General features: G+C 31.9%; 12 protein-coding genes and 3 long non-coding RNA genes across 28 annotated transcripts; 11 read left to right on the top strand and 4 right to left on the bottom strand.

The window, feature by feature from the left end:
• Positions 1–20252: 20252 nt before the first annotated feature.
• On the top strand, positions 20253–68323 carry LOC139518109 (CD109 antigen-like). Its single transcript, XM_071309776.1, has 37 exons — positions 20253–20432; positions 21145–21226; positions 21538–21701; positions 22441–22466; positions 22921–23080; positions 23745–23815; positions 24851–24976; positions 25990–26029; positions 26530–26614; positions 29559–29649; positions 30909–31121; positions 32994–33272; positions 35787–35888; positions 36593–36655; positions 37910–38104; positions 40831–40980; positions 41112–41225; positions 42144–42198; positions 44196–44364; positions 46651–46768; positions 46949–47062; positions 47297–47386; positions 49384–49521; positions 51089–51227; positions 53299–53475; positions 55172–55253; positions 56356–56512; positions 56863–56952; positions 57871–58048; positions 59456–59676; positions 60009–60164; positions 61368–61430; positions 64364–64473; positions 64763–64919; positions 65641–65743; positions 67815–67906; positions 68207–68323. Exons 2-37 carry the CDS (start codon positions 21168–21170, stop codon positions 68210–68212), a joined length of 4353 nt encoding a protein of 1450 aa, XP_071165877.1. The 5' UTR covers positions 20253–20432; positions 21145–21167; the 3' UTR covers positions 68213–68323.
• Positions 68324–71782: 3459 nt separating this feature from the next.
• Positions 71783–74338, top strand: LOC139515568 (fibrinogen-like protein 1). The gene is made up of 3 exons (XM_071305146.1): positions 71783–72073; positions 72381–72483; positions 73380–74338. Exons 1-3 carry the CDS (start codon positions 71783–71785, stop codon positions 74051–74053), a joined length of 1068 nt encoding a protein of 355 aa, XP_071161247.1. The 3' UTR covers positions 74054–74338.
• A 4779-nt stretch (positions 74339–79117) lies between these two features.
• LOC139514741 (proline-, glutamic acid- and leucine-rich protein 1-like) lies at positions 79118–102109 on the bottom strand. Its single transcript, XM_071304379.1, has 17 exons — positions 101951–102109; positions 98636–98700; positions 95997–96102; positions 95414–95560; positions 94809–94880; positions 94197–94250; positions 91861–92014; positions 90758–90884; positions 90354–90441; positions 89811–89905; positions 88820–88927; positions 85532–85670; positions 82624–82780; positions 81713–81768; positions 80758–80961; positions 79617–80204; positions 79118–79198 (listed from the first exon to the last, which is right to left on the bottom strand). The coding sequence occupies exons 1-17, from the start codon at positions 102074–102076 to the stop codon at positions 79133–79135; spliced, it is 2352 nt and encodes a 783-aa protein (XP_071160480.1). The 5' UTR covers positions 102077–102109; the 3' UTR covers positions 79118–79132.
• LOC139514742 (telomerase Cajal body protein 1-like) lies at positions 102086–130591 on the top strand. Of its 2 annotated transcripts, none has more exons than XM_071304380.1 (12): positions 102086–102224; positions 104086–104983; positions 105899–105997; positions 106620–106710; positions 107491–107579; positions 109579–109669; positions 109836–109968; positions 113851–113943; positions 118509–118627; positions 118944–119047; positions 124225–124377; positions 130430–130591. In XM_071304380.1, the coding sequence occupies exons 2-12, from the start codon at positions 104106–104108 to the stop codon at positions 130572–130574; spliced, it is 1995 nt and encodes a 664-aa protein (XP_071160481.1). In that variant the 5' UTR covers positions 102086–102224; positions 104086–104105; the 3' UTR covers positions 130575–130591. The 2 variants fall into 2 exon arrangements, with proteins under 2 accessions (XP_071160481.1, XP_071160482.1); XM_071304381.1 differs by having other exon boundaries at positions 102101–102224; positions 104097–104983.
• LOC139515566 (solute carrier family 23 member 1-like) lies at positions 130579–141767 on the bottom strand. The gene is made up of 12 exons (XM_071305145.1): positions 141654–141767; positions 141134–141232; positions 140679–140836; positions 140218–140357; positions 139982–140034; positions 138614–138795; positions 136876–137032; positions 135701–135889; positions 134826–134955; positions 133934–134077; positions 133263–133358; positions 130579–131245 (listed from the first exon to the last, which is right to left on the bottom strand). Exons 2-12 carry the CDS (start codon positions 141218–141220, stop codon positions 130986–130988), a joined length of 1596 nt encoding a protein of 531 aa, XP_071161246.1. The 5' UTR covers positions 141221–141232; positions 141654–141767; the 3' UTR covers positions 130579–130985.
• Positions 141768–153099: 11332 nt separating this feature from the next.
• Positions 153100–161499, top strand: LOC139515565 (kelch repeat and BTB domain-containing protein 8-like). The gene is made up of 7 exons (XM_071305143.1): positions 153100–153161; positions 156293–157388; positions 158079–158271; positions 158843–159040; positions 159509–159609; positions 160425–160562; positions 161306–161499. The coding sequence occupies exons 2-7, from the start codon at positions 156317–156319 to the stop codon at positions 161497–161499; spliced, it is 1896 nt and encodes a 631-aa protein (XP_071161244.1). The 5' UTR covers positions 153100–153161; positions 156293–156316.
• A 4491-nt stretch (positions 161500–165990) lies between these two features.
• Positions 165991–168218, top strand: LOC139515564 (uncharacterized). Its single transcript, XM_071305142.1, has 4 exons — positions 165991–166290; positions 166582–166651; positions 167799–167849; positions 168163–168218. The coding sequence occupies exons 1-4, from the start codon at positions 166063–166065 to the stop codon at positions 168216–168218; spliced, it is 405 nt and encodes a 134-aa protein (XP_071161243.1). The 5' UTR covers positions 165991–166062.
• LOC139514736 (uncharacterized) lies at positions 168142–175659 on the top strand. The gene is made up of 5 exons (XM_071304378.1): positions 168142–168197; positions 168706–168772; positions 172386–172448; positions 174269–174411; positions 175251–175659. Exons 3-5 carry the CDS (start codon positions 172391–172393, stop codon positions 175509–175511), a joined length of 462 nt encoding a protein of 153 aa, XP_071160479.1. The 5' UTR covers positions 168142–168197; positions 168706–168772; positions 172386–172390; the 3' UTR covers positions 175512–175659.
• On the bottom strand, positions 171610–204236 carry LOC139514737 (uncharacterized). Of its 2 annotated transcripts, XR_011662680.1 has the most exons (8): positions 204163–204236; positions 198484–199236; positions 196941–197113; positions 190621–190694; positions 189675–189731; positions 189242–189349; positions 180581–182555; positions 171610–171812 (listed from the first exon to the last, which is right to left on the bottom strand). It is a non-coding gene; the product is annotated as an uncharacterized lncRNA (long non-coding RNA). The 2 variants fall into 2 exon arrangements; XR_011662679.1 differs by lacking the exons at positions 171610–171812; positions 189675–189731 and having other exon boundaries at positions 181811–182555.
• On the top strand, positions 175831–180057 carry LOC139514734 (uncharacterized). The gene is made up of 7 exons (XM_071304376.1): positions 175831–176127; positions 176426–176534; positions 176766–176851; positions 177805–177886; positions 178163–178234; positions 179010–179131; positions 179771–180057. The coding sequence occupies exons 1-7, from the start codon at positions 175957–175959 to the stop codon at positions 180041–180043; spliced, it is 915 nt and encodes a 304-aa protein (XP_071160477.1). The 5' UTR covers positions 175831–175956; the 3' UTR covers positions 180044–180057.
• LOC139514731 (macrophage scavenger receptor types I and II-like) lies at positions 188468–201503 on the top strand. Of its 2 annotated transcripts, none has more exons than XM_071304364.1 (8): positions 188468–188950; positions 191075–191150; positions 192162–192326; positions 192708–192742; positions 195803–195902; positions 197493–197552; positions 197905–198029; positions 199543–201503. In XM_071304364.1, the coding sequence occupies exons 1-8, from the start codon at positions 188672–188674 to the stop codon at positions 199828–199830; spliced, it is 1128 nt and encodes a 375-aa protein (XP_071160465.1). In that variant the 5' UTR covers positions 188468–188671; the 3' UTR covers positions 199831–201503. The 2 variants fall into 2 exon arrangements, with proteins under 2 accessions (XP_071160465.1, XP_071160466.1); XM_071304365.1 differs by having other exon boundaries at positions 188508–188950; positions 195803–195887.
• A 62-nt stretch (positions 204237–204298) lies between the features above and the next one.
• On the top strand, positions 204299–217627 carry LOC139514738 (uncharacterized). Its single transcript, XR_011662681.1, has 4 exons — positions 204299–204438; positions 211060–211160; positions 216675–216744; positions 217350–217627. It is a non-coding gene; the product is annotated as an uncharacterized lncRNA (long non-coding RNA).
• A 3213-nt stretch (positions 217628–220840) lies between these two features.
• Positions 220841–239264, top strand: LOC139514732 (uncharacterized). 9 transcript variants are annotated; one of them, XM_071304366.1, is made up of 5 exons: positions 220841–222233; positions 227653–227808; positions 236074–236137; positions 237589–237755; positions 238394–239264. In XM_071304366.1, the coding sequence occupies exons 1-5, from the start codon at positions 221931–221933 to the stop codon at positions 238652–238654; spliced, it is 951 nt and encodes a 316-aa protein (XP_071160467.1). In that variant the 5' UTR covers positions 220841–221930; the 3' UTR covers positions 238655–239264. The 9 variants fall into 9 exon arrangements, with proteins under 9 accessions (XP_071160467.1, XP_071160469.1, XP_071160472.1 ...); XM_071304368.1 differs by having other exon boundaries at positions 220842–222233; positions 237601–237755; XM_071304371.1 differs by lacking the exon at positions 236074–236137 and adding an exon at positions 234704–234752 and having other exon boundaries at positions 220843–222233; positions 237601–237755.
• Positions 227736–233829, bottom strand: LOC139514740 (uncharacterized). 2 transcript variants are annotated; one of them, XR_011662683.1, is made up of 3 exons: positions 233730–233829; positions 229411–229483; positions 227736–227862 (listed from the first exon to the last, which is right to left on the bottom strand). It is a non-coding gene; the product is annotated as an uncharacterized lncRNA (long non-coding RNA). The 2 variants fall into 2 exon arrangements; XR_011662682.1 differs by lacking the exon at positions 229411–229483.
• A 6739-nt stretch (positions 239265–246003) lies between the features above and the next one.
• Positions 246004–264415, top strand: LOC139518108 (uncharacterized). Of its 2 annotated transcripts, none has more exons than XM_071309773.1 (7): positions 246004–246722; positions 251235–251304; positions 252090–252125; positions 257282–257362; positions 260354–260534; positions 260868–260960; positions 262152–264415. In XM_071309773.1, the coding sequence occupies exons 1-7, from the start codon at positions 246474–246476 to the stop codon at positions 262369–262371; spliced, it is 930 nt and encodes a 309-aa protein (XP_071165874.1). In that variant the 5' UTR covers positions 246004–246473; the 3' UTR covers positions 262372–264415. The 2 variants fall into 2 exon arrangements, with proteins under 2 accessions (XP_071165874.1, XP_071165876.1); XM_071309775.1 differs by having other exon boundaries at positions 246141–246722; positions 260868–261008; positions 262152–262286.
• The last annotated feature ends 6524 nt before the right edge of the window (positions 264416–270939 follow it).

Raw genomic sequence — 270939 nt, 5'->3', positions numbered from 1 at the left:
GACAACAACCCAACAGACAACAGCCGAAGGCACCCAATGGGTCTTCAATGCAGCGAGAAACTTTTGCAACTGGAGGCGTGCTTCACCTGGCCCCATAACAATATGTATACGAGTTCAGTGATAATGGACGTAATACAAAACTCCAAAATATACACAACTAACTAAACTTATAAATCATACAAGACTAACAAAGGCCAGAGACTCCCGACTTGAGACAGGCTCAAAAATGCGGCGGGGTTACAAATATCTTTTATGTAATGTAACGTAAACGTGAAATAATTTTCTAAGTCATTAAATTCTCCTTCGCCCTGCTCGTCCGAATTTAAAGTATTTAATCTCTAAATTCAATAGGCTATAAACAAGACTAACACAGATATAGGATAAGTTGCTCGCAGTAACATCTTATTTTCTCTTGCGATACAATATTTTATTTTTCTTTATTGTACATATTTCTCCGATTGAAACAATATATAAATACATGACATATAACATTGTTCCTCTTTCGCATCGTTTTTTTTTCCTCGGCTTATACCTCCAACGCCTGTACGTACAATAAACACAGCAGCAACTGCACATATACCTATGTGACCAACTTCAATTCGACGTAACTGCGAGCACCTTCGAAACTAATACATTTAAATGCCAAACTTTATATAGTACCATTTAACCCCACCCGTAAAAACCGCCAAAACTTTCCTCGTGCCTTAAGCACCTAACATCAAATTTATAAATAGTTCATACCGTTACAAAACCAGTATCCGAACTAGTTATACAAGTTCCCACCTGTAAACAATTACTACAAATAGAAAACTGGAAAACCCCTATTTCAAACGAAGTAAAATACATTTAAATTCTCCCTCGCCCTGCTCGTCCGAATTTAAAGTATTTAATCTCTAAATTCAATAGGCTATAAACAAGACTAACACATATATAGGATTAGTTGCTCGCAGTAAATAAAGGCCACAGTAGTATACCGCTGTTCAAACTCATAAATCCATGGACAAAAAACAAAATCGGGGTAACAAACTAAAACTGAGGGAAACGCATTAAATAAAAGAGGAGAACAACGACACAACACTACAATGTAACACACACAGAAACGGACCAAGCATCAGACAAAATCCCACGAGAAAAACAGACATAACATCAGAACCAAATACATGAATTTGGGATAGACAAGTACCGTGACACGTCTTATCGCAATGTGAATTTACACTCAAAATTAAGAGAAAACAAACGACGCAACGTTAAAATGTAACACATACAGAAACGAACTATAATATAACAATGGCCATATTCCTGACTTGGTACAGGACATTTTTAAAGAAAAAAATGGCGGGTTGAACCTGGTTTTGTGGCATGCCAAACCTCCCCTTTTATAGTCATGTGAAATATAACATTAAAAGGACACCACAGGACTACAATATAAATAAATTGGAGAATACAATTGACCAAGAAACACACGAACAACAGCCAACAAAAGGCAACATGTTGAAAATTTTAATACGTCAGAAGTGCATTCTATCCACACAAGATCCACCAGTGACGCCAAGATACAAAAGTTTGAAAGTCGAAACAAGCACAAAGTCGAACAGCATCGAGGACCAAAAGATCAAAAAAGTTGTGCCAAAAACGGCCAGGGTTTTCTGTTAGTTACCGGAACATCCTTATTATTTAGAATAATTTATACTTTTGCAAACAGTAAATTTATAAAATTACTAAACAAAAGCTGTACATGATAGAACTGAAATATTAACTAATTACAGGAAACAACTGAAATACATTACATAACCAGACATTTGCAACACAAAATCTAGACACATCCGAACAAGCCCAAACCCCAACGCCAAGTGACGTCATATTTGAAATTGTAAAAAATGACAAAAAAAATGATGACGTCATTTGAATTTGTAAAACAGATCATAAAAAAATGAAAAATGACGTCATTTGAATGAATAAGATAGAATTAGGATTGATTTAAGATTATATTTGAACTAAATACTGATATTGCATTTAATAACAATGCACATTTTAATATTTATTATTAGCAAACTAAGGTAGCAATTAACTATATTATAAAGCTATGTCCGGTTTGTTTTGAATCTGACTTCAAACGTAAAATATGGTACTGATTACGTTGAACAAAATGAAATCTAATAAATGAATGCGGTGATTAATATTATTTATCATTACACATAAATATAGACATCAACACATTTGACAAAATCCGATGAGAATTACAAATATAACATTAAACATTTAAACTAAAAACATGAATTTGGGATAGACAAGTACCGTAACACGTCTTTTAGTAATGCGAGTTCACTCTCAGCAAAACAGTCAAAATCGGGAATAAGTCACGTTTGGTAATTTAAAGATTAGACGACATAATGACAATCAACAATCTACCATGTTGTAAAATGTCCTTAGCTAGTTTGGTCAAAGATACATCGTATGGATTCACCAATTCGTGATGGTGTCCATAAAATTTACGGAGTGTCAATTTTAATCTGTCCTTCTCATAACTTTGTTGGAGCAGTTTCTGCGTAAGGAGCACACTCCTGTATTTGAAGTCCGTATAGTGTGAACAAGCACGAGAATAACGTATCAATTGTGATATGTAAATACCATACGAAGGGGCAGAGGGTATGTTACTGCTGAGAAATGGGAAATTGATAATTGGGAAGTTGAAATCGTCCCGTTTATCATAGATTTTCGTGTGAAGTCGTCCATCTACGTCAATATTGAGGAAAAGATCAAGGTATGAAGCAGTCCTTCTAGTATCAGTAGTATCATTAATTTCAAGTTCACTTGGATATATGAGATGTAGATATTGGTTGAAATATGGGTTATTCAATGAAAGAACATCATCAATATATCGGAAAGTAAAATTAAAGAATTTCGCAAGGTGCTTTTTCTTTTTGTTTTTTAGAAGGTTCTGAATGACTTCTTCTTCATACGAGTACAAAAACAAATCAGCTAGCAGGGGTGCACAATTAGTACCCATTGGAATACTGACTGTTTGTTGAAATATAAATCCTCCAAACTCAACAAATATATTGTGGATCAAAAGGTCCAGCATTTTGATAATATCATCTTCAGTATATTTTCTGGAAGATTCAGTGTGATTCTTCACAAAATATGAATTATTGTAACCCAAAACGAGAAATTTGTATCTACGATTCCCATTTTTATAGAAAAAGCTCTGTTTTATGAGATGGTGAAGTCGATCTTTCAACTGAACATGGGGAATAGTAGTATATAGCGTAGAAAAATCAAAAGTTTTTAAATTGCTTCAAAATTGCAAAGATTGTGATCGAAGGTTAAGCAGTAGATCTTTCGAATTTTTGAGAATCCACATCTGGTTAACACCACTGGTAGAGTATATCTCATCACAATATTTTTGAAGCCCATCTTTAACTGTAGAAAGAATAGTAGTCAGTACTTTAGAAAGATGTTTAGTCGAACATTTTGAAGACCCAGCTATGTATCGTTCTTTATATGGAGTTTTATGTAATTTAGGTATCCAGTATAATGAAGGCAAGTTTTCTTCGTTTTCTTGGATGTTGATACCAAAAGAAAGAAGGACAGATTTATGATTTTGTAAAATTTCGTCCTTGGTAAATGATGTTAAAGAATATGTAGGATTACCAGTAGTTTTATTAATTCCAAGCTCTGTAGTGAGACATTGCAAATAATGTTTTTAACATATGAAGACAATATTATTGAAGGCTTTATCTGCTGGAACAACGACATATTTGTCATGCAAAGAGGATAAAGCATCCACAACCTCCGGATCTTGAAAGGGTTAGAAACTCTAGTACTCATATTACATCGTAGTTTTTGTATGAGCCTCTGAATGCATGATCGAATAACATCAAAACAAAGGAAATGAAACAGTTCAGAATAAGATGTCGATATAAAAAAGTGTTTAAGATATTACTAACTGAAGATAAATCTTTAACCACTTAACTGGACCAATATCAATTTCAAGTCGACAATCGGAACGCCAAATACGACATATTGAACTGGACGCTTCCGCAATAGATGGTTATGCAGACAAATCTTTTGCAATCTAGAATCGTTGAATAATTTCTCAAACTGTTTCTATTGATTCTGCAAAAAGAAGAAAACAATCAAAACTTCATATATACATGTACGTGTATCTTAATCAGATAAACATTAAACTTCTATAGATATATACATATTTCATATTTATATACATCAACTTCTAATCACACTGAGTGATTCTTTATGTTACACAATGCAACCTAGCTCATGAAAGTCTATACATATAGACATCTCATATCTACATACATCATCTTCTAATCACACTGTGTGATTCTTTATGTTACACTATGCAACCTAGCTCATGAAAGTCTATACATATAGACATCTCATATCTACATACATCAACTTCTAATCACACTGTGTGATTCTTTATGTGACACAATGCAACATAGCTCATGAAAGTTTAAACATATATACATCTCAAATCTATATACATCATCTTTTAATCACACTGTATGATTCTTTGTTACAGTCATGAAAACTTAAACATATATATATCTCATATCTATTATCTACAACAAAAAACCAACTCTAAAGCTATGTCGGAAGCTCCGACTTCGTACTATTTTTTCTTATTATCTTTGTTACATTCTGATTATCGGTGTAAATTAAACAAGTTTTCCACTCAATATGTTATGTACCATGTGTACAGACTGTAAAATATAACTGCTTACCGTTTTAAAGTCTCTAAACGTTGAAATCTTGGTTCTGTCGGATTTATCTCACATAAAACGGGCTACTTTTTATACCTACACCTGCATATTTGTGGCATCCGGGAAAACAATTCTCTCAGACATAAAGTCTCCAATATGGTACTAAAACTCTGATCGTTTTATAGTAAATGCGACCTGCTGATAAAATGAAAGCAAAACTGTGGTATTTTTATGAAAAGAAAACTATCAAATTGATGATAACAATTCTCATCTATGCTTAAAATCAGATGTATACATGTATTGAATTATGTGCAAAAGTTAATGCCTTCATACTATTTAACCTTTTGGTTTCTATATATTTGTTTACATGTCTCAAATCTAGTACAAGTCTTTCGAATTCGTTACCTGAACTTTGTACTGAAACAGTAATCAGATTTACTACAAAAGGTGGACACTGTAATTTTTAGTGAGAATTTCATCTATAAACTTTTAAATAAAAGTTGCATATGCTTAAAAGCTGATTTGTTATCAGATTAATGAACTCAACATGGTTCACATGGTTCAGTATTGCATGGAATAATATAACCAAATTCTGTAGTATTTAAAATAAAATCATAAACCTGTAAAACGGTTTTTAAAAGAACACATTATATTTGATATTCGCTTTTGAATTAATTATATGATCTCCAGACATGATTCCAAAATTGTAAATAAAGTCAACATAATACTCAACTCCGTTCATTGTGCTTTCATATAAACATTGTTCCTTTTTCGCATCGTTTCTTTTTCCTCAGCTAATACCTCCAACGCCTGTACCTACAAAATATTAAACACAGCAGCAACTGCATATATACCTATGTGACCAACTTCAATTCGACGTAACTGCGAGCACCTTCGATACTAATACATTTAAATGCCAAACTTTATATAGTACCATTTAACTCCACCCGTAAAAAACCGCCAAAACTTTCCCCGTGCCTTAAGCACTTAACATCAAATTTATAAATAGTGCATACCGTTACAAAACCAGTATCCGAACTAGTTATACAAGTTCCCATCTATAAACAATTACTACAAATAGTAAACGGGAAAACCCCTATTTCAAACAAAATAAAATACATTTATGCATGGACATATTTGTTGATTCAGAGATTCAGATAAAAGCGAGAACCTTACATCAAATATATTGCTTTTCACCGGGGCAAACTTCCTTGTTGAAGAAAAAAAATACCATCGATTTTAATGAAAACAGATATTAAAGGTACCAGGATTATAATTTAATACGTCAGACGCGCGTTTCATCTCTATGAGACTCGTCGGTGACGCTCAGATTAAAATAGTTGTAAAGCCAACCAAGTGAAAAGTTGAAGAGCATTGAGAACCCAAAATTCAAAAAAGGTGTGCCAAATACGGCTAAGCTAATCTATGCCTGGGATAACAAATCTTTAGTTTTTCGAAAAATCAAAGTTTTTTAAACAGCAAATTTGTAAAAATTACCTTATTGTTTTACACTAGTCATTTTGGGGCCCTTTATAGCTTGTTGTTCGGTGTGAGCCAAGGCTCCGTGTTGAAGGCCGTACATTGACCTTTAATGGTTTACTTTTATAAAAAATGTTATTTGGATGGAGAGTTGTCTCATTGACACTCACACCACATCTGCCTATATCTATTATAATTATAATTGATATTCATGTCAACACCGAAGTGCTGTTTACTGGGTTGGTGATACCATCGAGGACGAAACGTCCACCAGCAGTGGCATCGACCCAGTGGTGTAAATAGATATCAAAGGTAAAATGTACCAGGATTATAATTTAATGCGTTCCAATCAAGCCACATTCTTACCTAAAGCCTCGTTCACATCTTGCCGGATAGCACAAATGACGCATAACGGATGGAAATAAAAGTTGTCCGTTGACAAAATTGTTATCCGTTGGAAGTCCGTTGATGTACTGGACAAATAAAACGGACGCGTAACGAATGCATAACGGACACACACCGGATATACAACGTACGAGAAACGGAAACGTATCGGACAGAACGGATGTCGAACGTACACCAACGGACGAGTACCGCATAAATAAAGGCAACAGTAGTATACCGCTGTTCAAAACTCATAAATCCATGGACAAAAAACAAAATCGGGGTAACAAACTAAAACCGAGGGAAACGCATTAAATATAAGAGGAGAACAACGACACAACACTAAAATGTAACACACACAGATGGACACCTAACGGAAGCGTAACGGATAAAACGGATGAACAAGATATACGGAAAAATTAGAGGCGACAATAATAATACATGTAAATTGCATAAATATTCAAAATGTTTCTGTGTAATTGATTTTGGTTTGTTCTTCAAAATGCCGCCAAAGGACAGTGTCTGGCCTGAATAAGAGCTGCTTGATTGTGAAGACGTGCCCTTACTCTAAGATCGATTATAAATAATAAGAATTCATGAACCTTAGAAAATCTAATTGGCATTTCTGATGCGAAATTTTCAATTGGCTTTTATCCGTTTCAGATCCGTTCATTATCCGTTTTATCCGTTATACGTCCAGTAGAAGTCCGTTTCACATTTGTTCAACATTCGTTTTGTCCGTTAGACATCCGTTAGACGTCCGTTGGAAAATTTATCTGCCAGACCTCCAACGGATGTGTAACGGACACGTAACGGATACAAAACGGAAACAAAACGGACGAGTACCGTACAAAACGGACAGAACAAAAAAATATAAAAAAAAATTGAAAAAAGATTTTTTGTAAAATAAATATATTCTGACAAAACTTAACATCGCTTAATCTGTATTAGATGTAGGCGAAAAAAAATAATTAAAATGTATTCATGCAAGAAACCAATTTTATAAAAAAGGAAGTAAATTAATTGAAGAACACACTCTTGGTGCTCTAATAGTAGGGGGAGATATGAATGATCTACTCTCAACTATGGATACAAAGAATAATAAACTACATAAAAAGTTTAAAAAGCCAGTCAATGGTTTAAAACAATTAATTAAAACACATAAATTGATAGACATTTGGAGACAATTAAATAAAGATAAAAAAACAATACACATGGAAAAGGAAAAATTCTACAAATGAAGCTAGTAGAATAGACTTTTTTATAATATGCACACAAGCATAAACACTGTATCTGCCGATATCAGGCCTGCACAAATTTCATTCACAGATCACCTGGCTATTTCAATTAAATTAGACATTTATGCAAACAATCGGGGTAAAGGATATTTTAAAATGAATAATAGTATATTGACTGATGCTCAGTATAATAAACTAATAAATAAGTTAATTGAAAAGTATGAGCAAAATTTTAATCTTACAAATGTCCTAAATCAGTGGGACCTGCTAAAAACTGATATAAGAGAGTCTACTATCCAATACTGTAAATCAAAAGCCAAAGAAAGGAAAAATAATATTTTAATAATGGAAAACAAACTAAATCTTTTAAATGAAAGAGTAGACAAATTACCTGATAGGAAAAATAATGAACTTTTTAATCAAATAAAAAATTTAGAAAAAGATTTAGAAGAGATTTACTCTTTTAAAGCCAAAGGAGCCCAAGTTAGATCAAGAATAAAATGGGTAGAGGAAGGGGAAAATAATACTAAGTATTTTGACTATTATATTTATTGTGTCTGTTTATTTAACGCATCAATGTAAAAATATCGGAAATTGATGAGACTGTCATTACAAAAGTGAGAGGGTTAGCGCTATAGAACCAGGTTTAATCCACCATTTTCTATATTTGAAAATGCCTGTACCAAGTCAGGAATATGAAAGTTCTTGTCCATTCGTTTTTGATGCGTTTTGTTATTTGATTTTGCCATGTGATTATGGACTTTCCCAATTGATCTTCCTCTAAGTTCAGTATTTTTGTGATTTTACTTTTTATCCCTAGAAAAGAATAGACAGGCTAGAAAATCTATTAATAAATTAATGACCAAAACGCGTGAGGTTACTGTTGATCAAAGTGAAATATTAGATGTAAGTAATGAGTATTATAAATCTCTGTACAAAAGTACATGTCCCGAAACTGAAATTCTAAAGACATACATAGAAAATACCCCCATTGATCATTCTTTAAATCCTTGTGAAAGCAAACAAGTGGATGGTAAATTAACCTTAGAAGAGCTAACATCTTCTATTTATAATATGAAACTAAATAAGACTCCAGGCAAAGATGGCTTAACAGTTGAGTTTTATCGACAACTTTGGCCAAATTTAAAGCATATTGTATTGAATGTTTCTAACACATGTTATGATAATGAAACTTTATCTGAGACCCAAAAGATTGGGATAATATCATTGATTTTCAAAAAAAATGACCCTTTGTCCTTAGATAATTACCGTCCAATTACTTTGTTGAATACTGATGTAAAACTTATTACATATACCTTAGCACAAAGACTAAAAAAAATCTTACCCCTAATTATACATAGGGATCAAAATGGTTACGTTAAAAATCGATATATAGGATTCAACGTACGCCAAATTCAAGATATTATAGATTATGCCGAAAACTTTAATATTGATGGAGCTATACTATTTATTGATTTTTCGAAAGCATTCGATTCACTCGAATGGGACTTCATGCTGGAAACATTAAAACAATTTGGATTTAACAAGTCTTTTCAAAAGTGGGTCAAAACACTTTATTGTGATATAAAAGGATGTATTTTAAATAACGGGTGGATTTCTGAAACCTTCGGGATTCAACGGGGAATTCGACAAGGATGCCCTTTAAGCGCTTTACTGTTTGTTTTATCTGTTGAAATACTGGCTTGTAGAATAAGAGATAATAATGATCTGAAAGGGATACAAATAAAAATTGATAAAAAAACTCATAGCCTAAAAATCTCACAGCTAGCAGATGATACAACTCTCTTTTTAAGATCTAAAAATGAAATAAAACATGCACTTAATTTAATAGAAACTTTTGGATCTTTTTCAGGACTTAAACTCAATAGAAACAAAACAGAAGGTATATGGTTAGGCAAACTTAACACTGCAAAGACAAATTGGAAAGTATAAATTGGAAAGATAAGGTGAAAAGTCTTGGCATTTATTTTGGCCTTAACAAAAAAGAATGTGAAACACTTAATATAGATAGACAGTTTGACAAATCAGAAAAGATACTAAATGATTGGAAGAAAAGAAAACTGAGTATGATAGGAAAAATAACTATAATTAAAACACTAGTTATTCCCAATATAACATATGTTGCTTCATTGATAAATCTAAGCAGTGAAATTATAAGTCAATTTAAAAAAATCTTATTTTATTTTTTATGGGAGGGTGGTAGCGAGAAAGTAAAACGCTCAGTGTTAAGAAAAGATTATATTGAAGGGGGATTAAAAATGACAGATATTGATGCATACATTGAAGTTATTAAAATAAATTGGGTTAAAAGATTAACTGATGAAACTTGCGCTAACTGGAAAATCATACCTACTTTTTATCTTAGAAAGTTTGGGGAAAATAATTTAATATTTAAAATGAATCTTAATTCTCATAAGTCACTAGAAAACCTTAAAAACTTACCTACATTTTACTTTGAAATTTTGAAATGTTAGATTAAAAAATGGAGGAGGGAAGACAAAAGTACCTGATAATTATAGGGAAATAAGAAAGCAAGTTATTTGGGGAAACCAATATATAAAAACATGTGGCAAAAGTTTATATTATAGTCATTGGGTAAAGGAAAACATAATTTTTGTTAATGATGTAATTGATGATAAAGGAGAAATTTCTCATAAAATATTAGATAAACTTAAAAAGAAACAAAATTGGATCGCTGAATTAATTTCTCTTCGAAAAGCTTTACCCAAAATTTGGATCCAAAAATTAAAGAGCAATATATCAAAACATACTAAAATCAACATAACACAAGACATTAAAATGTTTTGTAATGGATTGTATTACAATCTAGACAAAATTAAGTTTAAAGAAATTTATAATATTATAATCAGGTCAAATAAAGAGCTCCCAGTAGGTTTTTGCTCATGGAAAAAACAACTTTCAGGCGAAAATGTCATATATTTCATTAAGAAAAATCTATCTTTTACCTTTCTTTTTTTAAAAGATAATAGATTAAAAATGTTTAGATGGAAACTACTGCATAATATTTTAGCTATTAACCATAATCTGTATCGCTGGAAGGTAATTAATAGTGAAAACTGTGAGCTATGTTTCAAATCTGATAGCTATAATCATTTTTTCTTTGAATGCACATGGGTAAAAAAATATTGGAAATTATTACACCAAATATTTATGGATCTTAATATTGGTCAACATGTTTTTTGTCTGAAAAATCTTGTAACAGGGTACAAAATTGAAGATGTGGAATATTATGTACTTAATCATATCATAACAATTGTTTGCTTTGTGATTTATAAATGCTTTTATTTATCAGAAAAGAGAACCAAATATGTGAATATGATGTCAGTCCTAAAAAACGAAATTGATACACAAATTTTATATCATCCGGAAAATTCCTTTTTGAGAAAACTTCAAAGAAAAATTTTAGAAATTTAATTCTCTGCCTGTCTTGTTTACATTTGATTGTCCTAGATTTTTGAGAATCACAAAAATTTCATTGAAATAAAAGTGTAAAAAGAAGGAAAATTTCTAAACAAAATTGCTCTTTAATTTTTTGTTTGAATATCAGATACATTATATTATTCAATGTTAAGTGTATTTGAATGCTAAGATACTATCTAAAAAACAATCATAATTCGATTATACTGACCTCTTGATCGATCTGATCGAAACCATGCTCTCTCACTGTCGATTAATCAGAAACTAAAAGCTAAACAAAAAACGGTCAAAATTCCGTTTTCTTTTCATTATTTTAAGTAAAGTAATGCACACATGTTGTAGACAGCTATTACTCTGTAAATTGTAACTAACACGCAATACTATGTAGAATTATAAAAAGTTTGCCAATGAAATCCCCTGGTTTTATTGGTAATTAACAATACAGGGCAGAACCTTAGTGCCATTGTTGTAACATTAAGGGGATTTGTTAACAACTATTATAGTGAAATAAAGTATCTGAAGTTGAAAAAAAAAAAAAAAAAGAAAATGTATTAGAATAAATATTTGATAAGAATTGTCGACTGCAACATTGTGTACAATAAATTTGAATTGAGTAAATTAAAACAGAAATGACTAAGTCTGTGTTGAACATCGAATATTTAAAAAACAAATGGAAAACATACCGGCAAAAAAAGTATAGGTCCGGTTCAGAATGACCCGATTTTTGGTCCTAACATATAGCTGTTTTACAAAATTGTTAAATGTAAACATTTATTCATTTATTGGAAAGTACAATGATTCTGCTACATACATATGGGCTGTTTTTGACAATATAATGCATATATATCGGGAACTAGCATCACTAAGTCATGCTAAATTACTGAAATCTTCACAATTTCAGCTTTTAAGTTAAATTTTAGACGGTTTCCGTCTCAAATGAAAGTGACCGCATTTGTGTTAATCCTTAATATTGAAATTTAAGTTGTATTTGAGGATAATACATAACATATATAAAGTTTGAGGATAAACACGGATGTGCCCACTTTCATTTTTGACAAAAAACATCTGAAAAGTGAAATATTTTGGCATATTTGATAGATTTTTCATATTTCAGCTTGAATTAGAGCGTTTTTAATGAGTAAATCAGTTAAAATCTTTCACATAGACTAATTGAATCAACTGATATAGACACTTGAGTGCTTAAGAAGTGTCCAAAATCTTTCGTCAGATGAACCTGAAATTTGAGGCCAAAATCGGCCCTTACCGGACCTACTCCTTTGCTTTGAATCATTAATTGTTATGTCATTATATTTTTTACAAGCAGCCTATATGTTTGTTTTCCCGACTTTTTTTTTTTTAATTCTCCATATATGTAACAACCCCCTCCCCCTAACCACCTCCAGCCCAAAATCAACGAAGTTATCCTTTTAATAATTTGTCTTTATATATCGTCATGTAATCAGACTTTAGTTCGGACCATGATTACCTTAATGAGCCGTAGAACCGGTTGAAAAGTACATGCGATCTTCGTCGGTTATTGGTGTGTGGTTATTTTTTCCATATGAAACCAGTGTTTAAACTTGGTAAACTTTCCATCAAAATAAATATTTCATTAATGAAACAATGTGAACCTTTGTTTTCTTTTAACTTATCTTTTCTGAGGCGACGATAAATTGGCAATACTTGCTTTCCATAACAATTTCTGACTTTCATTGTTTGCTTGACTTGATTGTGATTTATTTGAAGACATGTTTCCTGATGATGTAGTTCAGAACACAAACGATGGACTTATAACAACTCTTGTGTTTTCAAAAATAAAGTTGATTTGAGCTTATGTTTAATTTTATTTATATTCTTATCGTATTTTGCATATGAAATGAATAAAATTTAAAAACTAAGGTGAAATGAATGTATTAAGTTTCGTATCTGTAAAAATGTGCTTCAGGAAGATCTAGGTCATCGGTCGTGGCGTAGGTATACCTTCATTTAATAATTAATGAGTGGTGGTCTAATAGACGACGGAAAATAACAAGAAACTTTTTTTTCGTTTATATAGAATTAAATTATTTTGACATTTGTTTTCTTGAATAATGCCTCCATATGTGTAAGTTTTGGTAAAATATCGCAAGTATTAGATTAGTGTGGATTTACCCGATAGGTTTTTTTTATCGAGTTTGTAAATAGTTTACACACAATGAATCTGTTTGGAATTAAGCCCAGTAAATAAATCTCAAATTGTAGCTTTTTTAACACGGTTTATAGTGTTATATTTTTCTTATAAAATCTATAGATTTTCATCGAGTGCAATGTTTTGTTTTAAATATGAGAGTTGATTTATTAGACGAAACGTGTACAATGCACCCATGTCTCATGTATTTTGTGGTATATATATAAAAAAGTAGCCATATTAGATTTGGTTTCAAAACAAAACTAAAAATTGGTATTCGTATCTATGAATCATTCCTTCAATATTGAGATCAATATTCCAACATAAATCAAAGAAGATCTTTGCAATACCAAATACTGAGAACATAGTTATTACTTGTAGTGACTTAACTACTAATAATTCTCAATGCATATTCAGGCAAACATACATGTATATCAAACTTTATTGAATACCTTCTACCTTCGTTAAGAGGATTCCTGCCAATTTTGGTCAAAGTTGACATGAAAATTGTTACACAAGTTTGTCATTGAAGAATATCGATATTGGGACAGTAAAAACAGTTTAATATAAGATATCAACTATCATTACAATCTCATTATTCGTCATTCCAAAAAAGGAAGGAAATAAAAAAGGAAAATAATTACTAAATAAGTTGTTATAATTGTGCAAAAATCATTTAGAATATATTCGCCATCAAAACACTAAAAAATCAAAGGCGTTGAACTAGAACATTTGAGAAGGAATTATTATACAGACGAAGGCACACAGAAGGGTAAATGAACGAACAAATATTGCATCTTACATAGGAAAGAAACATTACACGGAGGACAGAAAAAAAGAATATTGATAAACTTAATTTGAAGTACGAGTATGAGATAACAGATCTTAGTTATATGAGAATTCTATAAACAAAACATATAGTAGTTCTAATCAATTGTTATATGAATCGTAAATATACTCGCTTCCTAAACATGACAATCCTTTTACTAAGAAATAAAATACCAAAAAACCTATTACATACAGAAAATTCAAAACAGAAAACTAAATGGTAAATTAAAAATGCTCAAATCTCTTTATTGTATTGTATTGTAACAGGTAAAATGTCAGCAATATGGATACAGCAGTTAATATTGTGTTATTATTTTCATATCTATAAAAACAAACAAATTTATCGACAAAGAAAAACAAAAAAGCACACATACAAAGCACAATTACAAAAACAAAAGCCTAGAATACAGCACTTTTACCATAGTAAACTAAAACAATGTCGAGATGTTAAAGTACCTAGCCACGTGAAAAGGATGAGGAAAAGGATTACAAAAAATACCGAACTCCGAGGAAAAACGCAAAGTTCCCAATCAAATTGCAAACACATCAAACGAATGGAAAACAACTGTCATATTCCTGGCCTGGCAAAGGCAACTAAACCTTGTTTTATAGCTAGCTAAATATCTCACTTGTATATTAGATCAGTAATGAAGGAATGTCTCTTAAACCCATAAGTCGAAAATAAACTGACAATGCCATGGCTTAAACGAAAATATCTTCAGTACACATAATAAAAAGTACTTTGATGTAAAAGAGTTGTTTAGTGACTTCGAAAAAACAATTTTAGATCATGACGTGTAAATGGTTTTGTGGTTACTGTTTTTTTTTTCTATAACTGTAATAGCTTTCATTAAATTAAACCTATTGTTTTATGTTTCGCTTGACCGTTAATGCATTTTTGCTCGGTGTTTATTTTGATAAATATTTTGATATGAGCGTCACTGATGAGTCTTGTGAAGACGAAACGCGCGGCTGGCGTACTAAATTATAATCCTGGTATCTTTGATAACTATTTATATTGGACACAGTTTTGAAATGAAATGCCAAAAATATGTCTGTTGCTTAGGTTGTTCTGATTACCCTATTAGTTCTTTAATAAATTATAATAGCTCGGACGGAAACTTTATAAAAATTAGCAAAAAATAATATCCGCATATTTGGGATCTAACTTGGAGTGTGATAGCAGTGGTTCAGATTAAACCATGGTTATGATTAAAGATATTGTGAATACTGTAGCTAACTGTTTTTATTTAAGATAGATTCTCAAACAAGTTAGTTTGAACTGTGTCTGAAGGTCCATTCTATATTTTTGTATCGTTATAAGTAACATTGTCATTCTCTTCTGGATGAAAGATACTTTTTATAACGCTTTTGGGGTTGGTATTTCTAAATGTGAAAAGGATTGAAAACGACTTTACCTGGTGATATCTATATCATTGCTTTCAAAGGTGTTTCAGTTATTCAAATGTTACGTTTATTGAAATCTAAATCAGTTTTTCGGTATTTATTTGTATGCCCCATTTATTGGCATTATGTTTTCTGGTCTGTGCGTCCATTCGTTCGACCGTCCATCCGTCCATCTGTCTGTCCCGCTTCAGGTTTAAGGTTTTGGTCGAGGTAGTTTTTAATGAAATTGAAGTCCAATCAACATGTTCCTTATGGTATGATCTTTCTAATTTTAATGCTAAATTAGAAATTTTACCCCATGTTCACGGTCCACTGAACATGTAAAATGATAGTGTGCATGGGACATCCGTGTACTAGGGACACATGCTTGTAAACTTTTAATGTATGTGTACTTTTTTAAAGTGTCCTGCACTTTTCCATACGATATTACGATAGTTAACTCAACTATCATAATTGAGTGTCCAAAATTATTCGGCAATTAAAAAAAAAATAGCAGGACAGATGAAATATATGAGCATGAATTAAAATGTTAAGGAATATTAACTGGCTTACAAAAACACACATACATACAACAACATGTTTAAAAAAGGGGTTTAATTCTTCATGCGCCCAGCCAATAACGCATTTATCAACTGTTAATCGAACGATGAGAGTGTTATACTTTCAATATCTTGTCACCTTTTATACAAAATTAATGGTTATCCTTAGGGATTCTTAAAATCACCGAGAAGAAAAGACTTTTTTTTTGTAATTTTTCAAGTTAAATAATAAAGTCACCCATTATTTTTGCAAGTGTGTGTACCAACATATTAATTTGATTAAATATTTCTGTTTAGACACAGTGGTTTATTAGCTCACCTGGCCCAAAGGGCCAAGTGAGCTTTTCTCATCACTTGGCGTCCGTCGTCCGTCGTCGTACTGTGTCCGTCGTCGTTAACTTTTACAAAAATCTTCTCCTCTGAAACTACAGGCCAAATTTAACCAAACTTGGCCACAAACATCATTGGGGTATCTAGTTTAAAAAATGTGTCCGGTGACCCGGCCAACCAACAAAGATTGCCACCATGGCTAAAAATAGAACATAGGGGTAAAATGCAGTTTTTGGCTTATATCTCTGAAACCAAAGCATTTGGAGCAAATCTGACATGAAGTAAAATTGTTTATCAGGTCAAGATCTATCTGAAATTAAATTTTCAGATGAATCAGACAACCCGTTGTTGGGTTGCTGCCCAAGGATTGGTAATTTTAAGGAAATTTTGCCGTTTTTGGTTATTATCTTGAATATTATTATAGATAGAGGTAAACTGTAAACAGCAATAATGTTCAGCAAAGTAAGATCTACAAATAAGTCAACATAATTGAAAAGGTTAGTTGACCCCTTAAGGATTTATTGCCCTTTATAGTCAATTTTTCGTAAATTTTTGTTATCTTGTACAAATATCTTCTCCTCTGCAACTACTAAGACAAATTTAACCAAACTGGTCCACAATCATCATTAGGGTATGTAGTTTAAAAAATGTGTCCGATGACCCTGCCTGCGAACTAAGATGGCCGACATGGCGAAAAATAGAACATAGAGTAAAAATGCAGTTTTTTGGCTAAAATCTCAAAAACCAAAGCATTTAAAGCAAATCTGAGGGAGATAAATTTGTTTATTAGGTCAACGTCTATCTGCCCTGAAATTTTCAGACCAATCAAGCAACCCATTGTTGGGTTGCTGCCCCGGAATTAGTTATTTTCAGAAAATTTTGCAGCTTTTGGTTATTATCTTGAACATTATTATAGATAAACTGTAAACAGCAATAATGTACAGCAAAGAAAAACCTACAAAGAAGTCAACATGATCAAAATGATCAATTAACCCCTTAAGGAGTTATTGCCCTTTATAGTCAATTTTAAACAATTTTCATAAATTTTGTAAAGTTTGTAAATTTTTATTCGTTTATGATATGCACATAGACCAAGGTGAGCGACACATGCTCTTTAGAGCCTCCAGTTATATAATTTCATGGGTTTTAATATCAGATCGATTGTCATTTAACGTGTCGTGTTCAAATGCGATCGATAGAAATCGTTCGAACTAAAATTATAGCTCACTGGTTTTCTTTGAATCGATTCTCAAAAAAGCTAGTAAAATTACCATTCTGAAAAATAGTTTTTAACGCTTCATAGGGTTGAATTATTTTAAGACTTATTCTACAATATTTTAATTTATTTGCACTTATTAAATGTGCCTGCTCTGTTAAAATTGTTACACGATAATGACTGCTGTACCCATATTTTGACTATTTTATTTATTATGTCTGTTTAGTTCACGCATCATTGTAAATATAACGGAATATGATGAGACTGTCATCAAAGTGAGAGGTTTTGCGCATTAAAACCAGGTTTAATCCACCATTTTCTACATTTTAAAATGCCTGTACCAAGTCAGGAATATGACAGTTCTTGTCCATTCGTTTTTGATGTGTTTTGTCATTTGATTTTGCTATGTGATTATGGACTTTCCGATTGGATTTTCCTCATAGTTCGGTATTTTTGTGGTTTTACTTTTTCGATACAATATAGCAATAGTTTATGAATTTTTACACTATTATAATAAAAATTATTAACTACCCAACAAAATACGTGAAAATGTTTAGAAAAAGGGGACTCCATTATTCAAGCGCTCAGCCAAAATAGTACCAGGATTATAATTTAGTACGCCAGACGCGCGTTTCGTCTAAATAAGACTCATCAGTGACGCTCATATCAAAATAATTATAAAGCCAAACAAGTTAAAAGTTGAAGAACGTTGAAGATCCAAAAAAAAATCAAAAAAGTTGTACCAAATACGGATAAGGTAATCTATACCTGGGATAAGAAAGTCCTTAGTGTTTCGAAAAATTCAAAGTTTTGTAAACAGGAAATTTATGAAAATGACCACATAAAAAACACATACATTTATAATCGTTCGATTATAGTTTTTATCTTTCAAACTCGGGTCAGTCTTGGCATAAAATTAATTGTTGTCCCTCTTAAAAGCACTGAGCAGAAGAACAATTATATACTTTTTTAAAATTTCCCCTAAATTATCACTTTGTTATTATGAAATTTCTTTATTAAAATAGTTCGGTGTTTAGCTATTATTCACTATTGTCAAAACCCGGAAAATTATCATTCTCTGTAATTGTCTTTCAATACATATGCGAGTCATAACTTTGTATATCCGTAATAAAACTGTTTTTATTTTATGTTGTGGTCTTCACTAGGGAATGGCTATTACATCATATGCTAATGCAGGTAAATAAGAACATTTATTATGTAATAGAATCACATTTTCTTGTTTATGTGGTTTCCCTAAAGTTGGTAATGTCAACAAGTATTTTGTTAACGGAAATAGGTGAACATAGATGGACAATTCAGTGTTTGTTGCAACAAAGCTTATGTTTGATGGCATTAATCCACACTCAATCAATCATACCTTAATAAAAACAATGTTCAGCCAAAACCACCGAGCTAACACAGACAATTATTTCAGTACATTTTTAAGATAGTATGATTTCAATATTAATATATCAAAAACTTTCCGGAGCACCTGAGATCACCCCTAGTTTTTTGTGGGGTTCGTGTTGTTTATTCTTTAGTTTTCGATGTTGTGTCATGTGTACTATTGTTTGTCTGTTTGTCCTTTTCATTTTAGCCATGGCGTTGTCAATTTATTTTCGAATTATGAGTTTGACTGTCCCTCTGGTATCTTTCGTCCCTCTTTTAAATCAACTTACGATAAGTTCATTTAGAAATGCCTGTACCAAGTCTGGAATATGTTAGTCGTTGTGCATTCGTTTGATGTGATCTATCATTTAATTTTGCCATTTGATTAGGGACTTTCCGTTTTGAATTTTCCTTGGAGTTTATTATGCTTTTACTTTTTTCAAACATTCTTTGAATTGTATTTCTGGTATTTGCCATGTATTTTTTTTTCTCTAGATAAATTATATTGATAAAATTGTTGAGGATAAACCAGTGGAGTTATTCATAATTTGTATTAGTTTTACAATTCACGGTTTGAGTTTTATAATTCAATAACTTATGATATGGGTTTATCCATGGTACAGGTTGTACAATTCATGGTGTTGAATACATCATACAAAGCAAATGCTCTTTTACAAGGTGGTAATTGATTACGGTACACATTTTCGAGACTTATCTGAGTTGACAGTCCAGCCATCTTCAATGTTAAATGTTTTTTTTAAATCCTATGACCTTCTATAGTCACATTCTTTAATTTATGATATATTTATATCATCTAAGAGAAGTCTTTAATAAGAAATGTATAGAATGTAGGTAAATCCTATGAAACGAGTTAATAATATATGACATTATGAAATATGAACAATGTAGAACAATGATGTAAATAAGGTCATAAAACAACATGGAAATGTATGTTCAATTGAAAAGTAGCGTTAATTGTAAAAACACGTCAAACCGGACTTTTAAGTATCACGTTCTCATGTGCAATGTTTTCTAAATCCTTGAAAGTTAATAATTATTTACGTTTACATAAATACATTTGTCTTCAGGACTAGAAAAAGCCGGTGGTTTACCTTGAACGATGAAATATGTTACCACATACGACATAATACATATTTCAATTGTCTATATAAGAATAAGTCCGTAAACAATGTGTTACTTCTACAATCAAGCTTAGTATTAGTGTAAAGTCGAGATTATCGCATTGGAGACTGGTCAAAAGTTTTTATAGAGGTAAGAAAATATATATAAATAAATGCTTTTAAAACATGATTGAATTCAAACAATTTTCACATAAATTTCATACTAAATTCATTGTTGTAATATCAAAATAGATAACTTTCTAAAACTGCTTAAGTATTTTTTTTTTTTTTAATAATATAAAAAAAAAGGTTTTAAATAAAGAAAACATGTTTTTTTAATTTCTACTTCGAACAAAGCTAAGCGAGCTTGAATTTTGACATTGTTGTATGAGTTTCATTTGCATCTTAAATTTTTGATGCAAAGTGCACTAACAATGGTTTTAATTGAATGATATGCAGGAGATTTTAATGACTTTTACGATTGCTCAGTCGATTTTTTGATTTATAAGATCAGTATGACCTGTGAACTCTCCATTTTTGTAGATATCATTTTTAAATACCGTCGAAGATTGAAATAATTGCATGGGATAAGCATTGGCATCCTTTATTTTGTGTGGTCTTTAGAGTATTACCATCTTCTTTTTAAATCATGCTTGATTTACAATGCTTAATATAAAAGTTTGAACTGATAGTGAAATTATATCCACATTATATACGTTTGTAATGAATGACTTAACATTGAATATTAAATCTAGAGTTGTTTGTTTTTCAGCAGATACAACCTTGATAAGATGTATGTGTCTTATAATATGATATAAAACATGAATATGTAAAATAAATATGATTAACATTCTAATTTGCAGATAATAATACATTAATTCAGGTCATGGCGAGACTTATAATCGGTCTACTGTTATGTGTCCTTGGTCCTACATGGGCGAAAAAGTGAGTAATTGCACTATATCATAAAAAAGACAAAGATATACTTTAAACCGTTGAACGAATAGACAGACAGAAGTCATTAGATATGAATTACCATGGCATACCAAAGACAAAAATTTAAGGCAACATTGAATAAAATAAATTAAAGAAAAACGAAATAGAATAATGAAATATAAATAAACGAGAGAAAATAAAACAAACAAAACCTGAAAAGAAACAAATATTCGTAAAAACACTAGGTAGTTATCACCGTTTGTAAGAAAAGTGACTGAAAGCAATGCCTTATTTTGTTTTTTTGTGTGTTCACGTTCTAGTACATATATTGTGACGGTCCCACGTCAAATACGAGCTGGTGCAAAGGCTGATATCTATATAGCACCTTTTAATCCAATTCAACGAAATGTCAATGTAGTGGTTACACTTCTGGACAAAGACAATACCACATTAGCAACTAAACGACAGTCAAGCTATTCACTGCGTGAGTATACATTGTAAAAATCGTTAAACATTTAATATTAAATAAGTCCATCAGACGGTACAGAATGTTATTTTAACAATAATAGAACTTTTATCTTTATTCCGTTCATAAAAAATTACGAACATACAAACATTTAAAGGATTAGGAGAAAAAAGAATCCAGATAAACAATTATTCATAAACAAAAATGCCTCATATAAACACTTGTAGTGCGAGTTCATTTGGTTTTCCATTGCTATTCAAAATGTTTAGTTTGAGCGTTCCTGATGAAAATAAATACCACGTTATTGGAGGGATGGCCGTATATTAGCAACATTCTGTATGCGCTGTCAGAACACAGAAGCCAGGGTTCCGGTGTTTGTAATAATGTACTATCACCCATGTAATCAGAGGTATGGATGTCTTACGATTAGACATGTTTCCTTCTAGAGAAAGGAAAATACATTGCGACATATGCGATCCAAGCCCTCGGTAAAAAATCGAACGTTAACCTAAATCAACAAAAGAAATCAATGAAAATAACTGTCGTATTACTGACTGAGTACAGGAATTAAACGAAACTTAATTATCTAAATTGTTGACTCATGTTACCTTATATTATCTGTTCTGAATTTCATTTTTCCCTAAATAAATATTATGTTCAAGAACTGATAGTTACATTGATCATATATGCATATTGTTTTAATTTACACAATGCGCGAACTTGATTCCTGATTAAGGTCTTGTGATTTAAATTTCAGGACAACCTGCGGTGGTCAAATTAGACGTGAGTTTATTCTTATATACTGCATTTTTAAGGTTTGATAATGACTTAAGTAACGAATAAGAATTAAACGTTGCTTTGTTTATTTCAGTAAAATATAAATGCACTTGTGGTATACCCTAAAATATTATTCACATTATTCAAATTGCCAAGATAAGAACCGTGGTCGATTTTCACCTGTGACGAAAAGTGACAATTTGTCTAAATATTCTTTTATTCTTTTTATGACACAAATGACGTCATTTGTCGTCCTTAAAGTTAAAACGACTCCTACAAAATGGATTGTTTCACTAATTATGAGAAACAAATGCATTAAAATATTTTTGATAACTCAAAGGATCAGAGAAATCTTCTTCAAATGAAATACAAATCACAACAAACAACAAGCACTATTAGTGTGTGTATTGAGATAGTTAAATGTTTATATACACTTATTGGAATGTTTCTTTTACTGAAGGTACCGATAACAATCCCACAAGGATTTGATTACAAGATGAGAGTCAAAGTTTCTGGAGGATTATCGTTTGACAAAACAGTAACAAGAATACAGGCAACTAGAAAGGCGAGCTCTATCTTTATACAAACTGATAAAGCAATATATAAACCTGGAGACTTAGGTATATTTCTCAATATGAAAATTTAATAGTTTGTCATTGATATATTAAAAATAAAATGTGCCTGTAATGATTTACATGAAACATTAATTAATGAAATTATGCTTTTAAACCGAACTATCATAATCATTTCAAATTTAATTTGTTTTTTCGTATGTAAAACACACTAGAAATGAGTTGTTGTTCCGTATTAAAGGGTGGAAATCATATTTTATAAAATGTAAGTGAACGCCGAATCCGAAAAACAAGTGTTAGAAAACGCCGAATCCGAAAACAAAATTTAAATAATGCCGAATCCGAAAATAACAATGTTAGAGAACGCCGAATCCGGAAAAAAAATTAAGGAAACGCCGAATCCGAAAGCAAATTCAGAATGCCGAATAACATTTATTTTTTAACTTTTACAATTTTTTAATATTCTTTTTTTTAAGTTTGACAAAAACAAAACACAATGTACATATATGTGTTTATAAATGAAACCTACATAGTTTATAAAGATATTACAGACATTTTGTTTTCCTGTTTTTACTGAATTTTGTATAAATGATATTTGCATTTGTTTTGTTTTTTTCGACAATAACAACTCCTTCTAATCTTTATAATGTTTATCTGTATCATTGTTATTGTTTTTTATGATTCTAACAACACTCATTTTTATTTACCACAGTTCAGTTTAGAGTATTCGGTACTGACCCTAGTCTTAAAGTCCGAAATGATCCACTAAATATTTTCATACAGGTAAGATACCTATAGTTAATTTGATGTTTGGTTTGTTCATATTTTCAAACTGCGGTAATCAGTCACCTTTCTCGTTCTTTGTTTTGGAATTTAACATTATCAAGAAATATTATTTGACCTACCTCCTATACATTTCTAGGAAATGGTTAGTTAAAAGCAACCGCGTGGAAACCGTGTATATTTCGTATGGAGTCAGTAGATGTGGCTTATTTCAATACACGATAAATAGTGGTGTTACGTCCCTTTATAAAAACAGCACGGCATTAAGGAAAAGTTTGAAAGGTTTCATTAGATGAGGAAATGAGGATGCACGATTGAAATGAATTCATACAACACATTTAAAGATAACCAGCTATTACTGTTCGCATTTGTTTTTGTATAGACCAATGAAGACAGATTACTAATATTAATGATATTGAGGATTTCATCACTTTGACAGGCTACTGGTCTAAATATAACATGTAAAGATAGTCGGCAAAATGAACTCGTTACATCTAAGTGACCTAATACGATATGTATTGGGCCAGTAAATTACATATGGGGATCCGACCTTTACTTTCATTCGATATGGAATTTACTGATCCCATACATTTCGTATTAGGTCACTAGCACATACGCAACACGACGGGTGCCGCATGTGGAGCAGGATCTGCTTACACGTCCGGAGCACCTGAGATCACCCCTAGTTTTTTGGTGGGGTTCGTGTTGTTTATTCTTTAGTTTTCTATGTTGTGTCGTGTGTGCTGTTGTTTGTTTGTCTTTTTCATTTTTAGCCATGGCGTTGTCAGTTTGTTTTAGATTTATGAGTTTGACTGTCCCTTTGGTATCTTTCGTCCCTCTTTTGTAACTAAAAATATTCAGAATATTTGATAACTGAATATTACTTTCATAATTTCGACACTTGTAGTTATCAATGAAAGAAATGATGATTTTTTGGACTTAGGAATAGTTATCATACTAAGGAAGTTTTCAAAATGAATATGGATTCCTATTTATATATGAATTAAAGTATCAACGAAACATGTGTCATTTCAGGATCCCAAAAATAACAGAGTAAAGCAGCATCTTAAAGTAAAACCTGTTCTGGGTGTTTTTACTGGATCATTTCAACTTTCAACATTAACAAATCTAGGAACATGGACAATCAAAGCAGAACAAAGGGTATGTTTAACATGTTCAGTAAAACTATGTTGTAGACATAATAATTTAAAAGTATGTTGTACAATATTTTAAGTATGCTCGAGAAAATTATAAGAAACAAGTATCTTGGTCAACTTGTGAGTGGAAATAAACTCATCATAGATACAAGGACTAAATTTTATATATACGCCGGAAGCGGTATCTTGTACAAATTTTATATTGTACAAATTAGTTTCAGACATTGTGAAAAAATAATCAGTCAAAAATATGGTGTACCACATTATTAGTAAAATTATTAAGGTACAGCATTATAAGTACAAAATATTTTTTGCAGTATTATCAGTCCAACGTACATTATAAGTCACAGATATGCTGTACAAAATTATCAGAAAAAGGAATGTTGATATTTACAAATGAATTTTATCAAATTAATTTAATGTGTCTCGGACTAAGTTTTACATACATGCAATTATTATTACTATTTTGAATGAGTTCAAATATTGCTTAATTCGTTAATTACAGACACGTTTTAGATTCCAGAGCATTCAATGAATATTTTGTAGAAATATACTGTCAGTGTATCATTCAATACAATTTCGAGGTCATTTGAATCTAATGATAAAAAGATCATGTCCATAAAATAACCGTTACTTTGGAAAGACGTTATAATTATAGCTTAAATACATGACACAATAGATTATAAAGGCATATGTCATTTTCCCTCGTGGGTACTTGTATCTTTTTACGAACAGACGCTTATGCGTTTTATTTACTTGTGTATATATACATTTATTGAGGAAGTGCGGTTTTAGCTATTCTGGTTAAACTAATTCTTTTGGAGCAGAATTTGATTATTTCATTGTTTACAATGAAGAGGTCAAACAGGTTCCTGTGAATTTAACGAAGTATCATTAGCGCTGTCGTGGTTTACAGTTTGTGTTTGGTAGACTCATTCTTAGGAAGATACACTCATTCATTATCATTTTACGCATCATTTAAATGAAATCATTATAGTTTACATTATATTATTTCAGACAGGGGAAACTTCAAAAACCTTTGACGTAGAAAGAGTTGGTGAGTACATCTTTTTTTTTATCAAGTAGTGCAAATAATAAAACCTTTCTTTATAGTAATATGACTATTTTTTTCATTCTATCTGATTTATGAAGAAGTGAAAACTGTCAATGAATAAATGCGTTAAAGGTAAATTAATGTATCGTTCCTTCCACATGATAATTTTTCTGTTGGGGATGCAAACAAAATAGTTGCTTTTAATCTACTCCAACTAAGTTAACACACCTCTTATAACGTGCTTGTTATGAATATAGTCATGGTATATGTCAAGAAGTAAGACGTTTGTATTTTTATATACAAATTTGATAAGGCATTACATTCTAACTGTTTCTGATTCTTAAATACAAATGCAAAAAAAATTCAAACTTCTTGAGAATGTAAAGTTGTTCTGTATTTATAGAAACAAGTTTGTTATAGACTCTAAGCTTTGTTAGTGATAAGACTTTTATATAAAAAAAAAATTCCCACGATCAAATAGCATGTTATTTTTTATGTTTTAGTTTTACCTAAATTTGAGGTCAATGTTGTATTGCCCTCATTTGAGCTGAAAACCGATCAATTCTTCACAGTTACAATTAATACAATGTGAGTATATCTAACAATTAATACAATGTGAGTATATCTAACAATTAATACAATGTGAGTTTATCTAACAATTAATACAATGTGAGTTTATCTAATGAAAATGATAATTAACACGACTTTGTAATTTACAATTATTGGCTATTAATGTTTGTCAGCATTGATGTATACTGTCAAATTTCAGGGAAAGCAGTTGCAATAAAAATTCACTCGAGCTTTATTCAGATTGCATGAATAACATTATCAATATATTATGCGAGAAATACATTTGTGGAGATATCTAAAAGTACATATGTGTATCAATATGAATGTTATTGCAATTCACAGTCTTGGTTGACATATGTTCTATTTTCAAATACAATAAAGAAAAGAAACGGTGTATGTGTCAAAGAGACAAAAACCCGCCCAATCAGCAGAAAACAGTTCAATGCCATCAATGGGTCTTCAACACAACGAGAAAATCCCGCAAAAGGAGCATGGCTTCTGTCAGTAAATTCAAGTACTCTCACAGTTATACTATGTGTAGTTTTAGTTGTATTATGCATATCCTGCTACAGTTCAGTCTGTGTTTTATTACATTTTTTCCTGCTTCGTATCGATGTGATGAGTTAAGTATAATTTCACTGATTGTGATAGTTTGTTCATATGGTGTACTGTTTCACCACTTGGATAAGGGAAAGGGTGAGGCGCATGCTAACATATTCCCCCCGCCTCGGTGCTGTTGTGCGTGAAGCTAAGTCATGAGCCTGTAATTCAGTGGTTGTCGTTTGTTGTAAATCATATTTGTAGGTCATTTATTGGTTTTTACATAAAGTAGGTTGGTAATTTTTTCGTTTTGTTTATCGTCCCCAAGGGTATCACCAGTACTGTAGCTAGTACTTCGGTGTTGACATTAATATCAATTATATGGTCATTGTTATAACTTTACTGTTTGGAAAGAATGAATTATTCAAAATACTACGGATTTTTTTATCCAAAGCATAAATAACCTTAGTTGTATTTGGCATCATTTGTTTTGAATTTTGGGTACTCAATGCTCTTCAGCTTAATATCTATTTAGCTTTATGAACTGAGTAGTCACTCACTAGTGAGTCTTATGTAGACGAAACACATGCCTGTCGTATAAAATTTTAAGCATGATAACCTTGATATTCAATGTTTTACATGGTCATTCTCGGGCCTTTTGTATCTGACTAGGCTGTATTGGTTTTACACATTGTTTAATATCGTACTGTGACATCTATATCATTAAGTTCATATCTTCCCCGACAAACCCCATAAACTTTGAGGAATGAAAAAAACACCTTTCACCGGCCTCTTGCTAGAACTAGCACATATTTTAATAGTTTCATTCCTTCCACTATAAGACTTTGGAATAGTCTTCTATTGAGTTTACAAAAATTCCCAAGTTTGGGTATATTTAGAAATGGAATGGACAAGTTGTATAGGACTGATGAAATATTTAAACCTTTCAACTATTGGATAAGGAAACTTAATATAAATCATTGTCAACTCATAAATGATGCTTCCTGGTGAGTCTTATGTAAATACGTTATTGATACACCTCCATTATCCCGATAGGGAGTGTACACTGATTCAACTATAATCTCGCAGCTCTCGAGGGGTGTTTCGTAAACTGAGGGATATACGTACATTGATATGGTTATATTTCTAAATTAACTGTTTACAAAATTTGGAATTTTTTGAAATACTAAGGCTTTTCTACCTCAGGCATATAGTACCTTAGCTTTATTTGGCAAAACTTTTAGGAATTTTGGTCCTCAATGCTCTTCAACTTCGTACTTTATTTGGCCTTTTTAACTTTTTTGGATTCGAGCGTCACTGATGAGTCTTTTGTAGACGAAACGCGCGTCAGGCGTATATACAAGATTTAGTCCTGGTATCTATAATGAGTTTATTTACTACCGCTGGGTCGATGCCACTGCTGGTGGAGATTTATTTCCTCGAGGGTATCAACAGCCCAGTAGTCAGCACTTTTTGTGCTGACATGCATTATCATTGATATGGTAATATTTATAAGTTAACTGTTTACAAAATTTTGAATTTTTTGAAATACTTAGGCTTTTCTACCTCAGGTATAGATTACCTTAGCTGTATTTGGCAAAACTTTTAGGAATTTTGGTCCTCAATGCTCTTCAACTTTGTACTTTATTTGGCTTTTTTTTAAACTTTTTTGGGATTCGAGCGTCACTGATTAGTCTTTTGTAGTCGAAACGCGCGTCTGGCGTTTATACAAAATTTAGTCCTGGTATCTATGATGAGTTTATTTAATTATACATACACACTTACATGCTAGCACCCTAAAATCTCATCTGTTTAATCAGTTCTCATCCGAAATCACTTTTGTGCAAACTGTAATCACCCTGTTGAGGATAACCAACATTTCATTTTTATTTACAATGATGCAAGACAGATCCTACTTGATTTCATTTACACCATTGTTGATAATGTTGACATACATATTAAATTATTACTTATTTTCATATGATATAAATATTGCTATTTTTAAATCTGTTCAGAAATATATCAATGACACTCAAAGTTTTTTTTTTAAATTAACTTAATTTTATATTATTTAGTTTTATTTTTATTTTTTTTCTCCTCTACTTCAACATTAATTTATTCCACTTAGTATGCTATGTGTCTCTTTGAAGCCAAATGTATATAATTATAATGACTTATAACGGATATTTGCCTAAATACTTAAATATACTTTACATTTAGAAATCAACACTGTAAACATAGCTCGTGTGTGCTCATAAGTAGCATGTATGTTCCACCATATTGTATGCTCGTGTGTGATCATAAGTAGCATGTATGTTCCACTATATTGCATTATTTTAAATACATACAATTGCTATAATTGAATAATAACTGTTGAGATACACGTTTGTAACAATTTTTGTCTATTTTTTTAATTGTTTAGGTATACGTTTGGAAAGCCAGTCGAAGGGGACGCAGAAGTGACATTTAAACGAAGTTGGACGACTGATAAACAGATTGTGAAGAAATTTAAGGTTCATTATCGCAATATATTTTTGTAATTAGTACACTGTTGATAACGTTAGATTTATCGTTATACTCAAATCGTTATCAAAGGTACCAGGATTATAATTTAGTACGCCAGACGCGCGTTTCGTCTACATAAGACTCATCAGTGACGCTCATATCAAAATATTTATAAAGCCAAACAAGTACAAAGTTCCAAAAAGTTGTACCAAATACGGCTAAGGTAATCTATGCCTGGGATAAGAAAATCCTTAGTTTTTCGGAAAATTTTAAGCTTTGTAAACCGGAAATTTATAAAAATGACCGCATTATTGACATCCATGTCAACACCGAAATGTTGACTACTGGGCTGGTGATACCCTCGGGGACGAAACGTCCACCAGCAGTGGCATCGACCCAGTGGTGTAAATAGTTATTAAAGGTACCAGGATTATAATTTAGTACGCCAGACGAGCGTTTCGTCTACATAAGACTCATCTCAAGACGCTCATATCAAAATATTTATAAAGCCAAACAAGTACAAAGTTGAAGAGCATTGAGGATCCAAAATTCCAAAAAGTTGTGCCAAATACGGCTAAGGTAATCTATGCCTGGGATAACATTATTCATATAATATAGAATTTCAAGGATATAAGGAAATGAGCTGCAACTGAATATTAGCTGTATTTGGCAAAGCTTTTAGGAATATTTGGTTCTCAATGATCTTCAACTTCGTACTATATTTGGCCTTTTTAATATTTTTGATTCGAGCGTCACTGATGAGTCTTTTGTAGACGAAACGCGCTTCTGACGTAAATATAAAATTTCAATCCTGGTATCGATGATGAGTTTATTTACAGGTAAGACGAGGGGCATCTATAGATCGGAATGATTAGAAAGCAATACATTGTTGATTTGATTATAGACAATAAAACATTTTAATGAATTCAGCATTCAACAGTGAAAAAGATACAGTTATATCGGTGTTTTATGGTGTTGGTGTTGATGTTTTAACTCGAAGTTTTTCAACGTTGATGTTTATTTTTAAATCTTATTGTTAGATTTGGTTGTTATTATAAATTCAAGTTTGGTTATTTAGCTCTTGATAAATCTTGATATTTATCTTTGGATTTCTCTTTGTGGAACATATTTGTTGAATATAAAACCACAAATCAAGTGCGGACTCCCCATATATATTTAAAAGTGTTTTTTTATTATCATTATTTAGCATCAATCATTTTCACACCTGTCATTCAGAAATAAATGTTAAATAAACGTTACTTTGTAGATAAAAGGGAAGGCAACGATCCGGGTTTTAATGAGTGAGGTGGCTCCTACGCTTGGAACTTCCATAGAAGTCATAGCTAAAGTAAAGGAATCCATTACTGGTTTTTCGGCAGAGGACAAAGGCTCTGTTAGAATTTATGATACACCAGAAAAACTCACTTTCTCTCCCAGGATGCCTTATGTATTCAAACCGAATATGGAATATGCCATAATTGTAAGTACTTATTGTAATAGAAACGTAATCAGGTGTGAAACAATTTAACATATTTTTTTAATACAATTAATTAAATACAATTATTGAGGCACAACCCTAACATTCCTTGAAAATATTTTCATGTTGTGATCATTTTAGTTTAAAATTGAGAATGGAAATGGGGAATGTGTCAAAAAGACAAAACCCCGACCATAGAGCAGACAACAGCAGAAGATCACCAACAGGTCTTCATTGCAGTGAGAAATTCCCGCACCCGGAGGCGTCCTTCAGTCGGCCCCCAAACAATTATATTTACTAGTTCAGTGCTAATGAACGCCATACTAAACTCCAAATTGTACACAAGAAACTAAAATTAAAAAGAATACAAGACTAACAAAGGCCAGAGGCTCCTGTACCTTTTCTTTTCTTTTTTCTCTTCATATAAATGTTATACTTAGATTCATTCAAATAGAAAACTCATGAAATACATTTTAACAAAACAATTCTTATTTATTTGACTCATAGATTTAAAGAAATCAGTGTATATGTTAGAAGGAATTTGTAAAATCAGGGATTTTGTAAAATCACTGAAATTTCAGGGAATTTGTAAAATCACTGAACTGATTAGTAATTTTATAAAATCCTTGATTTTGACTAGTGATTTGACAAAATCCTTGAAATAATTAAGATCTATTTTACAGATTCACTGATTACATTCATTTGTATAAAATACATTCTTTCTTTTTTATTTATAATGTTTCCCGACACAAAAACTAAGTTCATTTATAAGTAAAATACGGATAAAATAGAATTTTGTTTTTTAAATTATTCCAAAATTTAAGATTATTTAAAGTATGCAATCGTACCTCTGTCTCCAATCTACACCTTACTGTTTGCCTTTTTATCATTAGATTTTCACAATGTCTGTCTCAAGTTGTCGGTGTTTAAATTTTGTCACAAAAACATTATCTCTAACCATGTATCTAACATAACTTAGCTTATTTATTAACTAGAAGTGTTCAAATCAAGCCTTATTAGATAAAGTTATATAAATGAGAAATCAGTCTGGTATATCGATTACTCCGCTAAAAAAGTGGCTGCTATCATCAGATTATTCCATAACTTCCAGTAATGGATATCTCTACGAAAAACCCTTTAAAATAATAAAATCATAGCATTTACAGTTTGAATGATCTTTTATATAACGAAGGGGTAGGCATTTATTCATGTTATGTTTCCCCATGACTCAAATTTGCACAATAATACTGTTGGTTATTGGTACATATTTAGGATAGAACTTTGACATTTTTTTGTATGGCTAGGTTGTTGTGCAGCGGTCAAAAACAACATAGTCAGGTGTTAAGGCTTAAGTTTGGGTTATCGACATGATATAAATACCCCAACAACAAAAAAATCATCAGACATCTATGAGTTTTAATTATTTCGAAGAATAAATACAAGTATTGAAAAATTAAATAAAAAAGAAAGTGTGCCACTCTAACTTTGAAGTGTCGTTAAAAATATATCCTAGAATGGAAAGTTGATGCACACTTCTATTTTATTCATAGGTCTGTGGGGCATATTTACAACACTTAGTTGCCCAGAATTTCAAACAAATATACTTAAGCTTTGCACTACCCCTTCTTCACTTTCGGTCTTACTCAGAATTCAATTTTACCGCTGTCATGTGCACTAGTAGTGGTAACTGTTTCAATCTATGTCTCTATGAGATGAAACATAAAGATCATATCTGGTAATAGATACGTTAACAAAACATCTATGAATTATTTTATATCACATTGGCGTTATATCGTCATGTTCTTTTATTAATAGTCTTTCATGAAGTCTTTAAATTTGTTTAAATTATATGTCATTATATCAACATGATTTTAGTTACGGGCAACACAACACGATGACAGTCCTATCAAGCCACCGTTAGGCATGGTCAACATCACAGTGACTTATAAAGTACCCGGTAACACGGAAAACCAAAATGTTAGACCTCCGTCATCTGGTAGTGGTGGTCAAGTCATGCCTATTGGACAAATGCCTCAACCTAGAACTCGTGATGAAGAAAAAGTATTGTTGACAAGGCAGATACGAATACCTGAATCAGGAATAATTAGCTTATCAGTAACCTTTCCGAGAGCGGCTAAAAATGGAAACATGAGGGTAATTTTATATATTTAAAAGATATACCTATAAGTAAATTAAATTCAGAGAAAGCTGTAACGTATATATTGCACTAAAAAAGGTTAATCACCAAAAGTGTTTGTAATACAAATTGTGACTTGGCTAGATAGTTTTATCATTGGCACTCATACCACATCTTCTTATATCTATGTTGCCTTTTTACGGTCTAATACCAAAAACAAAATGAGCGTTAACGATGACAATAACATAATTTGAACCTTTGCTTAAATAATGTGACATCATTCTGCTTTTTTGACTGTCTTTGTTGACTATGCTTGTCTCCGTCATTAAATGTCTCTGCTTCATATTTTGCTGTTTGCCATATAGTCACATTGATATCATGTTATTAGATGCGTCCAGATATTTGCCATCGTCACAACTGAGATCTAAAATTTCAATTACATACACTCATATACTCAGTTAACGACAAATCTTACGCGACTCTTATATTTACCGAATTTGTTATAACAAAAGCAACACGACGGGTGCCACATGTGGAACAGGATCTAATAACCCTTCCAGAGCACCTGAGATCACCCCTAGTTTTTGGTGGGGTTCGTGTTGCTTATTCTTTAGTTTTCTATGTTGTGTCATGTGTTCTATTGTTTGTCTAGTGTACTATTGTTTGGTTGTTTGTCTTTTTCATTTTTAGCCATGGCGTTGTCAGTTTATTTTCGATTTATGAATTTGACTGTCATTCTGGTATCTTTTGTCCATTTTTTATGCAGTGAGAGGATTAACTTGCTATTAAAACCGGTTTAATCCAAAATTTTCTACAAAAGGAAATAACTGCACCAAGGATATAACGGTTTATGTCATCGCTTGGGGTGTAAATTGTAAGAATACTTTCATTAAAAACATTAATGAGCTCGGGTTTTGTTTTATGTGTTTAAGCTTTTACTTTTGCTGTTTGCTAAAGGAACTGTCGTTTTGATTTTTCTTTACCTTGTTTCCGATATCAAAAACGAAAATAACGGGGTTGGGGTAACGACAAATGTATTCTTTATTCTTAAGATTGCGTGTTACATTCATACATCACTGTCTAAGTGACAGTGGAGTATTCCTGTGAAAAAAACACCGAGTTGCCAGGAACATACTCAGAATAAAATAAACGATAATACATAAACTGATACAATATATGCGGGTTTTTTCTTCTTCTATTAAATCAATTTCGTCAAATTTATGAAATACATTTTGAGAAATTATTATGGTTTCATTCATAACCCATCTTAATTCCTTTGAAAACAATTGATACACATTTAAGCATTTCAATTTTTGCTTTGAATTATAGTATGACTTGAAAATGCAAAAACTTAAAACTAACAATAAATAGTTAAAACCGTATTAATCCTGATCTGATATTTTTTATCCAAATGCTATATGTTTACGGTAGCTCAATACAAATATTTTTGACTTCCAATCTCTAACATTTAAAATACTGTTACTTTCTTAAGACTGCATATAAATTAGTAAAAGAGGTATATTTAGATAGATAAAAAATTAATCTTTCAAATGAATGCAATATTTTTGCTTTGCAATCATTATGTAATTAATTAGTATACAATTAATAGCAAATTCTTGGTTAATTTACTTGAATGAATTTAGCTCTTTCATCTCTATAACTATAGAAGAAATTTTAACAAAATCCTCATCAACACAGCAGGAGCTACAAAAGGATGTCTCAAATTATACCTATCGTATTCCATTCTCTCATAAATCTCAAATTAGTCTAAACATCCTTACCACATAAAAGTAGATTGTATTTGATCAGGTGTAAAACTTGATCTTTTAATTTAATACAAAATCTGAGAGACCTTTTGTAGATAATGACTCTAGGGACAACATATAATAAAATCAAACCTCTCGGAATATCCACGAAGAAGCTAATTTCAATTGAAAGTGGAAATTATTTTCTAAACACAGTTAACATGGTTAACATTATAAATTATTACATAATTGTTTTATAATACTAACATTGCATTAATTTGAAAGAGTAATCTGTAAGCTATCCATAAATTCCACTTTTATAAATTTTCAAGCATTATAAAGAAATTTACAACAACTTAAAACTGGGGAATTGGAGGTATGACATCCTTGTATTGGCTGTGTATTTTTTATCTACTAGACTATTATATAACATTTTATCATAGATATCTGTTGATTGTTTTTGTTTATTTCCCCATCTCAATTAATCCTTATTAAAACTGATTTTTACTCTTTAAAATGTTTTCATTAATTAGAACTTGTCGCCATTCCTGTGGGATGGAAGATTTTAATATTGTAAACACTGTAATCCAATTAGACTTCTAAATAAAACCTCTGATAACTTTCCCTCGCTCTAAATAAAACCTCTGATAACTTTCCCTCGTTCTAAATAAAACCTCTGATAACTTTCCCTCCCGATCAAGTTTGTCTTGAGTAAACATTGTTTTGCTGAATTTCTTATTTATTTAACAGCAGTCACATATTTATAGTTTCAATTCTTAATTACAGGCATTCTATCGTGGTGCCAGTGCATCTAAAAGTGTAAACCGAGCAGAATCCCCTAGCAGAAACTATATTCAGGTTTCTGTTCGAGACAATAAAGCAGCAAAGGTGTGTATTTCACAAATAGTCTCCTCAAGTTTGAAACATGTATTTCTTTATCTTACTCTGAAAAATAGTGCGATACACATTTCAACATTTTTTCAAAATATCCCTGAATGACTTATTAGACTTGTTCCGCATACTTTCCAAAAATTTTAAACACAAGTAATTGTTATTCTATGTGAACGAATATTGTTTAATATATTCTTATTATATTTTTGTTATATTTTTATTATATATTAAAGTATTGATAGATTAGAAAGACGTCTAAGACTTAGTGATGAATTCATAAATGAGATAAAAAAAAATGTTTACACTATGTACATTGTACAAAACAACCAACACTGAAGTGTTATATTAGAATACAAAACAATTTAGCTCGCTGTCAATCTGACATCACTAGGTATATGTTATTAATATTGTTATACAATGTGTGTCTTAAATATAATGTATAACTTGATAATTTTGTTGAATAGTGTCGTACATATTTCATGATACTAAATGTTTTTAATGAAATACTCGTTACATAAATTGACAACCAATCAAAATAATTTATTTAGTGTTTTTGATCTTATATTATTACCTTTTTGGATACTGTTGTTGATCCTGAATTATTGATTGAATTCAAACAAATATTTTTAAAATGAAAAACTAATATTTTTGTGATGATATCACAGAAAATTGTTTATGCTTACAAATATGCTTTTGTTTAGCCAGGGGAGTTTTTACCACTACTTGTGAAAGTAACAGAATCAATTGGATACTGTAGTTATAAAGTAAGTATTCCTGGGACAATTACATTACATTTTAAGAAATAAAACAGAACATGTTTTTTTGTTGTTTGGATGTTCAAGAACCTGGCACTTCCACTCTATGTTTTCGGTATCTATTATGAAGATACAAATCAAAGTTTAAACAAAATCTCAGCGCCGCATAATCTTGCTAAAACAATCTAGAATATTGCATATGCAATAATAAAAGACTGTCAGTTTTTAATATAAGTCTAACTTATTAATTAATTTTTTTGTACTACATGCACCCTGCCCTATTATGTATATGCCTTTTCAAAATTAGAGGTTTAGCTAGGTTCTGAAAAAAGGTTTAATACACTTTTTACATAAGAAAAAGATTTTACCAAGCCATAGATATGATAGTTGTTATCCATATGTTTGATGAGTTTAAGATTTTGATTTTGCCATTTGATTTTAAAGTCTTTCCGTTTTGAATTTTCCACGTCAATCGGTAATTTTGTGATTTTCATTTTTCCCCAAGGAGGAACCTATAAATAAGTGACTATTTATACTTTTTGTACATACATCAGCGTTTGGATCTTTTATTTGAATAGTTTCAGTTTGTCATGTCAGGATCTTTTACAGCTTATTATAAAAAAAAAGAAGATCTGGTATGATTGCTAATGAGTCAACTGTCCACAAGAGACCAAAATGACACAGACATTAACAACTATTATATTTTACTGTATTGGTTTGCTAATTGTTGAAGATCTTAACGCAAACTGAAGCTGTTGATATTTACCTCATTTTGTCTGTGATTATTAGTTGTCTTATTGAAAATTATTCCACATATTCTCGTTTTTAAGTTTAGACACTATAATATTAAGTTGAGGGGCGAAAGATACCAACGGGATACTTAAAATAAATACTTAAAATAAATACTTAAAATAGATACTTAAAATAACTCATAAGCCGAAACTAAGCTGGCAAAGCTATGGAAAAATACAAAAGACAAACAGTAAAAACAAAACACGAAAACATTGTGTCTTTGATAGATTGTGAGGTGGTAATTTGTCATTTTTTCCACGTGAAGGGGTAATTTGTTAGTTGAATATAGTATGGAACAGAATAAACCTCAATGAAGACAAATGTATATGCACTTACAACCTCATTTTTATATGCGCATCTCCTTTTTATTACTTTTGTCTCAATTCTCATTTGAGTGCAATTCTCAATTTCTACTGCAGTTTTAACGCGTAAACGTGTAAAATTAATAGCAGAATTTATTTTCGTTGACAGGTACTTTCGAAAGGATCACTTGTTGTACAGGGTAGGTTTAACATGAACCAATCAAAACAGCGAAACCAAAGATTGAATATAACATATGGAATGGTTCCTCAGGCTAAGTTATTGGTATATTATGCTAGACGACAAGATGGGGAAATTGTAGCTGATGCTATCACCATACCTATTGAAGACATATTTGACAATACAGTGGGTATTTTTAAGTTATGATTGATACACAATTAATGCAATCGTATTGTAAATTTTTATCTAGTATGAAAACAGAGTTTTGTCTTCTTAGAACCATATTTAGCTATAAACAGATTAACAGCCAATCTTCTTTATCTAAAAAAACGGTGAGTGGAGAAGTCATCACATATACTAAGTTCGTAAATTAGAACTCCATGGATGCATTGCTTCAAATAGAAAAATGCCAGTGGCGCTAAAATCAAACAGCTGGTAAACCGAATCAAAGTCGGAAATATACAAATGTATTTGCTCATTTGTTACAACTCCTTGTTTGGTTTTGGTTTTGTGTTTGATTGACAGGATAAAAGGATTGCATTACAATATGTTTTATGTTGTAGATTCCTCAGTGCGTTTTAGGGGGACAGGTATATGCATCCTAAGTTAACGTCAAAACTGCAGTTCATAGTTATAATATATCCCTCAATTGATCGACAGATCTAATCTCATTAATAATAAGGGCAGAACGCTCATGTCAAACTGGCGTCTCCTTTCCCTATAAGATATGATTCCAAATTTTTAGCCACAGGGATTGCTGAATAAATATCATTCTTTCTTCTTTAATGCAAACCATAGATCAGACAGATTCAGGGTCTGTGACTAATATATGTAATAGTAACATTTACGATTCATTGCTGATATCATATTGGTGACTATAAAACAGAACTAGCAGAGTCTTATTTTACTAGCAGTTTTGAAAATGATAATAGTAATTGTTCAAAAGTTGTTGGTTTGTTTTAATGAATTGTATCTTTGTTCTCAAACTTATCTAGTGTGTTAGTATATTTGTTCTTGCGTATGTTTTCAATTTATTCCGAATATGTAGTAGAGTTGTCAGGTTTTTAGAACCAATAGTGTTTTCTAAAACTGTTTTGTTCCAAAGCAGGAATATGAACGTTGTTATCTACAATTCGTGTCTACGAGTATTGGCGTTTGCTTATAATATTTTTGAGTTGTCCTCTGTTTGAGTTTTTGTATCCAGATTTGTTTTACTTAATCGAATTAGGACTATGTTCTACCGCTGTTGCCGTTACTTATAATGAATTAAGTTCGAGTTCATTAACATTTGGCAGTAGTTAGACAGAAATATACTTTGTCTTATTTTGCTTAAAATTGTGGGTCATTGAACTGCTTTCAATAGGTATTCGTAATAACAATAAGATATTTGAAGATATTTGAAAAAAAATGGTGACACTGAAATAAAACAAAACACAGTTGACTGATATGTTTTCTGAAAGATATTTTATTGAACTTTTCTGAATCAACATAGACTGGATGAAATAAATTAACGAAGAAAGTTCTATTCTAAGAACTGATAGCTTAAAAACGTTGGGGTTTAAATTTAATGCATAACAGAAATAATGTGTTCTGTCTTTAATACATTTCTTTACAAAATTGAATCATTTATTTAAGTTAATAGTAAATTTTGTTTATAAAGCAGTTTCCATCAGAACAAAATTCCAAATGGAAAAGTATTTCCAAACAATACCTCTTTATATTCAATATTAATAGAAATTTAATAGGATTTTTTTGTGTGAATTGAATTTCAAATAAACAAGAATACCTGTTGAAAACGTGTATTCACCGCGCAAAACGTCGCGCGCGTGTATGTGCATATAATGTCAAAATCGTTTCATGTAGAATTAGTTTTAGCAAATAATTGATATTACATACATTTTATCTCAGTACTTTCTCAGAATATAAAATAAAACAATTACTTGTTTTTGTTTCTGTAAATATGTTGTTTAATTGACTTTAAAAAACTAATATTCACATCCGCCGATTGCCTTAGTGAATGTCATTTTTTTAAATAGTCAATAAAACCAATATTTTCCTCATCAAAAGACAGTAATTATATTATATTTGATTTACATGATTTATTTAAAGGCAGATGCAGTTTTCAGTTTTACATTTCTAACCACTTGTGTATTAATTTTACACTGAATTATTATATGCCTATATGCTGGAATTTTACACTGAATTATTATATGCCTGGAATTTTACACTAAATTATTAAATGCCTGGAATTTTACACTGAATTATTATATGCCTGGAATTTTTATACAAATAGATGCATTTCATGTGAAAAAAAAAGATTTATTTGGTTCAATCATTTTATCATATACAAGAATACTACATGTTGTAACTTACAGGATTAATTATATGTGTTTCTGAAACTTTCCATTGACAAACTTATATATTATTTAAAAAAACTAAGATTCACCTCCCTAAGGCAAAGTTAAGATTTCATGAACTCGACTATTGCTTTAATGACAAAATTGTTTCCTATGTGACGTATAAATTTTCTTATTTCAAACATGTAAAGCAATGAATGTGTTTATAATTTGATAGATGCTTTTGTGCTTTTTTGTAAAATTGTTTGTTTTAAGACTGTCACACAGTGATGACTGCTGTACCCATATTTTGACTATTTCATTTATTATGTCTTTTGTTCACGCATCATTGTAAATAAAAAGGAATTTGATGAACCTGTCATACAAGTGAAAGGTTAAGCGCTATAAAACCAGGTTAAATCCACCATTTTCTACATTTAAAAATGCCTGTACCAAGTCAGGAATATGACAATTTTTGTGATATTACTTTATACTTAAATAAATATAAGTAAAATTGAAGAACAATAAAAAAATTATAGAAAACTCAGTACATTCTCTTTACTTTGATATTTTTAGGTGTCTTTGACGTTTAACAAGAAAAGAGCAACACCAGGAGAAGAAGTAAGTCTGCAATTGACGGCTGATCGAAACTCCCTAGTGTCCGTTCTGGCTGTTGATAAGAGCGTTCTTTTACTGAAATCAGGAAACGACATCACAACACAAGATGTAAGTTGTATGAAGTTACAAGATATATGATGTATGTAGTTTTTAAATTATTTTTCGACTACTAATTTCATTAAGCTATTATATGGTATCACTAATATTACATATTTCATCCTTATTTTATCTTATTGAAGGTTTTTAATGAGCTCCAAAGATATAACAACTTTGGTAATTTCCCAAGAATTGGTGGATGGGACTCCTGGAAGCCTACTCCTGTAAACGACAGGGATGCATTTTCTGTTTTCCAGGTGAGACTGCACTATTGACAAAATGACTCGAGTTCAATAATAAATTCACACACATTCAGAAAAGGATGGGGGTTGGTTACTTATCACCAGTGAACCTTGCATGGTATTCAACTGCTTGCCGATTCTAAATCCTTTACAAATTTAATTAAATTGACACTGGTAACGTATTGTTTGGTTTTTGTTCAATTTTAAAATTCACGGCTCTTACATAATCCAAAGAGAAGTAAATGGGCATTCAAACTCAGAAGTTGAAAGACTGACAATGCCATTCTTAAAAAAAACCAACTGCATTTGCACGACTTCGGAATTTAGTTATGAAACTTTCATCATATGAAAATTATCAACTGTCACGTATGAGAACTTTTAAGATGCAATTAATCATCAAATAAACATTCCTTCAGCAGAACAGCAGGTTTGGATGCCTAAATATTAACAATTGCAGGCTACACAACAAGTTGAAACTCCCTAGGTTATGATCACATGTGTTTTAAAATGACTAAGTGTTGTGCATGTGTGGAGAATCTGTTATTTAAGGGAATAAGTAAATGATGTCTGATTTTTAAACAATAACCATCCACATGATCCACCAGAGCCTGAATAATGTTGTACTGTATGAGCAATTTTAAATCACGATCGGCTTTTATTGTTCAGCTTTACCACAACACATAGTTACCTTACTCTTAAACAACAAACCACAAGAAGATATGAAGAACAGCAACAATTACATCTTCTGAATTACAGGATTCTGAACGTTTCTATCAAAAATTGTTTCTGCCTTGAATTTAAACTTGTTTTAGCTGATATTTGAGAGGAATCAGGTGTTTATGTTTCCACTGATATTTTATAGACAGTAGGTGTTTATGTTAAACTAATATTCTATAAAAAGAACGTGTTTATGTTTTCTCTGATATTTTGTAGGAAGCAGGGGTTTATGTTTTGACTGATGCAGTATTGTTTCAATATACACCTCCGAGTAAGTAATTGTATGTGATGTAATATCTGCATAACTCATTATCATTATTCTTAAGTACGCTATGATCTTTGTTAACAAGTGTTTACGAAATTCCAAATGTTCTATAACCTTTACCAAAAACCTTGTTTATCTCATTTGTCTGTGTTTTATATTAGATTTTGAACCAAACGATAATATTAACAGAGAAATCCTTGTGGAAAGATATAACCAAAAAAAATCAACAATTATTTGATATTAGGAATGAATAAATTTCATGAGTATGCAATGAAAAAATGTCATGTACATTTGACATTATCATATTTTAAACCTCATAAATCATTTGACAAACACAAATATTATTAGTTACATAGTGTGCTAGTGACCTAATACGGTATATATGGGGTCAGTAAATTCCATATGGGGTGAGAGCGAAGCTCGAATCCCCATATGGAATTTACTGACCCCATATATACCGTATTACGTCACTAGCACACTATGTAACGAATTTATCTTACCGACTATCTTAACGTGTGAAATTAAGACTAGTGATTCTCAAAACGAGCAAGTCTTCAATACTGTTAGCGCTAAGAAAATACTTCCATTGATCCTACAAAAACAGATGCCAACAATAACGACTTGTAAGGTTTAAATGTGTTTTATGAATTTGTTACAATCTGAATCATCAATTTCTTCGTCTGTTGGAACTTTTAAGTTTTTTTCTCAGTACCGTTTTTTTTTTTTTTTTTTACAAAGGGACATAACACCATTACTAACCGTGTATGAAATAAGCCCCGCCCCCTTCTTACCTAATTAGGAATATAAAGGGACGTAACTCCACTACTAACCGTGTATGAGATAAGCCCCGCCTCCCTACTAACCTAATATCAAATATACACGGTTTGCACGCGGACGCTTTTAACCAATCATATTCCTGGAAATGTATAGGAGGTAAGATAAAGGTCGATACTGATATATTACACTATGGCCACATAAATCTTACCATTACTGGGTTGTCGCCGCTTACACTGATCTATTACACTATGGCCACATAAATCTTACCATTACTGGGTTGTCGCCGCTTACACTGATCTATTACACTATGGCCACATAAATCTTACCATTACTGGGTTGTCGCCGCTTACACTGATCTAGTACACTATGGCCACATAAATCTAACAATTACTGGGTTGTACGCTTACACTGATCTATTGCAATATGGCCACATAAATCTTACCATTACTGAGTTGTCGCCGCTCATGGTTGATAATATCCAAGCATTAAAAGGTTTACACGATTCATCATAAGCTTCCTGTGTAACGAATAATTTACAAATAATCTTTTCAATTATTGTCACATTCTTTAATGAACTGCAGAACAGAGCTTCTTAAAATGTGTAATATGACTTCATGTGAATATCCCATATCGTGAGATGAAACATCATATATTATGCTTTAGACTATCTTGTTAATCGAATGTTTAGCGCGGTTTTTCATTATTATCCAAATGTACAAAGTTCTTATAAAGCTTAATCTAGAAAAACGCTTCGGACTCACAAAATGTGTAGTGTTTATTTTATTGAATAGCACTAGGTCATTACCGATTTGTGTTAAAAAGTCTCCTATGTTATCATCAGCTTAGTAGTCAGTGTTTCTCTGAATACATGTTTTATAAAATATATCCAATTAACCGTCGGTCATACATTAATTAACTACTTGGAAGCTAAGGTTCTAAAGTCCTCAAGCAAAGTTGACCTTAGATTAATTAAGGTATTCTGTTTTGTTTATTTTATTTATGTTTTGTTTGTTTTGTTTTTTTGCTTTAATTGGGTTTTTTTTGTCATACAGCTCCAAACATTGCAACGTATTTACACATCCCTTCCAATGTCTATGTTTAAACGCTTCTGGTAAAGGTATGAATACAGAAAATAGCTTTGGAAGCTTAAAAAATGTGTATTTCATGCGTTTTTCATTTAAATTACAAGAAAACAAACATATAATATTTTCATCAATCATTTTAAGGAAGTTTTCAGAGGACCAGGTTAATGTCGGCTTCATCAACACGTATGGATGATTCTGCTGGCTTTAGTGGTAATGGTGCTTTGTTTGGTGGCGGAGGTGGACTGATGTCTCCCACACGAACAAGAAAAAATTTCCCCGAGACATGGCTTTGGGTTGACAAAAATACAGGGTGAGATTATAGTTTTTTTCGAAATTTTGGACTTCAATTCTCTTCACTTTTTTAACTTCGTACTTTATTTGGCTTTTTTAACTTTTTTGGATTCGAGCGTCACTGATGAGTCTTTTGTAGCCGAAACGCGCGTCTGGCGTATAAACAAAATTCCTGTAATAAAAAAAAGTCCTGGTATCTATGATGATTTAATTTATAAATTTTTGGAACATTTTAGTTTGAATTATTCTGTTGCAATTAATACTGAATAAATGGGAGGAGCTGTTATGTTATAACAAATTACTTATTTCTCTAAAGTAGTTTTCAACTTCTTAACACATAAAACTGTTCGTTCATAATATTATGTAACATGAAATTGATGTTTTTCTGTTGTGAACTTTTTGCTGTTGTAATTTTTGATAATGTATGAAAGTTCACTTATCTATATTCTAAACAATTAAGATGAACCCAAGGATATAGTGTTTATACAATCACAGATCAGTAAAACTAGCACATACCAAAATGCGTCGAACTATAGTTTCCGACAAAAACCAGCTGTCAATAGCTTTCTCAAGCCCAGTGTCAAAACAATCTTGAACTTTTGAATTTCGTTGTTCCACTTTTAACACTCAATGATAATGATCATTAGTTCGTTATCAAGATATATTTGAATAATTATTGTCGTGAGAATACCACAAAAAGAAGCAGGGAAACATTAGTGACATTTGTCAAAATGTTTAGCTACTTAGTATCATTGACGTATACACTTTAGATTTTACTGTATTCTGGAATATGCCACTGTTACTTGTAAATAAGTTACTTTATACCTGTGGTTTTATTGTTTGATTGGTTTTTTTTTATATTGCCTTTTCATAATTTTTAGGTACAAACTTTGCGTTAGACAAATAAAACAAAAATACATATTCTATTGTATTGATCACTTAAAAATTAAATTCTTCGGTAAATTCAGCTATATATTTAGCCAGTTGATATACTATAATACAAAAAGTAAAATCACAGAAATACTGGAACATCCAGGAAAATTCAAAACGGAAAGTCCCTAATCAAATGGCAAAATCAAATGATTAAACATATTAAACGAATGGAAAACAAGTGGTTTAGCTAGCTATTAAACCATGTTTAATCCACTATTTTCAAAATGAGAAAATGCCTATACCAAGATAGGAATATGACAGTTGTTATTCATTCGTTTGATCAGTTTGCTTTTGTCAATTTTTCCTTTGAAGGAAGAAATATGACTCATATTCTCATTATAATGAATATTCAAACAAATTGGTAAATGAATTTACAATGTTGTGCTCTTAATTTCTTAAGAGAGTAGATATGATAACTCCCTCATTTTCTCGTTTCCGTTCACAAATTTTAAAAAAAGGAAGATTACATAAACTATATTCAAAAACCATAATACGATAAAACCTATTAGAAAGTTAGATAACCCCAAGTTTTGATGTGGTTCGTGTCTATATTGTGTTTTGTGTACTGTTGTCTGTATGTTTGTCTATTTCGTTTCAGTCATAGCGTTGTCAGTTTATCTTTATGGCCCCGCAACGAAGTTCTCGGTGCCATATAGTTTTACCCTTGTCCGTCATTTCGAATTTCCGTAATTCCGAAATCCCGAAATTCCTTAATACCGAAGTTCCGTAATTCCGAAATCCTGAAATTCCGTCATTCCGCAACAAACTAATATACGGAGTTTTTTTCTGAACGCAGTCAGTTATTGGGCTGGTTTTTGGTATGTAAGTTAACCATGATGAGTTATAGATCAAGTTTAAGTTTCGATCCGCTCCGCTAATTTTTGCCGAAATTACGGACTTTGATAAATTGTTGAAAATCACAGTTATACAGACTTTTTTTCTTAACGCTGTCAGATATTGGGCTGATTTTTTGGTATGTGAGTTACTCATGATGAGTTACAAATCAATTTAAGTTTTGTTCCGCTCCGCTAATTTTGGCCAAAAATTAAGGGTTTACAACTTTGAAAATTTTTGAAAATCACAGATTACAGACTTTTTTTCTATACGCATTTTGATTTAGAGCTGATTTTTGATATGTGAGACCACCATCATGTTTGTGTCTACATGTGTTATTGAAATTGCAGATTTTTCAACTTTTTGAGAGGGGTCATTCGTGTCGCTTTGACACATCTAGTTAATTTATGGGTTAAAGTGCTATAGTATCTTTCGTTCCTCATTTATTATATTACGTAGTAATATAAAAAACCGTAATATACTGACGCCATAGAGTATTATAAAACTTATTAATCATTGGTTGATTCTGAACTTTTAGCGCTGATGGAACAGCTATCATCAAGACAACAGCACCTGATACAATTACAGAATGGGTGGCGTCAGCGTTCGCTGTTAATCCTGTTTCGGGTCTTGGTGTAGCTGCACAAACGGCAAATGTAAGTATTTTTTTCACTTGTTTATATACTGTATTGTTCAATTTTGTTGCCTATTTGTAAAATGAATTGTGTTATTCCTTTTGTGACAATAATTGCTAACAAAACTTCAAACTTCAAAATTGATGATCTTCAATATGAAAATGCTTTAGACTTTATATGTAATATTTTTTTTCTTTTTAGTTGACGACATTTCAGAAATTTTTCATGCGCTTTGAGCTTCCCTTTTCTGCAATAAGAGGTGAAGTAATAATAGTTCAAGCCACTGTCTTTAATTACTTAGACCAGGATCAACAGGTAAAATGATTTTCATGAAATAGTATTTTTATTAAAAATGCATACAAAAAATATTTTCACGACAATCTTAGTTATCTAAGCTATCTTGAAAAAAGTTGAAACCTTAGTTAAATCAAACGTTTAAACTTAACTTGTTAGGACTCCTCAACATTAAATCTAAGCTTGTTACTCTGATAAAGCTTTTACCCAATTTCATTCCTGTATTCAATAAGATCACATTACTTTATTCCTCAGGTATCTGTGAAGCTGTCAAACAATGCTGACTTCAATTTTGTTGATGCCAATGGAAACAGTTTAAATCCAGGTGTTAATGGCTTGACTAAGGTAAATATACTGTAGATAAAACTACACAGACTTAGCAGAATAAAAAAGGGGTGCAGGGAAGAAAATACAACGACAAACAAACAATACTAAACCTTTACATTTAATTAAAGCATAAATATTTTTTCACCTCTTGAATTTTGTAAACGACATCATCCATTTCAGAACTGTTTACAATCATCCTACAAAGTATTTTAGTATAAGGAACATATCCGATATCATCTGTGAATCGATATTCCGTACCAATCATATAACTCGTGATAGCAACAATCTCCTGCTTAGTATTAAATATCGTATCATCTACACAAGATGCATACAATTCTCTCTTTATTGAACAAAGTGGAAATAATGGATACATAATAATATATTGTATATATCTTATAATTTTGAACTACTAACTAGTTGTCTATATGAATATACAATCTTATGTTAACCGAGGCCAGGCAAAGTACGTTCTGTATCAAACTAACAAATATAATTTTTTTAATACAGTATATAAAATTGAACAAAACAAATACATAAAATAAATGAGAATCCCAAGTTTTGCAGAAACGCCCCAAGCAGGAGAATCTATCCAATAGTTAAAAAAAATATCATTACAGTTACTAGGCTTATCGTACATGTCTTTCCTGACACAACCGTGTTTTCTTTAAAATCGTGGGTGTGTTATGATAGCACCTTGCCACATTGAACACATGGGTAGTTCTTGTGAGGAAACTGTATACTAAGTTGACCTTCAACCATTTTCTACATTTAAAGTCAGGAATATGACAGTTCTTGTCCATTTGTATTTGATGTGTTTTGTCATTTGATTTTGCCATGTGATTATGGACTTTCCGATTAGATTTTCCTCTAAGTTCAGTATTTTTGTGATTTTACTTTTTTCGATAGACTGAAAGTCAATTGATTTTGAATTATGAAATCAACTTCGTATTACCTTTAGACATTATTATTATTAATATAGAATAACCATACATTGTCTCGAAATATCAATGTTATGTGAACAAGGCGCTTAGAAACAGGTAGAAAGCGAGGCTGTGCCGAGCATTTCTACCTGTTTCGGGCCGAGTACAAATAACATTGATATTTCGAGACAATGTATGATTATTCTTTAAATACTGCAATTCTTATAACTAATCTAAAAGAAGTATTTAGGGTAAAAACCATCATTTCTTAATTTTGAGCAGATGACGTAAAATTTCTGCGAAACGCTACGGAAACACATTGTTAACGTCATGAATAAGGTGATATACGGTCAATGACTGTATAGCACATATGAATATACGGTCAATGCAATTTGACTCTTCAAATAGCACAGCTGCAGTATATTTATTATTATTATTATTATTATTATTATTATTATTATTATTATTATTATTATTATTATTATTATTATTATTATTATTATTATTATTATTATTATTTCTATTATTGATTAAACGGTAGCATAAAAATACAATAGTCTTGAAAATACAAACAGCCCCCTCGCAAGCGTAAAAAAAGGAACACGGACAATAAACATAAAGCAAACATTGAGTAGTTCCAATCCAAAAATATGACAATGGGAACAGCAACAATTTATCTTGACTTTTTTATTGTTTTTTAAAGCACAAGTAACAATTGGATGGAAGACAAAAACAGCGGTAAATGCCTTGAAATTGGGTGTCTTAAAAAATTGTATTATATATTTACATAAAAAATGACGCATACATGAATTAATAAACTAATTAAATAGTGCAGCCGTTATCTTGAAAACACGTTTCCTTTTCATACTATAACCACCTGATTCAATTCTTATGATTAACGATAAAACATTTGAAAGAACAAATATTTGAATTATTATTTCAAACAGCCAATGCTTTAGACATAATGTAGACACAGCATCAAGCCGCGCATGTCATGGCCATGATGTTCATGATGATGTTACATCGTGTTATATAAGAAATATTGATGCGTTCTTTGATTATTTCGAAAATATAACATTTTTGTTTTTTCGTCAGTCGGTGCTTGTAAAGAAAGACAGTGTTAATTCTGTGTATTTCCCGATCAAACCAACTTCTCTTGGTAAAATATTACTGAAGGGAACTGCTAGATCTACACAAGGTGCAGATGCTGTTGAACGGGAATTTCTCATAGAGGTAAGTTTGCCCGTGTTTTCCCTTTCCTGGTTTGATTGTACTAAAGATATATTGAACAAATAATTGTTCATGCCATGCTCTATACTCATTTAATCATATAGTATGCCTGATGTTTGTCAAGCTTTTTACACTGAGCATGAAGAATAAAGGCAACCGTGGTATACTGTTGTTAAATAGTTAAAAATCGAATAAGCAAAAAAGTCTGTGTCACAAACCAAAACACATTAATTTATAAGAGGTGAACAATGGAATGACAATAACACAGAAATGCTACAAACGAAAACACGCCGAAAAACATAGACAGGAGTACTTGATAACAACTCCAAATTTAGTACAGCCCATTTTAAAAAAGAAAAAAACACTTTCTACAAATCGTTCTATAATTCCTTCTGTTTAACGATTGATACATGCACTGAAATATGCAAGTTACTTTTTATATTCTTTTTGTTATTTCGTAGCAAGCAACACAAAGAAAAATGTCAATTTTGGTCTCCAAATATGTTCAAAAAACAATTAAAGTTACAATTTTATTTATGACGACATACAATTTGACTTAATATTATTTTTTATTTAGAAGACGATCTTGTTAACACTGAAAAGCATTTATCTAAATGTACACATTTCAACGTTATAAATGATATAAGAAAACCACAGATAGGCAAAAAAAAAGAAAACTTTCCAAATACATTTACATCGTTTCTCATTTAAAATATTAATTTTCAAATGATGAATTCAAGTTGTATTGGTAATCTCATATGCTGACATATCATGAACAAAACACGAATTTGACTTGCGTGAATTTAACAATCTTCTATGACATAATGAGCCTGTTTGGTATGCGATATTCATAACAACTAAGCACCACCTTAAAACTCCAAATAGAATTGTACATTTTTTGTGACGTATTTACACTTAACATCTTGGTAGAGAATTGATTGATGCTTTATTCCGGGAGATACTGATTTATCTGATAAGTTGTCATGAGCTTTTAACAGTGTTTCAAGAGCTGCAACACAATTCCAGGCTTATCCGAGGGTTATCATGCACAAAGATGTCAAATCACATTATCTATGTTCCTGTCCCAAGTCAGGAGCCTGTAGTTCAGTGGTTGTCATTGTTTCATGTCTGTCATAACTACTTGTCTTACATTTATTTGTTATTAATAAGGCCGTTGGTTTTCTTGAATTGTTTCAGGTTTTAATACCAGGTACATTATTAATCCACTATTTTCTAAGTTTGAAAATGCCTATACCAAGTCAGGAATACGACAGTTGTTGTCCATTAGTGTTTCATGTGTTTTGTCATTTGAATTTTGCCATGATTAGAGACTTTCCGATTTGATTTTCTTCTGAGTTCAGTATTTTTGTGATTTTACTTTTTACTATATTGTATTATTGTTGAGGTAGTATCTTTCGATATTTCGTATCGTATTTTCATAGTTCCCCTCTTCTTTATTTTCTCTGAAGCGTCAATATGTGGGAGTGTGTGTTAAGATATACACATTAATGGTATGAATTTAAATAGACAGAGCATGTCAATTGGAAATTTTCTTTCAAATATATTGTAGGCAGAAGGTTCCAAACAAAGCTATAACGTACCATTACTTATTGACCTTCGACAAAAAAGAAGCTTTACAGATAACATACCTCTGTCATTCCCGCCAAATCTTGTGAAAGATTCAGAGTTTATTAAGATACAAGTTATCGGTGAGTTTGAATACGTTTTTAATAGTTATCAAAGGTACAAGGATTATAATACGATATTATAGTTATCAAAAGCACCACTATTATAAAACATTATTAATAGTTATCAAAGGTACCAGGATTATAATACGTTATTAATAGTTATCAAAGGTACCAGGATTATAAAACGTTTTTAATAGTTATCAAAGGTACAAGGATTATAATATGTTATTAATAGTTATCAAAGGAACCAGGATTATAAAACGTTATTAATAGTTATCAAAGGTACCAGGATTATAATACGTTATTAATAGTTATCAAAGGCACCAGGATTATAATACGTTATTAATAATTATCAAAGGTACCAGTATTATAATACGTTATTAATAGTTATCAAAGGTACCAGGATTATAATACGTTATTAATAGTTATCAAAGGTACCAGGATTATAATACGTTATTAATAGTTATCAAAGGTACCAGTATTATAATACGTTATTAATAGTTATCAAAGGTACCAGGATTATAATACGTTATTAATAGTTATCAAAGGTACCAGGATTATAATACGTTATTAATAATTATCAAAGGTACCAGGATTATAATACGTTATTAATAGTTATTAAAGGTACCAGGATTATAATACGTTATTAATAGTTATCAAAGGTACCAGGATTATAATACGTTATTAATAGTTATCAAAGTTACTAGGATTATAATACGTTATTAATAGTTATCAAATGTACCAGGATTATAATACGTTATTAATAGTTATCAAAGGTACCAGGATTATATTTACTAATGTATACTTCTTTACTTTGTGCATAGTTATATCTACCTATACCATATCGTTCGGCGTGATTTAACTTTTTTGTATGTTAAAAGGAAGACGTGTTTATGTGATTATGAAGGACACCGAAATTAACAACCGCATGTCATTGCACGACCTTCAACAATGAGCAAAGCCCATATCGCATGGTGAACGGTAATCAACATCTCCGTAAAAATGAGAAAGTGCTTTCCCGTTTAGAATACGTTTTGTACAAGTACAACCATGCTTCAAACCAGAATCTTTTAATCTATTGAAGAAATTAGTAAAGGTTTGAAGTAATTTGCGAAGCCTGAATTGATAATTTTCCAGTAATTCATAGATTACTTTCTTTTAAATCTAAAATGACACAAGAGGCACGGGCACAGCGAACGACTCGTGAAATATAAACAATTCATGATGGGGCCAAAGGAACATCTACATCCCCAAAAAAGGAAAATATCATAAGGGAACGAAAAATCGTCTCTTTTGTCGTAAATTTGTAGTGTGGAGTTTAACGTGCAAAACTTAAATATCTAAATCTAGAAAAGGACAGGTATTATCGCTTTCATTTGATTTAAGTAAATTCCTTTTGGGTAAATTTCGGCAGTATCTTTAAATAAAATCTTTAAAAAATATCATCAAGATAAATGTGAGTGTTGTTTAATTTGACAATTACTGTAATTTCAAAAGTTTTCTGAAAGGAAGAATAACTGAAACCATATCATTTAAAGAGCCATTTGATTTAACAAAGTTATCAACTAAAGACAAATTTTTCCATTGTACTATGACGTAATAATTGTATTTTAACTATCTATTAGGTAAAGTGTGACTTAGATGGAGATTGTCTCATTGGCACTCATACTACATCTTCCTATATCTATAAGCTGTAAAACAGGTTTCTAAATAACAGAATAAACACGGTTATGGTATGTTATAGAAAAATAGAAGTAAGATTTTTTCTAATTGTTCTCCTAGTCTCTGAATATATTTGTAATGTAAATAGCCACACACTGATGGAGTTGTCTATCGACATCACAGTTCAGCAAGGAGAAAGCGGCATCAGTAAATATATTAAGAAAGACACTTTTTTATCTTTCAAATTTGATTTACTCTACACTAGAATGAGAAGATTTGGTATGACTGCCAATTAATCATGCAACTTTTGGACACAGATGTAAACTGTACAAGCTACCACTTGTTGACAAAACAAATGCAGTATTTATGCTTATTAATTGTTGTATCACTATATTAAGTATGATAATGACGTTCACTCTTATTTTGTCAGGAGATTTACTAGGAGCAACATTGGCAGGATTGGGAGATCTCCTTCAGACTTCATCAGGAAGTGGAGAACAAAATATGATAAGTTTTACACCAAATGTTTACGTTAGTGCTTATCTGAAAGCAACTAGCCGACTTACAGAAGAAATAAAGAAGAAAACAGCTAAATTTCTAGAAGGAGGTAGTATAACGTTTCTAATCATCGGTCATTGTGTATAATTTTATAAAAAAAACTTTTGATGATATGCTGATAATTATTAAACAGGTGGAAGATAGCTAAAGGATATTCAAACTCATCAGAATACGCGATAAAAAACACCACCAAACGACAGACAACATTCTACAAAGAACACCACCAAACGACAGACAACATTCTACAAAGCATAATAAGAAAAACCACAGACTGATGACATGAATCCTATAAAAAAGGTTATCTCAGATCCTATTCACATGTTGTATCCGTCGTCTTGATGACGTTCACATTTGGTGATAAGTCTGATAAAGGTGATTTCTCATGTGCTGAAAGGGATGGATTATAATTACGACCTAATTAATATATCTGTCACTGTCTATGAAATAAATATACCATAACGGTCAATCTAAAGGCATCTTTGAAATTTTCAAAAGGATGACTAAAGGAATATTAACGTTACAAAGGTTGACGTTCCGATTGACAAATAATGTATCTTCAGGTGCTAGAGGCTAAAGTACTTGAAAATCCAAAACAAAATTTCCACTCGGATCTCTTGGTTTTATATCTCCCTTGTATGCAGATACCTTCAATCAGGGAGGGAAATAATCATTGAAACATACGTTTAACTTGAGTCTATATACTTCTATATGTGTCTTATGCTGGTGCTGGTGGAGTGTTGCTTCATAGAAAATAGAACTTCCTCATTTGGAAAGCTGACCTCAACCCTTTTTTGTCGTAAAATATAGTTCTCAATCGACTGCCATTACAAATGTCTACAATCCTATATTAGGGGATGACTTAACTGTGTATGTGGTAACCTAGATTTCAAGTTCGATAGGACAGATGCGTTCAACATAGTCTTTGAACCATACTTCATCTACTTAGAGTAAAGACAAAAAATAGTACTAACTTATCATTCTCCGTAAGAAGCTCCTGTATAAAAACAAAAACAAAATGGGACAACTATTCACCAAAGTTCAAATGAAGTGATTGTTAGTAGTTATAGGCAACAATACTGCCTTCAAAAATGAGAAACAACAATACAGTTATCGGCTATAAAAGATCTAGAATTGAAAAAATATGAAATAATTCAATCAAGAAAACTAACGGCCTTATTTATTACAAAACGATTAATGAAAAGCCATTTGAAAGCCATTAATGAACGACAGCCACTCTCTGTCTCAAACGAGTAAAAGAACAAGTACGTTAGGAAGAAGGAAAACAATTAGTTCCAATGGAGATAGAAAACAAACAAGTCTGCCAAACGTAACAAATACATTTATATTGTCAATCAAGCATAGTGATAATGTCAGGTTCAGAAATTATTTGATTTAAATCCGAGTGGTGTTTTTACAAGATATGGTATAATCATAAAAATCGAGATATTTTTATCTACGTTGGCCATTCATTTATGAAACTAAATTGAACCGATTCTCAGTTTATAATACTTGTTAAAAGTATGATGATTTGATTTTCAAACTTTTACTCAAAAATATTTTTAACTACCAAATATGTTTTTCAGCCAGATGGTTAGACACTTCGGAAATTAAGAGTTGTTTCCATACAAGTGTCATAAAAAAAATCATGATAGGTCGAATCAAATAATATCATTTTACATTCTATACGGCCTCTTTGAATCAACCATGTATTTCATTTAATCATTTACAATAAAGAACTTTTTTAGGTTATCAAAGGGAACTTTCATTTGTACATAACGATGGTTCTTTCAGTGCGTTTGGAACAAACGATAAAAGTGGATCTACCTGGTAAGGTTTAATTTTATCTTTCGTTTTTTTTGGGGTGGGGGGTGTATTTTCAGATAATATGATAACTCCTTGATATCATTATGTTTTATAATAGGTTTGACACAGAATACTCTTGGACGACTCTTCGATATATTCTGGTTTTATTAGGTTTCTCCTCTCGAATGTTTTCCACAACTCCTCAATATTATATGGCTTTATCATATGACATAATATTGTTAAACAGTTCAACGTCATAGACATACATCAATATAACTGCTGCTCCATGAACTGATAAGATATATAGTTTTCCAATCAAGACTTTTAAAAAAGATCTCCGAACTATTTGTATTTCCGTGTTATTTTGAAATGAGAGGATATTTAAATTTTTTTTGTCATAAAAATCATAATGAGAAAATGAAAATTGTAGATTAATTGTAAATAAAATCAAGAACTTTCGAAATGGTCAACCCACATGTAACTATTATTCGATTACAAAGAAAATGTTATGATAAAGGAAAGCGAAAGATAACAAAAGGAGCTTTGAGTTCATAAATCAAAAATAAACTGACAACGCCATGGCAAATAAGGAAAAGACCAAATAAAAACACAGTATAAAAAACACAACAGAAAAAAATAAAGACTGAGTTATACGAACCCCATCAAAACCAAAGGTTCTCCGTAGCAGATCAACACGTGACATCCGTCGTGTTAGTCATGCAAGTACAAATACATTGATAAGTGTAATTAGATAGGTTGCATTTAAGGGAAAAAGGACATCCTTGCAAACAGCAAACCTTTTACAAAAAACTAAGGGGAATTCAAAATGGGACATGACTAGGGTGGTCGTCTTTGGTTTTGCATCTCAAATCCATACTTAGTCTCAATTATAGTCTTGTTTTTTTCTAAGACCGCAGAAACACATAGCTATAGTCTTGGAACACGTACATCGTATTTAACCCATTCGTGATGTTGACAGTTAAACTTATGCCATGATGATTTCATGTCATTTTGCCACATGTAAAACCGATCAACAACAGAAGTTTAATTACAGCTTATTTTTGTAATACGATTGGTTTAATTACAGCTTATTTTTGTAATACAATTGTTGTCCTTTGGTTTCCAGGTTAACCGCATTTGTAGTCAAATCCTTTGCTCAAGCATCAGGCTTGACTTTTATCGACATTAACGTGATGACAAAGGCTATTCAATGGCTTATAAGACAACAGGATCCATCAGGGGCATTCAATGAACTGGGGATTGTTATTCATAAGGAAATGCAGGTCAGTATCATTCTGTACTTGCTCATTGTCAAAGCATATATTTGAAAAATATTAAACTGATTACAATAGATATAGGAAGATGTGGTATGAGTGCCAAGGAGACAACTCTCCATCCAAATGCTTAAATTACAAAAGGGGACGTTAGAAAAAGAATAGGTTTTACATAAAAATAAATCGTTACATTTAGGGCGAATGTGGCAACAACCAATTTAAAAGACGACATCGTCAACAGCAACCTATAATAAGTAACCGATAAAAAAAATGAAATATTCACATCAACTCGAGTGGAGAGTTGCGTGTTTGATAGAATGTTACGTCACACAGAATTTATTTGTGTGTTGATATTTCAGGGAGGTTCCGTTTCCAGTAAAAGAAGCCTTACAGCATTTGTACTGATCGCACTACACGAAGCAAGAGCTAATGATCAAGTATCTCCACAGGTTAGTTTCCCCTCATTATAACCGAAATTCACAATACAGTAAAAATACCTTAAATTTGACTCAGATTGCCTGAAGATCTATAAATGCAGTGAAAGCGCTTGTAAATGAGATGAATTGAGTCCGTTATTATCTTTTTTTTCATATATTGTCTTATGCATAAATTAGAACATATCAGCGACATAGCTGGTCCGTTACTGAATTATAGTATCTAATTATGTATAAACCTTATTTTTACCCTGAATTTTTAGAATGTGTGTTGTAATCTGATAAAGTCATGCTGATTATAAGATGCACGTATTTTTCTGCTTTCAAAATTGTTCTGTTTGAACCCGTCGACCTGTTACTTATTAATTTTTGGTAATATCAATTATATGGAAATTTATGTGTGATTATGACCAGTGGCTATAGTTAATCCCAAATACACCGTTTGGTGGTGCGCCTGACAGATGCGGAAGGTACAAATTATATAATAGGTAACACATGTAACAGGCAACATACTATTCGTATCGGTATCGGATTCGACCCGGAAATTAGTTATTATTGGTAATGTTTATAATGGGGAAAAACAAAGATGCCTGAAATGGTATATTAATTTAAGCAACACCATTGTCCTATATTCATCATATATAAAGTTCAATTATTTCATTCGTCGTGTTCCCCCCTTGCCGGCTAACAAATTTGGCCTCGTTATTGTTATATCATAAATATATATATATATATATTATAGGATGTACTTCTATGTATGTTTGTCTAGTACATTGGATAAATTTAAAATAAGGGTAAGTGATCTGATTTCGACCAAAGATGACTAATTTGTTTCTAGGATATTTCAAGTTGTTGGAGAAGAAAATATTCAAAAAGAAAGGAAGAAAAATATTTTAATAAATTTATACGACTAATCGTTCATTGGCATTTCAGATTAAGCAACAAGTTACTACTGCTATCCAGAAAGCAACAGATTATACTGCAAAGGGAGCACCTGTGTCAATGGATAACTTATACGAACTTGCTATATCATTTTACGCCTTGTCATTGGTGAAGCATTCTTCAACTGATGCCATTCTAAGAGAAATTGAGAAGAAATCAAACACCACTGGTAATGAGTAATATATTATCAAGTTTTATGGAACTATAATTCATTGCAATCTCTTAAAAAGAAGAATCACAAAAATACTGAACTCCAAGGTAAATTTCTAAACGGAAAGGCTCTTATCAAATGGCAAAATCAAAAGCTCGAACACATAAAACAAATGGCATATTCCTGACTTGGTACAGGCATTTTCTTATGTAGAAAATGGTGGATTAAACCTGGTTTGATAGCTAGCTAAACCTATCACTTGTATGACTAATGTGTTTTTAAAAAATATTTGCATTTTCATAAAAATTAGCCAATGAATTTAATTGTTCATATACTTGAATAGTTAGCCGTCCCCTCTTTTTGTACGTTAGGCAATGTAGATATTTTATTGCTTTCAAATTCTGAAATAAATAATTCGTTTTTTAACATAATGATTTCAGTTTCCGTCGTTGGTGGATGTCTCTTGTATTTGTTCATAGTTTATTGTTATGTCATAAATTATGACGCTGATTTAGTTTGTTTCAATAGTTTTTTTATATCTTTTCGTATGGTGTTTTTAATAGCTGAATAACGTTATGGATGTTAGTCTTTTATTTGGTGACCATAAAGTTCCTTAAAGCCAAGTCCTTATGGACAATATTTGATAGTTGTCTCGTTAACTATACCAGTCCACAACTCTGTATTTCATTCTGATAATTAAAATTGTAGTTTTCATATTGAAGTAACTGGACTTTCTAAATACTTTTTGAAAGAAAATGATGCTTGTGAATGTGTTGACGGCTGTTAAAATCAGATGATAAACGTTTCAATCAAATTCAGAAAAGAAGACAAATTAAAATCAATCCAATATATAGGATCTGAAAAGTCGGTCGATTTAGTGTAAAGCCAAAATGTCAACTGAAAAAGAAACTTTAGATATCAATCAAACGTTCGCCGTTAAAAAGGCAAGAAGCAGTATCGTAGTAGAGATGTTTCAAAGTCTTAATCTTAACCCCTCGGACATTGGGTTTACAGGGTGTAAAATTTCCAACCATAACTGGTTGGACAGAACATTTGTGATCGCTAAAAGCATGCGAAAAAAAAGTATAGTTAAAAGGTGAAGGTTGGATATCATGTTCGTCGGGTATTTTGAATATATAGATATAAGAAGATGTGGTATGAGTGCCAATGAGACAACTCTCAATCCAAGTCACAATGTGTAACAGAAGTCCATTATAGGTCAAAGTATGGTCCTCATCACGGAGCCTTTGCTCACACTGAGCAGTAAGCTATCAACGGTCTAAATGACTTTTGTTAAACTATTCAAACGGGAAAACCAACAGTATAATATTTATAAAAACGAGTGTATATACTTTCTGTATTATTTCATATGAATATGTAGTGGGAGTACAAAATTATTTATACATGCTTTATGTCCTTTTAAAGATAGTGAAAAATATTGGGTATTACCTGAAAGCCAATCAGATAGGATACAGCCTTGGAAATCATGGAGGTCACCACGCAATAACGTCAGAGCTTTAGATGTAGAACTTACATCATATGTACTGTTAGGTTACAACTTGAGGGATGATACAACTAATGGCATTCGTGTGTTAAAATGGTTAGCTAGACAAAGAAATCCAAGTGGTGGATTTATTTCTACACAGGTAAACATTAGTGATATAATCATACTCATGCTAATATATAACCTACAGATGCAAAAGGTATTGTAGCAGTTATTTTTGTTTCTTCATTTGTATGCTCATTTTATTTAGACTTGTCATGGTGTAAAATGAATTACAAATACACTTGGCGTAATATTTATTGAAGCAATATATCATTTAATTTTACCGTTTATCGGACAACTTGCAACATACTGACAACCAAATGGCAAAATAACGAGAGAAAAAACGAGAAGACAAACAACAGTTAACAAAAAAACTTGTGTATATCATTGGTTCAAATGTGGTGTATTATTATAACTCTGTGTGTCTTACAGGATACAGTGATAGCCGTCCAGGCATTGTCAGGACTTGGAGGAAAGCTTTACGCCCCCAATTTTCAAATGACTGTCAATACTAAAGGTGGGACCTGGGCTGCAGGTGCAAAATTCACGGTGAACAACCAAAATGCTTTGGTTTTACAGAATAAAGATGTAAGTTATAATCGAATGATTTTAAGAATGTTTTCTTGTGTGCAAATGTTTATTCATGTGTTTATACAAATGTTTTCAAAGCCATACTTCTGCAAAGTTTAACAGATTGAAAGATTATATGGTTTTAAGGCAACGGACAAACTGCCAATGGTCAGTTCTGCTTGGATTAGTTAGTATTCTTAATTTTAGTTCACTAGAAAAATCATAAGTTTGGTATTTTGATAAAAAAAATAGACATACACATTCTAAAATATCTAATTATAATTAAGAAGATGATGTACGAGCTCCCTGTTCTTAGCATTGTGTCCAAATAGAAAATAAAGGCAACAGTAGTATACCGCTGTTCAAAAGTCATACATCAATTGAGTGAAAACAAATCTGGGTTACAAATTAAAACCGAGGAAAACACATCAACTATAAGAGGAAAACAAAAAACAGAACAAGTGCAACAAAAAACAAACGACAATGCAACATATATAGAAACAATTAAATAAAACAATGAACCCAAACGTAAACTCATACCAGGCTTATGATCTAATTTATCAACTTACGGAACAATTGGTAAACAATTACCATATTCTGAATTTCGTCACTGATGAGTCTTTTTGTTAGCGTAAATATAAAATTGCAATCCTTGTATCTGTGAAGAGTTTATTTACAACCATTGATTCGATGCCAATGCTGGTTGAGAAATAAATTCCCGAGTGTAACACCAGCCCAGTAGTCAGCACTTCTGTGTTGAATTGAGTTATCATTGATATGTTCATAATTATAAATTAACTGTTAACAAAGTTGAATTATTGAAATACTAAGGCTTTTCTACCACTGGTACAGATCACCTTAGTGGTATTTGGCAAAACTTTTAGGAATTTTTGGTCCTCAATGCTCTTCAACTTCGTACTTTATTTGGCCTTTTCAATATTTTTTATTCGAGCGTCACTGATTAGTCTTTCGTAGACGAAACGCGCGTCTGGCGTAAATATTAAATTTTAATCATGTTATCAATGATGAGTTTATTTATGACGACAATAGTAGGTAAAGCCTCGTTTTATAGCTGGCAACAACTCACACTTGTACGACAGTTGGTTTTAGTTATATATTGACAAACTTTGATCAGTGCATTTTGAAACAAAGAATAAATTGAAAAATGATCTAAGCATGAAGATTAGTTAGGCAATTATGTTTACATGTTTTCTTTTTCAGATTCCCAACACTGTGAAAAGTGTATCAGTAACTGCTAGTGGCAGCGGATGGTGTATGGTAGAGGTAAGTGTGCTTGTTTGGGTAAATTATAGAGGTTTGTGTATGCTGGAGGTAAATTGTAGAGGTTTGTGTATGATGAAGGTAAATTGTACAGGATTGTGTATGATGAAGGTAAATTGTACAGGAGTGTGTATGATAAAGGTAAACTGTACAGGATTATGTATGATAAAGTTAAAATGTACAGGATTGTGAATGATGAAGGTAAACTGTACAGGATTGTGTATGATGAAGGTAAATTGTACAGGATTGTGTATGATGAAGGTAAATTGTACAGGATTGTGTATGATGAAGGTAAATTGTACAGGATTGTGTATGATAAAGGTACATTGTACAGGATTGTGTATGTTTTAGGTAAACTGTACAGGATTGTGTATGTTGAAGGTAAACTGTACAGGATTGTGAATGATGAAGGTAAACTGTACAGGATTGTGTATGATGAAGGTAAATTGTACAGGATTGTGTATGATGAAGGTATATTGTACAGGATTGTGTATGATGAAGATAAATTGTGAAGGATTGTGTATGATGAAGGTAAATTGTTCAGGTATGTTTTCGGTAAACTGTACAGGATTGTGTATGATGAATGTAAATTATAAAGGATTGTGTATATTGAAGGTAAACTGTACAGGATTATGTATGGTGAAGGTGCATTGTATGAAGGTAAATTGTACAGGATTGTGTATGATGAAGGTAAATTGTACAGGATTGTGTATGATGAAAGTAAATTGTACAGGATTGTGTATGATAAAGGTACATTGTACAGAATTGTGTATGTTGAAGGTAAACTGTACAGGATTGTGAATGATGAAGGTAAACTGTACAGGATTGTGTATGATGAAGGTAAATTGTACAGGATTGTGTATGATGAAGGTAAATTGTACAGAATTGTGTATGATGAAGGTAAATTGTACAGGATTGTGTATGATAAAGGTACATTGTACAGAATTGTGTATGTTGAAGGTAAACTGTACAGGATTGTGAATGATGAGGGTAAACTGTACAGGATTGTGTATAATGAAGGTTAATTGTACAGGATTGTGTATGATGAAGGTATATTGTACAGGATTGTGTATGTTGAAGGTGAATTGTAAAGGATTGTGTATGATGAAGGTAAATTGTTCAGGATTGTGTATGTTTTAGATAAACTGTACAGGATTGTGTATGATGAATGTAAATTATAAAGGATTGTGTATATTAAAGGTATACTGTACAGGATTGTGTATGGTGAAGGTACATTGTATGAAGGTAAATTGTACAGGATTGTGTATGATGAAGGTAAAATGTACAGGACTGTGTATGTTGAAGGTAAATTGTACAGGATTGTGTATGATGAAAGTAAATTGTACAGGATTGTGTATGATGAAGGTAAATTGTACAGGATTGTGTATGATGAAGGTAAATTGACAGGATTGTGTATGTTCAAGGTAATTTGTACAGGATTGTGTATGATGAAGGTAAATTGTACAGGATTGTGTATGATGAAAGTAAATTGTACAGAATTGTGTATGTTGAAGGTAAATTGTACAGGATTGTGTATGATGAAGGTAAATTGACAGGATTATGTATGTTGAAGGTAAATTGTACAGGATTGTGTATGATGAAGGTAAATTGTACAGGATTGTGTATAATGAAGGTAAATTGTACAGGATTGTGTATGATGAAAGTAAATTGACAGGATTGTGTATGTTGAAGGTAAATTGTACAGGATTGTGTATGATGAAGGTCAATTGTACAGGATTGTGTATGATGAAAGTAAATTGTTCAGAATTGTGTATGTTGAAGGTAAATTGTACAGGATTGTGTATGGGGAAGGTAAATTGACAGGATTATGTATGTTGAAGGTAAATTGTACAGGATTGTGTATGATGAAGCTAAATTGTACAGGATTGTGTATAATGAAGGTAAATTGTACAGGATTGTGTATGATGAAGGTAAATTGTACAGGATTGTGTATGATGAAAGTAAGTTGTACAGGATTGTGTATGATGAAGGTAAATTGTACAGGATTGTGTATGATGAAGGTAAATTGACAGGATTGTGTATGTTGAAGGTAAATTGTACAGGATTGTGTATTATGAAGGTAAATTGTACAGGATTGTGTATGATGAAGGTAAATTGTACAGGATTGTGTATGATGAAGGTAAATTGTACAGGATTGTGTATGATGAAGATAAACTGTACATGATTGTGTATAATGAAAGTAAATTGTACAGGATTGTGTATGATGAAGGTAAATTGTACAGGATTGTGTATAATGAAGGTAAATTGTACAGGATTGTGTATGATGATTGTAAATTGTACAGGATTGTGTATGATGAAGGTTAACTGTACAGGATTTTGTATGATGAAGATAAATTGTACAGGATTGTGTATGACGATGATAAGTGTGTCAGTAAAAATTGAGTAGGATTGTACATGATGCAGGTAAGTGTGTCAGTAATGATTGAGTTTGATAGGGGTACGTGTGCTTGTTTTGGGTAAATTGTAGAGGATAGTGTATGATGAAGGTAAGTGTGTCAGTAAATCATTGAGTATGATGATGGTTCGTGCGCTTGTTAAGGTAAATCGTAAAGGTGTGTGTATGATGATGGTAAATAAAGGTAAATAAGTACACGGGTGTTCAAAAGTCATAAATGAATTAAAAAAATATGAGTAATAGAGGATTGTGTATGATAGGGTTAAGTATGTCAGTAAATGTTAAAAGTCAGTGATAGATTTTGTATAATGGGGTAAATTATACATTTAAAAAAAATATAGGATCGTATGTAGTATGTGCCTTATATATTTGTGTGGCTAATTATTTCGTGTTTTCGTCTAAATATCTGCTAGTTATTATATTGTCACTATCTTTTATTTTCACTCGTAGATGTTTAGACCTTTATATAACTAAAATTATTCATTAATGCAACCTACAAAATAATCTCTTATATCTGCAGGCTGTAGTTTCATTCAATGTAAATGAACAATTAAGAGACCCTGCATTCTCCTTGACAACAACGATACTTAATGATTCCACAAAAGGCTTCACACTCAAAGCTTGCTTCAGGTAATACATGTTTTGTCTTTTTTTTCTGCTGATAAATTTCGTTTCCCTACCAAGATAATTAAAAAGTTTATTATGATAACGTTTTCAAATACTTAAACATCACTTACTACTTCCATATATAGTTAAGGTATTCTATTCCTGAGGTAGAGAATCCTTAGTATTTCGACAATTCAAAGTTTTATGAACAGCTTTTTCATAATTGTATCCATATCAATGATATTTCATGCAAACACAGAACTGCTGACTACTTTCATATTGCTAAAATAGAAAAAAATATCAATGTTCACAGGTGGTTGAAGGTAGGACAGAGTACTATGGGAATACTAGAAATAACTTTGCCGTCTGGGACTGAAGCAGACTTAGAAACAATGGATACTACCAATACTGGAGGACAGTACAAAAAAGTGGAAAAGGGCTTCCGTTCAATCAACTTATACTTTGACACGGTAATTATAAAAACTATTCGTTTAAAACTTAAATTGCAAACTGTTTTCCTACCATTCGTAAATGTCCATATATTCTATTGCTGAACAGTCGTTGGTTATGCGTAGGTAACGTAAGGATGGACGATTCCTTAGCTAAGCCACAATATAAATGATTTATCGAATTATTTCTTAAAAAGATATATAGAACTTAAAAATATAAATAAACATTGTGGTTTTTTTTATAATGAATTTTCTTTATTGTAACAAATAGACTAGCACAACATGTATGAACAAAGGTATACAGAATGGCATTTTCCAACAAAGGAAGTATTAAATAATAAAACGACAATTGACTATATATATTGGTGCAATAATAGGTTGAAAATAAATAAATATCTTATAACATTGAAATCTTATGATTTCTTGCAATAATCATAAGTGGTGTTTCAATCAAATTTTAACATTAATTATTTATTCTATGATAGGGGCCCAGGGACTCCAGTATATGTTATATTCCTCTACAGAGAGGTTTTTAAATGAAATGTGTTTTTCTAAGTTCAAGTGTTTCTTTAAATAGTTTTTTAAAGCATTTAAATATGGCAAAACTTCTTGTAGTTTTATTCGGTAAATATAGTATTTTGAAAGTAGAATAATCTTATTTTTAACAAAATTCAATTTAACATTTTCGTAGATACCAAATAAAATTATCACAATACATCTCTTGCTCTTTTCAATTTAACAGATTTTGTCCACACAAATGTGTATTGCTGTAGATATCAAGAGAGTTGCCTTAGTTGCACGACACAAAGCTGTACCTATCAAACTGTGGGAAGTTAATGAACCAAGTAAGTTAAAGCCAATAACCAAACATGAATAACACCAAACAGTATAGTGCCTATTAACCTGTGGGAAGTTACAGCAGATTTCAGTGAGTATGAAGCTATAGGTAATATCTTTGGTTAGCTTGCGTGTTAGCTGAACCGTGAAGTCATTGTTAGGTTAGGTAAACTACCCTCTTTTAATAGTAGACTAGCCCAACAGATAACCAATCTATCTCTTTGTAGGACTAAGCTACTTTAAAAGGAGGGTAGTATACCTTACCTAACAATGACTTCACGGTTCAGCTAACAAGCAAGCTAACCAAAGATATTACCATTAGCTACATCGTGACTGAAATAATGAACCAAGTAAGTTAAAGCCAATAACCAAACATAAATAACATCAAACAGTACAGTGCCTATCAAACTGTGGGAAGTTAATGAACCAAGTAAGTTAAAGCCAATAACCAAACATGAATAACACCAAACAGTACAGTGACTATCAAACTGTGGGAAGTTAATGAACCAAGTAAGTTAAAGCCAATAACCAAACATGAATTACCGCTTATGGTAAAGTGTCTACCAATCTTAATTTCCAAATTGCAAGCATTACTAACGATAATTTAAGTTCTGCTTCAAATACTTTAATTCCTCAATGCAGACATGTGAACCAAATAAACTTACGTTGCACTTCCTTTCATATCTTTTACGAACGTGTTTTATGTCATGTAAGAATTAACTCAATTGAGTTACTCAAGGGATTCAAGTGTTAGACCATCAAGCTATCTAAATACGTATTAAGACACAACATCCGACAGCAGCTTTTTATATATATAGGAATATAAGTACTAGGGAGTGTGCAATGAGAAAGGCCCGTTCCACAGCAAAACTATATAACATCTAGATGATAGAGCATTCATTACTTCTTATATGTTCTTCATCACCTCGAGTACATAAAGGTGTGATGTAATTGGTCAGTGTATTCAATATCTGTAATCATTACCAATAAAAATAAGCAAAGAAAATAAAAAAAAAGATATTTCAACGACAAACAGACAGCGTTTTTAGACTTGGACAAGGACATTAACTTGTAGTGGGTTTAATACTCTTTAGTATATCAAAATAACAGTATAAAGGATGTACAAAGAGCTCTTTATGGATTATGCTTAAAACTAAAAAAACAACTGGTAAAGTAAAGATTGTTTAGGTATCCCGCTAACATGTTTAACCCCGCCACATTATTTATGTATTTGCCTGTCCCAAGTCAGGAGCCTGTAATTCAGTGGTTGTCGTTTGTTTATGTGTTACAGATTTGTTGTTCGTTAATTTTTTTTTACATAAATAAGGCCGTTAGTTTTCTCGTTTGAATTGTTTAACATTGTCTAATCGGGGTCTTTTATAGCTGAATATGCGATATGGGCTTTGTTCATTGTTGAAGTCCGTACGGTGACCTATAGTTGTTAATGTCTGTGTCATTTTAGTCTTTTGTGGATAGTTGTCTCATTGGCAATCATACCACATCTTCTTTTTTATATTAGGTACTCGAATTACTGAAGTGTATTTCTTTGATTTTTTAATCTCAACTCTGTCCATTTTAATATTAATTTATCATAAAAAGGATTTACCACAGTACAATGAGATCAACACAGCAAAAACATTTCTATTATTGTTAGCCGCTTTTTTGTTTTGCTCGAATTGTTTCACTTTCTTATGAAAGGGATTTTATTAGCTGAATTTGTGGTTTGGATTTAACTCATTGTTAAAGGCCATGCGGTGGCCACCAGTTGTTGAATTGTGTGTCGTTTGGCCTCTTGTGGAGAGCTGACTTGTTGACCATCTTACAACATCTTCTTATTTTTATTATTATAAACATCATGTTTTGTTAAAAACCCAAAATGTTTAAACGGAATATTTTCTTTAGCCGGATAGGTGGAAATTACGAGGGATGAAACATATCTGATTATATCAAAAAATGTAGATTGTGTATCATAGATAGGCATTGCATGCTCAACTTCACACGACAAACATGACATACGACTCTTTGTAAGTGTATTTTGAAATGACATGTACATATCACTAATCATACATTTACTTTAAGGTAATGAGGTCATAAAGACTTACGAATCCAAAGCACTGTCTGGTGCCACCATCATAGAAGTATGCGGTCCTGACAATTGTGTACAAGTCAAGGTAAGCCTAGCGCCGTCATCATAGAAGTATGTGGACCTTACAATTATACACAAGCCAAGATAACAATTAATTAATCAAAACAAAATAGAAAAGACCAAAATTAAATAGAAAAATCAACTTCTCAACTGATCGGAAGATATTTTGTAGTTATATTCAAATTATGTTTTGTGTGATTAATTTATACCTTATAATGTTTTAAAAAAATTAAATCATAAGAACTAAATTTAATCCTTAACAATATTATTTACAAAGTGGATTTGACATTATTATTACGATTGTGTTCACAATTATGTTTTTCAGAAGTAATGATAAATTGACAAGACTGGCTTTCAAGAGGAACTCCTAGCATCCATATTTTTTTATATACTTTATGTAAATACTGAAGGCCAATAAAAGATGTATTTTTCGTTTCTTGTATGCGTATTTTAGTGGGTTTTTTTAATAAACCTGAATATATTTCTATGTATAACATATTTGCCTCATTATCGTTGCTGCAATAAACATAAGCAAAATAACGGAGTTATTTTCTTTGAGAATGATAAGTCATTCATTTGAAGAGTCAACCCGGACGATATCAAGTTTCAACCAAACTTGATTTAAGGCAACAAAAATAGACCTATGTAAGGTCATTTGTTTCCTTGATAACAATGCGAAATATAATTTACTGAAACATTAACTTTATTTGTTAGTTATCGTATGTGGTGTGCAATTACTTTTTCAATTTTCCATCTTTGATATGTTTAAGACAGAAACAATTCTTTCCTCGGTTTATTTGACTGAAATACCAAAATTGTCGTTGATTCATAATTTAATTTTCGAAACAAATAATGTGACTTCCGATTTTAATTTTCCTTGAAATTTGTTTTCTGTTGTTATCTTACTTTTTATGCACATAGATAGGACGAAAATGGACACTCTTCTATTAGAACCTATAGTCATTATGTAATTGTTGTACGTAGATAGGACGAAAATGGACACTCTTCTATTAGAACCTATAGTCATTCTGTAATTGTTGTACATAGATAGGACGAAAATGGACACTCTTCTATTAGAACCTATAGTCATTATGTAATTGTTGTACGTAGATAGGACGAAAATGGACACTCTTTTATTAGAACCTATAGTCATTCTGTAATTGTTGTACTTTTATCTTAAAAACGACGCCTATCTATCTGTCCGTCCGAAACACCTTGGGTAAAAAAAACTCTTTCATCAAATTTCTAAGCTTTAGTGGAAGTGATCGACAATATATTTAGTCTGCTGAAGATTTTAAAAATTAATTTGTTGCGAACTAACATTCTTTACATCAGCCGTGTAGGCACTTACTTTCGTTTTAGTGTTTCACCTCTTGATTTTGACATTTGATAAAGGAATTTTCGTTTTGAATTTTCTTTCAAGTTCGGTACTTTTGCTATTTTTACTTTTTTCCAGTTTATCAATTGTTATAGTTTGAAATTTTAAAACACTCATTGTATAAAGAAACTTTTCGTCAAATTGGTATTGATTTCTATGAAACTCAAAAACTTTACATTTGAACTGCAGCTAATAACAATGTTGAGTAGACGCTAGTACGCAAATATCGAATCTGCAGTGCAGTCACTTCCTAGAAACTTAACAACTCGTATTGTACTAGGAAAACTTTACGAAAAACAATCAGACATGAACAAAAAACAACCACTGAACTACAGGTGTCTTCCCTTTAGACAGGCGCATACATAATGAGATGTGGTTAAACATGTTTGTGAGTGCTCAATCCTTCCATTACCTGGAACAGTGGTATTACAACACAACATAAAAACAAGTTCAAAAAATCAGTAGCTATTAGCTCAACTCAATTTATTCTCTTTCATCGTGTTTTTCTATTGTACTTTCGCTTTGCAGTGGCAAAAATTCTAACGAGAAGACTCGCAGTTAAGACAATAATTCAATAGAAATACTTTTCTGAAAATGTTGATAGACAAAGAGGTTTTCTTCACAATAGTTCACAAACTCTTCGCAATTTATAAAGCATATTGAACTTTCTGTTTCATTTTGAAGTATCATATGACTGAGATCCACACAAGATCTACGATCGTTTAATCTACAAGTAAGAATTGATTTGTATTGATGGTAATGTACATAGACACCATGTTAAGCGTGAACTCGGCTTTGGTTAACGGTTTAATTCTTTTTTGCACCAAATGCGCATTTCGACATTAAATATCTCTTCAGTGATGCTTGAGGCCAAACTACTTGAAAATCTAAAACTTATTCATGAGTTTTGATATATTTACTCTAAACGTATACATGACATTGTGATAAATTTCATGATATTAAAGTATTATGCTAAAGGTGAATACAAAATGCAGCATGTTTATCTATTGTCATCAAAACTCATTATACCAAATAGGATTGTGATATCGAGTAAATGAGAATATGTTGATACTTTCAGAGACTGATAATCTCGTTATATGGAATAAAAGAGAGACAAAAGACACAAGAGGGACAGTCAAAGTCATGAATCGAAAATAAACTGACAACGCCATGGCTAAAAATGAAAAAAGACAAACAGACAAACAATAGTACACATGACACAACATAGAAAACTAAAAAATAAGCAACACAAACCCCACCAAAAATTAAGGGTGATCTCAGGTGCTCCGGAAGGGTAAGCAGATCCTGCTCCGCATGTGGCATCCCAATAAACTTCACATACGTATGAAGTATACATTTCTTAACTCATACGATATTCGAACACATCTGTGTCTGAGCAAAACAGTCAATCATCAACGCTTTTGTCAAAGATTTGTTTTCAAAAATTGCATCGGAAAATTCTGAGCCCTAATGAATAGATATTCAGTGTCAAACTTCACTTATAGTACATGATCATTTTGAGTAACAGATTCCATATGTTGACGTTGTGTATCATTTCATTAACTTTGAAGTGTTTCCTTTAGGTAGTTGGTATCTTTGTTATATTTGATCGTACGTTGTTTGGATTGTTTAAGTTTGCACAATGTTGGCTGTTGGATTCCAATTATGTCTGATTTGGTGGCTCGCAATTTTGTCAATATGGGGTAATAATAAAACAAAAGTCATACAAGTGGGAAGTTCAGCTACATATAAAACTAAGCAATTGCATGAATCAAGTCATGTATATGGCAGTTTCTTTCTACTTGTTCCGTTAGTTGACATAGTCGAACATCTCGTTTTGTCAGGTTGAAGAGACTTCCCCCTGTTTGAATAATATTCCCGAGGCTCATTTGATATCTGTAATAACATTAACGGTACCAATTTTTTCTGCACCAGATGCGCATTTCGACAAATAATGTCTATTCAGTGATGCTCGTGACCAAAATATGTAAAATCCAAAGCTTATATAAAAGATGTAGAGCTTATAATAGACAGCATTAATACATTGATTTTATAGTGTCAATTAATACGTTTTGTACATTAGTTTCACAAACATATATGGATCTTGTGGCGAATAAAAATTAATCATAATTGACTTAGAAATAACAAACAAAAATATAATAATCATTTCCATTTCACAGCATTTTTCAGTCTAAATAATAAAATAGTAATGCATTGGGGTTTAACATAGAAAAGACAGAAATTCAATAAAACAGTCATTTTGAAGAAAAAAAATGAAAACGCCAAATGGCAGCTGCTGTTCACAAGAAAAATCTCTAAGTTTTGCTTTGATTCTATATATTTTTAAAGAATATTTTGATTTGAACAGGATGGTTTCTAATTTCTGAATATCATTAAAATCTTGTAGCTTTATTTTATTTGATGGATCTATATATCAATAGTCTCATTGCGATAACCTTACTATCGTAATGTGTATATGGTGGATCCGATTAAGATATCCTGTATTGTTGGAGACGCAAGAAAATGGTAACAACTTTACTTTTCCTATGTAGTTTTGTCGGTGTTGTTTTAGCTGAGGAAATTACCATTACAATATTCAACTTCGCAACGGCGAATAGGGTTGTAAAACTTAACAGTACGTTTTTACTTCTAAACACAGATTCTGAGATTCAATGTGCTCAGAAATGTACATCTAACAGTAAGTGTTGGAGCTTTAGTTACAGTTCTAATGGGGAATGTAGACTTTGTGAAAGAGGATGGAATTCACTTTGTACCATTTGTGAAGAGGAAATCGGGGCAGTTTTATACTCTAAGGTAACAATAGTTTGTCTGATTTGAACTTAAAACTTATATTCAAAGTTGCACATTTAACTGCTAATTATAAGTACACTTAAATAAGTTATTTCAATACGTTCGTTAAAACTTTAATTTAAGTATACGAATTAAGCCTATTAAAATCAAAATATAATATAATAGCCACTTTGTCCGTTCGAAATAAATGACAATAAAGTTATTTTATGGAAAGAGAACAATAAAATATATATGGTGTGTACTTGTTGTTTAAATTTGTTTTTATTAAACATATGACAAGAATGAACCTTTGATACTTTGATTTGAACAGGATGATGAGGGCACCTGCATAAATGGCGGGCGGTTAGATCAAAACGATACATGTATATGTCTAGATGGATATGCAGGTACCAACTGTGAAACGTTAATTTCAGGTGAGTTTACCATAAACTCATTAAAATGTGTCACATCAATGAACTACTGGTATAATGCAATCTGAATCGTAAAAGCTCATAACAAATCTGACCAAGAATTATGATTTGCCAAAAATTTTCTTTATGCACAACTACATCACATAAGTTGACCTATTGATTCCTTCTGAATTGTACTATACTATCTGGTCGGTTAGGCTTGTATGAAGACATGGAATCTCTTTGATAAGTTTGAGCTGAAGATTTTGTCATTTGATTAGAGACTTTCCATTTTGAAATTTCCTCGAATTCAGTATTTTTGTGATTTTACTTTTTACCACATTGATTTATTTATTTTATATTATAATAATATAATGCCCTTGAAATATTTTGTGTAAATCAATTTTGGCATAACACTATTTTCACCAATTGCGTAACGACATTCTTACCAGTAAATTTGACAAGAGACGTTGGGTGATTAGTAACAGTTTGATCTTTGACAAATCTAAAATCTCATGTACATGTAACAGTATGATCTCTTGGAATTTCGCAATTGTAAGATAGAATACTTAATTCAGTATTATCAAAGTATGGTATCACACGCTTTTGCATATTAAAGTCACTCAACTTGAATAAACTATGATGGTATTGCTCATTTTAGTGGATTTCTCCAGAAAATGCCAACGAGACCATCGAATTTAGATCGGATGACAATATTGGGCTCCTTTCCTGAGTTGTCCCAAAAGTGATAAAATTCAGATTACATTTGTTCCAAAACTTTCAATGAACTAAACCCGGTCACAAGTTTCATATCTAAACATTGATTTTTAACAAGTATAGTCTCGATATAGTCATAACGAAGTTTTTTGTAAAGTATCATCAGGTTGTGTGTATCTATCTACTCTGATTATATATTTTAGATTGCACGAATGGGAAGACGTTTCCATATTATGACGGAAATGATGGTATACTTTATATAAAACCCTCAGCCTCTCTTACACCAATCCCCGTGTACTGTTCCCTATCACAACTCAGGGCAAGAACATACATTCAGCGCCATTACAACCCTGGTTTTGGATTTAATCAAACCTGGGATAACTACAGGGATGGGTTTGGAGATATGTTTACATCAGCCAAAGATTTCTGGCTGGGAAATGTTCGTACACATTACATCACAAGCAGTGGGTTTTATACACTTGTGTTTGAAATGGGAAACCAATATAAAAGTCAAGTTTATCAACAGGAATATGAAGGGTTTGTACTCAATGACGAGGCATCACAATTCTCTTTTGGACTTGATTCTGATTCTACGACTACACTATCTGGTCTACCTACATTAGGAAACTGTCTTTCATACGTTGAAAGTGGCATCTTTTCTACATATGACAAGGACAATTCTCTAAAATGCGCACAAATACATGGCAGCGGATGGTGGTTTGGGTACGCAGGAAATTGTGGCTACTGCAATCCAAACGGCGTACTTATTCAGTCAACAAACGACCAACGGATTGGGGTTGATTATGAAGTATTCTGGGAGGAGAATATGAAAGAATGGTCTCCCTGGTATGTGGAAATGTGGTTAGAATTGAGATGATGTGTTCTATCTGATATTTACTTTATGCATACTGTACTGTGGTTTCTATTTATTTTCGTGGGTATCAATTTTCGTGGATTGCTGAAAACTTGCATATTTGTGGATATTTAATTTCGTGGTTTTGCCAATATCTGTTTACATAGCCGCCAATTGAAAAGATATCATTCGTTGACCATTTGAATTCGTGGTTAACTTATACCCACGTATCCAACGAATAATAATGAATCCATAGTATTACAAAGTGACTGTTTCATCATAAACGTCTTCTTTATATGTCTTAGTAAAAAGTCTTACTGTCAATAATCAGCAAAATACTAATCATTGGCAAATCACTAGTAAATTTAAAAACAATATCTCAATTATGTGGGTGTTTTGTCTAATAATGTAATATTTTACATGCAAACCGGTGACTGAAAAATACAATGTAAAATATATAATCCGTCTGCTTTTTTACTTGTAATGATTTGATTTATTAACGCCGAAAATATCCCCGATTAGACTTATCCTTTATATTTACTAGTAATAGTATCGACAATTGATTAAATATCAGGCAGTCTGAAAAGGGTTGGAAAACGATGTGTCAATTCCCGAAAGTGCCCCATACTATTTTTATTTTTTAACACCAACATTAAAAGACAAAAGCTATTAAATGTTTTTGACTGATTTTCAACATATTAACCTTATCGTTATTACACCTTTTTCTACTTAAGACAACCATGGTGGTTCACAGTTGACTGTCAATGTTTTTTTTAAATTTTTTATTAACACAAATGGAAAGTTTGTGTAATCCGATACTAATTAAAATTTGACTGATCAAACATAAAAAACCCATATTCTGCTTTAACAAATAATATAGATTTCCTATTGAACTGCTTGGTGGCCGGAAAATTAGCCTTCTTGGTATTACTTAGGACGTATATGTATTACGTCCTTGGAATTATAGAAAAATAAAAGGATGTAGTGTGAATATACTGAGTGGTTTAAACAAGTGCCTTTCAGTAGAAGACAAAAATCTTGCAATCATGTGTTAAACGTTAATCTGTTTGGAACAGTATATTTGAAATTTTATCATTAATGAAATGCGATCAATCAGAGTGAACACACATTTATAAATATCTGGAGGAATAATTACACTGACAAACATTTTACTACGTCCAAGTGGAATATAAGACAAGAGGGACATCAAATATAATAAGATGTTATAGTAATTGGGTATGGATAAGAGCAGTTACACGTTAAATAAATAAAAATTAGTTAAAACATTAAAATATTTGCAAAACAAAAGACAACAAAAAAGAAGTCCATTCCCTATGACTGCGTGTATAAAAAAAAATTTACATTGATCGGTCAAATCATCATATACACCTTACAAAATGTACAGTCGTAGAACAAATACGATTCCAAAATGTTCACTTTACAATAATTGAATAGACAGAATATTTACTCACTCAACCATGTCAGTGAGGAACAAGTTTGTTGACCTTCAGACCATCGTTAGTAATAGTCTTTTCTGTTATATCAAAATGTTTTGGGGAATTAAATGTTGATGCCAGATGTTAAAACATTCAGGTCTTAAATGTCTCAGAACAGTTTAGAAGTTGATGTATTGTATAGACATCTGTACACGTCTAGATTTTTGACGACATTGGGTTGACTCTACCTATATTCATTTTGTTTTCTTTTCCTTAATGACTGCTTTAGAATAATGAAATAGTAATTATAGTACATTGGTCGTACTACCGATACTGGGTACACTTCTTTTAGAATTAGTTAGCCACACTGATGAATAAATGAAGGCAACAGTAGTATACCGCTGTTCGAAAATAATCATAAATCGATTTAGAGAAAAACAAATCCGGGTTACAAACTAAAACCAAGGAAAACACATCCAATATAAGAAAAAAACAACGAAACAACAGAAACACTGAAGTGCAACAAAAACAAACGACAATGCAACACACCAAAAAACGAACTATAAGAATAAAACTGCAATTTTCCAGACTTGGTACAGAACAAGGGCAATTGCATTTAAAAAACAAGTGTTCGGCTGTCCTAACGATACTTTTGGCATTTTGGTAACTTATTAGATTACAATGAAACTAATGGCTATAGTCACATTAGATATATTCCATCATTTTGTAAATTTTATGACTTTCTCAACGTTACAAACTTTATATAGAATCATATTTTAACTTAACATACTGATGCAACTAAACATTGCAAAAACATTATTTGAATAATTAGCCAGTCATTTTGGAATATTCGGAAAAGAATTAATCAATACATACATAAAAAAAGAATGTGTCCAGAGTACACGGATGCCCCACTCGCACTATCCTTTTCCATGTTCCAAGTTGATAGGACTTCAGCTTCATCAAAAACTACCTTGACCAAAAACGTTAACCTGAACGGACGCACAGACGGACGGACGGACAGACGAACGGAGCACAGACTAGAAAACATATTACCCCTCTACTATCGTAGGTGGGGCATAACAAGCATTATCAGAAACTAAAGGCTCTTAAGGGATGTGCCTCTCACCTAGGTTTATTTTCAACAATGATTAGGGACATTCCGTTTTTGAAGTTTCCTCAGAGTTCAGTATTTTTTGTGATTTAACTTTATTTCTCTCCAACACTGTAGACAAGAATCGAATTCATAACAAAAATCTCTATTTTGTTGATCTTTTATTGACGATCATTTTGTTCTGATTAGTTTCTCTCTACCAATTATAATTGTTGGCCAAAAACACATAAAGGGTATACACATTGTCAGTTAAGGACTACAAAATATTAGAATGGTGTTGAAATAAAAAACAAAATTAAAACTTGTAAGCAGAGACAAACAAACACTGGCTACCTATAAACACCCTAGTCATTAAGTTTCTTGTGTACAATTTGGAAATTAGTATGGCGTTCATTATCACTGGACTAGTATATATTTGTTTAGGGGCCAGCTGAAGGACGCCTCCGGGTGCGGGAATGTCTCGCTACATTGAAGACCTGTTGGTGACCCTCTGCTGTTCTTTTTTATTTGGTCGGGTTGTTGTCTCTTTTACACATTCCCAATTTCCATTCTCAATTTTATTAAGATCAGAAACACATAAAACAAACTGAAGATTATCAAACAGACGAACCACTAACAAATAAAGGAAACAGTAGTATACCGCTGTTCAAAACTCATAAATCCATGGACAAAAAACAAAATCAGGGTAACAAACTATAAAACTAACAACACATATATCACCATTGACTTGGGCTTCACTTTCATGTAACAAGAGTAAACAAATTAGAAGATATTGAATTTTGTACACCATGCTCTTGTGTTTATACAAGAGTCTGAACAGACAACTCAGTGATGCTTGAGTAAATAAAAAAAGCAAAATAAAGTCAAAATTGAAGGGCATTAAGGATCTGAACTTCGTCAGTTTTTTTTCAAATACAGGCAAAGTCATCTATTTCTGGTGAAGAAAAACCTAATTATTTAAAAAAAATTCAATTTTTGTGACCAGTAATATATAAATGTGACCATACCAATTATAGCTCCTGTCGACACAGGGCTTGGCTGGTGATACCCTCAGAGGAAACCTTCACCAGCAGTGGCCTGGAATCGACCCAGTGTTCTAAATAAACTAATTAAATATACCTGGTAACATTTTGACAGTAAACTGCATTACAACTACAGGGCTAGTGAAACCCTCAGAGAGTAAACCTCCACCAACAGTGGCCTGGAATCGACCCAGTGTTGTATTAAAATAAACTCCTAAATATACCTAGTAACACGTTGACAGTAAACTGCTGTACAACTATCATGACAGTTTACAACATTTCAAATGAACTCTATAACTCTTGGTTTTCCATTTGACTGACTGATTGATTGGTGTTTAACATCACTTTCAGCACTATAGTGCTATTTCAGTCAGTTTTGATTTTGAAGGAAGCAGATGAGCCTGGAGAGAAATGTACCTCTGGTTAGAACCTTCTGAGAATTATGGGAATGCCATTATAACAGATTTTCATTTATATACAGTGACCTATAGTTGTTAATTTGGTCTCTTGTGGAGAGTTGTCTCATTGGCAATCATACCACATCTTCTATTTCATATATACAAGAAACCTACTCAGAATTGAATGGAAAACCAAATTATCATCAATATGTCTGGGGTTGCGAGAAGACTATCTAGTATTTAAGCAGAAAACGACGTTTTAGTATAGCCAACTGAACATAACTACAATCCTTAAAAGAATAAAAACTGTTTGTCAAATGGTGCAACAGTGTATAAATGTACATGTGGACTGAAGAAGACTAGAGCTATGCTGTGACTGGACCCTCAGGGAAGCTGCATATCCTTATCTTTCCAGAAACCTGACTTTATCAACTAGGTTGAACTTGATTTTGTATTGCCGATGTTTTTCTTTTCTGAGTATCACTACTTTATTGTCTAGTTTCCCCTTTCTAATTGTTTATTATTTGTTTTTTTATTCTTTGTGCAATAGAAAATCATCAAAAACAAGAGGCTGTCAGAGCGACAGCAAACCCGATTTATTAATATTTATTTGTGTCCTGGCATTTTTCAATATCACAAGAACTATAACTTCTGAACGGTTAAAGTGAAAATCGTCAATATCAAACTTGACCTCCATTTTGTCAACAGTAACAACATATTAAAATTTTAAAAGCTTTGGTTGAACTTTTCATGAGTAAATGCAGGGACACCACTGGAAAAGCCATTTTCAATCTTTCAAGAACCATAACTCCTGAATGGTAAAAGTCAAAATCGTAATTATTGAACTTGACCTTCGTTTTGTTGTCAGTTACAACATATTAAAACTTTTAAAGCTTTGGTTGAACAGTTCAGGAGTAAATGCAGGGACAACATTTGGCTGCCGCCCACCCACCCAACATCCTCAAATCAATAACCAACATTTTCGTGGAAAATCCGGTTAATAAAATGTATTTAGGGATATGGAAATTTAGCCCAAAAGCCAAGCCCTTTGAAGATATCAAGCCAAACAGCTTTTTATTAGTGTGACAATTGTTTGGTGACAGATGAATAAGATGGTGTATCATGGTTGATTTTTATTGGTCTTCATCAATATCTACAAATGCTGACAGCATATCTACTATGTTTTCCTGGTCTTCATTCTACAAAATACAAAAAAAATATCAAACATTCTGAATTAATTATACAGAATTCCAACACTGGACTGTCCAGTTTGGATATTCTATCAATCAGAATTCCAATTATTTTTGTGCATACATTAAATTATCTGTACAAACTGGGTGATAATTTTGAACAGTTATTAAATTTCTCTGTCTAAAATATCCTTTCTACAGTACAAAAAAAAACATTGTCTTATTAATTTTCATTCGCAGTATTTGGATTTTGTTGTTTTCATGGAAGCATTAGCTTACTCATAGAAGCACAGGTTGATCTTAAAACATTTTTGGTGGTTATGTTTTTGATTTTCACCTGACAAAAAAAATATTTGTTACTGTATCGAGGACATACAGGAATCCAAAATCTGACATTTATGCCTTTTAAAAATACAAGGCTACTTACAGACAATGTGTGTTTTTCTTCCTCTTTTTTCACTCCTTCTGAATTGTTCTCCCCAAGTAATATTTCAGGTGTTGATGATTCTTCAGTATCTTTTTGGTTGACACTCGACTCCATGAAACCTCCTGGTGTATCATCATCATCAGTATCCATGACGATAGCATCTTGTTCCTCCATTGGAGACTGTCTCTCATTAGAAAGGTTAGCTTTAATTTGACCTTGATTATTTGTTGACTTAGTAAAAGTATGGTCAATAATTTTAGACTGTTGATTGTCAGAATCACTGTGTCCCCCATGCTTTTGTTTTCTCTCATAGATATCCTTAACAGTAGTTTCACTTTCATCAGTAAAGATTTTTTTTGACTCTCCATTGTCTGTATTGTGTTTTTCCCCGACTGATTCAAATAAAGATGATGTTTTTTGTCCTGATAAATATATGCTGCTACTTTCTGCAGCTTTATCTTGCTGGATAATGTCAGTTTTATCTTCAATAACCTCCCTTGACACTGATTTTGGTACATTATAAGATGGAACTCTGGCATGTATAAGGGCTTCCAAGGCTTGTAGAGATTCTAGGCTGTATGACGATACCTGCAAGGTAAATAACAAACATTTCAATTCTATTGCATAATAATTTTTGAATCAAGCTAAAAGTTTAATGGAATAATTATAATTCTGCTTTCCCCTACATTGTTTTTTGTTGGGATTGGAGTTCCTCTGTAATTAGTTTTCTATGTTGTGTATACTGTGGTTGTTTTGGGGTTATTTTTAATGATTTGCCATGCTGTTGCCAATTAGTAATTAACTTTTCAGTTTTCATATCCTATGGTATCTTTTGCCTCTCTTGAATAAAAATGTTGCTTGCTATATGTCCAGTGGCAAATATTTCATTAATATTGAGAACATAATACACTAGAAAGATTCTGCAAAGTAGGTTGAACAGAATATAGTGTGGGAAGTTTGAAATGCCACTGGAAAAATGAAAGAAGCAAATTATGCCTTGCTACAGGCAAACATGCAAATAGAGGTGCACTTTTTATAGGTTTTCAATACAGTTATACTAGCTTCTGGAAGTTTTGAAAGTTTAAAAGGTGAAAAAACGTAGTTGCTTTAGAAATGTTAGCCTTAACTTGTTGATACATACCAACAAACTGCTGTCCTGAGATGTACATCTGAGAACTGATAGAGAATAATGCAGTAATGATGATGCTATAGGATGTGGCATTACATTAAACGCTTGCATGACCCTGAGCAGACTGTGGCGACATCTATTATCAGTGTAAGGTATTCCATAGTTACCTTTACATCTGAAGGTAATGGCAACTGAAATAAGGAATTCTTGCAGCTCCTAAAAAATTAGTATTGCTCAAGTTAGTTTCAGAGTATGAATATATAACATGTAAAATAGAAATATGTCAGATTTGCAGCAGACTATTTTTGTCTTTAACAAAGAAAATGTTATCAATGATAAACTGTCTTTGTCGATGAATAACTTTTCACTTTTCACTTAAGGGCATACGATACAGTTACAGGGGAGATAATGACGTTGCTAACGTAAAACGTTATTTTCGCGACGTCAAACTGTGACATCGGGGAAAGATGCATTTTTCGACTGATTTTTATCATTCAAACTGATTTAAATTGAAAACGAGTGCATGGACCCCTATTTTTTAAAATGACATTTTGTTTCAATTTGCAGGGAGATTATGTAGATCAAATTTCAATTTTTTTAATTTTGATAAATATATAGCAAAAAATGATGGTTTTTTTTCTCATTTTATGATCATTTGATAAATATGAGTAATTTCTGAATATAAAATTTTCGAAAGACAAAATACAGCCACAAATCTGAATTTTGAGCAAATATACAAAATTTCAACCTCATTTTACTCAAAAAGTAGCACATGAAGGTATACTTTTTATTACAAATTTGATTTAATCAGGCAAAATATAGCCTATATGGAAATTTTCATCAAACTTTAGATACGGGATCAAAACTGTATCGTATGCCCTTAAATGTAGCACTTTTTTTAGTACCAAAGTTACCTGAAAAATTATATGAATTATGAAAATATCAATCTCAATTAAAACATATTTACCTCAATTAGTTTCTGCTTAAGTTGACAACCAACAGTAGTAAGGAACCAATATAAAACTGAAAATACCAAAAATCACAATAGAAAAAAAAGGTGTGACAAATCAACAGTCAATTAGAAAAATGAAACTAAATTTGTATATAAAGGTCTTTAAAAGTATGATTGTTTGATATATTGTTTCCTTTACATCATGATAATATCCATCAAATCTAGGGTAGTTACATTAAATATCATCAATAAACCTCAAACCATTTAGACATATTAAGATGTTGGTGCAAAATAAAGGACCATCATTCTTACCCAATACTAAATCTAACTTCAAAGCTTCAGTTAATTCCAAAAAAAAAACAGAAAATAAAACCATAACTCTAACATGATTTTAAATTTATAAAACTTTTTCTACATTTTGGTCGCTACTTTTATAATCATCTGGATTCCTAAAAAGTGATTTTTACATACATGTATAAGGGAAACATCTCTACCTGTTTGTAATTATGAAAGTAAAATCCAATTATTGAAATTAAGAGGACAATATCTTTACAAGTTTTAAGTTTTGCTCATTGTTGAAACAGTAAGGAAACCTTAACATGTAAACTCTGGGAAACATTCAAAGTCAATGAACTATGAATAAAGGTTGCATGGCCAAATAACCTCTATAAAAATATATAGATATGCCAACGCTTATAAAACTTCATACCAAATACCATTGACTTATCTTAAGTGGTTCCATGTAAACTAAGCAAAAGTTTTAAAGTTAATAGACCAAGACTGAAGGACAGAGGCAAATAATTTCAATGGAAATGAGATGTACCAATCATAATACAAAATGTACAACTGCATATTACATACCATTAACCTACCCATAATGCTTCTCTTTACAACTGACTAAATCAAAAACTAAGCTGCTATTTTACCTTCCAACGCTACCATACATAGTTCAGAGTTAGCCTCCAAATCTACTTTCTTCTGTGTACTAATTCCATGACTGATTTCAGAGTAACCTCCCTTCTTCTTCTTTTTGAATGGAGGAGGTTCAAAACTGTCTGATTTTTTGCTTTTGATGGAAACCGTCTGATGAAAATATCAAAAAAGTTAAAATAATTCAAACAATAAAATCTAGATCACTGCCATAAAAATACCAAGGTCATTAAAAAATTAATTTGGATTTAACAAGATTTAACCTGTTCAAGCATTAAGATATGCCTTGGAGAAGAATAAAAGGCAGTAATTGATTAATGGGTCAGTCTTTGAAATTTGTTAAATGGATGATAAAAATCTAAGTACATAAAATATGAGATATTTTTAACTGCTAAATATTTATAGCAGTAAACAACAAGAATGTGTCCATAGCACACGGATGCCCCACTTGCACTATCATTTTCTATGTTCTGTGGACTGTGACATCAGGGTCAAAACTCTAATTGGACATTAAAATTAGAAAGATCCTACCATGGGGAACACTCAGTGAACTAATTTCAATTTGTTTAGACTTCAACTTCATCAAAAACTTTAACACGAAGCAGGACAGACATCGATTAGACAGACAAATGGACACATAGACCGAAAAACATAAGAATGTAGGACAGAAAGTCACAGGACAAAAAGTCACAGACAAAAAGTCACGGACAAAAAGTCACAGGACAAAAAGTCACAATTCATTTTTTCTGATTATTTTTTTTGAATAAAAAACGCTTATTTCTACAAAAATATTTTTGTATTTTGATTAAACTATTGTATATAAACCAACTTTTTAAACAAAATATATCAAAAAAATATCAAAGATTATCAAATGATTGTTAAAAAAACAAAATGTCAAAGTGACTTGGCACTTAAATGGCTTCATGGTGCCAAGAAAAACACCTTATGCATGATTAAAATTAAATAAATCTTCATTTTTCAAGTATACTGACACATTTCCTAAACTTTAATATGAATATATGTATTTAAAAGTAAATATTTCAAGATTTATTCTTATATATTAAAATAATGGTCAATAAATTATTTGTGACTTTTTGTCCTGTGACTTTTTGTCCTATCAAATTTGCGACTTTATGTCCTGTGACTTTTTGTCCTGTGACTTTCTGTCCGTTTACCAAACATAATACCCTTAGTTGGGGCATAAAAACAAAAATATATAGGAATGTGTTGTTAAACACTAAAGGCACTGACTGCCCTAAGACGGGGACTGCTCCAGTCATGCTTCAGTGACTCCCAATATAATCGATCAATTTTTTCCCACATAAAGGGGGGGGGGGGGGGCTTAGATACGCCTATATAAGCTCTGAAGATATAGTAACTTGAATAACCTTCATGTTATCTGTGTGAGGTCTGACATCATTGAGTATTTCCTTGATCAACCAGTCATCCTCGTCTGTAGTGAGGGACTACTGTACAGCCCCTGTTATAGTAACTTACCTTCATGTTATCTGTGTGAGGTCTGACATCATGGAGTATTTCCTGGACTAACCAGTCATCCTCGTCTGTAGTGAGGGACTACAGTACAGCCCCTGTTATAGTAACTTACCTTCATGTTATCTGTGTGAGGTCTGACATCAAGGAGTATTTCCTGGACTAACCAGTCATCCTTGTCTGTAGTGAGGGACTACAGTACAGCCCCTGTTATAGTAACTTACCTTCATGTTATCTGTGTGAGGTCTGACATCATGGAGTATTTCCTGGACTAACCAGTCATCCTCGTCTGTAGTGAGGGACTACAGCCCCTGTTATAGTAACTTACCTTCATGTTATCTGTGTGAGGTCTGACATCATGGAGTATTTCCTGGACTAACCAGTCATCCTCGTCTGTAGTGAGGGACTACAGCCCCTGTTATAGTAACTTACCTCCATGTTATCTGTGTGAGGTCTGACATCATGGAGTATTTCCTGGACTAACCAGTCATCCTCGTCTGTCAGGTCTGTAGTGAGGGACTACAGCCCCTGTTATAGTAACTTACCTTCATGTTATCTGTGTGAGGTCTGACATCATGGAGTATTTCCTGGACTAACCAGTCATCCTCGTCTGTAGTGAGGGACTACAGCCCCTGTTATAGTAACTTACCTTCATGTTATCTGTGTGAGGTCTGACATCATGGAGTATTTCCTGGACTAACCAGTCATCCTCGTCTGTAGTGAGGGACTACAGCCCCTGTTATAGTAACTTACCTCCATGTTATCTGTGTGAGGTCTGACATCATGGAGTATTTCCTGGACTAACCAGTCATCCTCGTCTGTCATGTCTGTAGTGAGGGACTACAGCCCCTGTTATAGTAACTTACCTTCATGTTATCTGTGTGAGGTCTGACATCATGGAGTATTTCCTGGACTAACCAGTCATCCTCGTCTGTCATGTCTGTAGTGAGGGACTACAGCCCCTGTTATAGTAACTTACCTTCATAATATCTGTGTGAGGTCTGACATCATGGAGTATTTCCTGGACTAACCAGTCATCCTCGTCTGTAGTGAGGGACTACAGCCCCTGTTATAGTAACTTACCTTCATGTTATCTGTGTGAGGTCTGACATCATGGAGTATTTCCTGGACTAACCAGTCATCCTCGTCTGTAGTGAGGGACTACAGCCCCTGTTATAGTAACTTACCTCCATGTTATCTGTGTGAGGTCTGACATCATGGAGTATTTCCTGGACTAACCAGTCATCCTCGTCTGTCATGTCTGTAGTGAGGGACTACAGCCCCTGTTATAGTAACTTACCTTCATGTTATCTGTGTGAGGTCTGACATCATGGAGTATTTCCTGGACTAACCAGTCATCCTCGTCTGTCATGTCTTTAGTGAGGGACTACAGCCCCTGTTATAGTAACTTACCTTCATGTTATCTGTGTGAGGTCTGACATCATGGAGTATTTCCTGGACTAACCAGTCATCCTCGTCTGTAGTAATTATGAAAGACTTTGTAGTTTGTAGCCAAAGTGCCAGTGTTTTGTATACAAACTGTCTTAAAGAGCTGAAGTATAAGAGTATGAATAGAGAAGGACAATTAACACACTAGTATATATACATGAATATTCTAATACCAATACTCAATAAAAACAAGAATGTGTCCATAGTACACAGATGCCCCACTCGCACTATCATTTTCTATGTTTAGTGGACCATGAAATTGGGGTGAAAACTCTTATCTGGCATTAAAATTAGAAAAATCATATCATAGGAAACATGTGTTCTAAGTTTCAAGTAGATTGGACATCAACTTCATCAAAAACTACCTTGACCGAAAACTTTAACCTGAAACTTGCATTATCATTTTCTATGTTCAGTGGCCAATCAAATTGGGATAAAACCTCTAATTTGGCATTAAAATTAGAAAGATCATATCATAGGGAACATGTGTACTAAGTTTCAAGTTGATTGGACTTCAAATTCATCAAAAACTACCTTGACCAAAAACTTTAACCTGAAGTAGAACGAACAGACAGACTGATGAACAGATAGACGAACAGACCAGAAAACATAATGCCCCTCTACTATTGTAAGTGGGGCATAAAAATAAACAAGCTATCCATGATTACCTCTAGTTGCTGTCAATTTGTTTTTAGTTTATTGATTTTCAGAAATCAGACAAGCTGTTTTTTTGTTTGCATTGTTTCATATTTTGTCATGCCAGGGCCTTTTATAGCTGGCTGTATGATATGGGTATTGGTCATTGTTAAAGGCTGTATGATATGGGTATTGGTCATTGTTAAAGGCTGTATGATATGGGTATTGGTCATTGTTAAAGGCTGTATGATATGGGTATTGGTCATTGTTAAAGGCTGTATGATATGGGTATTGGTCATTGTCAAAGGCTGTATGATATGGGTATTGGTCATTGTTAAAGGCTGTATGATATGGGTATTGGTCATTGTTAAAGGCTGTATGATATGGGTATTGGTCATTGTTAAAGGCTGTATGATATGGGTATTGGTCATTGTTAAAGGCTGTATGATATGGGTATTGGTCATTGTTAAAGGCTGTATGATATGGGTATTGGTCATTGTCAAAGGCTGTATGATATGGGTATTGGTCATTGTCAAAGGCTGTATGATATGGGTATTGGTCATTGTTAAAGGCTGTATGATATGGGTATTGGTCATTGTTAAAGGCTGTATGATATGGGTATTGGTCATTGTTAAAGGCTGTATGATATGGGTATTGGTCATTGTTAAAGGCTGTATGATATGGGTATTGGTCATTGTTAAAGGCTGTATGATATGGGTATTGGTCATTGTTAAAGGCTGTATGATATGGGTATTGGTCATTGTTAAAGGCTGTATGATATGGGTATTGGTCATTGTTAAAGGCTGTATGATATGGGTATTGGTCATTGTTAAAGGCTGTATGATATTGTTAAAGGCTGTATGATATGGGTATTGGTCATTGTTAAAGGCTGTATGATATGGGTATTGGTCATTGTTAAAGGCTGTATGATATTGTTAAAGGCTGTATGATATGGGTATTGGTCATTGTTAAAGGCTGTATGATATGGGTATTGGTCATTGTTAAAGGCTGTATGATATGGGTATTGGTCATTGTTAAAGGCTGTATGATATGGGTATTGGTCATTGTTAAAGGCTGTATGATATTGTTAAAGGCTGTATGATATGGGTATTGGTCATTGTTAAAGGCTGTATGATATGGGTATTGGTCATTGTTAAAGGCTGTATGATATTGTTAAAGGCTGTATGATATGGGTATTGGTCATTGTTAAAGGCTGTATGATATTGTTAAAGGCTGTATGATATGGGTATTGGTCATTGTTAAAGGCTGTATGATATGGGTATTGGTCATTGTTAAAGGCTGTATGATATGGGTATTGGTCATTGTTAAAGGCTGTATGATATGGGTATTGGTCATTGTTAAAGGCTGTATGATATGGGTATTGGTCATTGTTAAAGGCTGTATGATATGGGTATTGGTCATTGTTAAAGGCTGTATGATATGGGTATTGGTCATTGTTAAAGGCTGTATGATATGGGTATTGGTCATTGTTAAAGGCTGTATGATATGGGTATTGGTCATTGTTAAAGGCTGTATGATATAGGTATTGCTCATTGTTAAAGGCTGTATGATATGGGTATTGGTCATTGTTAAAGGCTGTATGATATGGGTATTGGTCATTGTTAAAGGCTGTATGATATGGGTATTGGTCATTGTTAAAGGCTGTATGATATGGGTATTGGTCATTGTTAAAGGCTGTATGATATTGTTAAAGGCTGTATGATATGGGTATTGGTCATTGTTAAAGGCTGTATGATATGGGTATTGGTCATTGTTAAAGGCTGTATGATATGGGTATTGGTCATTGTTAAAGGCTGTATGATATGGCTATTGGTCATTGTTAAAGGCTGTATGATATGGGTATTGGTCATTGTTAAAGGCTGTATGATATCGGTATTGCTCATTGTCAAAGGCTGTATGATATGGGTATTGGTCATTGTTAAAGGCTGTATGATATGGGTATTGGTCATTGTTAAAGGCTGTATGATATGGGTATTGGTCATTGTTAAAGGCTGTATGATATGGGTATTGGTCATTGTTAAAGGCTGTATGATATGGGTATTGGTCATTGTTAAAGGCTGTATGATATAGGTATTGCTCATTGTTAAAGGCTGTATGATATGGGTATTGGTCATTGTTAAAGGCTGTATGATATGGGTATTGGTCATTGTTAAAGGCTGTATGATATGGGTATTGGTCATTGTTAAAGGCTGTATGATATGGGTATTGGTCATTGTTAAAGGCTGTATGATATAGGTATTGCTCATTATCAAAGGCTGTATGGTAACATATAGTTGCTTACATCCACATAATTTCTACACTTATGTTCATTTGTCTCAACCATATCTCCCTACTTTCATACATGTCTTTCATTTTTTCCTACCCAGCTCAAAATAGAATCTAATATTAAATCATTTTTTTTATTTTCCTAATTTTAACATGCTGTTGTATCATATGTATTTTAATGTGTTTTATAAATTTCTATGACTTGCAGTCAAATCATTCAATACCAAAAGGAAAAAAACATAATTATCTCACCTGTGGGCCCTGTTCTGACCATAAACATAATTATCTCACCTGTGGGCCCTGTTCTGACCATAAACATAATTATCTCACCTGTGGGCCCTGTTCTGACCATAAACAACTTTAGTCCTGAATAACATTAATTCTTTGACCATCACAGTTATAATGGTCTTGGAATATGGTAAAAGTAATGTTTTACATCTGAAATTAAACCACAAATAAAGTACACACATCCACAAATATTCTTTAGTCATATCTTAATTGCAGACTGGAATAATTTTTCATCCATATTTTGGTCAAAAAAGGTTGTTCCCTTTAACCTGACCCAATCACAAAAAACTGTTTAAAAGTTTCAAGTGAATTAACCATGATGATTGGGAGAGACCTATATTATCTACATGGAAAGGAGATGTGAAATACTAATAAAACAGCATACCAAATATCGTTGAATTATCATTAGTGGTTCATCTAAACAAACTTCAACATTTATGATATGCAAAAGTTTCAGTTAACAGACTTTGGCATAGGGGACGAAGCCAAATAATCTCCATGGCAATGAAATCTGCTAATACAACTGCATATAAAGTATCCTTGAGCTACCACTGGGTGTTCCCCTTCAACTGACGCAATCACAAAATATGCTAACTAAGCAAAAGTTTTTAAGTCAATAGACCATGACTGAGGAGACACAGCAAAACAATCTACGAGAAAATAAGATGTGCCAATGCTGAAACAACTGCATACCAAATAAACAACCCTAATCAGGAACTAATTTATTATTGACCATTCTGCAACCTCTGCTGACAACAGCATGCCTATATCTCACTTTTAGGACTTTGCCAATGTTAGAAAAAACATATTTCTCAAACAGACTACAGTAATCAAATATATTTCCTTATTATTATTAAGGCACAACTAAATGGTATATTTATATAATGTTTTCTATGCAACTAAATATAACCTAGTATTTAAATAAGAATTTTAAAGTTATAAAAAGGAGACAACATTTGTTACACAAGTTATACAAGGGAGACAACATTTGTTACACAAGTTATAGAAGGGAGACAATCTGTTTTGTATTTACCTTGAAATAAGACTGTGAAGACAAAGTACTGCATCACTGTGTAGTGTTGATATATATCCTGATAATAACAACCTTTCTGTAGAGGGTCTCAAAGTCTACAACAACAGAAATCTGTATGCAGCAGGCATAAAATACACATGAACTCATCGTGAATTTGAGGAGTAGAAAAATTACATAAATATAAATAGTCCCCAATATGTCAAACTTAAATCTTTCCTTTAAGAGTACATCATCAATGTGACAAAATGGTGAAAATAAATTAGCATTATAGGTTAGAAGGGCTAAATATGTAAAAATAGATTCATTGTCCTTCAACCAAATATTGTGCCAACTGTCTTTAAAACACCTTTTTCCTTATTCTGTTACTTTTTGTTTGAAAATTAGATAAATTGATGGCATGACTTAGATTCATAGGATAATTGACAAACTTCGGGTTGTTGTCTCTTTGGCACATTCCCCATTGCCATTCTCAATTTTATTCACAAAGCATATGTATATATACTTGAGCAAGTATTATTAGATATGTTATTATAAAGTACTTACTAAATCTCTGATATTGACAGATAACACTTTAGTCACAAGTCTTATGACATCACTAACTGGAATTTTGACAGGAGCTGGAAATGGCTGACTGAAAATAGCAAAAATTCTTTAAATCAACAATCCTTTTTAACTTTTTTCACTCAGGGGCCAGATATTCTATCAACTTAAACATCAAATATCATAATATAAAATTTATGGCCAAATTGTTTTCTAAATCATTGCATGCAAATGATATTTTAATATTAAACTACTTTTGAACTGTATTGATATGCATTCACTTTTTATTCACTGAAAAGATGTATTTTTTGCATTTGTTAAACCCAACAGTGTTGAATTTAGATTTTTATGCTTTGTTTGTCCCTCAAGGTATTAATGGTAATCACCTGAGAGTTAACTGTAATTACCTGAGTAATTCTTGTAAACAAAGACAATAAGTATGGTGATAAGATGATAAAATGTTAAATCTGTTTGTGTATGTCTCTGGAAGTTCTCTCATTGGCAGGACTTGAACACTAAACGTTGATTCTAACTCTGGAAGAGAAAATATCAACATTGAAGTTACATTTGCTTTAGGCCTCATATCAATATGTACAGATGAACACACCAGTGGATAGTTTTATAAGTATTCATACCACATCCCTGTATCTTTATATATATTGTAATTCTACTTTTACTTTTTTAAATTTCCTTACTATCTGACAAGAATTGAACACTTTGAGAGCACTTTCAATCCAATTCTCTATAGAAGTTATATTTCTACGGAAAATAACCCTGCAAATATAATTGATCAGCCCTGATTTTTTAAACTTGTATCCAGATATTGCTGATATAAACCATGCTGTAAATTTCATTACAGTCCTAAAAGAAATATATAGGCTTAACAGTGCTTATAATGAAACTTTCAAAATATAATCTATATTTCTAAAGGTCAAAAATCCTTTAAAAATATTGATTTAAAACAAATTGTCTGAGACATTGCTGAAAAAAACTATGTGTAAATATCATAAAAATCTGTCAAGAATGTATACATGAGGGAGCTAACAAGACTGAAAAGATACATGCCCATTAATTTTATTCCCTGCAACATGTATAGTGTGTGGATCGATAAGAGAGAAGGCTGACTAAAGTAGGTATTTAGACACATAGTTTTTATGAAAGTTTCTGAAGTAGAGCAATATTTACAACAAGTGAAACTGTGAGCAGTAAACTGTGAGCTACTGCTCACTGATGATACCCCTGCCTACCCAGGAAGTTGTTGAGTGATGAATCTGAAATGCTTATGATGTAGATGTGATGACAAAAATTCATGTGATGGATAGACAGACTGACTGACAAATAGATGGATGGACAGACAGACAGACAGAGGTAAAACAGTATACCTCCAAAAAATAATTATGTGTTTAATAAAATCATTATGAGGTTTATTCAAGCCATTATAAAGAAGGTTAACTACTTCGGTTAGACAGGTAATGGTCTGTTGAAACTTGTACGACCAGGCCTCACTTACCAGGTATATTCAAGCCATTATAAAGAAGGTTAACTACTTCTGTTAGACTGGTAATGATCTGTTGAAACTTGTTCGACCAGGCCTCGGTGAAATGGATCCCCTTGTTTCCTCCACCACCAACTCTAGCAAGCAATACATACAGGGCAATAGCTTCCTGGAAAATAAAACTTTCCTTTAAAACTCTTAACTAGCTTCCTTCAAGTTCTCATCTCTACTCAATACAAAAAATTACTATATATATATAATAATATTTTTAAATTTGCAAACTATATTTCACATAAAATAATAACAGTTCGTTAAAATATTGTCACTAGCGCTTTCATGCTTTCTGGCAATCTTCAGGCGACGTTTTAACAATGTCCTTGACGACACTGCCGTTGGTAAAGCTTATTACGTTACAATAACGGTAAGGGGAGATAAATCAAACGTGTTTAAGTAGATCCGTTTAATTTTGGCTGAAAGTCCTTTATAAAGTGTGCTTCCTTTGCCAGTCTTTTATATTTGTTCGATTCGTTCATTTTATAGAATCTAGATGTGGTCTTTGTGAATATATGGCAACTGGCCCCCAAATAACATTGAAAAACGGCCAAACCATTGTTCCAAATGCAGACATGAATTGCAAAACGGTAAACCTTATTTACTGTATTGTATGCAGCACTTGCAAGGAATGGTACATCGGACAGACTGGTAATTCAATTTGTCAAAGAGTTCATGTTCACAGACAACAGATACAAGATCCATCCACACGAATGCAAGATGTGAGCAAACATTTTGAAACGTGCAGTAGTGGAAAATTTACCGTATATCCGTTCTATAAAATGAACGAATCAAACAAATATAAAAGACTGGCAAAGGAAGCACACTTTATAAAGGACTTTCAGCCAAAATTAAACGGATCTACGTAAACACGTTTGATTTATCTCCCCTTACCGTTATTGTAACGTCATAAACGTTACTAACGGCAGTGTCGTCAAGGACATTGTTAAAACGTCGCCTGAAGATTGCCAGAAGGCATGAAAGCGCTAGTGACAATATTTTAACGAACTGTTATTATTTGATGTGAAATGTAGTTTGCAAATTTAAAAATATTATTATATACATTCTGTACACCGTGTTTATTTACTTTTTTTCAATAGTTTCATATGCTCATGGACTTTTTTTTATAGGCATTCAATGTGATCTCATACTGACTATGATGATGATGGCTGCGTGAATGCTGCTCAACTTACAACTTGTGTGAGATTAATCAATGCCAATTCATAATATGATATATTCAAACATTGCAATTTAAAGGGGCACTAGCTACGAGGTTCAATCAATAATGAAAGTGAAATAGTGAAATAATAATTCGCTTTTAGCAGCCAAAACAGTTCAATTTTGTCATATTAAGCTAAGAAACATTGAAAATTAATTATTCACTTGCAAGTGAATAACTTGACCTAAATAAATCCGTATTCATGTGAACTTCAATTCAACCCCCTAGCTAGAGATTGACAACGCATGCTTTGTACGTGTACTGGTTATTTAAAGAAAAAGAATGTCAACAATGAAAGTGAAACAAGGGTAAATCATTTGATAACTGATTCGAGCCACATAAAATTATTTTAATACGGGTAAAAACAATGAGAAACATGCATTTTTAATCTATAAAATAAAATCAAACAGACCTATAAAAATCCAATTGCACGTGTTGACCTAATCTAATCATATCTTTATTTATGTTTACATCGCCTATATGGTCATCTGAGGTCAAATAAATAGTTAACTAGATGGCGTCTGGACTAAAATACACACGAAACGAACCTATATATTATCAACCCAATGCTCTGTAAACTGTTTATTTTAGACTTTTGATAGTGTGGATAAATGTTTTACATTGTTATATATCAAATATGAGAAGTCAGATCGGTGACCATGAATTTGACAGCTAGTGCCCCTTTAAACTAGGTGTTATTTATATTTAAAGCTAATTAATTCAAAACTTTATTATATCTTTCACAATACTGAATAGAATAAATATAATTGAAGAAAAAGTACATTATGGTTTATCTATATAACATTGGTTTTATGTAAGGTGACTACATTTATAATTTTCCCTATTCAAACAGACTTATGAAATCTTGTCTCATTATATCTTTCACAATATTGAATAGAATAAATATGTCTGAAGAAACGGTACATTATGTTTTTCCTATATAACATTGGTTTAACGTAAGGTGACTACATTTATAATTTTCCCTTTTCAAACAGACTTATGATAATGAGTAGTGTTATTTATAAGATGGAAACATTTGAATCAGACAAAGAATTTTGTTCTTGTTAATTGTAAATTATACCTTTGGTACAGACTGCTCCTTAAATAACTCTGTCACCATAACATCCAATTTAGTCTACAATATACAAAGTCATAAATATATGCATTCTGTAATATATAAGTGCCTATAAATAGCAGCACATGACATACAAATCTATGGGAGTGTGGATTAATCAGTACAGAGATTAAATCAATTACACAAATAAAATTATAGATTGCCTAACAATGTAATTTTAACACACTATTTAGTATGTAAATATAAGAATGTTTAAAATATTTACAAAATGATGAAAATAAACGCAATATTTCGCTAGACATTCTGTAATATATACATACAACGTATCAAGAAAATAAAGAACATTAGTTCTCCGTCAGACATCCTCTATAAGAAATGATGAAGTACATAAATTGTCATAGGAGACTACAAAATTCAAACAAACTAGAACATTAATGTGAATTTAAATGGTTGCATGAACCCTTTAAAATTTTAATAAATTACATGCATGTTAATTTCTATTTAATACTATGTCTCATTGGCAATCGCACCACCTTTTTTCATCTTAATAAGTTTTTCCAAATTATATCCCGAGGTTTCTGACGACATTGGTGATCTACAGTTAGCCCCATCACTAACCTTGAATGTTCCACAGGGTCCTGGATAACTTTGAATGCATACTCCTAGTAGCTTGAGTGATGTTGTAAGCCACTGAAATAAAAACATATTCAATACCTGTTATGTGGTCATATCATTAAAGTAACCCTGACCTGTAACCAATATTTCTGTTACTTCTAATATCAATGCATGAACAACTCATATTTACCATGTTTATAGCATAGACAAAGGTAGACAACTCAATGACTTTACAGGTGGAATTTAATTAAGATAACTTTAACTACAATATTTTTTTTTTTTTTTTTTTTGATGTCTTTATTTTAAAAGTGTCAATATATATGGAGTCTTGATTTTACACTGTTTTACCAAAGGTTTGACCGTTATGCCAATATTTTACTCCTCAACAAAAGCTCAAGGTAAAATATTTAGCCTAAAGGTCAAACCTTTGGTAACATCAGTTTAAATTCAAGCACCATACATTCTCATTAGAAATCCCTAGATAATTGGGATTCTGAACTCATTCAGAGTCCTGTACAAAAGTGATGTAAAGGATCTAGTTATCTGTTGTCATAAGTAATGTTATATTTACCAATCATTTACATCATTATCATAGAACATATATTTACCTCAGAACTTGCTGCTATAAGTGTTGCTAATAACTGTGGTAAAACAGATATAATATCTTTACTAAGAGCAGTGAAGTTCACAGTTAAAGGTATTATTTTACATCCTACACGACAGGATAACCTCTTGACCTCTACAGGGTCATGTGACTGCAAAATAAATCAAAATTCAGTTGTAAAATACAATGCAACAAGATCATTAATCAATATCAGAAGGTACATGTTTTAAACATTACATTCCAGTATGAAATAAAATCTAAACAAGTTAAGAACACATTTGCATCTATAGAACTAGGATAAGTCATGAAGGTGATAAGTTTCTTGTATAGGTAGTGTTACAAAAAAAATATAACTGATAACATTTCTATTACATGTACATGTATTATATATGTAAAATATTTATGATGAAACTGTTCTTCATTTTTAGGTTTTCGGTAGTCCTTCATTGATCTAAGGATTATTTACTGTGTTGTGCAGTGTGGCCTATATATATTTACAAGAACAAAAAAATAATTGAAAATGTATTTGGAGTGTGTAAATTTTATTAAATCTGTGATTAAAACTATATATTTATCAGTTAACTTACCTCTAAACACTGAACAATAAATTTGATCCATGTAACAGCATTCTGTGTAAATACTTCGGTAACGCATTGTTCTGTCAGCTTCTCAAGTAAAATCAATCCCTCTATTCTGTAATACATAATATTATATCAACTTCTCAAGTAAAATCAATCCCTCTATTCTGTAATACATAATATTATATCAACCTCTCAAGTAAAATCAATCCCTCTGTTCTGTAATACATAATATTATATCAACTTCTCAAGTAAAATCAATCCCTCTGTTCTGTAATACATAATATTATATCAACTTCTCAAGTAAAATCAATCCCTCTGTTCTGTAATACATAATATTATATCAACCTCTCAAGTAAAATCAATCCCTCTGTTCTGTAATACATAATATTATATCAACTTCTCAAGTAAAATCAATCCCTCTGTTCTGTAATACATAATATTATATCAACTTCTCAAGTAAAATCAATCCCTCTGTTCTGTAATACATAATATTATATCAACCTCTCAAGTAAAATCAATCCCTCTGTTCTGTAATACATAATATTATATCAACTTCTCAAGTAAAATCAATCCCTCTGTTCTGTAATACATAATATTATATCAACCTCTCAAGTAAAATCAATCCCTCTGTTCTGTAATATATAATATTATATCAACTTCTCAAGTAAAATCAATCCCTTTGTTCTGTAATACATAATATTATATCAACTTCTCAAGTAAACCAATCCCTCTGTTCTGTAATACATAATATTATATCAACTTCTCAAGTAAAATCAATCCCTCTATTCTGTAATACATAATATTATATCAACCTCTCAAGTAAAATCAATCCCTCTGTTCTGTAATACATAATATTATATCAACTTCTCAAGTAAAATCAATCCCTCTGTTCTGTAATACATAATATTATATCAGCTTCTCAAGTAAAATCAATCCCTTTGTTCTGTAATACATAATATTATATCAACTTCTCAAGTAAAATCAATCCCTCTGTTCTGTAATACATAATATTATATCAACCTCTCAAGTAAAATCAATCCCTCTGTTCTGTAATACATAATATTATATCAACCTCTCAAGTAAAACCAATCCCTCTGTTCTGTAATACATAATATTATATCAACCTCTCAAGTAAAATCAATCCCTCTGTTCTGTAATACATAATATTATATCAACCTCTCAAGTAAAATCAATCCCTCTGTTCTGTAATACATAATATTATATCAACTTCTCAAGTAAAACCAATCCCTCTGTTCTGTAATACATAATATTATATCAACTTCTCAAGTAAAATCAATCCCTCTGTTCTGTAATACATAATATTATATCAACCTCTCAAGTAAAATCAATCCCTCTGTTCTGTAATACATAATATTATATCAACTTCTCAAGTAAAATCAATCCCTCTGTTCTGTAATACATAATATTATATCAACCTCTCAAGTAAAACCAATCCCTCTGTTCTGTAATACATAATATTATATCAACCTCTCAAGTAAAATCAATCCCTCTGTTCTGTAATACATAATATTATATCAACTTCTCAAGTAAAATCAATCCCTCTGTTCTGTAATACATAATATTATATCAACTTCTCAAGTAAAACCAATCCCTCTGTTCTGTAATACATAATATTATATCAACTTCTCAAGTAAAATCAATCCCTCTGTTCTGTAATACATAATATTATATCAACCTCTCAAGTAAAATCAATCCCTCTGTTCTGTAATACATAATATTATATCAACCTCTCAAGTAAAACCAATCCCTCTGTTCTGTAATACATAATATTATATCAACTTCTCAAGTAAAATCAATCCCTCTGTTCTGTAATACATAATATTATATCAACCTCTCAAGTAAAATCAATCCCTCTGTTCTGTAATACATAATATTATATCAACTTCTCAAGTAAAACCAATCCCTCTGTTCTGTAATACATAATATTATATCAACTTCTCAAGTAAAACCAATCCCTCTGTTCTGTAATACATAATATTATATCAACTTCTCAAGTAAAATCAATCCCTCTGTTCTGTAATACATAATTGTATATATACATTATTGTTAGTTATCAGGATGTGCATAAGTAAATATCACTAGCATACTGTGCTGTAAATAATCAGGCAAAAATATCTCAATATTTGTTGAACATCATGTATTTTCTGCAAGTTCCTTTATTATGAATTTCTAATGACAAATGTAAGAGACAATTCTGAGTCATCAACCCAACAGAAAACTGCTACAACTATTTTTCAGAGACAGTTTGTCTACTAATCTAAGCATGCTAAGTATAATTTTATAGAACTATGACATGTATGATGTAACTTTCTAATCTAAGTAACTCAGACTTTTTATTTTAGATGCAAGGAAGAATTGAGTACTTTAATCAGGATGTGAGTTAGTTATGAATTGTTTTACATATACATTTTGGGGCTCTTTAAAGCTTACTATGCTGTACATGCTTTATGGGTTTTGCTCAGAGTTGAAGCCCATACAGTGACCTATAGTTCTAAACTTTTATATCATTTGGTCTCTTATGGAGAGTTGTCTAATTGAATTGTCAATCATAAATATCCTCTTGTTTTTATATATCGATATATATTTGTCCAACATTTGTAATTGAATATAAATGATCCACTCACCTTAGTTTAGATGTATTTAGACAGCCATGAATATAGCTGATGGTGTCTTGCAGACCATATGTCTTCTGTTAAAAAAATAGGTTTTAATTGAATGAAAAAATTGAAGGAATTGAATATTTGAAAAGATTATACACAGATGTATACATGTACAATGTAGAATGGTTTTTAGTTAACAGAAAATTTCAATTCACTGTATGCATTAACCATTTTAACAGTTAATATACTTCTAAAATCAGTATTCTTGTAAGAACTGCTATTTTTAGTTATTTGAAGACCAAAAACAATGTAGTTTAACACAAAATTGATATGATGATGATGAAAAATTCAATTTATTATCACATGATCACTGAAGATTGATCCCCGATTTTGGAAATATATAAATCATAAATGTTCACCAACCTGATTAATGGTTTAACCATGTGATGCCCTAGCAATGCCTAGTATGTACTAATAACATAATTCAAAATGTCAAAGTTATTTTGCCTGCCTTCTCATAGTCTAAATGATTATGATGTTTGATCATTTTTTTTAGACACCTTCCTTCAACCTTAGGAAGGTGCAATACAAAAATAAAAATCAATGAATATGTGGACTTTCTAGACCTTATATTTATGAAATTCTAGACACTTTGTCACCTGGTTAAATCAGCACCTGATTTGGCAGCTAGGCTAATAGGGATCTGGTTAATTTGGCACCCATGGTTAACATCATGACATCATGGACATTGTTTTGCAAGTAATCGAAAACTTTTTTTCATACATTTTTTTAATATTTTCCCTAGACATGCTTGAGATGTCAACATATACATGTATATGGCTCTTGACCCAAGAAAATGTTACTCTTATGGAAAAACTGGGCTGTTATATTTGTGACTGTTTTGAATTAAGGAGATCAGGTATGAACACTGACACTAAGTCAAGTAAATAATTTGAGAATAAATACATATATAATGTAATTATATTATTCTTTTATTCACAATATCAATGGTGGATCCAGGGGGGGCCCTGGGGGGCCCTGCCCCCCCCCCCTTTTCGTGGGAAAAATTTGGTTGATTATATAGGGAATCATTGAAGCATGACCCCTTAGGAAAAGTTCTGGATCCGCCACTGAATATATATGTGTGGTTTTTAGCTTGATTCTGACCAATGCCTTGTTTTTTTCTATGGTCGGGTTGTTGTCTCTTTGGCATATTCCCCATTTCCATTCTCAATTTTATTATATTCCAAATATATGTATATGCCTCTATTATTGTTGTTGTTACCAATTTTGTAAATCGATTGTATCTGATTTTATGCCCTTTATATATGGGCCCTGTAATTTGGGAAATAAAAATATTCTTTTCTTTTCTTTTCTATTTGTCATGCATAACAGAATTTCCAATGGATACATTGGTATAAACAATGTCATGATATCTGTTCCTATTGCCAAAGGTAAACAGACAGAAAGACACAGGACAAAAAGTCACAGGACATAGTCTACAAATTTGATAGGACAAAAAGTCACAAATAATCTGTTGGCAATTGTTTGAACATGTTGGATATATGAGAGAAAGATCTTGAAATATTTTCTTTTTGTAACATATGTTTATCTTTAAGTTTAGGCAAAAGTTCATAAAGCCATGATAAATTAAAATTTAATCATGCAAAGGATATCTTTCTTTGCAGAATGAAGCCATTTTACATTTTGTTTTCATAACAATTATTTGATCATTATTGATATTTATTGAATAAATTTCAATTACATAGTTGCTTCATATTCAATAGTTTAAGAAAAACACACAAAAATTTTTAAATAAGTGTTTTCTTGTTAAAAAAAAATAATCTCAAACTGAATTGTGACTTTTTGTTCTGTGACTTTCTGTCCTACATTCTTGCCAAAATGACTTGGAATTTGGAGAAGGGTAACGATTTGACATGTTTGACAAGATGCCGATTTGACCAGGTGCCTATTTGACTTTTTTTATAGGTGCTGAATAGACTTATTTACACTTTTGGTATTTAACTGAATTTTGTCCATGAATGTCGAATGACCTATTACATGTAAAATGGCTCTGAATCACCTTCTGACATCTAACAATAATCACTTTTTAATTGTGATTCAATTTTTTTGGAATTCTGATGTTATAGTTTACAGGAAGCTATGAGATTTTACCTAATGGCGGACAAATTTGCATACTAGTGTAAATATGTCTAGTGACCAGGTGCCGATTATTACTCTCTCCCAAGGATATCACTATGATCATCCCGGCCTTATTAATTAGTGATTAAAAAGAGGGGTTCAACTTTGAACAGAACAAATCAGCTGTTATTATATCTACAAGGCTACCTATACGAAATTCATCTAACATTATGAATCCTGTCAATGTAATACAAGTGAAACACCCCTTTTTCCATATAAGAGGGGGGTTAGGAGGGGTCCTGGTCCTGAATTCCCAAAATTCAAAAAAGAATTCTCCGATCCCGAAAGGGTCAATCCAGAAATCCCGCACTTAAAAACACACGATCCCGGTGTCCCGATATTTATATGGAAGTGTTTAATGACCTTAACGTGCTATACAGCCCTTGCATGGTCGGCTCGGTGCCCGAGGGCGATTGGTGAGCATTTAAATAATTTTGTCCCATCGGTCAGGAATGAGTGGTGGTCGCCATCTTGGTTTTGTGAGCTGTTTTGATTTGGTTTGTTTACTAATTTGATGTTATATTCTTCACAACGGCTGCTTTAAGGGCCAGTTTGGTCAGCTTGGCAGCCTGCTAACCTCGATGAAGGAGTACTGGTACAGTAGATGAGTCTCGGACATAGTATTATAGATGATAGGAAGCGTTATCAGGACCAAAGACGCAGGGCAGTGAATTGAAGGTCAATCACCCAACATCTAGGATACAGCCCTCAGACGTTAATCAGGAAAACACTCCCCCATGATACAATGGGTTTTGGAGTGCATGTTAACGCGGGTACGCCTACTACTACATGTATGTCTACTGTACCGCTTGGATTGGTTTCTGTCATCTAAAGTAGTTAAGTCGTTGATCATCTAACTGTAAACTCTCATCGAAGATAGCGGGTGAAGGAAAGCTGGCCCAGCATGTCCGTTCAGCTGTAATGACTGAGACGTGAAGGTCCTATCCCCCCTTATATATAAACATATAAAACAGATCTCTTCGAGAGAAGCTCTACTGTGATAGTCGACTTTGGTATATGTTTGTTTACCCCCTTATTGGTAGGATTTCAAACTCCTGTGAACAGATTTACAGATTTATTTATAAATGTTCCAAAACAATAGAATTATCTTTTAAATGATCATAATTTATTTAAAACCTGGAGACTGAAGAATTTGTTTTCGTCTGTCAACTGAAGAAGACATGTAAAATCGTTAATATCCTTGCTGTTCTTAATGATTTCGGACTTGAACGCAAAAATCACGTTTTCCATGGGGGCATCCATCTTGAAATATTCTGTGCGGACCTTTCAAAATGTCTGCGCCCATGTGAAACAAATCTGTTCTTTATCGCGAATAGTCTATGTGTTTATTTACAGCTTGATTTACAGACGTCTAAGTTATAAGGGACTGATTTGTACTATTTAAAGATAGGTATTACCGTTATTTAACAAACGAGACAGCTACCTAACACAAACATGGCATGTAAATTTATACAAATTATTGTGCAAAAAATAAGTTTTTTATAGATTCAAATGAAAATTAATAGAGCATTAAAATGACCTTTACTGTCAGGCGTCAAATTGGTTAAAATTAAATTTTATCACGAGTCGCCAAAATAACGTTATTAAAGTTTTCGTCATACATCAGACATGTAAGAGGTCTCAAATAATACACCTTATCGCTATTTGTCCGCCATTACTGGATATCACACAGGTTCCCGTAAAACTTTGACATCACAATACAAAATATCTGACGCCACAATGGAAAAGTGATTGTTGTATGCGTCAAAAGTTCAAGCGGCCGGGTCATCAGCCGGGATTAGCGATAAGGTGTATTATGGCAAGATATTTTTGGAAAATAATTAACATAGTGATTCTTCAAAATCAGTGGATTTTTTTATCGTCTTAAAGATAGGGTACATTTCATCATCATCCATGAAAAATTACTGTTAATGTCATTGGGGGGGGGGGGGGGGGGGGGGGGGGTGGTAGGACCTGTATTGGGACTTTGGGCTCTGGTGTTTTTAAACTCGGGATTTCAGGATTGTTCCTTTCAGGATCCAAGAATACTTTATTTGAATTTTGGGATGTTGGAATTTAAATTTCTTTAAATTTGGGACCTCTGAATTCCATGTTTGTAAGAAATTGGGAATGTGTCAAAGAGACGACAACCCGACCATAGAACAGACAGATGTATGTCACAGATTTCAGTTAAATTTTGCATACAAGTTTGGCTCGACAAACTACAACTAGAAATAAAGAAATAATGCATTTAAATAATTTATCATTGGAAATATATATTAATCATTTTGCATCTAATAAAAACAATCAGGGGAGGGTACTACTCGTACAAGTAATTTTTATTTACTTGAAGAAGTAAAAAAAATTATACTTATAAGTAAATTCCAATGATTGAATAATCTCCCCTTTTAATGTTCTCAAAAATTTACTTATAAAAAATTACAATCCCACCAAAATATCAAGTTTTGAGATATTAAATCATGCCTTTAATAATTTTTGAAATTTCCCAGGTTAGCTCATAATTTTATATTAGAGTTCAATGTTTAATCTCATTAATTTAACAAAGAAACTGATTGTACAAAAATTAAAGATCTTAAGTATTTGTGCAAAGCCTTCAAAAATTGCTCCTTTGGGGCTTGTAAATGACCAGTGTTCTGAAGATAACAGACAAATGAGATTTTCTCTTTCCATGAAATTACACTAAAAAGATGAGTAAAAACATCTGCAATGGTCAGACAATAAAATTCTATTAGAGCAAATAATTTCTAGGAATTTTAGAAATGAACATAAGATGACTTTTTCACTTAAATATAAGTAAAAAAATTTTGAATGTCTAAGGGACATAACTACGTAAATTTTCCCCCCATTACAAGTAAATAAAATTCACTTGTACATTGTATAAGGCAGCAACCATTTGATTTTCTGGGGGGGGGGGGGGGGGGGCTATGGATTGTTTTGGAAAAAAAAGGTTGCTTCCAGTTTTTGGAAAAAAAATTTGACCCTGAGAAAAATAAATTGTTAGTTTCACCCTCAGCTGCCAAAATGGTCCAGAAAAAAATCCATAGCCCCCCCAGAAAATCAAATGGTTGTTGCCTAAGTATCCTACAAATTTACTTATACAAGTCTATTTTTTTTTACTTCTGCAAGTAAATAAAAAATACTTGTACAAGTAGTACCCCTGACTGACAAAATATATATTTATACCTTATAAACCAAAAAATCTGAATGAATCCCTGGTACCATCTACAGTGTTTTTATTTTTGGTTTTGCAGAGTTATTGCAGAGGATAAAGATGAATGAGTCAGCAAATACCCAAGATTTATTACAGGAAATGGACAACATTAATGGAAAGGAATCACATGTCAGTTTCACAGAAATGGATAATACACAACAGATTGTAAACAATATTGATGATGTAATTGCTCAACAGACATCAGAAAACACCTTTAAAACCAATGCACATAATATCACATCATATCAAAGAACGGAAAACACTTCATCACAGGCAACGTGTCAACCCATTCAAGATTCAGTGGAAAATATGTCGGAAAAAATGGATGCGATTCAAAATAAAGAAATACAATCTCAAAATCTTAATAAATCATTGCAATACAACACATCGGAGCAAGACCCTGACTTGAGTTTAATGATATCACAATCACAAAACTTAGAACAATCAAGTGATTCCAACATTTCTAAAGAAGACTCAGTTTTGAATGATATCCCAGTAAAAAGTAATAAAGACATTCATACAGGTGATAGTGAGACTGGTAACTGTGAGCCGCACAGCAAAAAACTGAAACCAGAACACAAAGATGAGCAGCACACTAAACCAGTTTTTCAATTTGTTCCAAGAAATGTTAGCCACAATCAAAATAGTTCAAATGTAAAACCAAATTTGCCGTCAGTTTCTAAAAAACAAAAAGAATCTCAAAGTGTTTCAAAGACAATTGATTCAGGACAAATATGTGGTTCACATCAAATAGAAAAGGGAGGTAATTCAAAGGAACCAATGTACTTTCAAGATGAATATAGACACTCACAAAAGAGTGATGAATCATCTTTCCTCAACAAATCTTATGATGCCAATGTTATGTTACCTGCAGAAATCGTAAAAACATGGAGAACTTCTAGAGAAATACAAGAGGGAGAAATTGTTGAAATTGAACGGTAAACTCTATTCCATTTCTCCCTGAATTATAAAGCAATTGGCCCCAATTTTTTTCCAAAAACTTCATAAATTTGAAATATGCACAGAAATGGCCAAACAAAATTTATGTCTAAAACAATAACAAGGTTTATGCCTTTAATGATTTAGCTGCAAATTCTATTTTAGTTGAAAAAATGCTATAATAATGGCTTTACATAATGAACTGATACTTTTTTAACAGATTTTTCCCAGCAGTGGGAGTATTTTTTCTGTGAAGTTCAAGGTTTCATCTTTTATATAATGTAATAAAATTCTACTGTTCGCGATAAAAATTTCACTGTTCGGGGGTGTTGAAATCAGTGGGAGTTATCAAAATAATGATACTTAAAGAAGTGATTTTTGGGAATGAAATTGAGGTATGATACTTAAACAAGTGATTTTTATGTCATTATCCAAGATTCATTACAAGGTCATCACCTGAAATGACTTGGTCATCCTATCAACACAGATGTTGGTTCTGATAATTTTAGAAACATAATTAGTCCCAGGATCATTAGTATTCTATATTTAAAGCTACAATAAAATTAAATCACTTCTTCTAGTGATTAATTTGTACTACTTAAATAGGTGATTATTAAAGAAAGACAACTCTTATAATTTACAACCTTTGTGGAAATAATGTTACTTGAATCAGTGATTTAGAAAATCACTCATTTAAGTAAGTCCCCTGACTGTTCATGATAAATGAAAAGCGATTATTTGTTAACATACATGTAACCACCATCATGTTTTTGTTATTTACATGAATCATGTGAATAGCAACAATTTGTTTACATGTATCCACAAGTATGTTTTTTTTTTGTTTTTTTTTACAGACAGCAAAACCATGTTTATTTTTTGTTTTTAGGGAAATCAATTGTTTGTTTATTTTTCAGGAATAGCGATAGTCTGTTTACATCCCAACCAACATGCTTTGCCAGGATAACAGATGATTTTAAGAAGACTGAAGATAATTATTTTAGAGGGTGTAAATGGTGAGTTTAACTGTGTTGACCAAATGCACTAATAAATTGTGATGAAATTATTCACCCCTCACAAATAAACTGTTAAAAATGATGAGGCACATATGGTAGTCAGGGATACTACTTATAAAAGTAAATTTTATTTACTTGAAGAAGTAAAAAAAAATATTCACATATCAGTTAATTTGTAGGATACTTATACAAGTGAATTTCATTTACACATTTATACAGGAAATATGGCACATTAAAAATACACCACAGCTGGTATCATGTATGGTTGTTTTTTGTGACTACGGAAACATGCAAAAGAACCAGAAATTTCAAGGTACCAAATGAAAATGACACTTCACAAAATATATGTCTCTGAAGCATGATTCTGGATTTACCTGCATCAGGAATGATCAGACATGAATAAATGAATATGATTTCCAAATAACTTCTGTATTGGTGATAAGTGGTTGAAGACAATACATGCATGTTGTGTACTGTGAAGCTACATTAAATGTTCATTGACAGTTTTATCACAGTTTTGTTAAAAGTATTCCTAGATATATTGAAGTCAAAGATTTAAAGATTCAAAAAGTTATACATAACACTTGTCTTCCATAAACTAGTCTTATTTTATAATTAATAGGTCACCGGATGGGAAGTGTTTACTAACTAATAGTAACGACAACAAACTACGTGTATATCACTATCCAACAGCTAATACACAATCAGAATTGGTAAGTACATGTGTATCATACTCTTACAGATCACATGTAATTGATAAAAAACATAGATTCCATGTTCTGCAACAAGTGTGATACAATATTTCTCCACTTGAGACAGTCAAATTTTAATATTTAAAGCTCGAGGCTTGCCAAGCTTTCTAAATAATTAAAATTTAACTGTTTAGAGTGGAGAAATATCGTAATACACGAGTTTTAGTGTTGGAATCTGTTTGTCTAATGATTTTTATCCTTCCTTTCCAAACATTGCAGAAAGTTGTGTTCTTTATATGTGACGTCATCATGCATGGTTGCCTTTTTTCATGCCGTCACAATAGGAAATTCAGAAGAAATCAAGAAAATTAAACATTCTTATTCAATTTCAACCAATCATTTGCTGAGAATAGATACATGTATTTCACTTGTGATGAGAAATATTTTCTGACACAGCTCAGGAAATGTGAAAATAGCAGAAAAATTAGAGAATATGCGTATTATCATCCCAACAAATCTCAAATAGTGACATAATTGTAACTGGTAAAAATACGTGTATTATAATCCCATTTGTAATGTCATGAATGTAATATCACATAATCTGACAAAATGGAACTGATATAAAAGTCATGAAAGTAATACATGTATCTTTGTTTACGTGACTTGTCAATGATGAATCTATTACAATGTACAAGCGTTATGGGTTGTGAACTTTGGACTCTGTTATGTCTGTGTTCTTTTCTCTTTTAAAGAGTATATATGGTTATAAATAATTACAATGTTATTAAATGTACATTTTAGAAATCTAGTGTTACTGTTAAAGAAACTGATACAGTATATGACTTCTGCTGGTACAGAAAAATGTCCTTCGAAGATCCCGATACATGCTGGTAAGTACAACATAGCAGATCCTGGTTGCAATAGTGCAATTATTTGTAATTCAATTTACACAGGGTATTACTTGATTTATTTCACTTGACTGGGCGGGGTTTAACCTGTTCGCTTATTAAAGACTAGTCCATCTATAGACAGGTGTTTTGGGATAAAATCATCAATGAAGTGTCCAGTTATTCTTCCCATATCATACGCTCAGTTCTTTTGTATATGAGTTTGGTGAAACTGGTAGGTGATTAGAAATCAACAATAATTATAACGGCAATCATCCTTATAACACACATCTTCAAATAGACTGTCCTTATTCAAATTAAAACGTAAGCTCCGCCCGATCAGTTGAAATAACATTGGTAATACCTGTGGTGTTCCATATTTTATTTCTGGAAGAACACACAAACTTCAGAAGCATAATTATGATGATATTTTTTTAATTTATTATTGATACTTGTTGATTTTTTGGGATACGATTGCTTTCAAGCAATCTGTAGACTTATACCGGTGGCTCAGAGCAATTTCCCTCACGTCAATCATTTTATTCTAAACATTAAGGAACATCTCAGATTCTTATGATTGTCTTGCTTGAAAAGGTAAGAACAATCAAAGGGATTGAACTTAATCAACTTTCCTATAATGTTCTTTTCATAATCTTCATGTTTGATAATTCCCTTGACTTCGATGCGTGTTTTTTAACAACACGGAAAATCAGAATTAAGCAGTATTTATATTTAGTGTAGTTATAAATTTAGAAACACGTCAGAGGGAATTCCCAGTTTTGATAAAATGCGAGAGTTCTCTGAATACCGATAAATCTATTTCTGTCATATAAGAACTGAAGTGGAATTTTTCTTATATGTTACCGTTATGAAACTGATATTTGAGATTGTACTTCCATAAAGAAACTGAGAACCATCTAGGTAGTTTAATAAGCATTTAACTTAATATATCTTGCCCCAGGGTTTGATTTGGAAATTATGCGCATGCGTATAGTTTTCTTGACTTTAAGGGGTTTTAGATTGAATGGTTGCTCTGGATTTCCCACTCAATTAATTAATTTATAACTCATGGGATCTTTTCTATGTATGTCTGCTATTGAGGGTTATTGTTGTTACATAATTTTAAATCATATGCATCATTTAGATTAAAATAAATATATTCCACATCGTAGAACACCCCTTCAGGCGAAATGGAGTCTTCCATATTATGGTTTCGAGTTGTCTCCCTTCCGACAGTAACTTCCGTGAATTCTGAATATAAACAAGACGTCGAGTATTAGCTCGTTCTGTCAATAAACGTCGTATTATGTTAAAAACGAATGCAATTTAAACCGATAAATGTGTACGGAAAGGAGCCATAATGATTGACCCAAAGGAAATTAAATATTTAAAGAGTTAGGAATGGGGTTCCTCCTAGAATTAATGTAGGAAAAAAGGTGATAAGATACGAATTGAAATCTACATCTACATCTACATCATACGACGATCAATCAGCACATTGATGACTATACGTCGGCGCATCGCTAACAGACACTTAATAAAATATAATAACCAATGAGTGAAATAAAATACCTTCTCTGACATCTCTCACTCTGAGTCAGTCAGTGACTGCTGTGGAAAGTAAACTTCTTATTGAAAGTACAAAAATAAAACACAATAGACCTATTTTGTAACTATTTTACATGTCTGTTTGTCATTTGAATTAGTTTTGAAAATAATATTATCCAGCTACATGCATACATGTGTCAATGAAACATTGGCAATCGTATCCCTCAGAGCAATCTGCTCTTTGATTAATTCAAGACATCAGAGAAGTAGCCTTGACATACCTTCTACTTCCGGTATTATTTTAAGTGGAGCAATATTCTCTCTTAACAAGAGACAAACAAACGTAGGAACAAAATATAATTTTACTTGTTAATGTATAAAACATCTTTAATAGTAAGGCAAGACAAACAATAACTAATCAGTCATTCAAACAATGTATAATTATTACTTTCAGTTTTCTCACAACTTGCCGAGATGGTCCAGTACATATGTGGGATATGGCCAATGGTCATTTGAAGTGTACATACAGACCTTATAATCATTTGGTAAGTATATTAAGCTTATAATATTGTATCTACCAGTGAACACTACTGCTTCTTTTTCATTTGAGTAATTTCTCCATTTGATTATTTTATGTTTTTTATTTAAATTTTCTCCTATGAAACTATTTTATAATGTCTACATATTTAAAACAGTTTGTTTTACTATCAGGATGAAATAGCCACAGCTCACAGTTTGGCATTAAGTTTAGATGGTGGAAAGCTATACACAGGATTTAACAGAATGATTCGTGTATTTGATGTGTCAAGACCTGGAAGACATTGTATACAAAGACCAACATTTGGTAGGTGGAAAACAATTAAAGAAGTTTGTTTATACATTTTTTATATGCATTTTTTGATCAAATGATTTAAAAGACAAGAAAAACATGTTTTGAAATATATATTTTTGTATGTTACACAAATGATATAAAAAATGTGTCATGTGATATATAAAATATATGAAAAACATATGTGCAGTTTTTTCTGTGAAGAAAATAGTTTTTATTAAGAATTTGTATAGTACTGTCCAAATAGTGTATGTTGTAACATTTAAAAACCTTCCGATGAAAGGTGTGAGTCCAAATGCTGCCAGAAACAATTGATATGGTAACTCCAATATTGGTGGCCTTCAGCTGTTTACTGCTCTTTGGTCAGTTGTTGTCTCTTTGACACATTCCCCATTTCCATTCTCAATTTTATTAATATGAATATAAGAAGATGTGTAAAAAGAGACAGCAACCTAAAATGAAATAAAGTATATATTGGCTAGACCGTTGTCTTCAGATATATCTATAATCTGCTTTATCCAGTAGGGACTCTAACCTTGATGGTATACCTTCTTTGTTAAAAATCTTAATTTTGGTAGCTTAGGACTCAAAAAGAGCCAGATCTATTGTATATACACTCTTCATCGATGAAGACCATGTGCTAACCTCTTAATGTCTTGATTTTTTTTTGTCATTTGGTTAGGCCAATTAAAATTAATTGATAGATTTTCATCCCCGCCCGCCCCTCTGAAATCTTCCCGCCCCGATTTTTTTTATTTTTGAAAAAATTACGATTTCCGGATTTTGTTCATTTCCGTTACCGGTAACCGTCGATAATTTCGTTTCATGTAAAATTTCCTGTTTCAAATTTCGGTTTTCGTATTTCTTAGAGTATTCTTACTGAATGATTAAGTCAATATATTCTGCTGATCTATGATATCATGACAACATCATTTACCGAGAATAGAGATTGATTACGAGAAGGGCATGAAATATTCGGGTTACGAGTAATACGCTGTGTTCAAGAACGCAAATCCGTAACCGCAAGTCACACCTTCGATCTATTTTATTTATACAATGACTTTGTGTCAAGAAATTTGGACTGTGAATGAAACCCAAAAGCGTAAGAATCGTGGAACACATTTAACTGGAATAAAGAAATTGACACGAGCATGAACTTTTTAGATTGGTGACCGTATATTGAGTTCAGAAAATCGACAAACGCATTTTTAATTTATTAATTTAAGCAAGCTCTTAGATTAAGAATTAGCCATGTCTTTCGTTTTTTGTAGAAAAAACAGCAAACATTATCTTTCCCAATACCCATGATAGAGTCATTAAACAACTGTATGTTCTACATTGTAACTATATATGAATCTTGCATATTAAGGACCAAAAATTAAGCCTATTATTTCAACACCGTTTGCGTTTTCATTTTATTCTGTACTTATCGTTCTAGCATTGCATACCAATGCATTTGCTTCATTTTATTAGGACAACAAAATATTGCTTAGAAAGAAATACATTTGATGTAGGTAGTCCAACTGAAGAGATCATTTCTCCACATTTCTGCTGTGTTCTATAAAATAGGTTTCTAAAGCGGCAATTACATGTAGAACAGTGGTTGCCAAATCATATATATTTATGAATTTTAAAAAGTGGCACCAGCATATGTAGTATATGTGTCTCAATTGATACGTGACTTTAAATCTAGCTCAAAGTACGTTGATTTTTGTTGAACGAGGAATACTGCTTTCTCAAAAGTTGCTAAGACAGGGCTATAAATCAATCAAATTAAGGTCATCACTCAAACAATTTTATGGTCGCCATCATGAGCTGATAGGCCATTATGACAAAAGTGTGTCAGCAATCATATATATCTCTGTGATATTCTTCCTCAGTCGTAACAACCTTTTATCATTACAGAGCTGAACAAAGAAATAACATGACGGGTGTCGTATACGGGGCAGGTAATGCTTACTCTTCAGGAGCATTTGATTTCACTCCAGGAATTTAGTGGAGTTCGTGTTGTTTCCTACTTATTATTTGTAACTGTTGATGTAAATGTCTTTTGGTTTTATGAGTCTCTGGTTACTCCTTGGTTTTGATTGTTATTGTCTTATATAAAATACTTTATGGATGTATTTACATGATATAAGCTTATTATTGTACTGCATATATGAATAACACGTGACAAGAAGGTTTCATATGAAATAAAATTTAAAAAATAAAATCCTTCCACCCGCCCCATTTTTTTCAAAAATTTGGATGAAAATCTACTAATTAATTTTAGTTGGCCTTATTGTCTTAACTCTTTTTATGCCCCATTTATGGGCATTATGTTTTTCAGTCTGCATCTCAGTGTTCATTTGTTTGTCCCTTCTTCTGTCAAGCTTCAGCTTATAGTTTTTGGTTAATGTAGTTTTTGATGAAGTTGAAGTCCAATCAACTTGAACGAAACTCTATCTCTTGAACGAAAAGGAGTAGGTCCGGTAAGGACCGATTTTGGCCTCAAATTTCAGGCTCATCTGACAAAAGATTTTGACCACTTTTTAAACACTTAAGTGTCTATTTTATTTGAATCAATTAGTTTATGTGAAAGATTTTTACTGATATAGTCATTAAAAACGATCCAATTCAAGCTCAAATATGAAAAATCTACCAAATATGCCAAAAAAATGTCACTTTTTGGATGGTTTTTGTCAAAAATGAAAGTGGCTGCATCCGTGTTCATTCTCAAACTTTATATATGTTATGTATTATCATAAAATACAACTTACATTTCAATATTATTCATGCTCAAACTAATCTGGATATAATTTCGAAAAATGAGTTATTTCCCTTTTTTGAAAGGAGTAGGTTCAGTAAGACCCCTTTTTGACCCCAAAATATAGCACTTTTATCAAATTGTAAAAACTTTTAGTTATTTATTGGACAGTAGAATGCTTCTGCTACATAAATATTGGCTGTTTTTGACAATACAATGCACATATATCGGGTACTAGCACCATTAAGTCATGCTAAATTACTGAAATCTTCACAATTCTATCATTTTAGTTAAATTTTAGACGGTTTTCGTGTAAAACGAAAGTGGCCGCATTTGTCTTCAGATATATCTATAATCTGCTTTATCCAGTAGGGACTCTAACCTTGATGGTATACCTTCTTTGTTAAAAATCTTAATTTTGGTAGCTTAGGACTCAAAAAGAGCCAGATCTATTGTATATACACTCTTCATCGATGAAGACCATGTGCTAACCTCTTAATGTCTTGATTTTTTTGAGTCATTTGGTTATTGTCTTAACTCTTTTTATGCCCCATTTATGGGCATTATGTTTTTCAGTCTGCATCTCAGTGTTAGTTTGTTTGTCCCTTCGTCTGTCAAGCTTCAGGTTAAAGTTTTTGGTTAATGTAGTTTTTGATGAAGTTGAAGTCCAATCAACTTGAAACTTAGTACTCATGTTCCCTATGATATGATCTTTCTAATTTTAATGCCAAATTAGAGTTTTTACCCCAATTTCAAGGTCTACTGAACATAGAAAATGATAGTGCGAGTGGGGCATCCGTGTACTAGGAACACATTCTTGTTAACCATAGTTTTTGTATAGAACTAATGTGTAACTTTTACAATAATCTTATAAAATTAGCTGTGTTTGTATAACAAACTGAAAAAAATGGGATATATGTTTCAATTTATATTTTTAATGATTTGTTTTAGATTATATATCATGTATATGGAACTCCGACTATAGCTTCCATTCCAATAGTGAAATACATCAGCATAGTATCCTATTTACATATTTTGAATGAAGCACCTGTCATGGTCAGGAAACATGAAAGTACATATATAGATATAAGAAGATGTGGTATGAGTGCCATGAGGTATCCATATATATGTGTCTTTGCTTTAATTTTCAGTAAAACACCAAGGACAGCCAGGGATCATATCATGTATAGCTGCTAGTCCACAGGGAGGAGGTGTATATGCTGCAGGGTCTTATGCCAGGGCTAGTAAGTAGATTAGATATTCTGGGTGATGGTGGTGTATATGCTGCAGGGTCTTATGCCAGGGCTAGTAAGTAGATTAGATATTCTGGGTGATGCTGATGTATATGCTGTGCACAGTGTCTTGTGCCAGGGTTGAAATTCACTCTTAAAACCAAATCGATAATGACCATGGTTTACTATGATCTTCTATAGTTTGACTATAATTAATTTAAAAGTTAACTTTGTGAAACTGCTTGTTAGCTCACCTGGCCCGAAGGGCCAAGTGAGCTTTTCTCATCACTTGGTGTCTGTCGTCCGTCGTCGTTAACTTTTACAAAAATCTTCTCCTCTGAAACTACTGGGCCAAATTAAACCAAACTTGGCCACAATCATCATTGGGGTATCTAGTTTAAAAAAATGTGAGGTGTGACCCGGCCAACCAACCAAGATGGCCCCCATGGTTAAAAATAAAACATAGAAAATGCAGTTTTCGGCTTATAACTCAAAAACCAAAGCATTTAAAGTAAATCTGACAAGTAGTAAAATTGTTTATCAGGTCAAGATCTATCTGCCCTCAAATTTTCAGATGAATCGGACAACCCGTTGTTGGGTTGCTGCCCCTGAATTGGTAATTTTAAGGAAATTTTACTGTTTTGGTTTATTATCTTGAATATTATTATAGATAGAGATAAACTGTAAACAGCAATAATGTTCAGCAAAGTAAGATTTACAAGTAAGTCAACATGACCAAAATGGTCAGTTGACCCTTTTAGGAGTTATTGCCCTTTATAGTCAATTTTTAACCATTTTTCGTACATCTTAGTAATCTTTTACAAAAATCTTCTCCTCTGAAACTACTGGGCCAAATGAAACCAAACTTGGCCAGAACTATCATTGGGGTATCTGGGTGCAATCAACAGTTTTTTTCTATGACGTCACATTTTTAGGGACCATGCATAAGTGACCCTTAGTGGTGGACTGATTAATAAAGATACTTGTATAAAACTTGATATCACTGGAATCAGAATGTTCTCTAGTTTATAATGAAATAAAAATAATGTGTACTTTTAATATATTAAAAACATTCCATCCAATGAACATGGGGGAAAAAAGCTCTAATTTTGACAGAAAAAACTTGAAACCAGGTCATGTGCACAGACATGAAGACATGATCCATGCACATTTTTCATAATCAAAACTGTATGAAATTTGTAGGTTTTTACCTGGCCTTTCAAAAAAATCTTGTTTCAGGGTACGGTTTCCTGCTCCGAAAAGAGCTACAGTGGCTGCAAATAAGTTTTCAATTTTCACTGCCAAAAAAACAGGATGTTTACAAAGTTGTCTCCCCTCAAAACATGTAAAGTTAATTTAATTTTTAAAAATATTTCAATCATTCAACCTGTTTTAATTGAAAGCTAATTAACTATTTTTTACAATCAAACACAAAAAACATGACACTTTTGCACCAATTGAGTTAATAAACAGGGGTTTCCCTCCATGGTTATTTTTAGTCAGGGAATAACCCTAGTTTTTTATACGAAACTGTTTATAGCACCCTTAAGGCAAAACTTTATATTCAATATATTAAAATTTCTTAGCTTTTCTGAATCTGTACACTATACCGATTAAAATGATGTCTTACTTTAAGGATTGTGACCACGAATAGTGATAATACAGCTCTTTTCTCATGTCGCGTAGTACTGACATATTGGCCAGTGGCAAACAGTTAAACCAGCTAATTCCAAACATTTCCTGTATCTCATTTTCATCAGTTTTACAAAGAAAATAATTCATAAAATAGGGTTTCTTTTGAATAAATAGAATAAAAACTATTAGGAAATAAGCATGACTAAAGTTACTTGAAATATATTTTGTCCCTAGTATTATGTGAACTAAGTTATAGCTGAGTTGAGAAAAATATGGAAAAAGTGTTTTTCTTAGGAATGGCACATGTACCTTTAAGACTATAAAAAGTACCAAATATATAATATAATGAATTAAGATTTATGTCACACTGATCAGTAGTAAAGGTCAAAGTAGAAAATATCTACACTTTAAATGTGCAACCTATGGTTTCAAATATATGAGAGATTAAATAAAATATCATGACGTCGCAAAAAGATGCAAAAAACTTCAATATTCGCGCAGAGTCTGGTTTTCTTATTTCTGGTTGCTATGTACAAATCTGTAATATTTGCATTAAATATACCAAACTGATGCTTTTAAATTAAAGTATACATGCCGTACAATATTTTTCAGAATTATTTTACTCCATTCGCATGCACTTTTCTATGCTAAAACATCACTATAATATATATTTGTCCCTTTAAGGGTGCAATCAACAGTTTTTTTCTATGACGTCACATTTTTAGGGACCATGCATAAGTGACCCTTAGTGGTGGACTGATTAATAAAGATACTTGTATAAAACTTGATATCACTGGAATCAGAATGTTCTCTAGTTTATAATGAAATAAAAATAATGTGTACTTTTAATATATTAAAAACATTCCATCCAATGAACATGGGGGAAAAAAGCTCTAATTTTGACAGAAAAAACTTGAAACCAGGTCATGTGCACAGACATGAAGACATGATCCATGCACATTTTTCATAATCAAAACTGTATGAAATTTGTAGGTTTTTACCTGGCCTTTCAAAAAAATCTTGTTTCAGGGTACGGTTTCCTGCTCCGAAAAGAGCTACAGTGGCTGCAAATAAGTTTTCAATTTTCACTGCCAAAAAAACAGGATGTTTACAAAGTTGTCTCCCCTCAAAACATGTAAAGTTAATTTAATTTTTAAAAATATTTCAATCATTCAACCTGTTTTAATTGAAAGCTAATTAACTATTTTTTACAATCAAACACAAAAAACATGACACTTTTGCACCAATTGAGTTAATAAACAGGGGTTTCCCTCCATGGTTATTTTTAGTCAGGGAATAACCCCTAGTTTTTTATACGAAACTGTTTATAGCACCCTCTAGTTTAAAAAACTTGTGGCGTGACCCAGCCAACTAACCAAGATGGCCGCCATGGCTAAAAATAGAACATAGGGGTAAAATTCAGTTTTTGGCTTATAACTTGAAAACCAAAGCATTTAAAGTAAATCTGACAAGTAGTAAAATTGTTTATCAGGTCAAGATCTATCTGCCCTGAAATTTTCAGATAAATCGGACAACCAGTTGTTGGGTTGCTGCCCCTGAATTGGTAATTTTAAGGAAATTTTGCTGTTTTTGGTTATTATCTTGAATATTATTATAGATAGAGATAAACTGTAAAAAGCAATAAATGTCAGAAAAGTAAGATCTACAAATAAGTCAACATGACCGAAATGGTCAGTTGACCCCTTTAGGAGTTATTGCCCTTTATAGTCAATTTTTAACCATTTTTCGTAAATCTTAGTAATCTTTTACAATAATCTTCTCCTCTGAAACTACTGGGCCAAGTTCATTATAGATAGAAATAATTGTAAGCAGCAAGAATGTTCAGTAAAGTAAGATGTACAAACACATCACCATCACCAAAACAAAATTTTGTCATGAATCCATCTGCGTCCTTTGTTTAATATTCACATAGACCAAGGTGAGCGACACAGGCTCTTTAGAGCCTCTATATTTATATTTTAATAGTTAATCTTGTTATTATTATGATATAATAAAATGACATTTTAATTATAAATTATCTGTTTACAAAATATTGAATTTTTGAAATACTAAGGCTTTTCTACCTCAGGCATAGATTACCTTAGCTGAATTTGGTAAAACTTTTAGGAATTTTGGTCCTCAATGCTCTTCAACTTCGTACTTTATTTGACCTTTTTAACTTTTTTTGATTTGAGCGTCACTGATGAGTCTTTTGTAGACGAAACGCTTGTCTGGCGTATATACAAATTTAGTCCTGTTATCTATGATGAGTTTATTTACAACCACTGAGAAGATGCCACTGCTGGTAGAGATTTATTTCCCCGAGGGTATCACCAGCCCAGTAGTCAGTACTTTTTGTGCTAACATGAATTATCATTGATATGGTTACATTTATAAATTAACTGTTTACAAAATATCGAATTTTTGAAATACTAAGGCTTTTCTACCTCAGGCATAGATTACCTTAGCTGTATTTGGCAAAACTTTTAGGAATTTTGGTCCTCAATGCTCTTCAACTTCTTACTTTATTTGAACTTTTTTTATGTTTTTTGGATCTGAGCGTCACTGATGAGTGTTTTGTAGACGAAACGGGCGTCTGGCATATATACAAATTTAGTCCTGGTATCTATGATGAGTTTATTTATATCGTATTTTGAAAGATGTGACAACTAAAAAGGACTTACACAATGAAGAGCTTCGTATAAAAGTAAACATGTTAATTACCCTGACTATATGAGTATATACCCATATTGTTATGACCATACGCATATGGTCCAAATACTCATATGGTCTGGAACATGTATTTAATTACTGATTATGATGTTGCTTCAAAACTGGTAATATATATGTCTGTATTACCAGTGACAGTTTATAATTGCTTACTTGAAAATCTGTTTAATGAATATACTTTAATCAAAAGTCTTTGAATGATTTTTTTTCAGTTGCTCTTTACCATGAACCAGAAGGAAATATGGTGTGCATGTTTCAGGGCCAACAAGGGGGTGTAACTCATATAGCCTTCTCACCTGATGGTACAAAGTTATATAGTGGCGGAAGGAAGGTAAGATGGTTTGCATGTTTCAGGACCAACAAGGGGGTGTTACTCATATAGCCTTCTCGCCTGATGGTACAAAGTTATATAGTGGAGGAAGGAAGGTAAGATGGTGTACATGTTACATCAGGCAATCACATGTAAGCACACATTTCACAAGTGCTAATTAATTTTGTTTGTTGACCAATACAAGCGAGAAGCAGATGATTTCATGATTTGGTGTTTTGTAGAACTAGAAAATATATTTTAAATGGCTTAATCTTTGCAGCAATATACGAATAGTGGAAAAGAAAGTATATGGTTGTTTTCTTTTTAATGATTTTAGGATCCTGAAATTCTGTGTTGGGATCTGAGAAAACCAGGACAGATTTTATTTGTGGCGTTAAGATTGTGTGAGACAAATCAGAGACTTTATTTTGACCAAGATACGTAAGTTATAAATTAATACAATATTTTAAAACTAATCAGATACAAAATATGAATATGATATCATGTTAAACCTTAGATTAGAGAGCATTTCAGCCATCTTATATACATCTACTACTGATGCTTGTTTCGATATTTTTATGCTATAGCTATTCCGTGAGCATGTATAGTAAACCTTTTATTTATTATGAACCTATAATAATGCTTCAAACTTGCCTGTCCTGATAGATAGTTGGAATCAACAATGAAAATCATTCTAATTCTTCTTTCAAGTCGGACACAAACATGTTTCAAATCGAATTGAAGATTTTATCACTACATTTGATATAAACAAAACATAATGCATTGATAACAGCATTTTTAACATTTTACATATAATGACATATGAGTATTTCAAGAATTCTATCAAGGATATATATACATAAGATATTCAAGTAACAAATTATGTGTATGTGCATTACCATAGTTACCAAGAAAATTACAAAAATTGTGTATGGTGCATAAATCTAGTACCTGTTCTAAAAGTTATGTGCTCATGGATATGTGTTGTTATTAGAAAGCCTGTCTAATTCCCACATAAGTAGCTTTAAACTTAAGATGAGTCTACCTTAAGATTTATAACTCTGATTAACTTACTATAATGCATACATGTTAGGAGAGTGATAAACAAATATGGTTATGTCAGAATAACAATAAATAAACTGTTCTGATATGTTATATTTCAGCGTTGGCAGACATTTGTTTTCTGGTTGTCATGATATGTTATATTTCAGCGTTGGCAGACATATGTTTTCTGGTTGTCATGATATGTTATATTTCAGCGTTGGCAGACATTTGTTTTCTGGTTGTCATGATATGTAATATTTCAGCGTTGGCAGACATATGTTTTCTGGTTGTCATGATATGTTATATTTCAGCGTTGGCAGACATTTGTTTTCTGGTTGTCATGATATGTTATATTTCAGCGTTGGCAGACATTTGTTTTCTGGTTGTCATGATATGTTATATTTCAGCGTTGGTAAACATTTGTTTTCTGGTTGTCATGATATGTTATATTTCAGCGTTGGCAGACATTTGTTTTCTGGTTGTCATGATATGTTATATTTCAGCGTTGGCAGACATTTGTTTTCTGGTTGTCATGATATGTTATATTTCAGCGTTGGCAGACATTTGTTTTCTGGTTGTCATGATGTGTTATATTTCAGCGTGGTAAACATTTGTTTTCTGGTTGTCATGATATGTTATATTTCAGCGTTGGCAGACATTTGTTTTCTGGTTGTCATGATATGTTATATTTCAGCGTTGGCAGACATTTGTTTTCTGGTTGTCATGATATGTTATATTTCAGCGTTGGCAGACATTTGTTTTCTGGTTGTCATGATATGTTATATTTCAGCGTTGGTAAACATTTGTTTTCTGGTTGTCATGATATGTAATATTTCAGCGTTGGCAGACATTTGTTTTCTGGTTGTCATGATATGTTATATTTCAGCGTTGGTAAACATTTGTTTTCTGGTTGTCATGATATGTTATATTTCAGCGTTGGCAGACATTTGTTTTCTGGTTGTCATGATATGTTATATTTCAGCGTTGGCAGACATTTGTTTTCTGGTTGTCATGATATGTAATATTTCAGCGTTGGCAGACATTTGTTTTCTGGTTGTCATGATATGTTATATTTCAGCGTTGGCAGACATTTGTTTTCTGGTTGTCATGATGTGTTATATTTCAGCGTTGGCAGACATTTGTTTTCTGGTTGTCATGATGTGTTATATTTCAGCGTTGGCAGACATTTGTTTTCTGGTTGTCATGATATGTTATATTTCAGCGTTGGCAGACATTTGTTTTCTGGTTGTCATGATGTGTTATATTTCAGCGTGGTAAACATTTGTTTTCTGGTTGTCATGATATGTTATATTTCAGCGTTGGCAGACATTTGTTTTCTGGTTGTCATGATGTGTTATATTTCAGCGTGGTAAACATTTGTTTTCTGGTTGTCATGATATGTTATATTTCAGCGTTGGCAGACATTTGTTTTCTGGTTGTCATGATATGTTATATTTCAGCATTGGTAGACATTTGTTTTCTGGTTGTCATGATATGTTATATTTCAGCGTTGGCAGACATTTGTTTTCTGGTTGTCATGATATGTTATATTTCAGCGTTGGCAAACATTTGTTTTCTGGTTGTCATGACATGTTATATTTCACCATTGGTAGACATTTGTTTTCTGGTTGTCATGATATGTTATATTTCAGCGTTGGCAGACATTTGTTTTCTGGTTGTCATGATATGTTATATTTCAGCGTTGGCAGACATTTGTTTTCTGGTTGTCATGATATGTTATATTTCAGAGTTGGCAGACATTTGTTTTCTGGTTGTCATGATATGTTATATTTCAGCGTTGGCAGACATTTGTTTTCTGGTTGTCATGATATGTTATATTTCAGCGTTGGTAAACATTTGTTTTCTGGTTGTCATGATATGTTATATTTCAGCGTTGGCAGACATTTGTTTTCTGGTTGTCATGATATGTTATATTTCAGCGTTGGCAGACATTTGTTTTCTGGTTGTCATGATATGTTATATTTCAGAGTTGGCAGACATTTGTTTTCTGGTTGTCATGATATGTTATATTTCAGCGTTGGCAGACATTTGTTTTCTGGTTGTCATGATATGTTATATTTCAGCGTTGGCAGACATTTGTTTTCTGGTTGTCATGATATGTAATATTTCAGCGTTGGTAGACATTTGTTTTCTGGTTGTCATGATATGTTATATTTCAGCGTTGGCAGACATTTGTTTTCTGGTTGTCATGATATGTTATATTTCAGCGTTGGTAAACATTTGTTTTCTGGTTGTCATGATATGTTATATTTCAGCGTTGGCAGACATTTGTTTTCTGGTTGTCATGATATGTTATATTTCAGCGTTGGCAGACATTTGTTTTCTGGTTGTCATGATATGTTATATTTCAGCGTTGGCAGACATTTGTTTTCTGGTTGTCATGATATGTTATATTTCAGCGTTGGCAGACATTTGTTTTCTGGTTGTCATGATATGTTATATTTCAGCGTTGGTAAACATTTGTTTTCTGGTTGTCATGATATGTTATATTTCAGCGTTGGCAGACATTTGTTTTCTGGTTGTCATGATATGTTATATTTCAGCGTTGGCAGACATTTGTTTTCTGGTTGTCATGATATGTTATATTTCAGCGTTGGTAAACATTTGTTTTCTGGTTGTCATGATATGTAATATTTCAGCGTTGGTAGACATTTGTTTTCTGGTTGTCATGATATGTTATATTTCAGCGTTGGCAGACATTTGTTTTCTGGTTGTCATGATATGTTATATTTCAGCGTTGGTAGACATTTGTTTTCTGGTTGTCATGATATGTAATATTTCAGCGTTGGTAGACATTTGTTTTCTGGTTGTCATGATATGTTATATTTCAGCGTTGGCAGACATTTGTTTTCTGGTTGTCATGATATGTTATATTTCAGCGTTGGCAGACATTTGTTTTCTGGTTGTCATGATGTGTTATATTTCAGCGTTGGTAAACATTTGTTTTCTGGTTGTCATGATATGTTATATTTCAGCGTTGGTAAACATTTGTTTTCTGGTTGTCATGATATGTTATATTTCAGCGTTGGCAGACATTTGTTTTCTGGTTGTCATGATATGTTATATTTCAGCGTTGGCAGACATTTGTTTTCTGGTTGTCATGATATGTTATATTTCAGCGTTGGCAGACATTTGTTTTCTGGTTGTCATGATATGTTATATTTCAGCGTTGGTAAACATTTGTTTTCTGGTTGTCATGATATGTAATATTTCAGCGTTGGCAGACATTTGTTTTCTGGTTGTCATGATATGTTATATTTCAGCGTTGGCAGACATTTGTTTTCTGGTTGTCATGATATGTTATATTTCAGCGTTGGCAGACATTTGTTTTCTGGTTGTCATGATGTGTTATATTTCAGCGTTGGTAAACATTTGTTTTCTGGTTGTCATGATATGTTATATTTCAGCGTTGGTAAACATTTGTTTTCTGGTTGTCATGATATGTTATATTTCAGCGTTGGCAGACATTTGTTTTCTGGTTGTCATGATATGTTATATTTCAGCGTTGGCAGACATTTGTTTTCTGGTTGTCATGATATGTTATATTTCAGCGTTGGCAGACATTTGTTTTCTGGTTGTCATGATATGTTATATTTCAGCGTTGGTAGACATTTGTTTTCTGGTTGTCATGATATGTTATATTTCAGCGTTGGCAGACATTTGTTTTCTGGTTGTCATGATATGTTATATTTCAGCGTTGGTAGACATTTGTTTTCTGGTTGTCATGATATGTTATATTTCAGCGTTGGTAAACATTTGTTTTCTGGTTGTCATGATATGACAGTGTTAGGTGTTAAAATTGACAGCACGCTTAGCTGGAAAAATCAAATTGATCAAATTTGTGCTAGCATTTCATCAAGAATATACCTTCTTTCTAAATTAAAGAAACTTTTAGATATTAATGGATGGATGACAGTAGAAAACAGAATCAAATACCACAAATATTTATTGCTATTTAAATGTATGTGGAAAGAAGCACCACAGTACCTATTTCAAAAGTTTCAACTTATATCTTTTAATAATCCTTATGTCTTAAGGGGTGTTACTGAAGGTAATTTGATAGTTCCAAAGCCAAAAACTGAACTGTTTAAAAAATCTTTTGCTTATTCTGGATCAGTTTTATGGAATGGACTACCATATGAAATGCATAAAGTGCAAACACTTGTTCTTTTAAACAAATTATAAAACAATACTTGAGACAGTCCTAATATTCAGTCTGAAATGATTGCAACTATTACTCTTAGAATGTATGATTTTACTTATTTGTATATTATATCTATTTACTACATGCAATCTGTAACTGTTTTATATCTTTTAATCATGGTACATGTACATTGAACTATTATGTCTATACAATTTTGTTTATATGTTGTATGTTTGTCTTTTCTCTTATTATTATTATTATTTTTTTTTTTACTTGTATTGTATACATATGTATATAAGGGCCTCAGGGAAGATTAATAATTGTAACTAACTGTGTTTACCCTCTTTAAATAAAGAATTTATTATTATTATTATTATATTATTATTATTATATATATGTTATATTTCAGTGTTGGCAGACATTTGCTTTCTGGTTGTCATGACGGTACAGTATGTGTGTGGGACACCACCCAATCACCTGTGAAGGTTTTGGATGAATCAGACCCTTTATTGAAACCAATCATCAAGTATAAAGCACATGGAGACTGTGTCAATGGAGTAAGGTTAGTGTCGTCAGGGATTTTCAGCTCACTGTACATTTAAAATTTAGAACATCTATCATTGTAAATCTGTGATAACTGGTAACACACTATTTTGTAGCAGAATGTTTCTGGATGAATGACAATAGTCTAGTCAAAATAGATGAAAAATATGGCCAACCTCAAAAAAATTGCAACAGAATTATTTTTTGTATTTTTCAAATCTAAAAGGCTTTCTTTGTAACATACTAAAAGTCTACCAAGATATCTGAGTGGGAAAATGGATTTTTTTGGGTGAAAAATAGCAAAATTTGACAAAAATAGTGAAAAACTGGGAAAAGCTTGTTAAACATTCATTTTTGATGATAATAATTTCAAATCAAAAGTTTTATAACAGGTTAAACAGTGTTCATGAAATATTATAATAAAAAAAATAGTTTTTGTTTTATAAACATGAAATTTTAGGTGAAAACATCCGATTTTTGTTGGAATTTGAGATCTTCAAAGCTTGCATTGATTACCAACAGGACTGGAAAAATATAAATATTGGTAATAGAGGTTCATTTGATAGTTCAAAAAAGACAAACTCCTTTATTCTAATCATTCCAAAACTTTACAGCAATTTTATAGGGTAAATGGTGATTTTGGGTAAAATATAGCAAAATCATCAAAAAATCGTTAAAAACTGGAAAAACACCAATTTGGAATTTTAACTGTTTTTAAATCACTCCAAAATAAAAAAAATGCAAATCTTAATAGAATAATAATCCGATCAAACAAAATTCATTGTAAAACTAATTTGAAAATAACTGATTTTGTGTAAAAAAAAAAAAGAAGCAAAATTGGCCCAAAATTGACAAAACTAGATAAAAATTACAAAACTCATAGTTTTTTCAGAAATCAATTAAGATCTCAGATAACATTAATTTATATTCTTTATATGAAAAAGTGCAATGCTTAGATTCATACTATTTTAACCAACAAGAGATGTTAAGCGAAAATCATAGATTTGTTGACCATGCATAATGAGAGATAAAAAGTATCACTGACCAAAACGGATGATTTAAAAGTAAATGACAAGATAAATGGAAACATTTTTTTTAAAGATTATTCCATAGTTTTCTGTATACAACAAATATCTTTTCATCAGTAAAGTCAGATTCAGCAATCGGAACAGTATAAGAAAAACTCAAACCTCAACATTCACCGCATCCTACCGACCATTTTGTCTACAGACACATCATTTGGTGTTGCAGTTTTGCTTACATTTGCATCTTACAATGTTAAAACTTTAATCAGTTGCAGGAGGAAGTTCAATCAAAATTGGACGAAGTTTTCCACGTGAAATTTGCTAACCATTGTCTGCATGATCTGTAGGATCTATGTCAACTTCTTCTTACATCCATTTTTGGCACCGATAATACATTCGAAGACTATGAAATTGCCCTGAATCAGATGCTTCTCCTGCTTTGATGATATCTGCTTTAATAAAGCATTATTCATTAAAACTTGACATGCGTTTTCAGATATCCTTGGTTAAGTGTTTTTAAAACATGTCTTTACTTAATTACTTAGTCCTTACTATGCCTTACGGCACATAGGGCAAGGACAAGTTTCCTCCACTCTTCAGGGTTGCTTGCTTTTCTTTCCACTGTGCCCCAGGTATATTATCTTTCCTTTAGCTCATTTTCTATGGTGCGTCTTTATGTTACGTGTTTGAGGTCGGCCTCTTTTTCTTTGTTCCTCTTGTGTCTATCTAAGGGCTAACTTGGTCATGTCATCAGATGTTTTGCGTATAACATGACCAAGCCACCACTAGCTTTTTTATATCAGCAAAGTCTCCATGTCCTTGGTGCTGGTCATCTAATGTAGGTCTTTGTTGGAGATTTTGTTTGGCCAGAATATTTTCATTATTTTCCTCAGACATTTGTTATAGTAGCTGGAGAGCCTGTTGATATCTTTCTCAGTCATTCTCCGGTACTCTGACCCATATAGGAGTACATAAAGTACACAGCTGTTATAGAGCCTGAGCTTGGTCTTCTTTGAAAAGGCTGTTGTTTTCCAGATGTTGCCTAGTCTAATGAATGCGGATCTAGCTTTTCCTATTCTGATCTTTATATCTCTTTCAGCACCACCTTCTGTGATTATACAACTGCCTAGATAATTAAATGAATCTACTGTTTCCAGCTGTTTTCCTTCTATAAATATGATAGGGTGTCTTTCTGTATTGAGGTACATTAGCTTTGTCTTTTTGGCATTGATCTCAAGTCCAATCATTTTAGCTGTTTCTTCTAGCTTTTTGGTCTTCTCCTTCATATGATCTTTGGTATGGGATAAAAGTGCTAAATCATCAGCATAGTCTGTGTCCTGTGGTACAAAGTGTCCATCTCAGTCCATTGTTACTTTCTGCTGGGGTTGTTCTCATTACCCAATCAATAGCAATTATGAACAGCACAGATGACATAACACATCCTTGTCTTACTCCTGATTTTACAAGGAAACTAGTGTCAGCTTCAGAGTTGATGGTACTTGAGAAATTTGTATAGAACTGCTTGATGAGATGTTCTATCTTACCTGGTATTCCATAGTTTCTAAGAACTACCCTAAAGACTTTCCCGGTGTAAGTTGTCAAATGCTTTCTCGAAGTGCACAAAATTTACTAGTAGATTCATCTGCCACTCATGACACTGTTCTCAGTTGTTACGTAGGACCAATATGTGGTCTATGCAGCCTCTACCTTTTCTGAAACCAGCTTGTTCTTGTCGTAGTTTCTTATCAACAGCCTCTATTATTCCTGATATTAAAATTATGCAGAAGACCTTACTTGGAATCGATAGTAAGGTGATTCCTCTCCAAATATTGCAGTAAGTTAAGTCTCCTTGTTTTGGTATTGTTATGATGTTGCCTTCAGACCAACTGTTAGGAATAACAGCTTGCTCCCATATTTTCAGGAATACTGGGTGTACAGAATCCGCTGCTAGCACTGTATCTATCTTAAAAAGTTCTGTATTTAGTTGGTCTATGCCAGGTGACTTTTTGTTTTTCAAGCTTTTAATGGCTGCCTGTATTTCTTGTTTTGAAGGTGGATCTGTGTCTATTTCAAGGTCTAAGGGTGCCTCAGGAAAAATTGCTAGATTATCTGGTTCTTTTGTATTAAGATCCTCTTGAAAATGTTCCTTCCATCTCAAATATTGATCTCGTTCTGTTGATAGCATATTGTCGTTTTTGCCTTTAATTGGCAATTCAATTTTAGCTTTTTTATCACTTAGTCGTTTAGTTACTGTGAATTCATTTATTTTCGTGGATTGCTGAAAACTTGCATTTTCGTGGATATTTGATTTCATGGTTTTGCTGGTCTCTGTATACAAAGCCCATTGGTATTATGCTATTCGTTGAATATTTGAATTCGTGGTGCATATGTACCCACGAAACCCACGAAATTAGTTTTCAACGAATAATAATGAATCAACAGTACTTAATAAATCTGTCCCATTCTCTGATTCACCCATTCCTCTGCCCCTGGTTAGGCCTCAACAAGATTTGACACTTCTCATCAATATTTTTTCTATAGTCAAATCTGTTAAAAGACCACTCCAAAAAAGGTCTGTTGTATGTAGTATTGATGAAGAAAAAAATCTATTATCCATTACTAAAAAGGAACTTTTCATGTCAAACAGTCAAAACAAACAAGCTCGTTGGTTTTCCCGTTTGAATGGTTTACACTTAGTCTAGTAATTTTGGGACCCTTTATAGCTTGTTGTTCGGTGTGAGCCAAGGCGTCGTGTTGAAGGCTGTACATTGACCTATAATGGTTTACGTTTATAAATTGTTATTTGGATGGAGAGTTGTCTTATTGGCACTCACACCAGTGACACCACATCTTCCTATATCTTATTATCGTGCTTTGTGACGAGCTAAAAGATAATAACATTAGATGTAAGAATGCGACTGGTGATGCAGATTGTGCAAACAGCTTTGGATTGTGCTTTGTCTTTAGTAGTCATAGTAAATGGTGAAGATACGGATCTATTAGTGTTACTTATTCATCATGTTAATCAGCAGTGCAAACGGGTTATTTTTAAATCTGAATAAATGACAATCAACCAAATCAATGAAAATATGGAACATAAAACAGTCTAAAGGATTTCTTGTGGATGATGTTTGTAATTTGTTGCTCTTTTTGCTTCTATAACAGGTTGTGACTCATCATCTAAGCTTTTTGGAATAAGCAAAGGATTTCCATTAAGATCAAGTTTTCATGAATAAGGCTTCATTAAAGCAGATATCATCAAAGCAGGAGAAGAAGTGCTCATATGTTTATATTGAGGAATTCCTTTAGAAGGACTTGACATTCTTCTCTGGAGAAAATTCAAATTTATAGTAATTACTGGAAACACATTGGTTCAGATGAAAAGTTTACCACCAACATCAGATTCAGGGCAATTTCATAGCCTTCAAGTGTATTATCAGAAGAAGTTGACATAGATCCTACAGACCATGAAGACTATGGTTGGGAAATCAAACATGGAAAACTTTGTCCAATTTAATGGAACTTCCACCTGCTCCTGATAAGCTTCTTAACATTTAAATATTAGATGCAACTGTAAACAAACTGTGACACCAAATGGTGTGTCTGTTGAAAAAATGGTTTCTGAAAAATATAAATAATTTTTTCCAGTTTTTTACACCTAAAATCAGTTATTTTACTATTGTTTTACAATAAATTTTGTTTGATCTGATTATAATTATATTAAGATTTCCGTTTTTCTCTTTTGGAGTGATTCAAAAACAGTTAAAACTCCAAATTGGTGTTTTTCCAGTTTTTAACGATTTTTGATTGATTTTACTATATTTTACCCAAAATCATCATTTACCCAATAAGGAATTGCTGTAAAGTTTATGAATGATTAAAATAAAGGTTTTTGTCGTTTTTAAAGAATAAAATGAACTTCTATTATCATTTTTTATATTTTCCTGTCTGTTTTGGTAATCAATTCACATTGTGAATCTCAAATTCCAACAAAAATTGGACGTTTTCACCTAAAATTTCATGTTTATAAAAAAAAAATTTTTTTTGTTATTTCATTTCATAAACACTGTATAAACTGTTGTAAAACTTTTGATTTGAAATAATTATCATCAAAAATGAATGTTTTACAAGCTTTTTCCAGTTTTTCGCTATTTTTGACAAATGTTGCTATTTTTCACCCAAAAAAAATCCATGTTCCCACTCATATATCTTGGTAGACTTTTGGTATGTTATAAAGAAAGTCATTTTGAATAGAAAAATACAAAAACAAATTCTGTTGCAATTTTTTTTAGGTCAAATGCTATTTTGACTAGACTACCGTACAAGACAAGGTTTTATTACTGCTCAGACATTCTGTCACATAATTGCATTGCGTGTATGTTTCATTATGATACGTTATTTTTGATTGGCTAACACCAGTCTCATTATGATACGTTATTTTGATTGGCTAACAACAATCTCATTATGATACGTTATTTTGATTGGCTAACAACAGTCTCGCGTCCTTCTGTAATTACCATTCATTACGCAATGAAATGTAACATTCATGATGACACAAGGTTCCACAATAAAGTGTACAGGTAAATTAAAGAAAAACTTGATCAAAATTGTGTTTCCATGATCCTAGCTAAAAAAATCTAATTATAAGTATTGAATGCTTCTTTTTGTAATTTCAGAGGGTTATAAAAGTATTCACTGTGCGCACATTTTATGAATGAATACAATATATATTTCGGCTGAAATTGCCTGAATTTACAGTGTCATGTGTATAAAGAAATGATTAATACATGCTTTGCTAGCTTGTTGATATCTGTATGGTATATCAACATGTTAAGCAAAACTTTCACCTCCTTTCAATGTTGGGGGGGGGGGGGAGATATTAATGATTCTGCTTTGGTGAGGTATTTACTATTCTGCATTGGGGGGATTAATAAATCTGCATTACTCATGAGAAATCACAACTTCATTTAAGTATAAATTGTGCTTTATGTCATATTAGATAAAACCATTTCTATATTTACAAGTTTGTATATAATGTATTTTCAGTTTGAATCCATATGAGAATGTATTGGCTACCTGTTCTGGACAGAGACATTATCCTGACCTTGGCGATAGTGATGATTCTGATTATGAGAGTATAGAATCTGATGTAATAGACAATAGTGTTAAACTCTGGAAGTTTAAGTCATAATACATTTTTATCTCTTTTGTAGTAGTTTTATTTTATTTGTATGACATACTGATTCTCAAATGAAAACAATCTGTTTATAAAATAGCAGGCATTGAAACAGACAAAAAACATTTATAAAGGATGGCTCATAAAAAAACACTATGTAAATGATGATGATTATTTACCATTGATTACCCTTTACTCAGAGAATTTCATGAATTTTAATGCATTGAAAGTTGTACTTTCTACATTTAAGCATTTTGAATAGTATGAACAAAGAAAAAGAAAAAAATCTCTATACACATCTCATATAATGAAACTACATTGCATTCCCTTTTCTGTCAACAATTCTCCAATCAAGCAAAATTATCATTAAAAATGCCATTGTCTTTTATAAATGTTGACTTGATCCTTGCTAATCTCTTACAAGTACTATACATGGCCACAGTTATCACTTAGAATAATATTCACCTCCTCTCCAATAGACTCTATTCCTTTAGATTTAGTACAAGGACCACACTTGTCTTCTTTAAATGTTGGAGAAAAAGGAATATATCTGGCCCAACTCCAAGATTTAATTTTTGACATACCAAAAGGAAGGTCATATGTTCGTAAGGAAAAGTTTTCTTTGTCATCTAGATGTTCTTTGGTCAATTCTCGCCATGATAAGATACCCCTCTCATGATCTGTTCCTTTAATATTAAACAATTACTACGATAAGATCTTTAATATTTACAAAGATAATAATATCCAGACAAACCACCAGGCATCACATGATTTAGTTGTCAGTGTAGCTAAATACTATCTCTGACTTCAATCTCACACTTAATCATGCACTTGAATTTGTTTTACATTTTTCATGTCAGAGATTTTATAGCTGACTACATAGTATGGTTTTTTCTCAATGTTGAAGGCAATACAATGGCCTTTAATTCCTTACTACATTGTACCACTTTATTTTAACTCAGTTTGATGATTATCTCTTGGCAACCCATACCACATCTTTTAGTTTTTATAATGAATATTTCTATTTGGATTATGTGTAGAAGTTTCACAGCAGCTGGAGCTTTCATATGTTGACCAAGTTTAAACAATGACTAAGCATTGTTTGAGGGAGGTACATCTATAACATAGAGAATGGTTATGATAAGATTTAACAATGTTAAATAAGTATTAAACAGGTCACTAAAACATTAGTTAGAGTAGTTTTGAGAAGTAGAGTATGAGCTATACCTGGACCAGTGCTGTAAAATATGCCATGAACATACTATTTCCCAGTAAGGCTAACAATACCTGTTTACCATGAAGATTATTGATTGGAGCAGGTTTGAAAAGAAGCCGTATAAGTTATACCTGGAATAACATTGTCAAGGACCAGTGCTGTAAAACATGCCATGAACATACTATTTCCTAAAAGGCTAACACTACCTGTTTACCATGAAGATTATTGATTGGAGCAGGTTTGAGAAGAAGCCGTATAAGTTATACCTGGAATAACATTGTCAAGGACCAGTGCTGTAAAACATGCCATGAACATACTATTTCCCAGTAAGGCTAACAATACCTGTTTACCATAAAGATTTTTGATTGGAGCAGGTTTGAGAAGAAGCCGTATAAGTTATACCTGGAATAACATTGTCAAGGACCAGTGCTGTAAAACATGCCATGAACATACTATTTCCTAATAAGGCCAACAATACCTGTTTACCATGAAGATTATTGATTGGAGCAGGTTTGAGAAGAAGCCGTATTAGTTATACCTGGAATAACATTGTCAAGGACCAGTGCTGTAAAACATGCCATGAACATACTATTTCCTAAAAGGCTAACACTACCTGTTTACCATGAAGATTATTGATTGGAGCAGGTTTGAGAAGAAGCCGTATAAGTTATACCTGGAATAACATTGTCAAGGACCAGTGCTGTAAAACATGCCATGAACATACTATTTCCTAAAAGGCTAACAATACCTGTTTACCATGAAGATTATTGATTGGAGCAGGTTTGAGAAGAAGCCGTATTAGTTATACCTGGAATAATATTGTCAAGGACCAGTGCTGTAAAACATGCCATGAACATACTATTTCCTAATAAGGCCAACAATACCTGTTTACCATGAAGATTATTGATTGGAGCAGGTTTGAGAAGAAGCCGTATTAGTTATACCTGGAATAACATTGTCAAGGACCAGTGCTGTAAAACATGCCATGAACATACTATTTCCTAAAAGGCTAACAATACCTGTTTACCATGAAGATTATTGATTGGAGCAGGTTTGAGAAGAAGCCGTATTAGTTATACCTGGAATAACATTGTCAAGGACCAGTGCTGTAAAACATGCCATGAACATACTATTTCCTAATAAGGCTAACAATACCTGTTTACCATGAAGATTATTGATTGGAGCAGGTTTGAGAAGAAGCCGTATAAGTTATACCTGGAATAACATTGTCAAGGACCAGTGCTGTAAAACATGCCATGAACATACCATTTCCTAATAAGGCCAACAATACCTGTTTACCATAAAGATTATTGATTGGAGCAGGTTTGAGAAGAAGCTGTATAAGTTATACCTGGAATAACATTGTCAAGGACCAGTGCTGTAAAACATGCCATGAACATACTATTTCCTAATAAGGCCAACAATACCTGTTTACCATAAAGATTATTGATTGGAGCAGGTTTGAGAAGAAGCCGTATAAGTTATACCTGGAATAACATTGTCAAGGACCAGTGCTGTAAAACATGCCATGAACATACTATTTCCTAATAAGGCCAACAATACCTGTTTACCATTTCCATCACCTGTAAACAAAGGAATTCAAGTCTGTTTGAAATATTAGATTAACTACATATGTCTGGCATTGCTGTATGAAGCTGATCCCCCAAAAAAAATAATACATATGATGAAATGTGGGCTATGAATTTTTCTACAAAGGGCAAAGATTTTGTGTAATCATCAATAAATGTACTCAATACCATAAATGTTTCATGTTTTGCTTAGAAAATAACCAACCTTTAACCTTGGAAGAAAGAGTTAATTATGAGACCCAATTTGTTCAATATGAGTCACATACTTCCTTTCGGGTAAAAATCATGTCTGTTTAACTTGGATACATATTATCCTTAAAAAATCACTTTTATTACTTCAAGGGAGTCCTTTAATGCACATATTCCCGTTGCAGTCCGTGTAATTTGTGGTAACACTTGAATAATTTTATACTTCAAATCCATTCTCTGAAAGAAAATTGTTTTTTTTTAAAGAAAGCTCGACCAAGATGTCCTTATACTAAGATTCAAGTAGAAACTATTGCTGTGTAATTTAAAAAACAAACAGCTTTATAGCGTATGCAGTTTATTTATAATTGATATAAATTTACCTTGTTTGAAAATGGCTTCATTTTGTTGTGTCCATATTGGCAAAGCAAAGCCCATGAACAGAGAGATACCAAACACCACCATATTTCTGGTAGAGTTAAGGTCAACATATTGTAGATTAGAGGCTCCAACAGCTGCCAGCACTCCTTACATAAGTTTTGAAAATAGATAGCGAACAGTAGAAAACAGGTAGACTAATCTAAATACAATACTTAAACTTAACCTTTTTAAAAAGATTCCTGTTGTTGAATTGGTACCAATTATTGTTAGAATTCCGTCCCATAATATTAACGTATTTACAATTAAGAATATGAACAAAGTATTAAACGTCCACATAATGTTTGATTTAAACATTCTATGTATTGAAAGCTATATTTTAAGAAAAAGTCCTCAAATTATTATCATTTAAAACAATTTGCAGGAATCGGTCAAATCAAAGGAACAGATTTCAATGTTTCACCACTTGGCACTTTTGTTCTTATGCCTAATGACATCAATAAAAGCTATGCACTTTTGACCAGTTGAAAAAGTACTTGCACACATATTGTTATGCCCCACCTACGATAGTAGGGGCATTATGTTTTCTGGTCTGTGCGTCCGTTCGTTCGTCAGTCGGTCCCGCTTCATGTTAAATTTTTCTGTCAAGATTTTTTTTTTAAGTTTAAGTCCAATCAACTTGAAACTTAGTACACATGTTCCCTATGAAATGATCTTTCTTATTTTAATGTAAAATTACAGTTTTCATCCCAATTTCAATGATCATAGAAAAGATAGTGCGAGTGGGGCATCCGTGTACTATGGAGAAACTTTTTGTTTTCTTCCGTTTTATCATTGTAATACTATTAAGACGTGTTTATACAGTTAAGCTGCCTACACCGAAGGTTAAGTACCTACCAAATAGTACAATGAAGGAGGCACCGACTATTGGATCTGGTATGGTAACCATTAGGGTACTGAATTTGTTAAAACAGCCAAAGATCATCATTAGAATACCAGCTACCAATACAACCCTTCTACTACCAACCTAAATTAGGTCAAGTACGATATTATAATAAGACATACAATTTACAGTTAAACGAAAGAAAAAGTTATATAATGTATGTTTTCTGCGAAATCCCAAAAAGACTGATATAATATGTGTGTTCTGTGAGATTGCAAAAACTAAATAATTGGGACCCCAAAAAACTGAAAAAAGAAATTCCATGCCCCAAAATTTGAGTAAACTGAATCCATTTCGTTTCTACCCGACAGAAAACTGCCAATTTCCAAATGTTAGGATACGAAATAATCGCATATTAGCAATTCACAGAAGAAAATCAAACATAAGACCAAGTTCAGCCTTTTTCAAACACATGGCCCCTGTTTTCATATACGATTTATCTTTGTTAGACATATTGCTCCAATGTATTTAAGGAATGACTGTAATAATATTGTTTCTGTCTATAAAGAAATAACATAAAAAATTTGGTGCACACTGAATAACGCGCGTAGCGGGTTATTTAACAGTGTGCACCACAGTTTTTATGTTATTTCGAATATACAGAAAAAATATTCCAGTCATTTCTTATAATTTAATTCTAAATTCCATTTCAAACAGTAGAAAACCATGAAAAAACGTTGATGACGTCACGGTCACATGACTAAATTATGTCTATGGGCTGATAACAAAATAACGTTTACCAATCAGAAGACGCGTTACATCCAAAATCAAATTATTTGCATGTATCCTTTTTAGACTAAGTTACTCCCTTTAGGACAAATAGTCTTGCCTTTGTCAGACTAATAGCTCCAATGTTCTGACTACAAGAAGTTACGCCAAACCCAGCACCTACAGATGCAGCTATTATGCAGTCTATGCCCTCTATCAAGATACCTAAAGATATAAGACCATCAAATTGATCAATAAATGCATCACATTTTGATTTAGAAGAAAACCCGACATAATTAAATAATACAATTAATTACAAAGTTACTTACACAACTTGTTCAATAGTAATAATCTTCTAATTGTTATAAAATACATCAAATAACATAATTTCAAACATAATCTCGATTTATATCCAATTTTTAGAAATGTATCCGTGGCGTCACTTGTTGTGGAGTTAATAAATTCGTGTGACGTATAGTTCGTTATTCTATTATTCTGTTTTTGTGTACTAACCTAAATTAATTTAGGGTATTCGTTGTTATTCTGCGGCTAACATTTCGATGTGTACTATTATATTATTTATGTATGTATTTCTCTGTACTGAGTTTTCTTGTATTTATTTGTACTGTATTCCTGACACAAAATGTTGTCGTGTTAGGTATATTTAACATTGCCATAAAGCACGAGGTTTGGCTTGCCACAAAACATTTTTTAAAATGTCCTGTAGCAAGTCAGGAATATGGGAGTTTTTATCAAATAGTTTGTTTCTATGTATGTTGTATTGGCGTTTGTTTTTGTTGCACTTCAGTGTTTGTTGTTTTGTTGTTTTCCTCTTATTGATGATGTGTTTCCATTGGTTTTAGTTTTTATCCGGATTTGTTTTCTCTCAATTGATTTTTGACTTTTGAACAGCGGCATATGTATACTACTGTTGCCTTTATGTAATATTGTACCATAAATGTTTCATGTTTTGCTTAGAAAATAACCAACCTTTAACCTTGGAAGAAAGAGTTAATTATGAGACCCAATTTGTTCAATATGAGTCACATAAGTGTGATGTGGTAACTGTGTTACAGGTGATAATCTCTGTAAGTATGATGTGGTAACTGTGTTACAGGTGATAATCTCTGTAAGTTTGATGTGGTTACTGTGTTACAGGTGATAATCTGTTGTTTCGTTGTTTTCCTCTTTTAGTTAATGTCTTTCCTTCGGTTTTACTTGGTATTTCGATTTTTTTTTCTCTCAATCAATTTATGACTTTTGAACAGCAGTATACTGCTGTTGCCATTTTTTTTAACTTACTGAGAACATCTTATGGGCAACAATTTCTGTCTTTTTGTGTATTTGTTTCTTGGTACATGGTTCTTGCTTGGCAGTAAGATTAATATGACATGGTAAAGAGACATTGAACTTGGGAATACACTCTGACAGCATCACAATCATTGCCATGGTTCTGAAATAAATAAATATCGTACTCAGAAAGCATCACAATTATAGCCATGGTCCTGATATAAATATCGTAAACTCTGACAGCATCACAATTATAGCCATGGTTTTGATATAAATCTCGTAAACTCTGACAGTATCACAATTATAGCCATGGTTCTGATATAAATATCGTAAACTCTGACAGTATTACAATTATAGCCATGGTCCTGATATAAATATCGTAAACCCTGACAGTATTACAATTAAAGCCATGGTACTAAAATAAACTCAGACAGCATTGCAATCATAGCCATGGTCCTAATATAAATATCGTAAACTCTGACAGTATTACAATTATAGCCATCGTTCTTAAATAAATATCGTAAACTCTGACAGCATTAAAATCATAGCCATGGTTCTGAAATAAATAAATATCGTAAACTCTGTCATACAAGTGAGAGGTTTAGCTAGCTATAAAACCAGGTTCAATCCACCATTTTCTACATTAGAAAATGCCTGTACCAAGTCAGGAATATGACAGTTGTTATCCATTCGTTTGATGTGCTTGGACTTTTGATTTTGCCTTTTGATTTTTGATTTTCCTTTTTGAATTTTCCTCGGAGTTCAGTATTTTTGTGTTTTTACTTTTTTCTGACAGCATTACAATCATAGCCATGGTTCTGAAATAAATAAATATCGTAAACTCTGACAGCATCAAAATCATTGACATGATTCTGATATAAATATCGCAAACTCTGGCAGTATTACAATTATAGTTATGGTTCTGAAATAAATATCGTAAACTCTGACAGTATTACAATCATAGCCATGGTTCTGATATAAATATCGTAAACTCTGACAGTATTAATATTATAGTCATGGTTCTGAAATAAATATCGTAAACTCTGAACGTAATACAATCATAGCCATGGTTCTGATATAAATATCGTAAACTCTGACAGCATCACAATCATAGCCATGGTTCTGATAGAAATATCGTAAACTCTGACAGCATCACAATTATAGTCATGGTTCTGAAATAAGTATCGTAAATTCTGACAGTATTACAATCATAGCCATGGTTCTGATATAAATATCGTAAACTCTGACAGCATCACAATCATAGCCATGGTTCTGATATGAATATCGTAAACTCTGACAGTCTCACAATCATAGCCATGGTTCTGATATAAATATCGTAAACTCTGACAGAATCACAATCATAGTCATGGTTCTGATATAAATATCGTAAACTCTGACAGCATTACAATCATAGTCATGGTTATGATATAAATATCGTAAACTCTGACATCATCACAATTATAGCCATGGTTCTAAAATAAATATCGTAAACTCTGACAGTATTACAACTATAGCCATGGTTCTGATATAAATATCGTAAACTCTGGCAGCATAACAATCATAGCCATGGTTCTGAAATGAATATGTCTTATAAAACATTGTTTGTTATGATTTTTATCTTCCTATTGATACTATTTTCTAATGTAGCAATAATGTTTACAACAAGTCATTAAAAGTTGTTTCATAGTGTTTTGAAATGTATATCAATCATTTACAAACAACCATCATAATGTAAGACACTTACCCAAATGCAATACCCCAGTGACTTCCAGCCAGTTCATAGACTGGTTGTAACACACCAAGCCCCATCATCATGATAGTTGGTGCGACTGTTAGGGGGCCAATAAATCTAAGTAAAATAGTTAAGATACCACTGGCTCCCAATATTATCTCAAATACTGAAGCTACCATAAGTGAACCAGTTATCTACAAAATATAGTTCAGATTCTGTTTTTCATTTATATTTTTTTGTCGATATTTCAATTACTTTTAAAATAAGCAGAGCTCTAAAGCAATCGTATAATAACAAAAACACCGAATTCCGATGAAATTCCAATTGGAAAGTCCGTAATCAAATCTCAAATACATTAAACGAAAGGATAACAAATGTCATATTCCTGACTTAGTACAAGCATTTATCTTTGTAGATTAAATCTGGTTTTCTACCTAGCTAAACCTCTCACTTGTATGACATTCGCATAAAATTTCATTATATTGACAACGATGTGTGAACAAAACAAACAGAAACAATAGGTAAAAATGTCAAAACGCCAGATTTATCAGTTTACTCAGAAAGCTTACTTTTGCACTTGGTTATCTGTAAAAGTGAGACAACAACGAAAATACATCATCAAGCATAACATACAGTCCATGGTGAGACAACAACGAAAATACGTCATCAAGCATAACATAAGTCCATGGTGAGACAACAACGAAAATACGTCATCAAGCATAACATACAGTCAATGATGAAACAACAACGAAAATACGTCATCAAGCATAACATACAGTTAATGGTGAAACAACAACGAAAATACGTCATCAAGCATAACATAAGTCCATGGTGAGACAACAACGAAAATACGTCATCAAGCATAACATACAGTCCAACACAAATGGTATCGGTAATAGTGAGACAACAACAAAAATACGTCATCAAGCATAACATACAGTCCAACACAAATGGTTATCGGTAATAGTGAGACAACAACAAAAATACGTCATCAAGCATAACATACAGTCCATGGTGAGACAACAACGAAAATATATTATCAAGCATAACATACAGTCCATGGTGAGACAACAACAAAAATACGTCATCAACCATAACATACAGTCAAACACAAATGCATTTTTGTCGATGTTTTACTAATAATTTTTTTTTTTACGGACATTATCATGTTTATATAACAATACAATAGAAACATATTCAGATATGGCTTTTCTTACAAAAGGAAAATAAAATAAACAAATCAGTCAAAGATTGACTTTTCAGCAGTGATACAACTCACATTTGGATCTAGAGAGAAGGACTATTGTTATCTCTTAGAATTTTAAGACGTTCAATTGCTAAGTTACTTTATAAAGTTGAGTTGAAGCATTTAAACCTTACCATATTAAGACGTTGTTGCCAATACGGTTGTTCATTAATGTCTGTAAAATTACCTTAAACACAAGAAAAAACTATTGACTATTTTATACATGTATTGTCATTGGTAATATCAGCACGTTGTATAACGATGGTTGGTAAGGCAAACAATACATATTGTTTTTAAAAGATATACAGGCAATCTACATGATACTTACACATTATTCATATTGAGTACAGTGTATAAATTGATATCTTACCTAATGTAAAGTTAGATATAACAACATTTGACGTATTCGATGATGCAACAGATATGTCTGGACATTTCCATTCGTCAAACGACGTGAGCACTATGGCGGGAACAACATACGCATATTGTGGACATTGAACAATAGGTAGTCTATGGAATAAAAGCAACAAAGTTTACATCATTAAATCCAAATTAATTATGCATGGAACATCATAAAAATATATGTTTTCAAGCTGAAAAATATACAATATGCTAATTGGTACTCGTTAGGTTGGTTAAGAAACATGTGTTGCAAGTGACAACATTATATATGAATTTTATTTTATGTTTTTTGAAACAGACATGCATATGATATTGGTCGACATAGTTTTAAGTACATGCAATTAAACGAGGAATGTAAAAATGTCATGAATCATTGATATTATATCCATCCAAGTTAAAATGTTCACAACTTCTGATTATGATACTTACCTTACACCAAAGAAGAACTGAATGACTGTGCAGATACCGCAAGCAAACAACATGTTCCCCAATAGAATGGAAGCGACCTCTACGTCACCTTGAGCACAGATGGTTATAGCAACTAGTCCAGGAGTGGCTAAATTCGAACTAAGAAGCATCAAATAATGCTGGAAATATACAACAAACAGTATGAGAAGATACAACGTATACTTGTCATTAGCCCGAATGGGTGTATCTTATTTGTCATTAGCCCAAATGGGTGTATCTTATTTGTCATTAGCCCGAATGGGTGTATTTTATTTGCACAAAGATATCATTGTCAATGAAGAATGATCAATAATTAAGGGGGGAGTCTTTCAGTGATATTACCATAGGCTTATTGGCAGGGGTGTTACATGCATGGTAACTGGTTTCTTTTAACGACATCTGGGTGTTTTGAATATATAAGAATATCCGATAACTACCTGAAAAGCTAGAAATACTGTCGTTATCCATGTGGGATTGTCTTCTACTTTGTATTGTAGTCCTGATAATGTCCGTCTGCCTTCCATCTCAATAACCTTCTAAAATAATGATGGAATATATGTTGGAAAATAAACACCTAAAAGTGATGGTAATGATTAATAACTATCTTCAAGTCAATTTTCACTAGAATAACTGTCGTTTGCCATTTTCGTTTTCTACATACTATTGATACTATAATGTATTCACGTAGTCCAAATAAAAGTGACCTCTTGGGACGGTATGTTTACTTGTTTGACATTCTCCTGTCAATAAAGGATCTATAAAACACGAAAAAAAAAAGTCTAAAGAAACGGATTCTTATTCAAAGAAAAATAATCTCAAACTGACTTGCGACTTTTTATTCTGCGACTTTCTGTCCTACATTCTAGAATAATATGACATACATGAGAAAAAGTAAATAAGTTGATTTAAAATCAACCTAAATATTTTCAAATATCATAAGTTTGTATATATACATACCTGTATTCAAGTGTTCTTCTAAAATACTTTGCTTTTAATAAAATTATAAAAAAAAATATTGTATTTATATGGAAGCTAACATCCTTCAACTTACAGTGTAAGCACCATGCATTATACTGATGAAAAATACATGACTTTTCAGTGGCAAATGAAAACGGTCAGTTCTAAATAAAGTACTACCTAATAGTACTAAATTGAAATAATTGGTTCAATTTGATTTTACACATGGAATGTTTTCGATGTTTACATCCCTCTTCTACCTTACGTATGTGAAGGCTGTGAAGGTCACTTGGTCATTATTTTTTCTAAAGTGCACTCATTTTACTTTTTACGCATTGTTAACGAATAATTGAATGCATAGTTTGTGGCAATTGACACACTTAATGAAATATGTTGAGTTTATTTAATATTGACATGATTATAGTAGGTCAATAACAAATCTGGTCACATGCTTTCTCTTTACTTTTTTAACTGCTTTACTCCATAACACTATCATAAATTAAAATACTTTCTAGGACTAGAATCTTCACTCATGTCACATGAGCTATTTAAAAAAAAGGGGTTCCCAACATAGGATAACAGGGGGGTCCAATCATATGTCCCCATTCAAATACATTGATAGTCCAAAAAAGGGAGTTCAACCCCCAAGACCCCCCTTTTGGATCCGCCACTGCACGATATTATTCCATTGCGTAGTACGATCTATAGTTGTTAATTTCTGTGTCATTTGGTTTCTTGTCGGACCGGAAGAGTTGTCTTGTTGGCAATCATATCCCACATCTGTTTTATTCTATGATATAAGATAAGATACATACAAGACAATTACACACATAAGCTCTGGAGAGCTTTCAAAACCGGTGAAACAAAGAAAGTAAATAAATAGAGATTATTACATGGCCTTTTCAATATCGGCCCGGGTATCATCCCGAGACCCCCATATCAGTCCGAGACGTAGTCGAGGTGCTGATATATAAATGACCTGTTATTGTTAAATGTTTTAGTGATAATACAATAAAGTTAGCTTATCTCATCTTATCTTATAAAATATAGTTTTGATTTTTATTCATTTGTGTATTTTATAATTTATATGTTGATGGATCCAGAGACATATAATACATCACATATAATACAATGTATGTCTCTGATGGATCTGATTTTGACCGATGCTACTATACTAAATTCACTGTGGTGTTTATTGTTGTATTTACAAAATCAAAGATGTGGAACATATTCTATCCTAATAATTTGGTAGGCAATGCAATAAGTGTCTCTTCCCTGATAGTCTTGAACATAAAACAACTAGATATTAAATAAACAATACCCCTTATGCTAATGTTGGCTGTCATTGTGCAACAAAGTTAATAATATGGAACCCTATGGGAAAAACTAGAGAACACTTTTGTCAGAAAACACTGTCAACATCCAAAAATACTTCCACACTCATCTGTGTCCACACTTGTTGTAATTACCTGTTCTTTATGGGCCTTATATGACAAACTAATTAACTAAGTAACTAATTTTATTCAGTATAAAATCCAGTACAAAAGGATCATCGCTGAAACACATGAACACATATAAAAAACATATACAAAACAAAACAACAATAAAACATAACAGTCAACAATTGTGACACTTATAACAATCAAGAGACAAAACTCACACTTCAATATTATGCAATTATTCCCACTGATGAATGTCTAATCAAAATACATTTGTCTATATATATACATATTATATATATTTGTCTATATATATACATATTATATATGTTCCAGACCATATGAGTATTTGGACCGTACGCGTACGGTCCGGACCGTATACGTATACTCGTACGGTCCGACCATACGCGTACGGTCGGACCGTATGAGTATACGCGTATGGTCCAGTACGAGCTGACCATACATGTTATTAGATCATATTGGTTAAATTTTAAAAAATGAACATTAATCAAAATGTTTATTTTCAGATTTACTAATTTAATATTATTACAATTACACGGATAAAATGAACAAATGAACAATTGAAATTAAATATTTGTTTCAGTAATTGTATATCTTGATCCTAATTTTGGTACTCTCAACCAATGTTACTACACTTGCTTGTAACGTACTAATATTTTTTACATTTACATTTTTGCAGTTCGTGTATGTTCCTTAGCAAAAATATTTTTTGGTAAAGTTGCTAAATATTCTAAAACAATTGTCCTCCCACATTATATTTACTTCCGATATTTTCAATTTTAGTGATCATAGTTCAATTATTTTACTGAGTGATCGACATGTGAAATACGAGAGATTAACAGATTCAATTACGGCGGGAATTTTTTAAATCATTAAAATATATTGTTGTTTTTTTTCAATTACAATTAAACTTTTTTGTATCTATTTGAGAGTTAAGTTATATTGATCTGTTATATGGATCTAATTAACTTTGACAACTTCTTAATATTAGTCAGACCGTACGCGTACGGTCCGACCGTATGAGTATTTTGAAAAAGTACGCATACGGTCCAGACCGTACGCGTACGGTCCAAATACTCATACGGTCTGGAACATATACATTTGTCTATATATATACATATTATATATATATATATAAGAAATCTGGTGAGAACATCAGTCTCCGAACAGTTCATTAAATATTTAAATTTATCAAAATTATCTAAATTACAAAAACATGGTATAATATTAACAATGTCATCATAAAACGTTTCCCTATCGTCTTGTTAATAGAGGTTGCATTCACATATAAAATGTTATTCATCTTAAATTTAGTGTTAAACAATGTTTACATATTCTTTGATCCAAAGGCGTATTATTATATCTGCCTTTTTCAATGTGTAAATTGTGGTTAGAAATTCTTAACTTACATAACTGTCTAATATATTGTTTTGAGATATTTAACTTTGTATAAGTCTCAGGTTTATATTCCTTTTTTAACTTGTAATATGTGCGCAATTTGTTTTGCTGTGACAAACATGAGAAAAAAATATTTTCCATATCTTTCTTGTAATATCTTTTTTCACTGCAGATATGAGTTTTCTTTCTGACATAGTTCCTTTATTATTCCAAACATGGTTAAATGAATTGATTTTAGAAACTGAAAAATGTGTTTATTGAAGGTACATGGAAAGGTACAATCAACATCTTCGATTGACTTATATGCTAATTTTTTAAAATTCAAAAGAGGGTCTTAGTACAAATATAGCCAGTATTTAAGAGACTGCAAAATAACAAATAATAGAGATTGGATAACGACCAAGTTCTGCCATACTGGCAATATTAGAAGCATATTTAGTGGAACCAAGTACATATTTACAATATATGAAAAAATATTCTATTCTATTCTATCAAATTCATACAAAACAAAAAGGGTTAGTCAAACAGCTACATATGGAAAAATGCGTTTATTGGATAAAAACGACATTATCATAGCCTGAAAAAGAAAATGGTTTGCATAGCACTATTTAAATGTTTAAAGAGAGAGTAACCGTTGTTACCTATGTTACCTTGTAACCAATGAAACCAAGAAATTTCAAGATTCTTATATAGGTGTAATCTAGTGATACTAAACATGCTAAAGGGTAACCATTGTTACCTTGTAACTGGACTTGATAATAAAACATGTTGATCAAACAGTACTCCTGATAAATGATTTAATCTAATGCAAGTATTGTCACTCAGCAGTGGAAGAGGAAACACGTTTTCTGAACTGCTCCTGATATTTTTTTAGCAATACACCAACTACATCTGTGTATTCATATAGCCTACCTTGTCAGTCAATTCTATCATAAATCATTATGACAAGAATGCTCTAAAACTTTAAACACCGGTTATATATATGGATGTTGGAACAAACTTTCTACAAAATGTACATGTAAACAAACAAAATGGCGCACGAGTTAAAATCTCGTGTAACAAAACTACCTGATAAATATGCAGACTGCATTACCGGTGATGAGATTGATAACATTGACAATGAATTAACAGATGCAAACGCATGGGAAATTCCGGTCAAGCATGTTCAATGCGACAACAAAACCAATAATGTTACTTTCAAAACCACAAGGCAAAGCGTGTGGAAAACCGCAATTATCGAACATTTTGGGAAGTCCAAAACCAACTGCCAACCACAAAAAACCTGCAATGTAATCAGGGTAAATTTTGATATTGGTCCAGACAGAAATAATTCTGTCAAAGTTAATATTTTCCACTCTGGATCTGTCGTCTTTCAAGGGGCAAAATGTGGCAAATTCTCCGACCATTTCTTTGAAACATTAAAGGGAAAATGTGACTTGCTCGACTCCGCCGATGACACAATTGTCAAATGTGACTTAAATAACTCTGCTGATGACACAATTGTTAAAAGACCGACTACACCTATTTTAAATTTAACAAAATCTAAAAGTTGTGAAGATCTCCAACAGATTACAAGTACGCCCATACGTGCACATGTGTCAAATGCAATATTTGGAAAATCAAATCATATTGAAAATTCACCAAAACATAGAGTCATGCAACACAGCAAAATGATGGATTCAAAGCTTGAAGATATTCATACTTCACTTAGCACGATGGATATTACAATGAAACTTTTCGTAGAAAAACTTAATGACATAAACTTAGCAACTATGAAAACACCAGATGCCTTATCAGCCAGAATTAGCGAGATGCTAAACAATCATAAATCAAAAGTAACTGAATCATTATCCACAATAGAAGCAAAAATCAAACAGTGTGCCACTGGAATTGATTCTCTTCAAACAAAAGCAAATGTAGCCGATAATCTTGTAAAAGACTTAAAAGCTAACCAAGTAGAACACAAAATCACTATAGATAAAATGTCTACATTAATTGTAAAATTAGTTGATCGTATCGAATCACTTGAACACTGTATCATAATGAATCCACACAAAATTGAAGAATCAGATGCAGATATTACTTTGAGGCCAACAAATGACAATGATAAAAATATGTTCACTAAAAGTGTGTGTCATGATTCAAACATATTATCTGACATCTCAACCGATCAAATTGAAACTGACAATGAATGGACAGAAGTTACGGGAAAGAAAAGGCAACTCGAAACTTCAAATAATGAATCGACAGAATTTGTAAGAAACAAAAAGCAACCCGAATCTAAAAATAAACCGCCACAAAAAAATCCATATAATTGTGACCACTTGATCCTGAGTGATTCAGTCATTCGAAGGATTCAAACAGAACGCTTTACACCTGGCGCCAAGTGTGTCAAGCGGTTCATTCGAGGAGGTGCCTCTACATGTACCAACTTTATAGAAAAGAAGGGGGCAGAATTTAATCCCAAAAACGTACTTCTACACATTGGAACTAGAGACCTACAAAGTAATGGTATTAAAGATGATGAATTTGTTAAACTTCTCGATATGTGTACAAAAACCTGGATACATGCCAAAGTATATGTGTCTCTTATTACAAGCCGAAGAGACTTTTCCGATAAAATGGTGACCGAAGCAAATCAAATCATAGGCAGTGTATGCACGAACTATTCAAATGTTACTGTTATTGAGCAATTTAGACCATCTGATAACATGTTCCATGACCAAGTTCATCTCAACAATCTTGGACTCTCGGTCATTATCAAACATTTGAAAGCTGCTATGAATCTGTCACCGCCATCTCCCAGACCATTACGACACCAGTATGGTCAACCAAATGGGACTTGGAACGATCGACCTTCATCTGCGCCTCCATTTCAAAATATTCAATTGCTAATGAATAACATGGACATGACAAGACCATTATCCAATCCGTCCGCTTTCGAAAGTCCTCAGATGACCAACCATATTTCACCTATGAACATGATGACTCCGCCGCCAGCAAATCCTTTTATGCAATGGTTTCCTCCGCAAATCCCTATGAACATGTGTGCTCCATGGCGTCAATCATGGAATGTACCACCCTATACACCTTGGCCACCAAATATTGCAACATTTCATCCTGATGCTCAACAAAACATTCACAACTAACCAATAATAAACAAATTATGAATCTAATCTAGTCATGATAGAAAGTATTTTGTTGTAACTGTTTAGTATTATTATTTTTTATTTTTATTTTTTATAATTATTGTTCTTTTTACAGCACATACATTTCTTATGTAGCTTGTTATATTATTTTTATGTTTATAATCAAATGATGAAGTAGAAAAAAAGAAAAAATAATCATCAGTGTTCACTATTACACATGTACATGTATCATATTATAGTCCCAACATCCTAAAATAACCCAACCAAATTTATTATTGAACCTAGAATGATTAACAAATTTGACCAAAAGTCGCTCCTCAATATAGCCATGTGGAATATTGAAGGGCTTATTAGTTCAAAAATAAATGACAGTCACTTTTTACAAGTTATTTCAAATTTTCATATCCTTGGCTTGGTAGAAACATGGCTGGAAGATGTCAATGCCTGTACTAATTTACCGGGGTTTGATCTAATTGTTGCCAAAACAAGAAAAAAGAATAAAAAAGCCAGAAGAAACTCGGGGGGAGTAAGCATTTATGCCAAAACATCTGTCTCTAAAGGTATATCAAAATTGGCAACCAAACATCCAGATATAGTTTGGACAAAATTAGAACACAAATTTTTCAACCTCCCTAAAGACATTTACGTAGCTTTTGTTTATATATCTCCTGAAAGTGCTGCCCATAGTGCAGATGATATTCAATCTATGTATACTCACTTATTAGAAGGAATTGTAAAATACAGTAAACTTGGTGATATCCTTATCCAAGGGGACTTTAATGCTTACACCAACACTATGCCTGACTTTATTGTAAATGATGAAAAAAGTCATTCTAGTAATGATGATGATTTTTATAAGTTTGATATTAGTTTGCCAAGAAATAATCTTGACCATAAAAGAATAAATAATAGTGGTAAACATTTACTTAATATGTGTAAAGAATCAGGACTTAGGATCCTGAATGGTCGAACCACATGTGATTTATTTGGCAGACCAACCTGTATTACTTATAATGGATGTAGTCTTGTATAAAATTGAGAAAGGAAATGGTGAATATGTCAAAGCGACAACCACCCGACCATAGAGCAAACAACAGCCGAAGGCAACCAATGGGTCTTCAATGCAGCGATAATTGCCGCACCCGTAGGTGTCCCTCAGCCGGCCCCTAAAATATGCATAATAGTACAGTGACAATGGACGCCATACTAAACTCCGAATTATACACAAGAAACCAAAATTTAAAATCATACAAGACTAACAAAGGCCAGAGGCTCCTGACTTGGGACAGGCGCAAAATTGCGGCGGGGTTAAACATGTTTATGAGATCTCAACCCTCCCCCTATACCTCTAGCCAATGTAGAAAAGTAAAAGAATAACAATACGCACATTAAAATTCAGTTCAAGAGAAGTCCGAGTCTGATGTCAAAAGATGTAACAAAAGAAAATAAATAAAATGACAATAATACATAAATAACAACAGACTACTAGCAGTTAACTGACATGCCAGCTCCAGACCTCAATTAAACTGATTGAAAGATTATGTCTTCATCATATGAATATCAGGTACAATCCCTCCCGTTAGGGGTTTAGTATCATACTATCATAAAATATATGAGAAGAACATAACCCGTGTCATGCCAACAACTGTTTTTTTAGAAATAAATGTGTTTAGTTCCGATGCAAAGACCCTATCAGTGAATCAATGTTAAAGCCAAAATATGCAATCTTTAATGACCTGACAACAGTATCGTAACTATATCCCCTTTTAATAAGTCTATTTAAAGGTTTTGTTAGTTTCTGAGGAGAATACTGACATTTTTGTGCTTTATAAAGAATATTTCCATAAAATTTTGGATGTGAAATACCTGAACGTATAAGATGTCTGCATGTTGAGTTATATTTACGAATTATTTCCTTATACCGGTGATAAAATTTAGTAAATGTTTTGACCAGTTTGTGATATCGAAAACCCTGGTGTAATAATTTTTCAGTAATACATAAATTTCTCTCGCTAAAATCTAATACATTGTTACATACACGAGCGAATCGTACAAGTTGAGATATATAAACACCATAAGATGGTGACAAGGGAACGTCACCATCTAAAAATGGTAGACTACTCAATTGTATCAAATGAACTTTTTAATTCTGTGGGTTTTTTCCAAGTACATGAATTTACTGCTTTATCAAACCATTGTCCTATTGTATGTGGTATTTTGTCTAACATTGTCAACAACTGTAATTTTTCTTCAACACTTGAGGATTTACCAGGCAAATTCATTTGGTCAGATGAAGCTATAGAGCTCTACAAAACAAATATTCAAAGTAAAAATATTAAAGATAAATTTAACAACTTCATACAAAAAGATTTTGGTGATGTCAACGAAATGGTTGGCGAATTCAATTCAATTTTAATAGAAACAGCTAATATGTCCACAAAATTCATTAAAAGGGGTAAACCTAAAAGAAACAAATCTAATAAAACACAGAAAAAACCATGGTTTTCTGAATCGTGTAAAGATCTGAGGATCTCTGTTAAAAACTACGAGAAATTGGTCAACAAATTTCCGTTCAATGCTGAATATAGAAAATCTTTTTATACTTTTCGCTCTCGCTTCAGACGTAGATGCAAATACGAAGAGAAACAGTACAAAGAAAAGATTTGTAATGAGTTGGATAATTGTGTAGAATCAAACCCTAAAGTTTTCTGGAAATTGATTAACAAACTAGATCAGTCATCAACTTGTAAAACAAATGAATCATTACCTTATAATTCTTTTAAGGAACACTTTGAAAAACTAACTCTTGAACACCCCGAAATGAATCGTTTTCAGGAAAAAGTCACAAAAATCTTTGAAAGTCTAAAGGCTAAATTACCTTTTAATAATGATATAAATGAGCTTAATGGTGTAATCACACCAAGTGAAGTCGTAAAGGCCATCAAATCACTAAAAAATGGTAAAAGTCCATCCATTGATTTTATATCTAATGAGATGATAAAAAATGGTACCACCTCTACCATGGAATCTCTTGTTAAACTTTTCAATATTGTCTTTAATGAAGGTATCTTCCCAAAAATATGGAATGAGAGTCTTCTTGTCCCACTTCACAAAAAGGGTAGTAAGGCCGACCCTGGAAATTACCGAGGGATTTCTATCAGTTCGAACCTTGGAAAAGTGTTTAACAAGATTATACATGCCAGATTATTAAAATTTACACAATGCAACAATTTGATAAGCAAAAACCAAATTGGTTTTATGGAACATAATCGAACAGCTGATCATATTTTTTCATTGAAATCAATTATTGAACAATACAAGACTAAACATAAGAAAGTTTATGCTGCATTTATTGATTTAAAAAAAGCCTTTGATACGGTATGGAGAATTGGATTATTCCATATACTATTAACACATGGAATTCCAAAGAAAATTTTTAACATAGTTTTTTCAATGTATTCCAAAACAAAGAATAGAATAAAATTTAATGATGGTTCAAGTACATCTTTCATATCTGAAAGAGGTGTTAAACAAGGCGATGTTCTAAGCCCTTTACTATTTAATATTTTTATTAATAATATTGTTGAAAATTTAAAAAACAATAGCACAGACCCTGTGCTAATTGGTGATGATAAGATTCATTGTTTGTTATATGCCGATGACTTGGTACTATTGTCAAGTAGTCCAGAAGGACTACAATGTAGTCTAGACACTCTAGCTCAGTTCTGTACAGATTGGAAGCTGGAAGTAAATTCTACAAAATCAAAAGTCCTAATATTCAATTCTAACGGCAAATCATTTCAAAACTTTTTTACTATCAACAAATATTATATTGAGACAGTTGATAAATATTGTTACCTTGGGATAACTTTAAAATACAATGGCAAATTTAACCTGGCCTCCAATTTATTGATGGAAAAGGCTAGAAAAGCTCTATTTAAAATAAAGAAATCTCTTAGTCTCAACAATTCAAGTAGACTTTTAGAAAAAACTTTTTGATACAATGGTACTTCCAATTTTATTATATGGAAGTGAAGTTTGGGGTATTGAATCAATTCAAAAAAATAATGAGAATGAACCATATGAAAAGTTTCATATAAAATTTATAAAAGAAATTCGGGGGGTTCACTGTAAAACTTCCAACCATGCATGTCGCAGTGAGCTTGGTAGACTCCCCTTAAAAGCTAAAATTTTGTTGTCTTCCATGAAATTTTTAGATCATTTAATCTCATCTAACAAAATCTTAGCTCATGACATATTTATTCAAACAAGAGAAAACAACCTATGGACAAGTAATATGAAGAAATGTATCCATAATCTGGGTTTCTCATATTTAACATCTTTTGATATAACTATTACACCTATGCTTGCTCAAATAAAACAACGAATTCATGACCAAATTTTACAAGAACAGAATTCATATATTACTGAATCATCAAAACTATCATTTTTTCGACATTTTTGTTTTTCAAATAAACGTGCACACTATGTTGACCAATTGAATATGTTGAAAGATAGGGCACCTTTGGCAAAACTAAGGCTAAGTGCACACAATCTTGAAATTGAAAGAGGTAGATACATGCAAGTTAACAGAGAAGAAAGGTTGTGCAAATTATGTCATAATAAAAATATAGAAGACGAAAAACATTTTATCTTGCACTGCACAAAATATGAATCACAAAGAAATGTTCTTATATCAAAATTGTCCTATTTTAAAAATTATGACAAACAATCTAAAACTGAGGATGAATATATTAAACTATTACTTAATAATAAGTGTAGAAAAACACTTAGATTAATATCATCTTTTATTAATCATTCATTTGAATCAAGGAAAAATTTCCTTATAAATGAGTAATATGAACAATTTGAAGCTATAACATACAATATACTTATGTCAGTAGTCTATTCTTACAAATTAACCTATATATATTGATATTTATAACTGCACATTTCATTGTTCGAAATGTGCCCAATGATATGCTATGTAGTATTTATTGTTTAATTGCTGCATCATTACTATTAGTATACTAGTTGTATGGGCCGTTGCCAATTATTGTAATTGAGTTTGTGCCAATAAAATATTTGTATTTGTATTTAATCCGGATATTTTACTTTGTCCGTTTTGAACCGCATTTTACAATACTGGAATAAACTTCCGGCAATTTCTGAAAAATAAGATTCAAGTTAGTCAGCATTAGTGTTTTCATTCATCCTTTATGAAGAACATCTTATTCATTTTTATTGAAAGGTAGTACCGTCAATCAGGCCCAATTACTGTTAAATATTACCAACAGGTAGTATCAGACCGTCAATCAGGCCCAATTACTGTGAAATATTACCAACAGGTAGTATCAGACCGTCAATCAGGCCCAATTACTGTGAAATATTACCAACAGGTAGTATCAGACCGTCAATCAGGCCCAATTACTGTTAAATATTACCAACAGGTAGTATCAGACCGTCAATCAGGCCCAATTACTGTTAAATATTACCAACAGGTAGTATCAGACCGTCAATCAGGCCCAATTACCGTTAAATATTACCAACAGGTAGTATCAGACCGTCAATCAGGCCCAATTACCGTTAAATATTACCAACAGGTAGTATCAGACCGTCAATCAGGCCCAATTACCGTTAAATATTACCAACAGGTAGTATCAGACCGTCAATCAGGCCCAATTACCGTTAAATATTACCAACAGGTAGTATCAGACCGTCAATCAGGCCCAATTACCGTTAAATATTACCAACAGGTAGTATCAGACCGTCAATCAGGCCCAATTACCGTTAAATATTACCAACAGGTAGTATCAGACCGTCAATCAGGCCCAATTACCGTTAAATATTACCAACAGGTAGTATCAGACCGTCAATCAGGCCCAATTACCGTTAAATATTACCAACAGGTAGTATCAGACCGTCAATCAGGCCCATTACCGTTAAATATTACCAACAGGTAGTATCAGACCGTCAATCAGGCCCAATTACCGTTAAATATTACCAACAGGTAGTATCAGACCGTCAATCAGGCCCAATTACCGTTAAATATTACCAACAGGTAGTATCAGACCGTCAATCAGGCCCATTACTGTTAAATATTACCAACAGGTAGTATCAGACCGTCAATCAGGCCCAATTACTGTTAAATATTATCAGACAGGTAGTATCAGACCATCACCCAGGCCCATTACTGTTATTATATCAACAGGTAGTATCAGACTGTCAGTGTCACCCTGGTCAATTATTGTTATTATCAACAGGTAGTATCACTATCAGACCATCACCCAGGCCCATTACTGTTATTATATCAACAGGTAGTATCAGACTGTCAGTGTCACCCTGGTCAATTATTGTTATTATCAACAGGTAGTATCACTATCAGACCATCACCCAGGCCCAGTACTGTTATTATCAACAGGTAGTATCAGACTGTCAGTGTCACCCTGGTCAATTATTGTTATTATCAACAGGTAGTATCACTATCAGACCATCACTTAGGCCCAGTACTGTTATTATCAACAGGTAGTATCAGACTGTCAGTGTCACCCTGGTCAATTATTGTTATTATCAACAGGTAGTATCACTATCAGACAGTCACCCAGGCCCAGTACTGTCATTATCAACAGGTAGTATCAGACAGGTAGTATCACTATCAGACCATCACCCAGGCTCATTTATACCGTTATTAAAACTTTTTAAAAAACAGTGTAAACTAAATAGATATAGGAAGATGTGGTGTGAGTGCCACTGAAACAACTCTCCATCCAAATAACAATTTATAAAAGTAAACAATTATAAGTCAATGTACGGCCTTCAACAGGGAGTCTTGGCTCACAGCGAACAAAAAGCTATAAAGGGCCTCAAATTTACTAGTGTAAAACCAACAGTTTAATCTATATAAAAAACGAGAAACACGTATAAATTACATAAACAAACGACAACTATTGTACATCAAATTTCTGACTTAGGACAGGTGCAAACATTTGCAGCAGGATTAAACGTTTTAATGGTACCAAACCTTCTCCCTTTTTCTGAAACAATAGCATAACATCACTACATAGAAAACCACACGATAAAATATCAATTGGAAGACTAAAACTCAATCAAAAAATGTAAATTAACACACTGTGAACGAATAAATTTGATCTGCGGTACCTGAATACAAATGCACAGTTAATAAAATATTAGGGACAAACATTCAAGGCCAAAAAGCAAACAAACAAGTCCAAACAAAGCCATGGCAAGACACAAGCACAAATATTTAACCCTTCGAAAATAATCACTTTTGAAAAAAAACGGTTTTAATTCAAAGTTCAAAGTTCTTTATTTTTCAATTAAGGGCTCCTGACGGGACATAATGACAACAATACACAATACATTATAATATCTACAGGTAAATGAAAAATAACTGTTGTTTAAGGTATACTACTTATGTGTATAAAATTCTTCCAATAACTAGGAATACCAAGAAAGTGTTGTCATATAAATACATAATTTAACACTAGATACAAATTGGGGTGAATATCAACAATAAAACGACTAAATACTTTTAAAAAATGTAATAAATAAATAAGCTTTATTTAGAGTCGGCAAAGTATACAAAACATAGACAACATAAACTCTAATGAGTTTTTAACCGATATGTAAAAAAAATCAGTATCATTAGGACCTTACATGTAAATCAAAGTACATGTAAATTAAGAGCTATGAACAGTTCCATAGCTACAGAATGTACATGTAGCACACTATTTGAGATCGGGCGAACTTCCAGTGATGACAAGATATATAGATATAGCTTTTGTTAATATTCATATAAATCCATAATATAATTACAATGACTTTAGTGTCTTTTGATGTGTTTAGGCTGCAGAAAGTTTCATCAAGCTTGAGGTGTAATTTCATATAGTTTTATTTACAGTTAAACCAATAGGATATCAATTGAACATGTTGGACACAAATAAAAAAGATGAAGGGGCATGAATAATATAATATACTTTACTTGTCTCTAAGTCATATTAGTACTCAAAGAAAAGGTAATCCTAGTAAATGTTCTTTATTTTTACAGGTAATGAAACAATCAGCAAGAAACAGAATCTTCTAAATATTTCTTTCAACTGACATATCATGCAAACAGAAAGGCTACTGCATTTGTACTAGGCCGTAGGGTAAAATGCACTTAAAACCAATTACACTTAGCTGGAAGATTCAAGAAAAAAACACTTTAAAAGACAATTTTTATATCAGACATCAGAGGTTTACTTTTATGACAAAATCTCAGATCTGATGTCTTATCTCCTGATCTGAGTATGCACACCATCATAAACTATTTTACCTTTTAAAAATTATTTCCTTATTCATCCTCTATGGATCAGGGGTCAGAAGTTAACCGTATAAAGAATTTATCGCACGCTGGACTTTTTCTGCTGCGTTTTGTTGAAAAATAAACAATGAAACACAACAACATTAATAGATGACGTCACCATTAACGCGTCATGAACCCCCTATGAAAATTCCTAACCCCCTACGGTCTCATAGGGGGTCACACGTGACAGCGTTAAACCAATCACAACGTGATAATTTACCCGCAGTGTGATATATAATAATGACAACAATGTTACATTTGTTTCAGATATTGACTAATGTTGGTGCAGTCATGGAAAACAATAATGGTTTGGTATTGGTAGAGTCTCAGCAGAGTAGGAGCTCAAGTCTTATTGACTCAAATATTTCACAGACCAGTGAGCAAGGGGATGGTGTCACAACAAATAATAATCTATTTTTAGACAAAGACAGGGCCCATAACTTCCTTAGAGGGTTTTCAAAACTATACCGTAACAAAGAATTTGTTGATGTTGTGCTTTCAGTTGATGGGAAAGATTTTCCCTGCCATAAAAATGTCTTGGCAATATCCAGTCCTTTTTTCATGGCAATGTTTTCAACAGATATGGCTGAAAGCCACCAAGATAAGATTGCATTACATGAGATTGACTCGTTAACAATGGAGTTAGTGTTAGATTATATATATACAGGACAAGTGAGTTTATCAGAAGATACCGTACAACATTTATTGTCTGCGTCTAACCGATTCCAGTTGTTATCGTTACGGACAGGATGTGCTGAATTCATGATGAATCATATCACTGTTGTTAATTGTATTGGTGTTTATTTCTTTGCCAAAGCACATGAGTGTGAGATCTTAGCTTTAAAAGCAAAAGAGATTATTAATAATCAGTTTTCAGTATTATGTAAACAGCAAGAATTTTTATCTCTGCCTGCCGATAAACTTGTGGAGATTGTCAGTGATGATGATATTAACGTTACGGTTGAAGAGACAGTTTTTGAAGCATGCTTAGAATGGGTTATGACAGAAAAGGAAAAAAGACAAAATCATTTAATGGAGATCATGAATTGTGTAAGGTTTGCAAACATTACTTCATACTATTTCTGTGATAAAATTGATCCAAACACTTTATTGAGGAGCTGTGAATCATTACGGAAGACATTAGATATTGTGCATTATTACCACATGTTACGAAATAGACAACAGGAAATGGATCTGAACTTAATGCCAAGACAAGGCATGTTATATGAGAGGGGAGTAATGATCATAGCTAATCCGTACACTGAAGATTCTCTCAAGAAATTCAATAGTATGGAGTTACTACTGCCAAAGACAGGAGAAGTCATTTCTATATGTAAACTGCCACAAAGTTTGTATACTCCAGGTAAGTTGTATGTCTAGCTGTTGAATCTATGACATGTTTGTTGTACATTGTATGTATTTTTGCTAGTTAGTGGATCTTGACATTGTCAAAAACTGTTAGACTACCTTTCAGAAGGTACTTTCAGGCCTCCATCGATCCTGGCCAACATTTCAAAATTCACCATTTTTATTCTCAATTTTATTTTCCTTAATTTGACAAAAATGGTATGTACTTGTACTTGATTGAATGATGGTCAGTATTTCAAGAGTTTACCGTAAACATGGTAAAGGACTTGGAAAAAACACATATTTTTGGAAATTATGATTTTGTGGTACATTTTGTAAAAGGAAAAATATATCACATACAACAGGAAATATATAGTACATGTATATTTGAAATTGTTGAAGAAACATCTCTTTCAATTTGGTTTTATAAATTTGATGTAGACATATGACTATGATAACATATAAAAAAGGAAGAAAAATACCAAAGGGACCTTCAAACTCATAGATCAGAGATAAACTGACAACACGGTGGCTAAAAAAGAAAAAGACAACTGTACTGTATATAATATCTTTCAAAATAGATATGTTATTTAGTATTAACATTCCTAAGTAGACAATAACATGTCAGAAATTTTCTATATTTTATTTCACACATGCTACATGTATATATCACTATAATATTCTGCTTTGCTGTTGTGACTTTCAGGTTGTGCAATAACAGGAGAGAATCAGGTTTATTTAGCTGGAGGTGCCATACGGAAGATTAACTACAGAGGTTCTATCACAACAGAGGGGGTATCCAACAACTTCTATATGTTTGATCAGTTAGAATGTGCCTGGCAGACTAAGGCCAAGATGAATATGTGTAGGTCACAGTTCTCACTCACAGTGGTTGATGGGTAAGCTTAATTAGGTGGAGTAAAGTTGGGACAGACCTTCAATGTATATGATGACTTGGAATACCTAGGCAGACAGACTCAAAATAAGAAGAAAGATTTGGTATGATTTCCAATGAGACAACTATATGTATCTGTTGGAACGTTAACCCAATTCGGGCAAAAAATGTAAACATCGATAGGTCACTAAAAAGCATTCAACATGTAAAAGGCCCAGGCATAACATAATGCAAAACAATTCAAAGGAGAAAAACATTGTCCGGATTTATGCTAAAGATATAACATGTACATGTTTAAATTTGACTAAAATCTGAAGTGTACAACTTTTGCTTGTTAGTTTCATGGAACCTGGTTATCCCCAAAGTTAAAATGAAGTGGATGTAAGCAAAAATAGGCAACCATATGACCTTCAACAATGAGAAAAAAAACATATTGTACAGTCTGCTATAAAAAGGCCCATATACGAAAAATATGTTACAATTCAATTGCGAAAACTAACTGCCTAATGACACTTGTTTCAACATTTTATAGACAATACACATATACACATATGTTTATTTACAATTATTTACAGGTACATGTTTGCTATTGGAGGTCAGGATGGGACAGAGATACTTAGTAGTGTTGAAAGATATGACCCCCACTCTAATGCCTGGATGCTGGTGGCTCCTCTACCAAAGGCTCTTAGATTTATGACAGCCTTGAGTTACAGGGGAAGGTTGTATGTTTTTGGAGGGGAGGCGACCACAGATGTTAGTAACTCTGTGTATAGGTAAGGACTAGGTTTTATCAAAGATCACTTAATGTTACAGAAAACCATCCACAGATGTTAGTAACTCTGTGTATAGGTAAGGACTAGGTTTTATCAAAGATCACTTAATGTTACAGAAAACCATCCACAAATGTTAGTAACTTAGTGTTTATGAATTTGTAAGGCCTATGTTCTATGGTTACAGAAAACCATCAAGTTTATAACAAGTTTAAGAAAGGGAGAAATTTTTATATATCAATAGCTGATTACTAACCTTAAATTCATACTCTTCTGGTGCAATTACAGTGATTATTTGTCAAGTTTTCTGATCAGTGAAATATAGATATAAAAGTTTTACCTATTCACCCTGAAGGGGGCAGACATATGGTCATTTTAATACAAAAATGCTTCTAATTATAAATGTATTGATATGAGCCTGAATAGTTATCCTTTCATATATTTGTAATACTCATGTGATGTATATTTAAGGTATGATCCAACAGAAGATACATGGACAGAGTTGCCTCCCATGAATATAGCTCGAGTTCTAGCCGGGAGTGTTGTGTATAAAGACAAGATCTATGTTATTGGTAATATGACTGGGAAACCTCCTTCATCAAATAATCTTTTGTTAAATCCATTCTATTGCTAATTAAACTCATCGTAGATACCAGGATTTAAATTGTGTACGTCAGGCACACATTTTGTCTACAAAAGACTTAAAAAAGACTCATTTTTGCAGAAATTGAAATATTAGCTTGTCCTACTTTACATGGTTACTTTTTGAAGGATATATTTTAAGATTCTATTATAAATATTATGTAATCATTTGTTCATTTAAACATGTTAAAATAACAAACCTTTGCACAATGATCATAACTTATGAGACGAAAGATACTAATGAGACAAACTCATAAGTCAAAAACAATCTGACAAAGCCAGGGCAAAAACAAAAAAAACAAAATATAGACACCTAAAGAATGGGCAATACAAACCTCATCAAAAACTATGGTTATTCCAGGTGCTATAGAAGGATAAGCAGATCCTGCTCCACATGTGGCACATGTTGTGTTATAATTTATAACAGTAATATATCTCTCTTTATGGATGTGTGTCATGGAATTAAATATTAAGGGCACACCTTTATTAATGAATTAACACAAGATTTACTATATTTGACCAGTCAATCAGCATGTATAAATTATTATAAATCAACTCAACATATTTTTACTGGATTATAAAACAGCTCTGTTCACTCAGTGCAACTTTCAAAGAAAGTTTTTTATATGCATTTTTTTTTAATAAATATTCCCAGTTTAATTTGTATTAGAAAGGTTAGAATAAAATGTTAGATCATATATTAAAAGCCTTCACTAGGTTATGTTTGTTTGTTTTTTTTAATTAGGTGGAAATTCAGCATTAAGTGAGAAATGGAAGAGAGAGTTTTTACCAGAACACTGTGTTAGTTCTGTAGAGATATTTGATCCAGAGAGCCAGACCTGGAGCCCAGGACCAGAACTTCCAAATGCATTATGTGGAGCTGGTAAATTAGTTTCTTACAATATCATAAAAAAATCATGTACTTCAATCTCTTTCAGTTCTTTTAAGAATATAAATTAGTAATTTAAAAACAAATTAGATAAAAGGTTAGTGTTAACTCACCAAATATAAAACATAAACTGACAAAATTGAGAGTATCTTTTTTGTACATGAAGCAAAAATTAAAAATCATCAAACAAAATGTCTGTGAAAATAGATTTTCTTACTGGAAATGTAAGTTACATTTTTCATACTTATGAATGAACTGATTTTATTGCCCAGTGAAATATATAAAACAAAGAAAATCCCTTATCTGTATTCATTTTATACACAAAAGTAGTCTTCACTAAAAAAGATTATGCACATATTTTTTTTTAAAGGTTAAACTTTAATACATATTTTACATTAAACATTATTTATAGGGGTTATCTGCCCTTAGACTATTCATTTTTTTTATGTTCTTTATATGAAATACTCATAACTACTTTTATGATAATTTAAATTGTACTTTATTGCATAGTTTATTTTTACTAATGAAGGTAAACATTTACAAACTTCATTTTGGCACATAACCCCCCACCCCCCCCCCCCCCACCCACCAAGAAAAAATTGTGTTGAGAATTATTTTACCTTATCCATTATATGTTTCCTAAATCACAATGTTTGATTTTGATATTGTTGTTACCTATCTATATAAACACATTTACACTATTAAATAAATGCACAACAAATTATGTTTTGTTTAAGGAATTGTAAAATATGGAAACACCATATTGATTGTTGGTGGAGAAGATGATAAAAGTTGGATGGCAGGACTCTGTTGGTTAAAAGAAGAGAAAGGACGACAGACGTGGGCAGAAGGACAAGAATTACCTACAGTTATGAGTACATTTGGTTGTGTTGTAGCTAACATACATCATGAAGCACCAAAGAATCAGTGATAACATACATCATGAAGCACCAAAGAATCAGTGATAACATACATCATGAAGCACCAAAGAATCAGTGATCTTGTTGATTATAGTAGGGTTGTAGCTAACATACATCATGAAGCACCAAAGAATCAGTGATCTTGTTGATTATAGTAGGGTTGTAGCTAACATACATCATGAAGCACCAAAGAATCAGTGATCTTGTTGATTATAGCTAACATACATCATGAAGCACCAAAGAATCAGTGATATTGTTGTGTTGTAGCTAACATACATCATGAAGCACCAAAGAATCAGTGATATTGTTGTGTTGTAGCTAACATACATCATGAAGCACCAAAGAATCAGTGATATTGTTGTGTTGTAGCTAACATACATCATGAAGCACCAAAGAATCAGTGATATTGTTGATTATAGCTAACATACATCATGAAGCACCAAAGAATCAGTGATATTGTTGATTATAGCTAACATACATCATGAAGCACCAAAGAATCAGTGATCTTGTTGATTATAGTAGGTTTAGATCTTGTTGACTTGGAAAGGTCATGTTAACTATTATAGGTCTTGTTGACTATTACAAGTCTTTTGAATACTCTTTTTTACTAATATAAGTCTTTTTGACTGATATAAGTCTTTTTAAAGATGAATACAAGATTCCTCTGACAGCCTTTTAAGAACTCATTTTGTTTGTCATCCTAATGGTGTAGTCCATATAGAAATCATGATGACAATTTCTACCCTAAATGTATGAAACCAAGTTTCCATCTTGAAATGGTAAAATATCCAATTTCATGTAAATAATTTGTGCATTAACCAATTTCTTATTAATTTGTATCTTTTATACACATACACACCACCAAGTCTGGTTGGCAATTAACATGTTTTCAATAAGGACTGCACTTTGGTGTGCCACAGCCCAACAACTCTTTAAAAAGACTGTCTGGAGGCAAAGCAAATCAGAAATCAGATTAGTTGTAGATTATTTACATCATGATGTTTTAAATTATCATGACTGCCATATTTAAACTGTTGTTTGGAAGCTACAGATAATTTGAGGATTTTAGGAGTTTCCTAGTCTATTTTAGGAGTTTCCTAGTCTATTTTTGTGAGATGTAAAATTTTAATTGATTTTCATTCAATTTGCTAAATATTTATTACCATGAGCTCTCATTTTAAAGCTGCTCTTGTTTTTGACTTTTTGTGAAATATTTTGGATTTCTTTGGTTTTATCCATGTCGTGCCATTAAACATTTTACCATCTAACCCCTACCTTTCTTGCCATAATTCTTATACATACAGTATATTAAACATTTTACCATCTAACCCCTACCTTTCTTGTCATAATTCTTATACATACAGTTCATTAAACATTTTACCATCTAACCCCTACCTTTCTTGTCATAATTCTTATACATACAGTTTAAAAAGCTATTTTTCAAATGTTATAAAATACTTGTTATTTTTCATAGTTTTTGAAAGAAAAAGATACAAATGTTAAGTGTATAAAGATCAAGAGTGATTCATTTTGATCCAAATTTTCAATGTCTTTCATCTGAAAGACAAGGACTTTTTATATGCCTTCTCTGTTATTTATATTCTATCAATTTATTATATCCTTTTCTAAAGCTTGATAAAACAGAGTAACATTCATCCTTAATTAACATATGTTTGCAACTTTATTATGCTCTTTCTTTTTACCATATTAATGTCTTGTGATGGCAAATCCTGTAAGTTGTTTATCTAATTAAATTTCATATTTATGAAAGAAAGCTTTGACACAAATTGTTTACACTTGTTTTGATGTGAAAAGTTATTATGATGTTTGAAGATGTGGACAGAGAAAGAAATAAGATACAATACAGTTATATTATTCAGGATTTCATATAAAAACTGTAAACCTATTGATGGAAGATTGGATATGGTATGTCATATCTTGTAAATGTTGTGAAAGAGTATTCTTTAGTAATAGACAATTAATTTTTAAGCTAATTATTCTCATGTGCATTATGAACACTAATAATAATATGTAATTAATTAGGGCTAAAAATAGTAAATTCCTTCCTTGAACCACCCATAGAAGTAATGTAACAGTTTATTTATATAGCAAAAATTGTGATATAATGATGGAAACCTGGAACTTGTTTAAATGTGTCTTAGATGTGTATATATACATAACTTATTGCTAATTAAAGAAACAATGTAATTACTTTAAGCATTACATGAGATTCTGAAACTTGTTTATATTGACATTTTCATATTGTTTGTATATCTATTTTACCTTGCATTTATGGTGACCACAATTGTGGAGGTCCACCTTATGGTGAAGTCATTTTTATATTGTTATTTGAAAGCATTTACCAATGTATGTATGAGCTGCTATCAAAATTAACACTGTGATTTAAATTATAGATTGTTTTTGTATAGAAATTATAAGTATTAAATGCAATTTTAGAAAGAAAAAAACTTATAATTTACTGTTAGCATTAGAGGTTTGTTCACTTCTAGCTTTGTGATAATGTGCGTGTATTTAGAGCAGCAGCATTAGAGGTTTGTTCACTTCTAGCTTTGTGATAATGTGTTGTATTTAGAGGAGCAGAATTGATCTGATTTCTTGTCTAACTAAAGACTTCAAAAATCAGTATTTTCCTCATTATACAATACATAGACTAGATGGCTAAATGATTTGTTCACATGTAAAAATCCGGCCCTGCATATCTGTATTGTACAAAGCATGAAGTTACATGGTCCTGCCCTAAAATGTTTAAGGTTTGCATACTACAATAAAAAGTAAAGATAGCAAAAATACTGAACTTTAAGGAAAATTCAAAAGAGAAAGTCCTTTATCGAATGGCAGAATCAAAAACTCAAGTACATCAAACAAATGAAAAACAATTTTCATATTCCTGACTTGCAATTGGTACAGGTATCAATTTAATCTGAAATTTTTTTAGATATTCAAAAGAATTTTTTGACTTGATTCAAAACAAACAGTAAACAACATGGATGAAAGGTTTTTCTGAAATAAGCATGTAACACTCGATTGTCAATATAGCTGATCTCAAAGTGAAATTTATATTTAATATTTATATATCAAACTATATAATTAAAATGAACATTAGCTTTTCTACACAATATGGCAACTTTTTCTGCAGAGAAAACATCAAAACATACAGATATCTTTAAGAGACAACAGTAATTTACCAATGGTCAAAGCTTATTAATCCATTTAGTATATGCCAACCAAGAGAGAAAAAACAACACACAGAAACTAACAATCATATAACAATGACCATATTCCTGACTTGGTACAGGACATTTTTAAAGGAAAAAATGGTGGGTTGAACCTGGTTTTGTGGCATTCTTTTCATAATCCTGCTTAAATAATATTAGAATGTCCCTGTTAAATAATTTCATATGATGTGGATGCTGCCACCCATAACTTATCAACTGAGATAGGGAATAAAATATGAAAGGATGGTTGATGAGCTACTACTGAGAAAACAGATGAAATCTGCATTGTTGTCCTAGGTCTCAGTTTGAATTATACAACTGAGTTAATTTCAGAACAGAGATCTTGGTAGGTCACAATACTCAATGTCGATAATATCCTTTAAATCAAGCTCACAGAGATATTCGATATCCAAGCTGAAATGTATGGTTTTGAGTTACATGACATCTACTTTATATCTGAACAAGAAAATAATGAACTTGTCCAGATGTATTTTACTTACCTTACGTCGTAACTACAATCCCCTTCCCTTTCATGAATGTGACCTACCGAATTAGACTATTTACCGGATTTGTAATCACACAAGCAACACGACGGGTGCCACATGTGGAGCAGGATCTGTTTCCCTTCCGGAGCACCTGAGATCACCCCTAGTTTTTGGTGGGTTTCGTGTTGTTTATTCTTTAGTTTTCTATGTTGTGTCATGTGTACTATTGTTTTTCTGTTTGTCTTTTTAATTTTTAGCCATGGCGTTGTCAGTTTGTTTTAGATTTATGAGTTTGACTGTCCCTTGGGTATCTTTCGTCCCTCTTTTACTTAATTTAGTATACAAAATGTACTTAAAATGGTGATTAAAAAAGCGATCTATTATTTTGAAATAAAAATAAACAAATAAACATTAAATTAGATAAACAATATTTTTTGACAATCTGCCATTGAAGTATTTTGTGTCAACTATTACGTAAAACATAGGATAACAGATGTTTGATGTCTTCTCAAAATGAAATAATTGTATCCATATTGTTTGGCAAAGTAAGACATTGTTAAAATGTCCATTGACCTTTTGAGTGAAAGGGATTTGTCATATCCAAAGCAAATCAAATAATTATCATGATGTTTCCTGTAACATTATAACAATTAGATAGAAATTACGCAGTGTTCGTGGTAAATGTATCTTTAAGATTAGATAATAAGTGACATACATACATCAGTAGATTAAATAAATATCATACTATATCTTATTTACATAAATAAAAGTAAATCTGAAATATCAATATTTTTGTTTCAATGCACGCAATACTGTAGTCCGACAGCAGCTGATGACTTAAGTCGTTTGGGCGATGGACGACGTAGAAATTCAAAAGGCAATGAAAAGGGACAGAAAGTCTGTCTGTTCTAACGCTAAAATATTAATTATATGTGTTTTCTCATCCGTTTGTTCAATTAGTTGTGTTATATTAATGTGGTTATCTGTAAATAAGATTGAACAGATAAGGAGAGAGTTGCTAACCTTGTCGCATAGAAGTCCTGAAATAAATTCTACTAGAGCAGCGGAAAATACAATCAAGGTAACTTTAAAAAGCAAATTGTAGATTTTTTGTTCACAAATTACATTTCATAAATATGTACTATTTATATTTTTATTTCAATACTTGTAGAATTCATCACATGTACAAGTGCCGTTCAACATATTTAACAGTCTTAAGAAAACGACCAGCCAGCTAATTTTGTAGTATTTACTTTTTATTATCATTGTAACTATTCTTAATTTATTATCTTTCTGGAGAAAAAGTCATGATATATAATGATGACAGTCAATCGAATATATTTTGTGTTTACGTATGTTTTGATTTTGACAGAGTGATAATATACTTCTAAAGGAAGCAAGTGACGATACAATGTCAAGTAACCAAAGTCTACATGGTGCAGGTAGGTCCATTACTGTACAATGCTTATGAAACATTACTGATAGTAAAGTTGTGAGGTGACAGCGAGTTGTTTCAGTTTTGAATTCCCCCCGGAGTTCTGTATTTTTTTTGTCTTACTGTTTTCTCACGTTATAAAAGATAAAAGATGATACCAAGAGGTAAAACAATGTCACTAGTAGAAAAACAGACAGCGTATTTTACCAAATAAGAAAAAATGACGAAAATGTCCTAGGTTATAGGAGGGTTGAGATCCTGCTAACATGTTAAACTCCGCCACATTCTCTATTATGTGCGTGTCCCAAGTCAGGAGCCTGTAATTCAGTGGTTGTCGTTTGTTGTGTTACATATTTGTTTTTCGTTCATTTTTTTGTACATAAATAATGCCGGTAGTTTGCCGTTTGAATTATTTTACATGGTTCACTTCGAAGCCTTTTATAGCCGACTATGCGGTATGACTTTGCTCGTTTTTGAAGGCTGTGCGGTGTCCTATAGTTGTTAATTTCTGTGTCATTTGGTCTCTTGTGGATAATTGTCTCATTGGCAATCATACCACTTCTTCTTTTTTACATCTTTCATTTACCGAGTAAAATATTGAAAAAAGATAACCCTACCACTAATCGGTTGAACATAAATATTAATATTAATTCTATATTATATTTTGTTTGACTGTCCCTCTGGTATCTTTCGTCTCTCTTCATGGCTGAATGATTGGACCAAATGAACCATCTAAAAGGCGAATGATTGAAAATAATACCTGCCATTATTTAATGAGACCAGTTGTCTAGGAATGGTAATATGTACTGTTCTTGGGACGTTTTAGTCATGACAATGCCTAGTACAGAGACAAATCTATGTCTTTTCTGTATTGGTGATAAATCAATGTTTATTTTGTAAAAAAGGAAATAACAAAAGTACCTAACTCCTATGTAAATTATAAAACAGATGGAAAAATCCATAAAACTGATAAAATAAATCATCAGAATGAATGGAAAAAACAAGTAAGACACAGATATGCCATACCATTATCTATTTCTATTTTCCTATCAACTGTTTTGTGAATTTAAAAACACTTGCAGTAATATGATATTCAATGTATATTATTTATTAGCGTCATAGTTTTAAATGTACAAATATTTTTTTTTGAACAGAATTAGGAGGGAGACATCTGAGAACAAATAACAGAATGGAAGATATTCAAGGTAACTGCGTCACACATCTTATATTTTTTTTTATATATGCTATAATACAATCATAAACAGTACTTTCAAATTGTATCTATTTTCAAAATATATTTAGTACATACACTATTTGATATTAATGTATTCACGAATTCTTTGAAAACGTATAATTGCATAGCATTTGCGATCCATTTATCGATATAGTCGTGAACTAATAATGCTTTTTATCGGTTGGTTAGTTTTTCGCATAGAAAAAGAATTATCGCAAACGATGCGAAAGATTGTTAACTGTTGCTGCAAAATGTGTTAATACGGTGTGTTTATTTAATTTCAGGTGGTATTTTGAATTTTGATGCACCTGTACAGCAGGTAATATTAATTATAATTTAGAATTTGAAGTCGTAAAACCGGTTTCAATGCACTGTTTTAAAAAAAATACAGATGTGCAGAAAAGTTGATCTTAAAAAAATAATAATAATAAAAAGTAAAAATTGCAAATAATTGTAGGGAAATTGTAGTCAATTTATCTTCTTCTTCATTATAATATTTAAATCAAGTGTAACAGTTATTTTTAAATTTAACATATATGCTCATACGCATACCATGTATTAGTATACCGAAGCAAACACTTTTACTTTTTTATGTCTTTAATAATTTAAAATACACATTATACATACAATCATAACAATTACACTGTTAAATAACTTTGTATTTTATAAAGAAAGCGTAATTGAGAATGTGAAGAATCAGAATAAAAAGTTTTTCTATACATTTGTTGACATTAAGACTAATGAATAACATGAATGCATCTTTCTTTACACCTTTCTATAGCCTAAAGCCGTTCATTATATACATCTTTCTTTACACCTTTCTATAGCCTAAAGCCGTTCATTATGTTCCAACTGGAGTCACAAGAGATCTTATCAGTCAAACATTTACAAACAGTGAGTTGAATAATTACAATTATATCTCGAAAAAGCTTAAATAACGTTTACTTATATTGACTGATATCGGCATTACACAGGTTAAATAACGTTTACTTATATTGACTGATATCGGCATTACACAGCTTAAATAACGTTTACTTATATTGACTGATATCGGCATTACACAGGTTAAATAACGTTTACTTATATTGACTGATATCGGCATTACACAGCTTAAATAACGTTTACTTATATTGACTGATATCGGCATTATACAGCTTAAATAACGTTTACTTATATTGACTGATATCGACATTACACAGCTTAAATAACGTTTACTTATATTGACTGATATCGGCATTATACAGGTTAAATAACGTTTACTTATATTGACTGATATCGGCATTACACAGGTTAAATAACGTTTACTTATATTGACTGATATCGGCATTACACAGCTTAAATAACGTTTTCTTATATTGACTGATATCGGCATTATACAGGTTAAATAACGTTTACTTATATTGACTGATATCGGCATTACACAGGTTAAACGGTCAAACGTTTACTTATATTGACTGATATCGGCATTACACAGGTTAAATCACGTTTACTTATATTGACTGATATCGGCATTACACAGGTTAAATAACGTTTACTTATATTGACTGATTTCGGCATTACACAGGTTAAACGGTCAAACGTTTACTTATATTGACTGATATCGGCATTACACAGGTTAAATAACGTTTACTTATATTGACTGATATCGGCATTACACAGGTTAAATAACGTTTACTTATATTGACTGATATCGGCATTACACAGGTTAAACGGTCAAACGTTTACTTATATTGACTGATATCGGCATTACACAGGTTAAATAACGTTTACTTATATTGACTGATATCGGCATTACACAGGTTAAATAACGTTTACTTATATTGACTGATTTCGGCATTACACAGGTTAAACGGTCAAACGTTTACTTATATTGACTGATATCGGCATTACACAGGTTAAATAACGTTTACTTATATTGACTGATATCGGCATTACACAGGTTAAACGGTCAAACGTTTACTTATATTGACTGATATCGGCATTACACAGGTTAAACGGTCAAACGTTTACTTATATTGACTGATATCGGCATTACACAGGTTAAATAACGTTTACTTATATTGACTGATATCGGCATTACACAGGTTAAACGGTCAAACGTTTACTTATATTGACTGATATCGGCATTACACAGGTTAAACGGTCAAACGTTTACTTATATTGACTGATATCGGCATTACACAGGTTAAACGGTCAAACGTTTACTTATATTGACTGATATCGGCATTACACAGCTTAAACGGTCAAACGTTTACTTATATTGACTGATATCGGCATTACACAGGTTAAACGGTCAAACGTTTACTTATATTGACTGATGTCGGCATTACACAGGTTAAACGGTCAAACGTTTACTTATATTGACTGATGTCGGCATTACACAGGTTAAACGGTCAAACGTTTACTTATATTGACTGATGTCGGCATTACACAGGTTAAACGGTCAAACGTTTACTTATATTGACTGATATCGGCATTACACAGGTTAAACGGTCAAACGTTTACTTATATTGACTGATATCGACATTACACAGGTTAAACGGTCAAACGTTTACTTATATTGACTGATATCGACATTACACAGGTTAAACGGTCAAACGTTTACTTATATTGATATCGGCATTACACAGGTTAAACGGTCAAACGTTTACTTATATTGACTGATATCGACATTACACAGGTTAAACGGTCAAACGTTTACTTATATTGACTGATATCGGCATTACACAGGTTAAACGGTCAAACGTTTACTTATATTGACTGATATCGGCATTACACAGGTTAAACGGTCAAACGTTTACGTATATTGACTGATATCGGCATTACACAGGTTAAACGGTCAAACGTTTACTTATATTGACTGATATCGGCATTACACAGGTTAAACGGTCAAACGTTTACTTATATTGACTGATATCGGCATTACACAGGTTAAACGGTCAAACGTTTACTTATATTGACTGATATCGGCATTACACAGGTTAAACGGTCAAACGTTTACGTATATTGACTGATATCGGCATTACACAGGTTAAACGGTCAAACGTTTACTTATATTGACTGATATCGGCATTACACAGGTTAAACGGTCAAACGTTTACTTATATTGACTGATATCGGCATTACACAGGTTAAACGGTCAAACGTTTACTTATATTGACTGATATCGGCATTACACAGGTTAAACGGTCAAACGTTTACTTATATTGACTGATATCGACATTACACAGGTTAAACGGTCAAACGTTTACTTATATTGACTGATATCGACATTACACAGGTTAAACGGTCAAACGTTTACTTATATTGACTGATATCGGCATTACACAGGTTAAACGGTCAAACGTTTACTTATATTGACTGATATCGGCATTACACAGGTTAAACGGTCAAACGTTTACGTATATTGACTGATATCGACATTACACAGGTTAAACGGTCAAACGTTTACGTATATTGACTGATATCGACATTACACAGGTTAAACGGTCAAACGTTTACTTATATTGACTGATATCGGCATTACACAGGTTAAACGGTCAAACGTTTACTTATATTGACTGATATCGACATTACACAGGTTAAACGGTCAAACGTTTACTTATATTGACTGATATCGGCATTACACAGGTTAAACGGTCAAACGTTTACTTATATTGACTGATATCGGCATTACACAGGTTAAACGGTCAAACGTTTACGTATATTGACTGATATCGACATTACACAGGTTAAACGGTCACAAATTGTATCACCAATAAGATGTGTCTATACCCAACTCTCTAGTGACATGTTTTCGTGGTCTTAGATCTTTAGATTCCAATATAGTCATCTGATCTTTAACTGCACAGATTGTTTCCTATTCCTAATTGTTTCATCTCTGCTGGGGGTCTCCGTGTTTCTTTATTTCAATAATTTACCTCCGTAAGTTGCACTATAACAAAATAAAATGTAGCGATATTTAGCACTGTTAAACAACTACAATGACTCGTGTTACTCTACACTTTTTGTGAATACATAATTGAAACTTATATAATTATATGTTTATTACACCACTTCAATTCAGTTTACTTTAACACAGAACAAAGATGAGCAAGACAAAGACATTACTTATGTCAAAAGAAAATAAAAATACCGCTTTATACATATATACGTCTGGAGTGCTTTCCAATTATCTATCGTAAAGTCAAATAATTTTCAAAAGACATCATTTCAACATATGATATAAAATATTATGTGAAAAAAGTAAAATAACAAAAATACTAAACTGTGAGGAAAATTCAATACGAAAAGTATCTTATCAAATGGAAAATCAAAAGCTCTTAAAAATAAACAAATTATGTGCAACAAACAAATAATAATATATATTTTGCATTTTGATCAAACATCCTTTGGTTATTTTCTATCATATTAGCTACTTATACAGTGACATACTTTTGTTTTAAATATCTCTAACACGTTAACTAGATATTTTTCAGTATGATAATGGTATCTCTTTTTATTCTAGATGCAATGTGTGTAAACAAATGGCACGGTTTGATGTGTAGGAATAATACATTTAAGAATATAGGTATGATTCATTTCGCTTTGAATAAATAAAGGCAACAGTAGTATACCGCTGTTCAAAAGTCATAAATCGTTTGAGAGAAAACAAATCCGGATTACAAACTAAAACCGAGGGAAACTATAAGAGGAAAACAAGGGAACAACAGAAAAAGAATTATGAAAGTGTACAGAAATAAACAAAATAAAATTGCAAATTGAGTATTGTATGAAATTCAACACTTTGTTTTTAGTTTTTAAAGCAAGCAAAAACGACCTACGCTCTAAATAAAAATAAAACCAGATGATTTCCAATGAATTATTTTTGCAACAATTTCTATTAAACCATACATACATATTTTTGTTTTCTGCAGACTTCCCTCTGACAAAGATAACGTTTAATAATTTAAAAATATAACCTACTCTTGGGCACATCTTAATTATAGTTCAACTGGTCTTCTGATATTGATAGTTAATAAAAGACGAACGAAAGATACCAGAGGGACAGTCAAACTCATAAATCGAAAATGAACTTACAACGCCATGGCTAAAAAAGAAAAGGACAAACAGACGAACAATAGTACACATGACACAACATTGAAAACTCAATAAGCAACACGAACCCCACCAAACACTAGGGGTGATCTCAGGTTCTCCGGAAGGGTAAGCAGATCCTGCTCCACATGTGTCACCCGTCGTGTTGCTTATGTGATAACAAATCCGGTAAATAGTCTAATTCGGTAGGTCACATTCATGAAAGGGAAGGGGATTGTAGTTATGACGTAAGAAACATATCCGATATCATTTGTGAAACGGTTATTTCATAACGGTCAACCCACTCGTGATGGCGTCCGTAAAATTTACAAAGGGATGATTTCAACTTCACGATATGGAACTCTTGGTTTAATAGCTTCCTTGTGAGCAGTAACCCTCTATCAAGAAAATCATGATAGGAAATGCAAGCTCGGGAATATCGTTTCAATTGGGAGATATATACCACGTATGCAGGTGCTGCTTGAATGTTGCTACTCAGAAATGGAAAGTTCACAATTGAAAAGTTGAAATCATCTCTTTTGTCGTAAAGTTTTGTTTTCAATCGACCCTCGTTGTCAATTTCTAGATGTAAGTCAAGATATGAGGCCGACTTAACTGTATCTGTAGTATCTTTTATCTCTAGTTCGATGGGATAGATGTGTCACCAAATAGTCACCAAATTTTGAATTATTTAGTGAAAGAACATCCTCTATATAGCGCAAAGTAGAGTTAAAGGATATTGCTAACTTTTTATCTTTCTTCCTATGAAGTTCCTGTATGAAGTCAGCCTCCTATTAATAAAGTAACAAGTCGACAATAAGAGGGGCACAATTTGTTCCCATTGGAATGCCGACAGTCTGTTGAAAAACACGTCCCCCGAACGTAACAAATATGCTGTCAATCAAGAAATCAAGCATCTTGATAATATCAGTTTCAGAGAATTTTTTGTTTGAATCAGAGTGATCCTTTACAAAGTAGGATTTATCCCTCCCTAAGACAAGATACTTGTATCTACGTTGGCCATTCTTTTTATGAAACAAAGTGATACGAACTTTTCAATTTGTCTTTTAGTTTGGAATGAGGAATACTTGTGCGAAGCGTAGAAAAGTCAAATGGTTTTTTTTTATAATTATAAAAAGACTCTGGAACTTTTACCTACCAGGAGGTCTAGGTCCATTCACTTATCAGTATAATACTGCTGTTGAATCATTACATTCAAGTTAACATTTGGTGTATATTGGTATATACATACCATTTCATTTATCTCAAAAGACCTTGCACATGCTGCGAACTGAATTTGTTCCTTATTTATAGATTCTAATAGAATTATAGAATTTTGGAAAAAAGCTCAATGGACAAAGACTCACAATAGAGATGTACTTTCACTCGGAATGAACAAACCAAGCCCTGGAATATTTACAGTGGAAACTGGAGGATTATATCTTATGTATCTAAATGTAATAGTTTGTAAATAATATAGATATAGGAAGATGTGGTATGAGTTCCACACATATGTATATGTATATGTATCTAAATTGATTTTGTTCATATTCATTAACAATATGAAAACAGTAGCTGTAGGAGAGTTGGATTAAAGGATTAACAGTTGAATAGTCAAAGGAATTATTTTAATTTTCCTACACCATAGCAATGATTTATTTTTGTATTTTTCATTTCGGGCATATATTTAGAGCGAAATTATTTTATTGTTGAATCCATTATTTAAAAAGGAGTAAAAGATACGACAACGCCATGGATAAAAAAGAAAAAGACAAATAGTACACAAGACACAACATATAAAACTAAGGACTAAGCAACACGAACACAACCAAAAACTGGGGGTGATTGCAGGTGCTCCGTCCTGCTCCACATGTGGCAACCGTCGTGTTGCTCATTTTATTACACACCCGGTAAATAGTCTAATTCGGTAAGTCACATTCGTGAATAGGGAACGCGATTGTAGTTACGACATAACATATCCGATATTATCTGTGAAACGGATATTCCATAACTGTCAACCAACTCGTGATGTTCTCCGTAAAATTTACGAAGAGATGATTTCAACTCTATTTTGAACTCTTGGTTTAATGGCTTGTTTAATATTTGTTTGCTCAACGTTTAGTTGTAATTTATTTGTGGATATTTTAAAGACAGACATGATGCTAACTTTTTTCTATTTAAAAAACAATCCAAAAGGCATTTTCCAAAAAATTATATTTTTTATACAGATTTCCAACATGAAGTTATTATTACAAAACGCATTCTAATTGTATACTTTTCTTAATATATGTTGTAGGTTCTTATCAGTGCAACACTTTCTAAACACGACGTTGGAATATTTATAGCGGATGACAAAAAATTAGTTTGTCGTGAAAATTTAGACTATGTCAGAGGTACCGCATCTGTGTCTACTAACTCAAAGGCTAAAACCTGTAGTGTATCGGGAGTGTTTTACGTCGAGCGAAGTCAAACAATTACCGTTAAGATAGTCACCAGGAACACCGAAATATACCTGGATAGCTATAATACAAACTTTGGAGCTGTTTTACTTGCATAATGTTTTTAATCTCAACATAAAAGTGCGTCTTTTTTTTTTTTTTGATTTTTTATAAATGACTATAGCACTGAATAATGTATAACCATGTGGATATGATAACTGTATTGTTAACACCTGCTTGTATGTCTTAACATATGTAAAGTTACTTTGAAAAGAAACAAGAATAAATAAAATAAAATAGAAAATGTATAATCAAATATTTTTACCCAACCTTATTATGCAACATTTTAATCTGAAGTCTTAGTTCATTGTCAGTATTTAAAGCGTCACCCTTCAAGCTTAATTTATTATGTGCTTTATCCGACTTCGAATAATTTATTGTGTCAAGGTAAAAAAAGGCGGAAATCATAATCCGGTCACCTGTGTTTACATTTTGAATTTCACAAATCTTAATTATACGTTCTTATGACCTTATGTAGCTATAGGGCTTAACTTTATTCAAGTCATGAAAGTTACTCAAAATAATGCACCCGTATGCATTCAAAATTTCGGATATTTTATTATATGTTTTTACATTTTATGGTCGTCCAAAGAAATAGCGCGACTTTCAAACGATGTTGTTGTTCTGCGTAAATCTGTACAAGACATTTTGATAGACGGCCATATACCAGTTCAGGTAATCTCTTTCTTATATGCTTATGAATTTCTCAATTATGTAATATAAAAAGAAGCACATCCAATATTTATGATATCTGCTCAGATAACTCCTCATCAAACACGAAATAACAAACATTTTATATTTGAATATATCTTCTCTCAAAAACTATTAATATTGCACAAAGATATAACATACAGTTTGTCCACATCAATTTTACGGTGTTTTATGTCTAACTATTAATTTCCTTCATTTGTTTTGACAAAGCTATTATGTAATATACTTCTTAAACTTATGGTTTATGTTTTAACTTTGTCAGAATACAAGAGAGCATGATCCTATGCATAAAAATGTACAGGACGATGATGGCACAGAAAACAAAGCTTCCGACGATCAATATTTTCGCCATAAAAGATTTGCAGATAAAGGTATGGTTTTTGTACTTTTTTTTAAATGACATTGCATTTCTGAAACCATGTACAATTGTTGGGTTATTTTCTTCAAATAATAATAATAATGTAAAATTATAACTATAACTTAAACTATGATATAAATCTGAATTTACTGTTTATTGTGTGTTTAATTTGCTATTTTTCTTCTTGAAATATTTTTAAATTGATTTATCTACATAAGGATTAGACACCGTCTTCATATTTAAGATAAGAAAAAATGCAAGAAAGAAAAACGATACCTGAGGAAATGTCGGAAGAAGCTGCGCAATAAGGCGATAGTCAGTTCAAAAGAGGTACCCACTAACTTAAATTTTGATAAAGTTACAATGATGATATTTCACCCAAATAAGGAAGACACGATAAAATATTCACATTATACATCAGTTAAGTGATAAATGCGTAGAGTGGATTAAAAATAAACCGTTGAATGATCAAACACAACAGGTGGAACTTTATCTGTGGTCGTTCCTGTGGAACGTTAATCGGATAACGCGCTACGGACGCATACAATTTGCGCGTAACTTTTCATTTGTTTTTGATACTTTATTTTTTTTGTATCGAAACTTTTTTCACAAGATGTTTTTTTCTGCCTAAAAATACTTTATTTCACGAAATTTATTAATTACGTTAACGAATTCAATGTGTACAGTATACGTAAATGAAACAGAAAACAAACATTTCAACTTATTCAAAATAATTTAGATATTTACAGTTTATAATAATAGTCACGTGTTATTGTGTCAAGGTAAAATTCATGTCGAAAAATAGACTAGCACCGCAATGGCAAATACAATCCGATATACTGAAAACAACATAAACAACTAACATGACTTAATACTGAGGAACACCACTTAAAAACCTCGGGGTGATCTCAGGTGCTCTCAAGGTTAATCAGATCATGCTCCATACGTGGCACCTGTCGTGTTGTGCAAAACGTACCAACCCGGTAATAAGTCTAATTCGTTATGTCACGTTCGGGGAAAAGGAGGATGGGATTGTGTTTACGACGAAATGAACATATTCTTTGTCATCGTCGAAATAGATGTTCCATCAAATTGCCGATGGTAAATAAATTATATAAGGACTTTCAATGAACTACCATTAACGCGGTATTCTCTTTAGAATAAAAAAAAAAACCAATTAAGTTATGGCAAAACAATTTTTCTATTTGAAATAATAATAAAAAAAAATATCCCTTTTTCAGTTAAATTTTAAGTTGTACTCAGACAAGATACTTTTATTGCAGGCAGCATTACAAGCAGCCCATGTGGAGCTTGATTTTCGTATAAATACTACAATGTCGAAAAAACTATTGATGGCTATTGACAGTAAGTACAACAATGTGAAAATACACCTGGAAGGTAGACGTACATGTAATGAAAGATTAGTGGCATCCTGAAAACGAAACTTGTTATATATCAAAGTTCGACAGAAGTTAACTACAGTTGGGCAAATCTCAAAAATTAAGAAGATAAAAGTCAAAGTAACAAATAAAAATGAGAGAGTTTATATATCGGTACAAGTTCATAAGTGATGATGAATATGTGTTTATGTTATTGATATCTATTGTGAAATATTTTGATTTAGATCCCAAATATTTTCAGAATGTTATAAAGAATTTGGTGGATTAGTTTGTTACAACAATAAGACGTATGAAAGCGACAGTAGACAATCAGGTAAAACATACAACAATAAGACTTATGAAAGCGACAGTAGACAATCAGGTATAACATTTTAAAGTTCAACCAATAAGACTTATGAGAGCGACAATAGACAATCAGGTATAACATTTGAAAGTTCAACCAATAAGACTTATGAGAGGGACAGTAGACAATCAGGTAAAACATTTGAAAGTTCTAAAGGATATAAATGAAGAAGATATCGTAAACATAAACTAAAATAGAATTCTGTTTCCATGATGTATACGAGCAGTTATCTCTACACATTGTACCTTTTTATCACCTGTTTATAAGAAGCTTTAATAGTGTTAGTCTTTTTGCTTCAGACACAAGATGAATCTACACACATGATGGTTTAACACTCGATGTAAACAAAATTAATCTGATTTGTTGTTTTTTGTGTTAATCAGACGATCATAAATTATATAAACCTGTGCAATTATTTTTTTCTTATCACGATACAGATTAAACACATTAATGATATCATTATAATTGAACGAAAACGTGTTTTTATACGATTACAAATGTTAATATAAGTTCAAACGACCTTAAAACATATATTAAAATTGACAATCAAAAGATTGTTTTTCTAATAATGTTTTGTTTTGACCTGACAATAGAATGACAAAACATAAAACCTATAACATAACCCGGATGTACCAAAAGTTAATTGGAAAATAATTGAAATTAATAAAAAGTATGCGTATCCGTATGTCTTGTTTGCTAATCAAAATCAATTGAAAACATTGTATACATTTCTATAAAAATACAGAAAAGACTCTTCGTGTACCATGGAAACTATCGTCACCAAAAGAGATGTCGCCACTGGAGCTGACATCTAAGCATGGGAAATATAAAGTAAAATATGATGGTTTATATCTAGTGTATCTGAATGTAAGTGGTTTAAGTATAGCTAATATCTTGAGGAAAATGCATAATGCCAAAACAATAAAGAAATACCAAATTCCATATAAGATAATAAATGTACTAAACTAACTTTGTCGTAAACTTTGTGTCTGATGTATTATTCCAAAATATAGATTAAGTTATATATTATGGCTTTCTTGCACACAAACCTAAAGTTACTAGTTTAGTCATGTATTCAACGTCAAGAATATGCAAAGTCAAAAAACAAATTTATAAGATCACTTTAGTGAACAACATGATGAATGTACAAAGTGTCATTTACTTAGGGACTTCCGTTTAGAATATTTCTCGAAGTTCAAAATTTTTGTTATTATACTTTATCAAATGTACAACACAACCAATGTAATGGTATCTGTGAAAGGCTAACTCGTATTCCATCGCCGAGACACAATTTGATGACAAATGAAATGCATACGTTCTTTAAATTTTTAAATATATGAGTGTTGGATTTATATCATCAAGACAGCAACCCAATGCCAAAGAGAATATGATTTGATATATTGTCACACAATTTCATGTTGCTTTGCTGGACATAATATTTGAAATAGGTACTATTAGATTCAGTGTCAGTCATCTACAATGTTATAATTGTCATCTTGTTTTCAGATACTATTCATTCCAACTAATTTAGAGGAAAGAGCTGCCATCTTCTTAGATGACAAACAGATAATGACTTGTCAAGACGGTGTCTACATGGGACATGAACTAGATCTAGCTGATAGACAACAAAACTTCACAGAAAAATCATGTGCCACGTTAGGCACATTTATTATAAACAAAGGTCAAACGTTATCCATACGTATTGAAACACAAAGTACCAAGTTAAGATTGTGGGGAGTCGGCAATAACTTTGGAGTCATTTTATTACATAAAAAATAAAATTTCAAGATATTTACATTTGTTCTGTTATAATTTTTTATTCTGTATTCTAACTTTTTTTTTAGCACGATTTCTTTTTAGACAAAGGCTTTTACAAAATTAGTAGATAATAAGGAGATGAGGAATAGTACCAATGATGAAATTATCTAGCATAGTCCAAAATGAAGCGAAACTTAATGGCACTGTACGGCCTTCAACTCACATAAAAGAGATTTTTTTCAACTGATTTTTAACTGAAATAAAATATCGTTTTGGAGATATTGTATCTACCTGGATTCGTTTTGGGTAACATCATCAAGTGTACTAAGTATCAGTTCATGCATACTCATCGCATTATTTGTGTATATTTAAGATTTTATGTTCGTCATTACACAAATACACATATCATAAATCGTGGCATCCTCTTAATCTTCGTACTATTCACAAATCGTCTGTAATCATCAAAATCTGCTCAATGTCAATATATGTGTTCTCTAAATCTACTCAATATTCACATATCAAGTGTAATCGTATAAATCTAAACAATATTTAACATACCATATGTCATCGTGAATACCTGTTCAATCTGTCAATCTCTTAATCTATGCAATATTCACAAATTGTCTGTAATCGTAAAAATCTGCTCAATTTCCATATATGAATCCTCTAAATCTACTCAATTTGACCATACCATATGTCTATCATCTCCTAAATCTGCTAATTTTTCACATATTTACATCCATTATATCTTCTGTATTCTAATATATCATCGTTTGTCCTCTTAATAAAAGACAAACACTTAGTCTCTTAGCAGTAGTTTGGCTGTAGAAGATCTGTCACAAAACCAAACATTGTCTACCAATGGTATATTTTGAACTACAGATCTCTCAAAAGATCTAAACACTGAATATATGTCGTCATTAGTAAACCCTTTGTCCTGTAACAGTAGGTTGAATTACAGAAGATCAGCAATCATAACTAAACATTGGCAATCATACCACATCTTCTTTTTTATATTGTGTCTGTAAAAGAGGTTCGAACTACAAAAAGTCTGCAATATAGATACTTCGTCTTGTAATAGTTGGCATGAAGAACGATTACTAAACGTAATTCGAAATGTGTAGAACAGCCATTTATTTCATAGGCTCATTTTTTGTTTCTTTACTTAAAAAAAACCTCGAAATCGCATGAACTTGCTTCTTTGGGACAATCAGCTCTCAATATTCATGCATCAATCGAAATGTAAAGCAAGTTTAGCAAAACTATAACAAAGGGAAATACGAAGACTGTTCTAATTTGTGAAAGATCTACGACCGCGTGGTATGAGACACAGACACAGCTTACCGATATAGGAAGATGTGGTGTGAGTGTCAATGAGAACGAGAAACGAGAAACACGTATAAATAACATAAACAAACGACAACTACTGTACATCAGATTCCTGACTTAGGACAGGTGCAAACATTTTCAGCGGGATTAAACGTTTTAGTGGTACCAAACCTTCTCCCTTTTTCTGAAACAATAGTATAACATCACAATATAGAAAACACACGATAAAATATCAATTGGAATGCTTAACTCAATCAAAAAACACAGTCCGCATAATTATTCGTTATAAGTATGATAACTTGCCAATATAGGTTTTTCCGTCAGAAGAACACTTAAGTTTATAAAATCCAAGTAATGTGAACCATAATACATTAGTAAAACAGATATGTTAACGCCATTTGAAGACAGGGAGTATAATTGCTGAGAAAAATTGGACATTGCGAAACTGAAATAGTCATGTTTGTTATATCCTACATTATTATAGTTGTCCATCTGTGTCAATTTCTTGTCATAAATGAAATGTAAAACAATATACAAAGAGGATTAACGTTGATTAGTCATCTGATACTCGCAACACTGCGTTGTTCACAGTTAGTCTGAATTAGTCATCTTGGATATTCGACACCCTGTGCTGTTTACATTAAGTCTGAATTAGTCATCTTGGATACTCGACACCCTGTGCTGTTTACATTAAGTCTGAATTAGTCATCATGGATACTCGACACCCTGTGCTGTTTACATTAAGTCTGAATTAGTCATCATGGATACTCGACACCCTGTGCTGTTTACATTAAGTCTGAATTAGTCATCTTGGATACTCGACACCCTGTGCTGTTTACATTAAGTCTGAATTAGTCATCTTGGATACTCGACACCCTGTGCTGTTTACATTAAGTCTGAATTAGTCATCTTGGATACTCGACACCCTGTGCTGTTTACATTAAGTCTGAATTAGTCACCATGGATACTCGACACCCTGTGCTGTTTACATAAAGGCTGAATTAGTCACCATGGATACTCGACACCCTGTGCTGTTTACATAAAGGCTGAATTAGTCACCATGGATACTCGACACCCTGTGCTGTTTACATAAATGCTGAATTAGTCATCTTGGATACTCGACACCCTGTGCTGTTTACATTAAGTCTGAATTAACTCAGGGTAGTTTATGAGCCAGCAATATTTTCCAGGGAAGTAACGGTAACTGAATATAATGAAATTATACATGGGTATCAAATGAAAATACAAAATGAAAAATATGTAGTGTGCTTATTCTAACAATTAGACTGCGTCTGTGTTTTATTCGGCGCAAGCGTTAAAAGTTATAGAAGAAAACAGAAATACATGTTCAGCTTATTAATAAATTACCTAAAATGCAATGATATGTATGGACGTCAAGTTGGTTACCTATTCCCTATTCCCTATTCGTTACCTATTCCTATTCCCTATTCCCTATTCGTTACCTATTCGTTACCTATTCGTTACCTATTCCCTATTCCCTATTCGTTACCTATTCGTTACCTATTCCCTATTCCCTATTCGTTACCTATTCGTTACCTATTCCCTATTCCCTATTCGTTACCTATTCGAACAAAGTTTGGAGACTTATTGTTTTTGCTCAGTTCTTATTATTTTTATTATTCTTCTTCTTCCTCTTCTTCCTCTTCTTCTTCCGCCACTTTAAAAATGAACTTGTCCGCAGCATTTCTCCAAAACTACTTGTCAGATTTACTTAGGGTTTCATAAAATGTTAGACTAATATGTCTAGGTGAGCCATCAATCGTTCATTTGTGCATTGGGGTCTATTAAGGGGTATTTTGAGGGGCATAAATAAGGGAGGGGTTTACTATAGAACCCTATGGGATTTTATTTTCTAAAATTTTCAAATGAATATAACTTGAAAACTGTAAGTGATAGATACATGCAGTCTTCAGAAATGATTAAAGGACAATAAAACAAATCACATGAAATATAGGGGAGTCCCTGGGGGTCATCCCTACCCCCTTCAATTCGAGAATATGCTTTTAACTTGTAAACGGTCCAGATCCCCACCCCTAAACCATATATATTCTTGTATGGGACAATAAAACTAATCAAATGAAATTAAATAAAAGTTCCTGGGAATCACCCCCACCCCGTTCAATTTGAGAATGTACTATTATCTTGTAAACGGTTCAGATCCCCACCCCTAAACCATATATATTCTTGAAAAGGACGATAAAACAAATCAAATGAAATTAAATGGAAGTCCCTGGGGATCATCCCCACCCCGTTCAATTTTAGAATGTGTTATTATCTTGTAAACGGTCCAGATCCCCAACCCTAAACCATATATATTCTTGTAGGGGACAATAAAACTAATCAAATGAAATTAAATAAAAGTTCCTGGGGATCACCCCCACCTCGTTCAATTTGAATGTACTATTATCTTGTAAACGGTTCAGATCCCCACCCCTAAACCATATTTATTCTTGAAAAGGACGATAAAACAAATCAAATGAAATTAAATGGAAGTCCCTGGGGATCATCCCCACCCCGTTCAATTTTAGAATGTGTTATTATCTTGTAAACGGTCCAGATCCCCAACCCTAAACCATATATATTCTTGTAGGGGACAATAAAACTAATCAAATGAAATGTAGGTAAAGTCCCTTGGGGTCACCACCACCCCCTCCTGTTTGAATACTTGTAAATGGTAGAGATCCCCACCAGTAAGCCATATATATTCTTGTATGGGACAAAAAATCAAATCAAATGAACATGGGACCATATGAATAGCGAGTTATGGGAGCTTTATTTGGGAGACTTCGTAACAGCATCCTGTTACAATTACTTCTTGTTGTTTATACTCTTATATCTGGTAATAGTTCTAAATTTGTTGAGGTAAAATGATCTTTTTATGACCTATTTATATGTGTTTGTGCTCAACCGATCCTTTTACTTTATGTTCGATACTCATTTGTTCCTTATTTGATTTTTATACGTTCTACCTTTTAACTGCTTTATGTCCGTATGTTTGAAGATGGATCTTGGTTCGAAGGGATGAAATCACCGTGTTAGCGCTTGCATAAAAAAAAAGATGTGGTATGATTGCCAATGAGACAACAACCCACAATAGACCAAAATGACACAGAAACTATCAACTATAGGTCAATGTACGACCTTCAACAATGAGCATAGCCCAAACCGTGTAGTCACCTATAAAAGGCCCAGATATGACAATTTCAAACAATTCAAACAACAAAACTAACGGCCGTATTTCATATACAAAAAAATAAACGGAAAACAAATATGTAACACAAAAACAAACGATAACTACTTAATTTCAGGCTCTTGTCTAGGAACAGGCACATACTAACATAATGTGGTGGGGTTAAACATGTTAGCAGGGTGTACATCGTTTCGGAGCATGCTACTACCTTGTTTAATTCGTTCCATCACTCGCTTATAGTTCGCTTATAATACGTGTATCATACGTTGCACCTTTTAAAACATGATTTTCAATTGTTTTGTTGTCTCTGATGGTAGATTTGGGTTCTTAGAGGTGATATAACTCTATAAGCGCATATGTACCCGTTCCAGCGCTCGGATAATACCCTGTTACCTATTCGTTAGCGCTGGAACGGGTACATGCACGCTAATGGGGTCAATTCATCTCTAATTACACATTGTTACCACCAGAGACATGAACACAATTGAAAATACTTTTCTAAAAGGTGCAACGTACAACAAAAGTATTATAAGTGAATAGGTAACGAATAGGTAACAGGGTATTAACCGAGCGCTGGAACGAGTACATGCGCGCGAATAGGGTCATTTCATCTCTAATTACACATTGTTACTACCAGAGACATGAACACAATTGAAAATCCTTTTCTAAAAGGTGCAACGTACAACAAACGTATTATAAGTGAATAGGTAACAGGGTATTAACCGAGCGCTGGAACGGGTACATGCGCGCTAATAAGGTCATTTTATCTCTAAGAACACATTGTTACCACCAGAGACATGGACACAATTGAAAATCCTTTTCTAAAAGGTGCAACGTACAACAAACGTATTATAAGTGAATAGGTAACGAATAGGTAACGAATAGGTAACAGGGTATTAACCGAGCGCTGGAACGGGTACATGCACGCTAATAGGGTCATTTCATCTCTAATTACACATTGTTACCACCAGAGATATAAACACAATTGAAAATCCTTTTCTCAGTAAAAGGTGCAACGTAGAACAAACGTATTAAAAGCGAATAAGTAACGAATATTTAACAGGGTATTATCCGAGCGCTGGAACGGGTACATATGCGCTTATAGAGTTATATCACCTCTTAGAATCCAAATCTACCACCAGAGACAACAAAACAATTGAAAATCATGTTTTAAAAGGTGCAACGTATGATACACGTATTATAAGCGAATTATAAGCGAGTGATGGAACGAATTAAACAAGGTAATAGCATGCTCCGAAACGATGTACACCCTGCTAACATGTTTAACCCCACCACATTATGTTAGTATGTGCCTGTCCCTAGACAAGAGCCTGAAATTAAGTAGTTATCGTTTGTTTTTGTGTTACATATTTGTTTTCCGTTTATTTTTTTGTATATGAAATACGGCCGTTAGTTTTGTTGTTTGAATTGTTTGAAATTGTCATATCTGGGCCTTTTATAGGTGACTACACGGTTTGGGCTATGCTCATTGTTGAAGGCCGTACATTGACCTATAGTTGATAGTTTCTGTGTCATTTTGGTCTATTGTGGGTTGTTGTCTCATTGGCAATCATACCACATCTTTTTTTTTTATGCAAGCGCTAACCAAGATCCATCTTCAAACATACGGACATAAAGCAGTTAAAAGGTAGAACGTATAAAAATCAAATAAGGAACAAATGAGTATCGAACATAAAGTAAAAGGATCGGTTGAGAACAAACACATATAAATAGGTCATAAAAAGATCATTTTACCTCAACAAATTTAGAACTATTACCAGATATAAGAGTATAAACAACAAGAAGTAATTGTAACAGGATGCTGTTACGAAGTCTCCCAAATAAAGCTCCCATAACTCGCTATTCATATGGTCCCATGTTAATTTGATTTGATTTTTTGTCCCATACAAGAATATATATATGGCTTACTGGTGGGGATCTCCACCATTTACAAGTATTCAAACAGGAGGGGGTGGTGATGACCCCCATGGACTTTACCTACATTTCATTTTATTTGTTTTATTGTCCCCTACAAGAATATATATGGTTTAGGGGTGGGGATGTTGACCGTTTACAAGTTTTCAAACAAGAGGGGGTGGGATGACCCCCTCAGGACTTCCTTTTTATCTCATTTTATTTGTTTTATTGTCCCCTACAAGAACATATATGGTTTAGGGGTGGGGATCTGGACCATTTACAAGATAATAGTACATTCTCAAATTGAACGGGGTGGGGTTGACCCCAAGGAACTTCCATTTAATTTCATTTGATTAGTTTTATTGTCCCTTACAAGAATATATATAGTTTAGGGGTGGGGATGTTGACCGTTTATAAGTTTTCAAACAAGAGGGGGTGGGGGTGACCCGCTAGGGACTTTCCCTTTATTTCATTTCATTTGTTTTATTGTCCCCTACAAGATAATATATGGTTTAGGGGTGGGGATCTGGACCATTTACAAGATAATAGTACATTCTCAAATTGAACGGGATGGGGATGACCCCCAGGAACTTTTATTTAATTTCATTTGATTAGTTTTATTGTCCCATACAAGAATATATATGGTTTAGGGGTGGGGATCTGGACCGTTTACAAGTTAAAAGCATATTCTCGAATTGAAAGGGGGTAGGGATGACCCCCAGGGACTCCCCTATATTTTATGTGATTTGTTTTATTGTCCTTTAATCATTTCTGAAGACTGCATGTATCTATCACTTACAGTTTTCAAGTTATATTCATTTGAAAATTTTAGAAAATAAAATCCCATAGGGTTCTATAGTAAACCCCTCCCTTCTTTCTGCCCCCCCCCCCCCCAAATACCCCTTAATAGACCCCAATGCACAAATGAACGATTGATGGATCACCTAGACATATTATTCTAACATTTTATGAAACCCTAAGTAAATCTGACAAGTAATTTTGGAGAAATGCTGCGGACAAGTTCATTTTTAAAGTGGCGGAAGAAGAAGAGGAAGAAGAGGAAGAAGAGGACGATTAGGAAGAGGAAGAAGAAGAATAATAAAAATAATAAGAACTGAGCAAAAACAATAAGTCTCCAAACTTTGTTCGAATAGGTAACGAATAGGGAATAGGGAATAGGTAACGAATAGGGAATAGGGAATAGGTAACGAATAGGGAATAGGGAATAGGTAACGAATAGGTAACCAATAGGGAATAGGTAACGAATAGGGAATAGGGAATAGGTAACGAATAGGTAACGAATAGGGAATAGGGAATAGGTAACGAATAGGTAACGAATAGGGAATAGGGAATAGGGAATAGGTAACGAATAGGTAACGAATAGGGAATAGGGAATAGGTAACGAATAGGGAATAGGGAATAGGTAACCAACTTGACGTCCATATGATATGTGAGATAGTTATTCAAAATGTATAACAATACTTAACCATATTACATTACTTTGATCTTTTTAAAGTTCAAAGATATTTAATATAGTTTAATAATTTATACATATATTATCATGTTGGACAAGTTCGAAAATTGAAAATAGAAAAATATCATTATACTTGTATATAATTTGTCAAATAACACAAAACTTTAATTGAATCTATAATTTTTAATGTGAGTTAATTGACAGCTTTCAGTTCTAGGAGTTAATATGTGATATATAATATTTGACTTGCCCTCCACACTAAATATGTTTAATCATCCATAGATCATGATAAAAACACCCGGGGAGCAAACACTGTGACCCAAGTATCAAATACAAGAAATTTTAGTCATAAAATTAAATAATAATATCTATATTTCATTGTTTTATACAGACAATATCGTAAACAAATCAATCATTTTCAAAAAACCATTTAAATACAAGTTACATATCTGGGCCCTGGATTGATATTAATATAATAGTGATTTCCTGGGAATCAAAGTGCAAGTAGAATTCACCTGTGATATTAAAGACCTATATAGATATATATATATATATATATGTGTACGTACTTACCTATCTATGAACAATGCGCATGACAATTTGGAAAAAATAAAAACGTAATAGAGAAGGTATGTTTAAATGGCGGGAAAAGCAACTAGCAGCTAGTAGCATATATACTTGGGCTTGATGCTTGCTCGACCAAACTTTTAATTTTGAAATGGATTTATACTCTGATGCTAATTATGCACATGAAATGTCGCCATGTCCTAAATGTCGAGGTGACACAACAACGCAAAGAAAACCATCACTTACGAGTTCACAAAGACTAATTATCTTAGCAACTATACTTCTATTTATTTTGTCTTGTGCAATTTTGGCATGCAATGTATGGATACTATCAGAAAATATTAACATCAGAAAAGAACTGTCTACCGAGTTACATAAAGCTGCATTACACTCAGAGGCATTACAAAATCGAGTTGAAGAAACTCATCGAGTAAGTATTAAAAAATGTTTATTTCTAATCATAGAAATACTTCTAATTCAATTTTCTTTAACGAATACTTTTACACGTGCAAAACTGTTTTTCTCCTTTTTTTTGATTTTTGTATTCTAGCTAGTGTTTTGTTTTCGCTTTTGTATTTGTATTTTGAATTTTTATTTCTTTTTTGTTTTTAGTTGGGTTCTTTTAAGGAGGGAAGGTATGTCGTTAAGAAAGCTTCATTCTTCATGTATAATACTGTAAAATTGATACATGAAAATGACGGAGGAAACATAATTGATTAACATCAGCTTAACTGGTATTATCTCCCTTTCCGTTGAATTCGCTGAAATCAGCCAAATTCTCATGAATCAATTTACTTCCTCTTTCTGTTCTGTAAATTGATCTGATTACCTTAAAGGGAAATAAATTAATATTAAAACATTTCAGTTTTTTTATTTTTATTAATCTTTAAGTTAATATTTACAATTATAACTCATCGCACATAGGTTGATGCAACGCTCTTTTGCAGATAAAAAAAAACTTATATTTACTTTTTCGACTGGTGGTATTTTCTTTGTATTATCTTTTTAACTAGTTATCTTTATCCATCAATGTATGCAGCAAAAATGAAGAAAGTTTCATCTATATGATGTGCCAAAGGTGTTCAAATAAATCAGTAAATCTTTTACATTCATAGTCACATAATGTATATCATAGTGTTAACGGCTTAGTAAACCTAAACTGATTTTAATTACTTCAAAAGTTGACATCAATCTATGTATTCAATTACTTCCTGTGAATAAAGAAAGGTTTTTTTTTATCCTTAATGAATTTGATCTCTAAAACAGTAAATGCGTAATCCTCAAGAAGGACTTGACATCAATCCGGTAAATTTTGTTAGATAATTTTGAGTTTTTTTTTGAGTTTTTGTAAGTTACTTTTTATAACTACTTTCCCTTGCTCTATAAATTTTCCTTCTTCTCTAATGCGGCGTAAAGCAACCAACAATCAATCAATCTTCTCTTTTTTTGTAATGCGCTTTGTATTTTCTACATTTCTTACATACATCTGATAATTTTCTGCGAAAATTTCCGTCAAAATTATTTCGTTTTAAAATTACATAAAATGAACGAAAAATGAGAGTAGTTAGCATATGTCTCGATTAACATTTTCAGAATAATTTGTACTCTCAAATCGAATTAACATTAGTTCATAGGATAACAACGTAATGGAATTCCCCTTTTTCATAACAATACATTCTGTAGTTTCCCCTTTCTAGTTTTTAAAGTTGCAGTATAAGTAAAGTCGATATGTATTTTAGCTTCTCGAAACATAATAGGATAAACCTGGTTTATCGTCTTCCAGTGACAAAAGACGAGGCTTTAAACAACCATCAGGCATTGTAAGCCCTTCAATAATGAGCAAAAACGTATAGTTAGCTTTTATTGGCTACGGCATGGCAAAATATTAAAAAAAAAGTCGACAGGAGCAGGGGTTTACCTTACAAATGTCGTTGTTATGAACACGAAGCCTAGCCCCTCTTATTTCGGTAAGTGAAATAATAAATTATTAATAACTCACTAGATTGTGAAATGAAAATCAGCTAAGAAAAGTCAATTAACTATATAACACTTGTATAATAAACAACGCATCATTCAATTAAATTTAATTTTACATTATACCGTATCTAAAATGCTTGCATAGGAAAATAGCGTGTGTCCATAGCGCTCTTCTAGATTAACCTTCACCATGAACGCTGTAATAAACAATGACATTGCAAGTTATTCGTACTTTGCAAGGGCAAATATCTTTTATATAATCCTTTTACTAGTGTTAAAAAGACAGGGAAGAATTAAATATATATCTGATAAATATAAATACTTATTTTTTTTATTGTTTAAAATGTTAAAATGTAAAAAGATATTGTCTTGTCATTAAATTTCAAAATGTTGACATCCAGGTCAATTGTCAACGGCTAGATTTTTGAAAAGACAATAAAACAAAATATGTCTATACGTCTCGTTGCAGCAAATGCATAGAAGGCGAACTTCTAGTGGTTTTTTTTTAGTTTCATTTCGTGTTATGCCTTAAATTTGATGTCTTTTCTTTCAAAGTTTTATCATTTACTTTCAATAGGATGAAGACGACGATGAAATTTACAATCACGTGGTTTTTAAACGAAATGCTCAAAAGAAAACCAAAACGAAGAGAGGTATATATAACTATTGCACAAGATGATCTTTGAAACGTTTCGAACTTATTTGCTATAAATAAAGACGATACAAGTACAAAACGTGTCGAACGTATTTGCTATAAATAAAGACGATACAAGTACAAAACGTGTCGAACGTATTTACTATAAATAAAGACGATACAAGTACAAAACGTGTCGAATGTATTTGCTATAAGTAAAGACGATACAAGTACAAAACGTGTCGAACGTATTTGCTATAAATAAAGACGATACAAGTACAAAACGTGTCGAATGTATTTGCTATAAATAAAGACGATACAAGTACAAAACGTGTCGAATGTATTTGCTATAAGTAAAGACGATACAAGTACAAAACGTTTCGAATGTATTTGCTATAAGTAAAGACGATACAAGTACAAAACGTTTCCAAAATACAAATATGAATACAAATGTTTGATAAGTTTCGGATAACATTTTACACCCCCAAAACACTAAAGACTGCCACCGCATTAATCCGCGGCAAGTACGTGTTTTTAAGAACAAAGAACACATACAATTTTTGGGTGTAACATCTTAAACATCTATAGATATAAGAAGATGTTCTATGAGTGCCAATGAGACAACTATCCATCCAAGTCATAATTTATAAAAGTAAACAATAATAGGTCAAAGAACGGTCTTCATCACGGAGACTTGGCTCACACCGAACAACAAGCTATAAAGCGCCCCAAAATATGACTAGTGTTAAACCAGTCAAATGGGAAAATCGACGGTCTAATCTATATAAAAAAAAGGGGATCGAGAAACTTTTATGAACCACATCAACAAACGACAACTACTGAACATCAGACTCCTGACTTAGGACAGGTGCATAGCAGCGGGTTTAAACGTTTTAATGGTACTAAACCCCCACCCTTATCTAAAATATAAATAATAGCAAATGTGGGATATAAGGAAATAAAACAGCATTTAGTTCAAATGAAATAGCTCTATAGAAAATTATATCTGTTCAATATATTTAAATCTCAGCTCGCAGATGTAAGTGCAGAGGGAGGCGTGGGAGAAAAGGACCTCCCGGACCCAAAGGTGATCGAGGAGAAAAGGGTGAATCTGGTACAACAGGAGAACAAGGATCACGTGGTGCTCCTGGTATAAAAGGAGATCAGGGTCCTATTGGAACTCAAGGAAATACTGGTGTGTATCATTTAATAAAAACACGATACAATAAATGTGTTTACTTAATTTTACTAAGTCTGGGTATAAATTTTACCAAAATTGGAATGTAATATTTTCAAGCTTCGAATACACGTATATGTAGTGGAAAACAATTTTATCTGCTTTACGGTTAAAACGCCAGTTCGGCAGTAAATTTGATATGTCAGTCTAGGTATATATTTTACATGTTTTATATGTTTTTTCGTTACTTTATATTGTTTCGTTCCACTAATATATCAGTTTGATTTTATGTCTCATATGCCAGTAATTTTTAAAGGACATAGCCACGGTTATTTATCTTAAAACATAAGTTGACGATCCTCATCTTTTAATCAATCGTTTTATATTATTCATTAATAGGACCGAAAGGGGAGAAAGGTGATCCTAGTAAAACGGTAAATACATACTAACTGTAGCAATTATACATAGATATAAGTCTACATGTCTGTTTTGTGCTCTGATATGTCAACATTGAAATCGACCAGCCTTACACAATTCATATAATTTTTTTTTACTTTCTTGTAAAATCATGTACTACAGAACAAGACTGATATCATTAAATAAGTAAAACAAAAATAATAGCAACACTAGTATCTCAATTGTTTGTAAAACAATTGAAAGGTCTTTCCTGTAAAAGTGATGTTTTCGTAATGTACTTTGCATGACACTTTGTTTGATATACGACAAGCATACCTTCTGAAACTTTTCGCTTTTTACACTTAATTACCTCATCCGCCTACATTTTTGAGATCGGAAGTATGCTATATGTAACATAGAGTAGATGAGCTTTCATTTGATATGCGACAACGCCATGTTCTAGAAAGTTTAATTTTTGCACCTAATAACCCTATCCAACTAATTTTTGGAGGTCGGGAATTTGATATTTCAAATGTACACATCATGACCTTTCTTTTGATATACAACAACCCTATCTTAAAGGTAAATTAATTTTTTTGCACTCAATGACCCCATCCATCCAATTTTTGGGGGACATCAATTGAAATTTGACATGTACGCTTTATGTTCTTTCATTTGATATGTGACAACCTTACCATCTGAGAAATTTGAAATTTTGTACTAAATGACGCCACCCTTCCCCCTGGGATGAAAAAGAGGTTTAAAATTTTCATTTTTAAATAGAGTTTATTAAGACCTTCAATTTGATATATCAGATGACTCCATTTGACAAAGTGCCAAAAATGATGCAATATCAACTATATAAATAGAAGTTATGAAACTTACAAAGTCAATGCAAAACATGAAAATTTCAAATTGATTTTTTTGTGTTTTTTTCATTGGAATGTTTTAGGTATTTGGTCAAACATATAACTATGTTAACCTCTTCAATTTCTTAAACAATTTAAGTGGTAAGCTGTTGTTGATTCAGAAATACATGCCTCCGCTTGCAAAATTTCAAACTGCATTATCTCTAAAACGACAACAGATATCTCAAATCTGTTAGATGATAAATGATCTACAGTTGAAGGACAACATTATAGAAAATTGGGACAATTTCAAAGTTCATCCAGGTCACAATGAATCATCAAATATATGATGCAATACCAAACTTGAGAACCGGAAGTCGTAGAGACATGGGACTATCACCATTCAACTCAGGACCACTTGACCTTTCAAATATCACAAGGTCAAGGTCATAGTTCACTTTAAAGGTCAAGGTTAAATTTCATCATGACCTGACATTGACCTCAAATTGAAGGTCTTAAAGAACTGATCATTTTTGCAATTCACAGTAGGTTCATATCTGTTACCTTTTCAAAGATATACAAACAATACTGTACTTTTAATAATTATCTCGTCGTAACTTTTGAACAGACGGTCGGACATTTTTGGGCTTAATGTATAAAATGTAGAGCTCGTCCAGAGGAACATTTTATACACAGTATGTATGCAGCAAACTCTTATCGTTTTCTTAATATGTAAGATTGAAATTGCAGCGTATTTTTTTTTTTGAACTCAGTGGCCTTTGACATTGGGTGCAAATTAAAGGTCACATGAACTTAAGATTATTGTCGAAGGTTCCAAGTCTCTACGACGTCCGGTTCTCGAATAAGAATTTTTCAAAAATTGTGTATAATCTTTCAAGAGAAATTACTCCTTATAAGGGTTGATAACAACATGTTGCCGTTTTTAATTCGATTCTATCTCTAATACTTTTTTTAAGAAAAATGCAAATAAAAGAAATAGCTTCAAGGGGATATAACTCTTAAAGGGAATGATTAAATCCTTAGCAGCCTCATATTGTGATACATCATTATGAGATCTACCTATTGTCCAAATAAGGTCATGATATCTTCATAAACAACGAGGGGGGGGGGGGGGCATGTCAAAAATATCAAATAAAAGGGAGATAACTTGTAAAGGGGATAATGAAATTCTTAATAGGGTCATCTGGTTATACTTCATGATGAGGTCTATCTATGGTCCATATTTGGTCTTGTTAACTTCAACAGAAATGGGGGGAGGCCATGCCAAAACAATGTTGGAAGAAAAAACGGAAGAAAAACAATAAGGTCTGTCCCTTGTAGAGGAAAGACCTTAATGAGTAAATTTAACTAGTGAAAAACAATAATATGATCGTGCGATGATACACATATTGCATACAGAATAGACTATCTTGCTTATCTGATAGTATTTCGTGTGTTGCCATAGTTACATGTACTGTATAAAGATATAGAAACATGTGATATGAGTGCCTATGAGACAACTCTCCATCTAAGTCACAATTTATAAAAGTAAACCATTATAGGTCAAGGTACGGTTTTTTTAAACACGGAGCTTTGGCTCACATCGGACAGCAAGCTGTAAAGGGCCCAAAAAAATACTAGTGTAGAACAATTCAAACGGGTAAACCAACGGTCTAATCTATATAAAAAACGAGAAACAAGAAACACTTATGAACCACGTAAACAAACGACAACCACTGAACAGCAGATTTCTGACTTAGGACAGGTGCAAACAATTGCAGCGGGATTAAACATTTAAAAAAATGTTACCAAACCTTCTCTTTATATAACAGTAGTATAACATCACAACATAGAAAGACACACTAAAAAATATAATTGGAATGACTTTACTCCATCAAAAAACGAAGTGACACAAATAAACACACAATGCATTCAAGAATACATTTGATCTGTGATACAATGTAAATACAGAGTTAATAATAATAAGTAATGAATTATTAAAGTAAAAGTATAAAACTGCTGTGAAATGTTAAACAATTTTAGAAAAACATCAAATTTGAAAAACAAATTACGTCATATAATACACAGGTAAATTAAAATAATTTTGTTGTTAAGTATAGTTCTTCTGTCCATGTACCGTATACATACTTTTATTTGTAAATTCATCAAATTAATATGCTTTACTTATTTTAAAATATCATTTGAATGCAAATGATTATCTTATTCATGACCTGTCAGTTATTTTTTCAGATGAAAATAAAAGCAGCACATTATACTTCTGACTTCGATCGCGACATTAACCATGAGGACAAGATCTGGGAAAAGACAAAAAATGGTTATAGAGAATATGGTGCACATCATTCACATTTTAGACTAGTCACCCTTATATTTTCACTGATGCTTAAATTAACTTTTGATATCTAGTTAAGAAGCAATCACTAAAATTAAGAACCAAGAGAACGTCTTTATCAAGTTTTTTTTTTTTTTAAATTTCACAGTAATCAGTTAACAATATGACAATCAAGATATATTTCTTACATACAGTTTTTGAAGCAATAAACAACTTTCGCAAAAACACAAATTCAAGCCTCATTTATCTGAGATCCTTTATCAGTAATATTTTTACTACATATGCTATGCTAAATCCAGACAACCTTTTTGAGAAGCGTATACTTGTTTCATTTAAAATGTTATGTTTAATACTTGAAACTGGTCAATTAAGCTCTGAAATATCTTGAAAAATAAAAAAAGTACATGCATGATACTCATTGTTTAACATTTTAAAAAAAGTTTGCATGTACTTATTAATTTTTCACGTCAAGGTTAAGTATTATGAACTTTAATTAATGCACACTTACAAATAAAACCGAAATGATAAAAGAAAAAGAAGTGACAAACGAGGTAATAGGAATTTATAAGTCGAGGAAAGACAAAAACATGGGGAAAAGAAAAAAGACAAACAACATTCTGGGGAAGGTTCACAAAAAAGTAAAGAGTCAACAACATTAACCCTATAGAATACAGCTGGCTCATAAACTCATACCTCGAAAGGGTATGTAGCTCTTGTTCAAGTAAACCCTATAGAATACCGCTGGCTCATAAACTCATACCTCGAAAGGGTATGTAGCTCTTGTTCGAGTAAACCCTATAGAATACCGCTGGCTCATAAACTCATACCTCGAAAGGGTATGTAGCTCTTGTTCAAGTAAACCCTATAGAATACCGCTGGCTCATAAACTCATACCTCGAAAGGGTATGTAGCTCTTGTTCGAGTAATTACACCCGTCGTATTGCTCATGTAACTTCATTATCCCCTTATAAGTTGTATGCAGTGAGGCTAGCTACGAGACGAAGATAACGGACTTGAGGAACCCCTAGTGTTACATACCCATGGTCATCTGGGACTAAGATAATCCATAACAGTCAACCCAAACTGTGATGGAATTCGTAAGAATTTTGACAAGTTTCTTTACTTTACCAGTCCAATATCCTACTTGGAAGCTCCTCCCTTCTGTTACGAAAATCAGGTATAGGTAAAAGCAGCAGTAGTATTATCAAAACCTACAAAAATATACAACTAATTATACAGGCTTTCATATTTTTTTAATTGAAGAGTTAAGTGAGATTCAACTTTTGCACACTGTGACAAATATAAAACTATAATAGTTTAATTGCATCATAAGCATAACGCTCGTTATAATGTTCAATTGATGGACTGGGGCTTCAAAATTATTTGTGAAAGACACATGTATTGTAAATTTACTTCAGGAATTTCTAAAAAGACCCACCATTACAATTTTACACGTACCAAGTGAAAAAATTAAGGCGGTATTTGTCTAGTAGATTCCTCTGTACAGTATTAAAATGCATTTTTGCTTTTGTTTATTTCGTTTATTTGTAAAGTTTAACCATTGAGTGAATAATTTGTTTTTTTTTTCAGTTGAATGCAATAACATATGGCATGGTACAGTTTGTAGAAATAGAACATATACAAGTTTAAGTAAGTAGTCAATGGACATAAATTATGTTATAAAAATAGGTTTTTCTACAGTATTTTCCAAAATGCACTCAAAATGCTATTATCATAATTTGACATTTAAACAGAGGTTTGCGTAATAACGGAAACTGTTACATACCCCACATGGTCATGATACTTACCAAAATGTATTCCAATTTTCACTGACTAATATCTGTTCAATTTAAGACAAGTAATTAAAGATGCCAGTTAATGGACAATTTTCTAAACCGATTATACTTACGACAAAATTTTTACATTATATATTTAACATCTGATGTTGATACATTTTCAAATAAAAAAAAGTATATGATGCTATAGCATATGTTATTTTCAGAAAACAGTCAGACTATGACGTTTCTTGAGAGATCAAATTGGAATAATGTTGAAAATCCATTTGATGATACAGAAAAGGGGAAATATAAAGCCAAAGAAACAGGGATCTATCTGGTTTACTTCCACGTAAGTTTATAATTAGAATCAAGAATGCTCACAACAAAACTTTAGAAATCTAAAACAAATAACAGAGACACGTCTGTCAGGTGCCACATGCTTCGTACAGTAAACACATGTCTTGTGGACTCAATTATATTTGGTTGTTGTTTCTTCATTTTGTTTGTGGGGGAAGAGGTTTCGGAAAAGTATAATGGATAAAATATTTCAAGGCCGACCAAAAATAGCTTTATTGACGATAATTTATTGGGTACTAAGAATGCAATCCACTTTAAATGACCATTATTTTTTATTGGGAGAAACGCAAGTGTAACATATGAAACCTAAGAATTGTATGATAAAGAACCTACCGAATAATGTTAATTAGTGTTTTGTTTATTTGTATTTTTTTTGTGTTATTTTAATGTGTATATTAAATGCATCATATTGTCATCGTCCATGTATTTAACTATAATTATCAAACCTCATTCAAAATAGTTGTCGACCAAGTCACAGCTTGACAGATTGTCACCGATAACTTATGTAATCTAGATAGGAGATTAATTATTCAATTATTGTCACAAACAATCTAGAGGCGGGTTCTGCTAACCAATGCGAATCACCTTAGATAATTATACACAACCAATCAGAAGGCGTTGTTCTGCTAACCATTGTACATCACCCGAGATGTTTATCCATAATTTTTGGAGTGATAAATGCTGCCCAGAACTAAATGACGTGTTTGGTAGACTGATGTTTGTCTTTTCGTCGTTTACGTTTGTTTAGCCGTGTTTTTATCTGGTCTCTCTTTGAATTTCGAGTCTTTATGTTTTTCTTTGATATTTTCCGCTTCTTTGTTAAAGAGCCACTGGTTTGGACTTTGTTTTTCTGAAGATCCACTTATTGATTGATTGATTTGTAGAGCTTTAGTTGATGACTGCTTGCAAATATCTCGCGTATATTCAGGACGGAAAATTTAAAGTTATTTGTTAAAGAATTCACACAAATACATCACTAATTGGGAAAAATCAGTAATCGACATTGGAAGCTGTTTTTCATATTTTGTCTTTCGTTTCTCTTTTGGTTTATTCCACACGTTTTCACACTAATTCCTTTTATAGCTTGAATTATGCTATCGGTTTTGTTCATTTTTAAAGGCCATTCGATGGCATATAGTTATCTTTTTCAAATGTTTTCTCTGGTTGATAGTTACTTGTTGGCATTTTATATCATATCTCTAAAAAAAATGTTAATTTACCAGAAAAGGTTTCGCAGTAATCAGTGTTCGCTATGTTTTACATAGAAAACATTGTTTAATTCCAAGATAAACCTGTAATTTATCAAATATTTGTAATTGAAGGAATCTTTTAAAACATTCTGTATTAGATTGCTCTGGCTACTGAAAATTGTTTATTTAACAGAATCTGGAAAATAATTTTGAAAATAAAAATAAATGTATGTTATTGTAGGTTGTGTTCAATAATGTTTTGTCCAGGGAAGAAATATCTATATGTTATTGTAGGATAGATATATGTTATTTTAGGTTGTGTTCAATAATGTTTTGTCCAGGGAAGAAATAGCCATCATACATCATCGGCATAACCCAAACACTGACACTGTACTTAGGTGTGTGGAAGGCAACGACAGTTATGTTCATGGACCAAAAAGTCATAAAAACAAAAAGATGAAGACTTGCAGCATAACAAGTGTATTATTCGTTCAGCAGAATGATGTTTTAGAAATACAAAACAAAATTGCTGGTACGACCATTGACCTCACGAAGGATGCTACATATTTTGGAGCAGTTCTTTTATCAAATGTTCTTCAATGATCTCACTTTTTATGCTTTAAATTGAGATTGAAATTGAGATTGAAATTGAGATTTAATTTATTGACTCAAAAGTGTATTACAATTTGTTCGTCAAATACAAATTTTTATCTTTAGCAGTTATTATAATAGAAATCAGTTGAAAAATATTTTTTTGTTAACAAATACATTTCTATGCATATTAATTAATTGATATATTTAGAAGACACTTTTTCAAGTATTTATCAAACCTTAATGATTACTTATATAGTACTTAGTGTATGTTAAAAGCTGTACATGTGGGATATTAAATGTCTTCATAAAAGATTAATTTGTTATCCATTTGAAACTATTTCTTTTACACTAAAATCCTTTATACCTTTACTTTTTCTATAGAAAATGAATGACCAAATCAAAGTTATACAGATTTTATGTAAATATCTCTATATTTGAAAATGCATGTCCAAGTCAGGATTCGTTTGATGTGTTTTATCATTTGATTTTGCCATTTGATTAGGGAATTTCTATTTTGAATTTTCCTCGCAGTTCAGTATTTTAAGTTTGACTGTCCCTTTGGTATCTCTCGTCCCTCTTTTTTTAAGACAAGCATATGAGTAAAATACATAACCGGTTTTTACTGAATTTATAATATCTTTATTTGTAAAAGCGTTGTTACATAAAATAAATGAAAAGTATATAGATGGAGATTATGTTTTATATTTAAAAAAAGAAACAATTCATGAAGATCAATGAAATATCTTATACTGAAATATTTCTTGATGGAAAAAGTTTTTATCATTGCAAATTATATGTTATAATAGAGAAATGCTTGACCATTAATAAATAGGTTTGTTTTGTACTGACTTAATATTCTGTACATAGAATCTGTGTTTGCTAAAAAAAAAGAGCATTTATTGGTTACATGGTTTTTTTATTTTCGCTTTTTTTTTTTTTAGAACAGTAGAATAAATCCTATTTTTACTTTTTTATTCCTATAATATAAAACATGTTTAACACGATGAATTAATTTTCAATACTTTCAGCTTTCCCAGTTTGAAAATAATTGAGACAATTTAAAACAACATGCAGTAACTTTTCAAAAGCTTAAATAAATGGACTGAACATAAATTACTTTCAATGAATTGGCAAAAAAAAATTAATCTGAATTTTACTTTATTCTTTAAAAAAAACTGTTTCTGTACTAGTTATTTTAGTGCGAAAAAACTATGATTGTAACCAACGAATATTTAAATTACTTACATAATAAGAAATGGTTTTAAACAAGTGTTATAAAAAAGAAGATGTGGTATGATTGCCTTATTAGTTTGCTTATATATTATATCAATTTAGAATGTAATATCTTTCTTTTTTTTTCAATTTTTGACACATTTGTTGAATATCAGATGTTTGTTTTTAAAACTATCATTTACAACTAATAATCTTTACTTTTAGAACAATTGCTTTTAGTTTGTCAGCATACAGAAAACCAACCTCGATTTCATATAGTCTAAGGTGACTGTATCATATACTACTATATTTAAAGTTGTACGTCTCAAATAAATACCTGTTTATTTTAAGATTGTCTATACAAATCTGTTCAGGTATGAGATAACATATCAGTCGACCTACTTTTTAAACCGTCCTTTGTTAACTTCATGTAAAGATTTTATTTTGTGTAAATAAAAATCTGTATTATATTTGGTTATTATAGATTAACTTGCGGACACTGAAAAGTGTTTAAGGATTTATATCACGAATTTCATTTTTACGTCATTGAAAATATCATAAAAAATATTTGAATTGTTTTGGGTTAATTAACTCTTGGTATGCTTATCCGGGAACTTAACTATGATTGTTTCCAGTTGCATCTGGATGTCACAGTCTGATTGTATTACACATTCAGTTATCATAGTAGCAGAACACGTATATGTAATTCATATTTCTTTCTTTTTTTCTTTTCGTACATTTACACTTACCATTGTGCAAATCAATCGCATTGATGGTGGTTGTCCTAAATGTTGCACATTAAATTAAAATATGCAAGAACGCATAATTATATTTTCGAATCACTTAATTTTAAGCGTAAGTAATTAATACCTGTTAGAAAATTCATTCAACAAAACTATTAACACGAGTAGCAATAGAGAATATAAACTGCATACGAATATTTAGCCAAATCACTTGAATTTTGAAGTCATGATAATGCTGATATCTATGCATAAATCTCTTTTGAAAAAGGACTTTCCGTTTTGAATTTTCCTTGGAGTTTTGTTGTTTTTTCTTTTCACACATAAATATTACATTTTCTATTTTTAGAAGACACACTTTTATCTTTAAATTTAGAACAACATACTGGATTCTCCTATGTGATCCCTTGCAAAGCATTTATCGGTGTCTTTTAGGGGATGAGGGGGTTAAAAAGTTGATATCAATTTAAATTAAACCAAATCCTAAATATATCGTTTACTCTTTTTGCAAAACATTCCGTAATGATCAGTGTGAAAACCACTAGTTCTGTTGTCATTAAAGAGGGGCTAAAGTTACCAGAGACACATTCAAACTCACAGATCGAAAATAAACTGACAACTAAAAAGAAAAAGACTAAGAGACAAATAACAGGACACAACATAGAAAACTTAAGACTAAGAAACATAAACAGTGCTCTCACCAAATATCATGCATTATCCATTTGATTATTGTACTATCACTCGTGTCCCTTAACAAAGTATTTCCTCACTAATTACTGTACGTATACATCACACTTCTTACCATAGCAAGTGTAAATCAACACAACTCCCCCACATATTAACAGAACACTACGTACCCTTGCTGGTGTCCCTTAACAAAGCTAGTACTCACTTATTATCATATATATACATAAATAAAAACAGTAGTATACCGCTGTTCGAAAGTCACACTTCCTACTATTGCCAGTCTTACTCAAAACATATCTTCCACATTTTAACATAACACTTCTTTTACTTGCTGGTGTCCCTTGACAAAACTTATCCTAACTTATTATCATACGTATACAAAACACTTTCTACTATTGCCAGTCTTACTCAAATATCTCTTCCAGATATTAACAGAACACTTCTAATCCTTGCTGGCTCCCTGTGCAATAATTACACGAAGTTCTTGAATGATATGGAACACTTCAAATTCGTGTTAGTGTTACTCAACATTGCCATTCAACATATTGTACAGTAGTAAGCTTAGGTGCCTAAATTTGTAAATCGGGACACTGCATTTCATGCAACGGTCATAATAAAACAAAGTGTGTTTCTTCAGTGAAGTCTACCATTCCTTTAAGAAACTGTGGTCCTCAATGCTCTTTAACTTCATACTTTATTTGGGGATTTGAGCGTCAATGATGAGTCTTTTGTAGACGAAACGCGCGTCTGGCGTAAATGAAATTTAATCCTGGTATCAATGATAAATTTTATTCAGAACTCACAAATAATACACGATGGACCAGGATTATAGATTCTAGGTACTAACGTTGTTAATCATATTCATCACGTGTTATAGTATTCTTTTTATTTGTCTGTAATTTTTTACTTTTACTGTTTAGTCTATTTTGGCAATGTCCCTTTGACGTGGCTCCGTGTTGAAGGCCGTACATTGACCTATAATGGTTTACCTTTATAAATTGTTATTTGGATGGAGAGTTGTCTCATTTGCACTCATACCATATCTTTCTATATCTACTTATTCAACCCGTCATTGTGTTATTGTACTATGTTAAGTTTTAGTGTTCTTGTCTTTCGTATTTGCTAATGTGCTTTGTTATATGCCTTTTTGTTTATCGGTTGTAGGATATTTGCAATGATGACTGCTGTTCCCTCATATTTGACATTTTTACCCATTATGTCTGTTTGTTAAATATAATTTTTTAATATAATGAAATTTAATGCGACTGTCAGAAGTTTAGCTAGCTATAAAACCAGGTTTAATCTATCAATTTCTTCAAAACAAAATGTCTGTAGAAAGTCAAATATATGATAGTTGTTATCTACTGTTTGATATTTTTGAGCTTTTGATTTTGCTTAGGGACTTTCCGTTTATACAATTTCTCCGAGTTTGGTATATTTGTTATTTGACAGTTTAAAAGAAAATTAAAGATATTTTGTTTATTATTACTCCATTTGCAGTTTTATATTTTGTACTTAAACTAAAAGCATATTTTTTGACCGAAGTAAATGTTTGCATCTATGCTGTGTCTTAACATTACATGCACGGTGTATAAAGATTTGATAATTAATTATCGTACACTGTTTTAGCAACAGAAGATATGAATAAGTGCGTTTTATCTTTTAAAACTCATATTATAAGATTAAAATACGGAATTCCTACCTACACTTCCTTCCTTCTTCCAGAAGAATATTTCCGCCAAGAAATAGATCGCTGCTTGGTTATGTATGAAAACGGTATTGAGTGGGATATAAAAATAAAACTATAGGGAAATCCCGAACTATTAAATATACCAAGGGAATTTTCAATGATTACCTATATTAGATATACATTAACCATCATATCCCTATAGTGGAAGTTTCAGTTAGAATTTCCGCAATATAATGTAGAACAGCATAAAGCTTTAGGGCTTCTTCAATTTGTTCGAATTTTACGAAGGTAAGCTTTTTTTTTTATCAAATTAAAACAACTAAAACATTATTTTAATATATCGATATTTGTCTTTAATTATTTTTGCAAAAAAAACCATACTAATCACGAAAACAAATGATTTATTTCTGAACTATTTTTGGTAACTAAAAAATAAACTGTTAAATGACAAAAAGCAAATTCTGACGAAGGCAGCTCGTTTAAAAACTCATAAATTTCGTATATATTGTATTTTATTTTGGTAATTTTAGTCTTGCATGAATCTATTATCCTTATTTTTTTTACCTAAGTTTGATTAAATGTTAGTAACATTAGACCAAATGTTTACAACCTAGACCTAAAGTCGGTTGCATGGATAACTCGTAGTGGTCAAAAGGTCATATGGTTTATTGACGTTTTTCTGTACAGAATTTATTGCATACGTATTTAATTTCACTTTTGAGAAATAAAACAACGGATTCAATAAAAAAAAAATGTAAATCATTCTTCTTACCACTCATATCTTAGCTCTATAACACCAGGTTCAATCCACCATTTTCTACATTTGAAAATGCCTGTACCAAGTTAGGAATTTGAATAGGGACTTTTCGCTTTGAATTTTCCTCGGAGTTCAGTATTTTTGTGATTTTTCTTGTCACTTCTCGTTTTTATTCATAATTTGTATCATTTTTTTTTATGTTTTTCTCTTTTGATGGAACCATATACCGCTTTTCTGTTATTTTGTATATCTCTGAAGGTTAATGTCCTGGCAGTGATACATTGTACAACACAGTGAATGTCATTGTCCTAGTTCTGTTTATATATTTTTTTCTTATTGAAGTAGATGCAACTACGTACAAATCAAGAAATAAGTCTAATGGATTGCAGCATGCAATGTTTTACATGTACAATATTAAAACTTTACGATGAAGGATATCAAAACTGTCTCCTTGTTTTCTTCGACATACAATCTTGATATTTATCTGACCTAAATAACGACAGATGTTTTTAAAATGGTGCATACACTATTTGATATGGAAAATTTACATATAGTTTTGTATTGTTGCATGGTATTTCTGTTGTAACAGCAATTAAACATATGTTTGATACTGACAACGATTACGCACAAATTTATCTAAATTTAAGCGAGTAAATTGTTGTTTTCCTTGTGTTTGTAAAGTGTATTTAAGTTTTATTTGTAGTTCTTTCTAGACATGTGGTAAACATTTTGGATTGCTATCTTTTTTTGGGGAGGGGGGCTTCCAAATTTTTTTTTTTGTAGATACCTTAACAAATGTTTGTCATGAAAGCTATTGGAATTATTCACATCTTGTTTCATCCGTTGAAAGATTTTTCATTAGGCATTTTTGACAATTTAGAACATATTAGATATCATGAAATCATTTTGTATAACTTTATGTTCTCTCTAATTAGTTAACCCCTCGATACACACACATATACATATACAGGATATACAAACAAATAAACATTAATCAAGAAATATTATTCTCTGCGTAGCAATTGTAAAAGGAAATTCATATTCAATACTTTAAATAATGTTGTCAGTTTTCTTACCCCAAAACATATATTAATATTGAGTATAAACATCTTAGTTAACACATTATACTTGAGTTTAAGTTTAATGTTTTTCTTAATTCATTATGAAGCAATTATTGCATCAGACCCCCACAGAAGGCATACATTGGTAAGTAAATGTTCACATATTAAATATAAACATGTTATGCTTTTGAGATATTTTTAACCGTTGAATTAACATTTGGCATTTTGGTTAGACAAATTGTAGTAAATGAAGCTGTCTGAATGATATCTTAATAAAAGCTCTTTCATTTTTTTTCTTTAATTTGTTTTAAGAACAAAAGATAAAAAAAACATCATTATCATCCAATTGGTGTGAATAACTATTGTTGCCGGAGTAAAAGTAAGATAGCATTTATACCGAATTCTGAGGAAAATTCAAAAAGGAAAGTCCATAATAAAAAAAACCAGTTATAGTAAAAGAAACTCATTAAGATTTCAGAGTCAATGAATTTGACTACACAGGAAATTATACAATCACATACATTTATTTCTGTTGTCAATTATTTTAATAGATCGTAACAATTACACAAAGTTATATGTTTGGAGTCACTTGATCAAAATTATTTATGATAATTGAGGCTGTCCTTTAAGGAAATATATTTTTGAATATTACGTCCGTCTTAAAAGAAAATATCTTTATGTTTATTAAGGCTGTTCTGAAAGGAAATTTATTTATGATTAAAAACCAATTCTTCAGAGAACAATTGAAGGTCTTTCCACCTTGATAATAAGAATGAAATTTAAAAAAAAACGATGTTAGAAAATTTCGCTCTGTGTTGATGTAATGTGGTAATTCAAACTGATAAAAAAATAAGATTAATAGGTTTATGCAAAAGAAGAATTTTCAGCAAAGGTCAAAATCTAGAACGTGAAATTGACCTTTGCCCTTGTCCTCAATTTTGAGATCATAGGTCAGTGATGATCTCAAATCAAAAGACCCAAGGTCAATAACTTGTATGGTTGTGGAGAAATACCGATTTCAAATACAAAAGGGGATCAAAACACTTCCACTTAAATGAATTGAAGTTGCGCCTTATGGTAAACAGTTATTTGGCAAACACATCATATCATTAACTGTTGCAGTTTCTTTTGAATAACGATAACAAGCAAAATTCTATATTTAGAATATGACCTTAAATAAATACTGAACTTAGAGGAAAATCAATTCGGAATGTCCATAATCACATGGCAAAATCAAATAACAAAACACATCAAAAACGAATGGACAAGAACTGTCATATTCCTGACTTGGTACAGGCATTTTCAAATGTAGAAAATGGTGGATTAAACCTGGTTTTATAGCGCTAACCCTCTCACTTTGATGACAGTCTCATCAAATTCCGTTATATTTACATTGATGCGTTAACTAAACAGACAAAATAAATAAAATATTCAAAATATGGGTTAATCAGTCATCATCGTTTAACAATTTTAAAAGGAACAATTTAACAGAACACAAAAACATCTATCTACAAATACATTCATTGATTTGTGTGTCTGACGTCAGAAAATGTTTAACGTCACATAGATTTGTTCAATGTACATACAAACAATTTTAAAATTTACATAGACAATTGAACTGTATGAATTTTACTCTAACAGGTGCGCATTTAGACAAATAATGTCTTTTCCGCAATACCCGAGACCAATCTACTTGAAAATCAAAGACATAATTAAAATGTTTAATAATAAAACCAAAATATGAAGCCAAATAGGAACAGAGCTTTTCATTTAATTTGGTCAATATAAGATAACTATGAACAACTGTCATACAAGTTAGAGGTTTAGCTAGCTTGCAAACCAGGCTAAACCGCCATTTTCTTTGGGAAATGCCTGTACCAAGTCCGGAATCTAGCAGTTATTTCTTCAACATGTTTCGATGACTGTATCGTCTGAAATTTTTGAATTTACTTTCGAGTTCGGTATGTTTGTTATAATTTTTTATGCCATGATAAAATAATGTGAATATATTCAGAAAACGAATCGTTCGATTTGACTTTGTAACATGTAGTAAAAACTATGTGTAATAGACGGCAACCATTAGATTATTGGCTACTTGCTTGTAAAAGACAAACTACTTACAGGAAATATTTAGGAATAAAACGTTTATATATGTAAAAAATAAAACCAAAAAAAAAAAAATAAATCTGCTTTGATCAAATGTGTGAGCGTATTTCTCTTCTCTGCAAATGGACATTGCTTCAAGAGCACAGCATGAGAACAATTGTAAAATCCGTTTAATAGAGCTTTACTAATTGTTCTGTTTAAATTAACTTCTACTGTGAGCTACGACATGATCTTTATCTTTGTTACCTTTAGTAAACTTAAATGTGCGAGACCTTCTGCTGTTGTCTCTTTGACACATTCCCCATTTACATTCTCAATTTTAACATTTCACAGTTAATCTATTCATCCCTTATTCTATTGATTTTGTATTTACATGGATCATAGATCAAATGTATTCGTTCAGTGTCTGTTCACTTGTGGTAATATGTCTTTTGATTGAGTTTAGCCTTTTCAATTAACATTTTATGTATATTGTGTCATTCAGTGTTATGATGTTACAGATAAGGGTAAAGGTTTGGTACCATTTAACATTTAAATCCGCAGCAATTGTATGCACCTGTTCTAGGTTAAGAATCTGATATTCAGTAGTTCTCGTTTGTTGATGTGGTTCATAAATGTTTTTCGTTTCTCGGTTTTATATAGATAAGACCGTTGTTTTTTCTATTTGAATGGTTTAACACTAGTAATTGTTGGGCCCTTTATAGTGTGCTGTTTGGTGTGAGCTAAGGTTCCATGTTGAAGACCGTACTTTGACCTATAATGGTTTACTTTTATAAATTGTGACTTGGACAGAGAGTTGTCTCCTTGGCATTTACACCACATCTTTTATATCTCTGTAGATTTAACATTTAACATTTTACAGTTCATTTCTAGATAGGTTGTATCCATTGTTAAAGGCTGTGAAATTTTTTACATCCTTGTTTTGTGGTCTTTGCTTGACAAATGTTTCCGTTATACAATTACACAACTACTGATTCGATTTCACTGTTAGTGGACGTTCCGTCCAAAATGGTTTTGCCATTTCACTTTTTATAATGGTTAAAGTTCAAAAAGTAAAATCACAAAAATACTCCGCGGAAAATTCAAAACGAAAAGTCACTAATCAAATGGCAAAATCTAAAGCTCAAACACACCAACCGATTGGATAACAACTATCATATTCCTGACTTCGTCAAGGGATTTTTTTTGTGTAGAAAACGGTAGATTAAACCTGGTTTTAAAAGCTAGCTTAACGTCTTACTTTTATGACGCCCAAAATTCCATGACTTGAACAACAATGTGTGAACAAACCAAACAGACATCATAAAGTAAAATGTCAATATTATGTATGCAACAGTCAAAATTGTGTTATACTCTTTTATATCACGATAAAAACTAACAATTGTGTACAAACAAGCACAAAATGGCATTAAGACCAAGCACATTAGCAAACATTAAAGACAAGAATACACAAATTTACAATGGTACAATAACACAATGACGGGACGTATAAGTACAGAGCCACGTCATATATGTACCAAAGAAACAGCAAAAGGTATATAGACAACGCACATTAGCAAAAATGACAGACAAGAATACGAGAATTATCATAGAACAATAACACAACGACGGGATGTACAATTGCCGAGCCACGTCAAATGAATATCAATAAAAGCAGATTAAACAGTAAACGAAATGTCCATAAAGACAAATAAAAGAATAGTATAACACGTTTTTAAGATGATTGATAACGTCAGTACCAATAATCTATACTTTAAGACCTTCGTCCATAGATGGTGTAAACTTCCCACTAACACCATACACCATTACACCACACACCATACACCATTACACCATACACCTTGTACCATTACACCATACACGTTACACCTATTCACAATACACCTTACACATTACACCATGGACCATTCCCCATTCTATCTACACGATCCAAAATTACCTATTATGCAATTAAATTTCAAATATTAAGATTATTATTATTGTATATGTTTATAATACAAAACATAAGAATAAAAAGTACTTCGTTTTCGACCAATGAAATGTCGTACACCATCATTCACACCATTCCCAATCGCACGTAACACAGCGCACCATTCCTTAAACACCATTACACCATTCCCCTTACACCATAGCACCATACACCTTACACCATTGTACCATATGCCATACACCATTACACCATACACGTTTTTTTGGGGGAAGTTTACACCATCCAAGGGCTGTATTTGCTAAGTTGAATACTTATCACTAGCTAATGCAGAACCAGAACTATCGTAACAGTATTTTGTTTCCAATTATATTTGAATACTTTGTCTTTCAGAATATTCTCCTTTTGTTAAGTTTCTTGCTTTATTTGATTCATATTTTTATAGTATATCTACTATCCTCCAAACACAACTTAAAGATTTCTGCTTCGCAAAAGACCTTTATATACACCAGAATACGCAGTTCACTTTTCAGAATTGCTATTGTCCACCATTAGGTATCTGTTAGTTTGACTGCACGCGTGTTTGTGTGTATTTTCTATTCAGTACTATTGACAGAAGTCTGTTATGTTGGTATTGAGTAATTACTTACTAACGTACTAAATTATAATCCTGGTACCTTTGATAACTATTATATCTTTTTGATTCAAGTTAATGAAATATTGATTAATTGGTTAATTGTTTTATTCATACATTTATTAAATAATTAATTGGTAAAACCAATTAGTTGATTGTATATTATTTGGGTAGTAATTAAACTTTATTTACTGTGATTGGGTATGGTAAGGCGAATATACAAAACGTTCAATTATGACACTGTCGTTCTTAATTATAACTTGTTAAAACACAAAGAGACATACACTTCGACAATGTGTTATTTCCAATAAATATTAACACTCATCATATGTTCAAAACGTATTGTTGCAGCGATACAGAATGTAAAACCTCCTGTTTATGGAATATTTATAACCTTTATGAAAGGTGTTTTTTTTTGTTTTAGAGCAAAGTTTCTGCTAGATATGATCTTTGAGAAAGACAACAAGATGTACACAGCGTCCTCTCAAGTTAAACAGACAATAGAACAGAAGAACCGGAAATCGAGTAATTCATCAGTTGTTTACTTACTTTTAACTAATTTTAATATGATTATACACTGTTTGGCATGTATAAAAGTAAAAAAAAATGGTAGGATTGCCAATGGGACAACTAGTTCTGCAACTGACATCGAAAAAGACGCTTAGTTAACGAGTTTAATGGTCCGGAATAACACACGGCTGCAAATTGTTTTAAATGATAGAATAATATCTATATTTTAATTTCCGTCGGGTCGTAAAAGGTTTCTATGGTCACATTTTTGTATTTTATCCCTTTAATGGGGGTACCCCTCAATTTACGGTTTTGGGTAGTTACCTTAAAATCCAAAAATATATTTTTTGGTTAAATTTCCCGCTATTTTCGTAAATATTTGATATGCACATATCATCAAGGATCATCGGAATGATGAAGAAATAAATATAATACCATCTGCAAGTAAAACTTTCAAACTTAAAGTTGGCTGTTTTTTGGATAGAAATTTAACGCGTTTTTCTTTGAAAACGAGAAAACATATGATTCAAAAACAGTATTTAACATTTGAGCGGACAAAAAATATTTTTGCGATACTGCATGCAAATTTTGGTGGACAAATTCCAAACAATTTTGTCAAAAACTCAAAAATAAAAACATCATTTGTACCTTTTTAAATTACGGAAATTTCTATCCGTCAATCAGCTCCACCATTTATTTTTTCTTTCACAATCAATTTGATAGTTTCGATGTGATTATGTAGATTTTGTAGGAGAGGTTAATTTATTTTTGAGTGATTTGAATACATAAAGTAGTTCTTTCGTGTATTTTCTGTAAATAAGTTATTGTTTTGTTAATAAAATTTTGACTTAAAATAAAAGTTAACCAAATCCTTCGGATAAGAGGTTTTTCCGGATAATGACTATAGTTGACATTGTGTGAAAATACATTGTATGTCAATGTTTAACCTCAGAGCAATTAATATGCATGCAAGTGTTCGGAGGAAAAATACTATTGAAGTTTCGCAGAGATTTGGTGTGTGACAAGGTGATGCTAAAACCAACTTCTCTTGATATTCTGCTTTCCGTGGGCGAATCATCAGTGATGTTATGAGACTTGCACCAGAAGGCAAAATCGGTGCGTCTTTAAATTAGATTGATTGATTGCTGGTTGCCTAACGTCCAGTGGCAAATAGTTCATGCATGTTCAGGACGAGAACAAGTTAACAATAAAAACAATAGGTAGGTTTTGTCATAATAGAGGCCATTCGGGATGATGATCGGGAAAATTTAGACTGCCACTGGAAAATGATGGTATATTGGATTGGGACAGAAATTTTCCATTGCAGCATGCCACCTACGGACCCCTCAAAGAGTTGATGCAAGTGTTTTAACGTGCAAATAACGTGACACTCCCTTTACACGAGGCATCGGATTTAACGTCCCCATTCTGACCGGACGTGACTGCAAACTTGATACATCCCGCACAGCCAAACGGACGCCCCACTTCGTTTTACTGCCGGTCGGGAGAAGACCAAGTGACCATATTTCGTTTCTCCAGTCACCCTTGGGGAACTTTAAATTAGAAACAACAAAAGTCCATATATGTGATCAAACTGATCGACATGTATCCCCACAACCTGACACTTTTATACGATCTCGCGCTCAGTTTCGTCCTTGTAGTTTGGATATGAAAACAGGTTTTTTTTGTAAAAGAAAAACCTTTAAAAAAACCCAGAGCCCTCTAAGCGTGTTGACAGTCTTTTAAGACGTGCTCATTAATGTGAGTAATCATTTATCCATGCATAACCAAGTACTTATTGAAGTCAACACATGTGCAATTAAGTAAAACAGTTACTGAAAATTTAGAATTTGAACTTGCATTCAGTCCATTAATAACGATTGTTAGTAATGCGATTTGTTTTTCCATAAGAAAAAGCCTTTCTCATGTAGCACATCCTCTATATCAACCGATCAATTTTACCCAATATTGTCTCTGATGCTTACCAAACTGTCAAACTCCAGAACTAACTAGATATTGTGACACCTTACAATTCAGACACAGTGGGGCCAAGGGATATGAAATATAGAGTTTAGCTCTGAACTCAATTTAGGGGATGCCATATCTGCTGCAGGAAAATTGAAGTGTATGTTAAGACTTCCAGAATTACACCAAGGTGTCTGAAAATATCAAGGATACATTAAAAGAAGAACAATTACTTTACCCTGCCACCAGTGCTCTTATGAGTCTATGTTCTCGTTTTGGTATTTCTATGGAAATGATGCCCGTATAGCTTGTTAATAGATATAGGAAGATGTGGTATGAGTGCCAATGATACAACACACCATCCAAGTCACAATTTATAAAAGTAAACCATTATAGGTCACGGTCCGGTCTTCAACACGGAGCCTAGGCTCAAAAGTTCATTTGTTAGTTAATTGATGAAAAATAACACAAAGGCGTTTCTGAACCGTATATTGTCCCTAAAAGATAACAAAAATTCGTAAATGTATGGCTATTACAAAATCAATCGTTTCTGTAGCAACATTCGCCCCATAACATTTGGGATTGGCAGTGCAGATACATCATGCATATGCATATGGGAATATGGGTCACGAACATTGATCGAAACTTTGTACTCACATTTCTTTTGTGTTTCCTATGCAAAGGTAAGACTATATCTGACGAGTTTGACCGAATCATGACGGTATTTACGCTCCAGATAGCATTTGTACTCAAAAACAGTGTTTGCTTTGAACAAACTCTGTCCTGCGCCGAAATTGTTCTTATAAAAAAGGAAAGTGTCTTGTAATGCTTATACGCGTACTGAATCCTCATATGATGACTAAGAGATTGATTTATGTCCCTGTTTTATGAATACTTGAGCTATTGTGTGTCGCTTTTAAAAGTTATATAAGGATCATGACTGATTTTGAATTACATTAGAAAATTGGCATTGCATTGCATATTTTTTTCCTTTCCTTAAAAAAATAATGAGTTAACTTTTTTACCAGGATTATCCCACTAAAAAAATTTTCATGCACCAAACTGACTTTGTTTTACACTCAATTTTTTTTAAACCTCGCATTCGCCTCGGGTGACTTTAGTATATTTTGTGTTATAACTGCTCTGTCCAGACTTTGCAAATACACAATATGTATTTATCTATAACTAGATACTAATTTTCACAAAATATACAACCTGTAAGCTGCAAAATTAAAAACACTGTTTCAGCGCTTGAATTTTTGTTTTTTTCAAAGATAGAAAAAATATTGAAAGAATTTGATAAACTGGTAATTTTTGCTTTAGAAAATAATACTGTAATATACTATAGTGAAATACTATACACAATATGAAAGTGTTTGGATGTGAAAAGGTCAAGGCCACTTCTTCTTTTGCTATGTCTTAAATGGAAAAAAATCAGAATGTTCCAAATCAACGCCATTTTGTAATGGCAGCTCTTCATATAAGTAGTCAAACTTGTCGTTTTAACATCGTTTTTAGCATATGCTTTTGATTGAATCGTTTTTGTAGCATTCTATTGAATAAATATAAAAAAAATCTCCTTTTTGTCCTTGTGGTTGAAATATTGATATTTTTAGGTCTGACCTTTGACCTCAATTTCACAAAATTGTGACCACTCTGGATTTTTACGACCCAACTTTTCTTATTGTACACGTTTTCCTCTTTCCATCGATATATAATTTAGGTGTGTGTTCTTCCGGACCATTAAAGTTTTAAAAAATGAACTCTGGTTGCAGTACTAAACTCTCCACAAGATCGTAGTGAAAAGCAACTATGGTTCATAGTACGGACTTGAACAATGTGCAAAACTCATATCACATAGCAAGCTATAAAATGTATGTAAAACAAATCAAACCTAATTAAAAAGATAAACAAAAACAAGGTATGATATACAGCACCAAACGGCAACATATGGAATGCATGCTCCGGACTTGGGGTAGGCACATACACAATGTGGCGAGTTTGAATATGTTTGTGTCAAGTCCTACCCGTAACCTATTAAAGATGTGTAACAGCTCAATAATAGATTCAGTGATCACTTACATTTAATATATCCAAGTGAACTTCAAATTAAAGATACTACCGACACAGACAAATCTGCTTCATATTTAGACCTTTTCCCCGAAATGACTACTGATGGTAGGTTGAATACCAAAATTTTTGACAAACGCGATGATTTTAATTTTCCTATTGTCAACTTTCCATTTCTGTGTAGCAACATCCCAGCGGCACCAGGATATGGAGTTTATGTGTCTCAATTGATACGTTACTCTAGAGCTAGCTCAAAGTACGTTGATTTTGTTAAATGAGGAATACTGCTTTCTCAAAAGTTACTAAGACAATCAATTTAAGGTCATCATCATTTTCTACATAAGAAAATGCCTGTACTAAGTCAGGAATATGACAGTTGTTATCCATTCGTTTGATGTGTTTGAACTTTTTATTTTGCCATTTGATTGGGGACTTTCCTTTTTGAATTTTCCTTAAAGTTCAGTATTTTTGTAGTTTTACTTTTTTCAAGAAATTTTACGGTCGCCATTATGAGCTGATTGGCCATTATGACAAAAGTGTGTCAGAAATCATATCTGATATTTCCCCTCTGTCATAATAACCTTCCATCATTACCGACATGAACAAAGAAATAACACGACGGGTGCCGTATACGATGCAGAAAATGCTTACTCTTCCAGAGAACCTGTTTTCACTCCCGGTTTTTAGTGGAGTTCGTGTTTCTTATTTATTATTTATAACTGTTGATGTTAATATCCTTTGTTTTTTTTAGTCTTTGTTTACTCCTTGGTTTTGATTTGTTATTGTCTCAACATAAGTTGTATAGTGAAAGCATGAAACAAAACTTAAATACAATTAATAGTTTTACTTATTTATCATATGGAAATATAGTTTTTTGTTCAAATTAGTCGGTAGATAACCATAATTAAAACCCTTAAACTATTTGTTGGATACAAAAACATATTGTGATGCACCGAATGCACATTTGAAATGTTTTCATTTATTCGTGAACAAATAATGATATTAGAAATTTTCAAAGTGGAAAACTGTTACACACGAAAAAATCAAAGATTGACATCCACTAGCTTAAATAATGTTTAGATACAAATCTGTGTGTGTTGCAATGTCGTTTTGTTTTGTTGCACTTTATTGTTTCTGTGGTTTCGTTGTTTCCTCTTATAGGTGAAGTCTTTATTTCAATTTTAGTTGGTACTCTGGATTTGTTTTCTCTCAATAGATTTATGACATTCGAACAGCGGTATACTACTGTTGCCTTTATTTCCAATACAAATCAAAACAAAATTGTGATATACTTTATGTAAAATAACATTTTCACAAAATTACCCAAATCCAAGGCAAATTAAAGAGCATAGACGTCCATAAAACTGACACAATATCAAAAAAGGAACGAAGGGAAAACATGTTTCATATTCCTGACTTGGTATGGGCATTATCAAAAACAAATTGTCGATTAAATCTGTGTTAAATATCAGTCTGCTTACCTTTTTCTTTTAGATGCATTTAAAAGATTATTTGTTTTGGCTAATCAAAGATTAACAGAGAACGTCATCACGTTGAAGATATGGTATGTCCTATGTTTATAATAAAAGATATATTGCTTAATAAAGGCAACAGTAGTATACCACTGTTCAAAAACTCATAAATCCATGAACAAAAAACAAAATCGGGGTAACAAACTAAAACTGAGGGAAACGCATTAAATTTAAGAGGAGAACAACGACACAACATTAAAATGATAGACACACAGAAACGGACTAAGCATTAGACAAAATCCTATGAGAATAACAAATACAACATCAAAACCAAATACATGAAGTTGGGATAGATAAGTACCGTGACACGTCTCATAGTAATGTCAATTCACACTAAAAAATAAATTAAATTTTCCCGGGACCAAATTTGTATGCAATTTAATAATAAAAAAAAACTCAATTAAAAAGTAAAACCACAAAAATACATAACTCCGAGGAAAATTCATAAAGGAAAGTCTCTAGTCAAATGAAAAACCCAAAAGCTCAAACACATAAGATACCGGGCTAATGACTTGGTACGCAAGTTGAAGAGCATTGAAAATCGAAAATTAAAAAAAAACAGCAACGGCAATCTATGCCTGAGATAGAAAACCTTTAATTTCGAATAATGTAATACTTTTTTCTATACTTTTTACAGAAGATTTACATATAAATCTGAAATATAACTAACAACAACAACCTTACGTTGTCCTGGCCAAGAGCAAGTCAGCCAATGGGGTAGATTGCACTAAACTGTCGATTTCAGCATTCTTCTTGTCTGATAATGATCAATGGAATTTATAAGTAAACAGAAGAAGGTTGCAATTAAACACCAGCCTTTGAGCTAGCTAGTTTTGAACAAGATGTAAGTCATTTATGTTTGTTTCTCCGAAATTAACACATCGTGATTATACAAAATAGGATCTGGACTAAATGTTTTAACTATACCTGAATGATAAAGACAGAAAAAAATTGTAAAAATTTAATATATCACTTTTTTCTGAACAAATGTATGTTTTTTGTTTTAAAAATATTGTGATAACAAATTAAGCTACATATTCTTATATCAGTCTTTTATGAGTTTACTCGGTTCGTTTAAATATTGTTAATCAATTATATACAAGAACCGGTGTATTTGTCTGTCTGTGAGCGCCAAGGTTCTGTTATATTATATGCTATTGGCTCCTTCAATATAATCAGTATATCATAGTTGAACCAAATACATTCATTGTGGCTTGGTTTTTTTTCTTTTACCTGCAAAACATAATTATATAAATATTACCGGCATTTAAAATTAAAAATGCAACACAATGGTATACAAAAACGACTTTAACAAATACAAAAGCATTGTGGTAAAAAAAACTTAAGATATCTGACAACAATTCTGTATGGTTTTAAAAAAAGCAAGTGTTGGCAAATATGCTTGATAAAAATTTGTTGGATAAGAACTATGACATTTGTGTAGAATAATTGCTTAAATGATCGGGTGTATATTATATTTACATTTATATGGATCAATTAGCTGTTTTGAAGATACTCATTTCCCTCTTCAAAAAACAACACTTTTCTAAAGAATCGCTACAAGTGGTAAATTGTATCTCATATTTATCTTTCAAACTCAAGGGATGATAACAGAGGAATGAGAGTTGTGGCTTTGGTCGTCATCAAGCTGCAAATGTGACCAGTAAATAGTGCTTCCGTACTTATGCAGTATGATTTTTTTTTAAATATCCGTAAACAGTTTTTTCTTTTCTTTGAAAATAAAATTCCTTGTAGAATCAGTTCTATTCATTATATCGAACTAAATGTTGTCTTTTCAAATTGAAATAACTTGTTATTCTCCTTTATGTAATCACTCGAATTATCAGAGCGTTTGTATTATAGGATGAAGTACGGAAAAAATCAGGGGTTTGCAACCGTCATAATGTAAACTTGAAGACAACACTTTGGCAAAAGACACCACCGAAAAGACAACAACAGTTAATGAAACAATATACAAACACATAAGAGTAGCAAAAAAACATTTCAGCTGTTAGCTTTTTCTTCCTGTAAACAACAAAAGACAACACAAACTTTATACAAACAGTTAAAACCGTAACACCTTTATTAAGATATACTAAAAGTTACAAACTTCAATTTCATACTTTATTTTGCCTTGTAACTTTATTGATTCGAGCATCACTGGTGGGTTTTTTGTAGACTAAACGTCGGGTCTGGCCTACACACATTTATATTATCAGTCCTGATAATCCCACACATGATCTACAAATGCAGGAACACCACAAACATGATCTACAAAAGCAGGGACATCACACTCATGATTTAAACAGGCAAAACATATCACAAACTTCTAACGCCGTACCTACATTATTAACAACACACCTTTCTTAAAAGCGCAGTTTCCAATAACTATAACTCGCTCTTGCATATTTGACCCCAGATTAATATCCATATTAATAGTTCAGTCTGGTCTAATTTATTTATATCATTTCGTGTATTAGTATATATTTTTTTTTCATATAAGTTGAAACGCCAGTATACAAAGTCACTAGCGTATAGCAAAAAGTAATATCACAAAAATAGTTTGCAGCCAACTATGGTTTCGGGATGTTGATTCGTCAGATATTTTGTTTCGTTGAATTTGAATCGAATATTCATTACCCAACAAAATAATGAAAATAGCACGTGCTTTTCAACATGGGATAAAGCCACGTACCTTGCATCAAGATTATATATAATCTGAAAATTAATGGGGTGACATTCTTTCGGTTTGCTTATCAAAGTCTTTAAGGGGCTCCTGGGTATAAATGAATTTTTTTTTCTAATATAGAATTTCGCTATATTTTTTCATAAATGAACTTTATCATATACTTAAAAGAAAAATGAAATAAAAAAAATGGGGTCACCGTTCATTTAAGCTAAAATCTGCCTCTAGAAGAAGCATACATTTTTGTTAATGTCCTTTTTTTCTGTTGAACTAATAGGAGAAAAAGAGGAAATATCGAAATAAAAAAATAACCTAATATAAGAAATCGCTTAAATTTTACAATTATTTAGTTTATGTACAGCTTATTTGAAAACAATAATAAAAAATATAGGTCACCGATGAGTTAAAAAAGATATTTCAAATTTAAGGCCAAAAAATGGCATTTTTGCACCAAAGGGAGATAATTTGGAGCTTTTTCAATTTTTAAAGTCATCTGGGGCCAAACCAAATAATTTTTTTGGGTTGTTTTTTGTACCATATCATAAAGTAACAACTAATAGTGTAATAAATAAAATTTGTAATGAAAAAATAAAGGTTTAATTTTTTGCTAAAATTTTTGTACCCATGAGCCACCTTAATAATACTTTATTCGATTTAAAGTATACAAATGATCTAAAGTTATATTATATACACAATAATACAAAGTTATATTATATACACACTAAGACAAAGTTATATTATATACACACTAAGACAAAGTTATATTATATACACAATAAGACAAAGTTATATTATATACACAATAAGACAAAGTTATATTATATACACAATAAGACAAAGTTATATTATATACACAATAAGACAAAGTTATATTATATACACAATAAGAAAAAGTTATATTATATACACAATAAGACAAAGTTATATTATATACACAATAAGACTTGAACATACGTAATTGGCAAGTCAAGTACATTTCTATACTATATTATACTTTATTTAAAGAAACGTTTGGTTGATGTATTAATGACATTTACTTGCGATTTGTAGTATACTTTGAAGTGAACATACTAGCGGGTGCTGTGTATCCAGATGTAATTATTATGATCACGAATAAGTGATCGCAACTATGATTATAGACCTCTAAACTTTGACAAGCATATATACATTTGTAGAGAATCTAACTACGGTTTATGCATTTGTAATTTACTATAATAAGAGTTTGACATCTCCCTATTTCTAATTATATAGCATATGAAAAAAGACTGAAATCTTTAATCACATATATCTTTTTATTTTGTTTCAGATTTTATTTGAAATACTACAGAAGGTAACCGAAAGACTTACAGAGATTTTATATTTGATGAAATAAAACAGTTTACCTTCAGCAATACGGTTGGTGCAGTTTGTATGGTTAAATTAAGTGATATTTTTATTTTGGCTAAAGTTTCCTTAATCCTACCGTTCAAACAGTTTTTAAAATGAAACTTTTTTACTGTAAACACAAACAAAATTGACAATCAGATATTTGAATTCCGTATATTTTTTTTATTTTGCCTTGAATTGATTAAAAAATATTTTCCAAAGCCTTGTCCTCAACAATTTATCCGACGGTCAAAGGGCAGATAACTCAGCGATGTATTCTCATGTATACAAAACTTACACATATTCAATATAATTGAATCTAAACAACAAATGTTTAGTTTTTTGTTTCAAATGTTCAAATAATTTATATAAAATTTTCATTTGCTTAAAATAATGTACTTTTATTAAGGGAGGCGAAAGATAAGTCATAAGTCGAAAATAAGCATTGCAAACAACAACTAGATTATAACAACAACATGAAATCTGGAATAATCTAGATTAGCACCAAGAATCGAAATCAATAAATGCAAATTCATTAGGAGAGCACAGTCCTATATAATTTTGCTATTAAAAAGTAACTAATCTTTTATTTTAAAAAAGTAAACACTCTGGAGACAATATTTTATCAACTTATAGCTTTTGTGAATAACCAGGGCATGCAGCCTATATATAAACATCTCAAGGATCATATGAGGTCTATATGATTAAACTAGGACAAGGTCTTCGTTCTATTTCGATGTTTTTCCACGAACTTCTCTAACATTTCCGAAAATCGTGAATTCTATGTCACGTTGACATCTGTCTGTTAAATTGATTGAAGTTTTCTGTCTCCTCCCTGTTGTACATACGTTCGCGGAAAGTTTAATTCCGTTCTCCGAAAATTAAACCCAAAACATGCTTCTTGCCAATTTTTAAGTGCAATTGCAATTAAATCTCAAATATGATTATATAGTTAGTTGATGAGAAAATAATATACAAGAGTAATAAAAATACATTCACTATGAAATAAGTATTTATATCTATTTATATCTGCCCCCGACCAAATACCATACGAGCTAAATGAACCTTATATATACTATCACAATATATAAAGTTAAATTTAGATCAGTATATGGCCGTGTATTATATCTGTCTTCAATTTAACAATGTGAAGATTGTAACCAATGGATGAAAATGGATGCTAATAAAACTTTTCGCAAAAGTGTGAACGAACTATCAGAATATGCATATGGCTATAATAACGAGACAGAACGGCGTTGTTCCAAATGTGCAAACCAGCAAAAAATTAACATTATCATATTCTGTATTTTGTTTGTAGTAATAAGTGTAAACGCTGTCTTAGCTGTGAATCAAATAACAGATGCACATAGACTACAAACGTTACAGAATACAATTGACATACTGAACAGCCAGGTTAAAGAGATCAGACTGAGGCAAGATGAGGTTGATGTCGAGGATGGAGATAATCAGGTCGGGTATATATTTAATTTTACTTTAGGATTTATAATGTTTCTAACGTTAGAGGCTTTTTTTACAGATTTTCAGTAACCGAGTAAATAGTGATAGCACGCATTAATTTAAACTTTCGTTTTCTTAGCAGGAGAAACATCTGGTCTCCCATTTTTTGAAAATCCTAGGTCTCAAAAAGTTCTATGTTACAAGATTTGAAAATCGGTATACTACAATCGGATTTATTTTTATCTGCATTATTTCATATAAAAAAATATACCAACGAATTGTCAAAGTCACGAAACAATTTTCTTAAATGGTACAAGGGAATTACATAATTGTTTCAAAACAATAACATCTTTCAAACACATACAACACAAGCTGTTAAGTAAAAAAGGAAAAATTGTATTAGGTTATTATAAAATTCACCCATTAAATGCAGTCTAATTGTAACTTTTGGTTAATATGGACATGTTTTATGTGATGAATTGGTTTTGTGTTCAGCTATTCATTTGCTATTTTTCAAATTAAATTTAAAATCAAACCCGTCACCTCATGTATCGACAAAGCATATTTCTGGTTATATTTTGTCATTTTTTTCCGAAATCCTGTTTCTTGCTTAAAATTAAAACGCGACGTTTGAAAAAGTACACAGATAGATCTCAAATTGATACACAAGAACACAGATAAAATCAGAAAAAAAACAAGATTAAAACAAATTGAAAAACTAGAAGTGAAAAATTGAGTAGATACAAAACATTAAAAATCAACAATTTTGAATATTACAACATAAATACATATGTTATATATTACATAAATAATTTGTCAACGATTTAGATGCTAAACAGTTGCGTAGACTGCAAATAAATCAGTCAAACTGTTCATTTTTTCTAACAATAGATTGGTTCGCTTTTTTTGCAAACCGCATTAAGACTTTCTGTCTGTATCACATATTATATGCCGTTTCAATATGAGTCATTGATAATATCCATTGTCTTTTAATTCCATAAAAACTCAGTTGTGTATAAGAAAGCACATCATGAGCACATGTCATTTGGTAAAAGACAAAGTCAAACTAACCCGATTTCTTTCTTCATTCTTATTAATCAGGACCTAGATGGAGCCACCAGAAAAGTAGAGGAGAAGCTGGCATTTTATTTGGTTTCGCGATATTGTAAAGATAATGACAATTCAAAGGTTCAGTACCATTTTGACTGCATTTCTCCTTGAAATGTAGTATACTACTGATAACGTGTATTATGCTGTATATTTTGATACAACTTAAAATCTTATTTTTAGAGAATACCAATTCTGTAGTCACGTTTTGGGCATGAGCACCTGCGATTACTTCCAGTTTAAACGTGTTTCGTGTTGTTGGTCTTTAGTTTAATGAATATCTGTCCTGCGCACCTGATATTACTTCGTTTTTGCTGGTTCATGTTGCACAGTCTTTCGTTATCATTTGTACCTTTTGTGAACATCTTTGTCCTGAACACCTGCTTTCAACCACAGTGTTAGCTGGTTTTGTGATGCCTAGACTAAATTATCTATGCAGCTTTTGTGAACCTCTTTGTACTTTTCACCTGCGATTACTCACAGTTTAAGCGGGTTCGTGTAGCTTATCTATTGAGCATTTTTTAACCTCTTTGTCTTTTTGGTGTTTTCAATTATGGTCATTGTGTTATCGGTTTCCCTTTGCGTTAAAAGAGGGACGAAAGATACCAGAGGGACAGTCAAACTAATAAATCGAAAATAAACTGACAACGCCATGGCTAAAAATGTAAACGACAAACAGACAAACAATAGTATAAATGACACAACATATAAAACTAAAGAATAAGTAACAAGAACCTCACCAAAATAAAGGCAACAGTAGTATACCGCTGTTCAAAAATCGTAAATATATTGACAAAAAACAAAATCGGGGAAACAAACTAAAACTGAGGGAATTAAAAGCATTAAATATAAGAGGAGAACAACGACACAACATTTAAATGTAACACACATAGCAACAGACTAAGACAAAATCCGACGAGAATAACCAATTTAACATCAAAACCAAATACATGAATTTGGGATAGAAAAGTACCGTGACACGTCTTATAGTAATGTGAATTCACACTCAAATATAGGAGAAAACAAACGACACAACGGAAACACAACGTAAAAATGTTACACACACAGAAACGAACTATGATATAACAATGGCCATTTTCCTGACTTGGTACAGGACATGTTTAAAGGAAAAAAAATGGTGGGTTGAACCTGGTTTTGTGGAAACTGGGGGTAATCTAAGGAGCTCCGGAAGAGTAAGCAGAGTCTGCTCCACATGTGGCACCCGTCGTGTTGCTCATGTTAACAAATCTGGTAAATAGTCTATTTTGGTATTCACATTCATGAGAGGGAAGTTATAGGTTTTAAATGTCTCTTTTCATTATCTCCATCTTTTTAGACGCATCTAGAAATCCAAAATATATTTCGATTGAGGACACTACTTTACTACAAAAATACGATTTCAATTTTTTTACGATGTTTCTCAATTTATAGCTACAAGTATACTATTAATTACATCAGTGGTTCCAAATGGTACAGTTGATATCATTTGTAGATTTGGCTGACCATTATTGAATATGTGTGCACATCATATCGTGTATATGTTTCACTGATTGTAACTTTTGACTGACCATTATTGAATATGTGTGCACATCATATCGTGTATATGTTTCACTGATTGTAACTTTTGACCTGGTTTTATTTGCAATAGCTTATAAAAGTATCCACTACAAATTGAATTCATGGCATCACGGCACTTATGAACCGTTTAAAAGTTGTATATGGATTTCAGATGGCAAGAGGACGTTGATATTATGAAAGCAAAAAGAGGAACATGCTAGGTGTCATTTTTTACATATACAATTTTTCAATGAAATTGGCCAATGTTTAGGTGTCTCAAAAACATCTCCTTTTTTCGTATAAAAGACAGTGCTCCTTATAATTGACCCATATTGAAACTGCATACAATATGTGATGCAGCCGAAAAATAAGAATGCGGTTTTCAAAGGTTATGATCACATTTAAGGAAAGAAAAATTAGTATGGTATCCAAAAACGTGCAAAGAGATTAATTTAAATTTACTCTTTAAAACCTTCTTTCAGAACTGAGTTCATAAGAACTTACTTGTCAGCAGCAACCGCTCATCAAGGAAATTACAATAAGGTGGCGACGAATGGTTTTAAAAACAGATACAGTACACATTCAACTAATATATTTTATTCTTGTTATTAACTGTCTACAACATAGATTGTATTGTTGTTTTGTTTAGTAAATCCAAACTCTGTATTAATTTTGAAGATCACGTCTTACTTTTTAAAATCTTCAATGAAGAATTTAACTCACCCAAAAATTATAATTATTTGTGCTTACAAAATGTAAACGTTTTAGAATGATCTGTTTAAATTAAATATAAAACAATAATTTAATTTTTGATGTAACGCGTCTTCTGATTGGCTGACGTTATTTTGTTATGAGCCCATAGACATAATTTAGTCATGTGACGGTGACGTCATCAACGTTTTTTCATATTTTTCTACGGTTTAAAATGGAATTTAGAATTAAATTATAAGAAATGACTGCAATATTTTTTCTGTCTATTCGAAATAACATAAAAAATTTGATGCACACTGTTAAATTATCCGCTACGCGCGTTATTCAGTGTGCACAAATTTTTTTTATGTTATTTCTTCATAGACAGAAAAAAATATTACAGTCATTCCTTAAATACCTCTGTTGGTGGACTGTTAGTCCCCAGTGATCAGGCCATCAGTCAGATCCTCTTGTTTCAGCAGAAACGGACACATAGTGTTACCTAAATTTGCCGTTACAAAACTTACAAAATTATTCTAATTAAGCGATATCTCTTTTACGCATTCATAGCCTGACTTTTTCTATACGTTATGGTCATTTAGATGTTTATGCTCTTCGGATATTTTAAATTTTTTTCATTACAAAATTCAGATTTTTCACATATTTTGCCCTCAGGCATCATATTGTCAAAATGCGTAACTTGTGCAGACAAATTGGTACCGTTTATTTTTGTTTGATTCTGTTTGATTTGCATTTAAAAACTTAAAAGCTTATTCCTTTTTTAATAGCATCATTCGATTATTAACAGTAGTATTAAAATCATTATTATCTATATGTTTATTAGTATTTGCAATAATTAATTGATTAGTAAATTTTTATAAATAATCATCTTGACATAACCTTTCTTGGTTATATTCCTTTTTATTTATACAACAATCTTCAGTAAAACATAACAGTTTGGAATCGACTGAAACAGATGATTCCATTCCTGATTAAAATAATGAAAAAGTTTTTTTTTAAAGTTTATTTGAATATCATAAATATTTAGCTTTTGGATTTTTTTTTATAATTTAACCTTTGGAAAAATTATGCCATTAAAATATTTAACACTAAACCTCTCATTCAACAGAATTTATATTTCAAAAAAAAATTATATAATTACTAAGGTCATATTTCCGAGACTTCCGGAAAATATATAATACATGTCAACAGCCTAAGACAATTTGTGCTTCATCATTTCTTTCTAATTATATTTTATAAAATAAGTGCTAAATAATTGACGTCATTTATACATACAAATTGATCAGGTAATAAAAAAAATACTACCTTTTAAATTGTTTCATATTATTCCAAACACATGCAAATATGTGAGTTAAACAAATTTTAGCTGAAACCCAAATTATTAATGTTAATACGTCATTAGCATGACAACTTGGATATTTTATAACATTGTAAAAATAGAAAAAAAATCATTCTGAAAAAAGATACTAAAGGTACTAGGATTCTAATTAGTGACGCAAACTTATAGGCAAATAACAGTGTACTTCATTGTCAAATCAGAACACAATTAAATCATTTAAGATTATAATAAAGTTTGCAATAAAATGTCTCTATTATATGTTTTTTTAATATAATATTTGTTGTAAATGAAGTCTAACATATATCTATTTCAAGATCAATTTTTCAAATTTACAAACAGATTTTTTTCTTTAGTCTGATATAATGCAATAAATTTTGTCATAGTATACACCTATTAGTTTTCCTTCTTAAAACAAAACTGTTTCTGGTAACATAGCCTTATCATTTATTTTAAATAGACATAAATTCAAATATTTTATGAAATATACACAGCTCGAGTAAAACATATCCTAATTAATATTTGATCAAATATGAAGCTCACATACACGTATTTTCTGGTATATTTTATGCAAGAAACTTATTTCTTTTTTAATATTGATAAAGAAGAAATGAATTCAACTGTTTTAAATTCAATTATAACAACACATCATAGATGTTTCTACAAGGTTTTCTTTATTTTGTTTTAAATTGACAAAGTTATTTTTTTTCTAATTTTTAGGTTGACATTTTAGACACATTTCCCTTTCAAATAAATCCGTTTGCTGGATATCAAAGTAGAGAAAAAAGAAACACAAACTCCAAACCTTGTAAGGATGATCCAAACTGCAAGAAAAGGACACGGAGGCAGCAGGGTCGACGGAAGAAAAAGAAGAAGGTATGTACTACATCACTAATAAACCAACAGCAGGTCGTTGTCTATCATATTCGACTGAAAGATCCAATATTTTCTATATTTTTGTCAACAAAAAATCATATAAATTTGAAATTACGTTATGCTGAAAATCCTACATTAAATATGCTTACCCCTACGATATATACGTAAATGATATTACAATTAAATATACAATTTAACTTCCTCATTTCGTTTCAGATACTAAGAAATGTACTGAGATTACATTGAAAAATTCGACGAAAACATCCTTCTTTGATAAACATTCTCATTTTATGAAAATTATTATTTCAATGATATCAATTGATATCCTAATGGTTCAAATGGTAGATATTTTAAAATATACTTTCAATTTATCCTTTTGCAAGAAAAGCATTTAGATTACAAAAAAATAATTTATATATTTTCTGTTTATTCAACTTATTATATAATATTTATCTAAGGTCCAAGGATTATAATTTAATAAGCCAGACTATCGTTTCGGCTACATAAGACTCATCAGTGATGTTCAGATTAAAATCGTTAGAAATCCAAAACAAGTAAAAAATTGAAGGGCATTGCGGACCCAAATTCCAAAAAGGTGTGATTTTAAAACTTTATAAAAATTTATTTATTAGGTGATTGTGAAAAAATAAGACTTAAACTTGATCTTAAGACGAAAATCGTATTCTAACTTTCTGCAACCCTTTTTGTCCAATTTTTGTGTATATTCTTGATAAATTGAAGCCAGCCTGACACGATACGTTTTGAATAAGGAAAGGGCATTTATCAGGTTTACATCTTTATGCATTACACAGCTTTAATCAATCGGATTATCAAATATAGTTGGAAATAAGTAAAATAAGAAAATACTATACTCCGAGGAAAACCCAAAACGGAAAGTTCCTACTTGAATGGCAAAATCAAAAGCTCAAACACATCAAACGAATGGATAATAACTGTGCTATTCCTAACTTAGTACAGGCATTTTCACCTCTCACTTAGAACCTATTGTTATACCAAAAGCCAGTTACATCGGATTTATTTATTTTCAACAATACTTTACATAGGTTTTTATATATATATTCTACAGCAAGTCTATTCAATTAACCAACAAAAAAGTGTTAATAAGTATTGTGTGTTCATAAATACCAAAAACGATGAATATCCTTTAATGTTTTAAAATTCTAATACCACTTCAAAATTATTACGTATAAACAATCTACTAAATACAAAATCCTTCAGATAACAAGGCATACATAACATGAGAAACATTTGCACAAGGGCATCAAAAAGTAGCTTTTTCATACATAATAAGCCAAAAATAGACTGCTGTTGAGAGTCTGTCAGTGTAGTTGCTTCAAGATATTTTATATATGTAGATAAAATATTCGCTAAAGATATACACCTGAATTGCTCGTTGCAGGAGTTCAAACACACACCCCAACTATTGTAGTCTTTACTGGTGTAATTATATTACATTGTTCCCATACATCTGAATCGTTTCATGAGCTTAAACAGCGACGCCACCCATTTAAAATATCACAGGGGAGATGAACTAACATCAACCCCATATTATTTTTGTACATGCTATGATATAACACTTACACAGCAAGTTCCAAACATCTACTGAGGGGATTTTAGATCAACCCCACACAATTTGATCATTAACAGTTATATGCTGTTATATAAAAAATATATCGCAACCATAACATGGTATGAAATAACACAAACCAAACAAAATCCCAATCATTAGAAATTTTCATCAAATTAAACGATAAACAAATGAAACAATTTAAACAATATTCACAACGAGCTCATCCGATATCATGACTGACTTCACGGACCAAATAGATGAATTAAAAGAACTACTAGAATTATGCTTTTGTTTGTATCTTTTGTTTTAATTTGGTAAATTATTTCGAAAACTACAACTAAGGCTAGTTCATTATCAAAGTTTAAATCATACCATCATAATCTGTATCACTCATTAAACTTGTTTCAGTATACATGTGTATATTTCCGATGCAAAGAATCAATATTGATACAAAAATATCACAAATGTTCATTTATTGTTTTTTTTTTTTGTTTTTTTTTTGTAAATCTTATTTTGGATTTCTTTTTACTTAGTTTTCCTTGTTTTCGTATTTTTGATCTGGTATATTTCTGGTTTAATTATGTAAAACTGATATAGAAAAGCAACACATCTTAATAAAGTGCAAATATAATAGTTAGTGGGTAGTTAGTATTAGATAATAGAGGGACGAAAGATACCAGAGGGAGAGTCAACGACAAACAGACAAATAATAGTACAACAGACACAATATATAAAAACGAAAGACCCCACAAATAACTTGGTTCATCTCATGTGTTCCGGAAGGCTATTTCGATGCTGCTCCACATGTGGCATCCGTCGTGTTGCTCATTTTGTCCATTCGTTTTGATGTGTTTTGTCACTTGATTTTGCCATGTTATTATAGACTTTCCGATCATCTCTTTTTTCGCAAAGTTTTTTTTTCAACCGACCCTCATAGTCAATTTCTAGATAGAAGATATGACACAGAATTAACTATATCTGTTGTATCCGTTATTTCTAGTTTGATGGGTTAGATGCGTTGAACATAGTCATCAAATTTTGAATTATTTAGTCAGAGAACAAGTAAAGATAAAGGATATCGCTAACTTATTATATTTCTTTCTAACAAGTTCCTGTATAAAGACAATAACAATCAAAACCAAGGAGTAAACAAGGACTCATAAAACCAAAGGACATTTACATCAACAGTTATAAATAATAAATAAGAAACAACACGAACTCCACTAAAAACCGGGAGTGAAAGCAGGTGCTCCGGAAGGGTAAGCATTTCCTGCACCGTATACAGTACCCTTCGTGTTATTTCTTTGTTTCAGTTCGGTAATAATGGAAGGTTATAATGACTGAGGAAGATAAAGTCAGCTTCGAAATAACAAAGAAACAGGTCGACAAGAAGGGCACAATTGGTACCCATTAGAATGCCGACAGTGTTGAAAAACACGTCCTCCAAACGTAACAAATATGTTGTCAATCATGAAATAAAGCATCTTGATGATGTTGGTTTCAGAGAATTTCTTTTATAAATCAGAGTTATTATTCACAAAGAAGGATGTGTCCCCCCAGACAAGTTACTTGTATTTACGTTTGCCATTCTTTTTTATGAAACAAAGCAATACTAACTCTTTCAATTTAGTGTCTTCAAAATAATTTCATTTCGTTATGTCAAAATCAAATATTTTTATAGACTTGATACATATAATTCTACAGCCAAATATAACAAACGAAATCTCTGACCTACAATTCACACTAAAATATGATTCGAAAGCTAGCCAATAATTATAGTATTTCACAATAACCATATAAAATAAAGAAAATTATAAAAAAAAACAAACGACATGTTTGCGTTTCTTGAAAGTACTTAACTGTGTTGTACTAACTAGTCGTAAATTAAACATTTGCAACATTAGATAAATTAAGTTTTAATAGTGCTGATACCAGTTGAATTAAGTGGTATAGCAATCATAAAACAATAGTTTATTTTTAAATGAACTGAACTTCTCATTCTTCATTTTTGTTATTATCCATCTTTTGTATTGTTTTTTTATGTTACAGATTTTAACTATATGTTTAGCCAACGGTATATTTTCAAAAGTACAAAAACTTATAAAATTAATGAAAAGTGTGAAAAACTCGTCACAAATGTTAAAGATAAACAACCTCGATTTATTTGTAAATATCAAACCGCCCATTAGACTTATTACAAACAAGCTTAAGTTCAGTCTTTCTTATAGCTATTGAAATTTAATTTAAACTTTCGTTGATAATTTGGTCACAAAAACTGGGTTAAATATATATTTTGTTTACCTTTGTCAATTGTGTTCTCTCTAATTATGGTTCATGTATTAACCTTCACCTAGCTCTTGGAGACCTTATTAAATGCAATATTTATATTCAGTTTTAACAGAAACTAGACCAAAACGTTTCAAACACAGAAGTGCAGTAAAAACGTCAAACAAAAATCATAAGAATAATAAACTCATCCAAGATATCAAAATTATAATCTCTTACGCTAAAAGTAAAATAACAAAAAATACCAATCTCCTAGAAAAATTTAAAACAGAAAGTCCATCATAACATTGCAAAATCCTATGCTCAAACACATTAAAATAATGGATAACAGCTGTCATAGTCCAGTTTTGTTGCATGCATTTCCTTATGCTAAAAATACGTTTTTTCCTCAATTATAGGGGACCTGTCACTCAGGAATATCATATCAAAACTTTTACATTATGTATTCGTTTTGAAGGACCATTTGTTATGATAATAAATGAATTGTGAATACGAATATTAATAGTGATATCGCCCTAAAAACATTAATGTTACTATGTATATTAATTCCATCGATACTTTAAATTAAACCCTTTCTTTTTTAAACACCGTCGGCAAACCTTTTGTACTGAGAAGTCTACAAACATTAAAGACTTAGATACTCTCTGTAGATCTGACCTTGATTTTATAAATATTTATAGACGGTTTTAATGGAACTGTATAAGGAATATTGAACTTGTGTATTTGAATTAATGTGTACAAATAAAACTAGATTGTACCCTTTTGAAGGATTGGATAATGATTATCCAATCACATTAGCTTCCTTGTTGAGGTCAAAGGTTATACCAAAATTTGATAATTCATATCATAATTTGAAAATAGATCAATAATATACCCGGTGCGTTTACGGGTAGTTTGTTTTGACATGCCATGTTAACTTATCATGATAGGTATTAAGTAGAACATAAATGAGTTGGCACAATTTGATATGGATATTCTATTTGAACCGTAAATTTTGACAATAATCGAAATGTCTATGTCATGAAGTTTACAAACTAACAAACACCCAATTTTCTAAAGGTCAGCATTTTCAGGTAATCAGATGGAAAATTTTGAAGGGTAGAAGAACGTCTCATTTTCATAATATAATCATATCGAATATAAATATTTAACTCAATCTATTTATGTTTAGCTAACTATAAAACTAGGTTCAATCCACCATTTTCTCATAAGAAAATGCCTGTACCAAGTCAAAAAGATGACAGTTGTTGTCTATTCGTTTGATGTGTTTGAGCTTTGATTTTGCCATTTGATAAGGGACTTTCCGTTTTGACTTTTTTTCGGAGTTCAGTATTTTTTGTGATTTTCTTTTTTCCATACTTGTATTTATTAAGTAATTGGGAGTGTAGATAGGAAGAAGTATGTTGTTGTCCTCACGGGGAACAACATAATGATGTTTAAACTTTTGGTCTCAACATTAAGTTTTTTAACAACATTAAAAGTTCCAAATTGTTTTGCACTGTTATTGCCTTTTCTATATGTTTCTCTTATAGGACCATAGGATTGTGTTTTATTGCCCCTTTGTTTACTATTTTTGTCTTCCTAAGACAATGATATTATAAGATTACTTTAAAATGTATACCCAATGATATACTATCTTTTTAAAGAATAACTCTGATTCAAGATTACTTTAAAATATATACCCATTGATATACTATCTATGTTGAAAAACCAATTAATTAGCCATTATATATATATATATAGTGATTTTCATTACATTAAAACTAATGTTCTTCCCTATTTTGTACTTAAACAGATAACCCGTTATATTGATATTGAATGACAAAACAACGGTTTCACTAACAAAAACATAACTGTTGTTTAGAATCTATCAGAATCCTGTTTAATCCTCAACAGTATAATTCAACTTCTCTTTCCAATTCAGATCTATTTTAAATAGTTTTCAAAATTCAACTTTTTATAACGTTGAATCTGTTTTTACAAATTTACTTAGAACTAAATAATTTCGAAAAAAATAATAATATGATATTTTGAATATACTTACAAGTACCTCTACTCTGAGATGGTGTTCATGATCTAAACTTATTAACCGAAATAACAGGCTACTTATATGTATAAATATTTATAAATCAGACTTCATAAAAACTATATATACATCACAAAAATTCCAGAAACCTATATTTAGAATTATTATGCATATATTACCGTTACTATGAAAGGGAAGCAATATAGATTCAGGGTAGATAATAGTTGACGCGGCCATGAACGTTCAATGTCCCGTTGATTATTATAGCTTTGTTTTTCTTTTCCTTTTAATTATTCTTAATCACATAACAGACACATGTTTATATTGCTGCTTATATAAACATAACAAAGTCAATTGAAAATGCATATTTTTAAAACCTTTCCTAACGAAAAAAGTTGATTTAAGCGCTATCCGTGAGGCTTTACTATGAAATTGTATATTCACCGTTTTCATTTGCATTCTTTAAAAATAAGCACGATACCTCAAAATCTTTATGTATTGATATACTTGTCAAATGAAATCCATCGCATAAAAGCATTTTGAAAAATGACAATGCCAACGTTTGTAAAACGTATAGAATTTAAAATAACTTGAATATACTAAGATGGATTTATTTTTGACGAGTTCCATATTTTACTGTTCAACCTTTGTCACACTTGACAGCTAATTCCACAAAAGTAAGCAATATTTTTAGTTTTTATTATAAATATTTGATTTTTGATATCAGTCTAGTCGGTAATACATTTATCTAATATAGTAATTTTGTACATAATGTGGCCGTTAGTTTTCTCGTGTGAATAGTTTTACATTTGTAATTTCGAGGCCTTTTATAGCTGACTTTGCAGTATGGGCTTGCTCATTGTTGAAGGCCCTACGGTAAACTATAGTTACTTATATTTGTGTCATTTGGGCCGTTGCGGAGAGTTGTCTCATTGGCAATCATACCACATCTTCTTTTTTTATATTATGCTCAAATTACAGATATCTTGTAGGAACGATATATACACATAGAAGGCACTGGTGGCGAAGCTTACCCAAAGGGTAAATGTAATAAATTATATTCTGTGTTTATCATTTAATCACACTTTGGGTAACGTTTGTCATCAGATCTTCTCTGTGTACAAACGAGATTTAGTTTAGTTCATTAAATTATATCATCATGAAGAAGATAACAGTAGTATGTCGCTGTTCACAACCTTTTCCTGGTGCTTATGGTATAATTCATATAAAAGCATATGAAATCATGTATGTAGAATAATTTATTTTCATTGTAGGATTCTTTTGTACACATAGAAGGATATGGTGGCCAACATTCCCCTGAGGGTAATCATAATATCCATTTTCCATGCTTCTCCTTTTAACTATTTGCTTTGCAGAATGAGATTTAAAGCAGGCTTGCCATACAACTAGCAAGTTAGAATGAAATACAATGCGCTGTTAATCCCTGTATTAATAAGGAAATGTTCACTTGTTACATGTTATCTCTAAATAACGAAAAGAGTTGTTTTTGTTAATCAAAGCCACGTATTAGGTGCATCAAGTTTAAGTACGATACATTTAGGTAATGGAGTCACATAAAGTATATTTGTTAATGAGTTTCGGTCGCACAGAGTTTTGTAGCTTTCCATATTCTTTTCAACAATCAATACGAACCATTTGAAATCAAACATCAAATAGATAATATTTCTATAAAGAGAAAAAATATAAAATACGGATGAAACTGCATGACAAAGAATATTAGTAGGAACATTATAAGAATTTTGAGTCAAACGCCTAAATATCTAGTTATCTTTCTTTTTCAACTTATCATGCTAATCATGTATTACTTAGTGCCTAAAACTTAAACATTTCGATATCTATCTGATTTCTGGTGGGTGTTTTTTTTACAAGAAAATGAATTGGAAGCAATTTTCAATTTAAAAACTTAATGCATAGCTTTTATCTGGTTATGATAAAAAAAAAAAAAAAAAAAAAAAAGTATATCTTTACCGAAAACGAACCTGAAGTAATTTTAATACTTTGGTAAAAAGAAAATGGACAAAATTAATTCATATGAAAACAATGTATTCGATTTTAATCTAACTTGCTGGTTACATTTGTACTTTTCAATTCGCACATAGGGAACACGCTTATGGCGCATTCTGTCAGGAGTCATCAATAACATGTAATATATTAATAGAAGATTATCTGCGCTTGAAACAAAACTAAAAGATTTTAAAAAGCTAACTTTACACGTTTTGCTTACAAAAGTAATTTTGTAATTGTTGAATTCTGCGATTATTTTTTTGTTGTTTCAAGCGTCGATTTATTTTAATTAGAGACGTACATGAAGACATGATAAATAGTTGCCATTTTGTTGTAGTCACCTACATTAGTGGCAGTTCAATATGAAGGCCGAAGAGGTGAACAATACACTCTACCGCATGGTAATTGTCGTTATATTATATTGTTCTTGTTCTGTAACAAACTCACAGGTTTAGGTCCAGTAATTGTCGTTATATTATATTGTTCTTGTTCTGTAACAAACTCGCAGGTTTAGGTCCAGTAATTGTCGTTATATTATATTGTGCTGTAATAAACTCACAAGTCTTAGGTCAAGTCAGAAATTACCGCTTCGTGTAAATAAGAGACAATATTCAAATCACACCAAGTGAGAGAAAAATACGAGGGAACCGGATGGACCTTTAATGAATAAGATCAACATGATAGGCGTTTTCTGATATTCCTGTATCACCGCCATGTAAACTAAGACTCAGTCACGATAGGTAATAGGACACAATCAGTAAATTTACAGACAAAACAACTAATCTTATATCTCAAGATCGCAGATTGCAAAAAAAAAACCTCTTTCATGAAATGAGACACAAGTACTGATCACTGTCTATAACTTCCATAGACTTCCATAGAACATTTTTTATGACAGAAAAAAATACTAGAACAAGCTCAAATATGTATGAATAAAACATATCTAGCTAGGTTCAAGTTATTGTAGTAAACTCATAATGTATCTGTGCGTACCAAACATTTTTGTAAACCTTTGAAATTGAGTTAAAAAGAATATTCTAATGCATGTGTTCTGACTTTCCTTTGGCATGTCATAATCGGGACTTAAAATTTAGGTCTTTGAGTATATTAAACCCTGTTAGGTCAACATTTTCTCTCATTATGAAATTTGTTTTATTTTCATAAAATTTTAAAAATATATATTTATTGAGTGTTAAAAGAGTGTATTTTTTTTTAAATGTAAGAATTAATGTTTCATCATATTAAAAGCCATTTGAGATAAAGCATGATCGTTATGAAAATATAGGATAGTTGTCTTTTTCGGAATCATATTTAACATACTCGAACAAAGAAGAGCGGCCTAGTATAAGTAACAAACGTGTCTCGTGTTTGAATAAAGAATATAGTTGATGGAAGTGTGCATTTATTTTGTATAGAATGATGTGTATAGGTCAAGATGCTTTTACTTTATAACCGTATAAATGCAATTCCGTTTAATTTTGCTTCAGGATGTTGGCGTTTGTAAATGAAATATATATTTTTTTCCTATAAATACATCAATACTCTATTTCTCTACATTTAAATAATAACAGTTAGCATATTTCTAGTAGAACAATTAATTTGTGTATGACAAAAATAATAAACAATTATTTAATTCATCTTTCCTCCTGCATTCATAATTATTTTTAAAATCCAATAACAAAATAGCTATTAAAATAAGGAAGATCAGATTATTTTTTTTAAATTTGTTCCCCTATTTTGCACACTGCTTTGTTCGGCTTTCGTCTATTTTCATGATTATTAGGTTGTTTGTTTTTATTTTGCACACGTTGAATAATTGCACTTCATTATTAACCGTTTACAATGTTTTCAGATAATTTTGCAGGAGTATTTCACAAATGGCAATTAGCTAACTGGATAAAATGGGAAAGAAAAAGCGGTAAAAAAAGTCTTTTTACTAAAAGAGGTGGATTTGTCTTGAATCTTCAGACGGGAGAACTCACTATTGAAAACAAGGGACTATATTTTTTGTATTCGCAGGTTAGCCCTTATGCAAAACAATTATATTAACATTGAGAGAATGAAATGCAAAACTTTGAACTAGAATCAGTACTCAGAAATAGTTTGCACACCTATAAATGCGAAATAAACATAAAAAAAATTGTTCTCCTGATATCATCCAAAGTAGCGTATGAAAAAATATATTAATTGTATTTTTATCAGGAGCTCCTGATTGATTTATAGAGCTAACTGTTTGTTCTAAGTTTCTCTAGTATTAACAAATCTAAGTAATCATTACCTGGAAGGGTACTTATATCCGAGATAACGTGCAGTGTAACAGCAACAATGTCGCCTAAAAACGTTGTATACAAAATTCACAACCAAAAACAAAATATAGAATGCATACCACACAAAACATTAATTTTAATGCACACTATGTAAGCGGTATTCGAAACTAAATATTGAATGGATGTAAAATAGATTTCGAAATTTAAATGTATATAAACATTTGTATCATGCATTTTCTGTGAAAAATAATTTGCAATTAAAAATTGTCACAAAATACCAAAGAGATTCCAAGACATTCTAAAAACAACACCACGGAATTCATTCGATAATATATGTATTGTATTTAAAACAATAAACAAATATAATCATTCATTTCATTTTCAATTTAGATAACCCTAATGGGACATGGAAATCAGTCGTACAGCATTGAAAAGAACAAAAAAGAGAAAATAGCGAGTTGTTATTTCTTTAGAGACACATCAAATACTGACGACCACAATTATCTTAAAAGATACACTTCCTGTTCTACTATGGGACTATTTCAGTTTGATAAAAGGGATACCATACGATTGCGTCATGATCAGAGGGAAGGAGTAATGGCTTACTTTGAACCCAATGCGTCCTTCTTTGGACTTATCAAACTTAAGTAAGCAATACATAGTACACAATCGTTCCTAATTAACGAACGGATACAAAAGAAGGAATTGTTTTGCATTAGAGCTTTGATAAATAGCAAAATGTACTAAGTCATGATTATGAGATGATTCTGAGTCGTTTAAGTTTGTTCTACACTGAATATCAAGTTTCAAATAACTGATCTTATACTAACCTAATTACAAATTAACGTTTACAATGTATGTGCACTATGCTCGACGATAATCTAGAACAGTTGCAAATACGTAAAAGCTTTAGACCTTTCTTTTTTGTAACATCTTATATGTTTTGAGTGCATATGTATGTCAATTGATACAGAAACGACTTGTTACTGACTTTTGGTATTCAAAACCCAAACTCAAATCGATTTGTCTGAATATTATCCTGCAATGCTTTGTTGATGTTGTGACAAATGGACGGTTAAGTGTTTCACATTATTCTCATCTTATTATTTCCTTATTGTTGTTGTGAGCAATGCAATGTTTGAATATGGTGTATATATTGGTATTTGTAAAATATGTAAATATGTACAATAACCTTGTTTAATGTAGATTGTAATAAAACTCTTATAAATATGCAAATGCAAAAATAAATAAATGCAATGTAGTATTATGTTTTATTTTTATATTTTCTAACAAATTTTTACATTACATGTAACATTTGAAAATATATCACGATTTTGTAAAAGGCTGTATTATTTGGATGTTTTTATTTGGTTCTAGAGGAATATTAAATGTCTAGCAAATATTCTGTTAATTATATTTATAAACTATTTCTGAGTAAGAAAAAGAATATTTTCTACTATTGAAAATCAACCTTGCTTTGTACTTTACTGATACAATTTGTCGGTTTGTTTTTGCATTAAGGTTACGCTCACAGTATCAGGTTTGAAAATGTGTTTATATTTATCAAATAAGACAATGCATAGACTATGAATATGTACTTGAAAAACTTAATACAACCAGTTAACGCCCGTTTCCTAGAATTTGATAGACAATTAAGTACAAGTCTGTTTTAGCTAATCGATTAACAAAATCTTACATATAATTGTTCAAGGTTAGTAGAAACATGAACATACAACAACCCCAGAGTGCGTCGAATGCGTAGACATTATGTCTTTGCAAGCTTCTTTTGACCCTGCTAGTCCAAACTATGTGCCAATTTTCATTTCCTTATTCACACTGGTGGTAATTCTTTTGAAAACTCCACTGTGCAGATTTGGTTATTTTGGAGTGGGGGGGGGGGGGGGTGTAATGCGCACTTAACTCTAACATTTCGTATGCTTGTAATGTATGGATGTATGGTGTATTGTGTGATGTAGTTTACTTTGTTAGGACCTCTTTGTTTTGGGAGGATTCAGGTTTTGTTTATTGAATTGTCAAGTAGTTGTTTTCTCCTTACTGTGGAAATTTTTAATAGATTTTCAGAATGAAGACGGGAATTGTATCAAAGAGAAAAACGGACCAAAACGCAGATATCACCCATACACATAGCACAGGTACATAAGAGGACTAGTGGAAGAACTTAAATGATATGATATTTGAATAATATATCTTTTTAAGCTTATTTTCAACTTAAACAATGCCTAGCGTCATAAAATCATTTGTCTGAACTCTAATGCATATGTACAAACTATAAACATACAATTTCACCTATTTTGATGTATAACAGTGAGCTATGTGGAATGTTTATAACTATAAACAATTTGTAAGAGAAAAACACATCTTGGGAAAAAGTAAAATAACAAAAATATCGCAATCCGAGGAAAATTCAAAACGGAAAGTCCGTAATTAAATAGAAAAGCTCAAACGGGTCAAAGCAATGGGTAACAACTGTCATTTGAAAATGTTTATTTGAAAGATACATCTGAAAAATCCTATACAAAATTAATGAGATATATACTTATGGTAAACAGAAAAGCAAGGTATTTTGCTACTATGTCTAAATTATGGAGATTTCCCATATACTTTTCATTCTTATTGGCTATGTTGAAATGAGTTTACATGTTAAAGAACAAAAAGAAAAGTTTATTATATAATGCATAATAAGGTTAATGATTGTGAAAATTGTTTGCGTCTCGCAATGTTAGATAAATTAAAAAATTTGTTCATCATGGGTACTTTTACTGAAGGAAACAAATATATAAATCTGATTTACTGTGGCCGGAGAGAGGAGCCAATTTCAAAAAAACTATCCGGTACTAATGTCAGATGAATTTAAAGGCATTCGACCATGCTGGTTATCTTCTTGTTGTTTTTTTTTTAATTTTTCTCCTGCTTTTGTTTTACGAAAACATTCAGCTTAATAATATAAATCAGTTTAAAAACGTCAATTGGAGTTTAACGTTGTTCAATAGTCATTTAAAAAATAACGAAACGGATAAATAATTAGAAATATACTAGTTGTATTATTTTACATTCATATAAATATCGAAGGCAGTTAATGTTTTTTTTTCACAATGGTCAAATCGTCTCAAAATTAATTCTTTTTTGCCTATTATTATTTTTTATTTTTAACATTTAGATATGTATATACAAGGCAGTGGATGGTCATCTCTACTTTAATAGTTTAAAATTTCATAACTTTATTATCTAAAAATGGCATAAATAAACCAAAGGCTATGAATGGGGATCTGCACAAATGCGAAATTGTCTTGTAATTTACTAAATTAATTATCTTAACATTCAGATATCCATTGAAGGCAGTGCATGGTCAATCATAAAACAATCATTTCAATAAATTAATTAATTTCATAACCATGGATCCCTTATTTTCATATTTATATTGATGAGGGAAGGGGTGATCAATTTTCAATTAACTATCCAGTATAAAAGTCATATAAATTAAAAACCCATTCCCCCCATGATGGTTATTTTTAGTTGTTTGTTATTTCTTTTTTTTTTTCTTCTTTTTTAATTTACTTATTTTATTGTCTAAACATTAAGATATGTACCAAAGGCAGTGAATGGTTATCTTCAAAAAATTGATTCGGTGTTTAATGGTACATGTTAGCGGCAATAAGTGAATTATGTATTAAGCTTATATCCTAGGCAACAAATTATCTAAGAGGTATTAAGTTACTGCCTGAAATTTTTAGACATTGAGCGTATTTCCTTAAATCTGATGAAGATTATCCAGCCTATTGCCGAACATTATTTTAGGCAATGAGTTTTAGTTTAAGTTCGTAACCCGGATTTGGTTTTTTTTTTCTATCGATTTATGAGTTTCGAACAGTGGTATATTACTATTGCCTTTATTTAAACTTGCGAATTTGTCTTTATACTCCAAATACATGTACAAAATTAAGAAAAAAATATATTCGAAAATTTAATACACATTCCTTTAAATGATATCAAATGTTCATATTCAAAGCAGAACTTACTTGAAAGTTATGTAAAGAAAATAAATTATCTCCTCCCCAATCGAGCCAGTAAGAGCTGATCACAAAATGGATAACTGTAGATATGAAACTTTGCTAGTCAAAATATATTTCTATCGGTTTTATTGAATATATAAATTTTCTAAAATACCCATCTAGTCCTGGATTATGAGTCGTTGAGCGACTACAAATTTCTTTTTTTTCCAAAGAGTTATACAGAAGAGGACTGGTTGATTAAATGCATTTCTGATCAAAGTAGGATGGACACTATATTGTCCTCTTGGGTACCAAGATCACATTTTAAAGTTTAATTTTATAAGAGCTCTCATGTCAAAAGCGCTTTAAAAGTAACTGCTAATTTAATTGATGCTTTCTCAATATATTCATAAACAGCAAAATGACAAAAGTCGTTTATTTCCAGCTTTGTTTATACCCGGATCATTGCTAATGTTGCAAGAATCACGGGAAGCCAATACATCCCAAATCACAGGGTAGTACTGAGTGGTCAAACGGAAATATTCAGGACATGCTTACGGCACGGATGAGGGACAGTGCATTACTTAAGGGGTCAGCTGGAATCAAATAAGTCCATAAACAAAAGAATTCTGCTCAATAAAAATGCCCTGCACGATCACTAGATGCAAATGCTAGGAACATAAAAACTTTTCAATTGCCTAGGAAATAGTTTAATGCCTAATGTCACGTATTGCCGCTAACAAATGTAGTGCAGGCAGTGAACGGTTATCTTTATAAAGGCAAAACAGTCTTGAAATTTACTATTACAATTATCCAAACATTCAAATATATGTCGCAGGCAGCGAATGGTTATCTCCACAAAGACAAAATTGTCTTGAAATTTACTAAATTTATTAACTTAACATTCATTTATATATATATCGGAAGCAGTGAATGATGAACCTCACAAAATTGTCCCGAAGATTTATGACTTTCGTACAGCGGTATACTACTGTTGCCTTTATTTACTTATTTTATTATCTGAACATTCATATATATATATACATCGAAAGTAGTGAATATTTTTTCTTCATAAGGCATCTTCGTCTCGAATTTTACTAATTTAATTCTCTAAACATTTAGATATATAAATTTATATAATTTAAACGAGCTAGATAAAAATTATATTCATCAGAAAATTTCACTCTCTGCATTAATACTCTAAAGTACAATCTTAAAAACAATTGCAATGAGGTTAATAGCAGAAAATACTGAATTGCTTATTATTATTTACATATTATCAAATTATTCGTATATATATTTTTGATTACATAATAGCAATGACCAATTTTAATATCTATTGTAAATTAAAACAAAATGCAACCAAACATTGAGTTGCATCTTATATTTGAAAAATAAAATCTTTGAAACAAGGAAAGTCAAAATACAAATTTGAATTACCTGTTAGCATATATCTCCCTTCGGCGTCAGTCACTCTGCTGTTTTTAAATAGTTATAATTGACATTCCGTAGTTTCAAATTAGTGTGGCATTAAAAGAATATAATGTAAACAATGTATGCATGGTTAAAAGGTCAAAATAAAACAATGATTCAATCGAACCAATCGCCTTCAAAATTGGACATGACAGACTTCGACCTGGCAGACATTCATATTTTGTGAACACTATTCGCATAAAAATTAAGAACATATACAGTTTAATTCAGCTGTTGAAAATATTTGAAAGGTCTCGATTATCACCTATAATTTTATAATTTGAACTCTCAGAAGGTGTTTAATAAAGAAACGTTAGTACAGATGTATATGTTAATTAGAAAAGTAAGTTAAAACAGTTCCACGATCTTTGTTAAAATGTCCTGTACCAAGTAAGGATTAGGATGTTGTTTTCAGATAGTTCGTTTAATTGTATGTTGGCGTTTGTTTTTGTTGCACCTTTAGTGGTACTTTTGTTCCTTTGTTATATAGCTGTTTTATGTGTTTTTTTTGGTTTAAGTTTGTACCGCGGATTTGTTTTCTCTCAATCGATTTATGAATGCTGAATAGCGGTGTACTAGGATTGCCTTTATTTATAGGCGATAAACCACTCGTGAAGGTTGGACTGGTTTACAGGGGCTATATGAGGCGCATGCCGACAGGTGCATTTTTCATGTAATATGGGACCTATTTCAAAACTCAACCCCTTGGCTTAACAACTTTTCAAACCAACCAGATCTGCACATTTAGACTGAAAACTCATCACTAGAACGGTTGCCTTGCTTGAGATACATATATGGTGGTTTTTCTATGGTTGTATATAGTTAAACTGCTTTTGCAATATTTAGTTCTTACTGGTTCCATGTTTAGTTCTAGTTGGCTTGTTGTGCTGATTTGTCTACATATGCACAGTTTACTCAAGGTATTTGATTGAGTTCCCTTCTAGATATTTAGTTCAAGTTATTGTATTCTTCATATTACGTTTCTATTTGTATGTTGGTTCTTTTTGTTTAGATTTTCAGTTCTTGATGTCATTTGTTGTTTAGTTCCTACCAGATCTTCAGTTCTCGTTGTCACAGGCTGTTTATTTTCTCTCGGATTTTAGTTCTAGTTATCGTTTGACGTTTGGTTCCTTTCAGATTTTGAGTTCTCGTAGTTGTGTATTGTTTAGTTCATTTCATGTCTCAAGTTCTTAGACCTGTTGTTGTGTTTAGTTCCTTGTTCGGTCCTTCAAGAATTACAGTGCTCGTTTTTGTATGCTGTTTGGTTCCTTCAAGATTTAATTTATAGTTACTGTGTTTGTGTTGTTTAGATCCTTCAATGTTTTAAGTTCTGTTGGTTGTGTATTGTTTGATTCCTCCCATAGTGTACGTGCACTTTGTTGTGGTGTTTAGTTCCTTCCAGATTTTAAGTTCGGGGTGTTGTGTGTTGCTTGGTTACTCCCATATTATCAGTTCTATATGTCGTATGTTGTTTAATTTCCTCCAACGTTTTATGTTCTTGTTGTTTAGTGTTTTTGTGTGCCTATCTGATATTTCGTTCGAATTGTTGCGTCGGTTCTTTCAATTTTACAGTTCTAAATTGTAATAATCGTATTGTTATGTTCCTTACAGATTTTAAGTTCTAATTGTCGCTTCCTGTTAGTTTCCTTCCAGATTGTCGGTTCTAGTTGTCGAGTGTTTATTTGCTCCTTTTATATTTCGGTTGTATTTTTCAAGTGTTGTTCGGCTCTTTCCAGATTTTCAGTTATAGTTGTTTAGTGCTCTTTTGTTCTATTTTATTTTTGAGTTTCAATACTAATTATACAGTGTTATTGAATTTTTTTTCTATTTTTAACTATCTCTAAATTTTAATTTCATTTACGAGGAGCTAGTCTTTATATTTGTATTTAAATATTTGTGTATTTAAAACCTAAGGTATATTTATGGTAAATGTATATTATGAATAATTCGTTCTATAGACAAACGCAATATTTTTCGTATCGTTTTTTGACTGTCAAAAATGTCAACAAAAAGCAAGGGTAAATAGTTATAACTGACATAAGACCTTGAAGCCTTACAATTATAAGTATAGCATTTTGTACATGTACGTGACCCTCTTGACAATTGATGCCATTTATATTACATAACTTTGATATTATCACTATCTGTATCAAATATATCTTGTAAGATCTATATATATAAGGTTTAATTCGATAGTAGTTTAACAATAAGGATGTATGTCTATTCGTTTAAAGCACAATCGACTTGAAAGCACTTAAGATATTTAAATTCGTTTTGTTATATTTAGTAATATAATAATGAGAATATTACGTATTGTAAGATTTTTTCCCATTAATTTCATTCCATCTCATTACAAATTATATGATTCGCGTTTTATTTATTCTTTTCAAACTTTTAGACCCAATAAAAGCAAGATAAGGGTTCATTACATAGCATTTTCAATCGTAATTTTAAATGTTCAATTGACAATGAAAACTCTTAAAGATATAAATCCCTCGCCACCGCGCATGTTCTATCAAAATTAGAATTTTATTGAAGAGGAAAAATAAATAGTAACAAACGACGAACCATTTATTTAAAGTAAACTTGTGCCGAAAGACAAATTTCATTATGGCTCATCAAATAAATTCTTCCAAGGATTACTTCAGTTAAAAATCAAACTGTGTGAATGTTGTTTTTAACGAATATCACTTTGACATGACAGATGTCTGTAAATATTTGTTAACTTCAATCCATGATTGCAATCTCCTTATATACTCAGATTTTATTTCGTTTTGTCATCCTTTTTATAAATATCTATACTAAGTGCAAGAGGCATAACTTCAATTTTTAAAACCATAAATCCTCCAGAATTGCTCCGCCTATATAATTTGCATGTTGTTGTCTGGATTTTAAATAAATGTTGATGTTTTTGATCAAGTGTTACCAAAATTGAAATGTAGGAAATTTGGGAGGACGGGAAAATCCCAAATTGATGTTTACCTAAAATGGAGTGCAAAACTGTGCCAAAGCGACCGGAAACTCGCATTGACTTGGTTACTGAAGTAAAAAGTAAATCTGGGACGTTGTGCAGCCGTTTTGGTTTGAAGTGTTGCTTTGGGATTACGCTGGTTATCGTCCTGGTATATTGCTTTTACTTGCATTTAAGCTTTGCAGCTCTCCAGAAACAAATTAAACATTTGCAAACCCAGTCAGAAGATTCTGAGCAGCCTCTGCCGTTTGTCAAGCGACATTTGGTGAGTTATGTTAATTGTGCGCACTAGAGTTTGATTTTTAGGATTAAACAAAATTGTCAGGTTAAGAACAGTCAATAAATTGTTAAAACCTATTTGAAATTTTACACATTTTCTTTAAAAATCAAACAATATTGCGCTTTGGATAATTTAATGGAACATTGGAAATAAGAAAAGATTACCTTTACAAATTTACCTTCACTTTCAACTGAACTTTTTATTTGGTTCTCCCTTGTACGTTTTTCTGGATAAATACTTCAAATGTTCCAAAAGCAAATAAATGTTGTATTATTGCCTTTTTTGACACTTTTTAATTGATCATATGTTTAAACGAAACATGTCATAATAATGGATAACACACGGAGCTGGTTAACTGTCATAATATTGCTAGAACCTAATGGATAACACACTGAGCTGGTTAACTGTATATTCCATTCCTGATTGAATTGGGAATTGTATGATACAAATGTATGGAATGTTGACTTAAACTAAGAGTTACATATTGTGTTTGCTTTTGATTTACAGCCAGATTTAAAAAGACATATATCATTTGTGCAAATTACCATTCAAGTTAACCAGAGGATTCGGCTTGGTTTTGAAATTGTTCATCGACGCATTGTTACACAAATAAGAAACATTAAGCATACACGGAAATGCTGGACGCACGTCTGATGCTGTTCGAATATTAAAAGAAAAGGAACTGTGAATTCCGCAATTAAAACGTTTAAATTCATTTTTGAGCTTGTGATTAAACTCATAGAGAAATGGTCTACGCGAAAAAAAAAATCCCCGTATTATTGAGCCAGTCCTGATAACCGCCACTTCATTTATATGCTTATAATATCAGTGAAAATTCTTAATGTTTTTTTCTTTTAAAATTGTGGATTGAAGATCTTTGAAATTTTCTATTCCTTTTCCTTTCTTTGACTCAGATTATTGGACTAAGACATATTTTGCATGCGCTTATATACCTATTGGTGAAGATTTAACATGCCATCCAAACGTCTTTTGGTTTTCCTTGCCACTAGTTTGCTTTCTCATCATGCTCATCTATAATCTCTCATTGAAACTTCCGGTTATATCCGAGCTACTACTGGACTAGTGTTAACTTTACGGGGAACAATACATTCAAAGGGAAGCAAATGTTATAACTATCCTCTTCAGGAATGCATGAGTAGTTACCCATCTATTCTGTGGTATGACTGTCAGCGGTCATAATACTCAACCATATGACAAGATATCAAATACAAGGATGTTGTACAATTGCCAATATGATAATCGAATGTTTAAAAAGTTTTCAAACGAGAAGATGAATTAATATTTTAGCATAACTCATTATTTTGTAAAACAGAATCTATTTTTAAGGCGATCTTTGGGGACGAATAGCGAAAGCGAACAAAGCGGTTTCCTCCTCTAAATTAAAGAAAATAAATAGTTTGATCATATCTCATTTAATTTTTGTATTATTTATTCAGGCGCACTAAATTTATAAAGTAATAAATTCATTTTTGTTATAACTGGGCGGATAATGAGTAACAGCAGAACAAATATAAAATAGCCTAATTATGTTGATAATGTTCAATTTTCTTAGTTAATTTAGGTACTTATACGTCTATGTAAAACCTATTCTGATTGAAGTCAGTCAGTCATCACTATAAGAACCAGTCATTTATATGCAATATCTATGTACAGTGAAATGGTAATATAAAATTATACTATACATACAGTACGAAAAGATATAAAATTATACTATATAAACAGTACGAAAAAGCGAAAATTCACCGTGCTTTTCTCCCGTTAGTGAGTAAAATCTATTTCATGTTTTCTCGACAATGTACATATATTGTTTTATCATGCTATTTATTCTTTCCATTTCAACGTTTATGTTTTTTTTAATTCCAAAACGTAGTCTGGTTGGGTTTTTTTTATATAGAAATCGAAATGGCTTGTACATGGACCTCTAAGAGGTTCCCAAAAGCTTGAAGTTATCATTAATCTTAATATTACCGTTTGTTCAATACAGAAGCAGAATAGAAGAACACTTTATTAATGCAAATAAAGAAAATATGCTAAAATAGTTGCTTGATTGCAGGAAAACCCCCAGTAACTCATCAAAGGCAACATATACGAGTTGATGAGACAGAAATCATTAAAAATTTTACTTCCTTAAAACATATTTGTTTTTCATATTTTCGTGTCATCAAATCGTCTAAAAGTAGAAATAAAATTCAAAACAGTTTACTGGACTAATATTCAATCAACTGTTAAACCACAATATTCATGATATATGTTTTTTTCCTTAATTACAAACAGAGGTTGTAAGTTGTTATTAACTATTTTTATGTAAGTTCTTAAAAAGCAGTTTACAAATACATATAGGAAGATGTTGTATGAGAAATCTACATTTTTGTTTAATACAATTGTGTCGGATATACATACATCTACAAACTTAGATGTGAACCGGAAATAGAATTTAATGAGGTCCTTATGTTCTTTTGGTCGTTTAAGAACGAATTTGAGAGGAGCTGCTTATTCTTCCGAAGCAGCAAAGTCTGCACATATATTCTTTTTGTGGGGGTTCTTGTTTGTTTAACTCTCAGTTTCCTGTTTTGTATTAGTTGTTTTAGTGGGATTTTTGTTGATCTATCGTTTAGTTTCCCGTGTTTTGTGTTAATTTCTTTTTTTATGGAGTTCTTGTAGATTCATCGGTTAGTTTTCTGTGTTTTGTATTAATAAATTTGATTTTTTTTTCAGGTGATTTCTGTTGTCACCTGCGTATTCCCTCAACCTTTACAACACGATACATTTTGTACATATTATTTCAGTTTATTTTCGATATATGTTTTTGAATAAAAATGTCTCTCTGATATCTGTAGTCCCTCTTTTGTACGTATTGTCTCTGTCACTATAGTACGTGTTGTTTCGTGCAGAGTTTTGAAATTTAAATGAAAACTTTAAAACAATAGAGCAAATTTCCGAGAAACGTTTTCTTTAAAAATAATTTCTCAATCAAGTGCACGACTGCAGGCTTTATGCTTTAGATTACGTTGCATTTTATATTGCAAATTTGACACTAACATTTCTTTTGTCGAGAAATACAAAAGCCCTGTATTGTACCTTGGCTATATTGCACTTGATTGGACGTTACTGGTCGATGATTCCTGGAATGATTGTATAATAAAAAGCCCGGTATTGTAAATTAGCTATACGGCACTTGATTGGACGTTACTGGTCGATGATGCCTGGAATGATTGTATAATAAAAAGCCCGGTATTGTAAATTAGCTATATATATGGCACTTGATTGGACGTTACTGGTCGATGATTCCTGGAATGATTGTATGATAAAAAACCATTGGTTCTTCAAAAAACTTGTATTGCTATTTAGCTATGTTGAATTGTTTACCAGATCTTGATTGTACTGACTTGACTTACAAAATGCTTTTATTGTAGCCCTTTGACCATAACATGGATATATATGTCCCGACTCACCACCCACAAACATGTCTAACCGCGCCACATCCTGTATGTGCCTGTCCCAAGTCAAGATTCGATAATTCAGTGGCTCTCGTGTGTTTGTTGATTTTCATTTTTGTTTTTTGTTCGTTGTTTTGTTCAAAATAAGGCTGTTAGTTTTTCTCGTTTTAATTGTTTTGCATTTGTCATGTCGGTGCCTTTAATAGTTGGATATGCAGTATACTTTTCACTCATCGTTTAAGGCCGTACAGTGACCTACAATTGTTAACTTCGATATCATTTGGTCTATGGGGGAGAGTTGTCTCATTGACAATCATACCACATCTTCACCCTTTGGTCTATGGTGGAGAGTTGTCTCATTGACAATCATACCACATCTTCACCCTTTGGTATATGGTGGAGAATTGTCTCATTGACCATCATACCACATCTTCACCCTTTGGTCTATGGGGGAGAGTTGTTACGTTGACAATCATACCACATCTTCACCCTTTGGTCTATGGGGGAGAGTTATCTCATTGACAATCATACCACATCTTCACCCTTTGGTCTATGGGGGAGAGTTGTCTCATTGACAATCATACCACATCTTCACCCTTTGGTCTATGGGGATAGTTGTCTCATTGACAATCATACCACATCTTATTGTTTTATGTCACCTGGGCGGATACATGTATGTCCTTAGATATACATTGGTAAGGCTAGTTACCAACTAACTAGACAACAATTTTCCTCGCTTGTTCTATTTGAATAAAACGTATTCAAACAAATGAATACCGAAACAACATCATAATGACGTTTTTGACGTAGGAACACTCATTTCATTTACATACATTCATAGCACAAAGATAATTCTAATCTTAGTCATTTGTAAATACGATTTTTATTGTTCTAGTCAACGTTATTTTGAGAGACTAGATTCTACTGTCTTCTGGTCTACCACTTAATTTTACGTCGAATCTGTTTAATATTTTCTCGCCCTCCATTTCAGCCAAACAATTCTTCATCCGGTATCACATATAATATTGAAATATTTTAGGAAGATCAAGACGTGCGACAATCCAGAGGTAATCAACAGCATCGACGACATACTAGAAGAAGGAATAGAAGTAGGTTTAATCAAATTCTAATGAGGAGATAACTGTATTGTATTTTAAGCTCCGACGGAATCAATTGGGGATTTGATGGTCGCAAATTAAGTTTAAGCGGAGACAGTAAACGGGTATCTGCGACCATCAAATCCCCAATTGATGCCATCGGAGCTTAAAATACAATATTGTTATCTCCATTCTAATGAAACTGACAGAAAACAACGTTAAAACATGTAATTAAAATCTGTCATATGCCGTCTGCGCTTACGCGTACGTCCCATGGCATCAATTGTCAATTGATGCCATGTAAAAAAAGTGACGTTATCCAATCAAAATGAACGTTACAAACGTTGTTGCATTAGAATTGATCATTATTTTAGGAGCTTCCTTATGTTTGTTACACATCGTTTATAAATTAGAATCAATAACTTTAATACTAAGTGATGTAAAGGAACTAATTAGTTTTGTGAATACATCATTGTGACAACTACACAATGACACAAAACAAGACACAAAACATGACACATAGAGATCAACAAGACACTAAACATCACACATAGGTTTCGGGGGTCAAGTACAATATGGCAACTTCTAAATTAGTCCAACGTCAGGAAAAGGAATACGTAAAATTGAAAAGACATGTCGCGATGAGGAACATGAATAGAAGAGTTCACACTTTGATCTGTTATATTCTGTTTATTTTCTACTAATTTTTGAGATCTTTTGTTTATGTAAATCACACCAATTCCTTTTTTTAATGCTTAGAGTAAATGTTAATGTTGTTTGTTTTTATTTTATTTAAGGACATGATCTACATGATTTAGAGGAGAAAATAAAAGGTAAATTTCAGTCAAGTATTTTAGACGTGGTCATTTTTAAATTCAATACACACAACCTGTGAGAAAGAAGATTAACTCCGTATGCCACATGAAACAGTTATGATATATATTACAAAGAACGTTGTCATTTGGTTTGGTGATTTTATTTGCATTACAAATCTAATGTCCTTTGGTATTTTTAATGAACCTTTTTGTGTAAACATTTCCTTAGACAACAATTTGGCTTGTAAGACAGCTCTGCACCGTCTAAGTATTGATTGATTCGATCCTGTGGTATCTTTTGCTAAGATCCCTAGGCAAAGGTCCATGCTCTCGTCCCATAATCGTTCAAAATGATTTAGACCCAATCCACATTATCGCGTTTTGTCATCTGATTCTTTTTTACAATAGCTAAATCAAAATACTACAACGCAGCTACATGTAGTTGTTTTCCGAATTCTCTTTATTGCATGGAGTAAACTAATCATAGATACCAGGCGCGCGTTTCCTAAACTAAAGACTCATTAGTGACGCTCGAATAAAAACTAAGTTCAAATAACCAAATAACGTACAAAGTTGAAGAGCATTGATGACCAAATTTCTAATATTTCTTCTTCAGCCACACATCTGTATACGTAGTTGAAACTTTCATTTTGATGACCATCTGTATTTTAAAGCATACATTACTAAACTAAACTCTGGCATTATTGGTGCAAATCATGTTACTGTTTTCGATTATGCTATGGAGATAAATTACCAATATGAATTATTATAGATCTTGTGCGAATGACAGGTCGATTGGAACTGATGGACCCTTCCTCAAGGCGAAAATTCGTGATCCCGCGAACTTTAAAGATAAAGGTTCGTGTCACCGTGTCTGATAATGCACCCTTGATGGTTCGACTGAAAATATATCTGTAATATAAAAAATAAGAATAAAGGCAACAGTAGGATACCGCTGTTCGAAACTCATAAATCGATTGAGGAAAAAAATTAAATCCTGGTTACAAACTTAAACTAAGGGAAACACGTCAAATATAAGAGGAGAACAACGACACAACAGAAACATAACATTGAAATGTAACACACACAGAAACGAACTATAATATAACAATGGCCATTTCCCTGACTTGGTACAGGACATTTTAAGAAAAAAAAATGGTGGGTTGAACCTGGGTTTGGGGCATGCCAAACCTCCCGCTTTTATAGCAATGATAAATATAACATTAAAATGACAACATTACATGACAGAACTACAATACAAATAAGTGGGAGAACATATAGGAAAGAGAAACACACAAATAATAGCTAACAAAAGATACTAGGTTTAAAATTTAATACATCAGACATGAGTTTCGTCCACACAAGACTAACCAGTGACGCTCAGATAAAAAAAAGTTCGAAAGCCAAAACAAGTACAAAGTTGAAGAGCACTAAGGAACAAAGTTCCAAAAAGTTGTGCCCCTAGGTTTTTTCTGCCTGGGATAAGATCATCCTAATATTATTTAGATTAATTTATGCTTTTGCAAACAGTAGATTTTAAAAAATGACTATATGATAGATATACATGATAATACAATTAACGGTACCAATTTTCTTGCACCAGATGCGCATTTCGACAATACATGTCTCTTCAGTGATGCTCGTGGCCAAAATATTTGAAATCCAAAGCTTATATAAAAAATGAAGAGCTATAATCCAAAAGGTCCAAAAAGTATAGCCAAATCCGTGAAAGGAATCAGAGCTTTGCATGAGGGAGATACATTCCTTAATTTATAATAATTTCTATCATTTTGTAACAGTAAATTTTAATAACACAAAAACTCCGTATTTTCATGCCAGTAACGAAGTACTGGCTACTGGGGTGGTGATACCCTCGGGGACTAATAGTCCACCAGTAGAGGCATCGACCCAGTGGTAGTAATACGATTAACGGTGCCAATTTTCTTGCACCAGATGCGCATTTTGACAATACATGTCTCTTCAGTGATGCTCGTGGCCAAAATATTTGAAATCCAAAGCTTATATAAAAGATTAAGAGCTATAATCCAAAAGGTCCAAAAAGTATAGTCAAATCCGTGAAAGGAATCAGAGCTTTGCATGAGGGAGATACATTCCTTAATTTATAATAATTTCTATCATTTTGTAACAGTAAATTTTAATAACACAAAAACTCCGTATTTTCATGCCAGTAACGAAGTACTGGCTACTGGGGTGGTGATACCCTCGGGGAATAATAGTCCACCAGCAGAGACATCGACTCAGTGGTAGTAATACAATTAACGGTACCAATTTTCTTGCACCAGATGCGCATTTCGACAATACATGTCTCTTCAGTGATGCTCGTGGCCAAAATATTTGAAATCCAAAGCTTATATAAAAGATGAAGAGCTATAATCCAAAAGATCCAAAAAGTATAGCCAAATCCGTGAAAGGAATCAGAGCTTTGCATGAGGGAGATACATTCCTTAATTTATAATAATTTCTATCATTTTGTAACAGTAAATTTTAATAACACAAAAATACTGTATTTTCATGCCAGTACCGAAGATCTGGCTACTAGGGTGGTGATACCCTCGGGGACTAATAGTCCACCAGCAGAGGCATCGACCCAGTGGTAGTAATACAATTAACGGTACCAATTTTCTTGCACCAGATGCGCATTTTGACAATACATATCTCTTCACTGATGCTCGTGGCCAAAATATTTGAAATCCAAAGCTTATATAAAAGATGAAGAGCTATAATCCAAAAGGTCCAAAAAGTATAGCCAAATCCGTGAAAGGAATCAGAGCTTTGCATGAGGGAGATACATTCCTTAATTTATAATAATTTCTATCATTTTGTAACAGTAAATTTTAATAACACAAAAACTCCGTATTTTCATGCCAGTACCGAAGTACTGGCTACTGGGGTGGTGATACCCTCTGGGACTAATAGTCCACCAGCAGAGGCATCGACCCAGTGGTAGTAATACAATTAACGGTACCAATTTTCTTGCACCAGATGCGCATTTTGACAATACATGTCTCTTCAGTGATGCTCATGGCCAAAATATTTGAAATCCAAAGCTTATATTAAAGATGAAGAGCTATAATCCAAAAGGTCCAAAAAGTATAGCCAAATCCGTGAAGGGAATCAGAGCTTTGCATAAGGGAGATACATTCCTTAATTTATAATAATTTCTATCATTTTGTAACAGTAAATTTTAATATCACAAAAACTCCGTATTTTCATGCCAGTACCGAAGTACTGGCTACTGGGGTGGTGATACCCTCGGGGACTAATAGTCCATCCGCAGAGGCATCGACCCAGTGGTAGTAATACAATTAACGGTACCAATTTTCTTGCACCAGATGCGCATTTCGACAATACATATCTCTTCACTGATGCTCGTGGCCAAACTATTTGAAATCCAAAGCTTATATAAAAGATGAAGAGCTATAATCCAAAAGGTCCAAAAAGTATAGCCAAATCCGTGAAAGGAATCAGAGCTTTGCATGTGGGAGATACATTCCTTAATTTATAATAATTTCTATCATTTTGTAACAGTAAATTTTAATAACACAAAAACTCCGTATTTTCATGCCAGTACCGAAGTACTGGCTACTGGGGTGGTGATACCCTCTGGGACTAATAGTCCACCAGCAAAGGCATCGACCCAGTGGTAGTTATACAATTAACGGTACCAATTTTCTTGCACCAGATGCGCATTTTGACAATACATGTCTCTTCAGTGATACTCATGGCCAAAATATTTGAAATCCAAAGCTTATATAAAAGATGAAGAGCTATAATCCAAAAGGTCCAAAAAGTATAGCCAAATCCGTGAAGGGAATCAGAGCTTTGCATAAGGGAGATACATTCCTTAATTTATAATAATTTCTATCATTTTGTAACAGTAAATTTTAATATCACAAAAACTCCGTATTTTCATGCCAGTACCGAAGTACTGGCTACTGGGCTGGTGATACCCTCGGGGACTAATAGTCCACCAGCAGAGGCATCGACCCAGTGGTAGTAATTAATAAAACCGACTACAGAATAAAAACGGATTCGTTACATAAAACAACTTAATCCAGCACATAGAAATACACAGCCGAGTTAGTCGAAGCCTCAACGCACAAAATGACGTCACATTTGAAATTGAAGAATGTGTGGTAATTCTATGACGGCCAATGATAAATTAAGGCGACAGCTGTGTTTTGTTGTTCAAATCTCTCAAATAAAATAAGAAGAGACAAATCAGGGTAACGGTTGATACTGAGTAAATCACGCGAGAGAGGAGCGAGAACGGGTGCGTCGACAGGATAACAAATCAGGGTAACGGTTGATACTGAGTAAATCACGCGAGAGGGGAGCGAGAACGGGTGCGTCGACAGGATAACAAATCAGGGTAACGGTTGATACTGAGTAAATCACGCGAGAGAGGAGCGAGAACGGGTGCGGCGACAGGATAACAAATCAGGGTAACGGTTGATACTGAGTAAATCACGTGAGAGAGGAGCGAGAACGGGTGCGTCGACAGGATAATCATTTCCTGCTGTGCATGCAGCACGAGAATTTACACTCAGTAAACATGTCTCAAAAGGGAAAAGTACATATCAAACGACTATATTGGTATTTAAAGATCTAAGACCCCAAACACATGTCCAATTGAGTTTGAATCACCGGAGATATCTTATTGCTACAAAAATGGGAAGTTGATTATTGGAAAGTTGAAAATCAGTACGTTTTTCATAGATTTTAGTTTGTAGTCATCACCAATATCGAAGAAAATATCAAGATATGAAGCAAACACTTCTTTCAGTAGTACCCTTAGTCTCACGTTCACTTGGATACATGAGATGTAGTTACTCATGGAAATGTGGGTCACTGAATGATAGAACATCATTGATAAATGTGGAAAAAAAAACCTTATAAAAGACTCAGTGTTAATTATGCTTCATATAAGTACAAAAACAAGATGGCGACTATCATATAAAAGGGGGAGGAAGTGAACAATTATATTCAGGTTTATTAAAGACTGTAATTATTTCTGTTAATAAAATCCTACTGCAAACCAGTCTTACATTGTACATGGCAAACTGTCTATTGCGCTTGCAAATATATGTATTTAAATTTTAATTAATTGAAATATTTGTATGACTCATATTATAAGTAACTTCTCTTTCTAGATTTGGCAGAGGTGCCACTTGTACACTTAACAGCCCCACAGCCAGAAAGTCAACTGATTTCAAGACTTAATCAACACACAGGTGATTTTCTTCTGCAAAGTAAACAAACAGGGCCAAAATTAAATTCCAATTAAATTATTTTCGTCAGGTTTATATAATTGACCACTCATTTTAATGCACCTACAACCAGGGTTTCCGCTGGCGGTCGCCATTTTCGCAATTTGCGAAAAAATAATAATTGTGGCGATAAAAATTCGTCATTTGCGAAAGAATTTGGCGAAAGAAATATATAAACCGATTTATTTTCCTCCATCTTGTTTATTTACTTTTTTCGAGTTTCTCGGACTTTACCCGATCAGACAATACTCGGAATTCACCTTGACCTCATTAAGATTTAGACAGAAAATCAATAATCAGCTGATTGCATTTTATAGCTATCGACAACAAAGGACTTATTAATAAAGGTGTTGATTGAATTTTTTCACAAAAGGATATGGTCAAATGGCTTCCGCTATAAATGTCACATACAGAATTTATTTACATCTTTGCGACGCACGTGTTTGAAGCAAACTTTTGACATCTCTCCCTTTAAAGATAGTTTTGAAAAGAAAGCTGTTGTTGTGACGAAAATTGTTCAAAAGCAAGTAAAATCTCCGATTTAAAACTTTAATCCTTTTATCCTTTGACTTTAATAAAGTCGTTTGAGTGACACATGCACGTGTTTCAAGCATAGTTGTACGTCTCAACTTTTTCATTTACGATAGTCAAGAAAAGAAAACTGCCGTTATGAAAAAATCTATCCAAAAGGCTGGGAACAACCCCCCGAATGAGAGTAACCCTTCAATGTAATAACTACACATGAAATGAGGGATCAATTTCATGTGATAAAAGCTTTTGTTGTGTTGTAAAAATTACTTCTTAGTACAAAAGGGCACAACAGGAAAAATATATTTATGTTACTTGGCGAAAAAAATAATAAAGTGGCGAAAAACATATTGTTTTGGCGAAAGAGGTGGCGAAAAAAATAATTGACCCAGGGGAAACCCTGCCTACAACACACGTTTTTCACAGCTCTATTTCTGCATCAAAATTGTAATTTGTTTTTGGTTTAACCTTATTAGGTTATTGTTTGGAATTCAAAAATGACAACAATAGCGTAGAGTATTTCGATTTAAAAGTATATAACTGATTATTTTTAAATGACCTTAGAAATGATATATCATAATGTGAACTAATGGCATTATTAGTGATAAGATGCACAATTACTTTACCAATTTAATTACGTATTATAAGTAATGCAATGCTATTTGTTTTTATATTTCTACCTACTTCAATGGGAAACATCTGCCTCGTGTATTAGCAATCGGGAAATAATAAAACATACCTCTGAATCAAGGATGATTAAAATGGCTGTTATCAATGAAAAGACCTCAGCCTACAGAACCGAATTACATTAGAATAGTACATTACCAGAAACGTATTACATTAGAAAAGTACATTACCAGAAACGCATTACATTGGAATAGTATATTACCAGAAACGTATTACATTAGAATAGTACATTGCAAGAAACGTATTACATTAAAATGGTGCATTACCAGAAACGTATTAAATTAATAGTGCATTGCAAGAAACGTATTACATTAGAATAGTACATTACCAGAAACGTATTACACTAGAATAGTGCATTGCAAGAAACGTATTACATTATAATAGTGCATTGCAAGAAACGTATTACATTAGAATAGTACATTACCAGAAACGTATTACATTAGAATAGTACATTGCAAGAAACGTATTACATTAGAATAGTGCATTGCAAGAAACGTATTACATTATAATAGTACATTATCAGAAACGTATTACATTAGAATAGTACATTATCAGAAACGTATTACATTAGAATAGTACATTGCAAGAAACGTATTACATTAGAATAGTTCATTGCAAGAAACGTATTACATTCGAATAGTGCATTGCAAGAAACATATTACATTAGAATAGTGCATTGCAAGAAGTGTATTACATTAGCATAGTACATTACCAGAAACGTATTACATTAGAATAGTAAATTACCATAAACGTATTACATTAGAATAGTACATTACCAGAAACGTATTACATTAGAATAGTGCATTGCAAGAAACGTATTACATTAGAATAGTACATTGCCAGAAACGTATTACATTAGAACAGTGCATTGCAAGAAACGTATTACATAAGAATAGTACATTGCCAGAAACGTATTACATTATAATTGTGAATTGCAAGAAACGTATTACATTAGAATAGTACATACCAGAAACGTATTACATTAGAATAGTACATTACCAGAAACGTATTACATTAGAATAGTACATTGCAAGAAACGTATTACATTAGAATAGTGCATTGCAAGAAACGTATTACATTATAATAGTACATTATCAGAAACGTATTACATTAGAATAGTACATTATCAGAAACGTATTACATTAGAATAGTACATTGCAAGAAACGTATTACATTAGAATAGTGCATTGCAAGAAACGTATTACATTAGAATAGTACATTGCCAGAAACGTATTACATTATAATTGTGAATTGCAAGAAACGTATTACATTAAAATAGTACATACCAGAAACGTATTACATTTGAATAGAACATTACCATAAACGTATTACATTAGAATAGTACATTACCAGAAACGTATTACATTAGAATAGTACTGTGCATTGCCAGAAACGTATTACATTAGAATAGTAATGTGCATGCCAGAAACGTATTACATTAGAATAGTACTGTGCATGCCAGAAACGTATTACATTAGCATAGTACATTACCATAAACGTATTACATTAGAATAGTACATTGCAAGAAACGTATTACATTAGAATAGTACATTACCAGAAACGTATTACATTAGAATAGTACATTACCAGAAACGTATTACATTAGAATAGTGCATTGCAAGAAACGTAAATACATTATAATTGTGCATTGCAAGAAACGTATTTCATTAGAATAATACATTGCCAGAAACGTATTACATTATAATAGTACAATAAAACTGTTTTTATATTTATATTTAGATGTATGTTTTTACAACCAGAAGTGTTTCCTATGGTCAGAACCACCCAGTTATTTTTCATTGAGTTTTCCATACATTAGACAAGAAAGTAAGATAGTTGGAATAAATATAACTAGAGCAGGATACTACGAAATTTACTCTCAGATCAGTGTTGCGGGATTAAAGAATGAAGATAATTTGCCGTAAGACTAAACCTTGCATTTTTCAAGTCGTTATTCATTCACGTATAAAGATCTTTCTATTTTACCACTTTTTGTTTCTTTGTCATAAAATGTCATAGAAAAATAGAACGATTGGAATCTACTTATCACATTTCATTCTTTTAAAGGCAGTTTTACCCTTTAATTGTATCATTAAACATCTTGGCTGTGCTTAACAAAAAGATCAAAATTAATGCATGTCTTATTCATAGTAAATACATTGGTAGAGGCAATTTACTTCTTGAAGTAAAAAAATGTATGTTGACATGTATAAACCAAATATTCCTATTGAAATATTTTTTTTAATTTCTTCAGAGTGTATCCTTCGTTTGGTTATGAAACGATCAGAGTACCTAATGGAGAAAGTCCTATAGTCCTGTCTAGAAGTTATATTACACAGGATGAAAGGTAAAGTCGTATAGCTCTGACTAGAAGTTATATTACACAGGATGAAAGGTAAAGTCCTAAAGCTCTGTCTAGAAGTTGTATTACACAGGATGAAAGGTAAAGTCCTATAGCTCTGACTAGAAGTGATATTACATAGGATGAAGGGTTAAGTCATATAGCTCTGTCTAGAAGTTATATTACACAGAATGAAAGGTAAAGTCTTTTAGCTCTGTCTAGAAGTTGTATTACACAGGATGAAATGTAAAGTCCTACAGCTCTGTCTAGGAGTTGTATTACATAGGATGAAAGGTAAAGTCCTATAGCTCTGTCTAAAAGTTATATAACACAGGATGAAAGGTATAATCCTATGGCTAGCTTACTGGATGTTACATCAAACACAACACAATGCATGATAAAGCTCTATAGATATGTCTAGAAGTTGTATTACACAGGATGAAAGGTAAAGTCCTGTATTTCTGACTAGATGTTACATTAAAAACAGGCTGAAATGTAACATCATATAGCTTTGAGTCAAATGTCATATGACAATGACATTGGAATCTCAATTATAAACTATTATAATAGCTATGCTGTTATAAGATTTTGTATAAAAAAAAAAGTTGAGATTTAATCATTTTTAACTTGGAACAGTGAGTTTCTCAATTATTTCTAGTCATTGCATTTTTACACATGGAAAGAGACATGATTAATGTATCCTGTGATTACTATAACAATAAAAAGTAAAATCACAAAAATACTGAACTCCGAGGAAAATAGAAAAAAGAAAGTCCCCAATCAAATGGCAAAATCAAAAGTTCAAACACATCAAACGAATGGATAACAACTGTCATATTCCTGACTTGGTACAGGCATGTAGAAAATGGTAGATTGAACCTGGTTTTATAGCTAGCTAAACCTCTCACTTGTATGATAGTCGCATCAAATTTCATTATATTGTCAACGATGCGTGAACAAAACAAACAGACACAATAGGTAAAAATGTTAAAAATAGGGGTACAGCAGTCAACATTGTGTTATCATCTTAATCTCTATAAAACAAACAAATGTAACGAAGAAGAACAAAAAGGCAAACATCAAATTTAACATTCTCATTTTGCTTATATTATACGATTTTATTTATCTATGTAAAATCCACCCATAAAGGATGTAAGGTTTGAAGTACTGGTGTAAAACTACATATGTTTCTTGTAGAGGTCAACATTATAGTAACAGTGATGGATCGAACAGCCGACCAGTAGACACGTTGAATCAAATGGGACAGTTCCGTTTGAACTGTAAGGATGTCATTTTGGTACGTCTTGCTGAACAATTACAAGCCGAGAATATACATTTTGCCTCAGATCCTCAAAGGACATATTTTGGTGTTAGACTTGTTCGACCCAAAGGAGTCAAAGACTTTAGTTGTTATTAAACTCATAATGTGTCTGTAGAAATTGTTACAGATTTGATGAGGATAATTACTTCTGTTCTTGGGGCAATACATGAGTACATGTTGATAACCAACCAAACATGGTTTTTTTTCAAGATATTATGAGTTTTAAGGAGTAGATAAACAAAAAACACTTTCCTGGTTATTGTTTATTTTAAACAAAACTTATTTTACCAGTTTTGTCACAAATTCCCGTTTCTAAAGGGTTTATTTTTACTACTGAAAAACATTGGCATACGCTAAAAACATAATTATCATAAAGAGTTATTAATGAGTAAGATTCATATCATAACATTGAATGAAGTTGTTCTAAACTGGCAATGTCGTTTAAAATAGAAGTTACAGTCATTAGACAAAATGTTGGCAAAATTCTTATATCATTCAATACAGGTTGCAATTTTGACTTCAGAAAGATGTCATTACAGGTGTTACGGTTCTGATTTTATTGATTTTGAATTTGCTAAATATTTTTACACGTCCTTTATCTTATGTATAAAATTACCTAACTTATTTTTAGTTAAGGCCAATATTGACCCTTTTTGTTATTTTATATATAATGCTAATATGTAATACTTTCTCATGGTGTAATTATTAACAGGGCCGCCATTAAGATATAGTTCACAATTAATTTAAAAAAACAAAACAAAAACAGTTTGTTTGGACATGATGAAAATTAACTATTAAAGTTTGTATGTTTGCCTTAAGATGATGCTATAATATTATGTAAGGGTTTATAAGCAAACACAGGAAATAAAATTTTATAATCGTGAAAGCCAATACTATTTCTATATATTTTTGCAGGTCAATTTTTATAATCTCATCACCATATTTTTTATACTCATTGAGATATTCATATAAGAAATTCTCTTTCTTAACAAAATATCAGTGTCTATCAATTTTCTTATGTATATTTGGTAATGGTATTGTGTGTTTATCGTAGTTAATATTGATAAAACTTGCAATGATATAATATCACATGTAATGTATGTATAAATGTTATCACATCATTTTAAAAAGATTGATTCTACTACTGCATCGAGTTGGATACCATGTTTCCCGATCAGTTTCATATGCTAGGCATAACGACAGCTTAAGGATAAAAACAATCTATGTACATTGTTCGAAAATATAAGATTTGTTTGTACTCGCTACGAAACAGGAACAAAGCTCGACGAGCCTCGCTTTTCGCCCTGTTTCAAAAGCTCATGCAAATAAGTTTTATATTTTCCGACAATATACCTATATTGTATATATATCGACTAAACTATACAATTCAACTTATCAGTAAGAGTTATATTTTTGATTTCGTTAATTAATGATTCGTGATTAATAAAACCCTTTCAACAAAGGGTCAATTTTCAAAAAAATGGATGTTTTTTTTTTTTTTAAGTAAGATTTGAAGTTTCAAAATATATTATACTCATGCCCATTCACACGGAGCAAGCGGTTTCTCAATTTGATTGAATGACATTTGGCTACTTTGTCCATGATAACGTCGTATATATATCCGGTCATATATGATGTTATATTAATGCAAACATCATGCTTTTATGATTCGATCCTCATAGCGTATTTTTTTCATATCAGAAATATTACAGCAGGGTTTGAGAGAAAATAAGTTGCACTGTTTGGATTTGTTTTTGTTGTTTATATCTTATATTGTGTTTGTATATTTCAAACTAAATAAATGGCAAAGTGAACACAAGGGAAAATGGCAAGTCCAGTATTATGGTATCTTGTTTAAAGATTGTGTGTATATATTTATAAATATTATTGTATTATTTTTTTTAATTGTTGATTTTTTACTAATTTGATTGTCTCAATTTATTCTTTATCTTACAACATAATCATGTGTTTAATGAGCCGGTTGATAATTGGAGACACGATGGACAAACCAATACTTTGACAAATTGGAGACTGTCGAAGGACATTGAGTAATCGGTCCATTATCACGTTAACTGTTTTTTTATGACGGGTATTTTTAACTTTTTTATTTATATAAATAAAAGTACAGCAATATGATGAATATGTGTTAATAGTTCAATTCAATTGGATAGATTTAAGATTTTATCGCGGCTTCATTTTAGGCCACTAAAAATAAATACTGTTACATGTATCTAAACATGTATCTAACCATGTATCTAACCATGTATCTAGACATGTATCTATGTACAAAGAAGATTGTGGTCATAAAAAAACATGCGCGACAATAAAAACTGCCAATTCAAATGAAATGAGAATGAAAACAGACCTAAGAAGAAAAGACCAAAGTAAGGCGAAAAATACCGACGGGATATTCAAACTCACAAGTCGATAAAAAACTGACAACACCATGGCTATGAAAGAAAAGGACAAACAAACAACAATACACAAAATACCACATATAAAAATAGACTAAACAAAACATACCCCACCAAAGCCTGGGTATGATCTCAGTTGCTCTAGAACTAAAACCAGATACTGTTGCACAACTGTCAAGTCTAATTCGTTAGGTCACATTTGGTGCAAAGGGGTTGACAATTGGATATATCCGCCGTAATCCGTGAAACAGATATTCAAAATCGATCAATCAATTCGTAGTGGTGTCCGTAAAATTAACGAAGGTATGATTTCTACTGGGAACTCTTGGTTTGATAGCTTCCTTGTGAGTAGCAACCCTCTTTTAGGGAAATCAAGCATTTAGATGATATTTGAACAGCGGTATACTACTGTTGCCTTTATATGTCAGTTCTAGAAAAGGTTTTATTCGAATCAAAGTGACTGTTTAACAAAGTAAGATGTATCCCTGACCGAGACAAGATGCTTGTATCTACGTTGGTCATTTGTTTTATGCAACAAATTAAGACCAACGCTTTCAATTTTTCTGTTAGTTTGGAATATGGAATATTTGTGTCAAGTTTAGAAAAATAAAATATGTTATTACTCTTTTTTCTTCGATTGTATGTACTCTAAAGTCTTTTTTTTTTATTATCCACGTCTGATTCGCGCCACCTCTGGAACACATGAAGGTAGTTTAACATTAATTTTAAAGCCCGGCTTTGACATCTGATATAATTGATGTTGATAATTTAGAAAGAAGTTTTGTGGGGCAAATGGAAAACCCATCAATATAACTTTATTAGTAAGGTCCCTTATGTAGAATACGTCTCTAATACAGTGTAGGAAGATCCAGTTATTCATCTTTGGTTGAAATTCCAAAGGAACATAGAACAGACCTGTGCTTATCCAGGATCTCCTCCTTAGTATGTGTCGTTGGGGTATATGTTGAGTTTCCAAGTGAATTGTTTATAGCTAATTCATTTCTCAAGCAGTTTAAGTAATGTCATGTACAAACAAAAACGATGTTCTTTGAGGCTTATCTTCTTTTTTAAGTTTAACCCATTGTCTGGCATAATCCTCGATATTTAGAAGTTGTTTTTTCCACTTGATGGATATAAGCTCACGATATATTGGGCCTTTGGATAACACATTTCGAAGTGTTATTTGATAATGTTTCGGTCTCTGGTAATAATGAGGCCAACCGGGTGGAACTACAACTTGTGCAATCAGGAGGTTTGAACATAAAGTTGTCAATACTGAGATCCTGCAACACTTATCTGTATTCAAAATTTTTAGTGGCAATTGGTTATGTAATAAGTATTGGAAATGATAGGTATATACTGACCTTTAAATAGTATGTTCGATTGAACAGATGAAAGATGAAAGATACTGCTCAGGTTGATCTCATAGAGACCTTTCTTGGCAAAGGAAATTCATTTTAGAAGGAATCTTTTCTCATTTTCGTTATTCTATAAAAAGAGAAAGTCCACAAATACAGACAAAGTCTAACGCTGTCAATAAACGGAACTAGTGAAAAACAACCGCCACATTCTTTACTTGGTACAGGTATTTTCTGAATTAAAATGTTGAATTAAGCTTGAATTTATAGCTAGCTAACATTCCCACTTGTCTGTGTCTGAGTCACCCGCTCTTGAAAATCATATGAGTTGAGAAATGTATGCTCTTGAAAATCATATGAGTTGAGAAATGTATGCTCTTTACGCGGGTGAAGTTGTTTCATTGTTGATAAGGTGCAAAAAAAATAGAATTTCAAATATTAACCGTGACAGTTGTCATAAATTCTGGTAATGAGATGGCCGTTGTTGTCAAATCGACTAAATTGTCTAGAACTGACGCTGAAGAAGATGTATCTGTGGTTTCTTTTATCGTTAGGTTATTATATGTTTATATTGTTATCCTATATTAATTGGACCCAATCAGAACAGTTTCGATTGTTAATGAGAGAAATAATATATTAATAATATATACCTGTACGTGAATTTAACAAGTGTGTAAAGAAACTCTGACTCATCTGAAATAAGAAAAAGTCGGAAGGAAAGGTGCATAGTTTGTTCCCATAGGAATGCCGATAACACAAATCGAAGGTTTTGAAAGGATTTATTTCAGAAAATGAACGACATTTTTATTTTTCCAGAAGTTCTTTTGAGTGTTTTAGAATCCACTGGTATACGGTTAATGCCACTACTCGAGTAAACACTGTCACAGTATTTCTGTAATTCCTCTTTCACTACGGCAAACTTTTGATTAATTTAACACACAATTCTTTTGTAGAACAAACAGATGAGGCGTTAATTTACATTTGTTTGTACGAATCCTTGTGAAGTTTAGGTATCCAATTCAAACAAGATAAGTCCTCAGTTTTGTTTTTCATTGCAATGAGACCATGAAGTGACTTGTTGTCTCCCAAGATCCCATCTTTTTCTACCAAGATCTCATCTTTTTCAAAGTTATGTTCTTGTAATTGAAATTACCTGAGTGATCATTTATTCTCATCTTTTTCAAAGTTATGTTCTTGTAATTGAAATTACCTGAGTGATCATTTATTCCAAATTCTTTGAAAGGCTACTCGTATTAATAGAATTGACATTCAAAAACAATATTGTTTGAACCTTTGTCCACAGGAACAAAAACATATTTGTCGTGAAAAGACTTCAGACATTTCAGTCTCTTTGTCTCTGAATACGGACTGAGGTCGAACATTAATTTAACACAATTTTTCAACTACATTAATTGTTTAAACCCATCCTGACAGGGTGTCTAGTTCAACCCTTTCTCGTTTTCTATGGCGTAAAGCAGACGTTATGCATAATACAAATGTCTATGACTAAATGAAGTTTATGAGCGGCACTGTAAAGAGAGTAAGTTGGATAGTGACAGACATTATCCTTGAAACAGTTCAATTGTTGAGAATTGTGAGACATATTTTTAACATGAGGCAATCCAGTTATAACAACTATTTATTTTGATTTAGGAATTGCTATGTACAATGAAAAATATACCGCTTATTGTACATAGCAATTCCTAAATCAAAATAAATAGTTGTTTTAGTTAAATAGAATGAAGTTCAGGATTTAATCCTTTGGTTTTTGGTAAAGCTGGCATATAAAATATAAAAACTATTTGTATAACACTCATTACTGTGTTAATTTTAAAGTTACATTCTTAGGCACTTGTGGGCGTTTTTCAATAAAACCGTGTTTTATTGTCCCAGCCACTTTAAAAAAAAATGTGTTTGAACTTTACAAGTAATTTTTTGTGCAGTCAGTACATTGAATTAGATTTAACATTTTTTAGCAAAGAAACATACTTTTTTTAGAAAGATTAATAACACATTGATTCCTGAATGGTTCAAAATAACCAACATGGCATGTCCCTCGACCTCCTGTTCAACATGCATGCTCTAAAATATTGTAAAAAAGGTAGAAATGAATGTTATTTTTACTTTTAATATAAGTTCTTTAATTATTCAAAAGTATGTTTAGAGCCAACGTATCTTAATAAACAGCTTTTGACAAAGGATTTTTGATTTTAGAAGGTATGTCCCTGACATTCTTGACAAAATATCCACTGCGAAACGAAGTCATTAAATTTTGCTAATAAACAGTTTTATAAAATCAATGTTTGCAAGAGATATAAACATTAGGGCCTAAAAAAGAAGTGATGCTTTTATAACGGCAGTTAAATTGTTGGCTTACTTCGCGCTTTGATGAATAGAATCATTTTTGTTACTATTGTAATATAGGGATTGTGGGAAAAAATAAAACATTTGAATATGTCCACTACGAAACGGTCACAAAAGAAACAAGTATGGGAGAAAAACGTTTCGTAGTTGACACTACCACTACCATGCAGACGTGTTTTACTCTTTTTTCAACTATTTTCGTGCAAAACAAATAACAAGGGTTCGTTTCGTTTAATTTTCAGTATGTTTTCATCAACATAGAATAGGATTGATGTCAACTACGTGAAACTTTTTGTCCACTACGAAACGGTTTTGTCAACAACGAAACTCATCAATATTTTCACTACGTAACATGAGTTACCTTCATATATGAAGTACTGTCTGATCTTTATCGATAAAACATGGTTCTCCAATTCAGAAAAAATCATATCTTTCTAGTATATAAAGTAAAACAAACTGGAATGTCAATAGGAGACATTAAAATGCAATAATATGTGCGTTTAGAGGCAGTTTCGTAATAGACAAATGTCCCCTACGAAATACTACATAAATTATGAAACAAATATCATTTTAAAGAACATTTAAGATTGCACTTTTTATTTACAAACAGGTCTATAATAGAGGTATTCAAAATAATTCTTTAAATAAAATTTTAGACAAGTTGATTTTCCATTTTTTTTTAGGTCTGAAATTCACACTTTTATTGAAAAACGTCCATATATATATATATATCATAAAATCGGTGAAATAAGGAAACCGGAAAAGTCGTTAAATCCATATCTATTAAGTACGATAGTAAAGGGAAACTTACAAATATGGCATTACTAGAATTTAGTATTTGAGACATAAAAATGGATTTTAATCTTTATATTCCTGAAAATAGGAAATCGGAAAATTCGTTGAAAGCATATCTATTTGGAACATCAAATTGGAAAAGGAAACTTGAAAAAATAATGAAAAGAAATTTCGTATTATGAGAAAACTAAAAGATTTTTATCAGAAAATCTCTGAAAACAGGAAATCAGAAAATATAATAAATATAAACTTACTTAAATATTTTTTGTCAATATTTACAAAAATGTGAACTCAGTAAGTAAAAATATTCAAAATCTCCCATGATAAAACCAGTTTTGATATCTTTGTCAAAAGCTTCTTTATAAAACAAACAATCAAAACCGAAATATTAAATGAACGTATCTATTTATGAAAATGCAGCAGATCGCTATGATTTAATTATTTTTTTTTATTTTATATTGGTATCAATTTAAATCGAAGAGATCAAATTTAACATAGACCTAAAAGGTTTTTCCGGTAAGGAAATAACATTATAAGTTTGCATGTACAATTTAAAACCCATACTTGTGTGAATAATCTGTGAAACATGAAGAATTTCAAAACAGTCTTGCATATAACATTTACACAGACAAAAAAATGACATTCGTTAACTATACATCTTTAGCAGCAGACGTCAGTAAGGAAAATCATCCATGAGATTAATTATATAAAAGTTTACACCCGCATGGCCTTATAAGCTGCAAACACTACACAACAAAATGTATGCCTTTTATAGCTGACTATGTGTTAAGCTTTTGCTCATTGTTGAAGACCGAATGATTGTTAACTTCTATGTTATTCGGTTACTGGTTGAGAGTTGTCTAATTGGCAATCATACCACATTTTCGTATGGTATCTTTACACATAATCTTCATCGGAAAAAATGATCAAGAATCTGATGTTTGTTATTGGAAATATTGAAACAAGCTTCCGCTTTAATAAGTATCTAAACAAATTATAAAGCGCGACACTTTCTACACAAGGCATCGGATATTACGCTTCTATTCACACCGAGTGTAGCTGCGAGTTTATCCATCAAATACAGCCAAAAGTCTGTAGCGTGAACCTTGCATTCGACAGCAATTTTTACCTCATCGTTACTCTTTTTGGTAAGGTATATTTAAATAAACGTATGCTTATTTTCCACCCAAAGAAAATCTCGATAACATGTGTACCGAGTGTCAATAAATACCCTTACTGAACATGATTTATATATCTATAATACTAAAATTACGAGGTCCAATTTGTCAGCCGTCATCACGTAAAAACGACGAATCACAGAATTCAACTTTATATATAACTAATATAGTACAAAGGTGTAGATTAAAAATTACACCACTCCAGGCCCTTTTGTTTTCCACGTAATTAATATTGCCAATAATTAAGAAGTTCCGGGTCAAGTCCGCTACCGATACCAATAGTATATTCACCTGTTACCTATTACCTTATCTGTACGTTCCGCATCTGACAGGCGCACCACCAAACGTTGTATTCAGGATTAATATGCTATATACACGGGTCATAACCACAGGGTTGACACTACTAAATTGTCAAATTGTTACCTATTATAGTATTTTAATCAGTAAGACTTTCTAAGATAACAATACGAATACAAAAAATCTGGACTAAAAATAAGGCGTATAGGTACAGTTTTCAATTTGTTAGTGGGCATGACGTAAAACAGCGAAGCAAAG

Source organism: Mytilus edulis, chromosome 3 (assembly GCF_963676685.1).
Source record: "Mytilus edulis chromosome 3, xbMytEdul2.2, whole genome shotgun sequence".
NCBI classification, from domain to species: Eukaryota; Metazoa; Mollusca; class Bivalvia; order Mytilida; family Mytilidae; genus Mytilus; species Mytilus edulis.
Note: the sequence above shows the minus strand (reverse complement) of the source record. Positions and strands in the feature narration are given on the sequence as shown.

What these genes read in the sequence shown, in the direction of transcription:
- LOC139518109 (XM_071309776.1), top strand. Translation starts at nt 21,168, where the DNA reads ATGGCGAGACTTATAATCGGTCTACTGTTATGTGTCCTTGGTCCTACA. An exon ending in GGTCCTACATGGGCGAAAAA is followed by an intron (nt 21,227 to 21,537) that starts GTGAGTAATTGC and finishes TTCACGTTCTAG; the next exon opens with TACATATATTGTGACGGTCC. An exon ending in ATGCATTTTCTGTTTTCCAG is followed by an intron (nt 41,226 to 42,143) that starts GTGAGACTGCAC and finishes GATATTTTGTAG; the next exon opens with GAAGCAGGGGTTTATGTTTT.
- LOC139514731 (XM_071304364.1), top strand. Translation starts at nt 188,672, where the DNA reads ATGGATTTATACTCTGATGCTAATTATGCACATGAAATGTCGCCATGT. An exon ending in GAGTTGAAGAAACTCATCGA is followed by an intron (nt 188,951 to 191,074) that starts GTAAGTATTAAA and finishes TACTTTCAATAG; the next exon opens with GATGAAGACGACGATGAAAT. An exon ending in GAAAACCAAAACGAAGAGAG is followed by an intron (nt 191,151 to 192,161) that starts GTATATATAACT and finishes TTTAAATCTCAG; the next exon opens with CTCGCAGATGTAAGTGCAGA.
- LOC139514732 (XM_071304366.1), top strand. Translation starts at nt 221,931, where the DNA reads ATGAAAATGGATGCTAATAAAACTTTTCGCAAAAGTGTGAACGAACTA. An exon ending in GACGGAAGAAAAAGAAGAAG is followed by an intron (nt 227,809 to 236,073) that starts GTATGTACTACA and finishes ATTTTGTTGTAG; the next exon opens with TCACCTACATTAGTGGCAGT. An exon ending in TATATTTTTTGTATTCGCAG is followed by an intron (nt 237,756 to 238,393) that starts GTTAGCCCTTAT and finishes TTTTCAATTTAG; the next exon opens with ATAACCCTAATGGGACATGG.
- LOC139514734 (XM_071304376.1), top strand. Translation starts at nt 175,957, where the DNA reads ATGAAAGTTACTCAAAATAATGCACCCGTATGCATTCAAAATTTCGGA. An exon ending in ACGGCCATATACCAGTTCAG is followed by an intron (nt 176,128 to 176,425) that starts GTAATCTCTTTC and finishes TAACTTTGTCAG; the next exon opens with AATACAAGAGAGCATGATCC. An exon ending in TAAAAGATTTGCAGATAAAG is followed by an intron (nt 176,535 to 176,765) that starts GTATGGTTTTTG and finishes TTCATATTTAAG; the next exon opens with ATAAGAAAAAATGCAAGAAA.
- LOC139515564 (XM_071305142.1), top strand. Translation starts at nt 166,063, where the DNA reads ATGGACGACGTAGAAATTCAAAAGGCAATGAAAAGGGACAGAAAGTCT. An exon ending in CAGCGGAAAATACAATCAAG is followed by an intron (nt 166,291 to 166,581) that starts GTAACTTTAAAA and finishes TGATTTTGACAG; the next exon opens with AGTGATAATATACTTCTAAA. An exon ending in CCAAAGTCTACATGGTGCAG is followed by an intron (nt 166,652 to 167,798) that starts GTAGGTCCATTA and finishes TTTTTTGAACAG; the next exon opens with AATTAGGAGGGAGACATCTG.
- LOC139514741 (XM_071304379.1), bottom strand. Translation starts at nt 102,076, where the DNA reads ATGGATGCCCCCATGGAAAACGTGATTTTTGCGTTCAAGTCCGAAATC. An exon ending in TTATAGCAGCAAGTTCTGAG is followed by an intron (nt 94,881 to 95,413) that starts GTAAATATATGT and finishes TTTTTATTTCAG; the next exon opens with TGGCTTACAACATCACTCAA. An exon ending in TAATGGCTTGAATATACCTG is followed by an intron (nt 90,885 to 91,860) that starts GTAAGTGAGGCC and finishes TTTCTCTTCCAG; the next exon opens with AGTTAGAATCAACGTTTAGT.
- LOC139515565 (XM_071305143.1), top strand. Translation starts at nt 156,317, where the DNA reads ATGGAAAACAATAATGGTTTGGTATTGGTAGAGTCTCAGCAGAGTAGG. An exon ending in ACAAAGTTTGTATACTCCAG is followed by an intron (nt 157,389 to 158,078) that starts GTAAGTTGTATG and finishes TGTGACTTTCAG; the next exon opens with GTTGTGCAATAACAGGAGAG. An exon ending in TCACTCACAGTGGTTGATGG is followed by an intron (nt 158,272 to 158,842) that starts GTAAGCTTAATT and finishes AATTATTTACAG; the next exon opens with GTACATGTTTGCTATTGGAG.
- LOC139515566 (XM_071305145.1), bottom strand. Translation starts at nt 141,220, where the DNA reads ATGGAAGGCAGACGGACATTATCAGGACTACAATACAAAGTAGAAGAC. An exon ending in CAGTATTTCTAGCTTTTCAG is followed by an intron (nt 140,837 to 141,133) that starts GTAGTTATCGGA and finishes GTATATTTCCAG; the next exon opens with CATTATTTGATGCTTCTTAG. An exon ending in CTCCTTCATTGTACTATTTG is followed by an intron (nt 134,078 to 134,825) that starts GTAGGTACTTAA and finishes AACTTATGTAAG; the next exon opens with GAGTGCTGGCAGCTGTTGGA.
- LOC139514736 (XM_071304378.1), top strand. Translation starts at nt 172,391, where the DNA reads ATGTGTGTAAACAAATGGCACGGTTTGATGTGTAGGAATAATACATTT. An exon ending in TAATACATTTAAGAATATAG is followed by an intron (nt 172,449 to 174,268) that starts GTATGATTCATT and finishes CCTTATTTATAG; the next exon opens with ATTCTAATAGAATTATAGAA. An exon ending in TATATCTTATGTATCTAAAT is followed by an intron (nt 174,412 to 175,250) that starts GTAATAGTTTGT and finishes TATATGTTGTAG; the next exon opens with GTTCTTATCAGTGCAACACT.
- LOC139515568 (XM_071305146.1), top strand. Translation starts at nt 71,783, where the DNA reads ATGGTAACAACTTTACTTTTCCTATGTAGTTTTGTCGGTGTTGTTTTA. An exon ending in GGGCAGTTTTATACTCTAAG is followed by an intron (nt 72,074 to 72,380) that starts GTAACAATAGTT and finishes TGATTTGAACAG; the next exon opens with GATGATGAGGGCACCTGCAT. An exon ending in CTGTGAAACGTTAATTTCAG is followed by an intron (nt 72,484 to 73,379) that starts GTGAGTTTACCA and finishes TATATATTTTAG; the next exon opens with ATTGCACGAATGGGAAGACG.
- LOC139518108 (XM_071309773.1), top strand. Translation starts at nt 246,474, where the DNA reads ATGGAGTGCAAAACTGTGCCAAAGCGACCGGAAACTCGCATTGACTTG. An exon ending in AAGACTTAATCAACACACAG is followed by an intron (nt 257,363 to 260,353) that starts GTGATTTTCTTC and finishes ATTTATATTTAG; the next exon opens with ATGTATGTTTTTACAACCAG. An exon ending in AAGAATGAAGATAATTTGCC is followed by an intron (nt 260,535 to 260,867) that starts GTAAGACTAAAC and finishes TAATTTCTTCAG; the next exon opens with AGTGTATCCTTCGTTTGGTT.
- LOC139514742 (XM_071304380.1), top strand. Translation starts at nt 104,106, where the DNA reads ATGAATGAGTCAGCAAATACCCAAGATTTATTACAGGAAATGGACAAC. An exon ending in GAAATTGTTGAAATTGAACG is followed by an intron (nt 104,984 to 105,898) that starts GTAAACTCTATT and finishes TTTATTTTTCAG; the next exon opens with GAATAGCGATAGTCTGTTTA. An exon ending in CTTTATTTTGACCAAGATAC is followed by an intron (nt 119,048 to 124,224) that starts GTAAGTTATAAA and finishes GTTATATTTCAG; the next exon opens with TGTTGGCAGACATTTGCTTT.